Here is a 288,358-nt window from a genome sequence, read left to right as displayed (position 1 = left end):
CTCAGAAAGCTTCTTTCCAGATTTCATCTGAGGATATTTCCTTTTTCACCATAGCCCTCTATGGGCTTCCAAATATCACTTTGCCAATTCCACAAGAACTGTCTTAGCGAAAGGCTTCTTGAGGGGAAAGCTGAAACTCTGTGAGATGATTTCACAGAACACAAAGAAGTTTCTCAGAAAGCTTCTTTCTCTTTGTTTTTGGAGGATATTTCCTTTGGCCCTATAGTCTTCCAAGGGATCCGAAATATCTGTTCTCAGATTTCACAGAAATAAGGCCAGCAAAGAGATCGACGAAATAAAGATGTAACTCTGTGAGATGAATTAACAGAACACTAAGCAGTTTCTCAGAAAGCTTCTTTCCAGATTTCATCTGAGGATATTTCCTTTTTCACCATAGCCCTCTATGGGCTTCCAAATATCACTTTGCCCATTCCACAACAACTGTCTTAGCGAAAGGCTTCTGGAGGGGAAAGCTGTAACTCTGTGAGATGATTTCACAGAATACAAAGAAGTTTCTCAGAAAGCTTCTTTCTCTTTATTATCGGAGGATATTTCCTTTGGCCCTATAGTCTTCCAAGGGATCCGAAATATCTGTTCTCAGATTCCACAGAAATAAGTCTACGAAAGCGATCCACGAAATACATATGTAACTCTGTGAGAGGAATTAACAGAACATTAAGCAGTTTCTCAGAAAGCTTCTTTCCACATTTCATCTTAGGATATTTCCTTTTTCATCTTAGCCCTCTACGGGCTTCCAAAGGTCACTTTGCCAATTCCACAAGAACTGTCTTGGGGAAAGTCTTCTTGAGGGGAAAGCTGTAACTCTGTGAGATGATTTCACAGAACATAAACAAGTTTCTCAGAAAGCTTCTTTCTCTTTGTTATCGGAGGATATTTCCTTTGGCCCTATAGTCTTCCAAGGGATCCGAAATATCTGTTCCCAGATTCCACAGAAATAGGGCTAGCAAAGAGATCCACGAAATACAGATGTAACTCTGTGAGATGAATTAACAGAACACTAAGCAGTTTCTCAGAAAGTTTCTTTCCAGATTTCGTCTGAGGATATTTCCTTTTTCACCATAGCCCTCTTTGGGCTTCCAAATATCACTTTGCCAATTCCACAAGAACTGTATTAGCGAAAGGCTTCTTGAGGGGAAAGCTGTAACTCTGTTAGATGATTTCACAGAACACAAAGAAGTTTCTCAGAAAGCTTCTTTCTCTTTGTTATCGGAGGATATTTCCTTTGGCCCTATAATCTTCTAAGGGAACCGAAATATCTGTTCTCAGATTCCACAGAAATAAGGCTAGCAAAGAGATCCACGGAATACAGATGTAACTCTGTGAGATGAATTAACAGAACACTAAGCAGTTTCTCAGAAAGCTTCTTTCCAGATTTCATCTGAGGACATTTCCTTTTTCACCATAGCCCTCTATGGGCTTCCAAATATCACTTTGACAATTCCACAAGAACTGTCTTAGCGAAAGGCTTCCTGAGGGGAAAGCTGTAATTCTGGGAGCTGATTTCACAGAACACAAATAAGTTTCTCAGAAATCTTCTTTCTCTTTGTTATCGGAGGATATTTCCTTTGGCCCTATAGTATTCCAAGGGATCCGAAATATGTGTTCTCAGATTCCACAGAAATAAGGCTAGCAAAGAGATCCACGAAATACAGATGTAACTCTGTGAGATGAATTAACAGAACACTAAGCAGTTTCCCAGAAAGCTTCTTTCCAGATTTCATCTGAGGATATTTCCTTTTTCACCATAGCCCTCTATGGGCTTCCAAATATCACTTTGCCAATTCCACAAGAACTGTCTTAGCGAAAGGCTTCTTGAGGGGAAAGCTGTAACTCTGTGAGATGATTTCAAAGAATACGAAGAAGTTTCTCAGAAAGCTTCTTTCTCTTTGTTATCGGAGGATATTTCCTTTGGCCCTATATTCTTCCAAGGGATCCGAAGTATCTGTTCTCAGATTCCACAGAAATAAGGCTAGGAAAGAGATCCACGAAATACAGATGTAACTGTGTGAGATGAATTAACAGAACACTAAGCAGTTTCTCAGAAAGCTCCTTTCCAGATTTCATCTGAAGATATTTCCTTTTTCACCATAGCCCTCTATGGGCTTCCAAATATCACTTTGCCAATTCCACAAGAATTGTCTTAGCGAAAGGCTTCTTGAGGGGAAAGCTGTAACTCTGTGAGATGATTTCACAGAACACAAAGAAGTTTCTCAGAAAGCTTCTTTCTCTTTGTTATCAGAGGATATTTCCTTTGTCCCTATGGTCTTCCAAGGGAACCGAAATATCTGTTCTCAGATTCCACAGAAATAAGGCTAGCAAAGAGATCCACGAAATACAGATATAACTCTGTGAGATGAATTAACAGAACACTAAGCAGTTTCTCAGAAAGCTTCTTTCCAGATTTCATCTGAGGATATTTCCTTTTTCACCATAGCCCTCTATGGGCTTCCAAATGTCACTTTGACAAATTCCACAAGAACTGTCTTGGCGAAAGGCTTATTGAGGGGAAAGCTGTAACTCTGTGAGATGATTTCACAGAACACAAAGAAGTTTCTCAGAAAGCTTCTTTCTCTTTGTTATCCGAGGATATTTCCTTTGGCCCTATAGTCTTCCAAGGGAACCGAAATATCTGTTCTCAGATTCCACAGAAATAAGGCTAGCAAAGAGATCCACGAAATACAGATGTAACTCTGTGAGATGAATTAACAGAACACTAAGCAGTTTCTCAGAAAGCTTCTTTCCAGATTTCATCTGAGGATATTTCCTTTTTCACCATAGCCCTCTATGGGCTTCCAAATATGACTTTGCCAATTCCACAAGAACTGTCTTGGCGAAAGGCTTCTTGAGGGGAAAGCTGAAACTCTGTGAGATGATTTCACAGAACACAAAGAAGTTTCTCAGAAAGCTTCTTTCTCTTTGTTATCGTAGGATATTTCCTTTGGCCCTATAGTCTTCCAAGGGATCCGAAATATCTGTTCTCAGATTCCATAGAAATAAGGCCAGCAAAGAGATCGACGAAATAAAGATGTAACTCTGTGAGATGAATTAACAGAACACTAAGCAGTTTCTCAGAAAGCTTCTTTCCAGATTTCATCTGAGGATATTTCCTTTTTCACCATAGCCCTCTATGGGCTTCCAAATATCACTTTGCCAGTTCCACAAGAACTCTCTTAACGAAAGGCGTCTTGAGGGGAAAGCTGTAACTCTGTGAGATGATTTCAAAGAACACAAAGAAGTTTCTCATTAAGCTTCTTTCTCTTTGTTATCGGAGGATATTTCCTTTGGCCCGATAGTCATCCAAGGGATCCGAAATATCTGTTCTCAGATTCCACAGAAATAAGGCTAGCAAAGAGATCCACGAAATACAGATGTAACTCGGTGAGATGAATTAACAGAACACTAAGCAGTTTCTCAGAAACTTCTTTCCAGATTTCATCTGAGGATATTTCCTTTTTCACCATAGCCCTCTATGGGCTTCCAAATATCACTTTGCCAATTCCACAAGAACTGTCTTAGCGAAAGGCTTCTAGAGGGGAAAGCTGTAACTCTGTGAGATGATTTCACAGAACACAAAGAAGTTTATCAGAAAGCTTCTTTCTCTTTGTTATCGGAGGATATTTCCTTTGTCCCTATAGTCTTCCAAGGGATCCGAAATATCTGTTCTCAGATTCCACAGAAATAAGTCTAGCAAAGAGATCCACGAAATACAGATGTAACTCTCTGAGATGAATTAACAGAACACTAAGCAGTTTCTCAGAAAGCTTCTTCCCAGATTTCATCTGAGGATATTTCCTTTTTCATCTTAGCCCTCTACGGGCTTCCAAATGTCACTTTGCCAATTCCACAAGAACTGTCTTGGGGAATGGCTTCTTGAGGGGAAAGCTGTAACTCTGTGAGATGATTTCACAGAACATAAACAAGTTTCTCAGAAAGCTTCTTTCTCTTTGTTATCGGAGCATATTTCCTTTGGCCCTATAGTCTTCCAAGGGATCCGAAATATCTGTTCTCAGATTCCACAGAAATAAGGCTAGCAAAGAGAGCGACGAAATACAGATGTAACTCTCTGAGATGAATTAACAGAACACTAAGCAGTTTCTCAGAAAGCTTCTTTCCAGATTTCATCTGAGGATATTTCCTTTTTCACAATAGCCCTCTATGGGCTTCCAAATATCACTTTGCCAATTCCACAAGAACTGTCTTTGCGAAAGGCTTCTTGAGGGGAAAGCTGTAACTCTGTGAGATGATTTCACAGAACACAAAGAAGTTTCTCAGAAAGCTTCTTTCTCATTGTTATCAGAGGATATTTCCTTTGGCCCTATAGTCTTCCAAGGGATCCGAAATATCTGTTCTCAGATTCTACAGAAATAAAGCTAGCAAAGATATCCACGAAATACAGATGTAACTCTGTGAGATGAATTAACAGAACACAAAGCAGTTTCACAAAAAGCTTCTTTCCAGATTTCATCTGAGGATATTTCCTTTTTCACCATAGCCCTCTATGGGCTTCCAAATATCACTTTGCCAATTCCACAAGAACTGTCTTAGCGAAAGGTTTCCTGAGGGGAAAGCTGTAACTCTGTGAGATGATTTCACAGAACACAAAGAAGTTTCTCAGAAAGCTTCTTTCTCATTGTTATCGGAGGATATTTCCTTTGGCCCTATAATCTTCCAAGGGATCCGAAATATCTGTTCTCAGATTCTACAGAAATGAGGCTAGCAAAGAGATCCACGAAATACAGATGTAACTCTGTGAGATGAATTAACAGAACACTAAGCAGTTTCTCAGAAAGCTTCTTTCCAGATTTCATCTGAGGATATTTCCTTTTTCACCATAGCCCTCTATGGGCTTCCAAATATCACTTTGCCAATTCCACAAGAACTGTCTTAGCGAAAGGCTTCTTGAGGGGAAAGCTGAAACTCTGTGAGATGATTTCACAGAACACAAAGAAGTTTCTCAGAAAGCTTCTTTCTCTTTGTTTTTGGAGGATATTTCCTTTGGCCCTATAGTCTTCCAAGGGATCCGAAATATCTGTTCTCAGATTTCACAGAAATAAGGCCAGCAAAGAGATCGACGAAATAAAGATGTAACTCTGTGAGATGAATTAACAGAACACTAAGCAGTTTCTCAGAAAGCTTCTTTCCAGATTTCATCTGAGGATATTTCCTTTTTCACCATAGCCCTCTATGGGCTTCCAAATATCACTTTGCCCATTCCACAACAACTGTCTTAGCGAAAGGCTTCTGGAGGGGAAAGCTGTAACTCTGTGAGATGATTTCACAGAATACAAAGAAGTTTCTCAGAAAGCTTCTTTCTCTTTATTATCGGAGGATATTTCCTTTGGCCCTATAGTCTTCCAAGGGATCCGAAATATCTGTTCTCAGATTCCACAGAAATAAGTCTACGAAAGCGATCCACGAAATACATATGTAACTCTGTGAGAGGAATTAACAGAACATTAAGCAGTTTCTCAGAAAGCTTCTTTCCACATTTCATCTTAGGATATTTCCTTTTTCATCTTAGCCCTCTACGGGCTTCCAAAGGTCACTTTGCCAATTCCACAAGAACTGTCTTGGGGAAAGTCTTCTTGAGGGGAAAGCTGTAACTCTGTGAGATGATTTCACAGAACATAAACAAGTTTCTCAGAAAGCTTCTTTCTCTTTGTTATCGGAGGATATTTCCTTTGGCCCTATAGTCTTCCAAGGGATCCGAAATATCTGTTCCCAGATTCCACAGAAATAGGGCTAGCAAAGAGATCCACGAAATACAGATGTAACTCTGTGAGATGAATTAACAGAACACTAAGCAGTTTCTCAGAAAGTTTCTTTCCAGATTTCGTCTGAGGATATTTCCTTTTTCACCATAGCCCTCTTTGGGCTTCCAAATATCACTTTGCCAATTCCACAAGAACTGTATTAGCGAAAGGCTTCTTGAGGGGAAAGCTGTAACTCTGTTAGATGATTTCACAGAACACAAAGAAGTTTCTCAGAAAGCTTCTTTCTCTTTGTTATCGGAGGATATTTCCTTTGGCCCTATAATCTTCTAAGGGAACCGAAATATCTGTTCTCAGATTCCACAGAAATAAGGCTAGCAAAGAGATCCACGGAATACAGATGTAACTCTGTGAGATGAATTAACAGAACACTAAGCAGTTTCTCAGAAAGCTTCTTTCCAGATTTCATCTGAGGACATTTCCTTTTTCACCATAGCCCTCTATGGGCTTCCAAATATCACTTTGACAATTCCACAAGAACTGTCTTAGCGAAAGGCTTCCTGAGGGGAAAGCTGTAATTCTGGGAGCTGATTTCACAGAACACAAATAAGTTTCTCAGAAATCTTCTTTCTCTTTGTTATCGGAGGATATTTCCTTTGGCCCTATAGTATTCCAAGGGATCCGAAATATGTGTTCTCAGATTCCACAGAAATAAGGCTAGCAAAGAGATCCACGAAATACAGATGTAACTCTGTGAGATGAATTAACAGAACACTAAGCAGTTTCCCAGAAAGCTTCTTTCCAGATTTCATCTGAGGATATTTCCTTTTTCACCATAGCCCTCTATGGGCTTCCAAATATCACTTTGCCAATTCCACAAGAACTGTCTTAGCGAAAGGCTTCTTGAGGGGAAAGCTGTAACTCTGTGAGATGATTTCAAAGAATACGAAGAAGTTTCTCAGAAAGCTTCTTTCTCTTTGTTATCGGAGGATATTTCCTTTGGCCCTATATTCTTCCAAGGGATCCGAAGTATCTGTTCTCAGATTCCACAGAAATAAGGCTAGGAAAGAGATCCACGAAATACAGATGTAACTGTGTGAGATGAATTAACAGAACACTAAGCAGTTTCTCAGAAAGCTCCTTTCCAGATTTCATCTGAAGATATTTCCTTTTTCACCATAGCCCTCTATGGGCTTCCAAATATCACTTTGCCAATTCCACAAGAATTGTCTTAGCGAAAGGCTTCTTGAGGGGAAAGCTGTAACTCTGTGAGATGATTTCACAGAACACAAAGAAGTTTCTCAGAAAGCTTCTTTCTCTTTGTTATCAGAGGATATTTCCTTTGTCCCTATGGTCTTCCAAGGGAACCGAAATATCTGTTCTCAGATTCCACAGAAATAAGGCTAGCAAAGAGATCCACGAAATACAGATATAACTCTGTGAGATGAATTAACAGAACACTAAGCAGTTTCTCAGAAAGCTTCTTTCCAGATTTCATCTGAGGATATTTCCTTTTTCACCATAGCCCTCTATGGGCTTCCAAATGTCACTTTGACAAATTCCACAAGAACTGTCTTGGCGAAAGGCTTATTGAGGGGAAAGCTGTAACTCTGTGAGATGATTTCACAGAACACAAAGAAGTTTCTCAGAAAGCTTCTTTCTCTTTGTTATCCGAGGATATTTCCTTTGGCCCTATAGTCTTCCAAGGGAACCGAAATATCTGTTCTCAGATTCCACAGAAATAAGGCTAGCAAAGAGATCCACGAAATACAGATGTAACTCTGTGAGATGAATTAACAGAACACTAAGCAGTTTCTCAGAAAGCTTCTTTCCAGATTTCATCTGAGGATATTTCCTTTTTCACCATAGCCCTCTATGGGCTTCCAAATATGACTTTGCCAATTCCACAAGAACTGTCTTGGCGAAAGGCTTCTTGAGGGGAAAGCTGAAACTCTGTGAGATGATTTCACAGAACACAAAGAAGTTTCTCAGAAAGCTTCTTTCTCTTTGTTATCGTAGGATATTTCCTTTGGCCCTATAGTCTTCCAAGGGATCCGAAATATCTGTTCTCAGATTCCATAGAAATAAGGCCAGCAAAGAGATCGACGAAATAAAGATGTAACTCTGTGAGATGAATTAACAGAACACTAAGCAGTTTCTCAGAAAGCTTCTTTCCAGATTTCATCTGAGGATATTTCCTTTTTCACCATAGCCCTCTATGGGCTTCCAAATATCACTTTGCCAGTTCCACAAGAACTCTCTTAACGAAAGGCGTCTTGAGGGGAAAGCTGTAACTCTGTGAGATGATTTCAAAGAACACAAAGAAGTTTCTCATTAAGCTTCTTTCTCTTTGTTATCGGAGGATATTTCCTTTGGCCCGATAGTCATCCAAGGGATCCGAAATATCTGTTCTCAGATTCCACAGAAATAAGGCTAGCAAAGAGATCCACGAAATACAGATGTAACTCGGTGAGATGAATTAACAGAACACTAAGCAGTTTCTCAGAAAGCTTCTTTCCAGATTTCATCTGAGGATATTTCCTTTTTCACCATAGCCCTCTATGGGCTTCCAAATATCACTTTGCCAATTCCACAAGAACTGTCTTAGCGAAAGGCTTCCTGAGGGGAAAGCTGTAACTCTGTGAGATGATTTCACAGAACACAAAGAAGTTTATCAGAAAGCTTCTTTCTCTTTGTTATCGGAGGATATTTCCTTTGTCCCTATAGTCTTCCAAGGGATCCGAAATATCTGTTCTCAGATTCCACAGAAATAAGTCTAGCAAAGAGATCCACGAAATACAGATGTAACTCTGTGAGATGAATTAACAGAACACTAAGCAGTTTCTCAGAAAGCTTCTTCCCAGATTTCATCTGAGGATATTTCCTTTTTCATCTTAGCCCTCTACGGGCTTCCAAATGTCACTTTGCCAATTCCACAAGAACTGTCTTGGGGAAAGGCTTCTTGAGGGGAAAGCTGTAACTCTGTGAGATGATTTCACAGAACATAAACAAGTTTCTCAGAAAGCTTCTTTCTCTTTGTTATCGGAGCATATTTCCTTTGGCCCTATAGTCTTCCAAGGGATCCGAAATATCTGTTCTCAGATTCCACAGAAATAAGGCTAGCAAAGAGAGCGACGAAATACAGATGTAACTCTCTGAGATGAATTAACAGAACACTAAGCAGTTTCTCAGAAAGCTTCTTTCCAGATTTCATCTGAGGATATTTCCTTTTTCACCTTAGCCCTCTATGGGCTTCCAAATATCACTTTGCCAATTCCACAAGAACTGTCTTTGCGAAAGGCTTCTTGAGGGGAAAGCTGTAACTCTGTGAGATGATTTCACAGAACACAAAGAAGTTTCTCAGAAAGCTTCTTTCTCATTGTTATCGGAGGATATTTCCTTTGGCCCTATAGTCTTCCAAGGGATCCGAAATATCTGTTCTCAGATTCTACAGAAATAAGGCTAGCAAAGATATCCACGAAATACAGATGTAACTCTGTGAGATGAATTAACAGAACACAAAGCAGTTTCACAAAAAGCTTCTTTCCAGATTTCATCTGAGGATATTTCCTTTTTCACCATAGCCCTCTATGGGCTTCCAAATATCACTTTGCCAATTCCACAAGAACTGTCTTAGCGAAAGGCTTCCTGAGGGGAAAGCTGTAACTCTGTGAGATGATTTCACAGAAAACAAAGAAGTTTCTCAGAAAGCTTCTTTCTCATTGTTATCGGAGGATATTTCCTTTGGCCCTATAATCTTCCAAGGGATCCGAAATATCTGTTCTCAGATTCTACAGAAATAAGGCTAGCAAAGATATCCACGAAATACAGATGTAACTCTGTGAGATGAATTAACAGAACACAAAGCAGTTTCACAGAAAGCTTCTTTCCAGATTTCATCTGAGGATATTTCCTTTTTCACCATAGCCCCCTATGGGCTTCCAAATATCACTTTGCCAATTCCACAAGAACTGTCTTAGCGAAAGGCTTCCTGAGGGGAAAGCTGTAACTCTGGGAGATGATTTCACAGAACACAAAGAAGTTTCTCAGAAAGCTTCTTTCTCTTTGTTATCGGAGGATATTTCCTTTGGCCCTATACTCTTCCAAGGGATCCGAAGTATCTGTTCTCAGATTCCACAGAAATAAGGATAGGAAAGAGATCCACGAAATACAGATGTAACTGTGTGAGACGAAATAACAGAACACTAAGCAGTTTCTCAGAAAGCTTCTTTCCATATTTCGTCTGAAGATATTTCCTTTTTCACCATAGCCCTCTATGGGCTTCCAAATATCACTTTGCCAATTCCACAAGAACTGTCTTGGGGAACGGTTTCTTGAGGGGAAAGCTGTTCCTCTGTGAGATGATTTCACAGAAGACAAAGAAGTTTCTCAGAAACCTTCTTTCTCTTTGTTATCGGAGGATATTTCCTTTGGCCCTATAGTCTTCCAAGGGATCCGAAATATCTGTTCTCAGATTCCACAGAAATAGGGCTAGCAAAGAGATCCACGAAATACAGATGTAACTCTGTGAGATGAATTAACAGAACACTAAGCAGTTTCTCAGAAAGCTTCTTTCCAGATTTCGTCTGAGGATATTTCCTTTTTCACCATAGCCCTCTATGGGCTTCCAAATATCACTTTGCCAATTCCACAAGAACTGTATTAGCGAAAGGCTTCTTGAGGGGAAAGCTGTAACTCTGTTAGATGATTTCACAGAACACAAAGAAGTTTCTCAGAAAGCTTCTTTCTCTTTGTTATCGGAGGATATTTCCTTTGGCCCTATAGTCTTCCAAGGGAACCGAAATATCTGTTCTCACATTCCACAGAAATAAGGCTAGCAAAGAGATCCACGGAATACAGATGTAACTCTGTGAGATGAATTAACAGAACACTAAGCAGTTTCTCAGAAAGCTTCTTTCCAGATTTCATCTGAGGATATTTCCTTTTTCACCGTAGCCCTCTATGGGCTTCCAAATATCACTTTGACAATTCCACAAGAACTGTCTTAGCGAAAGGCTTCCTGAGGGGAAAGCTGTAATTCTGGGAGCTGATTTCACAGAACACAAATAAGTTTCTCAGAAATCTTCTTTCTCTTTGTTATCGGAGGATATTTCCTTTGGCCCTATAGTATTCCAAGGGATCCGAAATATGTGTTCTCAGATTCCACAGAAATAAGGCTAGCAAAGAGATCCACGAAATACAGATGTAACTCTCTGAGATGAATTAACAGAACACTAAGCAGTTTCTCAGAAAGCTTCTTTCCAGATTTCATCTGAGGATATTTCCTTTTTCACCATAGCCCTCTATGGGCTTCCAAATATCACTTTGCCAATTCCACAAGAACTGTCTTGGGGAACGGCTTCTTGAGGGGAAAGCTGTTCCTCTGTGAGATGATTTCACAGAAGACAAAGAAGTTTCTCAGAAACCTTCTTTCTCTTTGTTATCGGAGGATATTTCCTTTGGCCCTATAGTCTTCCAAGGGATCCGAAATATCTGTTCTCAGATTCCACAGAAATAGGGCTAGCAAAGAGATCCACGAAATACAGATGTAACTCTGTGAGATGAATTAACAGAACACTAAGCAGTTTCTCAGAAAGCTTCTTTCCAGATTTCGTCTGAGGATATTTCCTTTTTCACCATAGCCCTCTATGGGCTTCCAAATATCACTTTGCCAATTCCACAAGAACTGTATTAGCGAAAGGCTTCTTGAGGGGAAAGCTGTAACTCTGTTAGATGATTTCACAGAACACAAAGAAGTTTCTCAGAAAGCTTCTTTCTCTTTGTTATCGGAGGATATTTCCTTTGGCCCTATAGTCTTCCAAGGGAACCGAAATATCTGTTCTCAGATTCCACAGAAATAAGGCTAGCAAAGAGATCCACGGAATACAGATGTAACTCTGTGAGATGAATTAACAGAACACTAAGCAGTTTCTCAGAAAGCTTCTTTCCAGATTTCATCTGAGGATATTTCCTTTTTCACCGTAGCCCTCTATGGGCTTCCAAATATCACTTTGACAATTCCACAAGAACTGTCTTAGCGAAAGGCTTCCTGAGGGGAAAGCTGTAATTCTGGGAGCTGATTTCACAGAACACAAATAAGTTTCTCAGAAATCTTCTTTCTCTTTGTTATCGGAGGATATTTCCTTTGGCCCTATAGTATTCCAAGGGATCCGAAATATGTGTTCTCAGATTCCACAGAAATAAGGCTAGCAAAGAGATCCACGAAATACAGATGTAACTCTGTGAGATGAATTAACAGAAAACTAAGCAGTTTCTCAGAAAGCTTCTTTCCAGATTTCATCTGAGGATATTTCCTTTTTCACCATAGCCCTCTATGGGCTTCCAATTATCACTTTGCCAATTCCACAAGAACTGTCTTAGCGAAAGGCTTCTTGAGGGGAAAGCTGTAACTCTGTGAGATGATTTCACAGAACACAAAGAAGTTTCTCAGAAAGCTTCTTTCTCTTTGTTATCAGAGGATATTTCCTTTGTCCCTATGGTCTTCCAAGGGAACCGAAATATCTGTTCTCAGATTCCACAGAAATAAGGCTAGCAAAGAGAGCGACGAAATACAGATGTAACTCTGTGAGATGAATTAACAGAACACTAAGCAGTTTCTCAGAAAGCTTCTTTCCAGATTTCATCTGAGGATATTTCCTTTTTCACCATAGCCCTCTATGGGCTTCCAAATATCACTTTGCCAATTCCACAAGAACTGTCTTAACGAAAGGCGTCTTGAGGGGAAAGCTGTAACTCTGTGAGATGATTTCAAAGAACACAAAGAAGTTTCTCATTAAGCTTCTTTCTCTTTGTTATCGGAGGATATTTCCTTTGGCCCTATAGTCTTCCAAGGGATCCGAAATATCTGTTCTCAGATTCCACAGAAATAAGGCTAGAAAAGACATCCACGAAATACAGATGTCACTCTGTCAGACGAATTAACACAACACTAAGCAGTTTCTCATAAAGCCTCTTTCCAGATTTCATCTGAGGATATTTCCTTTTTCACCATAGCCCTCTATGGGCTTCCAAATATCACTTTGCCAATTCCACAAGAACTGTCTTAGCGAAAGGCTTCCTGAGGGGAAAGCTGTAACTCTGGGAGATGATTTCACAGAACACAAAGAAGTTTCTCAGAAAGCTTCTTTCTCTTTGTTATCGGAGGATATTTCCTTTGGCCCTATAGTGTTCCAAGGGATCCGAAGTATCTGTTCTCAGATTCCACAGAAATAAGGATAGGAAAGAGATCCACGAAATACAGATGTAACTGTGTGAGACGAATTAACAGAACACTAAGCAGTTTCTCAGAGAGCTTCTTTCCACATTTCGTCTGAAGATATTTCCTTTTTCACCATAGCCCTCTATGGGCTTCCAAATATCACTTTGACAATTCCACAAGAACTGTCTTAGCGAAAGGCTTCCTGAGGGGAAAGCTGTAATTCTGGGAGCTGATTTCACAGAACACAAATAAGTTTCTCAGAAATCTTCTTTCTCTTTGTTATCGGAGGATATTTCCTTTGGCCCTATAGTATTCCAAGGGATCCGAAATATGTGTTCTCAGATTCCACAGAAATAAGGCTAGCAAAGAGATCCACGAAATACAGATGTAACTCTGTGAGATGAATTAACAGAACACTAAGCAGTTTCTCAGAAAGCTTCTTTCCAGATTTCATCTGAGGATATTTCCTTTTTCACCATAGCCCTCTATGGGCTTCCAAATATCACTTTGCCAATTCCACAAGAACTGTCTTAGCGAAAGGCTTCTTGAGGGGAAAGCTGTAACTCTGTGAGATGATTTCAAAGAATACGAAGAAGTTTCTCAGAAAGCTTCTTTCTCTTTGTTATCGGAGGATATTTCCTTTGGCCTTATATTCTTCCAAGGGATCCGAAGTATCTGTTCTCAGATTCCACAGAAATAAGGCTACGATAGAGATCCACGAAATACAGATGTAACTTTGTGAGATGAATTAACAGAACACTAAGCAGTTTCTCAGAAAGCTCCTTTCCAGATTTCATCTGAAGATATTTCCTTTTTCACCATAGCCCTCTATGGGCTTCCAAATATCACTTTGCCAATTCCACAAGAACTGTCTTAGCGAAAGGCTTCTTGAGGGGAAAGCTGTAACTCTGTGAGATGATTTCACAGAACACAACGAAGTTTCTCAGAAAGCTTCTTTCTCTTTGTTATCAGAGGATATTTCCTTTGTCCCTATGGTCTTCCAAGGGAACCGAAATATCTGTTCCCAGATTCCACAGAAATAAGGCTAGCAAAGAGATCCACGAAATACAGATATAACTCTGTGAGATGAATTAACAGAACACTAAGCAGTTTCTCATAAAGCTTCTTTCCAGATTTCATCTGAGGATTTTTCCTTTTTCACCATTGCCCTCTATGGGCTTCCAAATGTCACTTTGCCCAATTCCACAAGAACTGTCTTGGCGAAAGGCTTCTTGAGGGGAAAGCTGTAACTCTGTGAGATGATTTCACAGACCACAAAGAAGTTTCTCAGAAAGCTTCTTTCTCTTTGTTATCGGATGATATTTCCTTTGGCCCTATAGTCTTCCAAGGGAACCGAAATATCTGTTCTCAGATTCCACAGAAATAAGGCTAGCAAAGAGATCCACGAAATACAGATGTAACTCTGTGAGATGAATTAACAGAACACTAAGCAGTTTCTCAGAAAGCTTCTTTCCAGATTTCATCTGAGGATATTTCCTTTTTCACCATAGCCCTCTATGGGCTTCCAAATGTGACTTTGCCAATTCCACAAGAACTGTCTTGGCGAAAGGCTTCTTGAGGGGAAAGCTGAAACTCTGTGAGATGATTTCACACAACACAAAGAAGTTTCTCAGAAAGCTTCTTTCTCTTTGTTATCGGAGGATATTTCCTTTGGCCCTATAGTCTTCCAAGGGATCCGAAATATCTGTTCTCAGATTCCACAGAAATAAGGCCAGCAAAGAGATCGACGAAATAAAGATGTAACTCTGTGAGATGAATTAACAGAACACTAAGCAGTTTCTCAGAAAGCTTCTTTCCAGATTTCATCTGAGGATATTTCCTTTTTCACCGTAGCCTTCTATGGGCTTCCAAGTATCACTTTGCCCATTACACAACAACTGTCTTAGCGAAAGGCTTTTTGAGGGGAAAGCTGTAACTCTGTGAGATGATTTCACAGAACACAAAGAAGTTTCTCAGAAGCTTCTTTCTCTTTGTTATCGGAGGATATTTCCTTTGGCCCTATAGTCTTCCAAGGGATCCGAAATATCTGTTCTCAGATTCCACAGAAATAAGGCTAGCAAAGAGATCCACGAAATACAGATGTAACTCTGTGAGAGGAATTAACAGAACACTAAGCAGTTTCTCAAAAAGCTTCTTTCCAGACTGCATCTGAGGATATTTCCTTTTTCACCACACCCCTCTAAGGGCTTCCAAATGTCACTTTGCCAATTCCACAACAACTGTGTTGGCGAAAGGCTTCTTGAGGGGAAAGCTGTAACTCTGTGAGATGATTTCACAGAACACAAAGAAGTTTCTCAGAAAGCTTCATTCTCTTTGTTATCGGAGGATATTTCCTTTGGCCCTATATTCTTCCAAGGGAACCGAAATATCTGTTCTCAGATTCCACAGAAATAAGGCTAGCAAAGAGATCCACGAAATACAGATGTAACTCTTTGAGATGAATTAACAGAACACTAAGCAGTTTCTAAGAAAGCTTCTTTCAAGATTTCTTCTGAGGATATTTCCTTTTTCATCTTAGCCCTCTACGGGCTTCCAAATGTCACTCTGCCAATTCCACAAGAACTGTCTTGGGGAAAGGCTTTTTGAGGGGAAAGCTGTAACTCTGTGATATGATTTCACAGAACATAAACAAGTTTATCAGAAAGCTTCTTTCACTTTGTTATCGGAGGATATTTCCTTTGGCCCTATAGTCTTCCAAGGGATCCCAAATATCTGTTCTCAGATTCCACAGAAATAACGCTTGCAAAGAGATCCAGGAAATACAGATGTAACTCTGTGAGATGAATTAACAGAACACTGAGCAGTTTCTCAGAAAGCTTCTTTCCAGATTTCGTCTGAAGATATTTCCTTTTTCACCATAGCCCTCTATGGGCTTCCAAATATCACTTTGCCTATTCCACAAGAACTGTATTGGGGAAAGGCTTCTTGAAGGGAAAGCTGTAACTCTGTGAGATGATTTCACAGAACATTAACAAGTTTCTCAGAAAGCTTCCTTCTCTTTGTTATCGGAGGATATTTCCTTTGGCCCTATAGTCTTCCAAGGGATCCGAAATATCTGTTCTCAGATTCCACAGAAATAAGGCTAGCAAAGAGAGCGACGAAATACAGATGTAACTCTGTGAGATGAATTAACAGAACACTAAGCAGTTTCTCAGAAAGCATCTTTCCAGATTTCATCTGAGGATATTTCCTTTTTCACCATAGCCCTCTATGGGCTTCCAAATATCACTTTGCCAATTCCACAAGAACTGTCTTTGCGAAAGGCTTCTTGAGGGGAAAGCTGTAACTCTGTGAGATGATTTCACAGAACACAAAGAAGTTTCTCAGAAAGCTTCTTTCTCATTGTTATCGGAGGATATTTCCTTTGGCCCTATAGTCTTCCAAGGGATCCGAAATATCTGTTCTCAGGTTCTACAGAAATAAGGCTAGCAAAGAGATCCACGAAATACAGATGTAACTCTGTGAGATGAATTAACAGAACACAAAGTAGTTTCACAGAAAGCTTCTTTCCAGATTTCATCTGAGGATATTTCCTTTTTCACCATAGCCCCCTATGGGCTTCCAAATATCACTTTGCCAATTCCACAAGAACTGTCTTAGCGAAAGGCTTCCTGAGGGGAAAGCTGTAACTCTGGGAGATGATTTCACAGAACACAAAGAAGTTTCTCAGAAAAGTTCTTTCTCTTTGTTATCGGAGGATATTTCCTTTGGCCCTATAGTCTTCCAAGGGATCCGAAATATCTGTTCTCAGATTCCACAGAAAAAAGGCTAGCAAAGAGATCCACGAAATACAGATGTAACTCTGTGAGATGAATTAACAGAACACTAAGCAGTTTCTCAGAAAGCTTCTTTCCAGATTTCATCTGAGGATATTTCCTTTTTCACCATAGCCCTCTATGGGCTTCCAAATATCACTTTGCCAATTCCACAAGAACTGTCTTAGCGAAAGGCGTCTTGAGGGGAAAGCTGTAACTCTGTGAGATGATTTCAAAGAACACAAAGAAGTTTCTCAGAAAGCTTCTTTCCAGATTGCATCTGAGGATATTTCCTTTTTCACCGTAGCCCTCTATGGGCTTCCAAATATCACTTTGCCAATTCCACAAGAACTGTCTTGGGGAAAGGCTTCTTGATTGGAAAGCTGTAAATCTGTCAGATGATTTCACAGAACATAAACAAGTTTCTCAAAAAGCTTCTTTCTCTTTTTTATCGGAGGATATTTCCTTTGTCCCTATAGTCTTCCAAGGGATCCGAAATATCTGTTCTCAGGTTCTACAGAAATAAGGCTAGCAAAGAGATCCACGAAATACAGATGTAACTCTGTGAGATGAATTAACAGAACACAAAGCAGTTTCACAGAAAGCTTCTTTCCAGATTTCATCTGAGGATATTTCCTTTTTCACCATAGCCCTCTATGGGCTTCCAAATATCACTTTGCCAATTCCACAAGAACTGTCTTAGCGAATGGCTTCCTGAGGGGAAAGCTGTAACTCTGGGAGATGATTTCGCAGAACACAAAGAAGTTTCTCAGAAAGCTTCTTTCTCTTTGTTATCGGAGGATATTTCCTTTGGCCCTATAGTCTTCCAAGGGATCCGAAATATCTGTTCTCAGATTCCACAGAAATAAGGCTAGCAAAGAGATCCACGAAATACAGATGTAACACTGTGAGATGAATTAACAGAACACTAAGCAGTTTCTCAGAAAGCTTCTTTCCAGATTTCATCTGAGGATATTTCCTTTTTCACCGTAGCCCTCTATGGTCTTCCAAATATCACTTTGCCAATTCCACAAGAACTGTCTTAGCGAAAGGCTTCCTGAGGGGAAAGCTGTAACTCTGGGAGATGATTTCACAGAACACAAAGAAGTTTCTCAGAAAGCTTCTTTCTCTTTGTTATCGGAGGATATTTCCTTTGGCCCTATAGTCTTCCAAGGGATCCGAAATATCTGTTCTCAGATTCCACAGAAAAAAGGCTAGCAAAGAGATCCACGAAATACAGATGTAACTCTGTGAGATGAATTAACAGAACACTAAGCAGTTTCTCAGAAAGCTTCTTTCCAGATTTCATCTGAGGATATTTCCTTTTTCACCATAGCCCTCTATGGGCTTCCAAATATCACTTTGCCAATTCCACAAGAACTGTCTTAGCGAAAGGCGTCTTGAGGGGAAAGCTGTAACTCTGTGAGATGATTTCAAAGAACACAAAGAAGTTTCTCAGAAAGCTTCTTTCCAGATTGCATCTGAGGATATTTCCTTTTTCACCGTAGCCCTCTATGGGCTTCCAAATATCACTTTGCCAATTCCACAAGAACTGTCTTGGGGAAAGGCTTCTTGATTGGAAAGCTGTAAATCTGTCAGATGATTTCACAGAACATAAACAAGTTTCTCAAAAAGCTTCTTTCTCTTTGTTATCGGAGGATATTTCCTTTGTCCCTATAGTCTTCCAAGGGATCCGAAATATCTGTTCTCAGGTTCTACAGAAATAAGGCTAGCAAAGAGATCCACGAAATACAGATGTAACTCTGTGAGATGAATTAACAGAACACAAAGCAGTTTCACAGAAAGCTTCTTTCCAGATTTCATCTGAGGATATTTCCTTTTTCACCATAGCCCTCTATGGGCTTCCAAATATCACTTTGCCAATTCCACAAGAACTGTCTTAGCGAATGGCTTCCTGAGGGGAAAGCTGTAACTCTGGGAGATGATTTCACAGAACACAAAGAAGTTTCTCAGAAAGCTTCTTTCTCTTTGTTATCGGAGGATATTTCCTTTGGCCCTATAGTCTTCCAAGGGATCCGAAATATCTGTTCTCAGATTCCACAGAAATAAGGCTAGCAAAGAGATCCACGAAATACAGATGTAACACTGTGAGATGAATTAACAGAACACTAAGCAGTTTCTCAGAAAGCTTCTTTCCAGATTTCATCTGAGGATATTTCCTTTTTCACCGTAGCCCTCTATGGTCTTCCAAATATCACTTTGCCAATTCCACAAGAACTGTCTTAGCGAAAGGCTTCTTTAGAGGAAAGCTGTAACTCTGTGAGATGATTTCAAAGAACACGAAGAAGTTTCTCAGAAAGCTTCTTTCTCTTTGTTATCGGAGGATATTTCCGTTGGCCCTATAGTCTTCCAAGGGATCAGAAGTATCTGTTCTCAGATTCCACAGAAATAAGGATAGGAAAGAGATCCACGAAATACAGATGTAACTCTGTGAGAGGAATTAACAGAACACTAAGCAGTTTCTAAGAAAGCTTCTTTCCAGATTTCATCTGAGGATATTTCCTTTTTCATCTTAGCCCTCTACGGGCTTCCAAATGTCACTCTGCCAATTCCACAAGAACTGTCTTGGGGAAAGGCTTCTTGAGGGGAAAGCTGTAACTCTGTGAGATGATTTCACAGAACATAAACAAGTTTATCAGAAAGCTTCTTTCATTTTGTTATCGGAGGATATTTCCTTTGGCCCTATAGTCTTCCAAGGGATCCCAAATATCTGTTCTCAGATTCCACAGAAATAAGGCTAGCAAAGAGATCCAGGAAATACAGATGTAACTCTGTGAGATGAATTAACAGAACACTGAGCAGTTTCTCAGAAAGCTTCTTTCCAGATTTCATCTGAGGATATTTCCTTTTTCACCATAGCCCTCTATCGGCTTCCAAATATCACTTTGCCAATTCCACAAGAACTGTCTTAGCGAAAGGCTTCCTGAGGGGAAAGCTGTAACTCTGGGAGATGATTTCACAGAACACAAAGAAGTTTCTCAGAAAGCTTCTTTCTCTTTGTTATCGGAGGATATTTCCTTTGTCCCTATAGTCTTCCAAGGGAACCGAAATATCTGTTCTCAGATTCCACAGAAATAAGGCTTACAAAGAGATCCACGAAATACAGATGTAACTCTGTGAGATGAATTAACAGAACACTAAGCAGTTTCTCAGAAAGCTTCTTTCCAGATTTCATCTGAGGATATTTCCTTTTTCACCATAGCCCTCTATGGGCTTCCAAATATCACTTTGCCAATTCCACAAGAACTGCCTTAGCGAAAGGCGTCTTGAGGGGAAAGCTGTAACTCTGTGAGATGATTTCAAAGAAAACAAAGAAGTTTCTCAGAAAGCTTCTTTCTCTTTGTTATCCGAGGATATTTCCTTTGGCCCTATAGTCTTCCAAGGGATCCGAAATATCTGTTCTCAGATTCCACAGAAATAAGGCTAGAAAAGACATCCACGAAATACAGATGTCACTCTGTGAGATGAATTAACAGAACACTAAGCAGTTTCTCAGAAAACTTCTTTCCAGATTTCATCTGAGGATATTTCCTTTTTCACCATAGCCCTCTATGGGCTTCCAAATATCACTTTGCCAATTCCACAAGAACTGTCATAGCGAAAGGCTTCTTGAGGGGAAAGCTGTAACTCTGTGAGATGATTTCACAGAACACAAAGAAGTTTTTCAGAAAGCTTCTTTCTCTTTGTTATCGGAGGATATTTCCTTTGTCCCTATTGTCTTCCAAGGGATCCGAAATATCTGTTCTCAGATTCCACAGAAATAAGTCTAGCAAAGAGATCCACGAAATACAGATGTAACTCTGTGAGATGAATTAACAGAACACTAAGCAGTTTCTCAGAAAGCTTCTTTCCAGATTTCATCTGAGGATATTTCCTTTTTCATCTTAGCCCTCTACGGGCTTCCAAATGTCACTTTGCCAATTCCACAAGAACTGTCTTGGGGAAAGGCTTCTTGAGGGGAAAGCTGTAACTCTGTGAGATGATTTCACAGAACATAAACAAGTTTCTCAGAAAGCTTCTTTCTCTTTGTTATCGGAGGATATTTCCTTTGGCCCTATAGTCTTCCAAGGGATCCGAAATATCTGTTCTCAGATTCCACAGAAATAAGGCTAGCAAAGAGATCCACGAAATACAGATGTAACTCTGTGAGATGAATTAACAGAACACTAAGCAGTTTCTCACAAAGCTTCTTTCCAGATTTCATCTGAGGATATTTCCTTTTTCACCATAGCCCTCTATGGGCTTCCAAATATCACTTGGCCAATTCCACAAGAACTTTCTTGTGGAAAGGCTTCTTGAGGGGAAAGCTGTAACTCTGTGAGATGATTTCACAGAACATAAACAAGTTTCTCAGAAAGCTTCTTTCTCTTTGTTATCGGAGGATATTTCCTTTGGCCTTATAGTCTTCCAAGGGAACTGAAATATCTGTTCTCAGATTCCACAGAAATAAGGCTAGCAAAGAGATCCACGAAATACAGATGTAACTCTGTGAGAGGAATTAACAGAACACTAAGCAGTTTCTCAGAAAGCTTCTCTCCAGATTTCATCTGAGGATATTTCCTTTTTCACCATAGCCCTCTATGGGCTTCCAAATATCACTTTGCCAATTCCACAAGAACTGTCTTAGCGAAAGGCTTCTTGAGGGGAAAGCTGTAACTCTGTGAGATGATTTCACAGAACACAAAGAAGTTTCTCAGAAAGCTTCTTTCTCTTTGTTATTGGAGGATATTTCCTTTGGCCCTCTATTCTTCCAAGGGATCCGAAATATCTGTTCTCAGATTCCACAGAAATAAGGCTAGAAAAGAGATCCACGAAATACAGATGTAACTCTATGAGATGAATTAACAGAACACTAAGCAGTTTCTCAGAAAGCTTCTTTCCAGATTTCATCTGAGGATATATCCTTTTTCACCATAGCCCTCTATGGGCTTCTAAATATCACTTTGCCAATTCCACAAGAACTGTCTTAGCGAAAGGCTTCTTGAGGGGAAAGCTGAAACTCTGTGAGATGATTTCACAGAACACAAAGAAGTTTCTCAGAAAGCTTCTTTCTCTTTGTTATCGTAGGTATTTCCTTTGGCCCTATAGTCTTCCAAGGGATCCGAAATATCTGTTCTCAGATTCCACAGAAATAAGGCCAGCAAAGAGATCGACGAAATAAAGATGTAACTCTGTGAGATAAATTAACAGAACACTAAGCAGTTTCTCAGAAAGCTTCTTTCCAGATTTCATCTGAGGATATTTCCTTTTTCACCATAGCCCTCTATGGGCTTCCAAGTATCACTTTGCCCATTCCACAACAACTGTCTTAGCGAAAGGCTTTTTGAGGTGAAAGCTGTAACTCTGTGAGATGATTTCACAGAATGCAAAGAAGTTTCTCAGAAAGCTTCTTTCTCTTTGTTATCGGAGGATATTTCCTTTGGGCCTATAGTCTTCCAAGGGATCCGAAATATCTGTTCTCAGATTCCACAGAAATAAGGCTAGCAAAGAGATCCACGAAATACAGATGTAACTCTGTGAGAGGAATTAACAGAACACTAAGCAGTTTCTCAGAAAGCTTCTTTCCAGATTTCATCTGAGGATATTTCGTTTTTCACCATAGCCCTCTAGGGCTTCCAAATGTCACTTTGCCAATTCCACAACAACTGTGTTGGCGAAAGGCTTCTTGTGGGGAAAGCTGTAACTCTGTGAGATGATTTCACAGAACACAAAGAAGTTTCTCAGAAAGCTTCTTTCTCATTGTTATCTGAGGATATTTCCTTTGGCCCTATAGTCTTCCAAGGGATCCGAAATATCTGTTCTCAGATTCTACAGAAATAAGGCTAGCAAAGAGATCCACGAAATACAGATGTAACTCTGTGAGATGAATTAACAGAACACAAAGCAGTTTCACAGAAAGCTTCTTTCCAGATTTCATCTGAGGATATTTCCTTTTTCACCATAGCCCTCTATGGGCTTCCAAATATCACTTTGCCAATTCCACAAGACCTGTCTTAGCGAAAGGCTTCCTGAGGGGAAAGCTGTAACTCTGGGAGATGATTTCACAGAACACAAAGAAGTTTCTCAGAAAGCTTCTTTCTCTTTGTTATCGGAGGATATTTCCTTTGGCCCTATACTCTTCCAAGGGATCCGAAATATCTGTTCTCCGATTCCACAGAAATAAGGCTAGCAAAGAGATCCACGAAATACAGATGTAACGCTATGAGATGAATTAACAGAACACTAAGCAGTTTCTCAGAAAGCTTCTTTCCAGATTTCATCTGAGGATATTTCCTTTTTCACCATAGCCCTCTATGGGCTTCCAAATATCACTTTGCCAATTCCACAAGAACTGTCTTAGCGAAAGGCTTCTTGAGGGGAAAGCTGTAACTCTGTGAGATGATTTCACAGAACACAAAGAAGTTTCTCAGAAAGCTTCTTTCTCTTTGTTATCGGAGGATATTTCCTTTGGTCCTATAGTCTTCCAAGGGAACTGAAATATCTATTCTCAGATTCCACAGAAATAAGGCTAGCAAAGAGATCCACGAAATACAGATGTAACTCTGTGAGAGGAATTAAGAGAACACTAAGCAGTTTCTCAGAAAGCTTCTTTCCAGATTTCATCTGAGGATTTTTCCTTTTTCACCATAGCCCTCTATGGGCTTCCAAATATCACTTTGCCAATTCCACAAGAACTGTCTTAGCGAAAGGCTCCTTTAGGGGAAAGCTGAAACTCTGTGAGATGATTTCACAGAACACAAAGAAGTTTCTCAGAAAGCTTCTTTCTCTTTGTTATCGGAGGATATTTCCTTTGGGCCTATAGTCTTCCAAGGGATCCGAAATATCTGTTCTCAGATTCCACAGAAATAAGGCTAGCAAAGACATCCACGAAATACAGATGTAACTCTGTGAGAGGAATTAACAGAACACTAAGCAGTTTCTCAGAAAGCTTCTTTCCAGATTGCATCTGAGGATATTTCCTTTTTCACCATAGCCCTCTAGGGCTTCCAAATGTCACTTTGCTAATTCCACAACAACTGTGTTGGCGAAAGGCTTCTTGAGGGGAAAGCTGTAACTCTGTGAGATGATTTCACAGAACACAAAGAAGTTTCTCAGAAAGCTTCTTTCTCATTGTTATCGGAGGATATTTCCTTTGGCCCTATAGTCTTCCAAGGGATCCGAAATATCTGTTCTCAGATTCTACAGAAATAAGGCTAGCAAATAGATCCACGAAATACACATGTAACACTGTGAGATGAATTAACAGAATACAAAGCAGTTTCACAGAAAGCTTCCTTCCAGATTTCATCTGAGGATATTTCCTTTTTCACCATAGCCCTCTATGGGCTTCCAAATATCACTTTGCCAATTCCACAAGAACTGTCTTAGCGAAAGGCTTCCTGAGGGGAAAGCTGTAACTCTGGGAGATGATTTCACAGAACACAAAGAAGTTTCTCAGAAAGCTTCTTTCTCTTTGTTATCGGAGGATATTTCCTTTGGCCCTAAGGTCTTCCAAGGGATCCGAAATATCTGTTCTCAGATTCCACAGAAATAAGGCTAGCAAAGAGATCCACGAAATACAGATGTAACTCTGTGAGATGAATTAACAGAACAATAAGCAGTTTCTCAGAAAGCTTCTTTCCAGATTTCATCAGAGGTTATTTCCTTTTTCACCATAGCCCTCTATGGGCTTCCAAATATCACTTTCCCAATTCCACAAGAACTGTCTTAGCGAAAGGCTTCTTGAGGGGAAAGCTGTAACTCTGTGAGATGATTTCAAAGAACACGAAGAAGTTTCTCAGAAAGCTTCTTTCTCTTTGTTATCGGAGGATATTTCCTTTGGCCCTATAGTCTTCCAAGGGATCAGAAGTATCTGTTCTCAGATTCCACAGAAATAAGGATAGGAAAGATATCCACGAAATACAGATGTAACTGTGTGAGATGAATTAACAGAACACTAAGCAGTTTCTCAGAAAGCTTCTTTCCAGATTTTATGTGAAGATATTTCCTTTTTCACCATAGCCCTCTATGGGCTTCCAAATATCACTTTGCCAATTCCACAAGAACTGTCTTGGGGAACGGCTTCTTGAGGGGAAAGCTGTTCCTCTGTGAGATGATTTCACAGAAGACAAAGAAGTTTCTCAGAAACCTTCTTTGTCTTTGTTATCGGAGGATATTTCCTATGACCCTATAGTCTTCCAAGGGATCCGAAATATCTGTTCTCAGATTCCACAGATATAAGGCTAGCAAAGAGATCCACGAAATACTGATGTAACTCTGTGAAATGAATTAACAGAACACTAAGCAGTTTCTCAGAAAGCTTCTTTCCAGATTTCATCTGAGGATATTTCCTTTTTCACCGTAGCCCTCTATGGGCTTCCAAATATCACTTTGCCAATTCCACAAGAACTGTCTTAGCGAAAGGCTTCTTGAGGGGAAAGCTGTAACTCTGTGAGATGATTTCACAGAACACAAAGAAGTTTCTCAGAAAGCTTCTTTCTCTTTTTTATCGGAGGATATTTCCTTTGGCCCTATAGTCTTCGAAGGGATCCGAAATATCTGTTCTCAGATTCCACAGAAATAAGGCTAGCAAAGAGATTCACGAAATACAGATGTAAATCTGTGAGATGAATTAACAGAACACTAAGCAGTTTCTCAGAAAGCTTCTTTCCACATTTCATCTGAGGATATTTCCTTTTTCACCATAGCCCTCTATGGGCTTCCTAATATCACTTTGCCAATTCCCCAAGAATGTCTTACAGAAAGGCTAATTGAGGGGAAAGCTGTAACACTGTGAGATGATTTCACAGAACACAAAGAAGTTTCTCAGAAAGCTTCTTTCTCTTTGTTATCGGAGGATATTTCCTTTGGCCCTATAGTCTTCCAAGGGATCCGAAATATCTGTTCTCAGATTCCACAGAAATAAGGCTAGCAAAGAGATCCACGAAATACAGATGTAACTCTGTGAGATGTATTAACAGAACACTAAGCAGTTTCTCAGAAAGCCTCTTTCCAGATTTCATCTGAGGATATTTCCTTTTTCACCATAGCCCTCTATGGGCTTAAAAATATCACTTTGCCAATTCCACAAGAACTGTCTTAGCGAAAGGCTTCTTGAGGGGAAAGCTGTAACTCTGTGAGATGATTTCAAGGAACACGAAGAAGTTTCTCAGAAAGCTTCTTTCTCTTTGTTATCGGAGGATATTTCCTTTGGCCCTATAGTCTTCCAAGGGATCAGAAGTATCTGTTCTCAGATTCCACTGAAATAAGGATAGGAAAGAGATCCACGAAATACAGATGTAACTGTGTGAGATGAATTAACAGAACACTAAGCAGTTTCTCAGAAAGTTTCTTTCCAGATTTTATCTGAAGATATTTCCGTTTTCACCATAGTCCTCTATGGGCTTCCAAATATCACTTTGCCAATTCCACAAGAACTGTCTTGGGGAACGGCTTCTTGAGGGGAAAGCTGTTCCTCTGTGAGATGATTTCACAGAAGACAAAGAAGTTTCTCAGAAACCTTCTTTGTCTTTGTTATCGGAGGATATTTCCTATGGCCCTATAGTCTTCCAAGGGATCCGAAATATCTGTTCTCAGATTCCACAGATATAAGGCTAGCAAAGAGATCCACGAAATACTGATGTAACTCTGTGAGATGAATTAACAGAACACTAAGCAGTTTCTCAGAAAGCTTCTTTCCAGATTTCATCTGAGGATATTTCCTTTTTCACCGTAGCCTTCTATGGGCTTCCAAATATCACTTTGCCAATTCCACAAGAACTGTCTTAGCGAAAGGCTTCTTGAAGTGAAAGCTGTAACTCTGTGAGATGATTTCACAGAACACAAAGAAGTTTCTCAGAAAGCTTCTTTCTCTTTTTTATCGGAGGATATTTACTTTGGCCCTATAGTCTTCCAAGGGATCCGAAATATCTGTTCTCAGATTCCACAGAAATAAGGCTAGCAAAGAGATTCACGAAATACAGATGTAAATCTGTGAGATGAATTAACAGAACACTAAGCAGTTTCTCAGAAAGCTTCTTTCCACATTTCATCTGAGGATATTTCCTTTTTCAGCATAGCCCTCTATGGGCTTCCTAATATCACTTTGCCAATTCCCCAAGAATGTCTTACAGAAAGGCTTCTTGAGGGGAAAGCTGTACTTGTGAGATGATTTCACAGAACACAAAGAAGTTTCTCAGAAAGCTTCTTTCTCTTTGTTATCGGAGGATATTTCCTTTGGCCCTATAGTCTTCCAAGGGATCCGAAATATCTGTTCTCAGATTCCACAGAAATAAGGCTAGCAAAGAGATCCACGAAATACAGATGTAACTCTGTGAGATGTATTAACAGAACACTAAGCAGTTTCTCAGAAAGCCTCTTTCCAGATTTCATCTGAGGATATTTCCTTTTTCACCATAGCCCTCTATGGGCTTAAAAATATCACTTTGCCAATTCCACAAGAACTGTCTTAGCGAAAGGCTTCTTGAGGGGAAAGCTGTAACTCTGTGAGATGATTTCACAGAACACAAAGAAGTTTCTCAGAAAGCTTCTTTCTCTTTGTTATCGGAGGATATTTCCTTTGGTCCTATAGTCTTCCAAGGGAACCGAAATATCTGTTCTCAGATTCCACAGAAATAAGGCTAGCAAAGAGATCCACGAAATACAGATGTAACTCTGTGAGGGGAATTAACAGAACACTAAGCAGTTTCTAAGAAAGCTTCTTTCCAGATTTCATCTGAGGATATTTTCTTTTTCATCTTAGCCCTCTACGGGCTTCCAAATGTCACTTTGCCAATTCCACAAGAACTGTCTTGGGGAAAGGCTTCTGGAGGGGAAAGCTGTAACTCTGTGAGATGATTTCACAGAACATAAACAAGTTTCTCAGAAAGCTTCTTTCTCTTTGTTATCGGAGGATATTTCCTTTGGCCCTATAGTCTTCCAAGGGAACTGAAATATCTGTTCTCAGATTCCACAGAAATAAGGCTAGCAAAGAGATCCACGAAATACAGATGTAACTCTGTGAGATGAATTAACAGAACACTAAGCAGTTTCTCAGAAAGCTTCTCTCCAGATTTCATCTGAGGATATTTCCTTTTTCACCATAGCCCTCTATGGGCTTCCAAATATCACTTTGCCAATTCCACAAGAACTGTCTTAGCGAAAGGCCTCTTGAGGGGAAAGCTGTAACTCTGTGAGATGATTTCACAGAACACAAAGAAGTTTCTCAGAAAGCTTCTTTCTCTTTGTTATCGTAGGATATTTCCTTTGGACCTCTATTCTTCCAAGGGATCCGAAATATCTGTTCTCAGATTCCACAGAAATAAGGCTAGAAAAGAGATCCACGAAATACAGATGTAACTCTATGAGATGAATTAACAGAACACTAAGCAGTTTCTCAGAAAGCTTCTTTCCAGATTTCATCTGAGGATATATCCTTTTTCACCATAGCCCTCTATGGGCTTCTAAATATCACTTTGCCAATTCCACAAGAACTGTCTTAGCGAAAGGCTCCTTTAGGGGAAAGCTGAAACTCTGTGAGATGATTTCACAGAACACAAAGAAGTTTCTCAGAAAGCTTCTTTCTCTTTGTTATCGTAGGTATTTCCTTTGGCCCTATAGTCTTCCAAGGGATCCGAAATATCTGTTCTCAGATTCCACAGAAATAAGGCCAGCAAAGAGATCGACGAAATAAAGATGTAACTCTGTGAGATGAATTAACAGAACACTAAGCAGTTTCTCAGAAAGCTTCTTTCCAGATTTCATCTGAGGATATTTCCTTTTTCACCATAGCCCTCTATGGGCTTCCAAGTATCACTTTGCCCATTCCACAACAACTGTCTTAGCGAAAGGCTTTTTGAGGGGAAAGCTGTAACTCTGTGAGATGATTTCACAGAATGCAAAGAAGTTTCTCAGAAAGCTTCTTTCTCTTTGTTATCGGAGGATATTTCCTTTGGGCCTATAGTCTTCCAAGGGATCCGAAATATCTGTTCTCAGATTCCACAGAAATAAGGCTAGCAAAGAGATCCACGAAATACAGATGTAACTCTGTGAGAGGAATTAACAGAACACTAAGCAGTTTCTCAGAAAGCTTCTTTCCAGATTTCATCTGAGGATATTTCCTTTTTCACCATAGCCCTCTAGGGCTTCCAAATGTCACTTTGCCAATTCCACAACAACTGTGTTGGCGAAAGGCTTCTTGAGGGGAAAGCTGTAACTCTGTGAGATGATTTCACAGAACACAAAGAAGTTTCTCAGAAAGCTTCTTTCTCATTGTTATCGGAGGATATTTCCTTTGGCCCTATAGTCTTCCAAGGGATCCGAAATATCTGTTCTCAGATTCTACAGAAATAAGGCTAGCAAAGAGATCCACGAAATACAGATGTAACTCTGTGAAATGAAATAACAGAACACAAAGCAGTTTCACAGAAAGCTTCTTTCCAGATTTCGTCTGAGGATATTTCCTTTTTCACCATAGCCCTCTATGGGCTTCCAAATATCACTTTGCCAATTCCACAAGACCTGTCTTAGCGAAAGGCTTCCTGAGGGGAAAGCTGTAACTCTGGGAGATGATTTCACAGAACACAAAGAAGTTTCTCAGAAAGCTTCTTTCTCTTTGTTATCGGAGGATATTTCCTTTGGCCCTATAGTCTTCCAAGGGATCCGAAATATCTGTTCTCAGATTCCACAGAAATAAGGCTAGCAAAGAGATCCACGAAATACAGATGTAACTCTATGAGATGAATTAACAGAACACTAAGCAGTTTCTCAGAAAGTTTCTTTCCAGATTTCATCTGAGGATATTTCCTTTTTCACCATAGCCCTCTATGGGCTTCCAAAAATCACTTTGCCAATTCCACAAGAACTGTCTTAGCGAAAGGCTTCTTGAGGGGAAAGCTGTAACTCTCTGAGATGATTTCAAAGAACACGAAGAAGTTTATCAGAAAGCTTCTTTCTCTTTGTTATCGGAGGATATTTCCTTTGGCTATATAGTCTTCCAAGGGATCAGAAGTATCTGTTCTCAGATTCCACAGAAATAAGGATAGGAAAGAGATCCACGAAATACAGATGTAACTGTGTGAGATGAATTAACGGAACACTAAGCAGTTTCTCAGAAAGCTTCTTTCCCGATTTTATCTGAAGATATTTCCTTTTTCACCATAGCCGCCTATGGGCTTCCAAATATCACTTTGCCAATTCCACAAGAACTGTCTTGGGGAACGGCTTTTTGAGGGGAAAGCTGTAACTCTGTGAGATGATTTCACAGAACACAAAGAAGTTTCTCAGAAAGCTTCTTTCTCTTTGTTATCGGAGGATATTTCCTTTGGCCCTAGAGTCTTCCAAGGGATCCAAAATATCTGTTCTCAGATTCCACAGAATTAAGGCTAGCAAAGAGATTCACGAAATACAGATGTAAATCTGTGAGATGAATTAACAGAACACTAAGCAGTTTCTCAGAAAGCTTCTTTCCACATTTCATCTGAGGATATTTCCTTTTTCACCATAGCCCTCTACGGGCTTCAAAATATCACTTTGCCAATTCCACAAGAACTGTCTTGGGGAACGGCTTCTTGAGGGGAAATCTGTTCCTCTGTGAGATGATTTCACAGAAGACAAAGAAGTTTCTCAGAAACCTTCTTTCTCTTTGTTATCGGAGGATATTTCCTATGGCCCTATAGTCTTCCAAGGGATCCGAAATATCTGTTCTCAGATTCCACAGAAATAAGGCTAGCAAAGAGATCCACGAAATACAGATGTAACTCTGTGAGATGAATTAACAGAACACTAAGCAGTTTCTCAGAAAGCTTCTTTCCAGATTTCAGCTGAGGATATTTCCTTTTTCACCGTAGCCCTCTATGGGCTTCCAAATATCACTTTGCCAATACCACAAGAACTGTCTTAGCGAAAGGCTTCTTGAGGGGACAGCTGTAACTCTGTGAGATGATTTCACGGAACATAAACAAGTTTCTCAGAAAGCTTCTTTCTCTTTGTTATCGGAGGATATTTCCTTTGGCCCTATAGTCTTCCAAGGGATCCGAAATATCTGTTGTCAGATTCCACAGAAATAAGGCTAGCAAAGAGATCCACGAAATACAGATGTAACTCTGTGAGATGAATTAACAGAACACTAAGCAGTTTCTCAGAAAGCTTCTTCCCAGATTTCATCTGAGGATATTTCCTTTTTCATCTTAGCCCTCTACGGGCTTCCAAATGTCACTTTGCCAATTCCACAAGAACTGTCTTGGGGAAAGGCTTCTTGAGGGGAAAGCTGTAACTCTGTGAGATGATTTCACAGAACATAAACAAGTTTCTCAGAAAGCTTCTTTCTCTTTGGTATCGGAGGATATTTCCCTTGGCCCTATAGTCTTCCAAGGGATCCGAAGTATCTGTTCTCAGAGTCCACAGAAATAAGGATAGGAAGGAGATCCACGAAATACGGATGTAACTGTGTGAGACGAATTAACAGAACACTAAGCAGTTTCTCAGAAAGCTTCTTTCCATATTTCATCTGAAGATATTTCCTTTTTCACCATAGCCCTCTATGGGCTTCCAAATATCACTTTGCCAATTCCACAAGAACTGTCTTGGGGAACGGCTTCTTGAGGGGAAAGCTGTTCCTCCGTGAGATGATTTCACAGAAGACAAAGAAGTTTCTCAGAAACCTTCTTTCTCTTTGTTATCGGAGGATATTTCCTTTGGCCCTATAGTCTTCCAAGGGATCCGAAATATCTCTTCTCAGATTCCACAGAAATAAGGCTAGCAAAGAGATCCACGAAATACAGATGTAACTCTGTGAGATGAATTAACAGAACACTAAGCAGTTTCTCAGAAAGCTTCTTTCCAGATTTCATCTGAGGATATTTCCTTTTTCACCATAGCCCTCTATGGGCTTCCAAATATCACTTTGCCAATTCCACAAGAACTGTCTTAGCGAAAGGCTTCTTGAGGGGAAAGCTGTAACTCTGTGAGATGATTTCAAAGAACACGAAGAAGTTTCTCAGAAAGCTTCTTTCTCTTTGATATCGGAGGATATTTCCTTTGGTCCTCTATTCTTCCAAGGGATCCGAAATATCTGTTCTCAGATTCCACAGAAATAAGGCTAGAAAAGAGATCCACGAAATACAGATGTAACTCTGTGAGATGAATTAACAGAACACTAAGCAGTTTCTCAGAAAGCTTCTTTCCAGATTTCATCTGAGGATATATCCTTTTTCACCATAGCCCTCTATGGGCTTCCAAATATCACTTTGCCAATTCCACAAGAACTGTCTTAGCGAAAGGCTCCTTTAGGGGAAAGCTGAAACTCTGTGAGATGATTTCACAGAACACAAAGAAGTTTCTCAGAAACCTTCTTTCTCTTTGTTATCGTAGGTATTTCCTTTGACCCTATAGTCTTCCAAGGGATCCGAAATATCTGTTCTCAGATTCCACAGAAATAAGGCCAGCAAAGAGATCGACGAAATAAAGATGTAACTCTGTGAGATGAATTAACAGAACCCTAGCAGTTTCTCAGAAAGCTTCTTTCCAGATTTCATCTGAGGATATTTCCTTTTTCACCACAGCCCTCTATGGGCTTCCAAGTATCACTTTGCCCATTCCACAACAACTGTCTTAGCGAAAGGCTTTTTGAGGGGAAAGCTGTAACTCTGTGAGATGATTTCACAGAATGCAAAGAAGTTTCTCAGAAAGCTTCTTTCTCTTTGTTATCGGAGGATATTTCCTTTGGGCCTATAGTCTTCCAAGGGATCCGAAATATCTGTTCTCAGATTCCACAGAAATAAGGCTAGCAAAGAGATCGACGAAATAAAGATGTAACTCTGTGAGAGGAATTAACAGAACACTAAGCAGTTTCTCAGAAAGCTTCTTTCCAGATTGCATCTGAGGATATTTCCTTTTTCACCATAGCCCTCTAGGGCTTCCAAATGTCACTTTGCCAATTCCACAAAAACTGTGTTGGCGAAAGGCTTCTTGAGGGGAAAGCTGTAACTCTGGGAGATGATTTCAAAGAACACAAAGAAGTTTCTCAGAAAGCTTCTTTCTCATTGTTATCGGAGGATATTTCCTTTGGCCCTATAGTCTTCCAAGGGATCCGAAATATCTGTTCTCAGATTCTACAGAAATAAGGCTAGCAAAGAGATCCACGAAATACAGATGTAACTCTGTGAGATGAATTAACAGAACACAAAGCAGTTTCACAGAAAGCTTCTTTCCAGATTTCATCTGAGGATATTTCCTTTTTCACCATAGCCCTCTATGGGCTTCCAAATATCACTTTGCCAATTCCACAAGAACTGTCTTAGCGAAAGGCTTCCTGAGGGGAAAGCTGTAACTCTGGGAGATGATTTCACAGAACACAAAGAAGTTTCTCAGAAAGCTTCTTTCTCTTTGTTATCGGAGGATATTTCCTTTGGCCTTATAGTCTTCCAAGGGATCCGAAATATCTCTTCTCAGATTCCACAGAAATAAGGCTAGCAAAGAGATCCACGAAATACAGATGTAACTCTGTGAGAGGAATTAGCAGAACACTAAGCAGTTTCTAAGAAAGATTCTTTCCAGATTTCATCTGAGGATATTTCCTTTTTCATCTTAGCCCTCTACGGGCTTCCAAATGTCACTTTGCCAATTCCACAAGACACTGTCTTGTGGAAAGGCTTCTTGAGTGGAAAGCTGTAACTCTGTGAGATGATTTCACAGAACATAAACAAGTTTCTCAGAAAGCTTCTTTCTCTTTGCTATCGCAGGATATTTCCTTTGGCCCTACAGTCTTCCAAGGGATCCCAAATATCTGTTCTCAGATTCCACAGAAAAAAGGCTAGCAAAGAGATCCACGAAACACAGATGTAACTCTGTGAGATGAATTAACAGAACACTAAGCAGTTTCTCTGAAAACTTCTTTCCAGTTTTCATCTGAGGATATTTCCTTTTTCACCATAGCCCTCTATGGGCTTCCAAATATCACTTTGCCAATTCCACAAGAACTGTCTTAGCGAAAGGCTTCCTGAGGGGAAAGCTGTAACTCTGGGAGATGATTTCACAGAACACAAAGAAGTTTCTCAGAAAGCTTCTTTCTCTTTGTTATCGGAGGATATTTCCTTTGGTCCTATAGTCTTCCAAGGGAACCGAAATATCTGTTCTCAGATTCCACAGAAAAAAGGCTAGCAAAGAGATCCACGAAATACAGATGTAACTCTGTGAGAGGAATTAACAGAACACTAAGCAGTTTCTCAGAAAGCTTCTTTCCAGATTTCATCTGAGGATATTTCCTTTTTCACCATAGCCCTCTATGGGCTTCCAAATATCACTTTGCCAATTCCACAAGAACTGTCTTAGCGAAAGGCTTCTTGAGGGGACAGCTGTAACTCTGTGAGATGATTTCACTGAAGACAAAGAAGTTTCTCAGAAACCTTCTTTCTCTTTGTTATCGGAGGATATTTCCTTTGGTCCTCTATTTTTCCAAGGGATCCGAAATATCTGTTCTCAGATTCCACAGAAATAAGGCTAGAAAAGAGATCCACGAAATACAGATGTACTTCTGTGAGATGAATTAACAGAACACTAAGCAGTTTCTCAGAAAGCTTCTTTCCAGATTTCTTCTGAGGATATATCCTTTTTCACCATAGCCCTCTATGGGCTTCTAAATATCACTTTGCCAATTCCACAAGAACTGTCTTAGCGAAAGGCTGCTTTAGGGGAAAGCTGAAACTCTGTGAGATGATTTCACAGAACACAAAGAAGTTTCTCAGAAAGCTTCTTTCTCTTTGTTATCGGAGGTATTTCCTTTGGCCCTATAGTCTTCCAAGGGATCCGAAATATCTGTTCTCAGATTCCACAGAAATAAGGCCAGGAAAGAGATCGACGAAATAAAGATGTAACTCTGTGAGATGAATTAACAGAACACTAAGCAGTTTCTCAGAAAGCTTCTTTCCAGATTTCATCTGAGGATATTTCCTTTTTCACCATAGCCCTCTATGGGCTTCCAAGTATCACTTTGCCCATTCCACAACAACTGTCTTAGCGAAAGGCTTTTTGAGGGGAAAGCTGTAACTCTGTGAGATGATTTCACAGAATGCAAAGAAGTTTCTCAGAAAGCTTCTTTCTCTTTGTTATCGGAGGATATTTCCTTTGGGCCTATAGTCTTCCAAGGGATCCGAAATATCTGTTCTCAGATTCCACAGAAATAAGGCTAGCAAAGAGATCCACGAAATACAGATGTAACTCTGTGAGAGGAATTAACAGAACACTAAGCAGTTTCTCAGAAAGCTTCTTTCCAGATTGCATCTGAGGATATTTCCTTTTTCACCATAGCCCTCTAGGTCTTCCAAAGGTCACTTTGCCAATTCCACAACAACTGTGTTGGTGAAAGGCTTCTTGAGGGGATAACTGTAACTCTGTGAGATGATTTCACAGAACACAAAGAAGTTTCTCAGAAAGCTTCTTTCTCATTGTTATCGGAGGATATTTCCTTTGGCCCTATAGTCTTCCAAGGGATCCGAAATATCTGTTCTCAGATTCCACAGAAATAAGGCTAGCAAAGAGATCCACGAAATACAGATGTAACTCTGTGAGATGAATTAACAGAACACTAAGCAGTTTCTCAGAAAGCTTCTTTCCAGATTTCATCTGTGGATATTTCCTTTTTCACCATAGCCCTCTAGGGGCTTCCAAATATCACTTTGCCAATTCCACAAGAACTGTCTTAGCGAAAGGCTTCTTGAGGGGAAAGCTGTAACTCTGTGAGATGATTTCAAAGAACACGAAGAAGTTTCTCAGAAAGCTTCTTTCTCTTTGTTATCGGAGGATATTTCCTTTGGCCCTATAGTCTTCCAAGGGATCAGGAGTATGTGTTCTCAGATTCCACAGAAATAAGGATAGGAAAGAGATCCACGAACAGATGTAACTGTGTGAGATGAATTAACAGAACACTAAGCAGTTTCTCAGAAAGCTTCTTTCCAGATTTTATCTGAAGATATTTCCTTTTTCACCATAGCTCTCTATGGACTTCCAAATATCACTTTGCCAATTCCACAAGAACTGTCTTGGGGAACGTCTTCTTGAGGGGAAAGCTGTTCCTCGGTGAGATGATTTCACAGAAGACAAAGAAGTTTCTCAGAAACCTTCTTTCTCTTTGTTATCGGAGGATATTTCCTATGGCCCTATAGTCTTCCAAGGGATCCGAAATATCTGTTCTCAGATTCCACAGAAATAAGGCTAGCAAAGAGATCCACGAAATACAGACATAACTCTGTGAGATGAATTAACAGAACACTAAGCAGTTTCTCAGAAAGCTTCTTTCCAGATTTCATCTGAGGATATTTCCTTTTTCACCGTAGCCCTCTATGGGCTTCCAAATATCACTTTGCCAATTCCACAAGAACTGTCTTAGCGAAAGGCTTCTTGAGGGGAAAGGTGTAACTCTGTGAGATGATTTCACAGAACACAAAGAAGTTTCTCAGAAAGCTTCTTTCTCTTTGTTATCGGAGGATATTTCCTTTGGCCCTATAGTCTTCCAAGGGATCCGAAATATCTGTTCTCAGATTCCACAGAAATAAGGCTAGCAAAGAGATCCACGAAATACAGATGTAACTCTGTGAGATGTATTAACAGAACACTAAGCAGTTTCTCAGAAAGCCTCTTTCCAGATTTCATCTGAGGATATTTCCTTTTTCACCATAGCCCTCTATGGGCTTCCAAGTATCACTTTGCCCATTCCACAACAACTGTCTTAGCGAAAGGCTTTTTGAGGGGAAAGCTGTAACTCTGTGAGATGATTTCACAGAATGCAAAGAAGTTTCTCAGAAAGCTTCTTTCTCTTTGTTATCGGAGGATATTTCCTTTGGGCCTATAGTCTTCCAAGGGATCCGAAATATCTGTTCTCAGATTCCACAGAAATAAGGCTAGCAAAGAGATCCACGAAATACAGATGTAACTCTGTGAGAGGAATTAACAGAACACTAAGCAGTTTCTCAGAAAGCTTCTTTCCAGATTGCATCTGAGGATATTTCCTTTTTCACCATAGCCCTCTAGGTCTTCCAAATGTCACTTTGCCAATTCCACAACAACTGTGTTGGCGAAAGGCTTCTTGAGGGGATAGCTGTAACTCTGTGAGATGATTTCACAGAACACAAAGAAGTTTCTCAGAAAGCTTCTTTCTCATTGTTATCGGAGGATATTTCCTTTGGCCCTATAGTCTTCCAAGGGATCCGAAATATCTGTTCTCAGATTCCACAGAAATAAGGCTAGCAAAGAGATCCACGAAATACAGATGTAACTCTGTGAGATGAATTAACAGAACACTAAGCAGTTTCTCAGAAAGCTTCTTTCCAGATTTCATCTGTGGATATTTCCTTTTTCACCATAGCCCTCTATGGGCTTCCAAATATCACTTTGCCAATTCCACAAGAACTGTCTTAGCGAAAGGCTTCTTGAGGGGAATGCTGTAACTCTGTGAGATGATTTCAAAGAACACGAAGCAGTTTCTCAGAAAGCTTCTTTCTCTTTGTTATCGGAGGATATTTCCTTTGGCCCTATAGTCTTCCAAGGGATCAGAAGTATCTGTTCTCAGATTCCACAGAAATAAGGATAGGAAAGAGTTGCACGAAATACAGATGTAACTGTGTGAGATGAATTAACAGAACACTAAGCAGTTTCTCAGAAAGCTTCTTTCCAGATTTTATCTGAAGATATTTCCTTTTTCACCATAGCCCTCTATGGGCTTCCAAATATCACTTTGCCAATTCCACAAGAACTGTCTTGGGGAACGGCTTCTTGAGGGGAAAGCTGTTCCTCGGTGAGATGATTTCACAGAAGACAAAGAAGTTTCTCAGAAACCTTCTTTCTCTTTGTTATCGGAGGATATTTCCTATGGCCCTATAGTCTTCCAAGGGATCCGAAATATCTGTTCTCAGATTCCACAGAAATAAGGCTAGCAAAGAGATCCACGAAATACAGATGTAACTCTGTGAGATGAATTAACAGAACACTAAGCAGTTTCTCAGAAAGCTTCTTTCCAGATTTCATCTGAGGATATTTCCTTTTTCACCGTAGCCCTCTATGGGCTTCCAAATATCACTTTGCCAATTCCACAAGAACTGTCTTAGAGAAAGGCTTCTTGAGGGGAAAGCTGTACCTCTGTGAGATGATTTCACAGAACACAAAGAAGTTTCTCAGAAAGCTTCTTTCTCTTTATTATCGGAGGATATTTCCTTTGGCCCTATAGTCTTCCAAGGGATCCGAAATATCTGTTCTCAGATTCCACAGAAATAAGGCTAGCAAAGAGATCCACGAAATACAGATGTAACTCTGTGAGATGAATTAACAGAACACTAAGAAGTTTCTCAGAAAGCCTCTTTCCAGATTTCATCTGAGGATATTTCCTTTTTCACCGTAGCCCTCTATGGGCTTCCAAATATCACTTTGCCAATTCCACAAGAACTGTCTTATCGAAAGGCTTCTTGAGGGGAAAGCTGTAACTCTGTGAGATGATTTCTCAGAACACAAAGAAGTTTCTCAGAAAGCTTCTTTCTCTTTGTTATCGGAGTATATTTCCTTTGGCCCTCTATTCTTCCAAGGGATCCGAAATATCTGTTCTTAGATACCACAGAAATAAGGCTAGAAAAGAGATCCACGAAATACAGATGTAACTCTGTGAGATGAATTAACAGAACACTAAGCAGTTTCTCAGAAAGCTTCTTCCCAGATTTCATCTGAGGATATTTCCTTTTTCATCTTAGCCCTCTACGGGCTTCCAAATGTCACTTTGCCCATTCCACAAGAACTGTCTTGGGGAAAGCCTTCTTGAGGGGAAAGCTGTAATTCTGTGAGATGATTTCACAGAACATAAACAAGTTTCTCAGAAAGCTTCTTTCTCTTTGGTATCGGAGGATATTTCCTTTGGCCCTATAGTCTTCCAAGGGATCCGAGGTATCTGTTCTCAGAATCCACAGAAATAAGGATAGGAAAGAGATCCACGAAATACGGATGTAACTGTGTGAGACGAATTAACAGAACACTAAGCAGTTTCTCAGAAAGATTCTTTCCACATTTCATCTGAAGATATTTCCTTTTTCACCATAGCCCTCTATGGGCTTCCAAATATCACTTTTCCAATTCCACAAGAACTGTCTTGGGGAACGGCTTCTTGAGGGGAAAGCTGTTCCTCTGTGAGATGATTTCACAGAAGACAAAGAAGTTTCTCAGAAAGCTTCTTTCTCTTTGTTATCGGAGGATATTTCCTTTGGCCCTCTATTCTTCCAAGGGATCCGAAATATCTGTTCTCAGATTCCACAGAAATAAGGCTAGAAAAGAGATCCACGAAATACAGATGTAACTCTGTGAGATGAATTAACAGAACACTAAGCAGTTTCTCAGAAAGCTTCTTTCCAGATTTCATCTGAGGATATTTCCTTTTTCACCATAGCCCTCTATGGGCTTCCAAATATCACTTTGCCAATTCCACAAGAACTGTCTTAGCGAAAGGTTCCTTTAGGGGAAAGCTGAAACTCTGTGAGATGATTTCACAGAACACAAAGAAGTTTCTCTGAAAGCTTCTTTCTCTTTGTTATCGGAGGATATTTCCTTTGGCCCTATAGTCTTCCAAGGGATCCGAAATATCTGTTCTCAGATTCTACAGAAATAAGGCTAGCAAAGAGATCCACGAAATACAGATGTAACTCTGTGAGATGAATTTACAGAACACAAAGCAGTTTCACAGAAAGCTTCTTTCCAGATTTCATCTGAGGATATTTCCTTTTTCACCATAGCCCTCTATGGGGTTCCAAATATCACTTTGCCAATTCCACAAGAACTGTCTTAGCGAAAGGCTTCCTGAGGGGAAAGCTGTAACTCTGGGTGATGATTTCACAGAACACAAAGAAGTTTCTCAGAAAGCTTCTTTCTCTTTGTTATCGGAGGATATTTCCTTTAGCCCTATAGTCTTCCAAGGGATCCGAAATATCTGTTCTCAGATTCCACAGAAATAAGGCTAGCAAAGAGATCCACGAAATACAGATGTAACTCTGTGAGATGAATTAACAGAACACTAAGAAGTTTCTCAGAAAGCCTCTTTCCAGATTTCATCTGAGGATATTTCCTTTTTCATCGTAGCCCTCTATGGGCTTCCAAATATCACTTTCCCAATTCCACAAGAACTGTCTTATCGAAAGGCTTCTTGAGGGGAAAGCTGTAACTCTGTGAGATGATTTCTCAGAACACAAAGAAGTTTCTCAGAAAGCTTCTTTCTCTTTGTTATCGGAGGATATTTCTTTGGTCGTATAGTCTTCCAAGGGAACCGAAATATCGGTTCTCAGATTCCACAGAAATAAGGCTAGCAAAGAGATCCACGAAATACAGATGTAACGCTGTGAGATGAATTAACAGAACACTAAGCAGTTTCTCAGAAAGCTTCTTTCCAGATTTCATCTGAGGATATTGCCTTTTTCAACATAGCCCTCTATGGGCTTCCAAATATCACTTTGCCAATTCCACAAGAACTGTCTTAGCGAAAGGCTCCTTTAGGGGAAATCTGAAACTCTGTGAGATGATTTCACATAACACAAAGAAGTTTCTCAGAAAGCTTCTTTCTCTTTGTTATCGGAGGATATTTCCTTTGGCCCTATAGTCTTCCAAGGGATCCGAAATATCTGTTCTCAGATTCTACAGAAATAAGGCTAGCAAAGAGATCCACGAAATACAGATGTAACTCTGTGAGATGAATTAACAGAACACAAAGCAGTTTCACAGAAAGCTTCTTTCCAGATTTCATCTGAGGATATTTCCTTTTTCACCATAGCCCTCTATGGGCTTCCAAATATCACTTTGCCAATTCCACAAGAACTGTCTTAGCGAAAGGCTTCCTGAGGGGAAAGCTGTAACTCTGTGAGATGATTTCACAGAACACAAAGAAGTTTCTCAGAAAGCTTCTTTCTCTTTGTTATCGGAGGATATTTCCTTTGGCCCTATAGTCTTCCAAGGGATCCGAAATATCTGTTCTCAGATTCCACAGAAATAAGGCTAGCAAAGAGATCCACGAAATACAGATGTAACTCTGTGAGATGAATTAACAGAACACAAAGCAGTTTCTCAGAAAGCTTCTTTCCATATTTAATCTGACGATATTTCCTTTTTCACCATAGCCCTCTATGGGCTTCCAAATATCACTTTGCCAATTCCACAAGAACTGTCTTAGCGAAAGGCTTCTTGAGGGGAAAGCTGTAACTCTGTGAGATGATTTCGAAGAACACGAAGAAGTTTCTCAGAAAGCTTCTTTCTCTTTGTTATCGGAGGATATTTCCTTTGGCCCTATAGTCTTCCAAGGGATCAGAAGTATCTGTTCTCAGAATCCACAGAAATAAGGATAGGAAAGAGATCCACTAAATACAGATGTAACTGTGTGAGATGAATTAACAGAACACTAAGCAGTTTCTCAGAAGGCTTCTTTCCAGATTTTATCTGAAGATATTTCCTTTTTCACCATAGCCCTCTATGGGCTTCCAAATATCACTTTGCCAATTCCACAAGAACTGTCTTGGGGAACGGCTTCTTGAGGGGAAAGCTGTTCCTCTGTGAGATGATTTCACAGAAGACAAAGAAGTTTCTCAGAAAGCTTCTTTCTCTTTGTTATCGGAGGATATTTCCTGTGGCCCTATAGTCTTCCAAGGGATCCGAAATATCTGTTCTCAGAATCCACAGAAATAAGGCTAGCAAAGAGATCCACGAAATACAGATGTAACTGTGTGAGATGAATTAACAGAACACTAAGCAGTTTCTCAGAAAGCTTCTTTCCAGATTTCATCTGAGGATATTTCCTTTTTCACCGTAGCCCTCTATGGGCTTCCAAATATCACTTTGCCAATTCCACAAGAACTGTCTTGGGGAACGGCTTCTTGAGGGGAAAGCTGTTCCTCTGTGAGATGATTTCACAGAAGACAAAGAAGTTTCTCAGAAATCTTCTTTCTCTTTGTTATCGGAGGATATTTCCTATGGCCCTATAGTCTTCCAAGGGATCCAAAATATCTGTTCTCAGATTCCACAGAAATAAGGCTAGCGAAGAGATCCACGAAATACAGATGTAACTCTGTGAGATGAATTAACAGAACACTAAGCAGTTTCTCAGAAAGCTTCTTTCCAGATTTCATCTGAGGATATTTCCTTTTTCAGCATAGCCCTCTATGGGCTTCCAAATATCACTTTGCCAATTCCCCAAGAACTGTCTTACAGAAAGGCTTCTGGAGGGGAAACCTGTAACTCTGTGAGATGATTTCACAGAACACAAAGAAGTTTCTCAGAAAGCTTCTTTCTCTTTATTATCGGAGGATATTTCCTTTGGCCCTATAGTCTTCCAAGGGATCCGAAATATCTGTTCTCAGATTCCACAGAAATAAGGCTAGCAAAGAGATTCACGAAATACAGATGTAACTCTGTGAGATGAATTAACAGAACACTAAGCAGTTTCTCAGAAAGCCTCTTTCCAGATTTCATCTGAGGATATTTCCTTTTTCACCGTAGCCCTCTATGGGCTTCCAAATATCACTTTGCCAATTCCACAAGAACTGTCTTAGCGAAAGTCTTCTTGAGGGGAAAGCTGTAACTCTGTGAGATGATTTCACAGAAGACAAAGAAGTTTCTCAGAAAGCTTCTTTCTCTTTGTTATCGGAGTATATTGCCTTTGGCCCTCTATTCTTCCAAGGGATCCGAAATATCTGTTCTTAGATACCACAGAAATAAGGCTAGAAAAGAGATCCACGAAATACAGATGTAACTCTGTGAGATGAATTAACAGAACACTAAGCAGTTTCTCAGAAAGCTTCTTCCCAGATTTCATCTGAGGATATTTCCTTTTTCATCTTAGCCCTCTACGGGCTTCCAAATGTCACTTTGCCCATTCCACAAGAACTGTCTTGGGGAAAGGCTTCTTGAGGGGAAAGCTGTAATTCTGTGAGATGATTTCACAGAACATAAACAAGTTTCTCAGAAAGCTTCTTTCTCTTTGGTATCGGAGGATATTTCCTTTGGCCCTATAGTCTTCCAAGGGATCCGAGGTATCTGTTCTCAGATTCCACAGAAATAAGGATAGGAAAGAGATCCACGAAATACGGATGTAACTGTGTGAGACGAATTAACAGAACACTAAGCAGTTTCTCAGAAAGATTCTTTCCACATTTCATCTGAAGATATTTCCTTTTTCACCATAGCCCTCTATGGGCTTCCAAATATCACTTTGCCAATTCCACAAGAACTGTCTTGGGGAACGGCTTCTTGAGGGGAAAGCTGTTCCTCTGTGAGATGATTTCACAGAAGACAAAGAAGTTTCTCAGAAACCTTCTTTCTCTTTTTTATCGGAGGATATTTCCTTTGGCGCTAGAGTCTTCCAAGGGATCCGAAATATCTGTTCTCAGATTCCACAGAAATAAGGCTAGCAAAGAGATCCACGAAATACAGATGTAACTGTGTGAGATGAATTAACAGAACACTAAGCAGTTCCTCAGAAAGCTTCTTTCCAGATTTCATCTGAGGATATTTCCTTTTTCACCGTAGCCCTCTATGGGCTTCAAAATATCACTTTGCCTATTCCACAAGAACTGTCTTAGCGAAAGGCTTCTTGAGGGGAAAGCTGTAACTCTGTGAGATGATCTCACAGAACACAAAGAAGTTTCTCAGAAAGCTTCTTGCTCTTTGTGATCGGAGGATATATCCTTTGGCCCTATAGTCTTCCAAGGGATCCGAAATATCTGTTCTCAGATTCCACAGAAATAAGGCTAGCAAAGAGATTCACGAAATACAGATGTAACTCTGTGAGATGAATTAACAGAACACTAATCAGTTTCTCAGAAAGCTTCTTTCCATATTTCATCTGAGGATATTTCCTTTTTCACCATAGCCCTCTATGGGCTTCCTAATATCACTTTGCCAATTCCACAAGAACTGTCTTACAGAAAGGCTTCTTGAGGGGAAAGCTGTACCTCTGTGAGATGATTTCAAAGAACACAAAGAAGTTTCTCAGAAAGCTTCTTTCACTTTATTATCGGAGGATATTTCCTTTGGCCCTATAGTCTTCCAAGGGATCCGAAATATCTGTTCTCAGATTCCACAGAAATAAGGCTAGCAAAGAGATCCACGAAATACAGATGTAACTCTGTGAGATGAATTAACAGAACACTAAGAAGTTTCTCAGAAAGCCTCTTTCCAGATTTCATCTGAGGATATTTCCTTTTTCACCGTAGCCCTCTATGGGCTTCCAAATATCACTTTGCCAATTCCACAAGAACTGTCTTAGCGAAAGGCTTCTTGAGGGGAAAGCTGTAACTCTGTGAGATGATTTCTCAGAACACAAAGAAGTTTCTCAGAAAGCTTCTTTCTCTTTGTTATCGGAGTATATTTCCTTTGGTCCTATAGTCTTCCAAGGGAACCGAAATATCTGTTCTCAGATTCCACAGAAATAAGGCTATCAAAGATATCCACGAAATACAGATGTAACTCTGTGAGATGAATTAACAGAACACAAAGCAGTTTCACAGAAAGCTTCTTTCCCGATTTCATCTGAGGATATTTCCTTTTTCACCATAGCCCTCTATGGGCTTCCATATATCACTTTGCCAATTCCACAAGAACTGTCTTAGCGAAAGGCTTCCTGAGGGGAAAGCTGTAACTCTGGGAGATGATTTCACAGAACACAAAGAAGTTTCTCAGAAAGCTTCTTTCTCTTTGTTATCGGAGGATATTTCCTTTGGCCCTACAGTCTTCCAAGGGATCCCAAATATCTGTTTTCAGATTCCACAGAAATAAGGCTAGCGAAGAGATCCACGAAATACAGATGTAACTCTGTGAGATGAATTAACAGAACACTAAGCAGTTTCTCAGAAAGCTTCTTCCCAGATTTCATCTGAGGATATTTCCTTTTTCATCTTAGCCCTCTACGGGCTTCCAAATGTCACTTTGCCAATTCCACAAGAACTGTCTTGGGGAAAGGCTTCTTGAGGGGAAAGCTGTAACTCTGTGAGATGATTTCACAGAACATAAACAAGTTTCTCAGAAAGCTTCTTTCTCTTTGGTATCGGAGGATATTTCCTTTGGCCCTATAGTCTTCCAAGGGATCCGAGGTATCTGTTCTCAGATTCCACAGAAATAAGGATAGGAAAGAGATCCACGAAATACGGATGTAACTGTGTGAGACGAATTAACAGAACACTAAGCAGTTTCTCAGAAAGATTCTTTCCACATTTCATCTGAAGATATTTCCTTTTTCACCATAGCCCTCTATGGGCTTCCAAATATCACTTTGCCAATTCCACAAGAACTGTCTTGGGGAACGGCTTCTTGAGGGGAAAGCTGTTCCTCTGTGAGATGATTTCACAGAAGACAAAGAAGTTTCTCAGAAACCTTCTTTCTCTTTGTTATCGGAGGATATTTCCTTTGGCCCTATAGTCTTCCAAGGGATCCGAAATATCTGTTCTCAGATTCCACAGAAATAAGGCTAGCAAAGAGATCCACGAAATACAGATGTAACTGTGTGAGATGAATTAACAGAACACTAAGCAGTTCCTCAGAAAGCTTCTTTCCAGATTTCATCTGAGGATATTTCCTTTTTCACCGTAGCCCTCTATGGGCTTCAAAATATCACTTTGCCAATTCCACAAGAACTGTCTTAGTGAAAGGCTTCTTGAGGGGAAAGCTGTAACTCTGTGAGATGATCTCACAGAACACAAAGAAGTTTCTCAGAAAGCTTCTTGCTCTTTGTGATCGGAGGATATATCCTTTGGCCCTATAGTCTTCCAAGGGATCCGAAATATCTGTTCTCAGATTCCACAGAAATAAGGCTAGCAAAGAGATTCACGAAATACAGATGTAACTCTGTGAGATGAATTAACAGAACACTAAGCAGTTTCTCAGAAAGCTTCTTTCCAGATTTCATCTGAGGATATTTCCTTTTTCACCATAGCCCTCTATGGGCTTCCTAATATCACTTTGCCAATTCCCAAAGAACTGTCTTACAGAAAGGCTTCTTGAGGGGAAAGCTGTACCTCTGTGAGATGATTTCACAGAACACAAAGAAGTTTCTCAGAAAGCATCTTTCTCTTTATTATCGGAGGATATTTCCTTTGGCCATATAGTCTTCCAAGGGAACCGAAATATCTGTTCTCAGATTCCACAGAAATAAGGCTATCAAAGATATCCACGAAATACAGATGTAACACTGTGAGAGGAATTAACAGAACACTAAGCAGTTTCTCAGAAAGCTTCTTTCCAGATTTCATCTGAGGATATTTCCTTTTTCACCATAGCCCTCTAAGGACTTTCAAATATCACTTTGCCAATTCCACAAGAACTGTCTTAGCGAAAGGCTTCTAGAGGGGAAAGCTGTAACTCTGTGAGATGATTTCACAGAAGACAAAGAAGTTTCTCAGAAAGCTTCTTTCTCTTTGTTACCGGAGGATATTTCCTTTGGCCCTCTATTCTTCCAAGGGATCTGAAATATCTGTTCTCAGATTCCACAGAAATAAGGCTACCAAAGAGATCCACGAAATACAGATGTAACTCTGTGAGATGAATTAACAGAACACTAAGCAGTTTCTCAGAAAGCTTCTTTCCAGATTTCATCTGAGGATATTTCCTTTTTCACCATAGCCCTCTAGGGCTTCCAAATGTCACTTTGCCAATTCCACAAAAACTGTGTTGGCGAAAGGCTTCTTGAGGGGAAAGCTGTAACTCTGTGAGATGATTTCACAGAACACAAAGAAGTTTCTCAGAAAGCTTCTTTCTCATTGTTATCGGAGGATATTTCCTTTGGCCCTATAGTCTTCCAAGGGATCCGAAATATCTGTTCTCAGATTCTACAGAAATAAGGCTAGCAAAGAGATCCACGAAATACAGATGTAACTCTGTGAGATGAATTAACAGAACACAAAGCAGTTTTACAGAAAGCTTCTTTCCAGATTTCATCTGAGGATATTTCCTTTTTCACCATAGCCCTCTATGGGCTTCCAAATATCACTTTGCCAATTCCACAAGAACTGTCTTAGCGAAAGGCTTCCTGAGGGGAAAGCTGTAACTCTGTGAGATGATTTCACAGAACACAAAGAAGTTTCTCAGAAAGCTTCTTTCTCTTTGTTATCGGAGGATATTTCCTTTGGCCTTATAGTCTTCCAAGGGATCCGAAATATCTGTTCTCAGATTCCACAGAAATAAGGCTAGCAAAGAGATCCACGAAATACAGATGTAACTCTGTGAGAGGAATTAGCAGAACACTAAGCAGTTTCTAAGAAAGATTCTTTCCAGATTTCATCTGAGGATATTTCCTTTTTCATCTTAGCCCTCTACGGGCTTCCAAATGTCACTTTGCCAATTCCACAAGACACTGTCTTGTGGAAAGGCTTCTTGAGTGGAAAGCTGTAACTCTGTGAGATGATTTCACAGAACATAAACAAGTTTCTCAGAAAGCTTCTTTCTCTTTGTTATCGGAGGATATTTCCTTTGGTCCTCTATTCTTCCAAGGGATCCGAAATATCTGTTCTCAGATTCCACAGAAATAAGGCTAGAAAAGAGATCCACGAAATACAGATGTAACTCTGTGAGATGAATTAACAGAACACTAAGCAGTTTCTCAGAAAGCTTCTTTCCAGATTTCTTCTGAGGATATATCCTTTTTCACCATAGCCCTCTATGGGCTTCTAAATATCACTTTGCCAATTCCACAAGAACTGTCTTAGCGAAAGGCTCCTTTAGGGGAAAGCTGAAACTCTGTGAGATGATTTCACAGAACACAAAGAAGTTTCTCAGAAAGCTTCTTTCTCTTTGTTATCGGAGGTATTTCCTTTGGCCTTATAGTCTTCCAAGGGATCCGAAATATCTGTTCTCAGATTCCACAGAAATAAGGCTAGCAAAGAGATCGACGAAATAAAGATGTAACTCTGTGAGATGAATTAACAGAACACTAAGCAGTTTCTCAGAAAGCTTCTTTCCAGATTGCATCTGAGGATATTTCCTTTTTCACCATAGCCCTCTATGGGCTTCCAAATATCACTTTGCCAATTCCACAAGAACTGTCTTAGCGAAAGGCTTCTTGAGGGGAAAGCTGTAACTCTGTGAGATGATTTCAAAGAACACGAAGAAGTTTCTCAGAAAGCTTCTTTCTCTTTGTTATCGGAGGATATTTCCTTTTCCCCTATAGTCTTCCAAGGGATCAGGAGTATGTGTTCTCAGATTCCACAGAAATAAGGATAGGAAAGAGATCCACGAACAGATGTAACTGTGTGAGATGAATTAACAGAACACTAAGCAGTTTCTCAGAAAGCTTCTTTCCAGATTTTATCTGAAGATATTTCCTTTTTCACCATAGCTCTCTATGGACTTCCAAATATCACTTTGCCAATTCCACAAGAACTGTCTTGGGGAACGGCTTCTTGAGGGGAAAGCTGTTCCTCGGTGAGATGATTTCACAGAAGACAAAGAAGTTTCTCAGAAACCTTCTTTCTCTTTGTTATCGGAGGATATTTCCTATGGCCCTATAGTCTTCCGAGGGATCCGAAATATCTGTTCTCAGATTCCACAGAAATAAGGCTAGCAAAGAGATCCACGAAATACAGACATAACTCTGTGAGATGAATTAACAGAACACTAAGCAGTTTCTCAGAAAGCTTCTTTCCAGATTTCATCTGAGGATATTTCCTTATTCACCATAGCCCTCTATGGGCTTCCAAGTATCACTTTGCCCATTCCACAACAACTGTCTTAGCGAAAGGCTTTTTGAGGGGAAAGCTGTAACTCTGTGAGATGATTTCACAGAATGCAAAGAAGTTTCTCAGAAAGCTTCTTTCTCTTTGTTATCGGAGGATATTTCCTTTGGGCCTATAGTCTTCCAAGGGATCCGAAATATCTGTTCTCAGATTCCACAGAAATAAGGCTAGCAAAGAGATCCACGAAATACAGATGTAACTCTGTGAGAGGAATTAACAGAACACTAAGCAGTTTCTCAGAAAGCTTCTTTCCAGATTGCATCTGAGGATATTTCCTTTTTCACCATAGCCCTCTAGGTCTTCCAAATGTCACTTTGCCAATTCCACAACAACTGTGTTGGCGAAAGGCTTCTTGAGGGGATAGCTGTAACTCTGTGAGATGATTTCACAGAACACAAAGAAGTTTCTCAGAAAGCTTCTTTCTCATTGTTATCGGAGGATATTTCCTTTGGCCCTATAGTCTTCCAAGGGATCCGAAATATCTGTTCTCAGATTCCACAGAAATAAGGCTAGCAAAGAGATCCACGAAATACAGATGTAACTCTGTGAGATGAATTAACAGAACACTAAGCAGTTTCTCAGAAAGCTTCTTTCCAGATTTCATCTGTGGATATTTCCTTTTTCACCATAGCCCTCTATGGGCTTCCAAATATCACTTTGCCAATTCCACAAGAACTGTCTTAGCGAAAGGCTTCTTGAGGGGAAAGCTGTAACTCTGTGAGATGATTTCAAAGAACACGAAGCAGTTTCTCAGAAAGCTTCTTTCTCTTTGTTATCGGAGGATATTTCCTTTGGCCCTATAGTCTTCCAAGGGATCAGAAGTATCTGTTCTCAGATTCCACAGAAATAAGGATAGGAAAGAGATGCACGAAATACAGATGTAACTGTGTGAGATGAATTAACAGAACACTAAGCAGTTTCTCAGAAAGCTTCTTTCCAGATTTTATCTGAAGATATTTCCTTTTTCACCATAGCCCTCTATGGGCTTCCAAATATCACTTTGCCAGTTCCACAAGAACTGTCTTGGGGAACGGCTTCTTGAGGGGAAAGCTGTTCCTCGGTGAGATGATTTCACAGAAGACAAAGAAGTTTCTCAGAAACCTTCTTTCTCTTTGTTATCGGAGGATATTTCCTATGGCCCTATAGTCTTCCAAGGGATCCGAAATATCTGTTCTCAGATTCCACAGAAATAAGGCTAGCAAAGAGATCCACGAAATACAGATGTAACTCTGTGAGATGAATTAACAGAACACTAAGCAGTTTCTCAGAAAGCTTCTTTCCAGATTTCATCTGAGGATATTTCCTTTTTCACCGTAGCCCTCTATGGGCTTCCAAATATCACTTTGCCAATTCCACAAGAACTGTCTTAGCGAAAGGCTTCTTGAGGGGAAAGGTGTAACTCTGTGAGATGATTTCACAGAACACAAAGAAGTTTCTCAGAAAGCTTCTTTCTCTTTGTTATCGGAGGATATTTCCTTTGGCCCTATAGTCTTCCAAGGGATCCGAAATATCTGTTCTCAGATTCCACAGAAATAAGGCTAGCAAAGAGATCCACGAAATACAGATGTAACTCTGTGAGATGTATTAACAGAACACTAAGCAGTTTCTCAGAAAGCCTCTTTCCAGATTTCATCTGAGGATATTTCCTTTTTCACCATAGCCCTCTATGGGCTTAAAAATATCATTTTGCCAATTCCACAAGAACTGTCTTAGCGAAAGTCTTCTTGAGGGGAAAGCTGTAACTCTGTGAGATGATTTCACAGAACACAAAGAAGTTTCTCAGAAAGCTTCTTTCTCTTTGTTATCGGAGGATATTTCCTTTGGTCCTATAGTCTTCCAAGGGAACCGAAATATCTGTTCTCAGATTCCACAGAAATAAGGCTAGCAAAGAGATCCACGAAATACAGATGTAACTCTGTGAGAGGAATTAACAGAACACTAAGCAGTTTCTAAGAAAGATTCTTTCCAGATTTCATCTGAGGATATTTCCTTTTTCATCTTAGCCCTCTACGGGCTTCCAAATGTCACTTTGCCAATTCCACAAGACACTGTCGTGGGGAAAGGCTTCTTGAGGGGAAAGCTGTAACTCTGTGAGATGATTTCACAGAACATAAACCAGTTTCTCAGAAAGCTTCTTTCTCTTTGTTATCGCAGGATATTTCCTTTGGCCCTACAGTCTTCCAAGGGATCCCAAATATCTGTTCTCAGATTCCACAGAAAAAAGGCTAGCAAAGAGATCCACGAAATACAGATGTAACTCTGTGAGATGAATTAACAGAACACTAAGCAGTTTCTCAGAAAGCTTCTTCCCAGATTTCATCTGAGGATATTTCCTTTTTCATCTTAGCCCTCTACGGGCTTCCAAATGTCACTTTGCCAATTCCACAAGAACTGTCTTGGGGAAAGGCTTCTTGAGGGGAAAGCTGTAACTCTGTGAGATGATTTCACAGATCAAAAACAAGTTTCTCAGAAAGCTTCTTTCTCTTTGGTATCGGAGGATATTTCCTTTGGCCCTATAGTCTTCCAAGGGATCCGAGTTATCTGTTCTCAGATTCCACAGAAATAAGGATAGGAAAGAGATCCACGAAATACGGATGTAACTGTGTGAGACGAATTAACAGAACACTAAGCAGTTTCTCAGAAAGCTTCTTTCCACATTTCATCTGAAGATATTTCCTTTTTCACCATAGCCCTCTATGGGCTTCCAAATATCACTTTGCCAATTCCACAAGAACTGTCTTGGGGAACGGCTTCTTGAGGGGAAAGCTGTTCCTCTGTGAGATGATTTCACAGAAGACAAAGAAGTTTCTCAGAAACCTTCTTTCTCTTTGTTATCGGAGGATATTTCCTTTGGCCCTATAGTCTTCCAAGGGATCCGAAATATCTGTTCTCAGATTCCACAGAAATAAGGCTAGCAAAGAGATCCACGAAATACAGATGTAACTGTGTGAGATGAATTAACAGAACACTAAGCAGTTCCTCAGAAAGCTTCTTTCCAGATTTCATCTGAGGATATTTCCTTTTTCACCGTAGCCCTCTATGGGCTTCAAAATATCACTTTGCCAATTCCACAAGAACTGTCTTAGCGAAAGGCTTCTTGAGGGGAAAGGTGTAACTCTGTGAGATGATCTCACAGAACACAAAGAAGTTTCTCATAAAGCTTCTTCCTCTTTGTGATCGGAGGATATATCCTTTGGCCCTATAGTCTTCCAAGGGATCCGAAATATCTGTTCTCAGATTCCACAGAAATAAGGCTAGCAAAGAGATTCACGAAATACAGATGTAACTCTGTGAGATGAATTAACAGAACACTAAGCATTTTCTCAGAAAGCTTCTTTCCAGATTTCATCTGAGGATATTTCCTTTTTCACCATAGCCCTCTATGGGCTTCCAAATATCACTTTGCCAATTCCCCAAGAACTGTCTTACAGAAAGGCTTCTTGAGGGGAAAGCTGTACCTCTGTGAGATGATTTCACAGAACACAAAGAAGTTTCTCAGAAAGCTTCTTTCTCTTTATTATCGGAGGATATTTCCTTTGGCCCTATAGTCTTCCAAGGGATCCGAAGTATCTGTTCTCAGATTCCACAGAAATAGGGCTAGCAAAGAGATCCACGAAATACAGATGTAACTCTGTGAGATGAATTAACAGAACACTAAGAAGTTTCTCAGAAAGCCTCTTTCCAGATTTCATCTGAGGATATTTCCTTTTTCACCGTAGCCCTCTATGGGCTTCCAAATATCACTTTGCCAATTCCACAAGAACTGTCTTATCGAAAGGCTTCTTGAGGGGAAAGCTGTAACTCTGTGAGATGATTTCTCAGAACACAAAGAAGTTTCTCAGAAAGTTTCTTTCTCTTTGTTATCGGAGGATATTTCCTTTGGTCCTATAGTCTTCCAAGGAAACCGAAATATCTGTTCTCAGATTCCACAGAAATAAGGCTATCAAAGATATCCACGAAATACAGATGTAACACTGTGAGAGGAATTAACAGAACTCTAAGCAGTTTCTCAGAAAGCTTCTTTCCAGATTTCATCTGAGGATATTTCCTTTTTCACCATAGCCCTCTATGGACTTTCAAATATCACTTTGCCAATTCCACAAGAACTGTCTTAGCGAAAGTCTTCTTGAGGGGAAAGCTGTAACTCTGTGAGATGATTTCACAGAAGACAAAGGAGTTTCTCAGAAAGCTTCTTTCTCTTTGTTATCGGAGGATATTTCCTTTGGCCCTCTATTCTTCCAAGGGATCTGAAATATCTGTTCTCAGATTCCACAGAAATAAGGCTAGCAAAGAGATCCACGAAATACAGATGTAACTCTGTGAGATGAATTAACAGAACACTAAGCAGTTTCTCAGAAAGCTTCTTTCCAGATTTCATCTGAGGATATTTCCTTTTTCACCATAGCCCTCTATGGGCTTCCAAATATCACTTTGCCAATTCCACAAGAACTGTCTTAGCGAAAGGCTCCTTTAGGGGAAAGCTGAAACTCTGTGAGATGATTTCTCAGAACACAAAGAAGTTTCTCTGAAGGCTTCTTTCTCTTTGTTATCAGAGGATATTTCCTTTGGCCCTATAGTCTTCCAAGGGATCCGAAATATCTGTTCTCAGATTCTACAGAAATAAGGCTAGCAAAGAGATCCACGAAATACAGATGTAACTCTGTGAGATGAATTAACAGAACACAAAGCAGTTTCACAGAAAGCTTCTTTCCAGATTTCATCTGAGGATATTTCCTTTTTCACCGTAGCCCTCTATGGGCTTCCAAATATCACTTTGCCAATTCCACAAGAACTGTCTTATCGAAAGGCTTCTTGAGGGGAAAGCTGTAACTCTGTGAGATGATTTCTCAGAACACAAAGAAGTTTCTCAGAAAGCTTCTTTCTCTTTGTTATCGGAGGATATTTCCTTTGGTCCTACAGTCTTCCAAGGGAACCGAAATATCTGTTCTCAGATTCCACAGAAATAAGGCTATCAAAGATATCCACGAAATACAGATGTAACACTGTGAGAGGAATTAACAGAACACTAAGCAGTTTCTCAGAAAGCTTCTTTCTAGATTTCATCTGAGGATATTTCCTTTTTCACCATAGCCCTCTATGGATTTTCAAATATCACTTTGCCAATTCCACAAGAACTGTCTTAGCGAAAGTCTTCTTGAGGGGAAAGCTGTAACTCTGTGAGATGATTTCACAGAAGACAAAGGAGTTTCTCAGAAAGCTTCTTTCTCTTTGTTATCGGAGGATATTTCCTTTGGCCCTCTATTCTTCCAAGGGATCTGAAATATCTGTTCTCAGATTCCACAGAAATAAGGCTAGCAAAGAGATCCACGAAATACAGATGTAACTCTGTGAGATGAATTAACAGAACACTAAGCAGTTTCTCAGAAAGCTTCTTTCCAGATTTCATCTGAGGATATTTCCTTTTTCACCATGGCCCTCTATGGGCTTCCAAATATCACTTTGCCAATTCCACAAGAACTGTCTTAGCGAAAGGCTCCTTTAGGGGAAAGCTGAAACTCTGTGAGATGATTTCTCAGAACACAAAGAAGTTTCTCTGAAGGCTTCTTTCTCTTTGTTATCGGAGGATATTTCCTTTGGCCCTATAGTCTTCCAAGGGATCCGAAATATCTGTTCTCAGATTCTACAGAAATAAGGCTAGCAAAGAGATCCACGAAATACAGATGTAACTCTGTGAGATGAATTAACAGAACACAAAGAAGTTTCACAGAAAGCTTCTTTCCAGATTTCATCTGAGGATATTTCCTTTTTCACCATAGCCCTCTATGGGCTTCCAAATATCACTTTGCCAATTCCACAAGAACTGTCTTAGCGAAAGGCTTCCTGAGGGGAAAGCTGTAACTCTGGGAGATGATTTCACAGAACACAAAGAAGTTTCTCAGAAAGCTTCTTTCTCTTTGTTATCGGAGGATATTTCCTTTGGCCCTATAGTCTTCCAAGGGATCCGAAATATCTGTTCTCAGATTCCACAGAAATAAGGCTAGCAAAGAGATCCACGAAATACAGATGTAACTCTATGAGATGAATTAACAGAACACAAAGCAGTTTCTCAGAAAGCTTCTTTCCATATTTCATCTGAGGATATTTCCTTTTTCACCATAGCCCTCTATGGGCTTCCAAATATCACTTTGCCAATTCCACAAGAACTGTCTTAGCGAAAGGCTTCTTGAGGGGAAAGCTGTAACTCTGTGAGATGATTTCGAAGAACACGAAGAAGTTTCTCAGAAAGCTTCTTTCTCTTTGTTATCGGAGGATATTTCCTTTGGCCCTATAGTCTTCCAAGGGATCAGAAGTATCTGTTCTCAGAATCTACAGAAATAAGGATAGGAAAGAGATCCACTAAATACAGATGTAACTGTGTGAGATGAATTAACAGAACACTAAGCAGTTTCTCAGAAGGCTTCTTTCCAGATTTTATCTGAAGATATTTCCTTTTTCACCATAGCCCTCTATGGGCTTCCAAATATCACTATGCCAATTCCACAAGAACTGTCTTGGGGAACGGCTTCTTGAGGGGAAAGCTGTTCCTCTGTGAGATGATTTCACAGAAGAAAAAGAAGTTTCTCAGAAAGCTTCTTTCTCTTTGTTATCGGAGGATATTTCCTATGGCCCTATAGTCTTCCAATGGATCCGAAATATCCGTTCTCAGATTCCACAGAAATAAGGCTAGCAAAGAGATCCACGAAATACAGATGTAACTCTGTGAGATGAATTAACAGAACACTAAGCAGTTTCTCAGAAAGATTCTTTCCAGATTTCATCTGAGGATATTTCCTTTTTCACCGTAGCCCTCTATGGGCTTCAAAATATCACTTTGCCAATTTCACAAGGACTGTCTTAGCGAAAGGCTTCTTGAGGGGAACGCTGTAACTCTGTGAGATGATTTCTCAGAACACAAAGAAGTTTCTCAGAAAGCTTCTTTCTCTTTGTTATCGGAGGATATTTCCTTTGGCCCTATAGTCTTCCAAGGGATCCGAAATATCTGTTCACAGATTCCACACAAATAAGGCTAGCAAAGAGATTCACGAAATACAGATGTAACTCTGTGAGATGAATTAACAGAACACTAAGCAGTTTCTCAGAAAGCTTCTTTCCAGATTTCATCTGAGGATATTTCCTTTTTCACCATAGCCCTTTATGGGCTTCCTAATATCACTTTGCCAATTCCCCAAGAACTGTCTTACAGAAAGGCTTCTTGAGGGGAAAGCTGTAACTCTGTGAGATGATTTCACAGAACACAAAGAAGTTTCTCAGAAAGCTTCTTTCTCTTTATTATCGGAGGATATTTCCTTTGGCCCTATGGTCTTCCAAGGGATCCGAAATATCTGTTCTCAGATTCCACAGAAATAAGGCTAGCAAAGAGATCCACGAAATACAGATGTATCTCTGTGAGATGAATTAACAGAACACTAAGAAGTTTCTCAGAAAGCCTCTTTCCAGATTTCATCTGAGGATATTTCCTTTTTCACCGTAGCCCTCTATGGGCTTCCAAATATCACTTTGCCAATTCCACAAGAGATGTCTTATCGAAAGGCTTCTTGAGGGGAAAGCTGTAACTCTGTGAGATGATTTCTCAGAACACAAAGTAGTTTCTCAGAAAGCTTCTTTCTCTTTGTTTTCGGAGGATATTTCCTTTGGTCCTATAGTCTTCCAAGGGAACCGAAATATCTGTTCTCAGATTCCACAGAAATAAGGCTAGCAAAGAGATCCACGAAATACAGATGTAACTCTGTGAGAGGAATTAACAGAATACTAAGCAGTTTCTCAGAAAGCTTCTTTCCAGATTTCATCTGAGGATATTTCCTTTTTCACCATAGCCCTCTATGGACTTTCAAATATCACTTTGCCAATTCCACAATAACTGTCTTAGCGAAAGTCTTCTTGAGGGGAAAGCTGTAACTCTGTGAGATGATTTCACAGAAGACAAAGAAGTTTCTCAGAAAGCTTCTTTCTCTTTGTTATCGGAGGATATTTCCTTTGGCCCTCTATTCTTCCAAGGGATCCGAAATATCTGTTCTCAGATTCCACAGAAATAAGGCTAGAAAAGAGATCCACGAAATACAGATGTAACTCTGTGAGATGAATTAACAGAACACTAAGCAGTTTCTCAGAAAGCTTCTTTCCAGATTTCATCTGAGGATATTTCCTTTTTCACCATAGCCCTCTATGGGCTTCCAAATATCACTTTGCCAATTCCACAAGAACTGTCTTAGCGAAAGGTTCCTTTAGGGGAAAGCTGAAACTCTGTGAGATGATTTCACAGAACACAAAGAAGTTTCTCTGAAAGCTTCTTTCTCTTTGTTATCGGAGGATATTTCCTTTGGCCCTATAGTCTTCCAAGGGATCCGAAATATCTGTTCTCAGATACTACAGAAATAAGGCTAGCAAAGAGATCCACGAAATACAGATGTAACTCTGTGAGATGAATTAACAGAACACAAAGCAGTTTCACAGAAAGCTTCTTTCCAGATTTCATCTGAGGATATTTCCTTTTTCACCATAGCCCTCTATGGGATTCCAAATATCACTTTGCCAATTCCACAAGAGCTGTCTTATCGAAAGGCTTCTTGAGGGGAAAGCTGTAACTCTGTGAGATGATTTCTCAGAACACAAAGTAGTTTCTCAGAAAGCTTCTTTCTCTTTGTTTTCGGAGGATATTTCCTTTGGTCCTATAGTCTTCCAAGGGAACCGAAATATCTGTTCTCAGATTCCACAGAAATAAGGCTAGCAAAGAGATCCACGAAATACAGATGTAACTCTGTGAGAGGAATTAACAGAATACTAAGCAGTTTCTCAGAAAGCTTCTTTCCAGATTTCATCTGAGGATATTTCCTTTTTCACCATAGCCCTCTATGGACTTTCAAATATCACTTTGCCAATTCCACAATAACTGTCTTAGCGAAAGTCTTCTTGAGGGGAAAGCTGTAACTCTGTGAGATGATTTCACAGAAGACAAAGAAGTTTCTCAGAAAGCTTCTTTCTCTTTGTTATCGGAGGATATTTCCTTTGGCCCTCTATTCTTCCAAGGGATCCGAAATATCTGTTCTCAGATTCCACAGAAATAAGGCTAGAAAAGAGATCCACGAAATACAGATGTAACTCTGTGAGATGAATTAACAGAACACTAAGCAGTTTCTCAGAAAGCTTCTTTCCAGATTTCATCTGAGGATATTTCCTTTTTCACCATAGCCCTCTATGGGCTTCCAAATATCACTTTGCCAATTCCACAAGAACTGTCTTAGCGAAAGGTTCCTTTAGGGGAAAGCTGAAACTCTGTGAGATGATTTCACAGAACACAAAGAAGTTTCTCTGAAAGCTTCTTTCTCTTTGTTATCGGAGGATATTTCCTTTGGCCCTATAGTCTTCCAAGGGATCCGAAATATCTGTTCTCAGATACTACAGAAATAAGGCTAGCAAAGAGATCCACGAAATACAGATGTAACTCTGTGAGATGAATTAACAGAACACAAAGCAGTTTCACAGAAAGCTTCTTTCCAGATTTCATCTGAGGATATTTCCTTTTTCACCATAGCCCTCTATGGGATTCCAAATATCACTTTGCCAATTCCACAAGAACTGTCTTAGCGAAAGGCTTCCTGAGGGGAAAGCTGTAACTCTGGGTGATGATTTCACAGAACACAAAGAAGTTTCTCAGAAAGCTTCTTTCTCTTTGTTATCGGAGGATATTTCCTTTAGCCCTATAGTCTACCAAGGGATCCGAAATATCTGTTCTCAGATTCCACAGAAATAAGGATAGCAAAGAGATCCACGAAATACAGATGTAACTCTGTGAGATGAATTAACAGAACACTAAGAAGTTTCTCAGAAAGCCTCTTTCCAGATTTCATCTGAGGATATTTCCTTTTTCACCATAGCCCTCTATGGGCTTCCAAATATCACTTTGCCAATTCCACAAGAACTGTCTTAGCGAAAGGCTCCTTTAGGGGAAAGCTGAAACTCTGTGAGATGATTTCTCAGAACACAAAGAAGTTTCTCTGAAGGCTTCTTTCTCTTTGTTATCAGAGGATATTTCCTTTGGCCCTATAGTCTTCCAAGGGATCCGAAATATCTGTTCTCAGATTCTACAGAAATAAGGCTAGCAAAGAGATCCACGAAATACAGATGTAACTCTGTGAGATGAATTAACAGAACACAAAGCAGTTTCACAGAAAGCTTCTTTCCAGATTTCATCTGAGGATATTTCCTTTTTCACCGTAGCCCTCTATGGGCTTCCAAATATCACTTTGCCAATTCCACAAGAACTGTCTTATCGAAAGGCTTCTTGAGGGGAAAGCTGTAACTCTGTGAGATGATTTCTCAGAACACAAAGAAGTTTCTCAGAAAGCTTCTTTCTCTTTGTTATCGGAGGATATTTCCTTTGGTCCTACAGTCTTCCAAGGGAACCGAAATATCTGTTCTCAGATTCCACAGAAATAAGGCTATCAAAGATATCCACGAAATACAGATGTAACACTGTGAGAGGAATTAACAGAACACTAAGCAGTTTCTCAGAAAGCTTCTTTCTAGATTTCATCTGAGGATATTTCCTTTTTCACCATAGCCCTCTATGGATTTTCAAATATCACTTTGCCAATTCCACAAGAACTGTCTTAGCGAAAGTCTTCTTGAGGGGAAAGCTGTAACTCTGTGAGATGATTTCACAGAAGACAAAGGAGTTTCTCAGAAAGCTTCTTTCTCTTTGTTATCGGAGGATATTTCCTTTGGCCCTCTATTCTTCCAAGGGATCTGAAATATCTGTTCTCAGATTCCACAGAAATAAGGCTAGCAAAGAGATCCACGAAATACAGATGTAACTCTGTGAGATGAATTAACAGAACACTAAGCAGTTTCTCAGAAAGCTTCTTTCCAGATTTCATCTGAGGATATTTCCTTTTTCACCATGGCCCTCTATGGGCTTCCAAATATCACTTTGCCAATTCCACAAGAACTGTCTTAGCGAAAGGCTCCTTTAGGGGAAAGCTGAAACTCTGTGAGATGATTTCTCAGAACACAAAGAAGTTTCTCTGAAGGCTTCTTTCTCTTTGTTATCGGAGGATATTTCCTTTGGCCCTATAGTCTTCCAAGGGATCCGAAATATCTGTTCTCAGATTCTACAGAAATAAGGCTAGCAAAGAGATCCACGAAATACAGATGTAACTCTGTGAGATGAATTAACAGAACACAAAGAAGTTTCACAGAAAGCTTCTTTCCAGATTTCATCTGAGGATATTTCCTTTTTCACCATAGCCCTCTATGGGCTTCCAAATATCACTTTGCCAATTCCACAAGAACTGTCTTAGCGAAAGGCTTCCTGAGGGGAAAGCTGTAACTCTGGGAGATGATTTCACAGAACACAAAGAAGTTTCTCAGAAAGCTTCTTTCTCTTTGTTATCGGAGGATATTTCCTTTGGCCCTATAGTCTTCCAAGGGATCCGAAATATCTGTTCTCAGATTCCACAGAAATAAGGCTAGCAAAGAGATCCACGAAATACAGATGTAACTCTATGAGATGAATTAACAGAACACAAAGCAGTTTCTCAGAAAGCTTCTTTCCATATTTCATCTGAGGATATTTCCTTTTTCACCATAGCCCTCTATGGGCTTCCAAATATCACTTTGACAATTCCACAAGAACTGTCTTAGCGAAAGGCTTCTTGAGGGGAAAGCTGTAACTCTGTGAGATGATTTCGAAGAACACGAAGAAGTTTCTCAGAAAGCTTCTTTCTCTTTGTTATCGGAGGATATTTCCTTTGGCCCTATAGTCTTCCAAGGGATCAGAAGTATCTGTTCTCAGAATCTACAGAAATAAGGATAGGAAAGAGATCCACTAAATACAGATGTAACTGTGTGAGATGAATTAACAGAACACTAAGCAGTTTCTCAGAAGGCTTCTTTCCAGATTTTATCTGAAGATATTTCCTTTTTCACCATAGCCCTCTATGGGCTTCCAAATATCACTATGCCAATTCCACAAGAACTGTCTTGGGGAACGGCTTCTTGAGGGGAAAGCTGTTCCTCTGTGAGATGATTTCACAGAAGAAAAAGAAGTTTCTCAGAAAGCTTCTTTCTCTTTGTTATCGGAGGATATTTCCTATGGCCCTATAGTCTTCCAAGGGATCCGAAATATCTGTTCTCAGATACTACAGAAATAAGGCTAGCAAAGAGATCCACGAAATACAGATGTAACTCTGTGAGAGGAATTAACAGAATACTAAGCAGTTTCTCAGAAAGCTTCTTTCCAGATTTCATCTGAGGATATTTCCTTTTTCACCATAGCCCTCTATGGACTTTCAAATATCACTTTGCCAATTCCACAATAACTGTCTTAGCGAAAGTCTTCTTGAGGGGAAAGCTGTAACTCTGTGAGATGATTTCACAGAAGACAAAGAAGTTTCTCAGAAAGCTTCTTTCTCTTTGTTATCGGAGGATATTTCCTTTGGCCCTCTATTCTTCCAAGGGATCCGAAATATCTGTTCTCAGATTCCACAGAAATAAGGCTAGAAAAGAGATCCACGAAATACAGATGTAACTCTGTGAGATGAATTAACAGAACACTAAGCAGTTTCTCAGAAAGCTTCTTTCCAGATTTCATCTGAGGATATTTCCTTTTTCACCATAGCCCTCTATGGGCTTCCAAATATCACTTTGCCAATTCCACAAGAACTGTCTTAGCGAAAGGTTCCTTTAGGGGAAAGCTGAAACTCTGTGAGATGATTTCACAGAACACAAAGAAGTTTCTCTGAAAGCTTCTTTCTCTTTGTTATCGGAGGATATTTCCTTTGGCCCTATAGTCTTCCAAGGGATCCGAAATATCTGTTCTCAGATACTACAGAAATAAGGCTAGCAAAGAGATCCACGAAATACAGATGTAACTCTGTGAGATGAATTAACAGAACACAAAGCAGTTTCACAGAAAGCTTCTTTCCAGATTTCATCTGAGGATATTTCCTTTTTCACCATAGCCCTCTATGGGATTCCAAATATCACTTTGCCAATTCCACAAGAACTGTCTTAGCGAAAGGCTTCCTGAGGGGAAAGCTGTAACTCTGGGTGATGATTTCACAGAACACAAAGAAGTTTCTCAGAAAGCTTCTTTCTCTTTGTTATCGGAGGATATTTCCTTTAGCCCTATAGTCTACCAAGGGATCCGAAATATCTGTTCTCAGATTCCACAGAAATAAGGATAGCAAAGAGATCCACGAAATACAGATGTAACTCTGTGAGATGAATTAACAGAACACTAAGAAGTTTCTCAGAAAGCCTCTTTCCAGATTTCATCTGAGGATATTTCCTTTTTCATCGTAGCCCTCTATGGGCTTCCAAATATCACTTTGCCAATTCCACAAGAACTGTCTTATCGAAAGGCTTCTTGAGGGGAAAGCTGTAACTCTGTGAGATGATTTCTCAGAACACAAAGAAGTTTCTCAGAAAGCTTCTTTCTCTTTGTTATCGGAGGATATTTCTTTGGTCGTATAGTCTTCCAAGGGAACCGAAATATCGGTTCTCAGATTCCACAGAAATAAGGCTAGCAAAGAGATCCACGAAATACAGATGTAACGCTGTGAGATGAATTAACAGAACACTAAGCAGTTTCTCAGAAAGCTTCTTTCCAGATTTCATCTGAGGATATTTCCTTTTTCACCATAGCCCTCTATGGGCTTCCAAATATCACTTTGCCAATTCCACAAAAACTGTCTTAGCGAAAGGTTCCTTTAGGGGAAAGCTGAAACTCTGTGAGATGATTTCACAGAACACAAAGAAGTTTCTCTGAAAGCTTCTTTCTCTTTGTTATCGGAGGATATTTCCTTTGGCCCTATAGTCATCCAAGGGATCCGAAATATCTGTTCTCAGATTCTACAGAAATAAGGCTAGCAAAGAGATCCACGAAATACAGATGTAACTCTGTGAGATGAATTAACAGAACACAAAGCAGTTTCACAGAAAGCTTCTTTCCAGATTTCATCTGAGGATATTTCCTTTTTCACCATAGCCCTCTATGGGGTTCCAAATATCACTTTGCCAATTCCACAAGAACTGTCTTAGCGAAAGGCTTCCTGAGGGGAAAGCTGTAACTCTGGGTGATGATTTCACAGAACACAAAGAAGTTTCTCAGAAAGCTTCTTTCTCTTTGTTATCGGAGGATATTTCCTTTAGCCCTATAGTCTTCCAAGGGATCCGAAATATCTGTTCTCAGATTCCACAGAAATAAGGCTAGCAAAGAGATCCACGAAATACAGATGTAACTCTGTGAGATGAATTAACAGAACACTAAGAAGTTTCTCAGAAAGCCTCTTTCCAGATTTCATCTGAGGATATTTCCTTTTTCATCGTAGCCCTCTATGGGCTTCCAAATATCACTTTGCCAATTCCACAAGAACTGTCTTATCGAAAGGCTTCTTGAGGGGAAAGCTGTAACTCTGTGAGATGATTTCTCAGAACACAAAGAAGTTTCTCAGAAAGCTTCTTTCTCTTTGTTATCGGAGGATATTTCTTTGGTCGTATAGTCTTCCAAGGGAACCGAAATATCGGTTCTCAGATTCCACAGAAATAAGGCTAGCAAAGAGATCCACGAAATACAGATGTAACGCTGTGAGATGAATTAACAGAACACTAAGCAGTTTCTCAGAAAGCTTCTTTCCAGATTTCATCTGAGGATATTTCCTTTTTCAACATAGCCCTCTATGGGCTTCCAAATATCACTTTGCCAATTCCACAAGAACTGTCTTAGCGAAAGGCTCCTTTAGGGGAAATCTGAAACTCTGTGAGATGATTTCACATAACACAAAGAAGTTTCTCAGAAAGCTTCTTTCTCTTTGTTATCGGAGGATATTTCCTTTGGCCCTATAGTCTTCCAAGGGATCCGAAATATCTGTTCTCAGATTCTACAGAAATAAGGCTAGCAAAGAGATCCACGAAATACAGATGTAACTCTGTGAGATGAATTAACAGAACACAAAGCAGTTTCACAGAAAGCTTCTTTCCAGATTTCATCTGAGGATATTTCCTTTTTCACCATAGCCCTCTATGGGCTTCCAAATATCACTTTGACAATTCCACAAGAACTGTCTTAGCGAAAGGCTTCTTGAGGGGAAAGCTGTAACTCTGTGAGATGATTTCGAAGAACACGAAGAAGTTTCTCAGAAAGCTTCTTTCTCTTTGTTATCGGAGGATATTTCCTTTGGCCCTATAGTCTTCCAAGGGATCAGAAGTATCTGTTCTCAGAATCCACAGAAATAAGGATAGGAAAGATATCCACTAAATACAGATGTAACTGTGTGAGATGAATTAACAGAACACTAAGCAGTTTCTCAGAAGGCTTCTTTCCAGATTTTATCTGAAGATATTTCCTTTTTCACCATAGCCCTCTATGGGCTTCCAAATATCACTTTGCCAATTCCACAAGAACTGTCTTGGGGAACGGCTTCTTGAGGGGAAAGCTGTTCCTCTGTGAGATGATTTCACAGAAGACAAAGAAGTTTCTCAGAAAGCTTCTTTCTCTTTGTTATCGGAGGATATTTCCTGTGGCCCTATAGTCTTCCAAGGGATCCGAAATATCTGTTCTCAGAATCCACAGAAATAAGGCTAGCAAAGAGATCCACGAAATACAGATGTAACTGTGTGAGATGAATTAACAGAACACTAAGCAGTTTCTCAGAAAGCTTCTTTCCAGATTTCATCTGAGGATATTTCCTTTTTCACCGTAGCCCTCTATGGGCTTCAAAATATCACTTTGCCAATTCCACAAGAACTGTCTTGGGGAACGGCTTCTTGAGGGGAAAGCTGTTCCTCTGTGAGATGATTTCACAGAAGACAAAGAAGTTTCTCAGAAATCTTCTTTCTCTTTGTTATCGGAGGATATTTCCTATGGCCCTATAGTCTTCCAAGGGATCCAAAATATCTGTTCTCAGATTCCACAGAAATAAGGCTAGCGAAGAGATCCACGAAATACAGATGTAACTCTGTGAGATGAATTAACAGAACACTAAGCAGTTTCTCAGAAAGCTTCTTTCCAGATTTCATCTGAGGATATTTCCTTTTTCAGCATAGCCCTCTATGGGCTTCCAAATATCACTTTGCCAATTCCCCAAGAACTGTCTTACAGAAAGGCTTCTTGAGGGGAAACCTGTAACTCTGTGAGATGATTTCACAGAACACAAAGAAGTTTCTCAGAAAGCTTCTTTCTCTTTATTATCGGAGGATATTTCCTTTGGCCCTATAGTCTTCCAAGGGATCCGAAATATCTGTTCTCAGATTCCACAGAAATAAGGCTAGCAAAGAGATTCACGAAATACAGATGTAACTCTGTGAGATGAATTAACAGAACACTAAGCAGTTTCTCAGAAAGCCTCTTTCCAGATTTCATCTGAGGATATTTCCTTTTTCACCGTAGCCCTCTATGGGCTTCCAAATATCACTTTGCCAATTCCACAAGAACTGTCTTAGCGAAAGTCTTCTTGAGGGGAAAGCTGTAACTCTGTGAGATGATTTCACAGAAGACAAAGAAGTTTCTCAGAAAGCTTCTTTCTCTTTGTTATCGGAGTGTATTTCCTTTGGCCCTCTATTCTTCCAAGGGATCCGAAATATCTGTTCTTAGATACCACAGAAATAAGGCTAGAAAAGAGATCCACGAAATACAGATGTAACTCTGTGAGATGAATTAACAGAACACTAAGCAGTTTCTCAGAAAGCTTCTTCCCAGATTTCATCTGAGGATATTTCCTTTTTCATCTTAGCCCTCTACGGGCTTCCAAATGTCACTTTGCCAATTCCACAAGAACTGTCTTGGGGAAAGGCTTCTTGAGGGGAAAGCTGTAACTCTGTGAGATGATTTCACAGAACATAAACAAGTTTCTCAGAAAGCTTCTTTCTCTTTGGTATCGGAGGATATTTCCTTTGGCCCTATAGTCTTCCAAGGGATCCGAAATATCTGTTCTCAGATTCTACAGAAATAAGGCTAGCAAAGAGATCCACGAAATACAGATGTAACTCTGTGAGATGAATTAACAGAACACAAAGCAGTTTCACAGAAAGCTTCTTTCCAGATTTCATCTGAGGATATTTCCTTTTTCACCATAGCCCTCTATGGGCTTCCAAATATCACTTTGCCAATTCCACAAGAACTGTCTTAGCGAAAGGCTTCCTGAGGGGAAAGCTGTAACTCTGGGAGATGATTTCACAGAACACAAAGAAGTTTCTCAGAAAGCTTCTTTCTCTTTGTTATCGGAGGATATTTCCTTTGGCCCTATAGTCTTCCAAGGGATCCGAAATATCTGTTCTCAGATTCCACAGAAATAAGGCTAGCAAAGAGATCCACGAAATACAGATGTAACTCTGTGAGATGAATTAACAGAACACAAAGCAGTTTCTCAGAAAGCTTCTTTCCATATTTCATCTGAGGATATTTCCTTTTTCACCATAGCCCTCTATGGGCTTCCAAATATCACTTTGCCAATTCCACAAGAACTGTCTTAGCGAAAGGCTTCTTGAGGGGAAAGCTGTAACTCTGTGAGATGATTTCGAAGAACACGAAGAAGTTTCTCAGAAAGCTTCTTTCTCTTTGTTATCGGAGGATATTTCCTTTGGCCCTATAGTCTTCCAAGGGATCAGAAGTATCTGTTCTCAGAATCCACAGAAATAAGGATAGGAAAGAGATCCACTAAATACAGATGTAACTGTGTGAGATGAATTAACAGAACACTAAGCAGTTTCTCAGAAGGCTTCTTTCCAGATTTTATCTGAAGATATTTCCTTTTTCACCATAGCCCTCTATGGGCTTCCAAATATCACTTTGCCAATTCCACAAGAACTGTCTTGGGGAACGGCTTCTTGAGGGGAAAGCTGTTCCTCTGTGAGATGATTTCACAGAAGACAAAGAAGTTTCTCAGAAAGCTTCTTTCTCTTTGTTATCGGAGGATATTTCCTGTGGCCCTATAGTCTTCCAAGGGATCCGAAATATCTGTTCTCAGAATCCACAGAAATAAGGCTAGCAAAGAGATCCACGAAATACAGATGTAACTGTGTGAGATGAATTAACAGAACACTAAGCAATTTCTCAGAAAGCTTCTTTCCAGATTTCATCTGAGGATATTTCCTTTTTCACCGTAGCCCTCTATGGGCTTCAAAATATCACTTTGCCAATTCCACAAGAACTGTCTTGGGGAACGGCTTCTTGAGGGGAAAGCTGTTCCTCTGTGAGATGATTTCACAGAAGACAAAGAAGTTTCTCAGAAATCTTCTTTCTCTTTGTTATCGGAGGATATTTCCTATGGCCCTATAGTCTTCCAAGGGATCCAAAATATCTGTTCTCAGATTCCACAGAAATAAGGCTAGCGAAAAGATCCACGAAATACAGATGTAACTCTGTGAGATGAATTAACAGAACACTAAGCAGTTTCTCAGAAAGCTTCTTTCCAGATTTCATCTGAGGATATTTCCTTTTTCAGCATAGCCCTCTATGGGCTTCCAAATATCACTTTGCCAATTCCCCAAGAACTGTCTTACAGAAAGGCTTCTTGAGGGGAAACCTGTAACTCTGTGAGATGATTTCACAGAACACAAAGAAGTTTCTCAGAAAGCTTCTTTCTCTTTATTATCGGAGGATATTTCCTTTGGCCCTATAGTCTTCCAAGGGATCCGAAATATCTGTTCTCAGATTCCACAGAAATAAGGCTAGCAAAGAGATTCACGAAATACAGATGTAACTCTGTGAGATGAATTAACAGAACACTAAGCAGTTTCTCAGAAAGCCTCTTTCCAGATTTCATCTGAGGATATTTCCTTTTTCACCGTAGCCCTCTATGGGCTTCCAAATATCACTTTGCCAATTCCACAAGAACTGTCTTAGCGAAAGTCTTCTTGAGGGGAAAGCTGTAACTCTGTGAGATGATTTCACAGAAGACAAAGAAGTTTCTCAGAAAGCTTCTTTCTCTTTGTTATCGGAGTGTATTTCCTTTGGCCCTCTATTCTTCCAAGGGATCCGAAATATCTGTTCTTAGATACCACAGAAATAAGGCTAGAAAAGAGATCCACGAAATACAGATGTAACTCTGTGAGATGAATTAACAGAACACTAAGCAGTTTCTCAGAAAGCTTCTTCCCAGATTTCATCTGAGGATATTTCCTTTTTCATCTTAGCCCTCTACGGGCTTCCAAATGTCACTTTGCCAATTCCACAAGAACTGTCTTGGGGAAAGGCTTCTTGAGGGGAAAGCTGTAACTCTGTGAGATGATTTCACAGAACATAAACAAGTTTCTCAGAAAGCTTCTTTCTCTTTGGTATCGGAGGATATTTCCTTTGGCCCTATAGTCTTCCAAGGGATCCGAGGTATCTGTTCTCAGATTCCACAGAAATAAGGATAGGAAAGAGATCCACGAAATACGGATGTAACTGTGTGAGACGAATTAACAGAACACTAAGCAGTTTCTCAGAAAGATTCTTTCCACATTTCATCTGAAGATATTTCCTTTTTCACCATAGCCCTCTATGGGCTTCCAAATATCACTTTGCCAATTCCACAAGAACTGTCTTGGGGAACGGCTTCTTGAGGGGAAAGCTGTTCCTCTGTGAGATGATTTCACAGAAGACAAAGAAGTTTCTCAGAAACCTTCTTTCTCTTTTTTATCGGAGGATATTTCCTTTGGCCCTATAGTCTTCCAAGGGATCCGAAATATCTGTTCTCAGATTCCACAGAAATAAGGCTAGCAAAGAGATCCACGAAATACAGATGTAACTGTGTGAGATGAATTAACAGAACACTAAGCAGTTCCTCAGAAAGCCTCTTTCCAGATTTCATCTGAGGATATTTCCTTTTTCACCGTAGCCCTCTATGGGCTTCCAAATATCACTTTGCCAATTCCACAAGAACTGTCTTAGCGAAAGGCTTCTTGAGGGGAAAGCTGTAACTCTGTGAGATGATTTCTCAGAACACAAAGAAGTTTCTCAGAAAGCTTCTTTCTCTTTGTTATCGGAGTATATTTCCTTTGGTCCTATAGTCTTCCAAGGGAACCGAAATATCTGTTCTCAGATTCCACAGAAATAAGGCTATCAAAGATATCCACGAAATACAGATGTAACTGTGTGAGATGAATTAACAGAACACTAAGCAGTTCCTCAGAAAGCTTCTTTCCAGATTTCATCTGAGGATATTTCCTTTTTCACCGTAGCCCTCTATGGGCTTCAAAATATCACTTTGCCAATTCCACAAGAACTGTCTTAGTGAAAGGCTTCTTGAGGGGAAAGCTGTAACTCTGTGAGATGATCTCACAGAACACAAAGAAGTTTCTCAGAAAGCTTCTTGCTCTTTGTGATCGGAGGATATATCCTTTGGCCCTATAGTCTTCCAAGGGATCCGAAATATCTGTTCTCAGATTCCACAGAAATAAGGCTAGCAAAGAGATTCACGAAATACAGATGTAACTCTCTGAGATGAATTAACAGAACACTAAGCAGTTTCTCAGAAAGCTTCTTTCCAGATTTCATCTGAGGATATTTCCTTTTTCACCATAGCCCTCTATGGGCTTCCTAATATCACTTTGCCAATTCCCAAAGAACTGTCTTACAGAAAGGCTTCTTGAGGGGAAAGCTGTACCTCTGTGAGATGATTACACAGAACACAAAGAAGTTTCTCAGAAAGCTTCTTTCTCTTTATTATCGGAGGATATTTCCTTTGGCCCTATAGTCTTCCAAGGGATCCGAAATATCTGTTCTCAGATTCCACAGAAATAAGGCTAGTTAAGAGATCCACGAAATACAGATGTAACTCTGTGAGATGAATTAACAGAACACTAAGAAGTTTCTCAGAAAGCCTCTTTCCAGATTTCATCTGAGGATATTTCCTTTTTCACCGTAGCCCTCTATGGGCTTCAAAATATCACTTTGCCAATTCCACAAGAACTGTCTTAGTGAAAGGCTTCTTGAGGGGAAAGCTGTAACTCTGTGAGATGATCTCACAGAACACAAAGAAGTTTCTCAGAAAGCTTCTTGCTCTTTGTGATCGGAGGATATATCCTTTGGCCCTATAGTCTTCCAAGGGATCCGAAATATCTGTTCTCAGATTCCACAGAAATAAGGCTAGCAAAGAGATTCACGAAATACAGATGTAACTCTGTGAGATGAATTAACAGAACACTAAGCAGTTTCTCAGAAAGCTTCTTTCCAGATTTCATCTGAGGATATTTCCTTTTTCACCATAGCCCTCTATGGGCTTCCTAATATCACTTTGCCAATTCCCAAAGAACTGTCTTACAGAAAGGCTTCTTGAGGGGAAAGCTGTACCTCTGTGAGATGATTTCACAGAACACAAAGAAGTTTCTCAGAAAGCATCTTTCTCTTTATTATCTGAGGATATTTCCTTTGGCCCTATAGTCTTCCAAGGGATCCGAAATATCTGTTCTCAGATTCCACAGAAATAAGGCTAGCAAAGAGATCCACGAAATACAGATGTAACTCTGTGAGATGAATTAACAGAACACTAAGAAGTTTCTCAGAAAGCCTCTTTCCAGATTTCATCTGAGGATATTTCCTTTTTCACCGTAGCCCTCTATGGGCTTCCAAATATCACTTTGCCAATTCCACAAGAACTGTCTTATCGAAAGGCTTCTTGAGGGGAAAGCTGTAACTCTGTGAGATGATTTCTCAGAACACAAAGAAGTTTCTCAGAAAGCTTCTTTCTCTTTGTTATCGGAGGATATTTCCTTTGGTCCTATATTCTTCCAAGGGAACCGAAATATCTGTTCTCAGATTCTACAGAAATAAGGCTATCAAAGATATCCACGAAATACAGATGTAACACTGTGAGAGGAATTAACAGAACACTAAGCAGTTTCTCAGAAAGCTTCTTTCCAGATTTCATCTGAGGATATTTCCTTTTTCACCATAGCCCTCTAAGGACTTTCAAATATCACTTTGCCAATTCCACAAGAACTGTCTTAGCGAAAGTCTTCTTGAGGGGAAAGCTGTAACTCTGTGAGATGATTTCACAGAAGACAAAGAAGTTTCTCAGAAAGCTTCTTTCTCTTTGTTATCGGAGGATATTTCCTTTGGCCCTCTATTCTTCCAAGGGATCTGAAATATCTGTTCTCAGATTCCACAGAAATAAGGCTATCAAAGATATCCACGAAATACAGATGTAACACTGTGAGAGGAATTAACAGAACACTAAGCAGTTTCTCAGAAAGCTTCTTTCCAGATTTCATCTGAGGATATTTCCTTTTTCACCATAGCCCTCTAAGGACTTTCAAATATCACTTTGCCAATTCCACAAGAACTGTCTTAGCGAAAGTCTTCTTAAGGGGAAAGCTGTAACTCTGTGAGATGATTTCACAGAAGACAAAGAAGTTTCTCAGAAAGCTTCTTTCTCTTTGTTATCGGAGGATATTTCCTTTGGCCCTCTATTCTTCCAAGGGATCTGAAATATCTGTTCTCAGATTCCACAGAAATAAGGCTAGCAAAGAGATCCACGAAATACAGATGTAACTCTGTGAGATGAATTAACAGAACACTAAGCAGTTTCTCAGAAAGCTTCTTTCCAGATTTCATGTGAGGATATTTCCTTTTTCACCATAGCCCTCTATGGGCTTCCAAATATCACTTTGCCAATTCCACAAGAACTGTCTTAGCGAAAGGCTCCTTTAGGGGAAAGCTGAAACTCTGTGAGATGATTTCTCAGAACACAAAGAAGTTTCTCTGAAGGCTTCTTTCTCTTTGTTATCGGAGGATATTTCCTTTGGCCCTATAGTCTTCCAAGGGATCCGAAATATCTGTTCTCAGATTCTACAGAAATAAGGCTAGCAAAGAGATCCACGAAATACAGATGTAACTCTGTGAGATGAATTAACAGAACACAAAGCAGTTTCACAGAAAGCTTCTTTCCAGATTTCATCTGAGGATATTTCCTTTTTCACCATAGCCCTCTATGGGCTTCCAAATATCACTTTGCCAATTCCACAAGAACTGTCTTAGCGAAAGGCTTCCTGAGGGGAAAGCTGTAACTCTGTGAGATGATTTCACAGAACACAAAGAAGTTTCTCAGAAAGCTTCTTTCTCTTTGTTATCGGAGGATATTTCCTTTGGCCCTATAGTCTTCCAAGGGATCCGAAATATCTGTTCTCAGATTCCACAGAAATAAGGCTAGCAAAGAGATCGACGAAATACAGATGTAACTCTGTGAGATGAATTAACAGAACACAAAGCAGTTTCTCAGAAAGCTTCTTTCCATATTTCATCTGAGGATATTTAATTTTTCACCATAGCCCTCTATGGGCTTCCAAATATCACTTTGCCAATTCCACAAGAACAGTCTTAGCGAAAGGCTTCTTGAGGGGAAAGCTGTAACTCTGTGAGATGATTTCGAAGAACACGAAGAAGTTTCTCAGAAAGCTTCTTTCTCTTTGTTATCGGAGGATATTTCCTTTGGCCCTATAGTCTTCCAAGGGATCAGAAGTATCTGTTCTCAGAATCCACAGAAATAAGGATAGGAAAGAGATCCACTAAATACAGATGTAACTGTGTGAGATGAATTAACAGAACACTAAGCAGTTTCTCAGAAGGCTTCTTTCCAGATTTTATCTGAAGATATTTCCTTTTTCACCATAGCCCTCTATGGGCTTCCAAATATCACTTTGCCAATTCCACAAGAACTGTCTTGGGGAACGGCTTCTTGAGGGGAAAGCTGTTCCTCTGTGAGATGATTTCACAGAAGACAAAGAAGTTTCTCAGAAAGCTTCTTTCTCTTTGTAATCGGAGGATATTTCCTATGGCCCTATAGTCTTCCAAGGGATCCGAAATATCTGTTCTCAGAATCCACAGAAATAAGGCTAGCAAAGAGATCCACGAAATACAGATGTAACTGTGTGACATGAATTAACAGAACACTAAGCAGTTTCTCAGAAAGCTTCTTTCCAGATTTCATCTGAGGATATTTCCTTTTCCACCGTAGCCCTCTATGGGCTTCAAAATATCACTTTGCCAATTCCACAAGAACTGTCTTGGGGAACGGCTTCTTGAGGGGAAAGCTGTTCCTCTGTGAGATGATTTCACAGAAGACAAAGAAGTTTCTCAGAAAGCTTCTTTCTCTTTGTTATCGGAGGATATTTCCTATGGCCCTATAGTCTTCCAAGGGATCCAAAATATCTGTTCTCAGATTCCACAGAAATAAGGCTAGCGAAGAGATCCACGAAATACAGATGTAACTCTGTGAGATGAATTAACAGAACACTACGCAGTTTCTCAGAAAGCTTCTTTCCAGATTTCATCTGAGGATATTTCCTTTTTCACCATAGCCCTCTGTGGGCTTCCAAATATCACTTTGCCAATTCCCCAAGAACTGTCTTACAGAAAGGCTTCTTGAGGGGAAACCTGTAACTCTGTGAGATGATTTCACAGAACACAAAGAAGTTTCTCAGAAAGCTTCTTTCTCTTTATTATCGGAGGATATTTCCTTTGGCCCTATAGTCTTCCAAGGGATCCGAAATATCTGTTCTCAGATTCCACAGAAATAAGGCTAGCAAAGAGATTCACGAAATACAGATGTAACTCTGTGAGATGAATTAACAGAACACTAAGCAGTTTCTCAGAAAGCCTCTTTCCAGATTTCATCTGAGGATATTTCCTTTTTCACCGTAGCCCTCTATGGGCTTCCAAATATCACTTTGCCAATTCCACAAGAACTGTCTTATCGAAAGGCTTCTTGAGGGGAAAGCTGTAACTCTGTGAGATGATTTCTGAGAACACAAAGAAGTTTCTCAGAAAGCTTCTTTCTCTTTGTTATCGGAGGATATTTCCTTTGGTCCTATAGTCTTCCAAGGGAACCGAAATATCTGTTCTCAGATTCCACAGAAATAAGGCTATCAAAGATATCCAAGAAATACAGATGTAACACTGTGAGAGGAATTAACAGAACACTAAGCAGTTTCTCAGAAAGCTTCTTTCCAGATTTCATCTGAGGATATTTCCTTTTTCACCATAGCCCTCTATGGGCTTTCAAATATCACTTTGCCAATTCCACAAGAACTGTCTTAGCGAAAGTCTTCTTGAGGGGAAAGCTGTAACTCTGTGAGATGATTTCACAGAACACAAAGAAGTTTCTCAGAAAGCTTCTTTCTCTTTGTTATCGGAGGATATTTCCTTTGGCCCTCTATTCTTCCAAGGGATCTGAAATATCTGTTCTCAGATTCCACAGAAATAAGGCTAGCAAAGAGATCCACGAAATACAGATGTAACTCTGTGAGATGAATTAACAGAACACTAAGCAGTTTCTCAGAAAGCTTCTTTCCAGATTTCATCTGAGGATATTTCCTTTTTCACCATAGCCCTCTATGGGCTTCCAAATATCACTTTGCCAATTCCACAAGAACTGTCTTAGCGAAAGGCTCCTTTAGGGGAAAGCTGAAACTCTGTGAGATGATTTCTCAGAACACAAAGAAGTTTCTCTGAAGGCTTCTTTCTCTTTGTTATCGGAGGATATTTCCTTTGGCCCTATAGTCTTCCAAGGGATCCGAAATATCTGTTCTCAGATTCTACAGAAATAAGGCTAGCAAAGAGATCCACGAAATACAGATGTAACTCTGTGAGATGAATTAACAGAACACAAAGCAGTTTCACAGAAAGCTTCTTTCCAGATTTCATCTGAGGATATTTCCTTTTTCACCATAGCCCTCTATGGGCTTCCAAATATCACTTTGCCAATTCCACAAGAACTGTCTTAGCGAAAGGCTTCCTGAGGGGAAAGCTGTAACTCTGGGAGATGATTTCACAAAACACAAAGAAGTTTCTCAGAAAGCTTCTTTCTCTTTGTTATCGGAGGATATTTCCTTTGGCCCTATAGTCTTCCAAGGGATCCGAAATATCTGTTCTCAGATTCCACAGAAATAAGGCTAGCAAAGAGATCCACGAAATACAGATGTAACTCTGTGAGATGAATTAACAGAACACAAAGCAGTTTCTCAGAAAGCTTCTTTCCAGATTTCATCTGAGGATATTTCCTTTTTCACCATAGCCCTCTATGGGCTTCCAAATATCACTTTGCCAATTCCACAAGAACAGTCTTAGCGAAAGGCTTCCTGAGGGGAAAGCTGTAACTCTGTGAGATGATTTCACAGAACACAAAGAAGTTTCTCAGAAAGCTTCTTTCTCTTTGTTATCGGAGGATATTTCCTTTGGCCCTATAGTCTTCCAAGTGATCCGAAATATCTGTTCTCAGATTCCACGGAAATAAGGCTAGCAAAGAGATCCACGAAATACTGATGTAACTGTGTGAGATGAATTAAGAGAACACTAAGCAGTTTCTCAGAAAGCTTCTTTCCACATTTCATCTGAAGATATTTCCTTTTTCACCATAGCCCTCTATGGGCTTCCAAATATCACTTTGCCAATTCCACAATAACTGTCTTGGGGAACGGCTTCTTGAGGGGAAAGCTGTTCCTCTGTGAGATGATTTCACAGAAGACAAAGAAGTTTCTCAGAAACCTTCTTTCTCTTTGTTGTCGGAGGATATTTCCTTTGGCCCTATAGTCTTCCAAGGGATCCGAAATATCTGTTTTCAGATTCCACAGAAATAAGGCTATCAAAGGGATCCACGAAATACAGATGTAACTCTATGAGATGAATTATCAGAACACTTAGCAGTTTCTCAGAAAGCTTCTTTCCAAATTCATCTGAGGATATTTCCTTTTTCACCGTAGCCCTCTATGGGCTTCCAAATATCACTTTGCCAATTCCACAAGAACTGTCTTAGCGAAAGGCTTCTTGAGGGGAAAGCTGTAACTCTGTGAGATGATTTCACAGCACACAAAGAAGTTTCTCAGAAAGCTTCTTTCTCTTTGTTATCGGAGGATATTTCCTTTGGCCCTATACTCTTCCAAGGGATCCGAAATATCCGTTCTCAGATTCCACAGAAATAAGTCCAGCAAACAGATCCACGAAATACAGATGTAACTCTGTGTGATGAATTAACAGAACACTAAGCAGTTTCTAAGAAAGCTTCTTTCCATTTTCATCTGAGGATATTTCCTTTTTCATCTTAGCCCTCTACGGGGTTCCAAATGTCACTTTGCCAATTCCACAAGAACTGTCTTAGCGAAAGGCTTCTTGAGGGGAAAGATGTAACTCTGGGAGATGATTTCACAGAACACAAAGAAGTTTCTCAGAAAGCTTCTTTCTCTTTGTTATCGGAGGATATTTCCTTTGGCCCTATAGTCTTACAAGGGATCCGAAGTATCTGTTCTCAGATTCCACAGAAATCAGGATAGGAAAGAGAACCACGAAATACAGATGTAACTGTGTGAGATGAATTAACAGAACACTAAGCAGTTTCTCAGAAAGCTTCTTTCCACATTTCATCTGAAGATATTTCCTTTTTCACCATAGCCCTCTATGGGCTTCCAAATATCACTTTGCCAATTCCACAAGAACTGTCTTGGGGAACGGCTTCTTGAGGGGAAAGCTGTTCCTCTGTGAGATGATTTCACAGAAGACAAAGAAGTTTCTCAGAAACCTTCTTTCTCTTTGTTGTCGGAGGATATTTCCTTTGGCCCTATAGTCTTCCAAGGGATCCGAAACATCTGTTCTCAGATTCCACAGAAATAAGGCTAGCAAAGAGATCCACGAAATACAGATGTAACTCTATGAGATGAATTATCAGAACACTAAGCAGTTTCTCAGAAAGCTTCTTTCCAGATTTCATCTGAGGATATTTCCTTTTTCACCATAGCCCTCTATGGGCTTCCAAATATCACTTTGCCAATTCCACAAGAACTGTCTTAGCGAAAGGCTTCTTGAGGGGAAAGCTGTAACTCTGTGAGATGATTTCACAGAACACAAAGAAGTTTCTCAGAAAGCTTCTTTCTCTTTGTTATCGGAGGATATTTCCTTTGTCCCTATAGTCTTCCAAGGGATCTGAAATATCTGTTCTCAGATTCCACAGAAATAAGTCCAGCAAATAGATCCACGAAATACAGATGTAACTCTGAGTGATGAATTAACAGAACACTAAGCAGTTTCCAAGAAAGCTTCTTTCCAGATTTCATCTGAGGATATTTCCTTTTTCATCTTAGCCCTCTACGGGCTTCCAAATGTCACTTTGCCAATTCCACAAGAACTGTCTTGGGGAAAGTCTTCTTGAGGGGAAAGCTGTAACTCTGTGAGATGATTTCACAGAACATAAACAAGTTTCTCAGAAAGCTTCTTTCTCTTTGTTATCGGAGGATATTTCCTTTGGCCCTATAGTCTTCCAAGGGATCCGAAATATCTGTTCTCAGATTCCACAGAAATAAGGCTAGCAAAGAGATCCACGAAATACAGATGTAACTCTGTGAGATGAATTAACAGAACACTAAGCAGTTTCTAAGAAAGATTCTTTCCAGATTTCATCTGAGGATATTTCCTTTTTCACCATAGCCCTCTATGGGCTTCCAAATATCACTTTGTCAATTCCACAAGAACTGTCTTAGCGAAAGGCTTCTTGAGGGGAAAGCTGTAACTCTGTGAGATGATTTCACAGAACATAAACAAGTTTCTCAGAAAGCTTCTTTCTCTTTGTTATCGGAGGATATTTCCTTTGGCCCTATAGTCTTCCAAGGGATCCGAAATATCTGTTCTCAGATTCCACAGAAATAAGGCTAGCAAAGAGATCGACGAAATACAGATGTAACTCTGTGAGATGAATTAAGAGAACACTAAGCAGTTTCTAAGAAAGCTTCTTTCCAGATTTCATCTGAGGATATTTCCTTTTTCATCTTAGCCCTCTACGGGCTTCCAAATGTCACTTTGCCAATTACACAAGAACTGTCTTGGGGAAAGGTTTCTTGAGGGGAAAGCTGTAACTCTGTGAGATGATTTCACAGAACATTAACAAGTTTCTCAGAAAGCTTCTTTCTCTTTGTTATCGGAGGATATTTCCTTTGGCCCTATTGTCTTCCAAGGGATCCGAAATATCTGTTCTCAGATTCCACAGAAATAAGGCTAGCAAAGAGATCCACGAAATACAGATGTAACTCTATGAGATGAATTATCAGAACACTAAGCAGTTTCTCCGAAAGCTTCTTTCCAGATTTCATCTGAGGATATTTCCTTTTTCAACAAACCCTCTATGGGCTTCCAAATATCACTTTGCCAATTCCACAAGAACTGTCTTAGCGAAAGGCTTCTTGAGGGGAAAGCTGTAACTCTGTGAGATGATTTCACAGAACACAAAGAAGTTTCTCAGAAAGCTTCTTTCTCTTCGTTATCGGAGGATATTTCCTTTGGCCCTATAGTCTTCCAAGGGATCCGAAATATCTGTTCTCAGATTCCACAGAAATAAGGCTAGCAAAGAGATCCACGAAATACAGATGTAATTCTGTGAGATGAATTAACAGAACACTAAGCAGTTTCTCAGAAAGCTTCTTTCCAGATTTCATCTGAGGATATTTCCTTTTTCACCATAGCCCTCTACGGTCTTCCAAATATCACTTTGCCAATTCCACAAGAACTGTCTTAGCGAAAGGCTTCTTAAGGGGAAAGCTGTAACTCTGTGAGATGATTTCAAAGAACACGAAGAAGTTTCTCAGAAAGCTTCTTTCCAGATTTCATCTGAGGATATTTCCTTTTTCACCATAGCCCTCTAAGGGCTTCCAAATATCACTTTGCCTATTCCACAAGAACTGTCTTCGCGAAAGGCTTATTGAGAGGAAAGCTGTAACTCTGTGAGTTGATTTCACAGAACACAAAGAAGTTTCTCAGAAAGCTTCTTTCTCTTTGTTATCAGAGGATATTTCCTTTGACCCTATAGTCTTCCAAGGGATCCGAAATATCTGTTCTCAGATTCCACAGAAATAAGTCTAGCAAAGAGATCCACGAAATACCGATGTAACTCTGTGAGATGAATTAACAGAACACTAAGCAGTTTCTCAGAATGCTTCTTTCCAGATTTCATCTGAGGATAATTCCTTTTTCACCATAGCCTTCTATGGGCTTCCAAATATCACTTTGCCAATTCCACAAGAACTGTCTTAGCGAAAGGCTTCTTTAGGGGAAAGCTGTAACTCTGTGAGATGATTTCACAGAACACAAAGAAGTTTCTCAGAAAGCTTCTTTCTCTTTGTTATCGGAGGATATTTCCTTTGGCCCTATAGTATTGCAAGGGATCCGAAATATCTGTTCTCAGATTCCACAGAAATAAGGCTAGCAAAGAGATCCACGAAATACAGATGTAACTGTGTGTGATGAATTAACAGAACACTAAACAGTTTCTAAGAAAGCTTCTTTCCAGATTTCATCTGAGGATATTTCCTTTTTCATCTTAGCCCTCTACGGGGTTCCAAATGTCACTTTGCTAATTCCACAAGAACTGTCTTAGCGAAAGGCTTCCTGAGGGGAAAGCTGTAACTCTGGGAGATGATTTCAGAGAACACAAAGAAGTTTCTCAGAAAGCTTCTTTCTCTTTGTTATCGGAGGATATTTCCTTTGGCCCTATAGTCTTCCAAGGGATCCGAAATATCTGTTCTCAGATTCCACAGAAATAAGGCTAGCAAAGAGATCCACGAAATACAGATGTAACTCTATGAGATGAATTATCAGAACACTAAGCAGTTTCTCAGAAAGCTTCTTTCCAGATTTCATCTGAGGATATTTCCTTTTTCACCATAGCCCTCTATGGGCTTCCAAATATCACTTTGCCAATTCCACAAGAACTGTCTTGGGGAACGGCTTCTTGAGGGGAAAGCTGTTCCTCTGTGAGATGATTTCACAGAAGACAAAGAAGTTTCTCAGAAACCTTCTTTCTCTTTGTTGTCGGAGGATATTTCCTTTGGCCCTATCGTCTTCCAAGGGATCCGAAATATCTGTTCTCAGATTCCACAGAAATAAGGCTATCAAAGGGATCCACGAAATACAGATGTAACTCTATGAGATGAATTATCAGAACACTTAGCAGTTTCTCAGAAAGCTTCTTTCCAGATTCATCTGAGGATATTTCCTTTTTCACCGTAGCCCTCTATGGGCTTCCAAATATCACTTTGCCAATTCCACAAGAACTGTCTTAGCGAAAGTCTTCTTGAGGGGAAAGCTGTAACTCTGTGAGATGATTTCACAGCACACAAAGAAGTTTCTCAGAAAGCTTCTTTCTCTTTGTTATCGGAGGATATTTCCTTTGGCCCTATACTCTTCCAAGGGATCCGAAATATCTGTTCTCAGATTCCACAGAAATAAGTCCAGCAAACAGATCCACGAAATACAGATGTAACTCTGTGTGATGAATTAACAGAACACTAAGCAGTTTCTAAGAAAGCTTCTTTCCATTTTCATCTGAGGATATTTCCTTTTTCATCTTAGCCCTCTACGGGGTTCCAAATGTCACTTTGCCAATTCCACAAGAACTGTCTTAGCGAAAGGCTTCCTGAGGGGAAAGATGTAACTCTGGGAGATGATTTCACAGAACACAAAGAAGTTTCTCAGAAAGCTTCTTTCTCTTTGTTATCGGAGGATATTTCCTTTGGCCCTATAGTCTTCCAAGGGATCCGAAGTATCTGTTCTCAGATTCCACAGAAATCAGGATAGGAAAGATAACCACGAAATACAGATGTAACTGTGTGAGATGAATTAACAGAACACTAAGCAGTTTCTCAGAAAGCTTCTTTCCACATTTCATCTGAAGATATTTCCTTTTTCACCATAGCCCTCTATGGGCTTCCAAATATCACTTTGCCAATTCCACAAGAACTGTCTTGGGGAACGGCTTCTTGAGGGGAAAGCTGTTCCTCTGTGAGATGATTTCACAGAAGACAAAGAAGTTTCTCAGAAACCTTCTTTCTCTTTGTTGTCGGAGGATATTTCCTTTGGCCCTATTGTCTTCCAAGGGATCCGAAACATCTGTTCTCAGATTCCACAGAAATAAGGCTAGCAAAGAGATCCACGAAATACAGATGTAACTCTATGAGATGAATTATCAGAACACTAAGCAGTTTCTCAGAAAGATTCTTTCCAGATTTCATCTGAGGATATTTCCTTTTTCACCATAGCCCTCTATGGGCTTCCAAATATCACTTTGCCAATTCCACAAGAACTGTCTTAGCGAAAGGCTTCTTGAGGGGAAAGCTGTAACTCTGTGAGATGATTTCACAGAACACAAAGAAGTTTCTCAGAAAGCTTCTTTCTCTTTGTTATCGGAGGATATTTCCTTTGTCCCTATAGTCTTCCAAGGGATCTGAAATATCTGTTCTCAGATTCCACAGAAATAAGTCCAGCAAATAGATCCACGAAATACAGATGTAACTCTGAGTGATGAATTAACAGAACACTAAGCAGTTTCTAAGAAAGCTTCTTTCCAGATTTCATCTGAGGATATTTCCTTTTTCATCTTAGCCCTCTACGGGCTTCCAAATGTCACTTTGCCAATTCCACAAGAACTGTCTTGGGGAAAGTCTTCTTGTGGGGAAAGCTGTAACTCTGTGAGATGATTTCACAGAACATAAACAAGTTTCTCAGAAAGCTTCTTTCTCTTTGTTATCGGAGGATATTTCCTTTGGCCCTATAGTCTTCCAAGGGATCCGAAATATCTGTTCTCAGATTCCACAGAAATAAGGCTACCAAAGAGATCCACGAAATACAGATGTAACTCTGTGAGATGAATTAACAGAACACTAAGCAGTTTCTAAGAAAGATTCTTTCCAGATTTCATCTGAGGATATTTCCTTTTTCACCATAGCCCTCTATGGGCTTCCAAATATCACTTTGTCAATTCCACAAGAACTGTCTTAGCGAAAGGCTTCTTGAGGGGAAAGCTGTAACTCTGTGAGATGATTTCACAGAACATAAACAAGTTTCTCAGAAAGCTTCTTTCTCTTTGTTATCGGATGATATTTCCTTTGGCCCTATAGACTTCCAAGGGATCCGAAATATCTGTTCTCAGATTCCACAGAAATAAGGCTAGCAAAGAGATCGACGAAATACAGATGTAACTCTGTGAGATGAATTAAGAGAACACTAAGCAGTTTCTAAGAAAGCTTCTTTCCAGATTTCATCTGAGGATATTTCCTTTTTCATCTTAGCCCTCTACGGGCTTCCAAATGTCACTTTGCCAATTACACAAGAACTGTCTTGGGGAAAGGTTTCTTGAGGGGAAAGCTGTAACTCTGTGAGATGATTTCACAGAACATTAACAAGTTTCTCAGAAAGCTTCTTTCTCTTTGTTATCGGAGGATATTTCCTTTGGCCCTATTGTCTTCCAAGGGATCCGAAATATCTGTTCTCAGATTCCACAGAAATAAGGCTAGCAAAGAGATCCACGAAATACAGATGTAACTCTATGAGATGAATTATCAGAACACTAAGCAGTTTCTCCGAAAGCTTCTTTCCAGATTTCATCTGAGGATATTTCCTTTTTCAACATAGCCCTCTATGGGCTTCCAAATATCACTTTGCCAATTCCACAAGAACTGTCTTAGCGAAAGGCTTCTTGAGGGGAAAGCTGTAACTCTGTGAGATGATTTCACAGAACACAAAGAAGTTTCTCAGAAAGCTTCTTTCTCTTCGTTATCGGAGGATATTTCCTTTGGCCCTATAGTCTTCCAAGGGATCCGAAATATCTGTTCTCAGATTCCACAGAAATAAGGCTAGCAAAGAGATCCACGAAATACAGATGTAATTCTGTGAGATGAATTAACAGAACACTAAGCAGTTTCTCAGAAAGCTTCTTTCCAGATTTCATCTGAGGATATTTCCTTTTTCACCATAGCCCTCTACGGTCTTCCAAATATCACTTTGCCAATTCCACAAGAACTGTCTTAGCGAAAGGCTTCTTAAGGGGAAAGCTGTAACTCTGTGAGATGATTTCAAAGAACACGAAGAAGTTTCTCAGAAAGCTTCTTTCCAGATTTCATCTGAGGATATTTCCTTTTTCACCATAGCCCTCTAAGGGCTTCCAAATATCACTTTGCCTATTCCACAAGAACTGTCTTCGCGAAAGGCTTATTGAGAGGAAAGCTGTAACTCTGTGAGATGATTTCACAGAACACAAAGAAGTTTCTCAGAAAGCTTCTTTCTCTTTGTTATCAGAGGATATTTCTTTGACCCTATAGTCTTCCCAGGGATCCGAAATATCTGTTCTCAGATTCCACAGAAATAAGTCTAGCAAAGAGATCCACGAAATACCGATGTAACTCTGTGAGATGAATTAACAGAACACTAAGCAGTTTCTCAGAAAGCTTCTTTCCAGATTTCATCTGAGGATAATTCCTTTTTCACCATAGCCTTCTATGGGCTTCCAAATATCACTTTGCCAATTCCACAAGAACTGTCTTAGCGAAAGGCTTCTTTAGGGGAAAGCTGTAACTCTGTGAGATGATTTCACAGAACACAAAGAAGTTTCTCAGAAAGCTTCTTTCTCTTTGTTATCGGAGGATATTTCCTTTGGCCCTATAGTATTGCAAGGGATCCGAAATATCTGTTCTCAGATTCCACAGAAATAAGGCTAGCAAAGAGATCCACGAAATACAGATGTAACTGTGTGTGATGAATTAACAGAACACTAAACAGTTTCTAAGAAAGCTTCTTTCCAGATTTCATCTGAGGATATTTCCTTTTTCATCTTAGCCCTCTACGGGGTTCCAAATGTCACTTTGCTAATTCCACAAGAACTGTCTTAGCGAAAGGCTTCCTGAGGGGAAAGCTGTAACTCTGGGAGATGATTTCAGAGAACACAAAGAAGTTTCTCAGAAAGCTTCTTTCTCTTTGTTATCGGAGGATATTTCCTTTGGCCCTATAGTCTTCCAAGGGATCCGAAATATCTGTTCTCAGATTCCACAGAAATAAGGCTAGCAAAGAGATCCACGAAATACAGATGTAACTCTATGAGATGAATTATCAGAACACTAAGCAGTTTCTCAGAAAGCTTCTTTCCAGATTTCATCTGAGGATATTTCCTTTTTCACCATAGCCCTCTATGGGCTTCCAAATATCACTTTGCCAATTCCACAAGAACTGTCTTAGCGAAAGGCTTCTTGAGGGGAAAGCTGTAATTCTGTGAGATGATTTCACAGAACACAAAGAAGTTTCTCAGAAAGCTTCTTTCTCTTTGTTATCGGAGGATATTTCCTTTGTCCCTATAGTATTCCAAGGGATCTGAAATATCTGTTCTCAGATTCCACAGAAATAAGTCCAGCAAATAGATCCACGAAATACAGATGTAACTCTGAGTGAAGAATTAACAGAACACTAAGCAGTTTCTAAGAAAGCTTCTTTCCAGATTTCATCTGAGGATATTTCCTTTTTCTTCTAAGCCCTCTACGGGCTTCCAAATGTCACTTTGCCAATTCCACAAGAACTGTCTTATCGAAAGGCTTCTTGAGGGGAAAGCTGTAACTCTGTGAGATGATTTCACAGAACATAAACAAGTATCTCAGAAAGCTTCTTTCTCTTTGTTATCGGAGGATATTTCCTTTGGCCCTATAGTCTTCCAAGGGATCCGAAATATCTGTTCTCAGATTCCACAGAAATAAGGCTAGCAAAGAGATCCACGAAATACAGATGTAACTCTGTGAGATGAATTAACAGAACACTAGGCAGTTTCTAAGAAAGCTTCTTTCCAGATTTCATCTGAGGATATTTCCTTTTTCACCATAGCCCTCTATGGGCTTCCAAATATCACTTTGTCAATTCCACAAGAACTGTCTTAGCGAAAGGCTTCTTGAGGGGAAAGCTGTAACTCTGTGAGATGATTTCTCAGAACACAAAGAAGTTTCTCAGAAAGCTTCTTTCTCTTTGTTATCGGAGGATATTTCCTTTGGCCCTATAGTCTTCCAAGGGATCCGAAATATCTGTTCTCAGATTCCACAGAAATAAGGCTAGCAAAGAGATCGACGAAATACAGATGTAACTCTGTGAGATGAATTAAGAGAACACTAAGCAGTTTCTAAGAAAGCTTCTTTCCAGATTTCATCTGAGGATATTTCCTTTTTCATCTTAGCCCTCTACGGGCTTCCAAATGTCACTTTGCCAATTACACAAGAACTGTCTTGGGGAAAGGTTTCTTGAGGGGAAATCTGTAACTCTGTGAGATGATTTCACAGAACATTAACAAGTTTCTCAGAAAGCTTCTTTCTCTTTGTTATCGGAGGATATTTCCTTTGGCCCTATTGTCTTCCAAGGGATCCGAAATATCTGTTCTCAGATTCCACAGAAATAAGGCTAGCAAAGAGATCCACGAAATACAGATGTAACTCTATGAGATGAATTATCAGAACACTAAGCAGTTTCTCCGAAAGCTTCTTTCCAGATTTCATCTGAGGATATTTCCTTTTTCAACATAGCCCTCTATGGGCTTCCAAATATCACTTTGCCAATTCCACAAGAACTGTCTTAGCGAAAGGCTTCTTGAGGGGAAAGCTGTAACTCTGTGAGATGATTTCACAGAACACAAAGAAGTTTCTCAGAAAGCTTCTTTCTCTTCGTTATCGGAGGATATTTCCTTTGGCCCTATAGTCTTCCAAGGGATCCGAAATATCTGTTCTCAGATTCCACAGAAATAAGGCTAGCAAAGAGATCCACGAAATACAGATGTAATTCTGTGAGATGAATTAACAGAACACTAAGCAGTTTCTCAGAAAGCTTCTTTCCAGATTTCATCTGAGGATATTTCCTTTTTCACCATAGCCCTCTACGGTCTTCCAAATATCACTTTGCCAATTCCACAAGAACTGTCTTAGCGAAAGGCTTCTTAAGGGGAAAGCTGTAACTCTGTGAGATGATTTCAAAGAACACGAAGAAGTTTCTCAGAAAGCTTCTTTCCAGATTTCATCTGAGGATATTTCCTTTTTCACCATAGCCCTCTAAGGGCTTCCAAATATCACTTTGCCTATTCCACAAGAACTGTCTTCGCGAAAGGCTTATTGAGAGGAAAGCTGTAACTCTGTGAGATGATTTCACAGAACACAAAGAAGTTTCTCAGAAAGCTTCTTTCTCTTTGTTATCAGAGGATATTTCCTTTGACCCTATAGTCTTCCAAGGGATCCGAAATATCTGTTCTCAGATTCCACAGAAATAAGTCTAGCAAAGAGATCCACGAAATACCGATGTAACTCTGTGAGATGAATTAACAGAACACTAAGCAGTTTCTCAGAAAGCTTCTTTCCAGATTTCATCTGAGGATAATTCCTTTTTCACCATAGCCTTCTATGGGCTTCCAAATATCACTTTGCCAATTCCACAAGAACTGTCTTAGCGAAAGGCTTCTTTAGGGGAAAGCTGTAACTCTGTGAGATGATTTCACAGAACACAAAGAAGTTTCTCAGAAAGCTTCTTTCTCTTTGTTATCGGAGGATATTTCCTTTGGCCCTATAGTATTGCAAGGGATCCGAAATATCTGTTCTCAGATTCCACAGAAATAAGGCTAGCAAAGAGATCCACGAAATACAGATGTAACTGTGTGTGATGAATTAACAGAACACTAAACAGTTTCTAAGAAAGCTTCTTTCCAGATTTCATCTGAGGATATTTCCTTTTTCATCTTAGCCCTCTACGGGGTTCCAAATGTCACTTTGCTAATTCCACAAGAACTGTCTTACCGAAAGGCTTCCTGAGGGGAAAGCTGTAACTCTGGGAGATGATTTCAGAGAACACAAAGAAGTTTCTCAGAAAGCTTCTTTCTCTTTGTTATCGGAGGATATTTCCTTTGGCCCTATAGTCTTCCAAGGGATCCGAAATATCTGTTCTCAGATTCCACAGAAATAAGGCTAGCAAAGAGATCCACGAAATACAGATGTAACTCTATGAGATGAATTATCAGAACACTAAGCAGTTTCTCAGAAAGCTTCTTTCCAGATTTCATCTGAGGATATTTCCTTTTTCACCATAGCCCTCTATGGGCTTCCAAATATCACTTTGCCAATTCCACAAGAACTGTCTTAGCGAAAGGCTTCTTGAGGGGAAAGCTGTAATTCTGTGAGATGATTTCACAGAACACAAAGAAGTTTCTCAGAAAGCTTCTTTCTCTTTGTTATCGGAGGATATTTCCTTTGTCCCTATAGTATTCCAAGGGATCTGAAATATCTGTTCTCAGATTCCACAGAAATAAGTCCAGCAAATAGATCCACGAAATACAGATGTAACTCTGAGTGAAGAATTAACAGAACACTAAGCAGTTTCTAAGAAAGCTTCTTTCCAGATTTCATCTGAGGATATTTCCTTTTTCATCTTAGCCCTCTACGGGCTTCCAAATGTCACTTTGCCAATTCCACAAGAACTGTCTTATCGAAAGGCTTCTTGAGGGGAAAGCTGTAACTCTGTGAGATGATTTCACAGAACATAAACAAGTTTCTCAGAAAGCTTCTTTCTCTTTGTTATCGGAGGATATTTCCTTTGGCCCTATAGTCTTCCAAGGGATCCGAAATATCTGTTCTCAGATTCCACAGAAATAAGGCTAGCAAAGAGATCCACGAAATACAGATGTAACTCTGTGAGATGAATTAACAGAACACTAAGCAGTTTCTAAGAAAGCTTCTTTCCAGATTTCATCTGAGGATATTTCCTTTTTCACCATAGCCCTCTATGGGCTTCCAAATATCACTTTGTCAATTCCACAAGAACTGTCTTAGCGAAAGGCTTCTTGAGGGGAAAGCTGTAACTCTGTGAGATGATTTCACAGAACATAAACAAGTTTCTCAGAAAGCTTCTTTCTCTTTGTTATCGGAGGATATTTCCTTTGGCCCTATAGTCTTCCAAGGGATCCGAAATATCTGTTCTCAGATTCCACAGAAATAAGGCTAGCAAAGAGATCGACGAAATACAGATGTAACTCTGTGAGATGAATTAAGAGAACACTAAGCAGTTTCTAAGAAAGCTTCTTTCCAGATTTCATCTGAGGATATTTCCTTTTTCATCTTAGCCCTCTACGGGCTTCCAAATGTCACTTTGCCAATTACACAAGAACTGTCTTGGGGAAAGGATTCTTGAGGGGAAATCTGTAACTCTGTGAGATGATTTCACAGAACATTAACAAGTTTCTCAGAAAGCTTCTTTCTCTTTGTTATCGGAGGATATTTCCTTTGGCCCTATTGTCTTCCAAGGGATCCGAAATATCTGTTCTCAGATTCCACAGAAATAAGGCTAGCAAAGAGATCCACGAAATACAGATGTAACTCTATGAGATGAATTATCAGAACACTAAGCAGTTTCTCCGAAAGCTTCTTTCCAGATTTCATCTGAGGATATTTCCTTTTTCAACATAGCCCTCTATGGGCTTCCAAATATCACTTTGCCAATTCCACAAGAACTGTCTTAGCGAAAGGCTTCTTGAGGGGAAAGCTGTAACTCTGTGAGATGATTTCACAGAACACAAAGAAGTTTCTCAGAAAGCTTCTTTCTCTTCGTTATCGGAGGATATTTCCTTTGGCCCTATAGTCTTCCAAGGGATCCGAAATATCTGTTCTCAGATTCCACAGAAATAAGGCTAGCAAAGAGATCCACGAAATACAGATGTAATTCTGTGAGATGAATTAACAGAACACTAAGCAGTTTCTCAGAAAGCTTCTTTCCAGATTTCATCTGAGGATATTTCCTTTTTCACCATAGCCCTCTACGGTCTTCCAAATATCACTTTGCCAATTCCACAAGAACTGTCTTAGCGAAAGGCTTCTTAAGGGGAAAGCTGTAACTCTGTGAGATGATTTCAAAGAACACGAAGAAGTTTCTCAGAAAGCTTCTTTCCAGATTTCATCTGAGGATATTTCCTTTTTCACCATAGCCCTCTAAGGGCTTCCAAATATCACTTTGCCTATTCCACAAGAACTGTCTTCGCGAAAGGCTTATTGAGAGGAAAGCTGTAACTCTGTGAGATGATTTCACAGAACACAAAGAAGTTTCTCAGAAAGCTTCTTTCTCTTTGTTATCAGAGGATATTTCCTTTGACCCTATAGTCTTCCAAGGGATCCGAAATATCTGTTCTCAGATTCCACAGAAATAAGTCTAGCAAAGAGATCCAAGAAATACCGATGTAACTCTGTGAGATGAATTAACAGAACACTAAGCAGTTTCTCAGAAAGCTTCTTTCCAGATTTCATCTGAGGATAATTCCTTTTTCACCATAGCCTTCTATGGGCTTCCAAATATCACTTTGCCAATTCCACAAGAACTGTCTTAGCGAAAGGCTTCTTTAGGGGAAAGCTGTAACTCTGTGAGATGATTTCACAGAACACAAAGAAGTTTCTCAGAAAGCTTCTTTCTCTTTGTTATCGGAGGATATTTCCTTTGGCCCTATAGTATTGCAAGGGATCCGAAATATCTGTTCTCAGATTCCACAGAAATAAGGCTAGCAAAGAGATCCACGAAATACAGATGTAACTGTGTGTGATGAATTAACAGAACACTAAACAGTTTCTAAGAAAGCTTCTTTCCAGATTTCATCTGAGGATATTTCCTTTTTCATCTTAGCCCTCTACGGGGTTCCAAATGTCACTTTGCTAATTCCACAAGAACTGTCTTAGCGAAAGGCTTCCTGAGGGGAAAGCTGTAACTATGGGAGATGATTTCAGAGAACACAAAGAAGTTTCTCAGAAAGCTTCTTTCTCTTTGTTATCAGAGGATATTTCCTTTGGCCCTATAGTCTTCCAAGGGATCCGAAATATCTGTTCTCAGATTCCACAGAAATAAGGCTAGCAAAGAGATCCACGAAATACAGATGTAACTCTATGAGATGAATTATCAGAACACTAAGCAGTTTCTCAGAAAGCTTCTTTCCAGATTTCATCTGAGGATATTTCCTTTTTCACCATAGCCCTCTATGGGCTTCCAAATATCACTTTGCCAATTCCACAAGAACTGTCTTAGCGAAAGGCTTCTTGAGGGGAAAGCTGTAACTCTGTGAGATGATTTCACAGAACACAAAGAAGTTTCTCAGAAAGCTTCTTTCTCTTTGTTATCGGAGGATATTTCCTTTGTCCCTATAGTCTTCCAAGGGATCTGAAATATCTGTTCTCAGATTCCACAGAAATAAGTCCAGCAAATAGATCCACGAAATACAGATGTAACTCTGAGTGATGAATTAACAGAACACTAAGCAGTTTCTAAGAAAGCTTCTTTCCAGATTTCATCTGAGGATATTTCCTTTTTCATCTTAGCCCTCTACGGGCTTCCAAATGTCACTTTGCCAATTCCACAAGAACTGTCTTGGGGAAAGTCTTCTTGAGGGGAAAGCTGTAAGTCTGTGAGATGATTTCACAGAACATAAACAAGTTTCTCAGAAAGCTTCTTTCTCTTTGTTATCGGAGGATATTTCCTTTGGCCCTATAGTCTTCCAAGGGATCCGAAATATCTGTTCTCAGATTCCACAGAAATAAGGCTAGCAAAGAGATCCACGAAATACAGATGTAACTCTGTGAGATGAATTAACAGAACACTAAGCAGTTTCTAAGAAAGCTTCTTTCCAGATTTCATCTGAGGATATTTCCTTTTTCACCATAGCCCTCTATGGGCTTCCAAATATCACTTTGTCAATTCCACAAGAACTGTCTTAGCGAAAGGCTTCTTGAGGGGAAAGCTGTAACTCTGTGAGATGATTTCACAGAACATAAACAAGTTTCTCAGAAAGCTTCTTTCTCTTTGTTATCGGAGGATATTTCCTTTGGCCCTATAGTCTTCCAAGGGATCCGAAATATCTGTTCTCAGATTCCACAGAAATAAGGCTAGCAAAGAGATCGACGAAATACAGATGTAACTCTGTGAGATGAATTAAGAGAACACTAAGCAGTTTCTAAGAAAGCTTCTTTCCAGATTTCATCTGAGGATATTTCCTTTTTCATCTTAGCCCTCTACGGGCTTCCAAATGTCACTTTGCCAATTACACAAGAACTGTCTTGGGGAAAGGTTTCTTGAGGGGAAAGCTGTAACTCTGTGAGATGATTTCACAGAACATAAACAAGTTTCTCAGAAAGCTTCTTTCTCTTTGTTATCGGAGGATATTTCCTTTGGCCCTATTGTCTTCCAAGGGATCCGAAATATCTGTTCTCAGATTCCACAGAAATAAGGCTAGCAAAGAGATCCACGAAATACAGATGTAACTCTATGAGATGAATTATCAGAACACTAAGCAGTTTCTCCGAAAGCTTCTTTCCAGATTTCATCTGAGGATATTTCCTTTTTCAACATAGCCCTCTATGGGCTTCCAAATATCACTTTGCCAATTCCACAAGAACTGTCTTAGCGAAAGGCTTCTTGAGGGGAAAGCTGTAACTCTGTGAGATGATTTCACAGAACACAAAGAAGTTTCTCAGAAAGCTTCTTTCTCTTCGTTATCGGAGGATATTTCCTTTGGCCCTATAGTCTTCCAAGGGATCCGAAATATCTGTTCTCAGATTCCACAGAAATAAGGCTAGCAAAGAGATCCACGAAATACAGATGTAATTCTGTGAGATGAATTAACAGAACACTAAGCAGTTTCTCAGAAAGCTTCTTTCCAGATTTCATCTGAGGATATTTCCTTTTTCACCATAGACCTCTACGGTCTTCCAAATATCACTTTGCCAATTCCACAAGAACTGTCTTAGCGAAAGGCTTCTTAAGGGGAAAGCTGTAACTCTGTGAGATGATTTCAAAGAACACGAAGAAGTTTCTCAGAAAGCTTCTTTCCAGATTTCATCTGAGGATATTTCCTTTTTCACCATAGCCCTCTAAGGGCTTCCAAATATCACTTTGCCTATTCCACAAGAACTGTCTTCGCGAAAGGCTTATTGAGAGGAAAGCTGTAACTCTGTGAGATGATTTCACAGAACACAAAGAAGTTTCTCAGAAAGCTTCTTTCTCTTTGTTATCAGAGGATATTTCCTTTGACCCTATAGTCTTCCAAGGGATCCGAAATATCTGTTCTCAGATTCCACAGAAATAAGTCTAGCAAAGAGATCCACGAAATACCGATGTAACTCTGTGAGATGAATTAACAGAACACTAAGCAGTTTCTCAGAAAGCTTCTTTCCAGATTTCATCTGAGGATAATTCCTTTTTCACCATAGCCTTCTATGGGCTTCCAAATATCACTTTGCCAATTCCACAAGAACTGTCTTAGCGAAAGGCTTCTTTAGGGGAAAGCTGTAACTCTGTGAGATGATTTCACAGAACACAAAGAAGTTTCTCAGAAAGCTTCTTTCTCTTTGTTATCGGAGGATATTTCCTTTGGCCCTATAGTATTGCAAGGGATCCGAAATATCTGTTCTCAGATTCCACAGAAATAAGGCTAGCAAAGAGATCCACGAAATACAGATGTAACTGTGTGTGATGAATTAACAGAACACTAAACAGTTTCTAAGAAAGCTTCTTTCCAGATTTCATCTGAGGATATTTCCTTTTTCATCTTAGCCCTCTACGGGGTTCCAAATGTCACTTTGCTAATTCCACAAGAACTGTCTTAGCGAAAGGCTTCCTGAGGGGAAAGCTGTAACTCTGGGAGATGATTTCAGAGAACACAAAGAAGTTTCTCAGAAAGCTTCTTTCTCTTTGTTATCGGAGGATATTTCCTTTGGCCCTATAGTCTTCCAAGGGATCCGAAATATCTGTTCTCAGATTCCACAGAAATAAGGCTAGCAAAGAGATCCACGAAATACAGATGTAACTCTATGAGATGAATTATCAGAACACTAAGCAGTTTCTCAGAAAGCTTCTTTCCAGATTTCATCTGAGGATATTTCCTTTTTCACCATAGCCCTCTATGGGCTTCCAAATATCACTTTGCCAATTCCACAAGAACTGTCTTAGCGAAAGGCTTCTTGAGGGGAAAGCTGTAACTCTGTGAGATGATTTCACAGAACACAAAGAAGTTTCTCAGAAAGCTTCTTTCTCTTTGTTATCGGAGGATATTTCCTTTGGCCCTATAGTCTTCCAAGGGATCTGAAATATCTCTTCTCAGATTCCACAGAAATAAGTCCAGCAAATAGATCCACGAAATACAGATGTAACTCTGAGTGATGAATTAACAGAACACTAAGCAGTTTCTAAGAAAGCTTCTTTCCAGATTTCATCTGAGGATATTTCCTTTTTCATCTTAGCCCTCTACGGGCTTCCAAATGTCACTTTGCCAATTCCACAAGAACTGTCTTGGGGAAAGTCTTCTTGGGGGGAAAGCTGTAACTCTGTGAGATGATTTCACAGAACATAAACAAGTTTCTCAGAAAGCTTCTTTCTCTTTGTTATCGGAGGATATTTCCTTTGGCCCTATAGTCTTCCAAGGGATCCGAAATATCTGTTCTCAGATTCCACAGAAATAAGGCTAGCAAAGAGATCCACGAAATACAGATGTAACTCTGTGAGATGAATTAACAGAACACTAAGCAGTTTCTAAGAAAGCTTCTTTCCAGATTTCATCTGAGGATATTTCCTTTTTCAACATAGCCCTCTATGGGCTTCCAAATATCACTTTGTCAATTCCACAAGAACTGTCTTAGCGAAAGGCTTCTTGAGGGGAAAGCTGTAACTCTGTGAGATGATTTCACAGAACATAAACAAGTTTCTCAGAAAGCTTCTTTCTCTTTGTTATCGGAGGATATTTCCTTTGGCCCTATAGTCTTCCAAGGGATCCGAAATATCTGTTCTCAGATTCCACAGAAATAAGGCTAGCAAAGAGATCGACGAAATACAGATGTAACTCTGTGAGATGAATTAAGAGAACACTAAGCAGTTTCTAAGAAAGCTTCTTTCCAGATTTCATCTGAGGATATTTCCTTTTTCATCTTAGCCCTCTACGGGCTTCCAAATGTCACTTTGCCAATTACACAAGAACTGTCTTGGGGAAAGGATTCTTGAGGGGAAAGCTGTAACTCTGTGAGATGATTTCACAGAACATTAACAAGTTTCTCAGAAAGCTTCTTTCTCTTTGTTATCGGAGGATATTTCCTTTGGCCCTATTGTCTTCCAAGGGATCCGAAATATCTGTTCTCAGATTCCACAGAAATAAGGCTAGCAAAGAGATCCACGAAATACAGATGTAACTCTATGAGATGAATTATCAGAACACTAAGCAGTTTCTCCGAAAGCTTCTTTCCAGATTTCATCTGAGGATATTTCCTTTTTCAACATAGCCCTCTATGGGCTTCCAAATATCACTTTGCCAATTCCACAAGAACTGTCTTAGCGAAAGGCTTCTTGAGGGGAAAGCTGTAACTCTGTGAGATGATTTCACAGAACACAAAGAAGTTTCTCAGAAAGCTTCTTTCTCTTCGTTATCGGAGGATATTTCCTTTGGCCCTATAGTCTTCCAAGGGATCCGAAATATCTGTTCTCAGATTCCACAGAAATAAGGCTAGCAAAGAGATCCACGAAATACAGATGTAATTCTGTGAGATGAATTAACAGAACACTAAGCAGTTTCTCAGAAAGCTTCTTTCCAGATTTCATCTGAGGATATTTCCTTTTTCACCATAGCCCTCTACGGTCTTCCAAATATCACTTTGCCAATTCCACAAGAACTGTCTTAGCGAAAGGCTTCTTAAGGGGAAAGCTGTAACTCTGTGAGATGATTTCAAAGAACACGAAGAAGTTTCTCAGAAAGCTTCTTTCCAGATTTCATCTGAGGATATTTCCTTTTTCACCATAGCCCTCTAAGGGCTTCCAAATATCACTTTGCCTATTCCACAAGAACTGTCTTCGCGAAAGGCTTATTGAGAGGAAAGCTGTAACTCTGTGAGATGATTTCACAGAACACAAAGAAGTTTCTCAGAAAGCTTCTTTCTCTTTGTTATCAGAGGATATTTCCTTTGACCCTATAGTCTTCCAAGGGATCCGAAATATCTGTTCTCAGATTCCACAGAAATAAGTCTAGCAAAGAGATCCAAGAAATACCGATGTAACTCTGTGAGATGAATTAACAGAACACTAAGCAGTTTCTCAGAAAGCTTCTTTCCAGATTTCATCTGAGGATAATTCCTTTTTCACCATAGCCTTCTATGGGCTTCCAAATATCACTTTGCCAATTCCACAAGAACTGTCTTAGCGAAAGGCTTCTTTAGGGGAAAGCTGTAACTCTGTGAGATGATTTCACAGAACACAAAGAAGTTTCTCAGAAAGCTTCTTTCTCTTTGTTATCGGAGGATATTTCCTTTGGCCCTATAGTATTGCAAGGGATCCGAAATATCTGTTCTCAGATTCCACAGAAATAAGGCTAGCAAAGAGATCCACGAAATACAGATGTAACTGTGTGTGATGAATTAACAGAACACTAAACAGTTTCTAAGAAAGCTTCTTTCCAGATTTCATCTGAGGATATTTCCTTTTTCATCTTAGCCCTCTACGGGGTTCCAAATGTCACTTTGCTAATTCCACAAGAACTGTCTTAGCGAAAGGCTTCCTGAGGGGAAAGCTGTAACTATGGGAGATGATTTCAGAGAACACAAAGAAGTTTCTCAGAAAGCTTCTTTCTCTTTGTTATCGGAGGATATTTCCTTTGGCCCTATAGTCTTCCAAGGGATCCGAAATATCTGTTCTCAGATTCCACAGAAATAAGGCTAGCAAAGAGATCCACGAAATACAGATGTAACTCTATGAGATGAATTATCAGAACACTAAGCAGTTTCTCAGAAAGCTTCTTTCCAGATTTCATCTGAGGATATTTCCTTTTTCACCATAGCCCTCTATGGGCTTCCAAATATCACTTTGCCAATTCCACAAGAACTGTCTTAGCGAAAGGCTTCTTGAGGGGAAAGCTGTAACTCTGTGAGATGATTTCACAGAACACAAAGAAGTTTCTCAGAAAGCTTCTTTCTCTTTGTTATCGGAGGATATTTCCTTTGTCCCTATAGTCTTCCAAGGGATCTGAAATATCTGTTCTCAGATTCCACAGAAATAAGTCCAGCAAATAGATCCACGAAATACAGATGTAACTCTGAGTGATGAATTAACAGAACACTAAGCAGTTTCTAAGAAAGCTTCTTTCCAGATTTCATCTGAGGATATTTCCTTTTTCATCTTAGCCCTCTACGGGCTTCCAAATGTCACTTTGCCAATTACACAAGAACTGTCTTGGGGAAAGTCTTCTTGAGGGGAAAGCTGTAAGTCTGTGAGATGATTTCACAGAACATAAACAAGTTTCTCAGAAAGCTTCTTTCTCTTTGTTATCGGAGGATATTTCCTTTGGCCCTATAGTCTTCCAAGGGATCCGAAATATCTGTTCTCAGATTCCACAGAAATAAGGCTAGCAAAGAGATCCACGAAATACAGATGTAACTCTGTGAGATGAATTAACAGAACACTAAGCAGTTTCTAAGAAAGCTTCTTTCCAGATTTCATCTGAGGATATTTCCTTTTTCACCATAGCCCTCTATGGGCTTCCAAATATCACTTTGTCAATTCCACAAGAACTGTCTTAGCGAAAGGCTTCTTGAGGGGAAAGCTGTAACTCTGTGAGATGATTTCACAGAACATAAACAAGTTTCTCAGAAAGCTTCTTTCTCTTTGTTATCGGAGGATATTTCCTTTGGCCCTATAGTCTTCCAAGGGATCCGAAATATCTGTTCTCAGATTCCACAGAAATAAGGCTAGCAAAGAGATCGACGAAATACAGATGTAACTCTGTGAGATGAATTAAGAGAACACTAAGCAGTTTCTAAGAAAGCTTCTTTCCAGATTTCATCTGAGGATATTTCCTTTTTCATCTTAGCCCTCTACGGGCTTCCAAATGTCACTTTGCCAATTACACAAGAACTGTCTTGGGGAAAGGTTTCTTGAGGGGAAAGCTGTAACTCTGTGAGATGATTTCACAGAACATAAACAAGTTTCTCAGAAAGCTTCTTTCTCTTTGTTATCGGAGGATATTTCCTTTGGCCCTATTGTCTTCCAAGGGATCCGAAATATCTGTTCTCAGATTCCACAGAAATAAGGCTAGCAAAGAGATCCACGAAATACAGATGTAACTCTATGAGATGAATTATCAGAACACTAAGCAGTTTCTCCGAAAGCTTCTTTCCAGATTTCATCTGAGGATATTTCCTTTTTCAACATAGCCCTCTATGGGCTTCCAAATATCACTTTGCCAATTCCACAAGAACTGTCTTAGCGAAAGGCTTCTTGAGGGGAAAGCTGTAACTCTGTGAGATGATTTCACAGAACACAAAGAAGTTTCTCAGAAAGCTTCTTTCTCTTCGTTATCGGAGGATATTTCCTTTGGCCCTATAGTCTTCCAAGGGATCCGAAATATCTGTTCTCAGATTCCACAGAAATAAGGCTAGCAAAGAGATCCACGAAATACAGATGTAATTCTGTGAGATGAATTAACAGAACACTAAGCAGTTTCTCAGAAAGCTTCTTTCCAGATTTCATCTGAGGATATTTCCTTTTTCACCATAGACCTCTACGGTCTTCCAAATATCACTTTGCCAATTCCACAAGAACTGTCTTAGCGAAAGGCTTCTTAAGGGGAAAGCTGTAACTCTGTGAGATGATTTCAAAGAACACGAAGAAGTTTCTCAGAAAGCTTCTTTCCAGATTTCATCTGAGGATATTTCCTTTTTCACCATAGCCCTCTAAGGGCTTCCAAATATCACTTTGCCTATTCCACAAGAACTGTCTTCGCGAAAGGCTTATTGAGAGGAAAGCTGTAACTCTGTGAGATGATTTCACAGAACACAAAGAAGTTTCTCAGAAAGCTTCTTTCTCTTTGTTATCAGAGGATATTTCCTTTGACCCTATAGTCTTCCAAGGGATCCGAAATATCTGTTCTCAGATTCCACAGAAATAAGTCTAGCAAAGAGATCCACGAAATACCGATGTAACTCTGTGAGATGAATTAACAGAACACTAAGCAGTTTCTCAGAAAGCTTCTTTCCAGATTTCATCTGAGGATAATTCCTTTTTCACCATAGCCTTCTATGGGCTTCCAAATATCACTTTGCCAATTCCACAAGAACTGTCTTAGCGAAAGGCTTCTTTAGGGGAAAGCTGTAACTCTGTGAGATGATTTCACAGAACACAAAGAAGTTTCTCAGAAAGCTTCTTTCTCTTTGTTATCGGAGGATATTTCCTTTGGCCCTATAGTATTGCAAGGGATCCGAAATATCTGTTCTCAGATTCCACAGAAATAAGGCTAGCAAAGAGATCCACGAAATACAGATGTAACTGTGTGTGATGAATTAACAGAACACTAAACAGTTTCTAAGAAAGCTTCTTTCCAGATTTCATCTGAGGATATTTCCTTTTTCATCTTAGCCCTCTACGGGGTTCCAAATGTCACTTTGCTAATTCCACAAGAACTGTCTTAGCGAAAGGCTTCCTGAGGGGAAAGCTGTAACTCTGGGAGATGATTTCAGAGAACACAAAGAAGTTTCTCAGAAAGCTTCTTTCTCTTTGTTATCGGAGGATATTTCCTTTGGCCCTATAGTCTTCCAAGGGATCCGAAATATCTGTTCTCAGATTCCACAGAAATAAGGCTAGCAAAGAGATCCACGAAATACAGATGTAACTCTATGAGATGAATTATCAGAACACTAAGCAGTTTCTCAGAAAGCTTCTTTCCAGATTTCATCTGAGGATATTTCCTTTTTCACCATAGCCCTCTATGGGCTTCCAAATATCACTTTGCCAATTCCACAAGAACTGTCTTAGCGAAAGGCTTCTTGAGGGGAAAGCTGTAACTCTGTGAGATGATTTCACAGAACACAAAGAAGTTTCTCAGAAAGCTTCTTTCTCTTTGTTATCGGAGGATATTTCCTTTGGCCCTATAGTCTTCCAAGGGATCTGAAATATCTCTTCTCAGATTCCACAGAAATAAGTCCAGCAAATAGATCCACGAAATACAGATGTAACTCTGAGTGATGAATTAACAGAACACTAAGCAGTTTCTAAGAAAGCTTCTTTCCAGATTTCATCTGAGGATATTTCCTTTTTCATCTTAGCCCTCTACGGGCTTCCAAATGTCACTTTGCCAATTCCACAAGAACTGTCTTGGGGAAAGTCTTCTTGGGGGGAAAGCTGTAACTCTGTGAGATGATTTCACAGAACATAAACAAGTTTCTCAGAAAGCTTCTTTCTCTTTGTTATCGGAGGATATTTCCTTTGGCCCTATAGTCTTCCAAGGGATCCGAAATATCTGTTCTCAGATTCCACAGAAATAAGGCTAGCAAAGAGATCCACGAAATACAGATGTAACTCTGTGAGATGAATTAACAGAACACTAAGCAGTTTCTAAGAAAGCTTCTTTCCAGATTTCATCTGAGGATATTTCCTTTTTCAACATAGCCCTCTATGGGCTTCCAAATATCACTTTGTCAATTCCACAAGAACTGTCTTAGCGAAAGGCTTCTTGAGGGGAAAGCTGTAACTCTGTGAGATGATTTCACAGAACATAAACAAGTTTCTCAGAAAGCTTCTTTCTCTTTGTTATCGGAGGATATTTCCTTTGGCCCTATAGTCTTCCAAGGGATCCGAAATATCTGTTCTCAGATTCCACAGAAATAAGGCTAGCAAAGAGATCGACGAAATACAGATGTAACTCTGTGAGATGAATTAAGAGAACACTAAGCAGTTTCTAAGAAAGCTTCTTTCCAGATTTCATCTGAGGATATTTCCTTTTTCATCTTAGCCCTCTACGGGCTTCCAAATGTCACTTTGCCAATTACACAAGAACTGTCTTGGGGAAAGGTTTCTTGAGGGGAAAGCTGTAACTCTGTGAGATGATTTCACAGAACATTAACAAGTTTCTCAGAAAGCTTCTTTCTCTTTGTTATCGGAGGATATTTCCTTTGGCCCTATTGTCTTCCAAGGGATCCGAAATATCTGTTCTCAGATTCCACAGAAATAAGGCTAGCAAAGAGATCCACGAAATACAGATGTAACTCTATGAGATGAATTATCAGAACACTAAGCAGTTTCTCCGAAAGCTTCTTTCCAGATTTCATATGAGGATATTTCCTTTTTCAACATAGCCCTCTATGGGCTTCCAAATATCACTTTGCCAATTCCACAAGAACTGTCTTAGCGAAAGGCTTCTTGAGGGGAAAGCTGTAACTCTGTGAGATGATTTCACAGAACACAAAGAAGTTTCTCAGAAAGCTTCTTTCTCTTCGTTATCGGAGGATATTTCCTTTGGCCCTATAGTCTTCCAAGGGATCCGAAATATCTGTTCTCAGATTCCACAGAAATAAGACTAGCAAAGAGATCCACGAAATACAGATGTAATTCTGTGAGATGAATTAACAGAACACTAAGCAGTTTCTCAGAAAGCTTCTTTCCAGATTTCATCTGAGGATATTTCCTTTTTCACCATAGCCCTCTACGGTCTTCCAAATATCACTTTGCCAATTCCACAAGAACTGTCTTAGCGAAAGGCTTCTTAAGGGGAAAGCTGTAACTCTGTGAGATGATTTCAAAGAACACGAAGAAGTTTCTCAGAAAGCTTCTTTCCAGATTTCATCTGAGGATATTTCCTTTTTCACCATAGCCCTCTAAGGGCTTCCAAATATCACTTTGCCTATTCCACAAGAACTGTCTTCGCGAAAGGCTTATTGAGAGGAAAGCTGTAACTCTGTGAGATGATTTCACAGGACACAAAGAAGTTTCTCAGAAAGCTTCTTTCTCTTTGTTATCAGAGGATATTTCCTTTGACCCTATAGTCTTCCAAGGGATCCGAAATATCTGTTCTCAGATTCCACAGAAATAAGTCTAGCAAAGAGATCCACGAAATACCGATGTAACTCTGTGAGATGAATTAACAGAACACTAAGCAGTTTCTCAGAAAGCTTCTTTCCAGATTTCATCTGAGGATAATTCCTTTTTCACCATAGCCTTCTATGGGCTTCCAAATATCACTTTGCCAATTCCACAAGAACTGTCTTAGCGAAAGGCTTCTTTAGGGGAAAGCTGTAACTCTGTGAGATGATTTCACAGAACACAAAGAAGTTTCTCAGAAAGCTTCTTTCTCTTTGTTATCGGAGGATATTTCCTTTGGCCCTATAGTATTGCAAGGGATCCGAAATATCTGTTCTCAGATTCCACAGAAATAAGGCTAGCAAAGAGATCCACGAAATACAGATGTAACTGTGTGTGATGAATTAACAGAACACTAAACAGTTTCTAAGAAAGCTTCTTTCCAGATTTCATCTGAGGATATTTCCTTTTTCATCTTAGCCCTCTACGGGGTTCCAAATGTCACTTTGCTAATTCCACAAGAACTGTCTTAGCGAAAGGCTTCCTGAGGGGAAAGCTGTAACTCTGGGAGATGATTTCAGAGAACACAAAGAAGTTTCTCAGAAAGCTTCTTTCTCTTTGTTATCGGAGGATATTTCCTTTGGCCCTATAGTCTTCCAAGGGATCCGAAATATCTGTTCTCAGATTCCACAGAAATAAGGCTAGCAAAGAGATCCACGAAATACAGATGTAACTCTGTGAGATGAATTATCAGAACACTAAGCAGTTTCTAAGAAAGCTTCTTTCCAGATTTCATCTGAGGATATTTCCTTTTTCACCATAGCCCTCTATGGGCTTCCAAATATCACTTTGTCAATTCCACAAGAACTGTCTTAGCGAAAGGCTTCTTGAGGGGAAAGCTGTAACTCTGTGAGATGATTTCACAGAACATAAACAAGTTTCTCAGAAAGCTTCTTTCTCTTTGTTATCGGAGGATATTTCCTTTGGCCCTATAGTCTTCCAAGGGATCCGAAATATCTGTTCTCAGATTCCACAGAAATAAGGCTAGCAAAGAGATCGACGAAATACAGATGTAACTCTGTGAGATGAATTAAGAGAACACTAAGCAGTTTCTAAGAAAGCTTCTTTCCAGATTTCATCTGAGGATATTTCCTTTTTCATCTTAGCCCTCTACGGGCTTCCAAATGTCACTTTGCCAATTACACAAGAACTGTCTTGGGGAAAGGATTCTTGAGGGGAAATCTGTAACTCTGTGAGATGATTTCACAGAACATTAACAAGTTTCTCAGAAAGCTTCTTTCTCTTTGTTATCGGAGGATATTTCCTTTGGCCCTATTGTCTTCCAAGGGATCCGAAATATCTGTTCTCAGATTCCACAGAAATAAGGCTAGCAAAGAGATCCACGAAATACAGATGTAACTCTATGAGATGAATTATCAGAACACTAAGCAGTTTCTCCGAAAGCTTCTTTCCAGATTTCATCTGAGGATATTTCCTTTTTCAACATAGCCCTCTATGGGCTTCCAAATATCACTTTGCCAATTCCACAAGAACTGTCTTAGCGAAAGGCTTCTTGAGGGGAAAGCTGTAACTCTGTGAGATGATTTCACAGAACACAAAGAAGTTTCTCAGAAAGCTTCTTTCTCTTCGTTATCGGAGGATATTTCCTTTGGCCCTATAGTCTTCCAAGGGATCCGAAATATCTGTTCTCAGATTCCACAGAAATAAGGCTAGCAAAGAGATCCACGAAATACAGATGTAATTCTGTGAGATGAATTAACAGAACACTAAGCAGTTTCTCAGAAAGCTTCTTTCCAGATTTCATCTGAGGATATTTCCTTTTTCACCATAGCCCTCTACGGTCTTCCAAATATCACTTTGCCAATTCCACAAGAACTGTCTTAGCGAAAGGCTTCTTAAGGGGAAAGCTGTAACTCTGTGAGATGATTTCAAAGAACACGAAGAAGTTTCTCAGAAAGCTTCTTTCCAGATTTCATCTGAGGATATTTCCTTTTTCACCATAGCCCTCTAAGGGCTTCCAAATATCACTTTGCCTATTCCACAAGAACTGTCTTCGCGAAAGGCTTATTGAGAGGAAAGCTGTAACTCTGTGAGATGATTTCACAGAACACAAAGAAGTTTCTCAGAAAGCTTCTTTCTCTTTGTTATCAGAGGATATTTCCTTTGACCCTATAGTCTTCCAAGGGATCCGAAATATCTGTTCTCAGATTCCACAGAAATAAGTCTAGCAAAGAGATCCACGAAATACCGATGTAACTCTGTGAGATGAATTAACAGAACACTAAGCAGTTTCTCAGAAAGCTTCTTTCCAGATTTCATCTGAGGATAATTCCTTTTTCACCATAGCCTTCTATGGGCTTCCAAATATCACTTTGCCAATTCCACAAGAACTGTCTTAGCGAAAGGCTTCTTTAGGGGAAAGCTGTAACTCTGTGAGATGATTTCACAGAACACAAAGAAGTTTCTCAGAAAGCTTCTTTCTCTTTGTTATCGGAGGATATTTCCTTTGGCCCTATAGTATTGCAAGGGATCCGAAATATCTGTTCTCAGATTCCACAGAAATAAGGCTAGCAAAGAGATCCACGAAATACAGATGTAACTGTGTGTGATGAATTAACAGAACACTAAACAGTTTCTAAGAAAGCTTCTTTCCAGATTTCATCTGAGGATATTTCCTTTTTCATCTTAGCCCTCTACGGGGTTCCAAATGTCACTTTGCTAATTCCACAAGAACTGTCTTAGCGAAAGGCTTCCTGAGGGGAAAGCTGTAACTATGGGAGATGATTTCAGAGAACACAAAGAAGTTTCTCAGAAAGCTTCTTTCTCTTTGTTATCAGAGGATATTTCCTTTGGCCCTATAGTCTTCCAAGGGATCCGAAATATCTGTTCTCAGATTCCACAGAAATAAGGCTAGCAAAGAGATCCACGAAATACAGATGTAACTCTATGAGATGAATTATCAGAACACTAAGCAGTTTCTCAGAAAGCTTCTTTCCAGATTTCATCTGAGGATATTTCCTTTTTCACCATAGCCCTCTATGGGCTTCCAAATATCACTTTGCCAATTCCACAAGAACTGTCTTAGCGAAAGGCTTCTTGAGGGGAAAGCTGTAACTCTGTGAGATGATTTCACAGAACACAAAGAAGTTTCTCAGAAAGCTTCTTTCTCTTTGTTATCGGAGGATATTTCCTTTGTCCCTATAGTCTTCCAAGGGATCTGAAATATCTGTTCTCAGATTCCACAGAAATAAGTCCAGCAAATAGATCCACGAAATACAGATGTAACTCTGAGTGATGAATTAACAGAACACTAAGCAGTTTCTAAGAAAGCTTCTTTCCAGATTTCATCTGAGGATATTTCCTTTTTCATCTTAGCCCTCTACGGGCTTCCAAATGTCACTTTGCCAATTCCACAAGAACTGTCTTGGGGAAAGTCTTCTTGAGGGGAAAGCTGTAAGTCTGTGAGATGATTTCACAGAACATAAACAAGTTTCTCAGAAAGCTTCTTTCTCTTTGTTATCGGAGGATATTTCCTTTGGCCCTATAGTCTTCCAAGGGATCCGAAATATCTGTTCTCAGATTCCACAGAAATAAGGCTAGCAAAGAGATCCACGAAATACAGATGTAACTCTGTGAGATGAATTAACAGAACACTAAGCAGTTTCTAAGAAAGCTTCTTTCCAGATTTCATCTGAGGATATTTCCTTTTTCACCATAGCCCTCTATGGGCTTCCAAATATCACTTTGTCAATTCCACAAGAACTGTCTTAGCGAAAGGCTTCTTGAGGGGAAAGCTGTAACTCTGTGAGATGATTTCACAGAACATAAACAAGTTTCTCAGAAAGCTTCTTTCTCTTTGTTATCGGAGGATATTTCCTTTTGGCTCTATAGTCTTCCAAGGGATCCGAAATATCTGTTCTCAGATTCCACAGAAATAAGGCTAGCAAAGAGATCGACGAAATACAGATGTAACTCTGTGAGATGAATTAAGAGAACACTAAGCAGTTTCTAAGAAAGCTTCTTTCCAGATTTCATCTGAGGATATTTCCTTTTTCATCTTAGCCCTCTACGGGCTTCCAAATGTCACTTTGCCAATTACACAAGAACTGTCTTGGGGAAAGGTTTCTTGAGGGGAAAGCTGTAACTCTGTGAGATGATTTCACAGAACATTAACAAGTTTCTCAGAAAGCTTCTTTCTCTTTGTTATCGGAGGATATTTCCTTTGGCCCTATTGTCTTCCAAGGGATCCGAAATATCTGTTCTCAGATTCCACAGAAATAAGGCTAGCAAAGAGATCCACGAAATACAGATGTAACTCTATGAGATGAATTATCAGAACACTAAGCAGTTTCTCCGAAAGCTTCTTTCCAGATTTCATCTGAGGATATTTCCTTTTTCAACATAGCCCTCTATGGGCTTCCAAATATCACTTTGCCAATTCCACAAGAACTTTCTTAGCGAAAGGCTTCTTGAGGGGAAAGCTGTAACTCTGTGAGATGATTTCACAGAACACAAAGAAGTTTCTCAGAAAGCTTCTTTCTCTTCGTTATCGGAGGATATTTCCTTTGGCCCTATAGTCTTCCAAGGGATCCGAAATATCTGTTCTCAGATTCCACAGAAATAAGGCTAGCAAAGAGATCCACGAAATACAGATGTAATTCTGTGAGATGAATTAACAGAACACTAAGCAGTTTCTCAGAAAGCTTCTTTCCAGATTTCATCTGAGGATATTTCCTTTTTCACCATAGCCCTCTACGGTCTTCCAAATATCACTTTGCCAATTCCACAAGAACTGTCTTAGCGAAAGGCTTCTTAAGGGGAAAGCTGTAACTCTGTGAGATGATTTCAAAGAACACGAAGAAGTTTCTCAGAAAGCTTCTTTCCAGATTTCATCTGAGGATATTTCCTTTTTCACCATAGCCCTCTAAGGGCTTCCAAATATCACTTTGCCTATTCCACAAGAACTGTCTTCGCGAAAGGCTTATTGAGAGGAAAGCTGTAACTCTGTGAGATGATTTCACAGAACACAAAGAAGTTTCTCAGAAAGCTTCTTTCTCTTTGTTATCAGAGGATATTTCCTTTGACCCTATAGTCTTCCAAGGGATCCGAAATATCTGTTCTCAGATTCCACAGAAATAAGTCTAGCAAAGAGATCCACGAAATACCGATGTAACTCTGTGAGATGAATTAACAGAACACTAAGCAGTTTCTCAGAAAGCTTCTTTCCAGATTTCATCTGAGGATAATTCCTTTTTCACCATAGCCTTCTATGGGCTTCCAAATATCACTTTGCCAATTCCACAAGAACTGTCTTAGCGAAAGGCTTCTTTAGGGGAAAGCTGTAACTCTGTGAGATGATTTCACAGAACACAAAGAAGTTTCTCAGAAAGCTTCTTTCTCTTTGTTATCGGAGGATATTTCCTTTGGCCCTGTAGTATTGCAAGGGATCCGAAATATCTGTTCTCAGATTCCACAGAAATAAGGCTAGCAAAGAGATCCACGAAATACAGATGTAACTGTGTGTGATGAATTAACAGAACACTAAACAGTTTCTAAGAAAGCTTCTTTCCAGATTTCATCTGAGGATATTTCCTTTTTCATCTTAGCCCTCTACGGGGTTCCAAATGTCACTTTGCTAATTCCACAAGAACTGTCTTAGCGAAAGGCTTCCTGAGGGGAAAGCTGTAACTCTGGGAGATGATTTCAGAGAACACAAAGAAGTTTCTCAGAAAGCTTCTTTCTCTTTGTTATCGGAGGATATTTCCTTTGGCCCTATTGTCTTCCAAGGGATCCGAAATATCTGTTCTCAGATTCCACAGAAATAAGGCTAGCAAAGAGATCCACGAAATACAGATGTAACTCTATGAGATGAATTATCAGAACACTAAGCAGTTTCTCAGAAAGCTTCTTTCCAGATTTCATCTGAGGATATTTCCTTTTTCACCATAGCCCTCTATGGGCTTCCAAATATCACTTTGCCAATTCCACAAGAACTGTCTTAGCGAAAGGCTTCTTGAGGGGAAAGCTGTAACTCTGTGAGATGATTTCACAGAACACAAAGAAGTTTCTCAGAAAGCTTCTTTCTCTTTGTTATCGGAGGATATTTCCTTTGGCCCTATAGTCTTCCAAGGGATCGGAAATATCTCTTCTCAGATTCCACAGAAATAAGTCCAGCAAATAGATCCACGAAATACAGATGTAACTCTGAGTGATGAATTAACAGAACACTAAGCAGTTTCTAAGAAAGCTTCTTTCCAGATTTCATCTGAGGATATTTCCTTTTTCATCTTAGCCCTCTACGGGCTTCCAAATGTCACTTTGCCAATTCCACAAGAACTGTCTTGGGGAAAGTCTTCTTGGGGGGAAAGCTGTAACTCTGTGAGATGATTTCACAGAACATAAACAAGTTTCTCAGAAAGCTTCTTTCTCTTTGTTATCGGAGGATATTTCCTTTGGCCCTATAGTCTTCCAAGGGATCCGAAATATCTGTTCTCAGATTCCACAGAAATAAGGCTAGCAAAGAGATCCACGAAATACAGATGTAACTCTGTGAGATGAATTAACAGAACACTAAGCAGTTTCTAAGAAAGCTTCTTTCCAGATTTCATCTGAGGATATTTCCTTTTTCAACATAGCCCTCTATGGGCTTCCAAATATCACTTTGTCAATTCCACAAGAACTGTCTTAGCGAAAGGCTTCTTGAGGGGAAAGCTGTAACTCTGTGAGATGATTTCACAGAACATAAACAAGTTTCTCAGAAAGCTTCTTTCTCTTTGTTATCGGAGGATATTTCCTTTGGCCCTATAGTCTTCCAAGGGATCCGAAATATCTGTTCTCAGATTCCACAGAAATAAGGCTAGCAAAGAGATCGACGAAATACAGATGTAACTCTGTGAGATGAATTAAGAGAACACTAAGCAGTTTCTAAGAAAGCTTCTTTCCAGATTTCATCTGAGGATATTTCCTTTTTCATCTTAGCCCTCTACGGGCTTCCAAATGTCACTTTGCCAATTACACAAGAACTGTCTTGGGGAAAGGTTTCTTGAGGGGAAAGCTGTAACTCTGTGAGATGATTTCACAGAACATTAACAAGTTTCTCAGAAAGCTTCTTTCTCTTTGTTATCGGAGGATATTTCCTTTGGCCCTATTGTCTTCCAAGGGATCCGAAATATCTGTTCTCAGATTCCACAGAAATAAGGCTAGCAAAGAGATCCACGAAATACAGATGTAACTCTATGAGATGAATTATCAGAACACTAAGCAGTTTCTCCGAAAGCTTCTTTCCAGATTTCATCTGAGGATATTTCCTTTTTCAACATAGCCCTCTATGGGCTTCCAAATATCACTTTGCCAATTCCACAAGAACTGTCTTAGCGAAAGGCTTCTTGAGGGGAAAGCTGTAACTCTGTGAGATGATTTCACAGAACACAAAGAAGTTTCTCAGAAAGCTTCTTTCTCTTCGTTATCGGAGGATATTTCCTTTGGCCCTATAGTCTTCCAAGGGATCCGAAATATCTGTTCTCAGATTCCACAGAAATAAGACTAGCAAAGAGATCCACGAAATACAGATGTAATTCTGTGAGATGAATTAACAGAACACTAAGCAGTTTCTCAGAAAGCTTCTTTCCAGATTTCATCTGAGGATATTTCCTTTTTCACCATAGCCCTCTACGGTCTTCCAAATATCACTTTGCCAATTCCACAAGAACTGTCTTAGCGAAAGGCTTCTTAAGGGGAAAGCTGTAACTCTGTGAGATGATTTCAAAGAACACGAAGAAGTTTCTCAGAAAGCTTCTTTCCAGATTTCATCTGAGGATATTTCCTTTTTCACCATAGCCCTCTAAGGGCTTCCAAATATCACTTTGCCTATTCCACAAGAACTGTCTTCGCGAAAGGCTTATTGAGAGGAAAGCTGTAACTCTGTGAGATGATTTCACAGGACACAAAGAAGTTTCTCAGAAAGCTTCTTTCTCTTTGTTATCAGAGGATATTTCCTTTGACCCTATAGTCTTCCAAGGGATCCGAAATATCTGTTCTCAGATTCCACAGAAATAAGTCTAGCAAAGAGATCCACGAAATACCGATGTAACTCTGTGAGATGAATTAACAGAACACTAAGCAGTTTCTCAGAAAGCTTCTTTCCAGATTTCATCTGAGGATAATTCCTTTTTCACCGTAGCCTTCTATGGGCTTCCAAATATCACTTTGCCAATTCCACAAGAACTGTCTTAGCGAAAGGCTTCTTTAGGGGAAAGCTGTAACTCTGTGAGATGATTTCACAGAACACAAAGAAGTTTCTCAGAAAGCTTCTTTCTCTTTGTTATCGGAGGATATTTCCTTTGGCCCTATAGTATTGCAAGGGATCCGAAATATCTGTTCTCAGATTCCACAGAAATAAGGCTAGCAAAGAGATCCACGAAATACAGATGTAACTGTGTGTGATGAATTAACAGAACACTAAACAGTTTCTAAGAAAGCTTCTTTCCAGATTTCATCTGAGGATATTTCCTTTTTCATCTTAGCCCTCTACGGGGTTCCAAATGTCACTTTGCTAATTCCACAAGAACTGTCTTAGCGAAAGGCTTCCTGAGGGGAAAGCTGTAACTCTGGGAGATGATTTCAGAGAACACAAAGAAGTTTCTCAGAAAGCTTCTTTCTCTTTGTTATCGGAGGATATTTCCTTTGGCCCTATAGTCTTCCAAGGGATCCGAAATATCTGTTCTCAGATTCCACAGAAATAAGGCTAGCAAAGAGATCCACGAAATACAGATGTAACTCTATGAGATGAATTATCAGAACACTAAGCAGTTTCTCAGAAAGCTTCTTTCCAGATTTCATCTGAGGATATTTCCTTTTTCACCATAGCCCTCTATGGGCTTCCAAATATCACTTTGCCAATTCCACAAGAACTGTCTTAGCGAAAGGCTTCTTGAGGGGAAAGCTGTAACTCTGTGAGATGATTTCACAGAACACAAAGAAGTTTCTCAGAAAGCTTCTTTCTCTTTGTTATCGGAGGATATTTCCTTTGTCCCTATAGTCTTCCAAGGGATCTGAAATATCTGTTCTCAGATTCCACAGAAATAAGTCCAGCAAATAGATCCACGAAATACAGATGTAACTCTGAGTGATGAATTAACAGAACACTAAGCAGTTTCTAAGAAAGCTTCTTTCCAGATTTCATCTGAGGATATTTCCTTTTTCATCTTAGCCCTCTACGGGCTTCCAAATGTCACTTTGCCAATTCCACAAGAACTGTCTTGGGGAAAGTCTTCTTGAGGGGAAAGCTGTAAGTCTGTGAGATGATTTCACAGAACATAAACAAGTTTCTCAGAAAGCTTCTTTCTCTTTGTTATCGGAGGATATTTCCTTTGGCCCTATAGTCTTCCAAGGGATCCGAAATATCTGTTCTCAGATTCCACAGAAATAAGGCTAGCAAAGAGATCCACGAAATACAGATGTAACTCTGTGAGATGAATTAACAGAACACTAAGCAGTTTCTAAGAAAGCTTCTTTCCAGATTTCATCTGAGGATATTTCCTTTTTCACCATAGCCCTCTATGGGCTTCCAAATATCACTTTGTCAATTCCACAAGAACTGTCTTAGCGAAAGGCTTCTTGAGGGGAAAGCTGTAACTCTGTGAGATGATTTCACAGAACATAAACAAGTTTCTCAGAAAGCTTCTTTCTCTTTGTTATCGGAGGATATTTCCTTTGGCCCTATAGTCTTCCAAGGGATCCGAAATATCTGTTCTCAGATTCCACAGAAATAAGCCTAGCAAAGAGATCGACGAAATACAGATGTAACTCTGTGAGATGAATTAAGAGAACACTAAGCAGTTTCTAAGAAAGCTTCTTTCCAGATTTCATCTGAGGATATTTCCTTTTTCATCTTAGCCCTCTACGGGCTTCCAAATGTCACTTTGCCAATTACACAAGAACTGTCTTGGGGAAAGGTTTCTTGAGGGGAAAGCTGTAACTCTGTGAGATGATTTCACAGAACATTAACAAGTTTCTCAGAAAGCTTCTTTCTCTTTGTTATCGGAGGATATTTCCTTTGGCCCTATTGTCTTCCAAGGGATCCGAAATATCTGTTCTCAGATTCCACAGAAATAAGGCTAGCAAAGAGATCCACGAAATACAGATGTAACTCTATGAGATGAATTATCAGAACACTAAGCAGTTTCTCCGAAAGCTTCTTTCCAGATTTCATCTGAGGATATTTCCTTTTTCAACATAGCCCTCTATGGGCTTCCAAATATCACTTTGCCAATTCCACAAGAACTGTCTTAGCGAAAGGCTTCTTGAGGGGAAAGCTGTAACTCTGTGAGATGATTTCACAGAACACAAAGAAGTTTCTCAGAAAGCTTCTTTCTCTTCGTTATCGGAGGATATTTCCTTTGGCCCTATAGTCTTCCAAGGGATCCGAAATATCTGTTCTCAGATTCCACAGAAATAAGGCTAGCAAAGAGATCCCCGAAATACAGATGTAATTCTGTGAGATGAATTAACAGAACACTAAGCAGTTTCTCAGAAAGCTTCTTTCCAGATTTCATCTGAGGATATTTCCTTTTTCACCATAGCCCTCTACGGTCTTCCAAATATCACTTTGCCAATTCCACAAGAACTGTCTTAGCGAAAGGCTTCTTAAGGGGAAAGCTGTAACTCTGTGAGATGATTTCAAAGAACACGAAGAAGTTTCTCAGAAAGCTTCTTTCCAGATTTCATCTGAGGATATTTCCTTTTTCACCATAGCCCTCTAAGGGCTTCCAAATATCACTTTGCCTATTCCACAAGAACTGTCTTCGCGAAAGGCTTATTGAGAGGAAAGCTGTAACTCTGTGAGATGATTTCACAGAACACAAAGAAGTTTCTCAGAAAGCTTCTTTCTCTTTGTTATCAGAGGATATTTCCTTTGACCCTATAGTCTTCCAAGGGATCCGAAATATCTGTTCTCAGATTCCACAGAAATAAGTCTAGCAAAGAGATCCACGAAATACCGATGTAACTCTGTGAGATGAATTAACAGAACACTAAGCAGTTTCTCAGAAAGCTTCTTTCCAGATTTCATCTGAGGATAATTCCTTTTTCACCATAGCCTTCTATGGGCTTCCAAATATCACTTTGCCAATTCCACAAGAACTGTCTTAGCGAAAGGCTTCTTTAGGGGAAAGCTGTAACTCTGTGAGATGATTTCACAGAACACAAAGAAGTTTCTCAGAAAGCTTCTTTCTCTTTGTTATCGGAGGATATTTCCTTTGGCCCTATAGTATTGCAAGGGATCCGAAATATCTGTTCTCAGATTCCACAGAAATAAGGCTAGCAAAGAGATCCACGAAATACAGATGTAACTCTATGAGATGAATTATCAGAACACTAAGCAGTTTCTCAGAAAGCTTCTTTCCAGATTTCATCTGAGGATATTTCCTTTTTCACCATAGCCCTCTATGGGCTTCCAAATATCACTTTGCCAATTCCACAAGAACTGTCTTAGCGAAAGGCTTCTTGAGGGGAAAGCTGTAACTCTGTGAGATGATTTCACAGAACACAAAGAAGTTTCTCAGAAAGCTTCTTTCTCTTTGTTATCGGAGGATATTTCCTTTGTCCCTATAGTCTTCCAAGGGATCTGAAATATCTGTTCTCAGATTCCACAGAAATAAGTCCAGCAAATAGATCCACGAAATACAGATGTAACTCTGAGTGATGAATTAACAGAACACTAAGCAGTTTCTAAGAAAGCTTCTTTCCAGATTTCATCTGAGGATATTTCCTTTTTCATCTTAGCCCTCTACGGGCTTCCAAATGTCACTTTGCCAATACCACAAGAACTGTCTTGGGGAAAGTCTTCTTGAGGGGAAAGCTGTAACTCTGTGAGATGATTTCACAGAACATAAACAAGTTTCTCAGAAAGCTTCTTTCTCTTTGTTAACGGAGGATATTTCCTTTGGCCCTATAGTCTTCCAAGGGATCCGAAATATCTGTTCTCAGATTCCACAGAAATAAGGCTAGCAAAGAGATCCACGAAATACAGATGTAACTCTGTGAGATGAATTAACAGAACACTAAGCAGTTTCTAAGAAAGCTTCTTTCCAGATTTCATCTGAGGATATTTCCTTTTTCACCATAGCCCTCTATGGGCTTCCAAATATCACTTTGTCAATTCCACAAGAACTGTCTTAGCGAAAGGCTTCTTGAGGGGAAAGCTGTAACTCTGTGAGATGATTTCACAGAACATAAACAAGTTTCTCAGAAAGCTTCTTTCTCTTTGTTATCGGAGGATATTTCCTTTGGCCCTATAGTCTTCCAAGGGATCCGAAATATCTGTTCTCAGATTCCACAGAAATAAGGCTAGCAAAGAGATCGACGAAATACAGATGTAACTCTGTGAGATGAATTAAGAGAACACTAAGCAGTTTCTAAGAAAGCTTCTTTCCAGATTTCATCTGAGGATATTTCCTTTTTCATCTTAGCCCTTTACGGGCTTCCAAATGTCACTTTGCCAATTACACAAGAACTGTCTTGGGGAAAGGTTTCTTGAGGGGAAAGCTGTAACTCTGTGAGATGATTTCACAGAACATTAACAAGTTTCTCAGAAAGCTTCTTTCTCTTTGTTATCGGAGGATATTTCCTTTGGCCCTATTGTCTTCCAAGGGATCCGAAATATCTGTTCTCAGATTCCACAGAAATAAGGCTAGCAAAGAGATCCACGAAATACAGATGTAACTCTATGAGATGAATTATCAGAACACTAAGCAGTTTCTCCGAAAGCTTCTTTCCAGATTTCATCTGAGGATATTTCCTTTTTCAACATAGCCCTCTATGGGCTTCCAAATATCACTTTGCCAATTCCACAAGAACTGTCTTAGCGAAAGGCTTCTTGAGGGGAAAGCTGTAACTCTGTGAGATGATTTCACAGAACACAAAGAAGTTTCTCAGAAAGCTTCTTTCTCTTCGTTATCGGAGGATATTTCCTTTGGCCCTATAGTCTTCCAAGGGATCCGAAATATCTGTTCTCAGATTCCACAAAAATAAGGCTAGCAAAGAGATCCACGAAATACAGATGTAATTCTGTGAGATGAATTAACAGAACACTAAGCAGTTTCTCAGAAAGCTTCTTTCCAGATTTCATCTGAGGATATTTCCTTTTTCACCATAGCCCTCTACGGTCTTCCAAATATCACTTTGCCAATTCCACAAGAACTGTCTTAGCGAAAGGCTTCTTAAGGGGAAAGCTGTAACTCTGTGAGATGATTTCAAAGAACACGAAGAAGTTTCTCAGAAAGCTTCTTTCCAGATTTCATCTGAGGATATTTCCTTTTTCACCATAGCCCTCTATGGGCTTCCAAATATCACTTTGCCAATTCCACAAGAACTGTTTTAGCGAAAGGCTTCTTGAGGGGAAAGCTGTAACTCTGTGGGATGATTTCAAAGAACACGAAGAAGTTTCTCAGAAAGCTTCTTCCTCTTTGTTATCGGAGGATATTTCCTTTGGCCCTATAGTCTTCCAAGGGACCCGAAATATCTGTTCTCAGTTTCCACAGAAATAAGGCTAGCAAGGTGATCCACGAAATACAGATGCAATTCGGTGAGATGTATTAACAGAACACTAAGAAGTTTCTCAGAAAGCCTCTTTCTAGATTTCATCTGAGGATATTTCCTTTTTCACCATAGCCCTCTATGGGCTTCCAAATATCACTTTGCCAATTCCACAAGAACTGTCTTAGCGAAAGGCTTCTTGAGGGGAAAGCTGTAACTCTGAGAGATGATTTCACAGAACACAAAGAAGTTTCTCAGAAAGCTTCTTTCTCTTTGTTATCGGAAGATATTTCCTTTGGCCCTATAGTCTTCCAAGGGATCCGAAATATCTGTTCTCAGATTCCACAGAAATAAGGCTAGTAAAGAGATCCTCGAAATACAGATTAACTTGTGAGATGAATTAACAGAACACTAAGCAGTTTCTCAGAAAGCTTCTTTCCAGATTTCATCTGAGGATATTTCCTTTTTCACCATAGCCCTCTATGGGCTTCCAAATATCACTTTGCCAATTCCACAAGAACTGTCTTAGCGAAAGGCTTCTTGAGGAGAAAGCTGTAACTCTGTGAGATGATTTCACAGAACACAAAGAAGTTTCTCAGAAAGCTTCTTTCTCTTTGTTATCGGAGGATATTTCCTTTGGCCCTATAGTCTTCCAAGTGATCCGAAATATCTGTTCTCAGATTCCACAGAAATAAGGCTAGCAAAGAGATCCACGAAATACAGATGTAACTCTGTGAGATGAATTAACAGAACACTAAGCAGTTTCTCAGAAAGCTTCTTTCCAGATTTCATCTGAGGATATTTCCTTTTTCACCGTAGCCCTCTATGGTCTTCCAAATATCACTTTGCCAATTCCACAAGAACTGTCTTAGCGAAAGGCTTCTTGAGGGGAAACCTGTAACTCTGTGAGATGATTTCAAAAACACGAAGAAGTTTCTCAGAAAGCTTCTTTCCAGATTTCATCTGAGGATATTTCCTTTTTCACCATAGCCCTCTAAGGGCTTCCAAATATCACTTTGCCTATTCCACAAGAACTGTCTTCTCGAAAGGCTTATTGAGAGGAAAGCTGTAACTCTGTGGGATGATTTCACAGAACACAAAGAAGTTTCTCAGAAAGCTTCTTTCTCTTTGTTATCGGAGGATATTTCCTTTGGCCCTATAGTCTTCCAAGGGATCCGAAATATCTGTTCTCAGATTCCACAGAAATAAGTCTAGCAAAGGGATCCACGAAATACCGATGTAACTCTGTGAGATGAATTAACAGAACACTAAGCAGTTTCTCAGAAAGCTTCTTTCCAGATTTCATCTGAGGATATTTCCTTTTTCACCATAGCCTTCTATGGGCTTCCAAATATCCCTTTGCCAATTCCACAAGAACTGTCTTAGCGAAAGGCTTCTTGAGGGGAAAGCTGTAACTCTGTGAGATGATTTCACAGAACACAAAGAAGTTTCTCAGAAAGCTTCTTTCTCTTTTTTATCGGAGGATATTTCCTTTGACCCTATAGTCTTCCAAGGGATCCGAAATATCTGTTCTCAGATTCCACAGAAATAAGGCTAGCAAAGAGATCCACGAAATACAGATGTAACTCTGTGAGATGAATTAACAGAACACTAAGCAGTTTCTCAGAAATCTTCTTTCCAGATTTCATCCGAGGATATTTCCTTTTTCACCATAGCCCTCTATGGGCTTCCAAATGTCACATTGCCAATTCCACAAGAACTGTCTAGGGGAAAGGGGTCTGGAGGGGAAAGCTGTAACTCTGTGAGATGATTTCACAGAACACAAAGAAGTTTCTCAGAAAGCTTCTTTCTCTTTGTTATCGGAGGATATTTCCTTTGGCCCTATAGTCTTCCAAGGGATCCGAAATATCTGTTCTCAGATTCCACAGAAATAAGGCTAGCAAAGAGATCCACGAAATACAGATGTAACTCTGTGAGATGAATTAACAGAACACTAAGCAGTTTCTCAGAAAGCTTCTTTCCAGATTTCATCTGAGGATATTTCCTTTTTCACCGTAGCCCTCTATGGTCTTCCAAATATCACTTTGCCAATTCCACAAGAACTGTCTTAGCGAAAGGCTTCTTGAGGGGAAAGCTGTAACCCTGTGAGATGATTTCAAAAACACGAAGAAGTTTCTCAGAAAGCTTCTTTCCAGATTTCATCTGAGGATATTTCCTTTTTCACCATAGCCCTCTAAGGGCTTCCAAATATCACTTTGCCTATTCCACAAGAACTGTCTTCGCGAAAGGCTTATTGAGAGGAAAGCTGTAACTCTGTGGGATGATTTCACAGAACACAAAGAAGTTTCTCAGAAAGCTTCTTTCTCTTTGTTATCGGAGGATATTTCATTTGGCCCTATAGTCTTCCAAGGGATCCGAAATATCTGTTCTCAGATTCCACAGAAATAAGTCTAGCAAAGGGATCCACGAAATACCGATGTAACTCTGTGAGATGAATTAACAGAACACTAAGCAGTTTCTCAGAAAGCTTCTTTCCAGATTTCATCTGAGGATATTTCCTTTTTCACCATAGCCTTCTATGGGCTTCCAAATATCCCTTTGCCAATTCTACAAGAACTGTCTTAGCGAAAGGCTTCCTGAGGGGAAAGCTGTAACTCTGGGAGATGATTTCACAGAACATTAACAAGTTTCTCAGACAGCTTCTTTCTCTTTGTTATCGGAGGATATTTCCTTTGGCCCTATAGTCTTCCAAGGGATCCGAATTATCTGTTCTCAGATTCCACAGAAATAAGGCTAGCAAAGAGAGCGACGAAATACAGATGTAACTCTGTGAGATGAATTAACAGAACACTAAGCAGTTTCTCAGAAAGCTTCTTTCCAGATTTCATCTGAGGATATTTCCTTTTTCACCATAGCCCTCTATGGTCTTCCAAATATCACTTTGCCAATTCCACAAGAACTGTCTTTGCGAAAGCCTTCTTGAGGGGAAAGCTGTAACTCTGTGAGATGATTTCACAGAACACAAAGAAGTTTCTCAGAAAGCTTCTTTCTCATTGTTATCGGAGGATATTTCCTTTGGCCCTATAGTCTTCCAAGGGATCCGAAATATCTGTTCTCAGATTCCACAGAAATAAGGCTAGCAAAGAGATCCACGAAATACAGATGTAACTCTGTGAGATGAATTAACAGAACACTAAGCAGTTTCTCAGAAAGCTTCTTTCCAGATTTCATCTGAGGATATTTCCTTTTTCACCATAGCCCTCTATGGGCTTCCAAATATCACTTTGCCAATTCCACAAGAACTGTTTTAGCGAAAGGCTTCTTGAGGGGAAAGCTGTAACTCTGTGGGATGATTTCAAAGAACACGAAGAAGTTTCTCAGAAAGCTTCTTTCTCTTTGTTATCGGAGGATATTTCCTTTGGCCCTATAGTCTTCCAAGGGATCAGAAGTATCTGTTCTCAGATTCCACAGAAATAAGGATAGGAAAGAGATCAACGAAATACAGATGTAACTGTGTGAGATGAATTAACAGAACACTAAGCAGTTTCTCAGAAAGCTTCTTTCCAAATTTTATCTGAAGATATTTTCTTTTTCACCATAGCCCTCTATGGGCTTCCAAATATCACTTTGCCAATTCCACAAGAACTGTCTTGGGAACGGCTTCTTGAGGGGAAAGCTGTTCCTCTGTGAGATGATTTCACAGAAGACAAAGAAGTTTATCAGAAACCTTCTTTCTCTTTGTTATCGGAGGATATTTCCTATGGCCCTTTAGTCTTCCAAGGAATCCGAAATATCTGTTCTCAGATTCCACAGAAATAAGGCTAGCAAAGATATCCACGAAATACAGATGTAACTCTGTGAGATGAATTAACAGAACACTAAGCAGTTTCTCAGAAAGCTTCTTTCCAGATTTCATCTGAGGATATTTCCTTTTTCACCGTAGCCCTCTATGGGCTTCCAAATATCACTTTGCCAATTCCACAAGAACTGTCTTAGCGAAAGGCTTCTTGAGGGGAAAGCTGTAACCCTGTGAGATGATTTCACAGAACACAAAGAGGTTTCTCAGAAAGCTTCTTTATCTTTGTTATCGGAGGATATTTCCTTTGGCCCTATAGTCTTCCAAGGGATCCGAAATATCTGTTCTCAGTTTCCACAGAAATAAGGCTAGCAAGGAGATCCACGAAATACAGATGTAACACTGTGATGTGTATTAACAGAACACTAAGCAGTTTCTCAGAAAGCTTCTTCCCAGATTTCATCTGAGGATATTTCCTTTTTCATCTTAGCCCTCTACCGGTTTCCAAATGTCACTTTGCCAATTCCACAAGAACTGTCTTGGGGAAAGGCTTCTTGAGGGGAAAGCTGTAACTCTGTGAGATGATTTCACAGAACATAAACAAGTTTCTCAGAAAGCTTCTTTCTCTTTGTTATCGGAGGATATTTCCTTTGGCCCTATAGTCTTCCAAGGGATCCGAAATATCTGTTCTCAGATTCCACAGAAATAAGGCTAGCAAAGAGAGCGACGAAATACAGATGTAACTCTGTGAGATGAATTAACAGAACACTAAGCAGTTTCTCAGAAAGCTTCTTTCCAGATTTCTTCTGAGGATATTTCCTTTTTCACCATAGCCCTCTATGGGCTTCCAAATATCACTTTGCCAATTCCACAAGAACTGTCTTTGCGAAAGGCTTCTTGAGGGGAAAGCTGTAACTCTGTGAGATGATTTCACAGAACACAAAGAAGTTTCTCAGAAAGCTTCTTTCTCATTGTTATCGGAGGATATTTCCTTTGGCCCTATAGTCTTCCAAGGTATCCGAAATATCTGTTCTCAGATTCTACAGAAATAAGGCTAGCAAAGATATCCACGAAATACAGATGTAACTCTGTGAGATGAATTAACAGAACACAAAGCAGTTTCACAGAAAGATTCTTTCCAGATTTCATCTGAGGATATTTCCTTTTTCACCTTAGACCTCTATGGGCTTCCAAATATCACTTTGCCAATTCCACAAGAACTGTCTTAGCGAAAGGCTTCCTGAGGGGAAAGCTGTAACTCTGTGATATGATTTCACAGAACACAAAGAATTTTCTCAGAAAGCTTCTTTCTCTTTGTTATCGGAGGATATTTCCTTTGTACCTATAGTCTTCCAAGGGATCCGAAGTATCTGTTCTCAGATTCCACAGAAATAAGGATAGGAAAGAGATCCACGAAATACAGATGTAACTGTGTGAGACGAATTAACAGAACACTAAGCAGTTTCTCAGAAAGCTTCTTTCCAGATTTCATCTGAGGATATTTCCTTTTTCACCGTAGCCCTCTATGGTCTTCCAAATATCACTTTGCCAATTCCACAAGAACTGTCTTAGCGAAAGGCTTCTTGAGGGGAAAGCTGTAACTCTGTGAGATGATTTCAAAGAACACGAAGAAGTTTCTCAGAAAGCTTCTTTCCAGATTTCATCTGAGGATATTTCCTTTTTCACCATAGCCCTCTAAGGGCTTCCAAATACCACTTTGCCTATTCCACAAGAACTGTCTTCGCGAAAGGCTTATTGAGAGGAAAGCTGTAACTCTGTGATATGATTTCACAGAACACAAAGAAGTTTCTCAGAAAGCTTCTTTCTCTTTGTTATCGGAGGATATTTCCTTTGGCCCTATAGTCTTCCAAGGGATCCGAAATATCTGTTCTCAGATTCCACAGAAATAAGTCTAGCAAAGGGATCCACGAAATACCGATGTAACGCTGTGAGATGAATTAACAGAACACTAAGCAGTTTCTCAGAAAGCTTCTTTCCAGATATCATCTGAGGATATTTCCTTTTTCACCATAGCCTTCTATGGGCTTCCAAATATCACTTTGCCAATTCCACAAGAACTGTCTTAGCGAAAGGCTTCTTGAGGGGAAAGCTGTAACTCTGTGAGATGATTTCACAGAACACAAAGAAGTTTCTCACAAAGCTTCTTTCTCTTTTTTATCGGAGGATATTTCGTTTGACCCTATAGTCTTCCAAGGGATCCGAAATATCTGTTCTCAGATTCCACAGAAATAAGACTAGCAAAGTGATCCACGAAATACAGATGTAACTCTGTGAGATGAATTAACAGAACACTAAGCAGTTTCTCAGAAATCTTCTTTCCAGATTTCATCTGAGGATATTTCCTTTTTCACCATAGCCCTCTATGGGCTTCCAAATGTCACATTGCCAATTCCACAAGAACTGTCTAGGGGAAAGGCTTCTGGAGGGGAAAGCTGTAACTCTGTGAGATGATTTCACAGAACACAAAGAAGTTTCTCAGAAAGCTTCTTTCTCTTTGTTATCGGAGGATATTTCCTTTGGCCCTATAGTCTTCCAAGGGATCCGAAATATCTGTTCTCAGATTCCACAGAAATAAGGCTAGCAAAGAGATCCACGAAATACAGATGTAACTCTGTGAGATGAATTAACAGAACACTAAGCAGTTTCTCAGAAAGCCTCTTTCCAGATTTCATCTGAGGATATTTCCTTTTTCACCATAACCCTCTATGGGCTTCCAAATATCACTTTGCCAATTCCACAAGAACTGTCTTAGCGAAAGGCTTCTTGAGGGGAAAGCTGTAACTCTGTGAGATGATTTCAAAGAACACAAAGAAGTTTCTCAGAAAGCTTCTTTCTCTTTGTGATCGGAGGATATTTCCTTTGTCCCTATAGTCTTCCAAGGGATCCGAAATATCTGTTCTCAGATTCCACAGAAATAAGTCCAGCAAAGAGATCCACGAAATACAGATGTAACTCTGTGTGATGAATTAACAGAACACTAAGCAGTTTCTAAGAAAGTTTCTTTCCAGATTTCATCTGAGGATATGTCCTATTTCATCTTAGCCCTCTACGGGGTTCCAAATGTCACTTTGCCAATTCCACAAGAAGTGTCTTAGCGAAAGGCTTCCTGAGGGGAAAGCTGTAACTCTGGGAGATGATTTCACAGAACACAAAGAAGTTTCTCAGAAAGCTTCTTTCTCTTTGTTATCGGAGGATATTTCCTTTGGCCCTATAGTCTTCCAAGGGATCCGAAATATCTGTTCTCAGATTCCACAGAAATAAGGCTAGCAAAGAGATCCACGAAATACAGATGTAACTGTGTGAGATGAATTAACAGAACACTAAGCAGTTTCTCAGAAAGCTTCTTTCCAAATTTTATCTGAAGATATTTCCTTTTTCACCATAGCCCTCTATGGGCTTCCAAATATCACTTTGCCAATTCCACAAGAACTGTCTTGGGAACGGCTTCTTGAGGGGTAAGCTGTTCCTCTGTGAGATGATTTCACAGAAGACAAAGAAGTTTATCAGAAACCTTCTTTCTCTTTGTTATCGGAGGATATTTCCTATGCCCCTATAGTCTTCCAAGGAATCCGAAATATCTGTACTCAGATTCCACAGAAATAAGGCTAGCAAAGATATCCACGAAATACAGATGTAACTCTGTGAGATGAATTAACAGAACACTAAGCAGTTTCTCAGAAAGCTTCTTTCCAGATTCATCTGAGGATATTTCCTTTTTCACCGTAGCCCTCTATGGGCTTCCAATTATCACTTTGCCAATTCCACAAGAACTGTCTTAGCGAAAGGCTTCTTGAGGGGAAAGCTGTAACTCTGTGAGATGATTTCACAGAACACAAAGACGTTTCTCAGAAAGCTTCTTTCTCTTTGTTATCGGAGGATATTTCCTTTGGCCCTATAGTCTTCCAAGGGATCCGAAATATCTGATCTCAGTTTCCACAGAAATAAGGCTAGCAAGGAGATCCACGAAATACAGATGTAACTCTGTGAGATGTATTAACAGAACACTAAGCAGTTTCTAAGAAAGCCTCTTTCCAGATTTCATCTGAGGATATTTCCTTTTTCAACATAGCCCTCTATGGGCTTCAAAATATCACTTTGCCAATTCCACAAGAACTGTCTTTGCGAAAGGCTTCTTGAGGGGAAAGCTGTAACTCTGTGAGATGATTTCACAGAACACAAAGAAGTTTCTCAGAAAGCTTCTTTCTCTTTGTTATCGGTGGATATTTCCTTTGGTCCTATAGTCTTCCAAAGGAACCGAAATATCTGTTCTCAGATTCCACAGAAATAAGGCTAGCAAAGAGATCCACGAAATACAGATGTAACTCTGTGAGAGGAATTAACAGAACACTAAGGAGTTTCTCAGAAAGCTTCTTTCCAGATTTCATCTGAGGATATTTCCTTTTTCACCATAGCCCTCTATGGGCTTCTAAATATCATTTTGCCAATTCCACAAGAACTGTCTTAGCGAAAGGCTCCTTTAGGGGAAAGCTGAAACTCTGTGAGATGATTTCACAGAACACAAAGAAGTTTCTCAGAAAGCTTCTTTCTCTTTGTTATCGGAGGATATTTCCTTTGGCCCTATAGTCTTCCAAGGGATCCGAAATATCTGTTCTCAGATGCCAGAGAAATAAGGCCAGCAAAGAGATCGACGAAATAAAGATGTAACTCTGTGAGATGAATTAACAGAACACTAAGCAGTTTCTCAGAAAGCTTCTTTCCAGATTTCATCTGAGGATATTTCCTTTTTCACCATAGCCCTCTATGGGCTTCCAAGTATCACTTTGCCCATTCCACAACAACTGTCTTAGCGAAAGGCTTTTTGAGAGGAAAGCTGTAACTCTGAGAGATGATTTCACAGAATACAAAGAAGTTTCTCAGAAACCTTCTTTCTCTTTGTTATCGGAGGATATTTCCTTTGGGCCTATAGTCTTCCAAGGGATCCGAAATATCTGTTCTCAGATTCCACAGAAATAAGGCTAGCAAAGAGATCCACGAAATACAGATGTAACTCTGTGAGAGGAATTAACAGAACACTAAGCAGTTTCTCAGAAAGCTTCTTTCCAGATTGCATCTGAGGATATTTCCTTTTTCACCATAGCCCTCTAGGGCTTCCAAATGTCACTTTGCCAATTCCACAACAACTGTGTTGGCGAAAGGCTTCTTGAGGGTAAAGCTGTAACTCTGTGAGATGATTTCACAGAACACAAAGAAGTTTCTCAGAAAGCTTCTTTCTCTTTGTTATCGGAGGATATTTCCTTTGTCCCTATAGTCTCCAAGGAATCCGAAATATCTGTTCTCAGATTCCACAGAAATAAGTCCAGCAAAGAGATCCACGAAATACAGATGTAACTCTGTGTGATGAGTTAACAGAACACTAAGCAGTTTCTAAGAAAGCTTCTTTCCAGATTTCATCTGAGGATATTTCCTTTTTTATCTTAGCCCTCTACGGGGTTCCAAATGTCACTTTGCCAATTCCACAAGAACTGTCTTAGCGAAAGGCTTCCTGAGGGGAAAGCTGTAACTCTGGGAGATGATTTCACAGAACATTAACAAGTTTCTCAGACAGCTTCTTTCTCTTTGTTATCGGAGGATATTTCCTTTGGCCCTATAGTCTTCCAAGGGATCCGAATTATCTGTTCTCAGATTCCACAGAAATAAGGCTACCAGAGAGAGCGACGAAATACAGATGTAACTCTGTGAGATGAATTAACAGAACACTAAGCAGTTTCTCAGAAAGCTTCTTTCCAGATTTCATCTGAGGATATTTCCTTTTTCACCATAGCCCTCTATGGTCTTCCAAATATCACTTTGCCAATTCCACAAAAACTGTCTTTGCGAATGGCTTCTTGAGGGGAAAGCTGTAACTCTGTGAGATGATTTCACAGAACACAAAGAAGTTTCTCAGAAAGCTTCTTTCTCATTGTTATCGGAGGATATTTCCTTTGGCCCTATAGTCTTCCAAGGGATCCGAAATATCTGTTCTCAGATTCCACAGAAATAAGGCTAGCAAAGAGATCCACGAAATACAGATGTAACTCTGTGAGATGAATTAACAGAACACTAAGCAGTTTCTCAGAAAGCTTCTTTCCAGATTTCATATGAGGATATTTCCTTTTTCACCATAGCCCTCTATGGGCTTCCAAATATCACTTTGCCAATTCCACAAGAACTGTTTTAGCGAAAGGCTTCTTGAGGGGAAAGCTGTAACTCTGTGGGATGATTTCAAAGAACACGAAGAAGTTTCTCAGAAAGCTTCTTCCTCTTTGTTATCGGAGGATAATTCCTTTGGCCCTACAGTCTTCCAAGGGATCAGAAATATCTGTTCTCAGATTCCACAGAAATAAGGATAGGAAAGAGATCCACGAAATACAGATGTAACTGTGTGAGATGAATTAACAGAACACTAAGCAGTTTCTCAGAAAGCTTCTTTCCAAATTTTATCTGAGGATATTTCCTTTTTCAACATAGCCCTCTATGGGCTTCCAAATATCACTTTGCCAATTCCACAAGAACTGTCTTGGGGAACGGCTTCTTGAGGGGAAAGCTGTTCCTCTGTGAGATGATTTCACAGAAGACAAAGAAGTTTATCAGAAACCTTCTTTCTCTTTGTTATCGGAGGATATTTCCTATGGCCCTATAGTCTTCCAAGGAATCCGAAATATCTGTACTCAGATTCCACAGAAATAAGGCTAGCAAAGAGATCCACGAAATACAGATGTAACTCTGTGAGATGAATTAACAGAACACTAAGCAGTTTCTCAGAAAGCTTCTTTCCAGATTTCATCTGAGGATATTTCCTTTTTCACCATAGCCCTCTATGGGCTTCCAAATATCACTTTGCCAATTCCACAAGAACTGTCTTAGCGAAAGGCTTCTTGAGGGGAAAGCTGTAACTCTGTGAGATGATTTCACAGAACACAAAGAGGTTTCTCAGAAAGCTTCTTTCTCTTTGTTATCGGAGGATATTTCCTTTGGCCCTATAGTCTTCCAAGGGACCCGAAATATCTGTTCTCAGTTTCCACAGAAATAAGGCTAGCAAGGTGATCCACGAAATACAGATGTAATTCGGTGAGATGTATTAACAGAACACTAAGCAGTTTCTCAGAAAGCCTCTTTCCAGATTTCATCTGAGGATATTTCCTTTTTCACCATAGCCCTCTATGGGCTTCCAAATATCACTTTGCCAATTCCACAAGAACTGTCTTAGCGAAAGGCTTTTTGAGGGGAAAGCTGTAACTCTGAGAGATGATTTCACAGAAGACAAAGAAGTTTCTCAGAAACCTTCTTTCTCTTTGTTATCGGAGGATATTTCCTTTGGCCCTATAGTCTTCCAAGGGATCCGAAATATCTGTTCTCAGATTCCACAGAAATAAGGCTAGCAAAGAGATCCACGAAATACAGATTAACTTGTGAGATGAATTAACAGAACACTAAGCAGTTTCTCAGAAAGCTTCTTTCCAGATTTCATCTGAGGATATTTCCTTTTTCACCATAGCCCTCTATGGGCTTCCAAATATCACTTTGCCAATTCCACAAGAACTGTCTTAGCGAAAGGCTTCTTGAGGAGAAAGCTGTAACTCTTTGAGATAATTTCACAGAACACAAAGAAGTTTCTCAGAAAGCTTCTTTCTCTTTGTTATCGGAGGATATTTCCTTTGGCCCTATAGTCTTCCAAGTGATCCGAAATATCTGTTCTCAGATTCCACAGAAATAAGGCTAGCAAAGAGATCCACGAAATACAGATGTAACTCTGTGAGATGAATTAACAGAACACTAAGCAGTTTCTCAGAAAGCTTCTTTCCAGATTTCATCTGAGGATATTTCCTTTTTCACCGTAGCCCTCTATGGTCTTCCAAATATCACTTTGCCAATTCCACAAGAACTGTCTTAGCGAAAGGCTTCTTGAGGGGAAAGCTGTAACTCTGTGAGATGATTTCAAAAACACAAAGAAGTTTCTCAAAAAGCTTCTTTCCAGATTTCATCTGAGGATATTTCCTTTTTCACCATAGCCCTCTAAGGGCTTCCAAATATCACTTTGCCTATTCCACAAGAACTGTCTTCGCGAAAGGCTTCTTGAGGGGAAAGCTGTAACTCTGTGGGATGATTTCACAGAACACAAACAAGTTTCTCAGAAAGCTTCGTTCTCTTTGTTATCGGAGGATATTTCCTTTGCCCCTATAGTCTTCCAAGGGATCCGAAATATCTGTTCTCAGATTCCACAGAAATAAATCTAGCAAAGGGATCCACGAAATACCGATGTAACTCTGTGAGATGAATTAACAGAACACTAAGCAGTTTCTCAGAAAGCTTCTTTCCAGATTTCATCTGAGGATATTTCCTTTTTCACCATAGCCTTCTATGGGCTTCCAAATATCCCTTTGCCAATTCCACAAGAACTGTCTTAGCGAAAGGCTTCTTGAGGGGAAAGCTGTAACTCTGTGAGATGATTTCACAGAACACAAAGAAGTTTCTCAGAAAGCTTCTTTCTCTTTTTTATCGGAGGATATTTCCTTTGACCCTATAGTCTTCCAAGGGATCCGAAATATCTGTTCTCAGATTCCACAGAAATAAGGCTAGCAAAGAGATCCACGAAATACAGATGTAACTCTGTGAGATGAATTAACAGAACACTAAGCAGTTTCTCAGAAATCTTCTTTCCAGATTTCATCTGAGGATATTTCCTTTTTCACCGTAGCCCTCTATGGGCTTCCAAATGTCACATTGCCAATTCCACAAGAACTGTCTAGGGGAAAGGCGTCTGGAGGGGAAAGCTGTAACTCTGTGAGATGATTTCACAGAACACAAAGAAGTTTCTCAGAAAGCTTCTTTCTCTTTGTTATCGGAGGATATTTCCTTTGGCCCTATAGTCTTCAAAGGGATCCGAAATATCTGTTCTCAGATTCCACAGAAATAAGGCTAGCAAAGAGATCCACGAAATACAGATGTAACTCTGTGAGATGAATTAACAGAACACTAAGCAGTTTCTCAGAAAGTTTCTTTCCAGATTTCATCTGAGGATATTTCCTTTTTCACCGTAGCCCTCTATGGTCTTCCAAATATCACTTTGCCAATTCCACAAGAACTGTCTTAGCGAAAGGCTTCTTGAGGGGAAAGCTGTAACCCTGTGAGATGATTTCAAAAACACGAAGAAGTTTCTCAGAAAGCTTCTTTCCAGATTTCATCTGAGGATATTTCCTTTTTCACCATAGCCCTCTATGGGCTTCCAAATATCACTTTGCCAATTCCACAAGAACTGTCTTAGCGAAAGGCTTCTTGAGGGGAAAGCTGTAACTCTGAGAGATGATTTCACAGAACACAAAGAAGTTTCTCAGAAAGCTTCTTTCTCTTTGTTATCGGAGGATATTTCCTTTGGCCCTATAGTCTTCCAAGGGATCCGAAATATCTGTTCTCAGATTCCACAGAAATAAGGCTAGCAAAGAGATCCACGAAATACAGATTAACTTGTGAGATGAATTAACAGAACACTAAGCAGTTTCTCAGAAAGCTTCTTTCCAGATTTCATCTGAGGATATTTCCTTTTTCACTATAGCCCTCTATGGGCTTTCAAATATCACTTTCCCAATTCCACAAGAACTGTCTTAGCGAAAGGCTTGTTGAGGAGAAAGCTGTAACTCTTTGAGATAATTTCACAGAACACAAAGAAGTTTCTCAGAAAGCTTCTTTCTCTTTGTTATCGGAGGATATTTCCTTTGGCCCTATAGTCTTCCAAGTGATCCGAAATATCTGTTCTCAGATTCCACAGAAATAAGGCTAGCAAAGAGATCCACGAAATACAGATGTAACTCTGTGAGATGAATTAACAGAACACTAAGCAGTTTCTCAGAAAGCTTCTTTCCAGATTTCATCTGAGGATATTTCCTTTTTCACCGTAGCCCTCTATGGTCTTCAAAATATCACTTTGCCAATTCCACAAGAACTGTCTTAGCGAAAGGCTTCTTGAGGGGAAAGCTGTAACTCTGTGAGATGATTTCAAAAACACAAAGAAGTTTCTCAAAAAGCTTCTTTCCAGATTTCATCTGAGGATATTTCCTTTTTCACCATAGCCCTCTAAGGGCTTCCAAATATCACTTTGCCTATTCCACAAGAACTGTCTTCGCGAAAGGCTTATTGAGAGGAAAGCTGTAACTCTGTGGGATGATTTCACAGAACACAAAGAAGTTTCTCAGAAAGCTTCTTTCTCTTTGTTATCGGAGGATATTTCCTTTGGCCCTATAGTCTTCCAAGGGATCCGAAATATCTGTTCTCAGATTCCACAGAAATAAATCTAGCAAAGGGATCCACGAAATACCGATGTAACTCTGTGAGATGAATTAACAGAACACTAAGCAGTTTCTCAGAAAGCTTCTTTCCAGATTTCATCTGAGGATATTTCCTTTTTCACCATAGCCTTCTATGGGCTTCCAAATATCCCTTTGCCAATTCCACAAGAACTGTCTTAGCGAAAGGCTTCTTGAGGGGAAAGCTGTAACTCTGTGAGATGATTTCACAGAACACAAAGAAGTTTCTCAGAAAGCTTCTTTCTCTTTTTTATCGGAGGATATTTCCTTTGACCCCATAGTCTTCCAAGGGATCCGAAATATCTGTTCTCAGATTCCACAGAAATAAGGCTAGCAAAGAGATATACGAAATACAGATGTAACTCTGTGAGATGTATTAACAGAACACTAAGCAGTTTCTCAGAAATCTTCTTTCCAGATTTCATCTGAGGATATTTCCTTTTTCACCATAGCCCTCTATGGGCTTCCAAATGTCACATTGCCAATTCCACAAGAACTGTCTAGGGGAAAGGCGTCTGGAGGGGAAAGCTGTAACTCTGTGAGATGATTTCACAGAACACAAAGAAGTTTCTCAGAAAGCTTCTTTCTCTTTGTTATCGAAGGATATTTCCTTTGGCCCTATAGTCTTCAAAGGGATCCGAAATATCTGTTCTCAGATTCCACAGAAATAAGGCTAGCAAAGAGATCCACGAAATACAGATGTAACTCTGTGAGATGAATTAACAGAACACTAAGCAGTTTCTCAGAAAGCTTCTTTCCAGATTTCATCTGAGGATATTTCCTTTTTCACCGTAGCCCTCTATGGTCTTCCAAATATCACTTTGCCAATTCCACAAGAACTGTCTTAGCGAAAGGCTTCTTGAGGGGAAAGCTGTAACCCTGTGAGATGATTTCAAAAACACGAAGAAGTTTCTCAGAAAGCTTCTTTCCAGATTTCATCTGAGGATATTTCCTTTTTCACCCTAGCCCTCTAAGGGCTTCCAAATATCACTTTGCCTATTCCACAAGAACTGTCTTCGCGAAAGGCTTATTGAGAGGAAAGCTGTAACTCTGTGGGATGATTTCACAGAACACAAAGAAGTTTCTCAGAAAGCTTCTTTCTCTTTGTTATCGGAGGATATTTCCTTTGGCCCTATAGTCTTCCAAGGGATCCGAAATATCTGTTCTCAGATTCCACAGAAATAAGTCTAGCAAAGGGATCCACGAAATACCGATGTAACTCTGTGAGATGAATTAACAGAACACTAAGCAGTTTCTCAGAAAGCTTCTTTCCAGATTTCATCTGAGGATATTTCCTTTTTCACCATAGCCTTCTATGGGCTTCCAAATATCCCTTTGCCAATTCTACAAGAACTGTCTTAGCGAAAGGCTTCCTGAGGGGAAAGCTGTAACTCTGGGAGATGATTTCACAGAACATTAACAAGTTTCTCAGACAGCTTCTTTCTCTTTGTTATCGGAGGATATTTCCTTTGGACCTATAGTCTTCCAAGGGATCCGAATTATCTGTTCTCAGATTCCACAGAAATAAGGCTAGCAAAGAGATCCACGAAATACAGATGTAACTCTGTGAGATGAATTAACAGAACACTAAGCAGTTTCTCAGAAAGCTTCTTTCCAGATTTCATCTGAGGATATTTCCTTTTTCACCATAGCCCTCTATGGTCTTCCAAATATCACTTTGCCAATTCCACAAGAACTGTCTTTGCGAAAGGCTTCTTGAGGGGAAAGCTGTAACTCTGTGAGATGATTTCACAGAACACAAAGAAGTTTCTCAGAAAGCTTCTTTCTCATTGTTATCGGAGGATATTTCCTTTGGCCCTATAGTCTTCCAAGGGATCCGAAATATCTGTTCTCAGATTCCACAGAAATAAGGCTAGCAAAGAGATCCACGAAATACAGATGTAACTCTGTGAGATGAATTAACAGAACACTAAGCAGTTTCTCAGAAAGCTTCTTTCCAGATTTCATCTGAGGATATTTCCTTTTTCACCATAGCCCTCTATGGGCTTCCAAATATCACTTTGCCAATTCCACAAGAACTGTTTTAGCGAAAGGCTTCTTGAGGGGAAAGCTGTAACTCTGTGGGATGATTTCAAAGAACACGAAGAAGTTTCTCAGAAAGCTTCTTTCTCTTTGTTATCGGAGGATATTTCCTTTGGCCCTATAGTCTTCCAAGGGATCAGAAGTATCTGTTCTCAGATTCCACAGAAATAAGGATAGGAAAGAGATCAACGAAATACAGATGTAACTGTGTGAGATGAATTAACAGAACACTAAGCAGTTTCTCTGAAAGATTCCTTCCAGATTTCATCTGAGGATATTTCCTTTTTCACCATAGCCCTCTATGGGCTTCCAAATATCACTTTGCCAATTCCACAAGAACTGTCTTGGGAACGGCTTCTTGAGGGGAAAGCTGTTCCTCTGTGAGATGATTTCACAGAAGACAAAGAAGTTTATCAGAAACCTTCTTTCTCTTTGTTATCGGAGGATATTTCCTATGGCCCTTTAGTCTTCCAAGGAATCCGAAATATCTGTACTCAGATTCCACAGAAATAAGGCTAGCAAAGATATCCACGAAATACAGATGTAACTCTGTGAGATGAATTAACAGAACACTAAGCAGTTTCTCAGAAAGCTTCTTTCCAGATTTCAACTGAGGATATTTCCTTTTTCACCGTAGCCCTCTATGGGCTTCCAAATATCACTTTGCCAATTCCACAAGAACTGTCTTAGCGAAAGGCTTCTTGAGGGGAAAGCTGTAACCCTGTGAGATGATTTCACAGAACACAAAGAGGTTTCTCAGAAAGCTTCTTTATCTTTGTTATCGGAGGATATTTCCTTTGGCCCTATAGTCTTCCAAGGGATCCGAAATATCTGTTCTCAGTTTCCACAGAAATAAGGCTAGCAAGGAGATCCACGAAATACAGATGTAACACTGTGAGATGTATTAACAGAACACTAAGCAGTTTCTCAGAAAGCTTCTTCCCAGATTTCATCTGAGGATATTTCCTTTTTCATCTTAGCCCTCTACGGGTTTCCAAATGTCACTTTGCCAATTCCACAAGAACTGTCTTGGGGAAAGGCTTCTTGAGGGGAAAGCTGTAACTCTGTGAGATGATTTCACAGAACATAAACAAGTTTCTCAGAAAGCTTCTTTCTCTTTGTTATCGGAGGATATTTCCTTTGGCCCTATAGTCTTCCAAGGGATCCGAAATATCTGTTCTCAGATTCCACAGAAATAAGGCTAGCAAAGAGAGCGACGAAATACAGATGTAACTCTGTGAGATGAATTAACAGAACACTAAGCAGTTTCTCAGAAAGCTTCTTTCCAGATTTCTTTCCAGTTTCTTTCCAGATTTCATCTGAGGATATTTCCTTTTTCACCATAGCCCTCTATGGGCTTCCAAATATCACTTTGCCAATTCCACAAGAACTGTCTTTGCGAAAGGCTTCTTGAGGGGAAAGCTGTAACTCTGTGAGATGATTTCACAGAACACAAAGAAGTTTCTCAGAAAGCTTCTTTCTCATTGTTATCGGAGGATATTTCCTTTGGCCCTATAGTCTTCCAAGGTATCCGAAATATCTGTTCTCAGATTCTACAGAAATAAGGCTAGCAAAGATATCCACGAAATACAGATGTAACTCTGTGAGATGAATTAACAGAACACAAACCAGTTTCACAGAAAGATTCTTTCCAGATTTCATCTGAGGATATTTCCTTTTTCACCTTAGACCTCTATGGGCTTCCAAATATCACTTTGCCAATTCCACAAGAACTGTCTTAGCGAAAGGCTTCCTGAGGGGAAAGCTGTAACTCTGTGATATGATTTCACAGAACACAAAGAATTTTCTCAGAAATCTTCTTTCTCTTTGTTATCGGAGGATATTTCCTTTGGACCTATAGTCTTCCAAGGGATCCGAAGTATCTGTTCTCAGATTCCACAGAAATAAGGATAGGAAAGAGATCCACGAAATACAGATGTAACTGTGTGAGACGAATTAACAGAACACTAAGCAGTTTCTCAGAAAGCTTCTTTCCAGATTTCATCTGAGGATATTTCCTTTTTCACCGTAGCCCTCTATGGTCTTCCAAATATCACTTTGCCAATTCCACAAGAACTGTCTTGGGAACGGCTTCTTGAGGGGAAAGCTGTTCCTCTGTGAGATGATTTCACAGAAGACAAAGAAGTTTATCAGAAACCTTCTTTCTCTTTGTTATCGGAGGATATTTCCTATGCCCCTATAGTCTTCCAAGGAATCCGAAATATCTGTACTCAGATTCCACAGAAATAAGGCTAGCAAAGATATCCACGAAATACAGATGTAACTCTGTGAGATGAATTAACAGAACACTAAGCAGTTTCTCAGAAAGCTTCTTTCCAGATTTCATCTGAGGATATTTCCTTTTTCACCGTAGCCCTCTATGGGCTTCCAAATATCACTTTGACAATTCCACAAGAACTGTCTTAGCGAAAGGCTTCTTGAGGGGAAAGCTGTAACTCTGTGAGATGATTTCACAGAACACAAAGAGGTTTCTCAGAAAGCTTCTTTATCTTTGTTATCGGAGGATATTTCCTTTGGCCCTATAGTCTTTCAAGGGATCCGAAATATCTGATCTCAGTTTCCACAGAAATAAGACTAGCAAGGAGATCCACGAAATACAGATGTAACTCCGTGAGATGTATTAACAGAACACTAAGCAGTTTCTAAGAAAGCCTCTTTCCAGATTTCATCTGAGGATATTTCCTTTTTCAACAGAGCCCTCTATGGGCTTCAAAATATCACTTTGCCAATTCCACAACAACTGTCTTAGCGAAAGGCTTCCTGAGGGGAAAGCTGTAACTCTGTGAGATGATTTCACAGAACATTAACAAGTTTCTCAGACAGCTTCTTTCTCTTTGTTATCGGAGGATATTTCCTTTGGCCCTATAGTCTTCCAAGGGATCCGAATTATCTGTTCTCAGATTCTACAGAAATAAGGCTAGCAAAGAGATCCACGAAATACAGATGTAACTCTCTGAGATGAATTAACAGAACACAAAGAAGTTTCACAGAAAGCTTCTTTCCAGATTTCATCTGAGGATATTTCCTTTTTCACCATAGCCCTCTATGGGCTTAAAAATATCACTTTGCCAATTCCACAAGAACTGTGTTAGCGAAAGCCTTCCTGAGGGGAAAGCTGTAACTCTGGGAGATGATTTCACAGAACACAAAGAAGTTTCTCAGAAAGCTTCTTTCTCTTTGTTATCGGAGGATATTTCCTTTGGCCCTAAAGTCTTCCAAGGGATCCGAAATATCTGTTCTCAGATTCCACAGAAATAAGGCTAGCAAAGAGATCCACGAAATACAGATGTAACTCTGTGAGATGAATTAACAGAACACTAAGCAGTTTCTCAGAAAGCTTCTTTCCAGATTTCATCTGAGGATATTTCCTTTTTCACCATAGCCCTCTATGGGCTTCCAAATATCACTTTGCCAATTCCACAAGAACTGTCTTGGGGAACGGCTTCTTGAGGGGAAAGCTGTTCCTCTGTGAGATGATTTCACAGAAGACAAAGAAGTTTCTCAGAAAGCTTCTTTCTCTTTGTTATCGGAGGATATTTCCTTTGGCCCTCTATTCTTCCAAGGGATCTGAAATATCTGTTCTCAGATTCCACAGAAATAAGGCTAGCAAAGAGATCCACGAAATACAGATGTAACTCTGTGAGATGAATTAACAGAACACTAAGCAGTTCCTCAGAAAGCTTCTTTCCAGATTTCATCTGAGGATATTTCCTTTTTCACCATAGCCCTCTATGGGCTTCCAAATATCACTTTGCCAATTCCACAAGAACTGTCTTAGCGAAAGGCTCCTTTAGGGGAAAGCTGAAACTCTGTGAGATGATTTCTCAGAACACAAAGAAGTTTCTCTGAAGGCTTCTTTCTCTTTGTTATCGGAGGATATTTCCTTTGGCCCTATAGTCTTCCAAGGGATCCGAAATATCTGTTCTCAGATTCTACAGAAATAAGGCTAGCAAAGAGATCCACGAAATACAGATGTAACTCTGTGAGATGAATTAACAGAACACAAAGCAGTTTCACAGAAAGCTTCTTTCCAGATTTCATCTGAGGATATTTCCTTTTTCAAAAGAGCCCTCTATGGGCTTCCAAATATCACTTTGCCAATTCCACAAGAACTGTCTTAGCGAAAGGCTTCCTGAGGGGAAAGCTGTAACTCTGGGAGATGATTTCACAGAACACAAAGAAGTTTCTCAGAAAGCTTCTTTCTCTTTGTTATCGGAGGATATTTCCTTTGGCCCTATAGTCTTCCAAGGGATCCGAAATATCTGTTCTCAGATTCCACAGAAATAAGGCTAGCAAAGAGATCCACGAAATACAGATGTAACTCTGTGAGATGAATTAACAGAACACAAAGCAGTTTCTCAGAAAGCTTCTTTCCATATTTCATCTGAGGATATTTCCTTTTTCACCATAGCCCTCTATGGGCTTCCAAATATCACTTTGCCAATTCCACAAGAACAGTCTTAGCGAAAGGCTTCCTGAGGGGAAAGCTGTAACTCTGTGAGATGATTTCACAGAACACAAAGAAGTTTCTCAGAAAGCTTCTTTCTCTTTGTTATCGGAGGATATTTCCTTTGGCCCTATAGTCTTCCAAGTGATCCGAAATATCTGTTCTCAGATTCCACAGAAATAAGGCTAGCAAAGAGATCCACGAAATACTGATGTAACTGTGTGAGATGAATTAACAGAACACTAAGCAGTTTCTCAGAAAGCTTCTTTCCACATTTCATCTGAAGATATTTCCTTTTTCACCATAGCCCTCTATGGGCTTCCAAATATCACTTTGCCAATTCCACAATAACTGTCTTGGGGAACGGCTTCTTGAGGGGAAAGCTGTTCCTCTGTGAGATGATTTCACAAAAGACAAAGAAGTTTCTCAGAAACCTTCTTTCTCTTTGTTGTCGGAGGATATTTCCTTTGGCCCTATAGTCTTCCAAGGGATCCGAAATATCTGTTCTCAGATTCCACAGAAATAAGGCTAGCAAAGAGATTCACGAAATACAGATGTAACTCTGTGAGATGAATTAACAGAACACTAAGCAGTTTATCAGAAAGCCTCTTTCCAGATTTCATCTGAGGATATTTCCTTTTTCACCGTAGCCCTCTATGGGCTTCCAAATATCACTTTGCCATTTCCACAAGAACTGTCTTATCGAAAGGCTTCTTGAGGGGAAAGCTGTAACTCTGTGAGATGATTTCTGAGAACACAAACAATTTTCTCAGAAAGCTTCTTTCTCTTTGTTATCGGAGGATATTTCCTTTGGTCCTATAGTCTTCCAAGGGAACCGAAATATCTGTTCTCAGATTCCACAGAAATAAGGCTATCAAAGATATCCACGAAATACAGATGTAACACTGTGAGAGGAATTAACAGAACACTAAGCAGTTTCTCAGAAAGCTTCTTTCCAGATTTCATCTGAGGATATTTCCTTTTTCACCATAGCCCTCTATGGACTTTCAAATATCACTTTGCCAATTCCACAAGAACTGTCTTAGCGAAAGTCTTCTTGAGGGAAAAGCTGTAACTCTGTGAGATGATTTCACAGAAGACAAAGAAGTTTCTCAGAAAGCTTCTTTCTCTTTGTTATCGGAGGATATTTCCTTTGGCCCTCTATTCTTCCAAGGGATCTGAAATATCTGTTCTCAGATTCCACAGAAATAAGGCTAGCAAAGAGATCCACGAAATACAGATGTAACTCTGTGAGATGAATTAACAGAACACTAAGCAGTTCCTCAGAAAGCTTCTTTCCAGATTTCATCTGAGGATATTTCCTTTTTCACCATAGCCCTCTATGGGCTTCCAAATATCACTTTGCCAATTCCACAAGAACTGTCTTAGCGAAAGGCTCCTTTAGGGGAAAGCTGAAACTCTGTGAGATGATTTCTCAGAACACAAAGAAGTTTCTCTGAAGGCTTCTTTCTCTTTGTTATCGGAGGATATTTCCTTTGGCCCTATAGTCTTCCAAGGGATCCGAAATATCTGTTCTCAGATTCTACAGAAATAAGGCTAGCAAAGAGATCCACGAAATACAGATGTAACTCTGTGAGATGAATTAACAGAACACAAAGCAGTTTCACAGAAAGCTTCTTTCCAGATTTCATTTGAGGATATTTCCTTTTTCAAAAGAGCCCTCTATGGGCTTCCAAATATCACTTTGCCAATTCCACAAGAACTGTCTTAGCGAAAGGCTTCCTGAGGGGAAAGCTGTAACTCTGGGAGATGATTTCACAGAACACAAAGAAGTTTCTCAGAAAGCTTCTTTCTCTTTGTTATCGGAGGATATTTCCTTTGGCCCTATAGTCTTCCAAGGGATCCGAAATATCTGTTCTCAGATTCCACAGAAATAAGGCTAGCAAAGAGATCCACGAAATACAGATGTAACTCTGTGAGATGAATTAACAGAACACAAAGCAGTTTCTCAGAAAGCTTCTTTCCATATTTCATCTGAGGATATTTCCTTTTTCACCATAGCCCTCTATGGGCTTCCAAATATCACTTTGCCAATTCCACAAGAACAGTCTTACGAAAGGCTTCCTGAGGGGAAAGCTGTAACTCTGTGAGATGATTTCACAGAACACAAAGAAGTTTCTCAGAAAGCTTCTTTCTCTTTGTTATCGGAGGATATTTCCTTTGGCCCTATAGTCTTCCAAGTGATCCGAAATATCTGTTCTCAGATTCCACAGAAATAAGGCTAGCAAAGAGATCCACGAAATACTGATGTAACTGTGTGAGATGAATTAACAGAACACTAAGCAGTTTCTCAGAAAGCTTCTTTCCACATTTCATCTGAAGATATTTCCTTTTTCACCATAGCCCTCTATGGGCTTCCAAATATCACTTTGCCAATTCCACAATAACTGTCTTGGGGAACGGCTTCTTGAGGGGAAAGCTGTTCCTCTGTGAGATGATTTCACAAAAGACAAAGAAGTTTCTCAGAAACCTTCTTTCTCTTTGTTGTCGGAGGATATTTCCTTTGGCCCTATAGTCTTCCAAGGGATCCGAAATATCTGTTCTCAGATTCCACAGAAATAAGGCTATCAAAGGGATCCACGAAATACAGATGTAACTCTATGAGATGAATTATCAGAACACTTAGCAGTTTCTCAGAAAGTTTCTTTCCAGATTCATCTGAGGATATTTCCTTTTTCACCGTAGCCCTCTATGGGCTTCCAAATATCACTTTGCCAATTCCACAAGAACTGTCTTAGCGAAAGGCTTCTTGAGGGGAAAGTTGTAACTCTGTGAGATGATTTCACAGCACACAAAGAAGTTTCTCAGAAAGCTTCTTTCTCTTTGTTATCGGAGGATATTTCCTTTGGCCCTATACTCTTCCAAGGGATCCGAAATATCTGTTCTCAGATTCCACAGAAATAAGTCCAGCAAACAGATCCACGAAATACACATGTAACTCTGTGTGATGAATTAACAGAACACTAAGCAGTTTCTAAGAAAGATTCTTTCCAGATTTCATCTGAGGATATTTCCTTTTTCATCTTAGCCCTCTACGGGCTTCCAAATGTCACTTTGCCAATTCCACAAGAACTGTCTTGGGGAAAGTCTTCTTGAGGGGAAAGCTGTAACTCTGTGAGATGATTTCACAGAACATAAACAAGTTTCTCAGAAAGCTTCTTTCTCTTTGTTATCGGAGGATATTTCCTTTGGCCCTATAGTCTTCCAAGGGATCCGAAATATCTGTTCTCAGATTCCACAGAAATAAGGCTAGCAAAGAGATCCACGAAATACAGATGTAACTCTGTGAGATGAATTAACAGAACACTAAGCAGTTTCTAGGAAAGATTCTTTCCAGATTTCATCTGAGGATATTTCCTTTTTCACCATAGCCCTCTATGGGCTTCCAAATATCACTTTGTCAATTCCACAAGAACTGACTTAGTGAAAGGCTTCTTGAGGGGAAAGCTGTAACTCTGTCAGATGATTTCACAGAACATAAACAAGTTTCTCAGAAAGCTTCTTTCTCTTTGTTATCGGAGGATATTTCCTTTGGCCCTATTGTCTTCCAAGGGATCCGAAATATCTGTTCTCAGATTCCACAGAAATAAGGCTAGCAAAGAGATCCACGAAATACAGATGTAACTCTATGAGATGAATTATCAGAACACTAAGCAGTTTCTCCGAAAGCTTCTTTCCAGATTTCATCTGAGGATATTTCCTTTTTCAACATAGCCCTCTATGGGCTTCCAAATATCACTTTGCCAATTCCACAAGAACTGTCTTAGCGAAAGGCTTCTTGAGGGGAAAGCTGTAACTCTGTGAGATGATTTCACAGAACACAAAGAAGTTTCTCAGAAAGCTTCTTTCTCTTCGTTATCGGAGGATATTTCCTTTGGCCCTATAGTCTTCCAAGGGATCCGAAATATCTGTTCTCAGATTCCACAGAAATAAGGCTAGCAAAGAGATCCACGAAATACAGATGTAATTCTGTGAGATGAATTAACAGAACACTAAGCAGTTTCTCAGAAAGCTTCTTTCCAGATTTCATCTGAGGATATTTCCTTTTTCACCATAGCCCTCTACGGTCTTCCAAATATCACTTTGCCAATTCCACAAGAACTGTCTTAGCGAAAGGCTTCTTAAGGGGAAAGCTGTAACTCTGTGAGATGATTTCAAAGAACACGAAGAAGTTTCTCAGAAAGCTTCTCTCCAGATTTCATCTGAGGATATTTCCTTTTTCACCATAGCCCTCTAAGGGCTTCCAAATATCACTTTGCCTATTCCACAAGAACTGTCTTCGCGAAAGGCTTATTGAGAGGAAAGCTGTAACTCTGTGAGATGATTTCACAGAACACAAAGAAGTTTCTCAGAAAGCTTCTTTCTCTTTGTTATCAGAGGATATTTCCTTTGACCCTATAGTCTTCCAAGGGATCCGAAATATCTGTTCTCAGATTCCACAGAAATAAGTCTAGCAAAGAGATCCACGAAATACCGATGTAACTCTGTGAGATGAATTAACAGAACACTAAGCAGTTTCTCAGAAAGCTTCTTTCCAGATTTCATCTGAGGATAATTCCTTTTTCACCATAGCCTTCTATGGGCTTCCAAATATCACTTTGCCAATTCCACAAGAACTGTCTTAGCGAAAGGCTTCTTTAGGGGAAAGCTGTAACTCTGTGAGATGATTTCACAGAACACAAAGAAGTTTCTCAGAAAGCTTCTTTCTCTTTGTTATCGGAGGATATTTCCTTTGGCCCTATAGTATTGCAAGGGATCCGAAATATCTGTTCTCAGATTCCACAGAAATAAGGCTAGCAAAGAGATCCACGAAATACAGATGTAACTGTGTGTGATGAATTAACAGAACACTAAACAGTTTCTAAGAAAGCTTCTTTCCAGATTTCATCTGAGGATATTTCCTTTTTCATCTTAGCCCTCTACGGGGTTCCAAATGTCACTTTGCTAATTCCACAAGAACTGTCTTAGCGAAAGGCTTCCTGAGGGGAAGCTGTAACTCTGGGAGATGATTTCAGAGAACACAAAGAAGTTTCTCAGAAAGCTTCTTTCTCTTTGTTATCGGAGGATATTTCCTTTGGCCCTATAGTCTTCCAAGGGATCCGAAATATCTGTTCTCAGATTCCACAGAAATAAGGCTAGCAAAGAGATCCACGAAATACAGATGTAACTCTATGAGATGAATTATCAGAACACTAAGCAGTTTCTCAGAAAGCTTCTTTCCAGATTTCATCTGAGGATATTTCCTTTTTCACCATAGCCCTCTATGGGCTTCCAAATATCACTTTGCCAATTCCACAAGAACTGTCTTAGCGAAAGGCTTCTTGAGGGGAAAGCTGTAACTCTGTGAGATGATTTCACAGAACACAAAGAAGTTTCTCAGAAAGCTTCTTTCTCTTTGTTATCGGAGGATATTTCCTTTGTCCCTATAGTCTTCCAAGGGATCTGAAATATCTGTTCTCAGATTCCACAGAAATAAGTCCAGCAAATAGATCCACGAAATACAGATGTAACTCTGAGTGATGAATTAACAGAACACTAAGCAGTTTCTAAGAAAGCTTCTTTCCAGATTTCATCTGAGGATATTTCCTTTTTCATCTTAGCCCTCTACAGGCTTCCAAATGTCACTTTGCCAATTCCACAAGAACTGTCTTGGGGAAAGTCTTCTTGAGGGGAAAGCTGTAACTCTGTGAGATGATTTCACAGAACATAAACAAGTTTCTCAGAAAGCTTCTTTCTCTTTGTTATCGGAGGATATTTCCTTTGGCCCTATAGTCTTCCAAGGGATCCGAAATATCTGTTCTCAGATTCCACAGAAATAAGGCTAGCAAAGAGATCCACGAAATACAGATGTAACTCTGTGAGATGAATTAACAGAACACTAAGCAGTTTCTAAGAAAGCTTCTTTCCAGATTTCATGTGAGGATATTTCCTTTTTCACCATAGCCCTCTATGGGCTTCCAAATATCACTTTGTCAATTCCACAAGAACTGTCTTAGCGAAAGGCTTCTTGAGGGGAAAGCTGTAACTCTGTGAGATGATTTCACAGAACATAAACAAGTTTCTCAGAAAGCTTCTTTCTCTTTGTTATCGGAGGATATTTCCTTTGGCCCTATAGTCTTCCAAGGGATCCGAAATATCTGTTCTCAGATTCCACAGAAATAAGGCTAGCAAAGAGATCGACGAAATACAGATGTAACTCTGTGAGATGAATTAAGAGAACACTAAGCAGTTTCTCAGAAAGCTTCTTTCCAGATTTCATCTGAGGATATTTCCTTTTTCATCTTAGCCCTCTACGGGCTTCCAAATGTCACTTTGCCAATTACACAAGAACTGTCCTGGGGAAAGGTTTCTTGAGGGGAAAGCTGTAACTCTGTGAGATGATTTCACAGAACATTAACAAGTTTCTCAGAAAGCTTCTTTCTCTTTGTTATCGGAGGATATTTCCTTGGGCCCTATTGTCTTCCAAGGGATCCGAAATATCTGTTCTCAGATTCCACAGAAATAAGGCTAGCAAAGAGATCCACGAAATACAGATGTAACTCTATGAGATGAATTATCAGAACACTAAGCAGTTTCTCCGAAAGCTTCTTTCCAGATTTCATCTGAGGATATTTCCTTTTTCAACATAGCCCTCTATGGGCTTCCAAATATCACTTTGCCAATTCCACAAGAACTGTCTTAGCGAAAGGCTTCTTGAGGGGAAAGCTGTAACTCTGTGAGATGATTTCACAGAACACAAAGAAGTTTCTCAGAAAGCTTCTTTCTCTTCGTTATCGGAGGATATTTCCTTTGGCCCTATAGTCTTCCAAGGGATCCGAAATATCTGTTCTCAGATTCCACAGAAATAAGGCTAGCAAAGAGATCCACGAAATACAGATGTAATTCTGTGAGATCAATTAACAGAACACTAAGCAGTTTCTCAGAAAGCTTCTTTCCAGATTTCATCTGAGGATATTTCCTTTTTCACCATAGCCCTCTACGGTCTTCCAAATATCACTTTGCCAATTCCACAAGAACTGTCTTAGCGAAAGGCTTCTTAAGGGGAAAGCTGTAACTCTGTGAGATGATTTCAAAGAACACGAAGAAGTTTCTCAGAAAGCTTCTTTCCAGATTTCATCTGAGGATATTTCCTTTTTCACCATAGCCCTCTAAGGGCTTCCAAATATCACTTTGCCTATTCCACAAGAACTGTCTTCGCGAAAGGCTTATTGAGAGGAAAGCTGTAACTCTGTGAGATGATTTCACAGAACACAAAGAAGTTTCTCAGAAAGCTTCTTTCTCTTTGTTATCAGAGGATATTTCCTTTGACCCTATAGTCTTCCAAGGGATCCGAAATATCTGTTCTCAGATTCCACAGAAATAAGTCTAGCAAAGAGATCCACGAAATACCGATGTAACTCTGTGAGATGAATTAACAGAACACTAAGCAGTTTCTCAGAAAGCTTCTTTCCAGATTTCATCTGAGGATAATTCCTTTTTCACCATAGCCTTCTATGGGCTTCCAAATATCACTTTGCCAATTCCACAAGAACTGTCTTAGCGAAAGGCTTCTTTAGGGGAAAGCTGTAACTCTGTGAGATGATTTCACAGAACACAAAGAAGTTTCTCAGAAAGCTTCTTTCTCTTTGTTATCTGAGGATATTTCCTTTGGCCCTATAGTATTGCAAGGGATCCGAAATATCTGTTCTCAGATTCCACAGAAATAAGGCTAGCAAAGAGATCCACGAAATACAGATGTAACTGTGTGTGATGAATTAACAGAACACTAAACAGTTTCTAAGAAAGCTTCTTTCCAGATTTCATCTGAGGATATTTCCTTTTTCATCTTAGCCCTCTACGGGGTTCCAAATGTCACTTTGCGAATTCCACAAGAACTGTCTTAGCGAAAGGCTTCCTGAGGGGAAAGCTGTAACTCTGGGAGACGATTTCAGAGAACACAAAGAAGTTTCTCAGAAAGCTTCTTTCTCTTTGTTATCGGAGGATATTTCCTTTGGCCCTATAGTCTTCCAAGGGATCCGAAATATCTGTACTCAGATTCAACAGAAATAAGGCTAGCAAAGAGATCCACGAAATACAGATGTAACTCTGTGAGATGAATTAACAGAACACTAAGCAGTTTCTCAGAAAGCTTCTTTCCAGATTTCATCTGAGGATATTTCCTTTTTCACCATAGCCCTCTAAGGGCTTCCAAATATCACTTTGCCAATTCCACAAGAACTGTCTTAGCGAAAGGCTTCTTGAGGGGAAAGCTGTAACTCTGTGAGATGATTTCACAGAACACAAAGAGGTTTCTCAGAAAGCTTCTTCCTCTTTGTTATCGGAGGATATTTCCTTTGGCCCTATAGTCTTCCAAGGGACCCTAAATATCTGTTCTCAGTTTCCACAGAAATAAGGCTAGCAAGGTGATCCACGAAATACAGATGTAATTCGGTGAGATGTATTAACAGAACACTAAGCAGTTTCTCAGAAAGCCTTTTTCCAGATTTCATCTGAGGATATTTCCTTTTTCACCATAGTCCTCTATGGGCTTCCAAATATCACTTTGCCAATTCCACAAGAACTGTCTTAGCGAAAGGCTTCTTGAGGGGAAAGCTGTAACTCTGAGAGATGATTTCACAGAACACAAAGAAGTTTCTCAGAAAGCTTCTTTCTCTTTGTTATCGGAGGATACTTCCTTTGGCCCTATAGTCTTCCAAGGGATCCGAAATATCTGTTCTCAGATTCCACAGAAATAAGGCTAGTAAAGAGATCCACGAAATACAGATTAACTTGTGAGATGAATTAACAGAACACTAAGCAGTTTCTCAGAAAGCTTCTTTCCAGATTTCATCTGAGGATATTTCCTTTTTCACCATAGCCCTCTATGGGCTTCCAAATATCACTTTGCCAATTCCACAAGAACTGTCTTAGCGAAAGGCTTCTTGAGGAGAAAGCTGTAACTCTTTGAGATAATTTCACAGAACACAAAGAAGTTTCTCAGAAAGCTTCTTTCTCTTTGTTATCGGAGGATATTTCCTTTGGCCCTATAGTCTTCCAAGTGATCCGAAATATCTGTTCTCAGATACCACAGAAATAAGGATAGGAAAGAGATCCACGAAATACAGATGTAACTCTGTGAGATGAATTAACAGAACACTAAGCAGTTTCTCAGAAAGCTTCTTTCCAGATTTCATCTGAGGATATTTCCTTTTTCACCGTAGCCCTCTATGGTCTTCCAAATATCACTTTGCCAATTCCACAAGAACTGTCTTAGCGAAAGGCTTCTTGAGGGGAAAGCTGTAACTCTGTGAGATGATTTCAAAAACACGAAGAAGTTTCTCAGAAAGCTTCTTTCCAGATTTCATCTGAGGATATTTCCTTTTTCACCATAGCCCTCTAAGGGCTTCCAAATATCACTTTGCCTATTCCACAAGAACTGTCTTCGCGAAAGGCTTATTGAGAGGAAAGCTGTAACTCTGTGGGATGATTTCACAGAACACAAAGAAGTTTCTCAGAAAGCTTCTTTCTCTTTGTTATCGGAGGATATTTCCTTTGGCCCTATAGTCTTCCAAGGGATCCGAAATATCTGATCTCAGATTCCACAGAAATAAGTCTAGCAAAGGGATCCACGAAATACCGAGGTAACTCTGTGAATTGAATTAACAGAACACTAAGCAGTTTCTCAGAAAGCTTCTTCCCAGATTTCATCTGAGGATATTTCCTTTTTCATCTTAGCCCTCTACGGGTTTCCAAATGTCACTTTGCCAATTCCACAAGAACTGTCTTGGGGAAAGGCTTCTTGAGGGGAAAGCTGTAACTCTGTGAGATGATTTCACAGAACATAAACAAGTTTCTCAGAAAGCTTCTTTCTCTTTGTTATCGGAGGATATTTCCTTTGGCCCTATAGTCTTCCAAGGGATCCGAAATATCTGTTCTCAGATTCCACAGAAATAAGGCTAGCAAAGAGAGCGACGAAATACAGATTTAACTCTGTGAGATGAATTAACAGAACACTAAGCAGTTTCTCAGAAAGCTTCTTTCCAGATTTCATCTGAGGATATTTCCTTTTTCACCATAGCCCTCTATGGGCTTCCAAATATCACTTTGCCAATTCCACAAGAACTGTCTTTGCGAAAGGCTTCTTGAGGGGAAAGCTGTAACTCTGTGAGATGATTTCACAGAACACAAAGAAGTTTCTCAGAAAGCTTCTTTCTCATTGTTATCGGAGGATATTTCCTTTGTCCCTATAGTCTTCCAAGGTATCCGAAATATCTGTTCTCAGATTCTACAGAAATAAGGCTAGCAAAGATATCCACGAAATACAGATGTAACTCTGTGAGATGAATTAACAGAACACAAAGCAGTTTCACAGAAAGATTCTTTCCAGATTTCATCTGAGGATATTTCCTTTTTCACCTTAGACCTCTATGGGCTTCCAAATATCACTTTGCCAATTCCACAAGAACTGTCTTAGCGAAAGGCTTCCTGAGGGGAAAGCTGTAACTCTGTGATATGATTTCACAGAACACAAAGAATTTTCTCAGAAAGCTTCTTTCTCTTTGTTATCGGAGGATATTTCCTTTGGACCTATAGTCTTCCAAGGGATCCGAAGTATATGTTCTCAGATTCCACAGAAATAAGGATAGGAAAGAGATCCACGAAATACAGATGTAACTGTGTGAGACGAATTAACAGAACACTAAGCAGTTTCTCAGAAAGCTTCTTTCCAGATTTCATCTGAGGATATTTCCTTTTTCACCGTAGCCCTCTATGGTCTTCCAAATATCACTTTGCCAATTCCACAAGAACTGTCTTAGCGAAAGGCTTCTTGAGAGGAAAGCTGTAACTCTGTGAGATGATTTCAAAGAACACGAAGAAGTTTCTCAGAAAGCTTCTTTCCAGATTTCATCTGAGGATATTTCCTTTTTCACCATAGCCCTCTAAGGGCTTCCAAATACCACTTTGCCTATTCCACAAGAACTGTCTTCGCGAAAGTCTTATTGAGAGGAAAGCTGTAACTCTGTGAGATGATTTCACAGAACACAAAGAAGTTTCTCAGAAAGCTTCTTTCTCTTTGTTATCGGAGGATATTTCCTTTGGCCCTATAGTCTTCCAAGGGATCCGAAATATCTGTTCTCAGATTCCACAGAAATAAGTCGAGCAAAGGGATCCACGAAATACCGATGTAACGCTGTGAGATGAATTAACAGAACACTAAGCAGTTTCTCAGAAAGCTTCTTTCCAGATTTCTTGTGAGGATATTTCCTTTTTCACCATAGCCTTCTATGGGCTTCCAAATATCACTTTGCCAATTCCACAAGAACTGTCTTAGCGAAAGGCTTCTTGAGGGGAAAGCTGTAACTCTGTGAGATGATTTCACAGAACACAAAGAAGTTTCTCACAAAGCTTTTTTCTCTTTTTTATCGGAGAATATTTCGTTTGACCCTATAGTCTTCCAAGGGATCCGAAATATCTGTTCTCAGGTTCCACAGAAATAAGGCTAGCAAAGAGATCCACGAAATACAGATGTAACTCTGTGAGATGAATTAACAGAACACTAAGCAGTTTCTCAGAAATCTTCTTTCCAGATTTCATCTGAGGATATTTCCTTTTTCACCATAGCCCTCTATGGGCTTCCAAATGTCACATTGCCAATTCCACAAGAACTGTCTAGGGGAAAGGCTTCTGGAGGGGAAAGCTGTAACTCTGTGAGATGATTTCACAGAACACAAAGAAGTTTCTCAGAAAGCTTCTTTCTCTTTGTTATCGGAGGATATTTCCTTTGGCCCTATAGTCTTCCAAGGGATCCGAAATATCTGTTCTCAGATTCCACAGAAATAAGGCTAGCAAAGAGATCCACGAAATACAGATGTAACTCTGTGAGATGAATGAACAGAACACTAAGCAGTTTCTCAGAAAGCCCCTTTCCAGATTTCATCTGAGGATATTTCCTTTTTCACCATAGCCCTCTATGGGCTTCCAAATATCACTTTGCCAATTCCACAAGAACTGTCTTAGCGAAAGGCTTCTTGAGGGGAAAGCTGTAACTCTGTGAGATGATTTCAAAGAACACAAAGAAGTTTCTCAGAAAGCTTCTTTCTCTTTGTGATAGGAGGATATTTCCTTTGTCCCTATAGTCTTCCAAGGGATCCGAAATATCTGTTCTCAGATTCCACAGAAATAAGTCCAGCAAAGAGATCCACGAAATACAGATGTAACTCTGTGTGATGAATTAACAGAACACTAAGCAGTTTCTAAGAAAGTTTCTTTCCAGATTTCATCTGAGGATATGTCCTATTTCATCTTAGCCCTCTACGGGGTTCCAAATGTCACTTTGCCAATTCCACAAGAAGTGTCTTAGCGAAAGGCTTCCTGAGGGGAAAGCTGTAACTCTGGGAGATGATTTCACAGAACACAAAGAAGTTTCTCAGAAAGCTTCTTTCTCTTTGTTATCGGAGGATATTTCCTTTGGCCCTATAGTCTTCCAAGGGATCCGAAATATCTGTTCTCAGATTCCACAGAAATAAGGCTAGCAAAGAGATCCACGAAATACAGATGTAACTCTATGAGATGAATTATCAGAACACTAAGCAGTTTCTCAGAAAGCTTCTTTCCTGATTTCATGTGAGGATATTTCCTTTTTCACCGTAGCCCTCTATGGGCTTCCAAATATCACTTTGCCAATTCCACAAGAACTGTCTTATCGAAAGGCTTCTTGAGGGGAAAGCTGTAACTCTGTGAGATGATTTCACAGAACACAAAGAAGTTTCTCAGAAAGCTTCTTTCTCTTTGTTATCGGAGGATATTTCCTTTGTCCCTATAGTCTCCAAGGAATCCGAAATATCTGTTCTCAGATTCCACAGAAATAAGTCCAGCAAAGAGATCCACGAAATACAGATGTAACTCTGTGTGATGAATTAACAGAACATAAGCAGTTTCTAAGAAAGCTTCTTTCCAGATTTCATCTGAGGATATTTCCTTTTTTAATCTTAGCCCTCTACGGGGTTCCAAATGTCACTTTGCCAATTCTACAAGAACTGTCTTAGCGAAAGGCTTCCTGAGGGGAAAGCTGTAACTCTGGGAGATGATTTCACAGAACATTAACAAGTTTCTCAGACAGCTTCTTTCTCTTTGTTATCGGAGGATATTTCCTTTGGCCCTATAGTCTTCCAAGGGATCCGAATTATCTGTTCTCAGATTGCACAGAAATAAGGCTAGCAAAGAGAGCGACGAAATACAGATGTAACTCTGTGAGATGAATTAACAGAACACTAAGCAGTTTCTCAGAAAGCTTCTTTCCAGATTTCATCTGAGGATATTTCCTTTTTCACCATAGCCCTCTATAGGCTTCCAAATATCACTTTGCCAATTCCACAAGAACTGTTTTAGCGAAAGGCTTCTTGAGGGGAAAGCTGTAACTCTGTGGGATGATTTCAAAGAACATGAAGAATTTTCTCAGAAAGCTTCTTTCTCTTTGTTATCGGAGGATATTTCCTTTGGCCCTATAGTCTTCCAAGGGATCAGAAGTATCTGTTCTCAGATTCCACAGAAATAAGGATAGGAAAGAGATCCACGAAATACAGATGTAACTGTGTGAGATGAATTAACAGAACACTAAGCAGTTTCTCAGAAAGCTTCTCTCCAGATTTCATGTGAGGATATTTACTTTTCACCATAGCCCTCTATGGGCTTCCAAATATCACTTTGCCAATTCCACAAGAACTGTCTTAGCGAAAGGCTTCTTGAGGGGAAAGCTGTAACTCTGTGAGATGATTTCACAGAACACAAAGAGGTTTCTCAGAAAGCTTCTTTATCTTTGTTATCGGAGGATATTTCCTTTGGCCCTATAATCTTCCAAGGGATCCGAAATATCTGATCTCAGTTTCCACAGAAATAAGGCTAGCAAGGAGATCCACGAAATACAGATGTAACTCTGTGAGATGTATTAACAGAACACTAAGCAGTTTCTAAGAAAGCCTCTTTCCAGATTTCATCTGAGGATATTTCCTTTTTCAACATAGCCCTCTATGGGCTTCAAAATATCACTTTGCCAATTCCACAAGAACTGTCTTAGCGAAAGGCTTCTTGAGGGGAAAGCTGTAACTCTGTGAGATGATTTCACAGAACACAAAGAAGTTTCTCAGAAAGCTTCTTTCTCTTTGTTATCGGAGGATATTTCCTTTGGTCCTATAGTCTTCCAAGGGAACAGAAATATCTGTTCTCAGATTCCACAGAAATAAGGCTAGCAAAGAGATCCACGAAATACAGATGTAACTCTGTGAGAGGAATTAACAGAACACTAAGCAGTTTCTCAGAAAGCTTCTTTCCAGATTTCATCTGAGGATATTTCCTTTTTCACCATAGCCCTCTATGGGCTTCTAAATATCACTTTGCCAATTCCACAAGAACTGTCTTAGCGAAAGGCTCCTTTAGGGGAAAGCTGAAACTCTGTGAGATGATTTCACAGAACACAAAGAAGTTTCTCAGAAAGCTTCTTTCTCTTTGTTATCGGAGGATATTTCCTTTGGCCCTAAGGTCTTCCAAGGGATCCGAAATATCTGTTCTCAGATGCCAGAGAAATAAGGCCAGCAAAGAGATCGACGAAATAAAGATGTAACTCTGTGAGATGAATTAACAGAACACTAAGCAGTTTCTCAGAAAGCTTCTTTCCAGATTTCATCTGAGGATATTTCCTTTTTCACCATAGCCCTCTATGGGCTTCCAAGTATCACTTTGCCCATTCCACAACAACTGTCTTAGCGAAAGGCTTTTTGAGAGGAAAGCTGTAACTCTGTGAGATGATTTCACAGAATACAAAGAAGTTTCTCAGAAACCTTCTTTCTCTTTGTTATCGGAGGATATTTCCTTTGGGCCTATAGTCTTCCAAGGGATCCGAAATATCTGTTCTCAGATTCCACAGAAATAAGGCTAGCAAAGAGATCCACGAAATACAGATGTAACTCTGTGAGAGGAATTAACAGAACACTAAGCAGTTTCTCAGAAAGCTTCTTTCCAGATTGCATCTGAGGATATTTCCTTTTTCACCATAGCCCTCTAGGGCTTCCAAATGTCACTTTGCCAATTCCACAACAACTGTGTTGGCGAAAGGCTTCTTGAGGGTAAAGCTGTAACTCTGTGAGATGATTTCACAGAACACAAAGAAGTTTCTCAGAAAGCTTCTTTCTCTTTGTTATCGGAGGATATTTCCTTTGTCCCTATAGTCTCCAAGGAATCCGAAATATCTGTTCTCAGATTCCACAGAAATAAGTCCAGCAAAGAGATCCACGAAATACAGATGTAACTCTGTGTGATGAATTAACAGAACACTAAGCAGTTTCTAAGAAAGCTTCTTTCCAGATTTCATCTGAGGATATTTCCTTTTTTATCTTAGCCCTCTACGGGGTTCCAAATGTCACTTTGCCAATTCCACAAGAACTGTCTTAGCGAAAGGCTTCCTGAGGGGAAAGCTGTAACTCTGGGAGATGATTTCACAGAACATTAACAAGTTTCTCAGACAGCTTCTTTCTCTTTGTTATCGGAGGATATTTCCTTTGGCCCTATAGTCTTCCAAGGGATCCGAATTATCTGTTCTCAGATTCCACAGAAATAAGTCTAGCAAAGAGAGCGACGAAATACAGATGTAACTCTGTGAAATGAATTAACAGAACACTAAGCAGTTTCTCAGAAAGCTTCTTTCCAGATTTCATCTGAGGATATTTCCTTTTTCACCATAGCCCTCTATGGTCTTCCAAATATCACTTTGCCAATTCCACAAAAACTGTCTTTGCGAAAGGCTTCTTGAGGGGAAAGCTGTAACTCTGTGAGATGATTTCACAGAACACAAAGAAGTTTCTCAGAAAGCTTCTTTCTCATTGTTATCGGAGGATATTTCCTTTGTCCCTATAGTCTTCCAAGGGATCCGAAATATCTGTTCTCAGATTCCACAGAAATAAGGATAGCAAAGAGATCCACGAAATACAGATGTAAATCTGTGAGATGAATTAACAGAACACTAAGCAGTTTCTCAGAAAGCTTCTTTCCAGATTTCATCTGAGGACATTTCCTTTTTCACCATAGCCCTCTATGGGCTTCCAAATATCACTTTGCCAATTCCACAAGAACTGTTTTAGCGAAAGGCTTCTTGAGGGGAAAGCTGTAACTCTGTGGGATGATTTCAAAGAACACGAAGAAGTTTCTCAGAAAGCTTCTTCCTCTTTGTTATCGGAGGATATTTCCTTTGGCCCTATAGTCTTCCAAGGGATCAGAAATATCTGTTCTCAGATTCCACAGAAATAAGGATAGGAAAGAGATCCACGAAATACAGATGTAACTGTGTGAGATGAATTAACAGAACACTAAGCAGTTTCTCAGAAAGCTTCTTTCCAAATTTTATCTGAGGATATTTCCTTTTTCAACATAGCCCTCTATGGGCTTCCAAATATCACTTTGCCAATTCCACAAGAACTGTCTTGGGGAAAGGCTTCTTAAGGGGAAAGCTGTTCCTCTGTGAGATGATTTCACAGAAGACAAAGAAGTTTATCAGAAACCTTCTTTCTCTTTGTTATCGGAGGATATTTCCTATGGCCCTATAGTCTTCCAAGGAATCCGAAATATCTGTACTCAGATTCCACAGAAATAAGGCTAGCAAAGAGATCCACGAAATACAGATGTAACTCTGTGAGATGAATTAACAGAACACTAAGCAGTTTCTCAGAAAGCTTCTTTCCAGATTTCATCTGAGGATATTTCCTTTTTCACCATAGCCCTCTATGGGCTTCCAAATATCACTTTGCCAATTCCACAAGAACTGTCTTAGCGAAAGGCTTCTTGAGGGGAAAGCTGTAACTCTGTGAGATGATTTCACAGAACACAAAGAGGTTTCTCAGAAAGCTTCTTTCTCTTTGTTATCGGAGGATATTTCCTTTGGCCCTATAGTCTTCCAAGGGACCCGAAATATCTGTTCTCAGTTTCCACAGAAATAAGGCTAGCAAGGTGATCCACGAAATACAGATGTAATTCGGTGAGATGTATTAACAGAACACTAAGCAGTTTCTCAGAAAGCCTCTTTCCAGATTTCATCTGAGGATATTTCCTTTTTCACCATAGCCCTCTATGGGCTTCCAAATATCACTTTGCCAATTCCACAAGAACTGTCTTAGCGAAAGGCTTCTTGAGGGGAAAGCTGTAACTCTGAGAGATGATTTCACAGAACACAAAGAAGTTTCTCACAAAGCTTCTTTCTCTTTGTTATCGGAGGATATTTCCTTTGGCCCTATAGTCTTCCAAGGTATCCGAAATATCTGTTCTCAGATTCCACAGAAATAAGGCTAGCAAAGAGATCCACGAAATACAGATTAACTTGTGAGATGAATTAACAGAACACTAAGCAGTTTCTCAGAAAGCTTCTTTCCAGATTTCATCTGAGGATATTTCCTTTTTCACCATAGCCCTCTATGGGCTTCCAAATATCACTTTGCCAATTCCACAAGAACTGTCTTAGCGAAAGGCTTCTTGAGGAGAAAGCTGTAACTCTTTGAGATAATTTCACAGAACACAAAGAAGTTTCTCAGAAAGCTTCTTTCTCTTTGTTATCGGAGGATATTTCCTTTGGCCCTATAGTCTTCCAAGTGATCCGAAATATCTGTTCTCAGATTCCACAGAAATAAGGCTAGCAAAGAGATCCACGAAATACAGATGTAACTCTGTGAGATGAATTAACAGAACCCTAAGCAGTTTCTCAGAAAGCTTCTTTCCAGATTTCATCTGAGGATATTTCCTTTTTCACCGTAGCCCTCTATGGTCTTCCAAATATCACTTTGCCAATTCCACAAGAACTGTCTTAGCGAAAGGCTTCTTGAGGGGAAAGCTGTAACCCTGTGAGATGATTTCAAAAACACGAAGAAGTTTCTCAGAAAGCTTCTTTCCAGATTTCATCTGAGGATATTTCCTTTTTCACCATAGCCCTCTATGGGCTTCCAAATGTCACATTGCCAATTCCACAAGAACTGTCTAGGGGAAAGGCGTCTGGAGGGGAAAGCTGTAACTCTGTGAGATGATTTCACAGAACACAAAGAAGTTTCTCAGAAAGCTTCTTTCTCTTTGTTATCGGAGGATATTTCCTTTGGCCCTATAGTCTTCCAAGGGATCCGAAATATCTGTTCTCAGATTCCACAGAAATAAGGCTAGCAAAGAGATCCACGAAATACCGATGTAACTCTGTGAGATGAATTAACAGAACACTAAGCAGTTTCTCAGAAAGCTTCTTTCCAGATTTCATCTGAGGATATTTCCTTTTTCACCGTAGCCCTCTATGGTCTTCCAAATATCACTTTGCCAATTCCACAAGAACTGTCTTAGCGAAAGGCTTCTTGAGGGGAAAGCTGTAACCCTGTGAGATGATTTCAAAAACACGAAGAAGTTTCTCAGAAAGCTTCTTTCCAGATTTCATCTGAGGATATTTCCTTTTTCACCATAGCCTTCTATGGGCTTCCAAATATCCCTTTGCCAATTCTACAAGAACTGTCTTAGCGAAAGGCTTCCTGAGGGGAAAGCTGTAACTCTGGGAGATGATTTCACAGAACATTAACAAGTTTCTCAGACAGCTTCTTTCTCTTTGTTATCGGAGGATATTTCCTTTGGCCCTATAGTCTTCCAAGGGATCCGAATTATCTGTTCTCAGATTCCACAGAAATAAGGCTAGCAAAGAGAGCGACGAAATACAGATGTAACTCTGTGTGATGAATTAACAGAACACTAAGCAGTTTCTCAGAAAGCTTCTTTCCAGATTTCATCTGAGGATATTTCCTTTTTCACCATAGCCCTCTATTGTCTTCCAAATATCACTTTGCCAATTCCACAAGAACTGTCTTTGCGAAAGGCTTCTTGAGGGGAAAGCTGTAACTCTGTGAGATGATTTCACAGAACACAAAGAAGTTTCTCAGAAAGCTTCTTTCTCATTGTTATCGGAGGATATTTCCTTTGGCCCTATAGTCTTCCAAGGGATCCGAAATATCTGTTCTCAGATTCCACAGAAATAAGGCTAGCAAAGAGATCCACGAAATACAGATGTAACTCTGTGAGATGAATTAACAGAACACTAAGCAGTTTCTCAGAAAGCTTCTTTCCAGATTTCATCTGAGGATATTTCCTTTTTCACCATAGCCCTCTATGGGCTTCCAAATATCACTTTGCCAATTCCACAAGAACTGTTTTAGCGAAAGGCTTCTTGAGGGAAAAGCTGTAACTCTGTGGGATGATTTCAAAGAACACGAAGAAGTTTCTCAGAAAGCTTCTTTCTCTTTGTTATCGGAGGATATTTCCTTTGGCCCTATAGTCTTCCAAGGGATCAGAAGTATCTGTTCTCAGATTCCACAGAAATAAGGATAGGAAAGAGATCAACGAAATACAGATGTAACTGTGTGAGATGAATTAACAGAACACTAAGCAGTTTCTCAGAAAGCTTCTTTCCAAATTTTATCTGAAGATATTTCCTTTTTCACCATAGCCCTCTATGGGCTTCCAAATATCACTTTGCCAATTCCACAAGAACTGTCTTGGGAACGGCTTCTTAAGGGGAAAGCTGTTCCTCTGTGAGATGATTTCACAGAAGACAAAGAAGTTTATCAGAAACCTTCTTTCTCTTTGTTATCGGAGGATATTTCCTATGGCCCTTTAGTCTTCCAAGGAATCCGAAATATCTGTACTCAGATTCCACAGAAATAAGGCTAGCAAAGATATCCACGAAATACAGATGTAACTCTGTGAGATGAATTAACAGAACACTAAGCAGTTTCTCAGAAAGCTTCTTTCCAGATTTCATCTGAGGATATTTCCTTTTTCACCATAGCCCTCTATGGGCTTCCAAATATCACTTTGCCAATTCCACAAGAACTGTCTTTGCGAAAGGCTTCTTGAGGGGAAAGCTGTAACTCTGTGAGATGATTTCACAGAACACAAAGAAGTTTCTCAGAAAGCTTCTTTCTCATTGTTATCGGAGGATATTTCCTTTGGCCCTATAGTCTTCCAAGGTATCCGAAATATCTGTTCTCAGATTCTACAGAAATAAGGCTAGCAAAGATATCCACGAAATACAGATGTAACTCTGTGAGATGAATTAACAGAACACTAAGCAGTTTCTCAGAAATCTTTTTTCCAGATTTCATCTGAGGATATTTCCTTTTTCACCATAGCCCTCTATGGGCTTCCAAATGTCACATTGCCAATTCCACAAGAACTGTCTAGGGGAAAGGCTTCTGGAGGGGAAAGCTGTAACTCTGTGAGATGATTTCACAGAACACAAGGAAGTTTCTCAGAAAGCTTCTTTCTCTTTGTTATCGGAGGATATTTCCTTTGGCCCTATAGTCTTCCAAGGCATCCGAAATATCTGTTCTCAGATTCCACAGAAATAAGGCTAGCAAAGAGATCCACGAAATACAGATGTAACTCTGTGAGATGAATTAACAGAACACTAAGCAGTTTCTCAGAAAGCCTCTTTCCAGATTTCATCTGAGGATATTTCCTTTTTCACCATAGCCCTCTATGGGCTTCCAAATATCACTTTGCCAATTCCACAAGAACTGTCTTAGCGAAAGGCTTCTTGAGGGGAAAGCTGTAACTCTGTGAGATGATTTCAAAGAACACAAAGAAGTTTCTCCGAAAGCTTCTTTCTCTTTGTGATCGGAGGATATTTCCTTTGTCCCTATAGTCTTCCAAGGGATCCGAAATATCTGTTCTCAGATTCCACAGAAATAAGTCCAGCAAAGAGATCCACGAAATACAGATGTAACTCTGTGTGATGAATTAACAGAACACTAAGCAGTTTCTAAGAAAGTTTCTTTCCAGATTTCATCTGAGGATATTTCCTTTTTTATCTTAGCCCTCTACGGGGTTCCAAATGTCACTTTGCCAATTCTACAAGAACTGTCTTAGCGAAAGGCTTCCTGAGGGGAAAGCTGTAACTCTGGGAGATGATTTCACAGAACATTAACAAGTTTCTCAGACAGCTTCTTTCTCTTTGTTATCGGAGGATATTTCCTTTGGCCCTATAGTCTTCCAAGGGATCCGAATTATCTGTTCTCAGATTGCACAGAAATAAGGCTAGCAAAGAGAGCGACGAAATACAGATGTAACTCTGTGAGATGAATTAACAGAACACTAAGCAGTTTCTCAGAAAGCTTCTTTCCAAATTTTATCTGAAGATATTTCCTTTTTCACCATAGCCCTCTATGGGCTTCCAAATATCACTTTGCCAATTCCACAAGAACTGTCTTGGGAACGGCTTCTTGAGGGGAAAGCTGTTCCTCTGTGAGATGATTTCACAGAAGACAAAGAAGTTTATCAGAAACCTTCTTTCTCTTTGTTATCGGAGGATATTTCCTATGCCCCTATAGTCTTCCAAGGAATCCGAAATATCTGTACTCAGATTCCACAGAAATAAGGCTAGCAAAGATATCCACGAAATACAGATGTAACTCTGTGAGATGAATTAACAGAACACTAAGCAGTTTCTCAGAAAGCTTCTTTCCAGATTTCATCTGAGGATATTTCCTTTTTCACCGTAGCCCTCTATGGGCTTCCAAATATCACTTTGCCAATTCCACAAGAACTGTCTTAGCGAAAGGCTTCTTGAGGGGAAAGCTGTAACTCTGTGAGATGATTTCACAGAACACAAAGAGGTTTCTCAGAAAGCTTCTTTATCTTTGTTATCGGAGGATATTTCCTTTGGCCCTATAGTCTTCCAAGGGATCCGAAATATCTGATCTCAGTTTCCACAGAAATAAGGCTAGCAAGGAGATCCACGAAATACAGATGTAACTCTGTGAGATGTATTAACAGAACACTAAGCAGTTTCTAAGAAAGCCTCTTTCCAGATTTCATCTGAGGATATTTCCTTTTTCAACAGAGCCCTCTATGGGCTTCAAAATATCACTTTGCCAATTCCCCAAGAACTGTCTTAGCGAAAGGCTTCTTGAGGGGAAAGCTGTAACTCTGTGAGATGATTTCACAGAACACAAAGAAGTTTCTCAGAAAGCTTCTTTCTCTTTGTTATCGGAGGATATTTCCTTTGGTCCTATAGTCTTCCAAGGGAACCGAAATATCTGTTCTCAGATTCCACAGAAATAAGGCTAGCAAAGAGATCCACGAAATACAGATGTAACTCTGTGAGAGGAATTAACAGAACACTAAGCAGTTTCTCAGAAAGCTTCTTTCCAGATTTCATCTGAGGATATTTCCTTTTTCACCGTAGCCCTCTATGGTCTTCCAAATATCACTTTGCCAATTCCACAAGAACTGTCTTAGCGAAAGGCTTCTTGAGGGGAAAGCTGTAACCCTGTGAGATGATTTCAAAAACACGAAGAAGTTTCTCAGAAAGCTTCTTTCCAGATTTCATCTGAGGATATATCCTTTTTCACCATAGCCTTCTATGGGCTTCCAAATATCCCTTTGCCAATTCTACAAGAACTGTCTTAGCGAAAGGCTTCCTGAGGGGAAAGCTGTAACTCTGGGAGATGATTTCACAGAACATTAACAAGTTTCTCAGACAGCTTCTTTCTCTTTGTTATCGGAGGATATTTCCTTTGGCCCTATAGTCTTCCAAGGGATCCGAATTATCTGTTCTCAGATTCCACAGAAATAAGGCTAGCAAAGAGAGCGACGAAATACAGATGTAACTCTGTGAGATGAATTAACAGAACACTAAGCAGTTTCTCAGAAAGCTTCTTTCCAGATTTCATCTGAGGATATTTCCTTTTTCACCATAGCCCTCTATTGTCTTCCAAATATCACTTTGCCAATTCCACAAGAACTGTCTTTGCGAAAGGCTTCTTGAGGGGAAAGCTGTAACTCTGTGAGATGATTTCACAGAACACAAAGAAGTTTCTCAGAAAGCTTCTTTCTCATTGTTATCGGAGGATATTTCCTTTGGCCCTATAGTCTTCCAAGGGATCCGAAATATCTGTTCTCAGATTCCACAGAAATAAGGCTAGCAAAGAGATCCACGAAATACAGATGTAACTCTGTGAGATGAATTAACAGAACACTAAGCAGTTTCTCAGAAAGCTTCTTTCCAGATTTCATCTGAGGATATTTCCTTTTTCACCATAGCCCTCTATGGGCTTCCAAATATCACTTTGCCAATTCCACAAGAACTGTTTTAGCGAAAGGCTTCTTGAGGGGAAAGCTGTAACTCTGTGGGATGATTTCAAAGAACACGAAGAAGTTTCTCAGAAAGCTTCTTTCTCTTTGTGATCGGAGGATATTTCCTTTGGCCCTGTAGTCTTCCAAGGGATCAGAAGTATCTGTTCTCAGATTCCACAGAAATAAGGATAGGAAAGAGATCAACGAAATACAGAAATAACTGTGTGAGATGAATTAACAGAACACTAAGCAGTTTCTCAGAAAGCTTCTTTCCAAATTTTATCTGAAGATATTTCCTTTTTCACCATAGCCCTCTATGGGCTTCCAAATATCACTTTGCCAATTCCACAAGAACTGTCTTGGGAACGGCTTCTTGAGGGGAAAGCTGTTCCTCTGTGAGATGATTTCACAGAAGACAAAGAAGTTTATCAGAAACCTTCTTTCTCTTTGTTATCGGAGGATATTTCCTATGGCCCTTTAGTCTTCCAAGGAATCCGAAATATCTGTACTCAGATTCCACAGAAATAAGGCTAGCAAAGATATCCACGAAATACAGATGTAACTCTGTGAGATGAATTAACAGAACACTAAGCAGTTTCTCAGAAAGCTTCTTTCCAGATTTCATCTGAGGATATTTCCTTTTTCACCGTAGCCCTCTATGGGCTTCCAAATATCACTTTGCCAATTCCACAAGAACTGTCTTAGCGAAAGGCTTCTTGAGGGGAAAGCTGTAACCCTGTGAGATGATTTCACAGAACACAAAGAGGTTTCTCAGAAAGCTTCTTTATCTTTGTTATCGGAGGATATTTCCTTTGGCCCTATAGTCTTCCAAGGGATCCGAAATATCTGTTCTCAGTTTCCACAGAAATAAGGCTAGCAAGGAGATCCACGAAATACAGATGTAACACTGTGAGATGTATTAACAGAACACTAAGCAGTTTCTCAGAAAGCTTCTTCCCAGATTTCATCTGAGGATATTTCCTTTTTCATCTTAGCCCTCTACGGGTTTCCAAATGTCACTTTGCCAATTCCACAAGAACTGTCTTGGGGAAAGGCTTCTTGAGGGGAAAGCGGTAACTCTGTGAGATGATTTCACAGAACATAAACAAGTTTCTCAGAAAGCTTCTTTCTCTTTGTTATCGGAGGATATTTCCTTTGGCCCTATAGTCTTCCAAGGGATCCGAAATATCTGTTCTCAGATTGCACAGAAATAAGGCTAGCAAAGAGAGCGACGAAATACAGATGTAACTCTGTGAGGTGAATTAACAGAACACTAAGCAGTTTCTCAGAAAGCTTCTTTCCAGATTTCATCTGAGGATATTTCCTCTTTCACCATAGCCCTCTATGGGCTTCCAAATATCACTTTGCCAATTCCACAAGAACTGTCTTTGCGAAAGGCTTCTTGAGGGGAAAGCTGTAACTCTGTGAGATGATTTCACAGAACACAAAGAAGTTTCTCAGAAAGCTTCTTTCTCATTGTTATCGGAGGATATTTCCTTTGGCCCTATAGTCTTCCAAGGTATCCGAAATATCTGTTCTCAGATTCTACAGAAATAAGGCTAGCAAAGATATCCACGAAATACAGATGTAACTCTGTGAGATGAATTAACAGAACACTAAGCAGTTTCTCAGAAATCTTCTTTCCAGATTTCATCTGAGGATATTTCCTTTTTCACCATAGCCCTCTATGGGCTTCCAAATGTCACATTGCCAAATCCACAAGAACTGTCTAGGGGAAAGGCTTCTGGAGGGGAAAGCTGTAACTCTGTGAGATGATTTCACAGAACACAAGGAAGTTTCTCAGAAAGCTTCTTTCTCTTTGTTATCGGAGGATATTTCCTTTGGCCCTATAGTCTTCCAAGGCATCCGAAATATCTGTTCTCAGATTCCACAGAAATAAGGCTAGCAAAGAGATCCACGAAATACAGATGTAACTCTGTGAGATGAATTAACAGAACACTAAGCAGTTTCTCAGAAAGCCTCTTTCCAGATTTCATCTGAGGATATTTCCTTTTTCACCGTAGCCCTCTATGGGCTTCCAAATATCACTTTGCCAATTCCACAAGAACTGTCTTAGCGAAAGGCTTCTTGAGGGGAAAGCTGTAACCCTGTGAGATGATTTCACAGAACACAAAGAGGTTTCTCAGAAAGCTTCTTTATCTTTGTTATCGGAGGATATTTCCTTTGGCCCTATAGTCTTCCAAGGGATCCGAAATATCTGTTCTCAGTTTCCACAGAAATAAGGCTAGCAAGGAGATCCACGAAATACAGATGTAACACTGTGAGATGTATTAACAGAACACTAAGCAGTTTCTCAGAAAGCTTCTTCCCAGATTTCATCTGAGGATATTTCCTTTTTCATCTTAGCCCTCTACGGGTTTCCAAATGTCACTTTGCCAATTCCACAAGAACTGTCTTGGGGAAAGGCTTCTTGAGGGGAAAGCGGTAACTCTGTGAGATGATTTCACAGAACATAAACAAGTTTCTCAGAAAGCTTCTTTCTCTTTGTTATCGGAGGATATTTCCTTTGGCCCTATAGTCTTCCAAGGGATCCGAAATATCTGTTCTCAGATTCCACAGAAATAAGGCTAGCAAAGAGAGCGACGAAATACAGATGTAACTCTGTGAGATGAATTAACAGAACACTAAGCAGTTTCTCAGAAAGCTTCTTTCCAGATTTCATCTGAGGATATTTCCTTTTTCACCATAGCCCTCTATGGGCTTCCAAATATCACTTTGCCAATTCCACAAGAACTGTCTTTGCGAAAGGCTTCTTGAGGGGAAAGCTGTAACTCTGTGAGATGATTTCACAGAACACAAAGAAGTTTCTCAGAAAGCTTCTTTCTCATTGTTATCGGAGGATATTTCCTTTGGCCCTATAGTCTTCCAAGGTATCCGAAATATCTGTTCTCAGATTATACAGAAATAAGGCTAGCAAAGATATCCACGAAATACAGATGTAACTCTGTGAGATGAATTAACAGAACACTAAGCAGTTTCTCAGAAATCTTCTTTCCAGATTTCATCTGAGGATATTTCCTTTTTCACCATAGCCCTCTATGGGCTTCCAAATGTCACATTGCCAATTCCACAAGAACTGTCTAGGGGAAAGGCTTCTGGAGGGGAAAGCTGTAACTCTGTGAGATGATTTCACAGAACACAAGGAAGTTTCTCAGAAAGCTTCTTTCTCTTTGTTATCGGAGGATATTTCCTTTGGCCCTATAGTCTTCCAAGGCATCCGAAATATCTGTTCTCAGATTCCACAGAAATAAGGCTAGCAAAGAGATCCACGAAATACAGATGTAACTCTGTGAGATGAATTAACAGAACACTAAGCAGTTTCTCAGAAAGCCTCTTTCCAGATTTCATCTGAGGATATTTCCTTTTTCACCATAGCCCTCTATGGGCTTCCAAATATCACTTTGCCAATTCCACAAGAACTGTCTTAGCGAAAGGCTTCTTGAGGGGAAAGCTGTAACTCTGTGAGATGATTTCAAAGAACACAAAGAAGTTTCTCCGAAAGCTTCTTTCTCTTTGTGATCGGAGGATATTTCCTTTGTCCCTATAGTCTTCCAAGGGATCCGAAATATCTGTTCTCAGATTCCACAGAAATAAGTCCAGCAAAGAGATCCACGAAATACAGATGTAACTCTGTGTGATGAATTAACAGAACACTAAGCAGTTTCTAAGAAAGTTTCTTTCCAGATTTCATCTGAGGATATTTCCTTTTTTATCTTAGCCCTCTACGGGGTTCCAAATGTCACTTTGCCAATTCTACAAGAACTGTCTTAGCGAAAGGCTTCCTGAGGGGAAAGCTGTAACTCTGGGAGATGATTTCACAGAACATTAACAAGTTTCTCAGACAGCTTCTTTCTCTTTGTTATCGGAGGATATTTCCTTTGGCCCTATAGTCTTCCAAGGGATCCGAATTATCTGTTCTCAGATTGCACAGAAATAAGGCTAGCAAAGAGAGCGACGAAATACAGATGTAACTCTGTGAGATGAATTAACAGAACACTAAGCAGTTTCTCAGAAAGCTTCTTTCCAAATTTTATCTGAAGATATTTCCTTTTTCACCATAGCCCTCTATGGGCTTCCAAATATCACTTTGCCAATTCCACAAGAACTGTCTTGGGAACGGCTTCTTGAGGGGAAAGCTGTTCCTCTGTGAGATGATTTCACAGAAGACAAAGAAGTTTGTCAGAAACATTCTTTCTCTTTGTTATCGGAGGATATTTCCTATGCCCCTATAGTCTTCCATGGAATCCGAAATATCTGTACTCAGATTCCACAGAAATAAGGCTAGCAAAGATATCCACGAAATACAGATGTAACTCTGTGAGATGAATTAACAGAACACTAAGCAGTTTCTCAGAAAGCTTGTTTCCAGATTTCATCTGAGGATATTTCCTTTTTCACCGTAGCCCTCTATGGGCTTCCAAATATCACTTTGCCAATTCCACAAGAACTGTCTTAGCGAAAGGCTTCTTGAGGGGAAAGCTGTAACTCTGTGAGATGATTTCACAGAACACAAAGAGGTTTCTCAGAAAGCTTCTTTATCTTTGTTATCGGAGGATATTTCCTTTGGCCCTATAGTCTTCCAAGGGATCCGAAATATCTGATCTCAGTTTCCACAGAAATAAGGCTAGCAAGGAGATCCACGAAATACAGATGTAACTCTGTGAGATGTATTAACAGAACACTAAGCAGTTTCTAAGAAAGCCTCTTTCCAGATTTCATCTGAGGATATTTCCTTTTTCAACAGAGCCCTCTATGGGCTTCAAAATATCACTTTGCCAATTCCCCAAGAACTGTCTTAGCGAAAGGCTTCTTGAGGGGAAAGCTGTAACTCTGTGAGATGATTTCACAGAACACAAAGAAGTTTCTCAGAAAGCTTCTTTCTCTTTGTTATCGGAGGATATTTCCTTTGGTCCTATAGTCTTCCAAGGGAACCGAAATATCTGTTCTCAGATTCCACAGAAATAAGGCTAGCAAAGAGATCCACGAAATACAGATGTAACTCTGTGAGAGGAATTAACAGAACACTAAGCAGTTTCTCAGAAAGCTTCTTTCCAGATTTCATCTGAGGATATTTCCTTTTTCACCATAGCCCTCTAAGGGCTTCTAAATATCACTTTGCCAATTCCACAAGAACTGTCTTAGCGAAAGGCTCCTTTAGGGGAAAGCTGAAACTCTGTGAGATGATTTCACAGAACACAAAGAAGTTTCTCAGAAAGCTTCTTTCTCTTTGTTATCGGAGGATATTTCCTTTGGCCCTATAGTCTTCCAAGGGAACCGAAATATCTGTTCTCAGATTCCACAGAAATAAAGCTAGCAAGGAGATCCACGAAATACAGATGTAACTCTGTGAGAGGAATTAACAGAACACTAAGCAGTTTCTCAGAAAGCTTCTTTCCAGATTTCATCTGAGGATATTTCCTTTTTCACCATAGCCCTCTAAGGGCTTCTAAATATCACTTTGCCAATTCCACAAGAACTGTCTTAGCGAAAGGCTCCTTTAGGGGAAAGCTGAAACTCTGTGAGATGATTTCACAGAACTCAAAGAAGTTTCTCAGAAAGCTTCTTTCTCTTTGTTATCGGAGGATATTTCCTTTGGCCCTATAGTCTTCCAAGGGATCCGAAATATCTGTTCTCAGATGCCAGAGAAATAAGGCCAGCAAAGAGATCGACGAAATAAAGATGTAACTCTGTGAGATGAATTAACAGAACACTAAGCAGTTTCTCAGAAAGCTTCTTTCCACATTTCATCTGAGGATATTTCCTTTTTCACCATAGCCCTCTATGGGCTTCCAAATATCACTTTGCCAATTCCACAAGAACTGTCTTTGCGAAAGGCTTCTTGAGGGGAAAGCTGTAACTCTGTGAGATGATTTCACAGAACACAAAGAAGTTTCTCAGAAAGCTTCTTTCTCATTGTTATCGGAGGATATTTCCTTTGGCCCTATAGTCTTCCAAGGTATCCGAAATATCTGTTCTCAGATTCTACAGAAATAAGGCTAGCAAAGATATCCACGAAATACAGATGTAACTCTGTGAGATGAATTAACAGAACACAAAGCAGTTTCACAGAAAGATTCTTTCCAGATTTCATCTGAGGATATTTCCTTTTTCACCTTAGACCTCTAAGTGTTCCAAATATCACTTTGCCAATTCCACAAGAACTGTCTTAGCGAAAGGCTTCCTGAGGGGAAAACTGTAACTCTGTGATATGATTTCACAGAACACAAAGAATTTTCTCAGAAAGCTTCTTTCTCTTTGTTATCGGAGGATATTTCCTTTGGACCTATAGTCTTCCAAGGGATCCGAAGTATCTGTTCTCAGATTCCACAGAAATAAGGATAGGAAAGAGATCCACGAAATACAGATGTAACTGTGTGAGACGAATTAACAGAACACTAAGCAGTTTCTCAGAAAGCTTCTTTCCAGATTTCATCTGAGGATATTTCCTTTTTCACCGTAGCCCTCTATGGTCTTCCAAATATCACTTTGCCAATTCCACAAGAACTGTCTTAGCGAAAGGCTTCTTGAGGGGAACGCTGTAACTCTGTGAGATGATTTCAAAGAACACGAAGAAGTTTCTAGGAAAGCTTCTTTCCAGATTTCATCTGAGGATATTTCCTTTTTCACCATAGCCCTCTAAGGGCTTCCAAATACCACTTTGCCTATTCCACAAGAACTGTCTTCGCGAAAGGCTTATTGAGAGGAAAGCTGTAACTCTGTGAGATGATTTCACAGAACACAAAGAAGTTTCTCAGAAAGCTTCTTTCTCTTTGTTATCGGAGGATATTTCCTTTGGCCCTATAGTCTTCCAAGGGATCCGAAATATCTGTTCTCAGATTCCACAGAAATAAGGATAGGAAAGAGATCCACGAAATACAGATGTAACTGTGTGAGATGAATTAACAGAACACTAAGCAGTTTCTCAGAAAGCTTCTTTCCAAATTTTATCTGAAGATATTTCCTTTTTCACCATAGCCCTCTATGGGCTTCCAAATATCACTTTGCCAATTCCACAAGAACTGTCTTGGGAACGGCTTCTTGAGGGGAAAGCTGTTCCTCTGTGAGATGATTTCACAGAAGACAAAGAAGTTTATCAGAAACCTTCTTTCTCTTTGTTATCGGAGGATATTTCCTATGCCCCTATAGTCTTCCAAGGAATCCGAAATATCTGTACTCAGATTCCACAGAAATAAGTCTAGCAAAGATATCCACGAAATACAGATGTAACTCTGTGAGATGAATTAACAGAACACTAAGCAGTTTCTCAGAAAGCTTCTTTCCAGATTTCATCTGAGGATATTTCCTTTTTCACCGTAGCCCTCTATGGGCTTCCAAATATCACTTTGCCACTTCCACAAGAACTGTCTTAGCGAAAGGCTTCTTGAGGGGAAAGCTGTAACTCTGTGAGATGATTTCACAGAACACAAAGAGGTTTCTCAGAAAGCTTCTTTATCTTTGTTATCGGAGGATATTTCCTTTGGCCCTATAGTCTTCCAAGGGATCCGAAATATCTGATCTCAGTTTCCACAGAAATAAGGCTAGCAAGGAGATCCATGAAATACAGATGTAACTCTGTGAGATGTATTAACAGAACACTAAGCAGTTTCTAAGAAAGCCTCTTTCCAGATTTCATCTGAGGATATTTCCTTTTTCAACAGAGCCCTCTATGGGCTTCAAAATATCACTTTGCCAATTCCCCAAGAACTGTCTTAGCGAAAGGCTTCTTGAGGGGAAAGCTGTAACTCTGTGAGATGATTTCACAGAACACAAAGAAGTTTCTCAGAAAGCTTCTTTCTCTTTGTTATCGGAGGATATTTCCTTTGGTCCTATAGTCTTCCAAGGGAACCGAAATATCTGTTCTCAGATTCCACAGAAATAAAGCTAGCAAGGAGATCCACGAAATACAGATGTAACTCTGTGAGAGGAATTAACAGAACACTAAGCAGTTTCTCAGAAAGCTTCTTTCCAGATTTCATCTGAGGATATTTCCTTTTTCACCATAGCCCTCTAAGGGCTTCTAAATATCACTTTGCCAATTCCACAAGAACTGTCTTAGCGAAAGGCTCCTTTAGGGGAAAGCTGAAACTCTGTGAGATGATTTCACAGAACACAAAGAAGTTTCTCAGAAAGCTTCTTTCTCTTTGTTATCGGAGGATATTTCCTTTGGCCCTATAGTCTTCCAAGGGATCCGAAATATCTGTTCTCAAATGCCAGAGAAATAAGGCCAGCAAAGAGATCGACGAAATAAAGATGTAACTCTGTGAGATGAATTAACAGAACACTAAGCAGTTTCTCAGAAAGCTTCTTTCCACATTTCATCTGAGGATATTTCCTTTTTCACCATAGCCCTCTATGGGCTTCCAAGTATCACTTTGCCCATTCCACAACAACTGTCTTAGCGAAAGGCTTTCTGAGAGGAAAGCTGTAACTCTGTGAGATGATTTCACAGAATACAAAGAAGTTTCTCAGAAACCTTCTTTCTCTTTGTTATCGGAGGATATTTCCTTTGGGCCTATAGTCTTCCAAGGGATCCGAAATATCTGTTCTCAGATTCCACAGAAATAAGGCTAGCAAAGAGATCCACGAAATACAGATGTAACTCTGTGAGAGGAATTAACAGAACACTAAGCAGTTTCTCAGAAAGCTTCTTTCCAGATTGCATCTGAGGATATTTCGTTTTTCACCATAGCCCTCTAGGGCTTCCAAATGTCACTTTGCCAATTCCACAAGAACTGTCTTAGCGAAAGGCTTCCTGAGGGGAAAGCTGTAACTCTGGGAGATGATTTCACAGAACACAAAGAAGTTTCTCAGAAAGCTTCTTTCTCTTTGTTATCGGAGGATATTTCCTTTGGCCCTAAAGTCTTCCAAGGGATCCGAAATATCTGTTCTCAGATTCCACAGAAATAAGGCTAGCAAAGAGATCCACGAAATACAGATGTAACTCTGTGAGATGAATTAACAGAACACTAAGCAGTTTCTCAGAAAGCTTCTTTCCAGATTTCATCTGAGGATATTTCCTTTTTCACCATAGCCCTCTATGGGCTTCCAAATATCACTTTGCCAATTCCACAAGAACTGTCTTAGCGAAAGGCTTCTTGAGGGGAAAGCTGTAACTCTGTGAGATGATTTCAAAGAACACGAAGAAGTTTCTCATAAAGCATCTTTCTCTTTGTTATCGGAGCATATTTCCTTTGGCCCTATAGTCTTCCAAGGGATCAGAAGTATCTGTTCTCAGATTCCACAGAAAAAAGGATAGGAAAGAGATCCAAGAAATACAGATGTAACTCTGTGAGATGAATTAACAGAACACTAAGCAGTTTCTCAGAAAGCTTCTATCCAGATTTCATCTGAGGATATTTCCTTTTTCACCATAGCCCTCTATGGGCTTCCAAATATCACTTTGCCAATTCCACAAGAACTGTCTTAGCGAAAGGCTTCTTGAGGGGAAAGCTGTAACTCTGTGAGATGATTTCAAAGAACACGAAGAAGTTTCTCAGAAAGCTTCTTTCCAGATTTCATCTGAGGATATTTCCTTTTTCACCATAGCCCTCTAAGGGCTTCCAAATACCACTTTGCCTATTCCACAAGAACTGTCTTCGCGAAAGGCTTATTGAGAGGAAAGCTGTAACTCTGTGAGATGATTTCACAGAACACAAAGAAGTTTCTCAGAAAGCTTCTTTCTCTTTGTTATCGGAGGATATTTCCTTTGGCCCTATAGTCTTCCAAGGGATCCGAAATATCTGTTCTCAGATTCCACAGAAATAAGTCTAGCAAAGGGATCCACGAAATACCGATGTAACGCTGTGAGATGAATTAACAGAACACTAAGCAGTTTCTCAGAAAGCTTCTTTCCAGATTTCATCTGAGGATATTTCCTTTTTCACCATAGCCTTCTATGGGCTTCCAAATATCACTTTGCCAATTCCACAAGAACTGTCTTAGCGAAAGGCTTCTTGAGGGGAAAGCTGTAACTCTGTGAGATGATTTCACAGAACACAAAGAAGTTTCTCACAAAGCTTCTTTCTCTTTTTTATCGGAGGATATTTCCTTTGACCCTATTGTCTTCCAAGGGATCCGAAATATCTGTTTTCAGATTCCACAGAAATAAGGCTAGCAAAGAGATCCACGAAATACAGATGTAACTCTGTGAGATGAATTAACAGAACACTAAGCAGTTTCTCAGAAATCTTCTTTCCAGATTTCATCTGAGGATATTTCCTTTTTCACCATAGCCCTCTATGGGCTTCCAAATGTCACATTGCCAATTCCACAAGAACTGTCTAGGGGAAAGGCTTCTGGAGGGGAAAGCTGTAACTCTGTGAGATGATTTCACAGAACACAAAGAAGTTTCTCAGAAAGCTTCTTTCTCTTTGTTATCGGAGGATATTTCCTTTGGCCCTATAGTCTTCCAAGGCATCCGAAATATCTGTTCTCAGATTCCACAGAAATAAGGCTAGCAAAGAGATCCACGAAATACAGATGTAACTCTGTGAGATGAATTAACAGAACCCTAAGCAGTTTCTCAGAAAGCTTCTTTCCAGATTTCATCTGAGGATATTTCCTTTTTCACCGTAGCCCTCTATGGTCTTCCAAATATCACTTTGCCAATTCCCCAAGAACTGTCTTAGCGAAAGGCTTCTTGAGGGGAAAGCTGTAACTCTGTGAGATGATTTCAAAAACACAAAGAAGTTTCTCAGAAAGCTTCTTTCCAGATTTCATCTGAGGATATTTCCTTTTTCACCATAGCCCTCTATGGGCTTCCAAATGTCACATTGCCAATTCCACAAGAACTGTCTAGGGGAAAGGCGTCTGGAGGGGAAAGCTGTAACTCTGTGAGATGATTTCACAGAACACAAAGAAGTTTCTCAGAAAGCTTCTTTCTCTTTGTTATTGGAGGATATTTCCTTTGGCCCTATAGTCTTCCAAGGGATCCGAAATATCTGTTCTCAGATTCCACAGAAATAAGGCTAGCAAAGAGATCCACGAAATACCGATGTAACTCTGTGAGATGAATTAACAGAACACTAAGCAGTTTCTCAGAAAGCTTCTTTCCAGATTTCATCTGAGGATATTTCCTTTTTCACCGTAGCCCTCTATGGTCTTCCAAATATCACTTTGCCAATTCCACAAGAACTGTCTTAGCGAAAGGCTTCTTGAGGGGAAAGCTGTAACCCTGTGAGATGATTTCAAAAACACGAAGAAGTTTCTCAGAAAGCTTCTTTCCAGATTTCATCTGAGGATATTTCCTTTTTCACCATAGCCTTCTAAGGGCTTCCAAATATCCCTTTGCCAATTCTACAAGAACTGTCTTAGCGAAAGGCTTCCTGAGGGGAAAGCTGTAACTCTGGGAGATGATTTCACAGAACATTAACAAGTTTCTCAGACAGCTTCTTTCTCTTTGTTATCGGAGGATATTTCCTTTGGCCCTATAGTCTTCCAAGGGATCCGAATTATCTGTTCTCAGATTCCACAGAAATAAGGCTAGCAAAGAGAGCGACGAAATACAGATGTAACTCTGTGAGATGAATTAACAGAACACTAAGCAGTTTCTCAGAAAGCTTCTTTCCAGATTTCATCTGAGGATATTTCCTTTTTCACCATAGCCCTCTATTGTCTTCCAAATATCACTTTGCCAATTCCACAAGAACTGTCTTTGCGAAAGGCTTCTTGAGGGGAAAGCTGTAACTCTGTGAGATGATTTCACAGAACACAAAGAAGTTTCTCAGAAAGCTTCTTTCTCATTGTTATCGGAGGATATTTCCTTTGGCCCTACAGTCTTCCAAGGGATCCGAAATATCTGTTCTCAGATTCCACAGAAATAAGGCTAGCAAAGAGATCCACGAAATACAGATGTAACTCTGTGAGATGAATTAACAGAACACTAAGCAGTTTCTCAGAAAGCTTCTTTCCAGATTTCATCTGAGGATATTTCCTTTTTCACCATAGCCCTCTATGGGCTTCCAAATATCACTTTGCCAATTCCACAAGAACTGTTTTAGCGAAAGGCTTCTTGAGGGGAAAGCTGTAACTCTGTGGGATGATTTCAAAGAACACGAAGATGTTTCTCAGAAAGCTTCTTTCTCTTTGTTATCGGAGGATATTTCCTTTGGCCCTATAGTCTTCCAAGGGATCAGAAGTATCTGTTCTCAGATTCCACAGAAATAAGGATAGGAAAGAGATCAACGAAATACAGATGTAACTGTGTGAGATGAATTAACAGAACACTAAGCAGTTTCTCAGAAAGCTTCTTTCCAAATTTTATCTGAAGATATTTCCTTTTTCACCATAGCCCTCTATGGGCTTCCAAGTATCACTTTGCCCATTCCACAACAACTGTCTTAGCGAAAGGCTTTCTGAGAGGAAAGCTGTAACTCTGTGAGATGATTTCACAGAATACAAAGAAGTTTCTCAGAAACCTTCTTTCTCTTTGTTATCGGAGGATATTTCCTTTGGGCCTATAGTCTTCCAAGGGATCCGAAATATCTGTTCTCAGATTCCACAGAAAAAAGGCTAGCAAAGAGATCCACGAAATACAGATGTAACTCTGTGAGAGGAATTAACAGAACACTAAGCAGTTTCTCAGAAAGCTTCTTTCCAGATTGCATCTGAGGATATTTCGTTTTTCACCAAAGCCCTCTAGGGCTTCCAAATGTCACTTTGCCAATTCTACAAGAACTGTCTTAGCGAAAGGCTTCTTGAGGGGAAAGCTGTAACTCTGTGAGATGATTTCACAGAACATTAACAAGTTTCTCAGACAGCTTCTTTCTCTTTGTTATCGGAGGATATTTCCTTTGGCCCTATAGTCTTCCAAGGGATCCGAATTATCTGTTCTCAGATTCTACAGAAATAAGGCTAGCAAAGAGATCCACGAAATACAGATGTAACTCTGTGAGATGAATTAACAGAACACAAAGAAGTTTCACAGAAAGCTTCTTTCCAGATTTCATCTGAGGATATTTCCTTTTTCACCATAGCCCTCTATGGGCTTAAAAATATCACTTTGCCAATTCCACAAGAACTGTCTTAGCGAAAGGCTTCCTGAGGGGAAAGCTGTAACTCTGGGAGATGATTTCACAGAACACAAAGAAGTTTCTCAGAAAGCTTCTTTCTCTTTGTTATCGGAGGATATTTCCTTTGGCCCTAAAGTCTTCCAAGGGATCCGAAATATCTGTTCTCAGATTCCACAGAAATAAGGCTAGCAAAGAGATCCACGAAATACAGATGTAACTCTGTGAGATGAATTAACAGAACACTAAGCAGTTTCTCAGAAAGCTTCTTTCCAGATTTCATCTGAGGATATTTCCTTTTTCACCATAGCCCTCTATGGGCTTCCAAATATCACTTTGCCAATTCCACAAGAACTGTCTTAGCGAAAGGCTTCTTGAGGTGAAAGCTGTAACTCTGTGAGATGATTTCAAAGAACACGAAGAAGTTTCTCATAAAGCATCTTTCTCTTTGTTATCGGAGCATATTTCCTTTGGCCCTATAGTCTTCCAAGGGATCAGAAGTATCTGTTCTCAGATTCCACAGAAAAAAGGATAGGAAAGAGATCCAAGAAATACAGATGTAACTGTGTGAGATGAATTAACAGAACACTAAGCAGTTTCTCTGAAAGCTTCATTCCAGATTTTATCTGAAGATATTTCCTTTTTCACCATAGCCCTCTATGGGCTTCCAAATATCACTTTGCCAATTCCACAAGAACTGTCTTGGGGAACGGCTTCTTGAGGGGAAAGCTGTTCCTCTGTGAGATGATTTCACAGAAGACAAAGAAGTTTCTCAGAAACCTTCTTTCTCTTTGTTATCGGAGGATATTTCCTATGGCCCTATAGACTTCCAAGGGATCCGAAATATCTGTTCTCAGATTCCACAGAAATAAGGCTAGCAAAGAGATCCACGAAATACAGATGTAACTCTGTGAGATGAATTAACAGAAAACTAAGCAGTTTCTCAGAAAGCTTCTTTCCAGATTTCATCTGAGGATATTTCCTTTTTCACCGTAGCCCTCTATGGGCTTCCAAATATCACTTTGCCAATTCCACAAGAACTGTCTTAGCGAAAGGATTCTTCAGGGGAAAGCTGTAACTCTGTGAGATGATTTCACAGAACACAAAGAAGTTTCTCAGAAAGCTTCTTTCTCTTTGTTATCGGAGGATATTTCCTTTGGCCCTATAGTCTTCCAAGGGATCCGAAATATCTGTTCTCAGATTCCACAGAAATAAGGCTAGCAAAGAGATCCACGAAATACATATGTAACTCTGTGAGATGTAGTAACAGAACACTAAGCAGTTTCTCAGAAAGCCTCTTTCCAGATTTCATCTGAGGACATTTCCTTTTTCACCATAGCCCTCTATGGGCTTAAAAATATCACTTTGCCAATTCCACAAGAACTGTCTTAGCGAAAGGCTTCTTGAGGGGAAAGCTGTAACTCTGTGAAATGATTTCACAGAACACAAAGAAGATTCTCAGAAAGCTTCTTTCTCTTTGTTATCGGAGGATATTTCCTTTGGCCCTATAGTCTTCCAAGGGATCCGAAATATCTGTTCTCAGATTCCACAAAAATAAGGCTAGCAAAGAGATCCACGAAATACAGATGTAACTCTGTGAGATGAATTAAGAGAACACTAAGCAGTTTCTCAGAAATCTCCTTTCCTGATTTGATCTGAGGATATTTCCTTTTTCACCATAGCCCTCTTTGGGCTTCCAAATATCACTTTGCCAATTCCACAAGAACTGTCTTAGCGAAAGGCTTCTTGAGGGAAAGCTGTAACTCTGTGAGATGATTTCACAGAACACAAAGAAGTTTCTCAGAAAGCTTCTTTCTCTTTGTTATCGGAGGATATCTCCTTTGGCCCTATAGTCTTCCAAGGGATCCGAAATATCTGTTCTCAGATTCCACAGAAATAAGGCTAGCAAAGAGATCCACGAAATACAGATGTAACTCTGTGAGATGAATTAACAGAACACTAAGCAGTTTCTCAGAAAGCTTCTTTCCAGATTTCATCTGAGGATATTTCCTTTTTCACCATAGCCCTCTATGGCCTCCAAATGTTACTTTGCCAATTCCACAAGAACTGTCTTGGCGAAACGATTCTTGAGGGGAAAGCTGTAACTCTGTGAGATGATTTCACAGAACACAAAGAAGTTTCTCAGAAAGCTTCTATCTCTTTGTTATCAGAGGATATTTCCTTTGGCCCTATAGTCTTGGAAGGGATCCGAAATATCTGTTCTCAGATTCCACAGAAATAAGGCTAGCAAAGAGATCCACGAAATACAGATGTAACTCTGTGAGATGAATTAACAGAACTCTAAGATGTTTCTCAGAAAGCTTCTTTCCAGATTTCATCTGAGGATATTTCCTTTTTCACCATAGCCCTCTATGGGCTTCCAAATATCTCTTTGCCAATTCCACAAGAACTGTCTTAGCGAAAGCCTTCTTGAGGGGAAAGCTGTAACCTTGTGAGATGATTTCACAGAACACAAAGAAGTTTCTCAGAAAGCTTCTTTCTCTTTGTTATCGGAGGATATTTCCTTTGCCCCTATAGTCTTGCAAGGGATCCGAAATACCTGTTCTCAGATTCCACAGAAATAAGGCTAGCAAAGAGATCCACGAAATACAGATGTAACTCTGTGAGATGAATTAACAGAACACTAAGCAGTTTCTCAGAAAGCTTCTTTCCATTTTTCATCTGAGGATATTTCCTTTTTCACCATAGCCCTCTATGGGCTTCCAAATATCACTTTGCCAATTCCACAAGAACTGTCTTAGCGAAAGGCTTCTTGAGGGGAAAGCTGTAACTCTGTGAGATGATTTCACAGAACACAAAGAAGTTTCTCAGAGAGCTTCTTTCTCTTTGTTATCGGAGGATATTTCATTTGGCCCTATAGTCTTCTAAGGGATCCGAAATATCTGTTCTCAGATTCCACAGAAATAAGGCTAGCAAAGAGATCCACGAAATACAGATGTAACTCTATGAGATGAATTGACAGAACACTAAGCAGTTTCTCAGAAAGCTTCTTTCCAGATTTCATCTGAGGATATTTCCTTTTTCACCGAAGCCCTCTATGGGCTTCCAAATGTCACTTTGCCAATTCCACAAGAACTGTCTTGGTGAAAAGCTTCTTGAGGGGAAAGCTGTAACTCTGTGAGATGATTTAACAGAATACAAAGAAGTTTCTCAGAAAACGTCTTTCTCTTGGTTATCGGAGCATATTTCCTTTGGCCCTATATTCTTCCAAGGGATCCGAAATATCTGTTCTCAGATTCCACAGAAATAAGGTTAGCAAAGAGATCCACGAAAAACAGATGTAACTCTGTGAGATGAGTTAACAGAACACTAAGCAGTTTCTCAGAAAGCTTCTTTCCAGATTTCATCTGAGGATATTTCCTTTTTCACCATAGCCCACTAGGGGCTTCCAAATATCACTTTGCCAGTTCCAGAAGAACTGTCTTAGCGAAAGGCTTCTTGAGGGGATAGCTGTAACTCTGTGAGGTGATTTCACATAACACAAAGAAATTTCTCAGAAAGCTTCTTTCTATTTTTTATCCGAGGATATTTCCTTTGGCCCTATAGTCTTCCAAGGGATCCGAAATATCTGTTCTCAGATTCCACAGAAATAAGGCTAGCAAAGAGATCCACGAAATACAGATGTAACACTGTGAGATGAATTAACAGAACACTAAGCAGTTTCTCAGAAAACTTCTTTCCGGATTTCATCTGAGGATATTTCCTTTTTCATCATAGACCTCTATGGGCTTCCAAATATCACTTTGCCAATTCCAAAAGAACTGTCTTAGCGAAAGGCTTCTTGAGGGGAAAGCTGTAACTATGTGAGATGATTTCACAGAACACAAAGAAGTTTCTCAGAAAGCTTCTTTCTCTTTGTTATCGGAGCATATTTCCTTTGGCCATATAGTCTTCCAAGGGATCCGAAATATCTGTTCTCAGATTCCACTGAAATAAGGCTAGCAAAGAGATCCACGAAATACAGATGTAATTCTGTGAGATGAATTAACAGGACACTAAGAAGTTTCTCAGAAAGCTTCTTTCCAGATTTCATCTGAGGATATTTCTTTTTTCACCATAGCCCTCTATGGGCTTCCAAATATCACTTTGCCAATTCCACAAGAACTGTCTTAGCGAAAGGCTTCTTGAGGGAAAAGCTGTAACTCTGTGAGATGATTTCACAGAACACAAAGAAGTTTCTCAGAAAGCTTGTTTCTCTTTGTTATCGGAGGATATTTCCTTTGGCCCTATAGTCTTCCAAGGGATCCGAAATATCTGTTCTCAGATTCCACAGAAATAAGGCTACCAAAGAGATCCACGAAATACAGATGTAACACTGTGAGATGAATTAACAGAACACTAAGCAGTTTCTCAGAAAGCTTCTTTCCAGATTTCATCTGAGGATATTTCCTTTTTCACCATAGCCCTCTAAGGGCTTCCAAATATCACTTTGCCAATTCCACAAGAACTGTCTTAGCGAAAGGCTTCTTGAGGGGAAAGCTGTAACTCTGTGAGATGTTTTCACAGAACACAAAGAAGTTTCTCACAAACCTTCTTTCTCTTTGTTATCGGAGGATATTTCCTTTGGCCCTATAGTATTCCAAGGGATCCGAAATATCTGTTCTCAGATTCCACAGAAAAAAGGCTAGCAAAGAGATCCACGAAATACAAATGTAACTCTGTGAGATGAATTAACAGAACACTAAGCAGTTTCTCAGAAAACTTCTTTCCAGATTTCATGTGAGGATGTTTCCTTTTTCACCATAGCCCTCTATGGGCTTCCAAATATCACTTTGCCAATTCCACAAGAACTGTCTTAGCGAAAGGCTTCTTGAGGGGAAAGCTGTAACTCTGTGAGATGATTTCACAGAACACAAAGAAGTTTCTCATAAAGCTTCTTTCTCTTTGTTATCGGAGGATATTTCCTTTGGCCCTATAGACTTGCAAGGGATCCGAAATATCTGTTCTCAGATTCCACAGAAATAAGGCTAGCAAAGAGATCCACGAAATACAGATGTAACTCTGTGAGATGAATTAACAGAACTCTAAGAAGTTTCTCAGAAAGCTTCTTTCCAGATTTCATCTGAGGATATTTCCTTTTTCACCATAGCCCTCTATGGGCTTCCAAATGTTACTTTGCCAATTCCACAAGAACTGTCTTGTCGAAACGATTCTTGAGGGGAAAGCTGTAACTCTGTGAGATGATTTCACAGAACACAAAGAAGTTTCTCAGAAAGCTTCTTTCTCTTTGTTATCGGAGGATATTTCCTTTGGACCTATAGTCTTGCAAGGGATCCGAAATATCTGTTCTCAGATTCCACAGAAATAAGGCTAGCAAAGAGATCCACGAAATCAGATGTAACTCTGTGAGATGAATTAACAGAACTCTAAGAAGTTTCTCAGAAAGCTTCTTTCCAGATTTCATCTGAGGATATTTCCTTTTTCACCATAGCCCTCTATGGCCTTCCAAATATCACTTTGCCAATTCCACAAGAACTGTCTTAGCGAAAGGCTCCTTTAGGGGAAAGCTGAAACTCTGTGAGATGATTTCACAGAACACAAAGAAGTTTCTCAGAAAGCTTCTTTCTCTTTGTTATCGGAGGATATTTCCTTTGGCCCTATAGTCTTCCAAGGGATCCGAAATATCTGTTCTCAGATTCCACAGAAATAAGGCATGCAAAGAGATCCACGAAATACAGATGTAACTCTGTGAGATGAATTAACAGAACACTAAGCAGTTTCTCAGAAAGCTTCTTTCCAGATTTCATTTGAGGATATTTCCTTTTTCACCATAGACCTCTATGGGCTCCAAATGTCACTTTACCAATTCCACAAAAACTGTCTTGGCGAAACGCTTCTTGAGGGGAAAGCTGTAACTCTGTGAGATGATTTCACAGAACACAAAGAAGTTTCTCAGAAAGCTTCTTTCTCTTTGTTATCGGAGGATATTTCCTTTGGCCCTATAGTCTTCCAAGGGATCCGAAATATCTGTTCTCAGATTCCACAGAAATAAGGCTAGCAAAGAGATCCACGAAATACAGATGTAACTCTGTGAGATGAATTAACAGAACACTAAGCAGTTTCTCAGAAAGCTACTTTCCAGATTTCATCTGAGGATATTTCCTTTTTCACCATAGCCCTCTATGGGCTTCCAAATATCACTTTGCCAATTACACAAGAACTGTCTTAGCGGAAGGCTTCTTGAGGGGAAAGCTGTAACTCTGTGAGATGATTTCACAGAACACAAAGAAGATTCTCAGAAAGCTTCTTTCTCTTTGTTATCGGAGGATATTTCCTTTGGCCCTGTAGTCTTCCAAGGGATCCGAAATATCTGTTCTCAGATTCCACAAAAATAAGGCTAGCAAAGAGATCCACGAAATACAGATGTAACTCTGTGAGATGAATTAAGAGAACACTAAGCAGTTTCTCAGAAATCTCCTTTCCTGATTTGATCTGAGGATATTTCCTTTTTCACCATAGCCCTCTATGGGCTTCCAAATATCACTTTGCCAATTCCACAAGAACTGTCTTAGCGAAAGGCTTCTTGAGGGAAAGCTGTAACTCTGTGAGATGATTTCACAGAACACAAAGAAGTTTCTCAGAAATCTTCTTTCTCTTTGTTATCGGAGGATATCTCCTTTGGCCCTATAGTCTTCCAAGGGATCCGAAATATCTGTTCTCAGATTCCACAGAAATAAGGCTAGCAAAGAGATCCACGAAATACAGATGTAACTCTGTGAGATGAATTAACAGAACACTAAGCAGTTTCTCAGAAAGCTTCTTTCCAGATTTCATCTGAGGATATTTCCTTTTTCACCATAGCCCTCTATGGCCTCCAAATGTTACTTTGCCAATTCCACAAGAACTGTCTTGGCGAAACGATTCTTGAGGGGAAAGCTGTAACTCTGTGAGATGATTTCACAGAACACAAAGAAGTTTCTCAGAAAGTTTCTTTCTCTTTGTTATCAGAGGATATTTCCTTTGGCCCTATAGTCTTGCAAGGGATCCGAAATATCTGTTCTCAGATTCCACAGAAATAAGGCTAGCAAAGTGATCAACGAAATACAGATGTAACTCTGTGAGATGTATTAACAGAACTCTAAGAAGTTTCTCAGAAAGCTTCTTTCCAGATTTCATCTGAGGATATTTCCTTTTTCACCATAGCCCTCTATGGGCTTCCAAATATCACTTTGCCAATTCCACAAGAACTGTCTTGGTGAAAAGCTTCTTGAGGGGAAAGCTGTAATTCTGTGAGAAGATTTCTAGAATACAAAGAAGTGTCTCAGAAAACTTCTTTCTCTTGGTTATCGGAGCATAATTCCTTTGGCCCTATAGTCTTCCAAGGGATCCGAAATATCTGTTCTCAGATTCCACAGAAATAAGGCTAGCAAAGAGATCGACGAAATACACATGTAACTCTGTGAGATGAATTAACAGAACACCAAGCAGTTTCTCAGAAAGCTTTTTTCCAGATTTCATCTGAGGATATTTCCTTTTTCACCATAGCCCTCTATGGGCTTCCAAATATCACTTTGCCAATTCCACAAGAACTGTCTTAACGAAAGGCTTCTTGAGGGGAAAGCTGTAACTCTGTGAGATGATTTCACAGAACACAAAGAAGTTTCTCAGAAAGCTGCTTTCTCTTTGTTATCGGAGGATATTTCCTTTGGCCCTATAGTCTTCCAAGGGATCCGAAATATCTGTTCTCAGATTCCACAGAAATAAGGCTAGCAAAGAGATCCACGAAATACAGATGAAACTCTGTGAGATGAATTAAGAGAACACTAAGCAGTTTCTCAGAAAGCTTCTTTCCAGATTTCATCTGAGGATATTTCCTTTTTCACCATAGACCTCTATGGGCTCCAAATGTCACTTTGCCAATTCCACAAGAACTGTCTTGGCGAAACGCTTCTTGAGGGGAAAGATGTAACTCTGTGAGATGATTTCACAGAACACAAAGAAGTTTCTCAGAAAGCTTCTTTCTCTTTGTTATCGGAGGATATTTCCTTTGGCCCTATAGTCTTCCAAGGGATCCGAAATATCTCTTCTCAGATTCCACAAAAATAAGGCTAGCAAAGAGATCCACGAAACACAGATGTAACATTGTGAGATGAATTAACAGAACACTAAGCAGTTTCTCAGAAATCTCCTTTCCAGATTTGATCTGAGGATATTTCCTTTTTCACCATAGCCCTCTAGGGGTTCCAAATATCACTTTGCCAATTCCACAAGAACTGTCTTAGCGAAAGGCTTCTTGAGGGAAAGCTGTAACTCTGTGAGATGATTTCACAGAACACAAAGAAGTTTCTCAGAAATCTTCTTTCTCTTTGTTATCGGAGGATATTTCCTTTGGCACTATAGTCTTCCAAGGGATCCGAAATATCTGTTCTCAGATTCCACAGAAATAAGGCTAGCAAAGAGATCCACGAAATACAGATGTAACTCTGTGAGATGAATTAACAGAACACTAAGCAGTTTCTCGGAAAGCTTCTTTCCAGATTTCAACTGAGGATATTTCCTTTTTCTCCATAGCCCTCTATGGCCTCCAAATGTTACTTTGCCAATTCCACAAGAACTGTCTTGGCGAAACGCTTCTTGAGGGGAAAGCTGTAACTCTGTGAGATGATTTCACAGAACACAAAGAAGTTTCTCAGAAAGCTTCTTTCTCTTTTTATCGGAGGATATTTCCTTTGGCCCTATATTCTTCCAAGGGATCCGAAATATCTGTTCTCAGATTCCACAAAAATAAGGCTAGCAAAGAGATCCACGAAATACAGATGAAACTCTGTGAGATGAATTAACAGAACACTAAGTAGTTTCTCAGAAAGCTTCTTTCCAGATTTCATGTGAGGATATTTCCTTTTTCACCATAGCCCTCTATGGGCTTCCAAATATCACTTTGCCAATTCCACAAGAACTATCTTAGCGAAAGGCTTCTTGAGGGGAAAGCTGTAACCTTGTGAGATGATTTCACAGAACACAAAGAAGTTTCTCAGAAAGCTTCTTTCTCTTTGTTATCGGAGGATATTTCCTTTGGCCATATAGTCTTCCAAGGGATCCGAAACATCTGTTCTCAGATTCCACAAAAATTAGGCTAGCAAAGAGATCCACGAAACACAGATGTAACTCTGTGAGATGAATTAACAGAACACTAAGCAGTTTCTCAGAAAGCTTCTTTCCAGATTTCATCTGAGGATATTTCCTTTTTCACCGTAGCCCTCTATGGCCTCCAAGTGTTACTTTGCCAATTCCACAAGAACTGTCTTGGCGAAACGCTTCTTGAGGGGAAAGCTGTAACTCTGTGAGATGATTTCACAGAACACAAAGAAGTTTCTCAGAAAGTTTCTTTCTCTTTGTTATCAGAGGATGTCTCCTTTGGCCCTATAGTCTTCCAAGGGATCCGAAATATCTATTCTCAGATTCCACAGAAATAAGGCTAGCAAAGAGATCCACGAAATACAGATGTAACTCTGTGAGATGAATTAACAGAACACTAAGCAGTTTCTCAGAAAGCTTACTTCCAGATTTCATCTGAGGATATTTCCTTTTTCATCATAGACCTCTATGGGCTTCCAAATATCACTTTGCCAATTCCACAAGAACTGTCTTAGCGAAAGGCTTCTTGAGGGGAAAGCTGTAACTCTGTGAGATGATTTCACAGAACACAAAGACGTTTCTCAGAAAGCTTCTTTCTCTTTGTTATCGGAGGATATTTCCTTTGGCCCTATAGTCTTCCAAGGGATCCGAAATATCTGTTCTCAATTCCACAGAAATAAGGCTAGCAAAGAGATCCACGATATACAGATGTAACTCTGTGAGATGAATTAACAGAACACTAAGCAGTTTCTCAGAAAGCTACTTTCCAGATTTTCTGAGGATATTTCCTTTTTCACCATAGCCCTCTATGGGCTTCCAAATATCACTTTGCCAATTCCACAAGAACTGTCTTAGCGAAAGGCTTCTTCAGGGAAAAGCTGTAACTCTGTGAGATGATTTCACAGAACACAAAGAAGATTCTCAGAAAGCTTCTTTCTCTTTGTTATCGGAGGATATTTCCTTTGGCCCTGTAGTCTTCCAAGGGATCCGAAATATCTGTTCTCAGATTCCACAAAAATAAGGCTAGCAAAGAGATCCACGAAATACAGATGTAACTCTGTGAGATGAATTAAGAGAACACTAAGCAGTTTCTCAGAAATCTCCTTTCCTGATTTGATCTGAGGATATTTCCTTTTTCACCATAGCCCTCTATGGGCTTCCAATTATCACTTTGCCAATTCCACAAGAACTGTCTTAGCGAAAGGCTTCTTGAGGGAAAGCTGTAACTCTGTGAGATGATTTCACAGAACACAAAGAAGTTTCTCAGAAATCTTCTTTCTCTTTGTTATCGGAGGATATCTCCTTTGGCCCTATAGTCTTCCAAGGGATCCGAAATATCTGTTCTCAGATTCCACAGAAATAAGGCTAGCAAAGAGATCCACGAAATACAGATGTAACTCTGTGAGATGAATTAACAGAACACTAAGCAGTTTCTCAGAAAGCTTCTTTCCAGATTACATCTGAGGATATTTCCTTTTTCACCATAGCCCTCTATGGCCTCCAAATGTTACTTTGCCAATTCCACAAGAACTGTCTTGGCGAAACGATTCTTGAGGGGAAAGCTGTAACTCTGTGAGATGATTTCACAGAACACAAAGAAGTTTCTCAGAAAGCTTCTTTCTCTTTGTTATCAGAGGATATTTCCTTTGGCCCTATAGTCTTGCAAGGGATCCGAAATATCTGTTCTCAGATTCCACAGAAATAAGGCTAGCAAAGAGATCAACGAAATACAGATGTAACTCTGTGAGATGAATTAACAGAACTCTAAGAAGTTTCTCAGAAAGCTTCTTTCCAGATTTCATCTGAGGATATTTCCTTTTTCACCATAGCCCTCTATGGGCTTCCAAATATCACTTTGCCAATTCCACAAGAACTGTCTTGGTGAAAAGCTTCTTGAGGGGAAAGCTGTAATTCTGTGAGAAGATTTCACAGAATACAAAGAAGTTTCTCAGAAAACTTCTTTCTCTTGGTTATCGGAGCATAATTACTTTGGCCCTATAGTCTTCCAAGGGATCCGAAATATCTGTTCTCAGATTCCACAGAAATAAGGCTAGCAAAGAGATCGACGAAATACAGATGTAACTCTGTGAGATGAATTAACAGAACACTAAGCAGTTTCTCAGAAAGCTTCTTTCCAGATTTCATCTGAGGATATTTCCTTTTTCACCATAGCCCTCTATGGTCTTCCAAATATCACTTTGCCAATTCCACAAGAACTGTCTTAGCGAAAGGCTTCTTGAGGGCAAAGCTGTAACTCTGTGAGATGATTTCACAGAACACAAAGAAGTTTCTCAGAAAGCTTCTTTCTGTTTGTTATCGGAGGATATTTCCTTTGGCCCTATAGTCTTCCAAGGGATCCGAAATATCTGTTCTCAGATTCCACAGAAATAAGGCTAGCAAAGAGATCCACGAAATACAGATGTAACTCTGTGAGATGAATTAACAGAACACTAAGCAGTTTCTCAGAAAGCTACTTTCCATATTTCATCTGAGGATATTTCCTTTTTCACCATAGCCCTCTATGGCCTCCAAATGTTACTTTGCCAATTCCACAAGAACTGTCTTGGCGAAACGATTCTTGAGGGGAAAGCTGTAACTCTGTGAGATGATTTCACAGAACACAAAGACGTTTCTCAGAAAGCTTCTTTCTCTTTGTTATCGGAGGATATTTCCTTTGGCCCTATAGTCTTCCAAGGGATCGGAAATATCTGTTCTCAATTCCACAGAAATAAGGCTAGCAAAGAGATCCACGAAATACAGATGTAACTCTGTGAGATGAATTAACAGAACACTAAGCAGTTTCTCAGAAAGCTACTTTCCAGATTTCATCTGAGGATATTTCCTTTTTCACCATAGCCCTCTATGGGCTTCCAAATATCACTTTGCCAATTCCACAAGAACTGTCTTAGCGAAAGGCTTCTTGAGGGAAAAGCTGTAACTCTGTGAGATGATTTCACAGAACACAAAGAAGATTCTCAGAAGCTTCTTTCTCTTTGTTATCGGAGGATATTTCCTTTGGCCCTGTAGTCTTCCAAGGGATCCGAAATATCTGTTCTCAGATTCCACAAAAATAAGGCTAGCAAAGAGATCCACGAAATACAGATGTAACTCTGTGAGATGAATTAAGAGAACACTAAGCAGTTTCTCAGAAATCTCCTTTCCTGATTTGATCTGAGGATATTTCCTTTTTCACCATAGCCCTCTATGGGCTTCCAAATATCACTTTGCCAATTCCTCAAGAACTGTCTTAGCGAAAGGCTTCTTGAGGGAAAGCTGTAACTCTGTGAGATGATTTCACAGAACACAAAGAAGTTTCTCAGAAAGCTTCTTTCTCTTTGTTATCGGAGGATATCTCCTTTGGCCCTATAGTCTTCCAAGGGATCCGAAATATCTGTTCTCAGATTCCACAGAAATAAGGCTAGCAAAGAGATCCACGAAATACAGATGTAACTCTGTGAGATGAATTAACAGAACACTAAGCAGTTTCTCAGAAAGCTTCTTTCCAGATTTCATCTGAGGATATTTCCTTTTTCACCATAGCCCTCTATGGCCTCCAAATGTTACTTTGCCAATTCCACAAGAACTGTCTTGGCGAAACGATTCTTGAGGGGAAAGCTGTAACTCTGTGAGATGATTTCACAGAACACAAAGAAGTTTCTCAGAAAGTTTCTTTCTCTTTGTTATCAGAGGATATTTCCTTTGGCCCTATAGTCTTGCAAGGGATCCGAAATATCTGTTCTCAGATTCCACAGAAATAAGGCTAGCAAAGAGATCAACGAAATACAGATGTAACTCTGTGAGATGTATTAACAGAACTCTAAGAAGTTTCTCAGAAAGCTTCTTTCCAGATTTCATCTGAGGATATTTCCTTTTTCACCATAGCCCTCTATGGGCTTCCAAATATCACTTTGCCAATTCCACAAGAACTGTCTTGGTGAAAAGCTTCTTGAGGGGAAAGCTCTAATTCTGTGAGAAGATTTCACAGAATACAAAGAAGTTTCTCAGAAAACTTCTTTCTCTTGGTTATCGGAGCATAATTCCTTTGGCCCTATACTCTTCCAAGGGATCCGAAATATCTGTTCTCAGATTCCACAGAAATAAGGCTAGCAAAGAGATCGACGAAATACAGATGTAACTCTGTGAGATGAATTAACAGAACACTAAGCAGTTTCTCAGAAAGCTTCTTTCCAGATTTCATCTGGGGATATTTCCTTTTTCACCATAGCCCTCTATGGCCTCCAAGTGTTACTTTGCCAATTCCACAAGAACTGTCTTGGCGAAACGCTTCTTGAGGGGAAAGCTGTAACTCTGTGAGATGATTTCACAGAACACAAAGAAGTTTCTCAGAAAGCTTCTTTCTCTTTGTTATCGGAGTATATTTCCTTTGGCCCTATAGTCTTCCAAGGGATCCGAAATATCTGTTCTCAGATTCCACAAAAATAAGGCTAGCAAAGAGATCAACGAAATACAGATGAAACTCGGTGAGATGAATTAACAGAACACTAAGTAGTTTCTCAGAAAGCTTCTTTCCAGATTTCATGTGAGGATATTTCCTTTTTCACCATAGCCCTCTATGGGCTTCCAAATATCACTTTGCCAATTCCACAAGAACTATCTTAGCGAAAGGCTTCTTGAGGGGAAAGCTGTAACCTTGTGAGATGATTTCACAGAACACAAAGAAGTTTCTCAGAAAGCTTCTTTCTCTTTGTTATCGGAGGATATTTCCTTTGGCCATATAGTCTTCCAAGGGATCCGAAACATCTGTTCTCAGATTCCACAAAAATTAGGCTAGCAAAGAGATCCACGAAACACAGATGTAACTCTGTGAGATGAATTAACAGAACACTAAGCAGTTTCTCAGAAAGCTTCTTTCCAGATTTCATCTGAGGATATTTCCTTTTTCACCGTAGCCCTCTATGGCCTCCAAGTGTTACTTTGCCAATTCCACAAGAACTGTCTTGGCGAAACGCTTCTTGAGGGGAAAGCTGTAACTCTGTCAGATGATTTCACAGAACACAAAGAAGTTTCTCAGAAAGCTTCTTTCTCTTTGTTATCAGAGGATATCTCCTTTGGCCCTATAGTCTTCCAAGGGATCCGAAATATGTATTCTCAGATTCCACAGAAATAAGGCTAGCAAAGAGATCCACGAAATACAGATGTAACTCTGTGAGATGAATTAACAGAACACTAAGCAGTTTCTCAGAAAGCTTCCTTCCAGATTTCATCTGAGGATATTTAATTTTTCATCATAGACCTCTATGGGCTTCCAAATATCACTTTGCCAATTCCACAAGAACTGTCTTAGCGAAAGGCTTCTTGAGGGGAAAGCTGTAACTCTGTGAGATGATTTCACAGAACACAAAGACGTTTCTCAGAAAGCTTCTTTCTCTTTGTTATCGGAGGATATTTCCTTTGGCCCTATAGTCTTCCAAGGGATCCGAAATATCTGTTCTCAATTCCACAGAAATAAGGCTAGCAAAGAGATCCACGATATACAGATGTCACTCTGTGAGATGAATTAACAGAACACTAAGCAGTTTCTCAGAAAGCTACTTTCCAGATTTCATCTGAGGATATTTCCTTTTTCACCATAGCCCTCGATGGGCTTCCAAATATCACTTTGCCAATTCCACAAGAACTGTCTTAGCGAAAGGCTTCTTCAGGGAAAAGCTGTAACTCTGTGAGATGATTTCACAGAACACAAAGAAGATTCTCAGAAAGCTTCTTTCTCTTTGTTATCGGAGGATATCTCCTTTGGCCCTATAGTCTTCCAATGGATCCGAAATATCTGTTCTCAGATTCCACAGAAATAAGGCTAGCAAAGAGATCCACGAAATACAGATGTAACTCTGTGAGATGAATTAACAGAACACTAAGCAGTTTCTCAGAAAGCTTCTTTCCAGATTTCATCTGAGGATATTTCCTTTTTCACCATAGCCCTCTATGGCCTCCAAATGTTACTTTGCCAATTCCACAAGAACTGTCTTGGCGAAACGATTCTTGAGGGGAAAGCTGTAACTCTGTGAGATGATTTCACAGAACACAAAGAAGTTTCTCAGAAAGCTTCTTTCTCTTTGTTATCAGAGGATATTTCCTTTGGCCCTATAGTCTTGCAAGGGATCCGAAATATCTGTTCTCAGATTCCACAGAAATAAGGCTAGCAAAGAGATCAACGAAATACTGATGTAACTCTGTGAGATGAATTAACAGAACTCTAAGAAGTTTCTCAGAAAGCTTCTTTCCAGATTTCATCTGAGGATATTTCCTTTTTCACCATAGCCCTCTATGGGCTTCCAAATATCACTTTGCCAATTCCACAAGAACTGTCTTGGTGAAAAGCTTCTTGAGGGGAAAGCTGTAATTCTGTGAGAAGATTTCACAGAATACAAAGAAGTTTCTCAGAAAACTTCTTTCTCTTGGTTATCGGAGCATAATTACTTTGGCCCTATAGTCTTCCAAGGGATCGGAAATATCTGTTCTCAGATTCCACAGAAATAAGGCTAGCAAAGAGATCGACGAAATACAGATGTAACTCTGTGAGATGAATTAACACAACACTAAGCAGTTTCTCAGAAAGCTTCTTTCCAGATTTCATCTGAGGATATTTCCTTTTTCACCATAGCCCTCTATGGGCTTCCAAATATCACTTTGCCAATTCCACAAGAACTGTCTTAGCGAAAGGCTTCTTGAGGGGAAAGCTGTAACTCTGTGAGATGATTTCACAGAACACAAAGAAGTTTCTCAGACAGCTGCTTTCTCTTTGTTATCGGAGGATATTTCCTTTGGCACTATAGTCTTCCAAGGGATCCGAAATATCTGTTCTCAGATTCCACAGAAATAAGGATAGCAAAGAGATCCACGAAATACAGATGAAACACTGTGAGATGAATTAAGAGAACACTAAGCAGTTTCTCAGAAAGCTTCTTTCCAGATTTCATCTGAGGATATTTCCTTTTTCACCATAGACCTCTATGGGCTCCAAATGTAACTTTGCCAATTCCACAAGAACTGTCTTGGCGAAACGCTTCTTGAGGGGAAAGATGTAACTCTGTGAGATGATTTCACAGAACACAAAGAAGTTTCTCAGAAAGCTTCTTTCTCTTTGTTATCGGAGGATATTTCCTTTGGCCCTATAGTCTTCCAAGGGATCAGAAATATCTGTTCTCAGATTCCACAGAAATAAGGCTAGCAAAGAGATCCACGAAATACAGATGTAACTCTGTGAGATGAATTAACAGAACACTAAGCAGTTTCTCAGAAAGCTACTTTCCATATTTCATCTGAGGATATTTCCTTTTTCACCATAGCCCTCTATGGCCTCCAAATGTTACTTTGCCAATTCCACAAGAACTGTCTTGGCGAAACGATTCTTGAGGGGAAAGCTGTAACTCTGTGAGATGATTTCACAGAACACAAAGACGTTTCTCAGAAAGCTTCTTTCTCTTTGTTATCGGAGGATATTTCCTTTGGCCCTATAGTCTTCCAAGGGATCCGAAATATCTGTTCTCAATTCCACAGAAATAAGGCTAGCAAAGAGATCCACGAAATACAGATGTAACTCTGTGAGATGAATTAACAGAACACTAAGCAGTTTCTCAGAAAGCTACTTTCCAGATTTCATCTGAGGATATTTCCTTTTTCACCATAGCCCTCTATGGGCTTCCAAATATCACTTTGCCAATTCCACAAGAACTGTCTTAGCGAAAGGCTTCTTGAGGGAAAAGCTGTAACTCTGTGAGATGATTTCACAGAACACAAAGAAGATTCTCAGAAAGCTTCTTTCTCTTTGTTATCGGAGGATATTCCCTTTGGCCCTGTAGTCTTCCAAGGGATCCGAAATATCTGTTCTCAGATTCCACAAAAATAAGGCTAGCAAAGAGATCCACGAAATACAGATGTAACTCTGTGAGATGAATTAAGAGAACACTAAGCAGTTTCTCAGAAATCTCCTTTCCTGATTTGATCTGAGGATATTTCCTTTTTCACCATAGCCCTCTATGGGCTTCCAAATATCACTTTGCCAATTCCACAAGAACTGTCTTAGCGAAAGGCTTCTTGAGGGAAAGCTGTAACTCTGTGAGATGATTTCACAGAACACAAAGAAGTTTCTCAGAAATCTTCTTTCTCTTTGTTATCGGAGGATATCTCCTTTGGCCCTATAGTCTTCCAAGGGATCCGAAATATCTGTTCTCAGATTCCACAGAAATAAGGCTAGCAAAGAGATCCACGAAATACAGATGTAACTCTGTGAGATGAATTAACAGAACACTAAGCAGTTTCTCAGAAAGCTTCTTTCCAGATTTCATCTGAGGATATTTCCTTTTTCACCATAGCCCTCTATGGCCTCCAAATGTTACTTTGCCAATTCCACAAGAACTGTCTTGGCGAAACGATTCTTGAGGGGAAAGCTGTAACTCTGTGAGATGATTTCACAGAACACAAAGAAGTTTCTCAGAAAGTTTCTTTCTCTTTGTTATCAGAGGATATTTCCTTTGGCCCTATAGTCTTGCAAGGGATCCGAAATATCTGTTCTCAGATTCCACAGAAATCAGGCTAGCAAAGAGATCAACGAAATACAGATGTAACTCTGTGAGATGTATTAACACAACTCTAAGAAGTTTCTCAGAAAGCTTCTTTCCAGATTTCATCTGAGGATATTTCCTTTTTCACCATAGCCCTCTATGGGCTTCCAAATATCACTTTGCCAATTCCACAAGAACTGTCTTGGTGAAAAGCTTCTTGAGGGGAAAGCTCTAATTCTGTGAGAAGATTTCACAGAATACAAAGAAGTTTCTCAGAAAACTTCTTTCTCTTGGTTATCGGAGCATAATTCCTTTGGCCCTATAGTCTTCCAAGCGATCCGAAATATCTGTTCTCAGATTCCACAGAAATAAGGCTAGCAAACAGATCGACGAAATACAGATGTAACTCTGTGAGATGAATTAACAGAACACTAAGCAGTTTCTCAGAAAGCTTCTTTCCAGATTTCATCTGAGGATATTTCCTTTTTCACCATAGCCCTCTATGGCCTCCAAGTGTTACTTTGCCAATTCCACAAGAACTGTCTTGGCGAAACGCTTCTTGAGGGGAAAGCTGTAACTCTGTGAGATGATTTCACAGAACACAAAGAAGTTTCTCAGAAAGCTTCTTTCTCTTTGTTATCGGAGGATATTTCCTTTGGCCCTATAGTCTTCCAAGGGATCCGAAATATCTATTCTCAGATTCCACAGAAATAAGGCTAGCAAAGAGATCCACGAAATACAGATGTAACTCTGTGAGATGAATTAACAGAACACTAAGCAGTTTCTCAGAAAGCTTCCTTCCAGATTTCATCTGAGGATATTTCCTTTTTCATCATAGACCTCTAGGGGCTTCCAAATATCACTTTGCCAATTCCACAAGAACTGTCTTAGCGAAAGGCTTCTTGAGGGGAAAGCTGTAACTCTGTGAGATGATTTCACAGAACACAAAGACGTTTCTCAGAAAGCTTCTTTCTCTTTGTTATCGGAGGATATTTCCTTTGGCCCTATAGTCTTCCAAGGGATCCGAAATATCTGTTCTCAATTCCACAGAAATAAGGCTAGCAAAGAGATCCACGATATACAGATGTCACTCTGTGAGATGAATTAACAGAACACTAAGCAGTTTCTCAGAAAGCTACTTTCCAGATTTCATCTGAGGATATTTCCTTTTTCACCATAGCCCTCTATGGGCTTTCAAATATCACTTTGCCAATTCCACAAGAACTGTCTTAGCGAAAGGCTTCTTGAGGGAAAAGCTGTAACTCTGTGAGATGATTTCACAGAACACAAAGAAGATTCTCAGAAAGCTTCTTTCTCTTTGTTATCGGAGGATATTTCCTTTGGCCCTGTAGTCTTCCAAGGGATCCGAAATATCTGTTCTCAGATTCCACAAAAATAAGGCTAGCAAAGAGATCCACGAAATACAGATGTAACTCTGTGAGATGAATTAAGAGAACACTAAGCAGTTTCTCAGAAAGCTTCTTTCCAGATTTCATCTGAGGATATTTCCTTTTTCACCATAGACCTCTATGGGCTCCAAATGTCACTTTGCCAATTCCACAAGAACTGTCTTGGCGAAACGATTCTTGAGGGGAAAGCTGTAACTCTGTGAGATGATTTCACAGAACACAAAGAAGTTTCTCAGAAAGTTTCTTTCTCTTTGTTATCAGAGGATATTTCCTTTGGCCCTATAGTCTTGCAAGGGATCCGAAATATCTGTTCTCAGATTCCACAGAAATCAGGCTAGCAAAGAGATCAACGAAATACAGATGTAACTCTGTGAGATGTATTAACACAACTCTAAGAAGTTTCTCAGAAAGCTTCTTTCCAGATTTCATCTGAGGATATTTCCTTTTTCACCATAGCCCTCTATGGGCTTCCAAATATCACTTTGCCAATTCCACAAGAACTGTCTTGGTGAAAAGCTTCTTGAGGGGAAAGCTCTAATTCTGTGAGAAGATTTCACAGAATACAAAGAAGTTTCTCAGAAAACTTCTTTCTCTTGGTTATCGGAGCATAATTCCTTTGGCCCTATAGTCTTCCAAGCGATCCGAAATATCTGTTCTCAGATTCCACAGAAATAAGGCTAGCAAACAGATCGACGAAATACAGATGTAACTCTGTGAGATGAATTAACAGAACACTAAGCAGTTTCTCAGAAAGCTTCTTTCCAGATTTCATCTGAGGATATTTCCTTTTTCACCATAGCCCTCTATGGCCTCCAAGTGTTACTTTGCCAATTACACAAGAACTGTCTTAGCGGAAGGCTTCTTGAGGGGAAAGCTGTAACTCTGTGAGATGATTTCACAGAACACAAAGACGTTTCTCAGAAAGCTTCTTTCTCTTTGTTATCGGAGGATATTTCCTTTGGCCCTATAGTCTTCCAAGGGATCCGAAATATCTGTTCTCAATTCCACAGAAATAAGGCTAGCAAAGAGATCCACGATATACAGATGTCACTCTGTGAGATGAATTAACAGAACACTAAGCAGTTTCTCAGAAAGCTACTTTCCAGATTTCATCTGAGGATATTTCCTTTTTCACCATAGCCCTCTATGGGCTTTCAAATATCACTTTGCCAATTCCACAAGAACTGTCTTAGCGAAAGGCTTCTTGAGGGAAAAGCTGTAACTCTGTGAGATGATTTCACAGAACACAAAGAAGATTCTCAGAAAGCTTCTTTCTCTTTGTTATCGGAGGATATTTCCTTTGGCCCTGTAGTCTTCCAAGGGATCCGAAATATCTGTTCTCAGATTCCACAAAAATAAGGCTAGCAAAGAGATCCACGAAATACAGATGTAACTCTGTGAGATGAATTAAGAGAACACTAAGCAGTTTCTCAGAAAGCTTCTTTCCAGATTTCATCTGAGGATATTTCCTTTTTCACCATAGACCTCTATGGGCTCCAAATGTCACTTTGCCAATTCCACAAGAACTGTCTTGGCGAAACGCTTCTTGAGGGGAAAGATGTAACTCTGTGAGATGATTTCACAGAACACAAAGAAGTTTCTCAGAAAGCTTCTTTCTCTTTGTTATCGGAGGATATTTCCTTTGGCCCTATAGTCTTCCAAGGGATCCGAAATATCTGTTCTCAGATTCCACAGAAATAAGGCTAGCAAAGAGATCCACGAAATACAGATGTAACTCTGTGAGATGAATTAACAGAACACTAAGCAGTTTCTCAGAAAGCTACTTTCCAGATTTCATCTGAGGATATTTCCTTTTTCACCAAAGCCCTCTATGGGCTTCCAAATATCACTTTGCCAATTCCACAAGAAGTGTCTTAGCGAAAGGCTTCTTGAGGGGAATGCTGTAACTCTGTGAGATGATTTCACAGAACACAAAGAAGATTCTCAGAAAGCTTCTTTCTCTTTGTTATCGGAGGATATTTCCTTTGGCCCTATAGTCTTCCAAGGGATCCGAAATATCTCTTCTCAGATTCCACAAAAATAAGGCTAGCAAAGAGATCCACGAAACACAGATGTAACATTGTGAGATGAATTAACAGAACACTAAGCAGTTTCTCAGAAATCTCCTTTCCAGATTTGATCTGAGGATATTTCCTTTTTCACCATAGCCCTCTAGGGGTTCCAAATATCACTTTGACAATTCCACAAGAACTGTCTTAGCGAAAGGCTTCTTGAGGGAAAGCTGTAACTCTGTGAGATGTTTTCACAGAACACAAAGAAGTTTCTCAGAAATCTTCTTTCTCTTTGTTATCGGAGGATATTACCTTTGGCACTATAGTCTTCCAAGGGATCCGAAATATCTGTTCTCAGATTCCACAGAAATAAGGCTAGCAAAGAGATCAACGAAATACAGATGTAACTCTGTGAGATGTATTAACAGAACTCTAAGAAGTTTCTCAGAAAGCTTCTTTCCAGATTTCATCTGAGGATATTTCCTTTTTCACCATAGCCCTCTATGGGCTTCCAAATATCACTTTGCCAATTCCACAAGAACTGTCTTGGTGTAAAGCTTCTTGAGGGGAAAGCTCTAATTCTGTGAGAAGATTTCACAGAATACAAAGAAGTTTCTCAGAAAACTTCTTTCTCTTGGTTATCGGAGCATAATTCCTTTGGCCCTATAGTCTTCCAAGGGATCCGAAATATCTGTTCTCAGATTCCACAGAAATAAGGCTAGCAAACAGATCGACGAAATACAGATGTAACTCTGTGAGATGAATTAACAGAACACTAAGCAGTTTCTCAGAAAGCTTCTTTCCAGATTTCATCTGAGGATATTTCCTTTTTCACCATAGCCCTCTATGGCCTCCAAGTGTTACTTTGCCAATTCCACAAGAACTGTCTTGGCGAAACGCTTCTTGAGGGGAAAGCTGTAACTCTGTGAGATGATTTCACAGAACACAAAGAAGTTTCTCAGAAAGCTTCTTTCTCTTTGTTATCGGAGGATATTTCCTTTGGCCCTATAGTCTTCCAAGGGATCCGAAATATCTATTCTCAGATTCCACAGAAATAAGGCTAGCAAAGAGATCCACGAAATACAGATGTAACTCTGTGAGATGAATTAACAGAACACTAAGCAGTTTCTTTGAAAGCTTCTTTCCAGATTTCATCTGAGAATATTTCCTTTTTCACCATAGCCCTCTAAGGGCTTCCAAATATCACTTTGCCAATTCCACAAGAACTGTCTTAGCGAAAGGCTTCTTGAGGGGAAAGCTGTAACTCTGTGAGATGATTTCACAGAACACAAAGAAGTTTCTCAGAAAGCTTCTTTCTCTTTGTTATCGGAGCATATTTCCTTTGGCCATATAGTCTTCCAAGGGATCCGAAATATCTGTTCTCAGATTCCACAGAAATAAGGCTAGCAAAGAGATCCACGAAATACAGATGTAACTCTGTGAGATGAATTAACAGAACACTAAGCAGTTTCTCTGAAAGCTTCTTTCCAGATTTCATGTTAGGATATTTCCTTTATCACCATAGCCCTCTATGGGCTTCCAAATATCACTTTGCCAATTCCACAAGAACTGTCTTAGTGAAAGGCTTCTTGAGGGGAAAGCTGTAACTCTGTGAGATGATTTCACAGAACACAAAGAAGTTTCTCACAAAGCTTCTTTCTCTTTGTTATCGGAGGATATTTCCTTTGGCCCTATAGTCTTCCAAGGGATCCGAAATATCTGTTCTCAGATTCCACAGAAATAAGGCTAGCAAAGAGATCCACGAAATACAGATGCAACTCTGCGAGATGAATTAACAGAACACTAAGCAGTTTCTCAGAAAGCTTCTTTCCAGATTTCATGTGAGGATATTTCCTTTTTCACCATAGCCCTCTATGGGCTTCCAAATATCACTTTGCCAATTCCACAAGAACTGTCTTAGCGAAAGGCTTCTTGAGGGGAAAGCTGTAACTCTGTGAGATGATTTCACGGAACACAAAGAAGTTTCTCAGAAAGCTTCTATCTCTTTGTTATCGGAGGATATTTCCTTTGGCCCTATAGTCTTCCAAGGGATCCGAAATATCTGTTTTCAGATTCCACAGAAATAAGGCTAGCAAACAGATCCACGAAATACAGATGTAACTCTGTGAGATGAATTAACAGAACACTAAGCAGTTTCTCAGAAAGCTACTTTCCAGATTTCATCTGAGGATATTTCCTTTTTCACCATAGCCCTCTATGGGCTTCCAAATATCACTTTGCCAATTCCACAAGAACTGTCTTAGCGAAAGGCTTCTTGAGGGGAAAGCTGTAACTCTGTGAGATGATTTCACAGAACCCAAAGAAGATTCTCAGAACGCTTCTTTCTCTTTGTTATCGGAGGATATTTCCTTTGGCCCTATAGTCTTCCAAGGGATCCGAAATATCTGTTCTCAGATTCCACAGAAATAAGGCTAGCAAAAGGTCCACGAAATACAGATTTAACTCTGTGAGATGAATTAACAGAACACTAAGCAGTTTCTCAGAAAGCTTCTTTCCAGATTTCATCTGAGGATATTTCCTTTTTCACCATAGCCCTCTGTGGGCTTCCAAATATCACTTTGCCAATTCCAAAAGAACTGTCTTAGCGAAAGGCTTCTTGAGGGGAAAGGTGTAACTCTGTGAGATGATTTCACAGAACACAAAGAAGTTTCTCAGAAAGCTTCTTTCTCTTTGTTATAGGAGGATATTTCCATTGGCCCTACAGTTTTGCTAGGGATCCGAAATATCTGTTCTCAGATTCCACAGAAAAAAGGCTAGCAAAGAGATCCACGAAATACAAATGTAACTCTGTGAGATGAATTAACAGAACACTAAGCAGTTTCTCAGAAAGCTTCTTTCCAGATTTCATGTGAGGATATTTCCTTTTTCACCATAGCCCTCTATGGGCTTCCAAATATCACTTTGCCAATTCCACAGGAACTGTCTTAGCGAAAGGCTTCTTGAGGGGAAAGCTGTAACTCTGTGAGATGATTTCACGGAACACAAAGAAGTTTCTCAGAAAGCTTCTTTCTCTTTGTTATCGGAGGATATTTCCTTTGGCCCTGTAGTCTTGGAAGGGATCCGAAATATCTGTTCTCAGATTTCACACAAATAAGGCTAGCAAAGAGATCCACGAAATACAGATGTAACTCTGTGAGATTAATTAAGAGAACACTAAGCAGTTTCTCAGAAAGCTTCTTTCCAGATTTCATCTGAGGATATTTCCTTTTTCAACATAGCCCTCTATGGTCTCCAAATGTCACTTTGCCAATTCCACAAGAACTGTCTTGGCGAAACGCTTCTTGAGGGGAAAGCTGTAACTCTGTGAGATGATTTCACAGAACACAAAGAAGTTTCTCAGAAAGCTTCTTTCTCTTTGTTATCGGAGGATATTTCCTTTGGCCCTATAGTCTTCCAAGGGATCCGAAATATCTGTTCTCAGATTCCACAGAAATAAGGCTAGCAAAGAGATCCACGAAATACAGATGTAACTCTGTGAGAGGAATTACCAGAACACTAAGCAGTTTCTCAGAAAGCTTCTTTCCAGATTTCATCTGAGGATATTTCCTTTTTCACCATAGCCCTCTATGGGCTTCCAAATATCACTTTGCCAATTCCACAAGAACTGTCTTAGCGAAAGTCTTCTTGAGGGGAAAGCTGTAACTCTGTGAGATGATTTCACAGAACACAAAGAAGTTTCTCAGAAAGCTACTTTCTCTTTGTTATCGGAGGATACGTCCTTTGGCCCTATAGTCTTCCAAGGGATCCGAAATATCTGTTCTCAGATTCCACAGAAATAAGGATAGCAAAGAGATCCACGAAATACTGATGTAACTCTGTGCGATGAATTAACAGAACACTAAGCAGTTTCTCAGAAAGCTTCTTTCCAGATTTCATCTGAGGATATTTCCTTTTTCACCATAGCCCTCTATGGGCTCCAAATGTTACTTTGCCAATTCCACAAGAACTGTGTTGGCGAAACGATTCTTGAGGGGAAATCTGTAACTCTGTGAGATGATTTCACAGAACCAAAGAAGTTTCTCAGAAAGCTTCTTTCTCTTTGTTATCGGAGGATATTTCCTTTGGCCCTATAGTTCTGCAAGGGATCCGAAATATCTGTTCTCAGATTCCACAGAAATAAGGCTAGCAAAGTGATCCACGAAATACCGATGTAACTCTGTGAGATGAATTAACAGAACACTAAGCAGTTTCTCAGAAAGCTTCTTTCCAGATTTCATCTGAGGATATTTCCTTTTTCACCATAGCCCTCTATGGGCTTCCTCATATCACTTTGCCAATTCCACAAGAACTGTCTTAGCGAAAGGCTTCTTGAGGGGAAAGCTGTAACTCTGTGAGATGATTTCACGGAACACAAAGAAGTTTCTCAGAAAGCTTCTTTCTCTTTGTTATCGGAGGATATTACCTTTGGCCCTATAGTCTTCCAAGGGATCCGAAATATCTGTTCTCAGATTCCACAGAAATAAGGCTAGCAAAGAGATCCACGAAATACAGATGTAACACTGTGAGATGAATTAACAGAAAACTAAGCAGTTTCTCAGAAAGCTTCTTTCCAGATTTCATCTGAGGATATTTCCTTTTTCACCATAGCCCTCTAAGGGCTTCCAAATATCACTTTGGCAATTCCACAAGAACTGTCTTAGCGAAAGGCTTCCTGAGGGGAAAGCTGTAACTCTGTGAGATGATTTCACAGAACACAAAGAAGTTTCTCAGAAAGCTTCTTTCTATTTGTTATCGGAGCATATTTCCTTTGGCCATATAGTCTTCCAAGGGATCCGAAATATCTGTTCTCAGATTCTACAGAAATAAGGCTAGCAAAGAGATCCACGAAATACAGATGTAACTCTGTGAGATGAATTAACAGAACACTAAGCAGTTTCTCAGAAAGCTTCTTTCCAGATTTTATCTGAGGATATTTCCTTTTTCACTATAGCCCTCTATGGGCTTCCAAATATCACTTTGCCAATTCCACAAGAACTGTCTTAGCGAAAGGCTTCTTGAGGGGAATGCTGTAACTCTGTGAGATGATTTCACAGAACACAAAGAAGTTTCTCAGAAAGCTTCTTTCTCTTTGTAATCGGAGGATATCTCCTTTGGCCCTATAGTCTTCCAAGGGATCCGAAATATCTGTTCTCAGATTCCACAGAAATAAGGCTAGCAAAGAGATCCACGAAATACTGATGTAACTCTGTGAGATGAATTAACAGAACACTAAGCAGTTTCTCAGAAAGCTTCTTTCCAGATTTCATCTGAGGATATTTCCTTTTTCACCATAGCCCTCTATGGGCTCCAAATGTTACTTTGCCAATTCCACAAGAACTGTCTTGGCGAAACGATTCTTGAGGGGAAAGCTGTAACTCTGTGAGATGATTTCACAGAACCAAAGAAGTTTCTCAGAAAGCTTCTTTCTTTTTGTTATCGGAGGGTATTTCCTTTGGCCCTATAGTCTTCCAAGGGATCCGAAATATCTGTTCTCAGATTCCACAGAAATAAGGCTAGCAAAGAGATCCACGAAATACAGATGTAACTCTGTGAGATGAATTAACAGAACACTAAGCAGTTTTCAGAATTCTTCTTTCCAGATTTCATCTGAGGATATTTCCTTTTTCACCATAGCCCTCTATGGGCTTCCAAATATCACTTTGCCAATTCCAGAAGAACTGTCTTAGCGAAAGGCTTCTTGAGGGGAAAGCTGTAACTCTGTGAGATGATTTCACAGAACACAAAGAAGTTTCTCAGAAAGCTTCTTTCTCTTTGTTATCGGAGGATATTTCCTTTGTCCCTATAGTCTTCCAAGGGATCCGAAATATCTGTTCTCAGATTCCACAGAAATAAGGCTAGCAAAGAGATCCACGAAATACAGATGTAACTCTGTGAGATTAATTAACAGAACACTAAGCAGTTTCTCAGAAAGCTTCTTTCCAGATTTCATCTGAGGATATTTCCTTTTTCACCATAGCCCTCTATGGTCTCCAAATGTCACTTTGCCAATTCCACAAGAACTGTCTTGGAGAAACGCTTCTTGAGGGGAAAGCTGTAACTCTGTGAGATGATTTCACAGAACACAAAGAAGTTTCTCAGAAAGCTTCTTTCTCTTTGTTATCGGAGGATATTTCCTTTGGCCCTATAGTCTTCCAAGGGATCCGAAATATCTGTTCTCAGATTCCACAGAAATAAGGCTAGCAAAGAGATCCATGAAATAGAGATGTAACTCTGTGAGATGAATTAACAGAACACTAAGCAGTTTCTCAGAAAGCTTCTTTCCAGATTTCATCTGAGGATATTTCCTTTTTCACCATAGCCCTCTGTGGGCTTCCAAATATCACTTTGCCAATTCCACAAGAACTGTCTTAGCGAAAGGCTTCTTGAGGGGAAAGGTGTAACTCTGTGAGATGATTTCACAGAACACAAAGAAGTTTCTCAGAAAGCTTCTTTCTCTTTGTTATAGGAGGATATTTCCATTGGCCCTACAGTTTTGCTAGGGATCCGAAATATCTGTTCTCAGATTCCACAGAAAAAAGGCTAGCAAAGAGATCCACGAAATACAAATGTAACTCTGTGAGATGAATTAACAGAACACTAAGCAGTTTCTCAGAAAGCTTCTTTCCAGATTTCATGTGAGGATATTTCCTTTTTCACCATAGCCCTCTATGGGCTTCCAAATATCACTTTGCCAATTCCACAAGAACTGTCTTAGCGAAAGGCTTCTTGAGGGGAAAGCTGTAACTCTGTGAGATGATTTCACGGAACACAAAGAAGTTTCTCAGAAAGCTTCTTTCTCTTTGTTATCGGAGGATATTTCCTTTGGCCCTGTAGTCTTGGAAGGGATCCGAAATATCTGTTCTCAGATTTCACACAAATAAGGCTAGCAAAGAGATCCACGAAATACAGATGTAACTCTGTGAGATTAATTAAGAGAACACTAAGCAGTTTCTCAGAAAGCTTCTTTCCAGATTTCATCTGAGGATATTTCCTTTTTCAACATAGCCCTCTATGGTCTCCAAATGTCACTTTGCCAATTCCACAAGAACTGTCTTGGCGAAACGCTTCTTGAGGGGAAAGCTGTAACTCTGTGAGATGATTTCACAGAACACAAAGAAGTTTCTCAGAAAGCTTCTTTCTCTTTGTTATCGGAGGATATTTCCTTTGGCCCTATAGTCTTCCAAGGGATCCGAAATATCTGTTCTCAGATTCCACAGAAATAAGGCTAGCAAAGAGATCCACGAAATACAGATGTAACTCTGTGAGAGGAATTACCAGAACACTAAGCAGTTTCTCAGAAAGCTTCTTTCCAGATTTCATCTGAGGATATTTCCTTTTTCACCATAGCCCTCTATGGGCTTCCAAATATCACTTTGCCAATTCCACAAGAACTGTCTTAGCGAAAGTCTTCTTGAGGGGAAAGCTGTAACTCTGTGAGATGATTTCACAGAACACAAAGAAGTTTCTCAGAAAGCTACTTTCTCTTTGTTATCGGAGGATACGTCCTTTGGCCCTATAGTCTTCCAAGGGATCCGAAATATCTGTTCTCAGATTCCACAGAAATAAGGATAGCAAAGAGATCCACGAAATACTGATGTAACTCTGTGCGATGAATTAACAGAACACTAAGCAGTTTCTCAGAAAGCTTCTTTCCAGATTTCATCTGAGGATATTTCCTTTTTCACCATAGCCCTCTATGGGCTCCAAATGTTACTTTGCCAATTCCACAAGAACTGTGTTGGCGAAACGATTCTTGAGGGGAAATCTGTAACTCTGTGAGATGATTTCACAGAACCAAAGAAGTTTCTCAGAAAGCTTCTTTCTCTTTGTTATCGGAGGATATTTCCTTTGGCCCTATAGTTCTGCAAGGGATCCGAAATATCTGTTCTCAGATTCCACAGAAATAAGGCTAGCAAAGTGATCCACGAAATACCGATGTAACTCTGTGAGATGAATTAACAGAACACTAAGCAGTTTCTCAGAAAGCTTCTTTCCAGATTTCATCTGAGGATATTTCCTTTTTCACCATAGCCCTCTATGGGCTTCCTCATATCACTTTGCCAATTCCACAAGAACTGTCTTAGCGAAAGGCTTCTTGAGGGGAAAGCTGTAACTCTGTGAGATGATTTCACGGAACACAAAGAAGTTTCTCAGAAAGCTTCTTTCTCTTTGTTATCGGAGGATATTACCTTTGGCCCTATAGTCTTCCAAGGGATCCGAAATATCTGTTCTCAGATTCCACAGAAATAAGGCTAGCAAAGAGATCCACGAAATACAGATGTAACACTGTGAGATGAATTAACAGAAAACTAAGCAGTTTCTCAGAAAGCTTCTTTCCAGATTTCATCTGAGGATATTTCCTTTTTCACCATAGCCCTCTAAGGGCTTCCAAATATCACTTTGGCAATTCCACAAGAACTGTCTTAGCGAAAGGCTTCCTGAGGGGAAAGCTGTAACTCTGTGAGATGATTTCACAGAACACAAAGAAGTTTCTCAGAAAGCTTCTTTCTATTTGTTATCGGAGCATATTTCCTTTGGCCATATAGTCTTCCAAGGGATCCGAAATATCTGTTCTCAGATTCTACAGAAATAAGGCTAGCAAAGAGATCCACGAAATACAGATGTAACTCTGTGAGATGAATTAACAGAACACTAAGCAGTTTCTCAGAAAGCTTCTTTCCAGATTTTATCTGAGGATATTTCCTTTTTCACTATAGCCCTCTATGGGCTTCCAAATATCACTTTGCCAATTCCACAAGAACTGTCTTAGCGAAAGGCTTCTTGAGGGGAATGCTGTAACTCTGTGAGATGATTTCACAGAACACAAAGAAGTTTCTCAGAAAGCTTCTTTCTCTTTGTAATCGGAGGATATCTCCTTTGGCCCTATAGTCTTCCAAGGGATCCGAAATATCTGTTCTCAGATTCCACAGAAATAAGGCTAGCAAAGAGATCCACGAAATACTGATGTAACTCTGTGAGATGAATTAACAGAACACTAAGCAGTTTCTCAGAAAGCTTCTTTCCAGATTTCATCTGAGGATATTTCCTTTTTCACCATAGCCCTCTATGGGCTCCAAATGTTACTTTGCCAATTCCACAAGAACTGTCTTGGCGAAACGATTCTTGAGGGGAAAGCTGTAACTCTGTGAGATGATTTCACAGAACCAAAGAAGTTTCTCAGAAAGCTTCTTTCTTTTTGTTATCGGAGGGTATTTCCTTTGGCCCTATAGTCTTCCAAGGGATCCGAAATATCTGTTCTCAGATTCCACAGAAATAAGGCTAGCAAAGAGATCCACGAAATACAGATGTAACTCTGTGAGATGAATTAACAGAACACTAAGCAGTTTTCAGAATTCTTCTTTCCAGATTTCATCTGAGGATATTTCCTTTTTCACCATAGCCCTCTATGGGCTTCCAAATATCACTTTGCCAATTCCAGAAGAACTGTCTTAGCGAAAGGCTTCTTGAGGGGAAAGCTGTAACTCTGTGAGATGATTTCACAGAACACAAAGAAGTTTCTCAGAAAGCTTCTTTCTCTTTGTTATCGGAGGATATTTCCTTTGTCCCTATAGTCTTCCAAGGGATCCGAAATATCTGTTCTCAGATTCCACAGAAATAAGGCTAGCAAAGAGATCCACGAAATACAGATGTAACTCTGTGAGATTAATTAACAGAACACTAAGCAGTTTCTCAGAAAGCTTCTTTCCAGATTTCATCTGAGGATATTTCCTTTTTCACCATAGCCCTCTATGGTCTCCAAATGTCACTTTGCCAATTCCACAAGAACTGTCTTGGAGAAACGCTTCTTGAGGGGAAAGCTGTAACTCTGTGAGATGATTTCACAGAACACAAAGAAGTTTCTCAGAAAGCTTCTTTCTCTTTGTTATCGGAGGATATTTCCTTTGGCCCTATAGTCTTCCAAGGGATCCGAAATATCTGTTCTCAGATTCCACAGAAATAAGGCTAGCAAAGAGATCCATGAAATAGAGATGTAACTCTGTGAGATGAATTAACAGAACACTAAGCAGTTTCTCAGAAAGCTACTTTCCAGATTTCATCTGAGGATATTTCCTTTTTCACCATAGCCCTCTATGGGCTTCCAAATATCACTTTGCCAATTCCACAAGAACTGTCTTAGCGAAAGGCTTCTTGAGGGGAAAGCTGTAACTCTGTGAGATGATTTCACAGAACCCAAAGAAGATTCTCAGAACGCTTCTTTCTCTTTGTTATCGGAGGATATTTCCTTTGGCCCTATAGTCTTCCAAGGGATCCGAAATATCTGTTCTCAGATTCCACAGAAATAAGGCTAGCAAAAGGTCCACGAAATACAGATTTAACTCTGTGAGATGAATTAACAGAACACTAAGCAGTTTCTCAGAAAGCTTCTTTCCAGATTTCATCTGAGGATATTTCCTTTTTCACCATAGCCCTCTGTGGGCTTCCAAATATCACTTTGCCAATTCCACAAGAACTGTCTTAGCGAAAGGCTTCTTGAGGGGAAAGCTGTAACTCTGTGAGATGATTTCACAGAACACAAAGAAGTTTCTCAGAAAGCTTCTTTCTCTTTGTTATAGGAGGATATTTCCATTGGCCCTACAGTTTTGCTACGGAACCGAAATATCTGTTCTCAGATTCCACAGAAAAAAGGCTAGCAAAGAGATCCACGAAATACAGATGTAACTCTGTGAGATGAATTAACAGAACACTAAGCAGTTTCTCAGAAAGCTTCTTTCCAGATTTCATGTGAGGATATTTCCTTTTTCACCATAGCCCTCTATGGGCTTCCAAATATCACTTTGCCAATTCCACAAGAACTGTCTTAGCGAAAGGCTTCTTGAGGGGAAAGCTGTAACTCTGTGAGATGATTTCACGGAACACAAAGAAGTTTCTCAGAAAGCTTCTTTCTCTTTGTTATCGGAGGATATTTCCTTTGGCCCTATAGTCTTGGAAGGGATCCGAAATATCTGTTCTCAGATTTCACACAAATAAGGCTAGCAAAGAGATCCGCGAAATACAGATGTAACTCTGTGAGATTAATTAAGAGAACACTAAGCAGTTTCTCAGAAAGCTTCTTTCCAGATTTCATCTGAGGATATTTCCTTTTTCAACATAGCCCTCTATGGTCTCCAAATGTCACTTTGCCAATTCCACAAGAACTGTCTTGGCGAAACGCTTCTTGAGGGGAAAACTGTAACTCTGTGAGATGATTTCACAGAACACAAAGAAGTTTCTCAGAAAGCTTCTTTCTCTTTGTTATCGGAGGATATTTCCTTTGGCCCTATAGTCTTCCAAGGGATCCGAAATATCTGTTCTCAGATTCCACAGAAATAAGGCTAGCAAAGAGATCCATGAAATACAGATGTAACTCTGTGAGAAGAATTAACAGAACACTAAGCAGTTTCTCAGAAAGCTTCTTTCCAGATTTCATGTGAGGATATTTCCTTTTTCACCATTGCCCTCTATGGGCTTCCAAATGTCACTTTGCCAATTCCACAAGAACTGTCTTGGTGAAAAGCTTCTTGAGGGGAAAGCTGTAACTCTGTGAGATGATTTCACGGAATGCAAAGAAGTTTCTCAGAAAACTTCTTTCTCTTGGTTATCGGAGCATATTTCCTTTGGCCCTATACTCTTCCGAGGGATCCGAAATATCTGTTCTCAGATTCCACAGAAATAAGGCTAGCAAAGAGATCCACGAAATACAGATGTAACTCTGTGAGAGGAATTACCAGAACACTAAGCAGTTTCTCAGAAAGCTTCTTTCCAGATTTCATCTGAGGATATTTCCTTTTTCACCATAGCCCTCTATGGGCTTCCAAATATCACTTTGCCAATTCCACAAGAACTGTCTTAGCGAAAGTCTTCTTGAGGGGAAAGCTGTAACTCTGTGAGATGATTTCACAGAACACAAAGAAGTTTCTCAGAAAGCTACTTTCTCTTTGTTATCGGAGGATACGTCCTTTGGCCCTATAGTCTTCCAAGGAATCCGAAATATCTGTTCTCAGATTCCACAGAAATAAGGATAGCAAAGAGATCCACGAAATACTGATGTAACTCTGTGAGATGAATTAACAGAACACTAAGCAGTTTCTCAGAAAGCTTCTTTCCAGATTTCATCTGAGGATATTTCCTTTTTCACCATAGCCCTCTATGGGCTCCAAATGTTACTTTGCCAATTCCACAAGAACTGTGTTGGCGAAACGATTCTTGAGGGGAAATCTGTAACTCTGTGAGATGATTTCACAGAACCAAAGAAGTTTCTCAGAAAGCTTCTTTCTCTTTGTTATCGGAGGATATTTCCTTTGGCCCTATAGTCCTGCAAGGGATCCGAAATATCTGTTCTCAGATTCCACAGAAATAAGGCTAGCAAAGTGATCCACGAAATACCGATGTAACTCTGTGAGATGAATTAACAGAACACTAAGCAGTTTCTCAGAAAGCTTCTTTCCAGATTTCATCTGAGGATATTTCCTTTTTCACCATAGCCCTCTATGGGCTTCCACATATCACTTTGCCAATTCCACAAGAACTGTCTTAGCGAAAGGCTTCTTGAGGGGAAAGCTGTAACTCTGTGAGATGATTTCACGGAACACAAAGAAGTTTCTCAGAAAGCTTCTTTCTCTTTGTTATCGGAGGATATTACCTTTGGCCCTATAGTCTTCCAAGGGATCCGAAATATCTGTTCTCAGATTCCACAGAAATAAGGCTAGCAAAGAGATCCACGAAATACAGATGTAACACTGTGAGATGAATTAACAGAACACTAAGCAGTTTCTCAGAAAGCTTCTTTCCAGATTTCATCTGAGGATATTTCCTTTTTCACCATAGCCCTCTAAGGGCTTCCAAATATCACTTTGGCAATTCCACAAGAACTGTCTTAGCGAAAGGCTTCTTGAGGGGAAAGCTGTAACTCTGTGAGATGATTTCACAGAACACAAAGAAGTTTCTCAGAAAGCTTCTTTCTATTTGTTATCGGAGCATATTTCCTTTGGCCATATAGTCTTCCAAGGGATCCGAAATATCTGTTCTCAGATTCCACAGAAATAAGGCTAGCAAAGAGATCCACGAAATACAGATGTAACTCTGTGAGATGAATTAACAGAACACTAAGCAGTTTCTCAGAAAGCTTCTTTCCAGATTTTATCTGAGGATATTTCCTTTTTCACTATAGCCCTCTATGGGCTTCCAAATATCACTTTGCCAATTCCACAAGAACTGTCTTAGCGAAAGGCTTCTTGAGGGGAATGCTGTAACTCTGTGAGATGATTTCACAGAACACAAAGAAGTTTCTCAGAAAGCTTCTTTCTCTTTGTAATCGGAGGATATCTCCTTTTGCCCTATAGTCTTCCAAGGGATCCGAAATATCTGTTCTCAGATTCCACAGAAATAAGGCTAGCAAAGAGATCCACGAAATACAGATGTAACTCTGTGAGATGAATTAACAGAACACTAAGCAGTTTCTCAGAAAGCTTCTTTCCAGATTTCATCTGAGGATATTTCCTTTTTCACCATAGCCCTCTATGGGCTCCAAATGTTACTTTGCCAATTCCACAAGAACTGTCTTGGCGAAACGATTCTTGAGGGGAAAGCTGTAACTCTGTGAGATGATTTCACAGAACCAAAGAAGTTTCTCAGAAAGCTTCTTTCTTTTAGTTATCGGAGGGTATTTCCTTTGGCCCTATAGTCTTCCAAGGGATCCGAAATATCTGTTCTCAGATTCCACAGAAATAAGGCTAGCAAAGAGATCCACGAAATACAGATGTAACTCTGTGAGATGAATTAACAGAACACTAAGCAGTTTTCAGAATTCTTCTTTCCAGATTTCATCTGAGGATATTTCCTTTTTCACCATAGCCCTCTATGGGCTTCCAAATATCACTTTGCCAATTCCAGAAGAACTGTCTTAGCGAAAGGCTTCTTGAGGGGAAAGCTGTAACTCTGTGAGATGATTTCACAGAACACAAAGAAGTTTCTCAGAAAGCTTCTTTCTCTTTGTTATCGGAGGATATTTCCTTTGGCCCTATAGTCTTCCAAGGGATCCGAAATATCTGTTCTCAGATTCCACAGAAATAAGGCTAGCAAAGAGATCCATGAAATACAGATGTAACTCTGTGAGATGAATTAACAGAACACTAAGCAGTTTCTCAGAAAGCTTCTTTCCAGATTTCATCTGAGGATATTTCCTTTTTCACCTTAGCCCTCTATGGGTTTCCAAATGTCACTTTGCCAATTCCACAAGCACTGTCTTGGTGAAAAGCTTCTTGAGGGGAAAGCTGTAACTCTGTGAGATGATTTCACAGAACACAAAGAAGTTTCTCAGAAAGCTTCTTTCTCTTTGTTATCGGAGCATATTTCCTTTGGCCCTATAGTCTTCCAAGGGATCCGAAATATCTGTTCTCAGATTCCACAGAAATAAGGCTAGCAAAGAGATCCACGAAATACAGATGTAACTCTGTGAGATGAATTAACAGAACACTAAGCAGTTTCTCAGAAAGCTTCTTTCCAGATTTCATGTGAGGATGTTTCCTTTTTCACCATAGCCCTCTATGGGCTTCCATATATCACTTTGCCAATTCCAGAAGAACTGTCTTAGCGAAAGGCTTCTTGAGGGGAAAGCTGTAACTCTGTGAGATGATTTCACAGAACACAAAGAGGTTTCTCAGAAAGCTTCTTTCTCTTTGTTATCGGAGGATATTTCCTTTGGCCCTATAGTCCTGCAAGGGATCCGAAATATCTGTTCTCAGATTCCACAGAAATAAGGCTAGCAAAGAGATCCACGAAATACAGATGTAACTCTGTGAGATGAATTAACAGAACACTAAGCAGTTTCTCAGAAAGCTTCTTTCCAGATTTCATCTGAGGATATTTCCTTTTTCACCATAGCCCTCTATGGCCTCCAAATGTTACTTTGCCAATTCCACAAGAACTGTCTTGGCGAAACGATTCTTGAGGGGAAAGCTGTAACTCTGTGAGATGATTTCACAGAACACAAAGAAGTTTCTCAGAAAGCTTCTTTCTCTTTGTTATCAGAGGATATTTCCTTTGGCCCTATAGTCTTGCAAGGGATCCGAAATATCTGTTCTCAGATTCCACAGAAATAAGGCTAGCAAAGAGATCAACGAAATACAGATGTAACTCTGTGAGATGAATTAACAGAACTCTAAGAAGTTTCTCAGAAAGCTTCTTTCCAGATTTCATCTGTGGATATTTCCTTTTTCACCATAGCCCTCTATGGGCTTCCAAATATCACTTTGCCAATTCCACAAGAACTGTCTTGGTGAAAAGCTTCTTGAGGGGAAAGCTGTAATTCTGTGAGAAGATTTCACAGAATACAAAGAAGTTTCTCAGAAAACTTCTTTCTCTTGGTTATCGGAGCATAATTACTTTGGCCCTATAGTCTTCCAAGGGATCCGAAATATCTGTTCTCAGATTCCACAGAAATAAGGCTAGCAAAGACATCGACGAAATACAGATGTAACTCTGTGAGATGAATTAACAGAACACTAAGCAGTTTCTCAGAAAGCTTCTTTCCAAATTTCATCTGAGGATATTTCCTTTTTCACCATAGCCCTCTATGGGCTTCCAAATATCACTTTGCCAATTCCACAAGAACTGTCTTAGCGAAAGGCTTCTTGAGGGCAAAGCTGTAACTCTGTGAGATGATTTCACAGAACACAAAGAAGTTTCTCAGAAAGCTTCTTTCTCTTTGTTATCGGAGGATATTTCCTTTGGCCCTATAGTCTTCCAAGGGATCCGAAATATCTGTTCTCAGATTCCACAGAAATAAGGCTAGCAAAGAGATCCACGAAATACAGATGTAACTCTGTGAGATGAATTAACAGAACACTAAGCAGTTTCTCAGAAAGCTACTTTCCATATTTCATCTGAGGATATTTCCTTTTTCACCATAGCCCTCTATGGCCTCCAAATGTTACTTTGCCAATTCCACAAGAACGGTCTTGGCGAAACGATTCTTGAGGGGAAAGCTGTAACTCTGTGAGATGATTTCACAGAACACAAAGACGTTTCTCAGAAAGCTTCTTTCTCTTTGTTATCGGAGGATATTTCCTTTGGCCCTATAGTCTTCCAAGGGATCCGAAATATCTGTTCTCAATTCCACAGAAATAAGGCTAGCAAAGAGATCCACGAAATACAGATGTAACTCTGTGAGATGAATTAACAGAACACTAAGCAGTTTCTCAGAAAGCTACTTTCCAGATTTCATCTGAGGATATTTCCTTTTTCACCATAGCCCTCTATGGGCTTCCAAATATCACTTTGCCAATTCCACAAGAACTGTCTTAGCGAAAGGCTTCTTGAGGGGAAAGCTGTAACTCTGTGAGATGATTTCACAGAACACAAAGAAGATTCTCAGAAAGCTTCTTTCTCTTTGTTATCGGAGGATATTTCCTTTGGCCCTGTAGTCTTCCAAGGGATCCGAAATATCTGTTCTCAGATTCCACAAAAATAAGGCTAGCAAAGAGATCCACGAAATACAGATGTAACTCTGTGAGATGAATTAAGAGAACACTAAGCAGTTTCTCACAAATCTCCTTTCCTGATTTGATCTGAGGATATTTCCTTTTTCACCATAGCCCTCTATGGGCTTCCAAATATCACTTTGCCAATTCCTCAAGAACTGTCTTAGCGAAAGGCTTCTTGAGGGAAAGCTGTAACTCTGTGAGATGATTTCACAGAACACAAAGAAGTTTCTCAGAAAGCTTCTTTCTCTTTGTTATCGGAGGATATCTCCTTTGGCCCTATAGTCTTCCAAGGGATCCGAAATATCTGTTCTCAGATTCCACAGAAATAAGGCTAGCAAAGAGATCCACGAAATACAGATGTAACTCTGTGAGATGAATTAACAGAACACTAAGCAGTTTCTCAGAAAGCTTCTTTCCAGATTTCATCTGAGGATATTTCCTTTTTCACCATAGCCCTCTATGGGCTTCCAAATATCACTTTGCCAATTCCACAAGAACTGTCTTGGTGAAAAGCTTCTTGAGGGGAAAGCTCTAATTCTGTGAGAAGATTTCACAGAATACAAAGAAGTTTCTCAGAAATCTTCTTTCTCTTGGTTATCGGAGCATAATTCCTTTGGCCCTATAGTCTTCCAAGGGATCCGAAATATCTGTTCTCAGATTCCACAGAAATAAGGCTAGCAAAGAGATCGACGAAATACAGATGTAACTCTGTGAGATGAATTAACAGAACACTAAGCAGTTTCTCAGAAAGCTTCTTTCCAGATTTCATCTGAGGATATTTCCTTTTTCACCATAGCCCTCTATGGCCTCCAAGTGTTACTTTGCCAATTCCACAAGAACTGTCTTGGCGAAACGCTTCTTGAGGGGAAAGCTGTAACTCTGTGAGATGATTTCACAGAACACAAAGAAGTTTCTCAGAAAGCTTCTTTCTCTTTGTTATCGGAGGATATTTCCTTTGGCCCTATATTCTTCCAAGGGATCCGAAATATCTGTTCTCAGATTCCACAAAAATAAGGCTAGCAAAGAGATCAACGAAATACAGATGAAACTCTGTGAGATGAATTAACAGAACACTAAGTAGTTTCTCAGAAAGCTTCTTTCCAGATTTCATGTGAGGATATTTCCTTTTTCACCATAGCCCTCTATGGGCTTCCAAATATCACTTTGCCAATTCCACAAGAACTATCTTAGCGAAAGGCTTCTTGAGGGGAAAGCTGTAACCTTGTGAGATGATTTCACAGAACACAAAGAAGTTTCTCAGAAAGCTTCTTTCTCTTTGTTATCGGAGGATATTTCCTTTGGCCATATAGTCTTCCAAGGGATCCGAAACATCTGTTCTCAGATTCCACAAAAATTAGGCTAGCAAAGAGATCCACGAAACACAGATGTAACTCTGTGAGATGAATTAACAGAACACTAAGCAGTTTCTCAGAAAGCTTCTTTCCAGATTTCATCTGAGGATATTTCCTTTTTCACCGTAGCCCTCTATGGCCTCCAAGTGTTACTTTGCCAATTCCACAAGAACTGTCTTGGCGAAACGCTTCTTGAGGGGAAAGCTGTAACTCTGTGAGATGATTTCACAGAACACAAAGAAGTTTCTCAGAAAACTTCTTTCTCTTGGTTATCGGAGCATAATTACTTTGGCCCTATAGTCTTCCAAGGGATCGGAAATATCTGTTCTCAGATTCCACAGAAATAAGGCTAGCAAAGAGATCGACGAAATACAGATGTAACTCTGTGAGATGAATTAACAGAACACTAAGCAGTTTCTCAGAAAGCTTCTTTCCAGATTTCATATGAGGATATTTCCTTTTTCACCATAGCCCTCTATGGGCTTCCAAATATCACTTTGCCAATTCCACAAGAACTGTCTTAGCGAAAGGCTTCTTGAGGGGAAAGCTGTAACTCTGTGAGATGATTTCACAGAACACAAAGAAGTTTCTCAGACAGCTGCTTTCTCTTTGTTATCGGAGGATATTTCCTTTGGCACTATAGTCTTCCAAGGGATCCGAAATATCTGTTCTCAGATTCCACAGAAATAAGGCTAGCAAAGAGATCCACGAAATACAGATGAAACAATGTGAGATGAATTAAGAGAACACTAAGCAGTTTCTCAGAAAGCTTCTTTCCAGATTTCATCTGAGGATATTTCCTTTTTCACCATAGACCTCTATGGGCTCCAAATGTCACTTTGCCAATTCCACAAGAACTGTCTTGGCGAAACGCTTCTTGAGGGGAAAGATGTAACTCTGTGAGATGATTTCACAGAACACAAAGAAGTTTCTCAGAAAGCTTCTTTCTCTTTGTTATCGGAGGATATTTCCTTTGGCCCTATAGTCTTCCAAGGGATCCGAAATATCTGTTCTCAGATTCCACAGAAATAAGGCTAGCAAAGAGATCCACGAAATACAGATGTAACTCTGTGAGATGAATTAACAGAACACTAAGCAGTTTCTCAGAAAGCTACTTTCCAGATTTGATCTGAGGATATTTCCTTTTTCACCAAAGCCCTCTATGGGCTTCCAAATATCACTTTGCCAATTCCACAAGAAGTGTCTTAGCGAAAGGCTTCTTGAGGGGAAAGCTGTAACTCTGTGAGATGATTTCTCAGAACACAAAGAAGATTCTCAGAAAGCTTCTTTCTCTTTGTTATCGGAGGATATTTCCTTTGGCCCTATAGTCTTCCAAGGGATCCGAAATATCTCTTCTCAGATTCCACAGAAATAAGGCTAGCAAAGAGATCCACGAAATACAGATGTAACACTGTGAGATGAATTAACAGAACACTATGCAGTTTCTCAGAAAACTTCTTTCCAGATTTCATCTGAGGATATTTCCTTTTTCATCATAGCCCACTATGGGCTTCCAAATATCACTTTGCCAATTCCACAAAAACTGTCTTAGCGAAAGGCTTCTTGAGGGGAAAGCTGTAACTCTGTGAGATGATTTCACAGAACACAAAGAAGTTTCTCAGAAAGCTTCTTTCTCTTTGTTATCGGAGCATATTTCCTTTGGCCATATAGTCTTTCAAGGGATCCGAAATATCTGTTCTCAGATTCCACTGAAATAAGGCAAGTAAAGAGATCCACGAAATAGAGATGTAACACTGTGAGATGAATTAACAGAACACTAAGCAGTTTCTTTGAAAGCTTCTTTCCAGATTTCATCTGAGAATATTTCCTTTTTCACCATAGCCCTCTAAGGGCTTCCAAATATCACTTTGCCAATTCCACAAGAACTGTCTTAGCGAAAGGCTTCTTGAGGGGAAAGCTGTAACTCTGTGAGATGATTTCACAGAACACAAAGAAGTTTCTCAGAAAGCTTCTTTCTCTTTGTTATCGGAGCATATTTCCTTTGGCCATATAGTCTTCCAAGGGATCCGAAATATCTGTTCTCAGATTCCACAGAAATAAGGCTAGCAAAGAGATCCACGAAATACAGATGTAACTCTGTGAGATGAATTAACAGAACACTAAGCAGTTTCTCTGAAAGCTTCTTTCCAGATTTCATGTTAGGATATTTCCTTTATCACCATAGCCCTCTATGGGCTTCCAAATATCACTTTGCCAATTCCACAAGAACTGTCTTAGTGAAAGGCTTCTTGAGGGGAAAGCTGTAACTCTGTGAGATGATTTCACAGAACACAAAGAAGTTTCTCACAAAGCTTCTTTCTCTTTGTTATCGGAGGATATTTCCTTTGGCCCTATAGTCTTCCAAGGGATCCGAAATATCTGTTCTCAGATTCCACAGAAATAAGGCTAGCAAAGAGATCCACGAAATACAGATGCAACTCTGCGAGATGAATTAACAGAACACTAAGCAGTTTCTCAGAAAGCTTCTTTCCAGATTTCATGTGAGGATATTTCCTTTTTCACCATAGCCCTCTATGGGCTTCCAAATATCACTTTGCCAATTCCACAAGAACTGTCTTAGCGAAAGGCTTCTTGAGGGGAAAGCTGTAACTCTGTGAGATGATTTCACGGAACACAAAGAAGTTTCTCAGAAAGCTTCTATCTCTTTGTTAACGGAGGATATTTCCTTTGGCCCTATAGTCTTCCAAGGGATCCGAAATATCTGTTTTCAGATTCCACAGAAATAAGGCTAGCAAACAGATCCACGAAATACAGATGTAACTCTGTGAGATGAATTAACAGAACACTAAGCAGTTTCTCAGAAAGCTACTTTCCAGATTTCATCTGAGGATATTTCCTTTTTCACCATAGCCCTCTATGGGCTTCCAAATATCACTTTGCCAATTCCACAAGAACTGTCTTAGCGAAAGGCTTCTTGAGGGGAAAGCTGTAACTCTGTGAGATGATTTCACAGAATACAAAGAAGTTTCTCAGAAAACGTCTTTCTCTTGGTTATCGGAGCATATTTCCTTTGGCCCTATAGTCTTCCAAGGGATCCGAAATATCTGTTCTCAGATTCCACAGAAATAAGGCTAGCAAAAGGTCCACGAAATACAGATTTAACTCTGTGAGATGAATTAACAGAACACTAAGCAGTTTCTCAGAAAGCTTCTTTCCAGATTTCATCTGAGGATATTTCCTTTTTCACCATAGCCCTCTGTGGGCTTCCAAATATCACTTTGCCAATTCCACAAGAACTGTCTTAGCGAAAGGCTTCTTGAGGGGAAAGCTGTAACTCTGTGAGATGATTTCACAGAACACAAAGAAGTTTCTCAGAAAGCTTCTTTCTCTTTGTTATAGGAGGATATTTCCATTGGCCCTACAGTTTTGCTAGGGATCCGAAATATCTGTTCTCAGATTCCACAGAAAAAAGGCTAGCAAAGAGATCCACGAAATACAGATGTAACTCTGTGAGATGAATTAACAGAACACTAAGCAGTTTCTCAGAAAGCTTCTTTCCAGATTTCATGTGAGGATACTTCCTTTTTCACCATAGCCCTCTATGGGCTTCCAAATATCACTTTGCCAATTCCACAAGAACTGTCTTAGCGAAAGGCTTCTTGAGGGGAAAGCTGTAACTCTGTGAGATGATTTCACGGAACACAAAGAAGTTTCTCAGAAAGCTTCTTTCTCTTTGTTATCGGAGGATATTTCCTTTGGCCCTATAGTCTTGGAAGGGATCCGAAATATCTGTTCTCAGATTTCACACAAATAAGGCTAGCAAAGAGATCCACGAAATACAGATGTAACTCTGTGAGATTAATTAAGAGAACACTAAGCAGTTTCTCAGAAAGCTTCTTTCCAGATTTCATCTGAGGATATTTCCTTTTTCAACATAGCGCTCTATGGTCTCCAAATGTCACTTTGCCAATTCCACAAGAACTGTCTTGGCGAAACGCTTCTTGAGGGGAAAACTGTAACTCTGTGAGATGATTTCACAGAACACAAAGAAGTTTCTCAGAAAGCTTCTTTCTCTTTGTTATCGGAGGATATTTCCTTTGGCCCTATAGTCTTCCAAGGGATCCGAAATATCTGTTCTCAGATTCCACATAAATAAGGCTAGCAAAGAGATCCATGAAATACAGATGTAGCTCTGTGAGAAGAATTAACAGAACACTAAGCAGTTTCTCAGAAAGCTTCTTTCCAGATTTCATGTGAGGATATTTCCTTTTTCACCATAGCCCTCTATGGGCTTCCAAATGTCACTTTGCCAATTCCACAAGAACTGTCTTGGTGAAAAGCTTCTTGAGGGGAAAGCTGTAACTCTGTGAGATGATTTCACGGAATGCAAAGAAGTTTCTCAGAAAACTTCTTTCTCTTGGTTATCGGAGCATATTTCCTTTGGCCCTATACTCTTCCAAGGGATCCGAAATATCTGTTCTCAGATTCCACAGAAATAAGGCTAGCAAAGAGATCCACGAAATACAGATGTAACTCTGTGAGAGGAATTACCAGAACACTAAGCAGTTTCTCAGAAAGCTTCTTTCCAGATTTCATCTGAGGATATTTCCTTTTTCACCATAGCCCTCTATGGGCTTCCAAATATCACTTTGCCAATTCCACAAGAACTGTCTTAGCGAAAGTCTTCTTGAGGGGAAAGCTGTAACTCTGTGAGATGATTTCACAGAACACAAAGAAGTTTCTCAGAAAGCTACTTTCTCTTTGTTATCGGAGGATACGTCCTTTGGCCCTATAGTCTTCCAAGGGATCCGAAATATCTGTTCTCAGATTCCACAGAAATAAGGATAGCAAAGAGATCCACGAAATACTGATGTAACTCTGTGAGATGAATTAACAGAACACTAAGCAGTTTCACAGAAAGCTTCTTTCCAGATTTCATCTGAGGATATTTCCTTTTTCACCATAGCCCTCTATGGGCTCCAAATGTTATTTTGCCAATTCCACAAGAACTGTGTTGGCGAAACGATTCTTGAGGGGAAATCTGTAACTCTGTGAGATGATTTCACAGAACCAAAGAAGTTTCTCAGAAAGCTTCTTTCTCTTTGTTATCGGAGGATATTTCCTTTGGCCCTATAGTCCTGCAAGGGATCCGAAATATCTGTTCTCAGATTCCACAGAAATAAGGCTAGCAAAGTGATCCACGAAATACCGATGTAACTCTGTGAGATGAATTAACAGAACACTAAGCAGTTTCTCAGAAAGCTTCTTTCCAGATTTCATCTGAGGATATTTCCTTTTTCACCATAGCCCTCTATGGGCTTCCACATATCACTTTGCCAATTCCACAAGAACTGTCTTAGCGAAAGGCTTCTGGAGGGGAAAGCTGTAACTCTGTGAGATGATTTCACGGAACACAAAGAAGTTTCTCAGAAAGCTTCTTTCTCTTTGTTATCGGAGGATATTACCTTTGGCCCTATAGTCTTCCAAGGGATCCGAAATATCTCTTGTCAGATTCCACAGAAATAAGGCTAGCAAAGAGATCCACGAAATACAGATGTAACACTGTGAGATGAATTAACAGAACACTAAGCAGTTTCTCAGAAAGCTTCTTTCCAGATTTCATCTGAGGATATTTCCTTTTTCACCATAGCCCTCTAAGGGCTTCCAAATATCACTTTGGCAATTCCACAAGAACTGTCTTAGCGAAAGGCTTCTTGAGGGGAAAGCTGTAACTCTGTGAGATGATTTCACAGAACACAAAGAAGTTTCTCAGAAAGCTTCTTTCTATTTGTTATCGGAGCATATTTCCTTTGGCCATATAGTCTTCCAAGGGATCCGAAATATCTGTTCTCAGATTCCACAGAAATAAGGCTAGCAAAGAGATCCACGAAATACAGATGTAACTCTGTGAGATGAATTAACAGAACACTAAGCAGTTTCTCAGAAAGCTTCTTTCCAGATTTTATCTGAGGATATTTCCTTTTTCACTATAGCCCTCTATGGGCTTCCAAATATCACTTTGCCAATTCCACAAGAACTGTCTTAGCGAAAGGCTTCTTGAGGGGAATGCTGTAACTCTGTGAGATGATTTCACAGAACACAAAGAAGTTTCTCAGAAAGCTTCTTTCTCTTTGTAATCGGAGGATATCTCCTTTTGCCCTATAGTCTTCCAAGGGATCCGAAATATCTGTTCTCAGATTCCACAGAAATAAGGCTAGCAAAGAGATCCACGAAATACTGATGTAACTCTGTGAGATGAATTAACAGAACACTAAGCAGTTTCTCAGAAAGCTTCTTTCCAGATTTCATCTGAGGATATTTCCTTTTTCACCATAGCGCTCTATGGGCTCCAAATGTTACTTTGCCAATTCCACAAGAACTGTCTTGGCGAAACGATTCTTGAGGGGAAAGCTGTAACTCTGTGAGATGATTTCACAGAACCAAAGAAGTTTCTCAGAAAGCTTCTTTCTTTTTGTTATCGGAGGGTATTTCCTTTGGCCCTATAGTCTTCCAAGGGATCCGAAATATCTGTTCTCAGATTCCACAGAAATAAGGCTAGCAAAGAGATCCACGAAATACAGATGTAACTCTGTGAGATGAATTAACAGAACACTAAGCAGTTTTCAGAATTCTTCTTTCCAGATTTCATCTGAGGATATTTCCTTTTTCACCATAGCCCTCTATGGGCTTCCAAATATCACTTTGCCAATTCCAGAAGAACTGTCTTAGCGAAAGGCTTCTTGAGGGGAAAGCTGTAACTCTGTGAGATGATTTCACAGAACACAAAGAAGTTTCTCAGAAAGCTTCTTTCTCTTTGTTATGGGAGGATATTTCCTTTGGCCCTATAGTCTTCCAAGGGATCCGAAATATCTGTTCTCAGATTCCACAGAAATAAGGCTAGCAAAGAGATCCACGAAATACAGATGTAACTCTGTGAGATTAACTAACAGAACACTAAGCAGTTTCTCAGAAAGCTTCTTTCCAGATTTCATCTGAGGATATTTCCTTTTTCACCATAGCCCTCTATGGTCTCCAAATGTCACTTTGCCAATTCCACAAGAACTGTCTTGGAGAAACGCTTCTTGAGGGGAAAGCTGTAACTCTGTGAGATGATTTCACAGAACACAAAGAAGTTTCTCAGAAAGCTTCTTTCTCTTTGTTATCGGAGGATATTTCCTTTGGCCCTATAGTCTTCCAAGGGATCCGAAATATCTGTTCTCAGATTCCACAGAAATAAGGCTAGCAAAGAGATCCATGAAATACAGATGTAACTCTGTGAGATGAATTAACAGAACACTAAGCAGTTTCTCAGAAAGCTTCTTTCCAGATTTCATCTGAGGATATTTCCTTTTTCACCTTAGCCCTCTATGGGTTTCCAAATGTCACTTTGCCAATTCCACAAGAACTGTCTTGGTGAAAAGCTTCTTGAGGGGAAAGCTGTAACTCTGTGAGATGATTTCCCGGAATACAAAGAAGTTTATCAGAAAACTTCTTTCTCTTGGTTATCGGAGCATATTTCCTTTGGCCCTATAGTCTTCCAAGGGATCCGAAATATCTGTTCTCAGATTCCACAGAAATAAGGCTAGCAAAGAGATCCACGAAATACAGATGTAACTCTGTGAGATGAATTAACAGAACACTAAGCAGTTTCTCAGAAAGCTTCTTTCCAGATTTTATCTGAGGATATTTCCTTTTTAAATATAGCCCTCTTTGGACTTCCAATTATCACGTTGCCAATTCCACAAGAACTGTCTTAGCGAAAGGCTTCTTGAGGGGAATGCTGTAACTCTGTGAGATGATTTCACAGAACACAAAGAAGTTTCTCAGAAAGCTTCTTTCTCTTTGTAATCGGAGGATATCTCCTTTGGCCCTATAGTCTTCGAAAGGATCCGAAATATCTTTTCTCAGATTCCACAGAAATAAGGCTAGCAAAGAGATCCACGAAATACTGATGTAACTCTGTGAGATGAATTAACAGAACACTAAGCAGTTTCTCAGAAAGCTTCTTTCCAGATTTCATCTGAGGATATTTCCTTTTTCACCATAGCCCTCCATGGGCTTCCAAATATCACGTTGCCAATTCCGCAAGAACTGGCTAAGCGAAAGGCTCCTTGAGGGGAAAGCTGTAACTCTGTGAGATGATTTCACAGACCACAAAGAAGATTCTCAGAAAGCTTCTTTCTCTTTGTTATCGGAAGATATTTCCTTTGGCCCTATAGTCTTCCAAGGGATCCGAAATACCTGTTCTCAGATTCCACAAAAATAAGGCTAGCAAAGAGATCCACGAAATACAGATGTAACTCTGTGAGATGAATTAACAGAACACTAAGCAGTTTCTCAGAAAGCTTCTTTCCAGATTTCATCTGAGGATATATCCTTTTTCAACATAGCCCTCTGTGGGTTTCCAAATATCACTTTGCCAATTCCACAAGAACTGTCTTAGCAAAAGGCTTCTTGAGGGGAATGCTGTAACTCTGTGAGATGATTTCACAGAACACAAAGAAGTTTCTCAGAAAGCTTCTTTCTCTTTGTTATCGGAGGATATTTCCTTTGGCCCTATGGTCTTCCAAGGGATCCGAAATATCTGTTCTCAGATTCCACAGAAATAAGGCTAGCAAAGAGATCCACGAAATACAGATGTAACTCTGTGAGATGAATTAACAGAACACTAAGCAGTTTCTCAGAAAGCTTCTTTCCAGATTTCATCTGAGGATATTTCCTTTTTCACCATAGCCTTCTATGGGCTTCCAAATGTCACTTTGCCAATTCCACAAGAACTGTCTTGGTGAAAAGCTTCTTGAGGGGAAAGCTGTAACTCTGTGAGATGATTTCACAGAATACAAAGAAGTTTCTCAGAAAACGTCTTTCTCTTGGTTATCGGAGCATATTTCCTTTGGCCCTATAGTCTTCCAAGGGATCCGAAATATCTGTTCTCAGATTCCACAGAAATAAGGCTAGCAAAGAGATCCACGAAATACAGATGTAACTCTGTGAGGTGAATTAACAGAACACTAAGCAGTTTCTCAGAATTCTTCGTTCCAGATTTAATCTGAGGATATTTCCTTTTTCACCATAGCCCTCTATGGGCTTCCAAATATCACTTTGCCAATTCCAGAAGAACTGTCTTACCGAAAGGCTTCTTGAGGGGAAAGCTGTAACTCTGTGAGATGACTTCACAGAACACAAAGAAGTTTCTCAGAAATCTTCTTTCTCTTTGTTATCGGAGGACATTTCCTTTGGCCCTATAGTCTTCCAAGGGATCCGAAATATCTGTTCTCAGATTCCACAGAAATAAGGCTAGCAAAGATATCCACGAAATACTGATGTAACTCTGTGAGTTGAATTAATAGAACACTAAGCAGTTTCTCAGAAAGCTTCTTTCCAGATTTTATCTGAGGATATTTCCTTTTTCACCATAGCCCTCAAGGGGCTTCCAAATATCACTTTGCCAATTCCACAAGAACTGTCTTAGCGAAAGGCTTCTTGAGGGGAAAGCTGTAACTCTGTGAGATGATTTCACAGACCACAAAGAAGATTCTCAGAAAGCTTCTTTCTCTTTGTTATCGGAGGATATTTCCTTTGGCCCTATAGTCTTCCTAGGGATCCGAAATATCTGTTCTCAGATTCCACAGAAATAAGGCTAGCAAAGAGATCCACGAAATACTGATGTAACTCTGTGAGATGAATTAAGAGAACACTAAGCAGTTTCTCCGAAAGCTTCTTTCCAGATTTCATCTGAGGATATTTCCTTTTTCACCTTAGCCCTCTATGGGCTCCAAATGTTACTTTGCCAATTCCACAAGAACTGTCTTGGCGAAACGCTTCTTGAGGGGAAAGCTGTAACTCTGTGAGATGATTTCACAGAACACAAAGAAGTTTCTCAGAAAGCTTCTTTCTCTTTGTTATCGGAGGATATTTCCTTTGGCCCTGTAGTCTTCCAAGGGATCCGAAATATCTGTTCTCAGATTCCACAGAAATAAGGCTAGCAAAGAGATCCACGAAATACAGATGTAACTCTGTGAGATGAATTAACAGAACACTAAGCAGTTTCTCAGAAAGCTTCTTTGCAGATTTCATCTGAGGATATTTCCTTTTTCACCTTAGCCCTCTATGGGCTCCAAATGTTACTTTGCCAATTCCACAAGAACTGTCTTGGCGAAACGCTTCTTGAGGGGAAAGCTGTAACTCTGTGAGATGATTTCACAGAACACAAAGAAGTTTCTCAGAAAGCTTCTTTCTCTTTGTTATCGGAGGATATTTTATTTGGCCCTATAGTCTTCCAAGGGATCCGAAATATCTGTTCTCAGATTCCACAAAAATAAGGCTAGCAAAGAGATCCACGAAATACAGATGTAACTCTGTGAGATGAATTAACAGAACAATAAGCAGTTTCTCAGAAAGCTTCTTTCCAGATTTCATCTGAGGATATATCCTTTTTCAACATAGCCCTCTGTGGGTTTCCAAATATCACTTTGCCAATTCCACAAGAACTGTCTTAGCAAAAGGCTTCTTGAGGGGAATGCTGTAACTCTGTGAGATGATTTCACAGAACACAAAGAAGTTTCTCAGAAAGCTTCTTTCTCTTTGTTATCGGAGGATATTTCCTTTGGCCCTATGGTCTTCCAAGGGATCCGAAATATCTGTTCTCAGATTCCACAGAAATAAGGCTAGCAAAGAGATCCACGAAATACAGATGTAACTCTGTGAGATGAATTAACAGAACACTAAGCAGTTTCTCAGAAAGCTTCTTTCCAGATTTCATCTGAGGATATTTCCTTTTTCACCATAGCCCTCTATGGGCTTCCAAATGTCACTTTGCCAATTCCACAAGAACTGTCTTGGTGAAAAGCTTCTTGAGGGGAAAGCTGTAACTCTGTGAGATGATTTCACAGAATACAAAGAAGTTTCTCAGAAAACGTCTTTCTCTTGGTTATCGGAGCATATTTCCTTTGGCCCTATAGTCTTCCAAGGGATCCGAAATATCTGTTCTCAGATTCCACAGAAATAAGGCTAGCAAAGAGATCCACGAAATACAGATGTAACTCTGTGAGATGAATTAACAGAACACTAAGCAGTTTCTCAGAATTCTTCTTTCCAGATTTCATCTGAGGATATTTCCTTTTTCACCATAGCCCTCTATGGGCTTCCAAATATCACTTTGCCAATTCCAGAAGAACTGTCTTAGCGAAAGGCTTCTTGAGGGGAAAGCTGTAACTCTGTGAGATGATTTCACAGAACACAAAGAAGTTTCTCAGAAATCTTCTTTCTCTTTGTTATCGGAGGACATTTCCTTTGGCCCTATAGTCTTCCAAGGGATCCGAAATATCTGTTCTCAGATTCCACAGAAATAAGGCTAGCAAAGATATCCACGAAATACTGATGTAACTCTGTGAGTTGAATTAATAGAACACTAAGCAGTTTCTCAGAAAGCTTCTTTCCAGATTTTATCTGAGGATATTTCCTTTTTCACCATAGCCCTCAAGGGGCTTCCAAATATCACTTTGCCAATTCCACAAGAACTGTCTTAGCGAAAGGCTTCTTGAGGGGAAAGCTGTAACTCTGTGAGATGATTTCACAGACAACAAAGAAGATTCTCAGAAAGCTTCTTTCTCTTTGTTATCGGAGGATATTTCCTTTGGCCCTATAGTCTTCCTAGGGATCCGAAACATCTGTTCTCAGATTCCACAGAAATAAGGCTAGCAAAGAGATCCGCGAAATACTGATGTAACTCTGTGAGATGAATTAAGAGAACACTAAGCAGTTTCTCCGAAAGCTTCTTTGCAGATTTCATCTGAGGATATTTCCTTTTTCACCTTAGCCCTCTATGGGCTCCAAATGTTACTTTGCCAATTCCACAAGAACTGTCTTGGCGAAACGCTTCTTGAGGGGAAAGCTGTAACTCTGTGAGATGATTTCACAGAACACAAAGAAGTTTCTCAGAAAGCTTCTTTCTCTTTGTTATCGGAGGATATTTTATTTGGCCCTATAGTCTTCCAAGGGATCCGAAATATCTGTTCTCAGATTCCACAAAAATAAGGCTAGCAAAGAGATCCACGAAATACAGATGTAACTCTGTGAGATGAATTAACAGAACACTAAGCAGTTTCTCAGAAAGCTTCTTTCCAGATTTCATCTGAGGATATATCCTTTTTCAACATAGCCCTCTGTGGGTTTCCAAATATCACTTTGCCAATTCCACAAGAACTGTCTTAGCAAAAGGCTTCTTGAGGGGAATGCTGTAACTCTGTGAGATGATTTCACAGAACACAAAGAAGTTTCTCAGAAAGCTTCTTTCTCTTTGTTATCGGAGGATATTTCCTTTGGCCCTATGGTCTTCCAAGGGATCCGAAATATCTGTTCTCAGATTCCACAGAAATAAGGCTAGCAAAGAGATCCACGAAATACAGATGTAACTCTGTGAGATGAATTAACAGAACACTAAGCAGTTTCTCAGAAAGCTTCTTTCCAGATTTCATCTGAGGATATTTCCTTTTTCACCATAGCCCTCTATGGGCTTCCAAATGTCACTTTGCCAATTCCACAAGAACTGTCTTGGTGAAAAGCTTCTTGAGGGGAAAGCTGTAACTCTGTGAGATGATTTCACAGAATACAAAGAAGTTTCTCAGAAAACGTCTTTCTCTTGGTTATCGGAGCATATTTCCTTTGGCCCTATAGTCTTCCAAGGGATCCGAAATATCTGTTCTCAGATTCCACAGAAATAAGGCTAGCAAAGAGATCCACGAAATACAGATGTAACTCTGTGAGATGAATTAACAGAACACTAAGCAGTTTCTCAGAATTCTTCTTTCCAGATTTCATCTGAGGATATTTCCTTTTTCACCATAGCCCTCTATGGGCTTCCAAATATCACTTTGCCAATTCCAGAAGAACTGTCTTAGCGAAAGGCTTCTTGAGGGGAATGCTGTAACTCTGTGAGATGATTTCACAGAACACAAAGAAGTTTCTCAGAAATCTTCTTTCTCTTTGTTATCGGAGGACATTTCCTTTGGCCCTATAGTCTTCCAAGGGATCCGAAATATCTGTTCTCAGATTCCACAGAAATAAGGCTAGCAAAGATATCCACGAAATACTGATGTAACTCGGTGAGTTGAATTAATAGAACACTAAGCAGTTTCTCAGAAAGCTTCTTTCCAGATTTTATCTGAGGATATTTCCTTTTTCACCATAGCCCTCAAGGGGCTTCCAAATATCACTTTGCCAATTCCACAAGAACTGTCTTAGCGAAAGGCTTCTTGAGGGGAAAGCTGTAACTCTGTGAGATGATTTCACAGACCACAAAGAAGATTCTCAGAAAGCTTCTTTCTCTTTGTTATCGGAGGATATTTCCTTTGGCCCTATAGTCTTCCTAGGGATCCGAAATATCTGTTCTCAGATTCCACAGAAATAAGGCTAGCAAAGAGATCCACGAAATACTGATGTAACTCTGTGAGATGAATTAAGAGAACACTAAGCAGTTTCTCCGAAAGCTTCTTTCCAGATTTCATCTGAGGATATTTCCTTTTTCACCTTAGCCCTCTATGGGCTCCAAATGTTACTTTGCCAATTCCACAAGAACTGTCTTGGCGAAACGCTTCTTGAGGGGAAAGCTGTAACTCTGTGAGATGATTTCACAGAACACAAAGAAGTTTCTCAGAAAGCTTCTTTCTCTTTGTTATCGGAGGATATTTCCTTTGGCCCTGTAGTCTTCCAAGGGATCCGAAATATCTGATCTCAGATTCCACAGAAATAAGGCTAGCAAAGAGATCCACGAAATACAGATGTAACTCTGTGAGATGAATTAACAGAACACTAAGCAGTTTCTCAGAAAGCTTCTTTGCAGATTTCATCTGAGGATATTTCCTTTTTCACCTTAGCCCTCTATGGGCTCCAAATGTTACTTTGCCAATTCCACAAGAACTGTCTTGGCGAAACGCTTCTTGAGGGGAAAGCTGTAACTCTGTGAGATGATTTCACAGAACACAAAGAAGTTTCTCAGAAAGCTTCTTTCTCTTTGTTATCGGAGGATATTTTATTTGGCCCTATAGTCTTCCAAGGGATCCGAAATATCTGTTCTCAGATTCCACAAAAATAAGGCTAGCAAAGAGATCCACGAAATACAGATGTAACTCTGTGAGATGAATTAACAGAACACTAAGCAGTTTCTCAGAAAGCTTCTTTCCAGATTTCATCTGAGGATATATCCTTTTTCAACATAGCCCTCTGTGGGTTTCCAAATATCACTTTGCCAATTCCACAAGAACTGTCTTAGCAAAAGGCTTCTTGAGGGGAATGCTGTAACTCTGTGAGATGATTTCACAGAACACAAAGAAGTTTCTCAGAAAGCTTCTTTCTCTTTGTTATCGGAGGATATTTCCTTTGGCCCTATGGTCTTCCAAGGGATCCGAAATATCTGTTCTCAGATTCCACAGAAATAAGGCTAGCAAAGAGATCCACGAAATACAGATGTAACTCTGTGAGATGAATTAACAGAACACTAAGCAGTTTCTCAGAAAGCTTCTTTCCAGATTTCATCTGAGGATATTTCCTTTTTCACCATAGCCCTCTATGGGCTTCCAAATGTCACTTTGCCAATTCCAAAAGAACTGTCTTGGTGAAAAGCTTCTTGAGGGGAAAGCTGTAACTCTGTGAGATGATTTCACAGAATACAAAGAAGTTTCTCAGAAAACGTCTTTCTCTTGGTTATCGGAGCATATTTCCTTTGGCCCTATAGTCTTCCAAGGGATCCGAAATATCTGTTCTCAGATTCCACAGAAATAAGGCTAGCAAAGAGATCCACGAAATACAGATGTAACTCTGTGAGATGAATTAACAGAACACTAAGCAGTTTCTCAGAATTCTTCTTTCCAGATTTCATCTGAGGATATTTCCTTTTTCACCATAGCCCTCTATGGGCTTCCAAATATCACTTTGCCAATTCCAGAAGAACTGTCTTAGCGAAAGGCTTCTTGAGGGGAAAGCTGTAACTCTGTGAGATGACTTCACAGAACACAAAGAAGTTTCTCAGAAATCTTCTTTCTCTTTGTTATCGGAGGACATTTCCTTTGGCCCTATAGTCTTCCAAGGGATCCGAAATATCTGTTCTCAGATTCCACAGAAATAAGGCTAGCAAAGATATCCACGAAATACTGATGTAACTCTGTGAGTTGAATTAATAGAACACTAAGCAGTTTCTCAGAAAGCTTCTTTCCAGATTTTATCTGAGGATATTTCCTTTTTCACCATAGCCCTCAAGGGGCTTCCAAATATCACTTTGCCAATTCCACAAGAACTGTCTTAGCGAAAGGCTTCTTGAGGGGAAAGCTGTAACTCTGTGAGATGATTTCACAGACCACAAAGAAGATTCTCAGAAAGCTTCTTTCTCTTTGTTATCGGAGGATATTTCCTTTGGCCCTATAGTCTTCCTAGGGATCCGAAATATCTGTTCTCAGATTCCACAGAAATAAGGCTAGCAAAGAGATCCACGAAATACTGATGTAACTCTGTGAGATGAATTAAGAGAACACTAAGCAGTTTCTCCGAAAGCTTCTTTCCAGATTTCATCTGAGGATATTTCCTTTTTCACCTTAGCCCTCTATGGGCTCCAAATGTTACTTTGCCAATTCCACAAGAACTGTCTTGGCGAAACGCTTCTTGAGGGGAAAGCTGTAACTCTGTGAGATGATTTCACAGAACACAAAGAAGTTTCTCAGAAAGCTTCTTTCTCTTTGTTATCGGAGGATATTTCCTTTGGCCCTGTAGTCTTCCAAGGGATCCGAAATATCTGTTCTCAGATTCCACAGAAATAAGGCTAGCAAAGAGATCCACGAAATACAGATGTAACTCTGTGAGATGAATTAACAGAACACTAAGCAGTTTCTCAGAAACTTCTTTGCAGATTTCATCTGAGGATATTTCCTTTTTCACCTTAGCCCTCTATGGGCTCCAAATGTTACTTTGCCAATTCCACAAGAACTGTCTTGGCGAAACGCTTCTTGAGGGGAAAGCTGTAACTCTGTGAGATGATTTCACAGAACACAAAGAAGTTTCTCAGAAAGCTTCTTTCTCTTTGTTATCGGAGGATATTTTATTTGGCCCTATAGTCTTCCAAGGGATCCGAAATATCTGTTCTCAGATTCCACAAAAATAAGGCTAGCAAAGAGATCCACGAAATACAGATGTAACTCTGTGAGATGAATTAACAGAACACTAAGCAGTTTCTCAGAAAGCTTCTTTCCAGATTTCATCTGAGGATATATCCTTTTTCAACATAGCCCTCTGTGGGTTTCCAAATATCACTTTGCCAATTCCACAAGAACTGTCTTAGCAAAAGGCTTCTTGAGGGGAATGCTGTAACTCTGTGAGATGATTTCACAGAACACAAAGAAGTTTCTCAGAAAGCTTCTTTCTCTTTGTTATCGGAGGATATTTCCTTTGGCCCTATGGTCTTCCAAGGGATCCGAAATATCTGTTCTCAGATTCCACAGAAATAAGGCTAGCAAAGAGATCCACGAAATACAGATGTAACTCTGTGAGATGAATTAACAGAACACTAAGCAGTTTCTCAGAAAGCTTCTTTCCAGATTTCATCTGAGGATATTTCCTTTTTCACCATAGCCCTCTATGGGCTTCCAAATGTCACTTTGCCAATTCCACAAGAACTGTCTTGGTGAAAAGCTTCTTGAGGGGAAAGCTGTAACTCTGTGAGATGATTTCACAGAATACAAAGAAGTTTCTCAGAAAACGTCTTTCTCTTGGTTATCGGAGCATATTTCCTTTGGCCCTATAGTCTTCCAAGGGATCCGAAATATCTGTTCTCAGATTCCACAGAAATAAGGCTAGCAAAGAGATCCACGAAATACAGATGTAACTCTGTGAGATGAATTAACAGAACACTAAGCAGTTTCTCAGAATTCTTCTTTCCAGATTTCATCTGAGGATATTTCCTTTTTCACCATAGCCCTCTATGGGCTTCCAAATATCACTTTGCCAATTCCAGAAGAACTGTCTTAGCGAAAGGCTTCTTGAGGGGAAAGCTGTAACTCTGTGAGATGATTTCACAGAACACAAAGAAGTTTCTCAGAAATCTTCTTTCTCTTTGTTATCGGAGGACATTTCCTTTGGCCCTATAGTCTTCCAAGGGATCCGAAATATCTGTTCTCAGATTCCACAGAAATAAGGCTAGCAAAGATATCCACGAAATACTGATGTAACTCTGTGAGTTGAATTAATAGAACACTAAGCAGTTTCTCAGAAAGCTTCTTTCCAGATTTTATCTGAGGATATTTCCTTTTTCACCATAGCCCTCAAGGGGCTTCCAAATATCACTTTGCCAATTCCACAAGAACTGTCTTAGCGAAAGGCTTCTTGAGGGGAAAGCTGTAACTCTGTGAGATGATTTCACAGACAACAAAGAAGATTCTCAGAAAGCTTCTTTCTCTTTGTTATCGGAGGATATTTCCTTTGGCCCTATAGTCTTCCTAGGGATCCGAAACATCTGTTCTCAGATTCCACAGAAATAAGGCTAGCAAAGAGATCCACGAAATACTGATGTAACTCTGTGAGATGAATTAAGAGAACACTAAGCAGTTTCTCCGAAAGCTTCTTTGCAGATTTCATCTGAGGATATTTCCTTTTTCACCTTAGCCCTCTATGGGCTCCAAATGTTACTTTGCCAATTCCACAAGAACTGTCTTGGCGAAACGCTTCTTGAGGGGAAAGCTGTAACTCTGTGAGATGATTTCACAGAACACAAAGAAGTTTCTCAGAAAGCTTCTTTCTCTTTGTTATCGGAGGATATTTTATTTGGCCCTATAGTCTTCCAAGGGATCCGAAATATCTGTTCTCAGATTCCACAAAAATAAGGCTAGCAAAGAGATCCACGAAATACAGATGTAACTCTGTGAGATGAATTAACAGAACACTAAGCAGTTTCTCAGAAAGCTTCTTTCCAGATTTCATCTGAGGATATATCCTTTTTCAACATAGCCCTCTGTGGGTTTCCAAATATCACTTTGCCAATTCCACAAGAACTGTCTTAGCAAAAGGCTTCTTGAGGGGAAAGCTGTAACTCTGTGAGATGATTTCACAGACCACAAAGAAGATTCTCAGAAAGCTTCTTTCTCTTTGTTATCGGAGGATATTTCCTTTGGCCCTATAGTCTTCCTAGGGATCCGAAATATCTGTTCTCAGATTCCACAGAAATAAGGCTAGCAAAGAGATCCACGAAATACTGATGTAACTCTGTGAGATGAATTAAGAGAACACTAAGCAGTTTCTCCGAAAGCTTCTTTCCAGATTTCATCTGAGGATATTTCCTTTTTCACCTTAGCCCTCATGGGCTCCAAATGTTACTTTGCCAATTCCACAAGAACTGTCTTGGCGAAACGCTTCTTGAGGGGAAAGCTGTAACTCTGTGAGATGATTTCACAGAACACAAAGAAGTTTCTCAGAAAGCTTCTTTCTCTTTGTTATCGGAGGATATTTCCTTTGGCCCTGTAGTCTTCCAAGGGATCCGAAATATCTGTTCTCAGATTCCACAGAAATAAGGCTAGCAAAGAGATCCACGAAATACAGATGTAACTCTGTGAGATGAATTAACAGAACACTAAGCAGTTTCTCAGAAAGCTTCTTTGCAGATTTCATCTGAGGATATTTCCTTTTTCACCTTAGCCCTCTATGGGCTCCAAATGTTACTTTGCCAATTCCACAAGAACTGTCTTGGCGAAACGCTTCTTGAGGGGAAAGCTTTAACTCTGAGAGATGATTTCACAGAACACAAAGAAGTTTCTCAGAAAGCTTCTTTCTCTTTGTTATCGGAGGATATTTTATTTGGCCCTATAGTCTTCCAAGGGATCCGAAATATCTGTTCTCAGATTCCACAAAAATAAGGCTAGCAAAGAGATCCACGAAATACAGATGTAACTCTGTGAGATGAATTAACAGAACACTAAGCAGTTTCTCAGAAAGCTTCTTTCCAGATTTCATCTGAGGATATATCCTTTTTCAACATAGCCCTCTGTGGGTTTCCAAATATCACTTTGCCAATTCCACAAGAACTGTCTTAGCAAAAGGCTTCTTGAGGGGAATGCTGTAACTCTGTGAGATGATTTCACAGAACACAAAGAAGTTTCTCAGAAAGCTTCTTTCTCTTTGTTATCGGAGGATATTTCCTTTGGCCCTATGGTCTTCCAAGGGATCCGAAATATCTGTTCTCAGATTCCACAGAAATAAGGCTAGCAAAGAGATCCACGAAATACAGATGTAACTCTGTGAGATGAATTATCAGAACACTAAGCAGTTTCTCAGAAAGCTTCTTTCCAGATTTCATCTGAGGATATTTCCTTTTTCACCATAGCCCTCTATGGGCTTCCAAATGTCACTTTGCCAATTCCACAAGAACTGTCTTGGTGAAAAGCTTCTTGAGGGGAAAGCTGTAACTCTGTGAGATGATTTCACAGAATACAAAGAAGTTTCTCAGAAAACGTCTTTCTCTTGGTTATCGGAGCATATTTCCTTTGGCCCTATAGTCTTCCAAGGGATCCGAAATATCTGTTCTCAGATTCCACAGAAATAAGGCTAGCAAAGAGATCCACGAAATACAGATGTAACTCTGTGAGATGAATTAACAGAACACTAAGCAGTTTCTCAGAATTCTTCTTTCCAGATTTCATCTGAGGATATTTCCTTTTTCACCATAGCCCTCTATGGGCTTCCAAATATCACTTTGCCAATTCCAGAAGAACTGTCTTAGCGAAAGGCTTCTTGAGGGGAAAGCTGTAACTCTGTGAGATGATTTCACAGAACACAAAGAAGTTTCTCAGAAATCTTCTTTCTCTTTGTTATCGGAGGACATTTCCTTTGGCCCTATAGTCTTCCAAGGGATCCGAAATATCTGTTCTCAGATTCCACAGAAATAAGGCTAGCAAAGATATCCACGAAATACTGATGTAACTCTGTGAGTTGAATTAATAGAACACTAAGCAGTTTCTCAGAAAGCTTCTTTCCAGATTTTATCTGAGGATATTTCCTTTTTCACCATAGCCCTCAAGGGGCTTCCAAATATCACTTTGCCAATTCCACAAGAACTGTCTTAGCGAAAGGCTTCTTGAGGGGAAAGCTGTAACTCTGTGAGATGATTTCACAGACAACAAAGAAGATTCTCAGAAAGCTTCTTTCTCTTTGTTATCGGAGGATATTTCCTTTGGCCCTATAGTCTTCCTAGGGATCCGAAACATCTGTTCTCAGATTCCACAGAAATAAGGCTAGCAAAGAGATCCACGAAATACTGATGTAACTCTGTGAGATGAATTAAGAGAACACTAAGCAGTTTCTCCGAAAGCTTCTTTGCAGATTTCATCTGAGGATATTTCCTTTTTCACCTTAGCCCTCTATGGGCTCCAAATGTTACTTTGCCAATTCCACAAGAACTGTCTTGGCGAAACGCTTCTTGAGGGGAAAGCTGTAACTCTGTGAGATGATTTCACAGAACACAAAGAAGTTTCTCAGAAAGCTTCTTTCTCTTTGTTATCGGAGGATATTTTATTTGGCCCTATAGTCTTCCAAGGGATCCGAAATATCTGTTCTCAGATTCCACAAAAATAAGGCTAGCAAAGAGATCCACGAAATACAGATGTAACTCTGTGAGATGAATTAACAGAACACTAAGCAGTTTCTCAGAAAGCTTCTTTCCAGATTTCATCTGAGGATATATCCTTTTTCAACATAGCCCTCTGTGGGTTTCCAAATATCACTTTGCCAATTCCACAAGAACTGTCTTAGCAAAAGGCTTCTTGAGGGGAATGCTGTAACTCTGTGAGATGATTTCACAGAACACAAAGAAGTTTCTCAGAAAGCTTCTTTCTCTTTGTTATCGGAGGATATTTCCTTTGGCCCTATGGTCTTCCAAGGGATCCGAAATATCTGTTCTCAGATTCCACAGAAATAAGGCTAGCAAAGAGATCCACGAAATACAGATGTAACTCTGTGAGATGAATTAACAGAACACTAAGCAGTTTCTCAAAAAGCTTCTTTCCAGATTTCATCTGAGGATATTTCCTTTTTCACCATAGCCCTCTATGGGCTTCCAAATGTCACTTTGCCAATTCCACAAGAACTGTCTTGGTGAAAAGCTTCTTGAGGGGAAAGCTGTAACTCTGTGAGATGATTTCACAGAATACAAAGAAGTTTCTCAGAAAACGTCTTTCTCTTGGTTATCGGAGCATATTTCCTTTGGCCCTATAGTCTTCCAAGGGATCCGAAATATCTGTTCTCAGATTCCACAGAAATAAGGCTAGCAAAGAGATCCACGAAATACAGATGTAACTCTGTGAGATGAATTAACAGAACACTAAGCAGTTTCTCAGAATTCTTCTTTCCAGATTTCATCTGAGGATATTTCCTTTTTCACCATAGCCCTCTATGGGCTTCCAAATATCACTTTGCCAATTCCAGAAGAACTGTCTTAGCGAAAGGCTTCTTGAGGGGAATGCTGTAACTCTGTGAGATGATTTCACAGAACACAAAGAAGTTTCTCAGAAATCTTCTTTCTCTTTGTTATCGGAGGACATTTCCTTTGGCCCTATAGTCTTCCAAGGGATCCGAAATATCTGTTCTCAGATTCCACAGAAATAAGGCTAGCAAAGATATCCACGAAATACTGATGTAACTCTGTGAGTTGAATTAATAGAACACTAAGCAGTTTCTCAGAAAGCTTCTTTCCAGATTTTATCTGAGGATATTTCCTTTTTCACCATAGCCCTCAAGGGGCTTCCAAATATCACTTTGCCAATTCCACCAGAACTGTCTTAGCGAAAGGCTTCTTGAGGGGAAAGCTGTAACTCTGTGAGATGATTTCACAGACCACAAAGAAGATTCTCAGAAAGCTTCTTTCTCTTTGTTATCGGAGGATATTTCCTTTGGCCCTATAGTCTTCCTAGGGATCCGAAATATCTGTTCTCAGATTCCACAGAAATAAGGCTAGCAAAGAGATCCACGAAATACTGATGTAACTCTGTGAGATGAATTAAGAGAACACTAAGCAGTTTCTCCGAAAGCTTCTTTCCAGATTTCATCTGAGGATATTTCCTTTTTCACCTTAGCCCTCTATGGGCTCCAAATGTTACTTTGCCAATTCCACAAGAACTGTCTTGGCGAAACGCTTCTTGAGGGGAAAGCTGTAACTCTGTGAGATGATTTCACAGAACACAAAGAAGTTTCTCAGAAAGCTTCTTTCTCTTTGTTATCGGAGGATATTTCCTTTGGCCCTGTAGTCTTCCAAGGGATCCGAAATATCTGATCTCAGATTCCACAGAAATAAGGCTAGCAAAGAGATCCACGAAATACAGATGTAACTCTGTGAGATGAATTAACAGAACACTAAGCAGTTTCTCAGAAAGCTTCTTTGCAGATTTCATCTGAGGATATTTCCTTTTTCACCTTAGCCCTCTATGGGCTCCAAATGTTACTTTGCCAATTCCACAAGAACTGTCTTGGCGAAACGCTTCTTGATGGGAAAGCTGTAACTCTGTGAGATGATTTCACAGAACACAAAGAAGTTTCTCAGAAAGCTTCTTTCTCTTTGTTATCGGAGGATATTTTATTTGGCCCTATAGTCTTCCAAGGGATCCGAAATATCTGTTCTCAGATTCCACAAAAATAAGGCTAGCAAAGAGATCCACGAAATACAGATGTAACTCTGTGAGATGAATTAACAGAACACTAAGCAGTTTCTCAGAAAGCTTCTTTCCAGATTTCATCTGAGGATATATCCTTTTTCAACATAGCCCTCTGTGGGTTTCCAAATATCACTTTGCCAATTCCACAAGAACTGTCTTAGCAAAAGGCTTCTTGAGGGGAATGCTGTAACTCTGTGAGATGATTTCACAGAACACAAAGAAGTTTCTCAGAAAGCTTCTTTCTCTTTGTTATCGGAGGATATTTCCTTTGGCCCTATGGTCTTCCAAGGGATCCGAAATATCTGTTCTCAGATTCCACAGAAATAAGGCTAGCAAAGAGATCCACGAAATACAGATGTAACTCTGTGAGATGAATTAACAGAACACTAAGCAGTTTCTCAAAAAGCTTCTTTCCAGATTTCATCTGAGGATATTTCCTTTTTCACCATAGCCCTCTATGGGCTTCCAAATGTCACTTTGCCAATTCCACAAGAACTGTCTTGGTGAAAAGCTTCTTGAGGGGAAAGCTGTAACTCTGTGAGATGATTTCACAGAATACAAAGAAGTTTCTCAGAAAACGTCTTTCTCTTGGTTATCGGAGCATATTTCCTTTGGCCCTATAGTCTTCCAAGGGATCCGAAATATCTGTTCTCAGATTCCACAGAAATAAGGCTAGCAAAGAGATCCACGAAATACAGATGTAACTCTGTGAGATGAATTAACAGAACACTAAGCAGTTTCTCAGAATTCTTCTTTCCAGATTTCATCTGAGGATATTTCCTTTTTCACCATAGCCCTCTATGGGCTTCCAAATATCACTTTGCCAATTCCAGAAGAACTGTCTTAGCGAAAGGCTTCTTGAGGGGAATGCTGTAACTCTGTGAGATGATTTCACAGAACACAAAGAAGTTTCTCAGAAATCTTCTTTCTCTTTGTTATCGGAGGACATTTCCTTTGGCCCTATAGTCTTCCAAGGGATCCGAAATATCTGTTCTCAGATTCCACAGAAATAAGGCTAGCAAAGATATCCACGAAATACTGATGTAACTCTGTGAGTTGAATTAATAGAACACTAAGCAGTTTCTCAGAAAGCTTCTTTCCAGATTTTATCTGAGGATATTTCCTTTTTCACCATAGCCCTCAAGGGGCTTCCAAATATCACTTTGCCAATTCCACCAGAACTGTCTTAGCGAAAGGCTTCTTGAGGGGAAAGCTGTAACTCTGTGAGATGATTTCACAGACCACAAAGAAGATTCTCAGAAAGCTTCTTTCTCTTTGTTATCGGAGGATATTTCCTTTGGCCCTATAGTCTTCCTAGGGATCCGAAATATCTGTTCTCAGATTCCACAGAAATAAGGCTAGCAAAGAGATCCACGAAATACTGATGTAACTCTGTGAGATGAATTAAGAGAACACTAAGCAGTTTCTCCGAAAGCTTCTTTCCAGATTTCATCTGAGGATATTTCCTTTTTCACCTTAGCCCTCTATGGGCTCCAAATGTTACTTTGCCAATTCCACAAGAACTGTCTTGGCGAAACGCTTCTTGAGGGGAAAGCTGTAACTCTGTGAGATGATTTCACAGAACACAAAGAAGTTTCTCAGAAAGCTTCTTTCTCTTTGTTATCGGAGGATATTTCCTTTGGCCCTGTAGTCTTCCAAGGGATCCGAAATATCTGATCTCAGATTCCACAGAAATAAGGCTAGCAAAGAGATCCACGAAATACAGATGTAACTCTGTGAGATGAATTAACAGAACACTAAGCAGTTTCTCAGAAAGCTTCTTTGCAGATTTCATCTGAGGATATTTCCTTTTTCACCTTAGCCCTCTATGGGCTCCAAATGTTACTTTGCCAATTCCACAAGAACTGTCTTGGCGAAACGCTTCTTGATGGGAAAGCTGTAACTCTGTGAGATGATTTCACAGAACACAAAGAAGTTTCTCAGAAAGCTTCTTTCTCTTTGTTATCGGAGGATATTTTATTTGGCCCTATAGTCTTCCAAGGGATCCGAAATATCTGTTCTCAGATTCCACAAAAATAAGGCTAGCAAAGAGATCCACGAAATACAGATGTAACTCTGTGAGATGAATTAACAGAACACTAAGCAGTTTCTCAGAAAGCTTCTTTCCAGATTTCATCTGAGGATATATCCTTTTTCAACATAGCCCTCTGTGGGTTTCCAAATATCACTTTGCCAATTCCACAAGAACTGTCTTAGCAAAAGGCTTCTTGAGGGGAATGCTGTAACTCTGTGAGATGATTTCACAGAACACAAAGAAGTTTCTCAGAAAGCTTCTTTCTCTTTGTTATCGGAGGATATTTCCTTTGGCCCTATGGTCTTCCAAGGGATCCGAAATATCTGTTCTCAGATTCCACAGAAATAAGGCTAGCAAAGAGATCCACGAAATACAGATGTAACTCTGTGAGATGAATTAACAGAACACTAAGCAGTTTCTCAGAATTCTTCTTTCCAGATTTCATCTGAGGATATTTCCTTTTTCACCATAGCCCTCTATGGGCTTCCAAATGTCACTTTGCCAATTCCACAAGAACTGTCTTGGTGAAAAGCTTCTTGAGGGGAAAGCTGTAACTCTGTGAGATGATTTCACAGAATACAAAGAAGTTTCTCAGAAAACGTCTTTCTCTTGGTTATCGGAGCATATTTCCTTTGGCCCTATAGTCTTCCAAGGGATCCGAAATATCTGTTCTCAGATTCCACAGAAATAAGGCTAGCAAAGAGATCCACGAAATACAGATGTAACTCTGTGAGATGAATTAACAGAACACTAAGCAGTTTCTCAGAATTCTTCTTTCCAGATTTCATCTGAGGATATTTCCTTTTTCACCATAGCCCTCTATGGGCTTCCAAATATCACTTTGCCAATTCCAGAAGAACTGTCTTAGCGAAAGGCTTCTTGAGGGGAAAGCTGTAACTCTGTGAGATGATTTCACAGAACACAAAGAAGTTTCTCAGAAATCTTCTTTCTCTTTGTTATCGGAGGACATTTCCTTTGGCCCTATAGTCTTCCAAGGGATCCGAAATATCTGTTCTCAGATTCCACAGAAATAAGGCTAGCAAAGATATCCACGAAATACTGATGTAACTCTGTGAGTTGAATTAATAGAACACTAAGCAGTTTCTCAGAAAGCTTCTTTCCAGATTTTATCTGAGGATATTTCCTTTTTCACCATAGCCCTCAAGGGGCTTCCAAATATCACTTTGCCAATTCCACAAGAACTGTCTTAGCGAAAGGCTTCTTGAGGGGAAAGCTGTAACTCTGTGAGATGATTTCACAGACCACAAAGAAGATTCTCAGAAAGCTTCTTTCTCTTTGTTATCGGAGGATATTTCCTTTGGCCCTAGAGTCTTCCTAGGGATCCGAAATATCTGTTCTCAGATTCCACAGAAATAAGGCTAGCAAAGAGATCCACGAAATACTGATGTAACTCTGTGAGATGAATTAAGAGAACACTAAGCAGTTTCTCCGAAAGCTTCTTTCCAGATTTCATCTGAGGATATTTCCTTTTTCACCTTAGCCCTCTATGGGCTCCAAATGTTACTTTGCCAATTCCACAAGAACTGTCTTGGCGTAACGCTTCTTGAGGGGAAAGCTGTAACTCTGTGAGATGATTTCACAGAACACAAAGAAGTTTCTCAGAAAGCTTCTTTCTCTTTGTTATCGAAGGATATTTCCTTTGGCCCTGTAGTCTTCCAAGGGATCCGAAATATCTGTTCTCAGATTCCACAGAAATAAGGCTAGCAAAGAGATCCACGAAATACAGATGTAACTCTGTGAGATGAATTAACAGAACACTAAGCAGTTTCTCAGAAAGCTTCTTTGCAGTTTTCATCTGAGGATATTTCCTTTTTCACCTTAGCCCTCTATGGGCTCCAAATGTTACTTTGCCAATTCCACAAGAACTGTCTTGGCGAAACGCTTCTTGAGGGGAAAGCTGTAACTCTGTGAGATGATTTCACAGAACACAAAGAAGTTTCTCAGAAAGCTTCTTTCTCTTTGTTATCGGAGGATATTTTATTTGGCCCTATAGTCTTCCAAGGGATCCGAAATATCTGTTCTCAGATTCCACAAAAATAAGGCTAGCAAAGAGATCCACGAAATACAGATGTAACTCTGTGAGATGAATTAACAGAACACTAAGCAGTTTCTCAGAAAGCTTCTTTCCAGATTTCATCTGAGGATATATCCTTTTTCAACATAGCCCTCTGTGGGTTTCCAAATATCACTTTGCCAATTCCACAAGAACTGTCTTAGCAAAAGGCTTCTTGAGGGGAATGCTGTAACTCTGTGAGATGATTTCACAGAACACAAAGAAGTTTCTCAGAAAGCTTCTTTCTCTTTGTTATCGGAGGATATTTCCTTTGGCCCTATGGTCTTCCAAGGGATCCGAAATATCTGTTCTCAGATTGCACAGAAATAAGGCTAGCAAAGAGATCCACGAAATACAGATGTAACTCTGTGAGATGAATTAAGAGAACACTAAGCAGTTTCTCAGAAAGCTTCTTTCCAGATTTCATCTGAGGATATTTCCTTTTTCACCATAGCCCTCTATGGGCTTCCAAATGTCACTTTGCCAATTCCACAAGAACTGTCTTGGTGAAAAGCTTCTTGAGGGGAAAGCTGTAACTCTGTGAGATGATTTCACAGAATACAAAGAAGTTTCTCAGAAAACGTCTTTCTCTTGGTTATCGGAGCATATTTCCTTTGGCCCTATAGTCTTCCAAGGGATCCGAAATATCTGTTCTCAGATTCCACAGAAATAAGGCTAGCAAAGAGATCCACGAAATACAGATGTAACTCTGTGAGATGAATTAACAGAACACTAAGCAGTTTCTCAGAATTCTTCTTTCCAGATTTCATCTGAGGATATTTCCTTTTTCACCATAGCCCTCTATGGGCTTCCAAATATCACTTTGCCAATTCCACAAGAACTGTCTTAGCGAAAGGCTTCTTGAGGGGAAAGCTGTAACTCTGTGAGATGATTTCACAGAACACAAAGAAGTTTCTCAGAAATCTTCTTTCTCTTTGTTATCGGAGGACATTTCCTTTGGCCCTATAGTCTTCCAAGGGATCCGAAATATCTGTTCTCAGATTCCACAGAAATAAGGCTAGCAAAGATATCCACGAAATACTGATGTAACTCTGTGAGTTGAATTAATAGAACACTAAGCAGTTTCTCAGAAAGCTTCTTTCCAGATTTTATCTGAGGATATTTCCTTTTTCACCATAGCCCTCAAGGGGCTTCCAAATATCACTTTGCCAATTCCACAAGAACTGTCTTAGCGAAAGGCTTCTTGAGGGGAAAGCTGTAACTCTGTGAGATGATTTCACAGACCACAAAGAAGATTCTCAGAAAGCTTCTTTCTCTTTGTTATCGGAGGATATTTCCTTTGGCCCTAGAGTCTTCCTAGGGATCCGAAATATCTGTTCTCAGATTCCACAGAAATAAGGCTAGCAAAGAGATCCACGAAATACTGATGTAACTCTGTGAGATTAATTAAGAGAACACTAAGCAGTTTCTCCGAAAGCTTCTTTCCAGATTTCATCTGAGGATATTTCCTTTTTCACCTTAGCCCTCTATGGGCTCCAAATGTTACTTTGCCAATTCCACAAGAACTGTCTTGGCGTAACGCTTCTTGAGGGGAAAGCTGTAACTCTGTGAGATGATTTCACAGAACACAAAGAAGTTTCTCAGAAAGCTTCTTTCTCTTTGTTATCGGAGGATATTTCCTTTGGCCCTGTAGTCTTCCAAGGGATCCGAAATATCTGTTCTCAGATTCCACAGAAATAAGGCTAGCAAAGAGATCCACGAAATACAGATGTAACTCTGTGAGATGAATTAACAGAACACTAAGCAGTTTCTCAGAAAGCTTCTTTGCAGATTTCATCTGAGGATATTTCCTTTTTCACCTTAGCCCTCTGTGGGCTCCAAATGTTACTTTGCCAATTCCACAAGAACTGTCTTGGCGAAACGCTTCTTGAGGGGAAAGCTGTAACTCTGTGAGATGATTTCACAGAACACAAAGAAGTTTCTCAGAAAGCTTCTTTCTCTTTGTTATCGGAGGATATTTTATTTGGCCCTATAGTCTTCCAAGGGATCCGAAATATCTGTTCTCAGATTCCACAAAAATAAGGCTAGCAAAGAGATCCACGAAATACAGATGTAACTCTGTGAGATGAATTAACAGAACACTAAGCAGTTTCTCAGAAAGCTTCTTTCCAGATTTCATCTGAGGATATATCCTTTTTCAACATAGCCCTCTGTGGGTTTCCAAATATCACTTTGCCAATTCCACAAGAACTGTCTTAGCAAAAGGCTTCTTGAGGGGAATGCTGTAACTCTGTGAGATGATTTCACAGAACACAAAGAAGTTTCTCAGAAAGCTTCTTTCTCTTTGTTATCGGAGGATATTTCCTTTGGCCCTATGGTCTTCCAAGGGATCCGAAATATCTGTTCTCAGATTCCACAGAAATAAGGCTAGCAAAGAGATCCACGAAATACAGATGTAACTCTGTGAGATGAATTAACAGAACACTAAGCAGTTTCTCAGAAAGCTTCTTTCCAGATTTCATCTGAGGATATTTCCTTTTTCACCATAGCCCTCTATGGGCTTCCAAATGTCACTTTGCCAATTCCACAAGAACTGTCTTGGTGAAAAGCTTCTTGAGGGGAAAGCTGTAACTCTGTGAGATGATTTCACAGAATACAAAGAAGTTTCTCAGAAAACGTCTTTCTCTTGGTTATCGGAGCATATTTCCTTTGGCCCTATAGTCTTCCAAGGGATCCGAAATATCTGTTCTCAGATTCCACAGAAATAAGGCTAGCAAAGAGATCCACGAAATACAGATGTAACTCTGTGAGATGAATTAACAGAACACTAAGCAGTTTCTCAGAAAGCTTCTTTGCAGATTTCATCTGAGGATATTTCCTTTTTCACCTTAGCCCTCTGTGGGCTCCAAATGTTACTTTGCCAATTCCACAAGAACTGTCTTGGCGAAACGCTTCTTGAGGGGAAAGCTGTAACTCTGTGAGATGATTTCACAGAACACAAAGAAGTTTCTCAGAAAGCTTCTTTCTCTTTGTTATCGGAGGATATTTTATTTGGCCCTATAGTCTTCCAAGGGATCCGAAATATCTGTTCTCAGATTCCACAAAAATAAGGCTAGCAAAGAGATCCACGAAATACAGATGTAACTCTGTGAGATGAATTAACAGAACACTAAGCAGTTTCTCAGAAAGCTTCTTTCCAGATTTCATCTGAGGATATATCCTTTTTCAACATAGCCCTCTGTGGGTTTCCAAATATCACTTTGCCAATTCCACAAGAACTGTCTTAGCAAAAGGCTTCTTGAGGGGAATGCTGTAACTCTGTGAGATGATTTCACAGAACACAAAGAAGTTTCTCAGAAAGCTTCTTTCTCTTTGTTATCGGAGGATATTTCCTTTGGCCCTATGGTCTTCCAAGGGATCCGAAATATCTGTTCTCAGATTCCACAGAAATAAGGCTAGCAAAGAGATCCACGAAATACAGATGTAACTCTGTGAGATGAATTAACAGAACACTAAGCAGTTTCTCAGAAAGCTTCTTTCCAGATTTCATCTGAGGATATTTCCTTTTTCACCTTAGCACTCTATGGGCTCCAAATGTTACTTTGCCAATTCCACAAGAACTGTCTTGGCGAAACGCTTCTTGAGGGGAAAGCTGTAACTCTGTGAGATGATTTCACAGAACACAAAGAAGTTTCTCAGAAAGCTTCTTTCTCTTTGTTATCGGAGGATATTTCCTTTGGCCCTGTAGTCTTCCAAGGGATCCGAAATATCTGTTCTCAGATTCCACAGAAATAAGGCTAGCAAAGAGATCCACGAAATACAGATGTAACTCTGTGAGATGAATTAACAGAACACTAAGCAGTTTCTCAGAAAGCTTCTTTGCAGATTTCATCTGAGGATATTTCCTTTTTCACCTTAGCCCTCTATGGGCTCCAAATGTTACTTTGCCAATTCCACAAGAACTGTCTTGGCGAAACGCTTCTTGAGGGGAAAGCTGTAACTCTGTGAGATGATTTCACAGAACACAAAGAAGTTTCTCAGAAAGCTTCTTTCTCTTTGTTATCGGAGGATATTTTATTTGGCCCTATAGTCTTCCAAGGGATCCGAAATATCTGTTCTCAGATTCCACAAAAATAAGGCTAGCAAAGAGATCCACGAAATACAGATGTAACTCTGTGAGATGAATTAACAGAACACTAAGCAGTTTCTCAGAAAGCTTCTTTCCAGATTTCATCTGAGGATATATCCTTTTTCAACATAGCCCTCTGTGGGTTTCCAAATATCACTTTCCCAATTCCACAAGAACTGTCTTAGCAAAAGGCTTCTTGAGGGGAATGCTGTAACTCTGTGAGATGATTTCACAGAACACAAAGAAGTTTCTCAGAAAGCTTCTTTCTCTTTGTTATCGGAGGATATTTCCTTTGGCCCTATAGTCTTCCAAGGGATCCGAAATATCTGTTCTCAGATTCCACAGAAATAAGGCTAGCAAAGAGATCCACGAAATACAGATGTAACTCTGTGAGATGAATTAACAGAACACTAAGCAGTTTCTCAGAAAGCTTCTTTCCAGATTTCATCTGAGGATATTTCCTTTTTCACCATAGCCCTCTATGGGCTTCCAAATGTCACTTTGCCAATTCCACAAGAACTGTCTTGGTGAAAAGCTTCTTGAGGGGAAAGCTGTAACTCTGTGAGATGATTTCACAGAATACAAAGAAGTTTCTCAGAAAACGTCTTTCTCTTGGTTATCGGAGCATATTTCCTTTGGCCCTATAGTCTTCCAAGGGATCCGAAATATCTGTTCTCAGATTCCACAGAAATAAGGCTAGCAAAGAGATCCACGAAATACAGATGTAACTCTGTGAGATGAATTAACAGAACACTAAGCAGTTTCTCAGAATTCTTCTTTCCAGATTTCATCTGAGGATATTTCCTTTTTCACCATAGCCCTCTATGGGCTTCCAAATATCACTTTGCCAATTCCAGAAGAACTGTCTTAGCGAAAGGCTTCTTGAGGGGAAAGCTGTAACTCTGTGAGATGATTTCACAGAACACAAAGAAGTTTCTCAGAAATCTTCTTTCTCTTTGTTATCGGAGGACATTTCCTTTGGCCCTATAGTCTTCCAAGGGATCCGAAATATCTGTTCTCAGATTCCACAGAAATAAGGCTAGCAAAGATATCCACGAAATACTGATGTAACTCTGTGAGTTGAATTAATAGAACACTAAGCAGTTTCTCAGAAAGCTTCTTTCCAGATTTTATCTGAGGATATTTCCTTTTTCACCATAGCCCTCAAGGGGCTTCCAAATATCACTTTGCCAATTCCACAAGAACTGTCTTAGCGAAAGGCTTCTTGAGGGGAAAGCTGTAACTCTGTGAGATGATTTCACAGACCACAAAGAAGATTCTCAGAAAGCTTCTTTCTCTTTGTTATCGGAGGATATTTCCTTTGGCCCTATAGTCTTCCAAGGGATCCGAAATATCTGTTCTCAGATTCCACAGAAATAAGGCTAGCAAAGAGATCCACGAAATACTGATGTAACTCTGTGAGATGAATTAAGAGAACACTAAGCAGTTTCTCCGAAAGCTTCTTTCCAGATTTCATCTGAGGATATTTCCTTTTTCCCCTTAGCCCTCTATGGGCTCCAAATGTTACTTTGCCAATTCCACAAGAACTGTCTTGGCGAAACGCTTCTTGAGGGGAAAGCTGTAACTCTGTGAGATGATTTCACAGAACACAAAGAAGTTTCTCAGAAAGCTTCTTTCTCTTTGTTATCGGAGGATATTTCCTTTGGCCCTGTAGTCTTCCAAGGGATCCGAAATATCTGTTCTCAGATTCCACAGAAATAAGGCTAGCAAAGAGATCCACGAAATACAGATGTAACTCTGTGAGATGAATTAACAGAACACTAAGCAGTTTCTCAGAAAGCTTCTTTGCAGATTTCATCTGAGGATATTTCCTTTTTCACCTTAGCCCTCTATGGGCTCCAAATGTTACTTTGCCAATTCCACAAGAACTGTCTTGGCGAAACGCTTCTTGAGGGGAAAGCTGTAACTCTGTGAGATGATTTCACAGAACACAAAGAAGTTTCTCAGAAAGCTTCTTTCTCTTTGTTATCGGAGGATATTTTATTTGGCCCTATAGTCTTCCAAGGGATCCGAAATATCTGTTCTCAGATTCCACAAAAATAAGGCTAGCAAAGAGATCCACGAAATACAGATGTAACTCTGTGAGATGAATTAACAGAACACTAAGCAGTTTCTCAGAAAGATTCTTTCCAGATTTCATCTGAGGATATATCCTTTTTCAACATAGCCCTCTGTGGGTTTCCAAATATCACTTTGCCAATTCCACAAGAACTGTCTTAGCAAAAGGCTTCTTGAGGGGAATGCTGTAACTCTGTGAGATGATTTCATAGAACACAAAGAAGTTTCTCAGAAAGCTTCTTTCTTTTTGTTATCGGAGGATATTTCCTTTGGCCCTATAGTCTTCCAAGGGATCCGAAATATCTGTTCTGAGATTCCACAGAAATAAGACTAGCAAGGAGGTCCACGAAATACAGATGTAACTCTGTGAGATGAATTAACAGAACACTAAGCAGTTTCTCAGAAATCTTCTTTCCAGTTTTCATGTGAGGATATTTCCTTTTTCACCATAGACCTCCATGGGCTTCCAAATATCACTTTGCCAATTCCGCAAGAACTGGCTAAGCGAAAGGCTTCTTGAGGGGAAAGCTGTAACTCTGTGAGATGGTTTCCCAGAACACAAAGAAGTTTCTCAGAAAGCTTCTTTCTCTTTGTTACCGGAGGATATTTACTTTGGCCCTATAGTCTTCCAAGGGATCCGAAATATCTGTTCTCAGATTCCACAGAAATAAGGCTAGCAAAGAGATCCACGAAATACAGATGTAACACTGTGAGATGAATTAACAGAACACTAAGCAGTTTCTCAGAAAGCTTCTTTCCAGATTTCATGTGAGGATACTTCCTTTTTCACCATAGCCCTCTAAGGGCTTCCAAATATCACTTTGCCAATTCCAGAAGAACTGTCTTAGCGAAAGGCTTCTTGAGGGGAAAGCTGTAACTCTGTGAGATGATTTCACAGAACACAAAGAAGTTTCTCAGAAAGCTTCTTTCTATTTGTTATCCGAGGATATTTCCTTTGGCCCTATAGTCTTCCAAGGGATCTGAAATATCTGTTCTCAGATTCCACAGAAATAAGGCTAGCAAAGAGATCCACGAAATACAGATGTAACTCTGTGAGATGAATTAACAGAACACTAAGCAGTTTCTCAGAAAGCTTCTTTCCGGATTTCATCTGAGGATATTTCCTTTTTCACCATAGCCCTCCATGGGCTTCCAAATATCACTTTGCCAATTCCACAAGAACTGTCTTAGCGAAAGGCTTCTTGAGGGGAAAGCTGTAACTCTGTGAGACGATTTCACAGAACACAAAGAAGTTTCTCAGAAAGCTTCTTTCTCTTTGTTATCGGAGGATATTTCCTTGGCCCTATAGTCTTCCAAGGGATCCGAAATATCTGTTCTCAGATTCCACAGAAATAAGGCTAGGAAAGAGATCCACGAAATACAGATGTAACTCTGTGAGGTGAATTAACAGAACACTAAGCAGTTTCTCAGAAAGCTTCTTTCCAGATTTCATCTGAAGATATTTCCTTTTTCACCATAGCCCTCTATGGTCTCCAAATGTCAGTTTGCCAATTCCACAAGAACTGTCTTGGCAAAACGCTTCTTGAGGGGAAAGCTGTAACTCTGTTAGATGATTTCACAGAATCCAAAGAAGTTTCTCAGAAAACGTCTTTCTCTTGGTTATCGGAGCATATTTCCTTTGGCCCTATAGTCTTCCAAGGGATCCGAAATATCTGTTCTCAGATTCCACAGAATAAGGCTAGCAAAGAGATCCACGAAATACAGATGTAACTCTGTGAGATGAATTAACAGAACACTAAGCAGTTTCTCAGAATTCTTCTTTCCAGATTTCATCTGAGGATATTTCCTTTTTCACCATAGCCCTCTATGGGCTTCCAAATATCACTTTGCCAATTACAGAAGAACTGTCTTAGCGAAAGGCTTCTTGAGGGGAAAGCTGTAACTCTGTGAGATGATTTCACAGACCACAAAGAAGATTCTCAGAAAGCTTCTTTCTCTTTGTTATCGGAGGATATTTCCTTTGGCCCTATAGTCTTCCTAGAGATCCGAAATATCTGTTCTCAGATTCCACAGAAATAAGGCGAGCAAAGAGATCCACGAAATACAGATGTAACTCTGTGAGATGAATTAACAGAACACTAAGCAGTTTCTCAGAAAGCTTCTTTCCAGATTTCATCTGAGGATATATCCTTTTTCAACATCGCCCTCTGTGGGTTTCCAAATATCACTTTGCCAATTCCACAAGAACTGTCTTAGCGAAAGGCGTCTTGAGGGGAATGCTGTAACTCTGTGAGATGATTTCACAGAACACAAAGAAGTTTCTCAGAAAGATTCTTTCTCTTTGTTATCGGAGGATATTTCCTTTGGCCCTATAGTCTTCCAAGGGATCCGAAATATCTGTTCTCAGATTCCACAGAAATAAGGCTAGCAAAGAGATCCACGAAATACAGATGTAACTCTGTGAGTTGAATTAACAGAACACTAAGCAGTTTCTCAGAAAGCTTCTTTCCAGATTTCATCTGAGGATATTTCCGTTTTCACCATAGCCCTCTATGGGCTTCCAAATGTCACTTTGCCAATTCCACAAGAACTGTCTTGGTGAAAAGCTTCTTGAGGGGAAAGCTGTAACTCTGTGAGATGATTTCACAGAATACAAAGAAGTTTCTCAGAAAACGTCTTTCTCTTGGTTATCGGAGCATATTTCCTTTGGCCCTATAGTCTTCCAAGGGATCCGAAATATCTGTTCTCAGATTCCACAGAAATAAGGCTAGCAAAGAGATCCACGAAATACAGATGTAACTCTGTGAGATGAATGAACAGAACACTAAGCAGTTTCTCAGAATTCTTCTTTCCAGATTTCATCTGAGGATATTTCCTTTTTCACCATAGCCCTCTATGGGCTTCCAAATATCACTTTGCCAATTCCAGAAGAACTGTCTTAGCGAAAGGCTTCTTGAGGGGAAAGCTGTAACTCTGTGAGATGATTTCACAGAACACAAAGAAGTTTCTCAGAAATCTTCTTTCTCTTTGTTATCGGAGGACATTTCCTTTGGCCCTATAGTCTTCCAAGGGATCCGAAATATCTGTTCTCAGATTCCACAGAAATAAGGCTAGCAAAGAGATCCACGAAATACTGATGTAACTCTGTGAGTTAAATTAATAGAACACTAAGCAGTTTCTCAGAAAGCTTCTTTCCAGATTTCATCTGAGGATATTTCCTTTTTCACCATAGCCCTATATGGGCTTCCAAATATCACTTTGCCAATTCCACAAGAACTGTCTTAGCGAAAGGCTTCTTGAGGGGAATGCTGTAACTCTGTGAGATGATTTCACAGAACACAAAGAAGTTTCTCAGAAAGCTTCTTTCTCTTTGTTATCGGAGGATATTTCATTTGGCCCTATAATCTTCCAAGGGATCCGAAATATCTGTTCTCAGATTCCACAGAAATAAGGCTAGCAAAGAGATCCACGAAATACAGATGTAACTCTGTGAGATGAATTAACAGAACACTAAGCAGTTTCTCAGAAAGCTTCTTTCCAGATTTCATCTGAGGGTATTTCCTTTTTCACCATAGCCCTCTAAGGGCTTCCAAATGTCACTTTGCCAATTCCACAAGAACTGTCTTGGTGAAAAGCTTCTTGAGGGGAAAGCTGTAACTCTGTGAGATGGTTTCACAGAACACAAAGAAGTTTCTCAGAAAGCTTCTTTCTCTTTTTTACCGGAGGATATTTACTTTGGCCCTATAGTCTTCCAAGGGATCCGAAATATCTGTTCTCAGATTCACCAGAAATAAGGCTAGCAAAGAGATCCACGAAATACAGATGTAACACTGTGAGATGAATTAACAGAACACTAAGCAGTTTATCAGAAAGCTTCTTTCCAGATTTCATGTGAGGATACTTCCTTTTTCGCCATAGCCCTCTAAGGGCTTCCAAATATCACTTTGCCAATTCCACAAGAACTGTCTTAGCGAAAGGCTTCTTGAGGGGAAAGCTGTAACTCTGTGAGACGATTTCACAGAACACAAAGAAGTTTCTCAGAAAGCTTCTTTCTCTTTGTTATCGGAGGATATTTCCTTGGCCCTATACTTTTCCAAGGGATCCGAAATATCTGTTCTGAGATTCCACAGAAATAAGGCTAGGAAAGAGATCCACGAAATACAGATGTAACTCTGTGAGGTGAATTGACAGAACACTAAGCAGTTTCTCAGAAAGCTTGTTTCCAGATTTCATCTGAAGATATTTCCTTTTTCACCATAGCCCTCTATGGTCTCCAAATGTCACATTGCCGATTCCACAAGAACTGTCTTGGCAAAACGCTTCTTGAGGGGAAAGCTGTAACTCTGTGAGATGATTTCACAAAACACAAAGAAGTTTTTCAGAAAGCTTCTTTCTCTTTGTTATCGGAGGATATTTCCTTTGAACCTATAGTCTTCCAAGGGATCCGAAATATCTGTTCTCAGATTCCACAGAAATAAGGCTAGCAAAAGATCCACGAAATACAGAAGTAACCCTGTGAGATGAATTAACAGAACACTAAGCAGTTTCTCAGAAAGCTTCTTTCCAGATTTCATGTGAGGATAGTTCCTTTTTCACCATAGCCCTCTATGGGCTTCCAAATATCACTTTGCCAATTCCACAAGAACTGTCCTAGCGAAAGGCTTCTTGAGGGGAAAGCTGTAACTCTGTGAGATGATTTCACAGAACACAAAGAAGTTTCTCAGAAAGCTTCTTTCTATTTGTTATCGGAGGATATTTCCTTTGGCCTTATAGTCTTCCAAGGGATCCGAAATATCTGTTCTCAGATTCCACAGAAATAAGGCTAGCAAAGAGATCCACGAAACACAGATGTAACTCTGTGAGATGAATTAACAGAACACTAAGCAGTTTCTCAGAAAGCTTCTTTCCAGATTTCATCTGAGGATATTTCCTTTTTCACCATAGCCCTCTATGGGCTTCCAAATATCACTTTGCCAATTCCACAAGAACTGTCTTAGCGAAAGGCTTCTTGAGGGGAAAGCTGTAACTCTGTGAGATGATTTCACAGAACACAAAGAAGTTTCTCAGAAAGCTTCTTTCTATTTGTTATCCGAGGATATTTACTTTGGCCCTATAGTCTTCCAAGGGATCCGAAATATCTGTTCTCAGATTCCACAGAAATAAGGCTAGCAAAGAGATCCACGAAACACAGATGTAACTCTGTGAGATGAATTAACAGAACACTAAGCAGTTTCTCAGAAAGCTTCTTTCCAGATTTCATCTGAGGATATTTCCTTTTTCACCATAGCCCTCTGGGGGCTTCCAAATATCACTTTGCCAATTCCACAAGAACTGTCTTAGCGAAAGGCTTCCTCCGGGAAAGCTGTAACTCTGTTAGATGATTTCACAGAACACAAAGAAGTTTCTCAGAAAGCTTCTCTCTATTTGTTATCAGAGGATATTTCCTTTGGCCCTATAGTCTTCCAAGGGATCAGAAATATCTGTTCTCAGATTCCACAGAAATAAGGCTAGCAAAGAGATCCACGAAATAAAGATGTAACTCTGTGAGATGAATTACAGAACACTAAGCAGTTTCTCAGAAAGCTTCTTTCCAGATTTAATCTGAGGATATTTCCTTTTTCACCATAGACCTCTATGGGCTCCAAATGTCACTTTGCCAATTCCACAAGAACTGTCTTGGCGAAACGCTTCTTGAGGGGAAAGCTGTAACTCTGTGAGATGATTTCACAGAACACAAAGCAGTTTCTCACAAAGCTTCTTTCTCTTTGTTATCGGAGGAAATTTCCTTTGGCCCTATAGTCTTCCAAGGGATCCGAAATATCTGTTCTCAGATTCCACAGAAATAAGGCTAGCAAAGAGATCCACGAAATACAGATGTAACTCTGTGAGATGAATTAACAGAACACTAAGCAGTTTCTCAGAAAGCTTCTTTCCAGATTTCATCTGAGGATATTTCCTTTTTCACCATAGCCCTCTGTGGGCTTCCAAATATCACTTTGCCAATTCCACAAGAACTGTCTTAGCGAAAGGCTTCTTGAGGGGAATGCTGTAACTCTGTGAGATGATTTCACAGAACACAAAGAAGTTTCTCAGAAAGCTTCTTTCTCCTTGTTATCGGAGGATATTTCCTTTGGCCCTATAGTCTTCCAAGGGATCCGAAATATCTGTTCTCAGATTCCACAGAAATAAGGCTAGCAAAGAGATCCACGAAATAAAGATGTAACACTGTGAGATGAATTAACAGAACACTAAGCAGTTTCTCAGAAAGCTTCTTTCCATATTTCATCTGAGGGTATTTCCTTTTTCACCATAGCCCTCTATGGGCTTCCAAATGTCACTTTGCCAATTCCACAAGAACTGTCTTGGTGAAAAGCTTCTTGAGGGGAAAGCTGTAACTCTGTGAGATGATTTCACAGAATACAAAGAAGTTTCTCAGAAAACGTCTTTCTCTTGGTTATCGGAGCATATTTCCTTTGGCCCTATAGTCTTCCAAGGGATCCGAAATATCTGTTCTCAGATTCCACAGAAATAAGGCTAGCAAAGAGATCCACGAAATACTGATGTAACTCTGTGAGATGAATTAATAGAACACTAAGCAGTTTCTCAGAAAGCTTCTTTCCAGATTTCATCTGAGGATATTTCCTTTTTCACCATAGCCCTCTGTGGGCTTCCAAATATCACTTTGCCAATTCCACAAGAACTGTCTTAGCGAAAGGCTTCTTGAGGGGAAAGCTGTAACTCTGTGAGATGATTTCACAGACCACAAAGAAGATTCTCAGAAAGCTTCTTTCTCTTCGTTATCGGAGGATATTTCCTTTGGCCCTATAGTCTTCCAAGGGATCCGAAATATCTGTTCTCAGATTCCACAGAAATAAGGCTAGCAAAGAGATCCACGAAATACTGATGTAACTCTGTGAGATGAATTAACAGAACACTAAGCAGTTTCTCAGAAAGCTTCTTTCCAGATTTCATCTGAGGATATTTCCTTTTTCACCATAGCCCTCTATGGGCTCCAAATGTCACTTTGCCAATTCCACAAGAACAGTCTTGGCGAAAGGCTTCTTGAGGGGAAAGCTGTAACTCTGTGAGATGATTTCACAGAACACAAAGAAGTTTCTCAGAAAGCTTCTTTCTCTTTGTTATCGGAGGATATTTCCATTGGCCCTATAGTTTTGCTAGGGATCCGAAATATCTGTTCTCAGATTCCACAGAAAAAAGGCTAGCAAAGAGATCCACGAAATACAGATGTAACTCTGTGAGATGAATTAACAGAAAACTAAGCAGTTTCTCAGAAAGCTTCTTTCCAGATTTCATCTGAGGATATTTCCTTTTTCACCATAGCCCTCTATGGGCTTCCAAATATCACTTTGCCAATTCCACAAGAACTGTCTTAGCGAAAGGCTTCTTGAGGGGTAAGCTGTAACTCTGTGAGATGATTTCACAGAACACAAAGAAGTTTCTCAGAAAGCTTCTTTCTCTTTGTTATCGGAGGATATTTTCTTTGGCACTATAGTCTTCCAAGGGATCCGAAATATCTGTTCTCAGATTCCACAGAAATAAGGCTAGCAAAGAGATCCAAGAAATACAGATGTAACTCTGTGAGATGAATTAACAGAACACTAAGCTGTTTCTCAGAAAGCTTCTTTCCAGATTTCATCTGAGGATTTTTCCTTTTTCACCATAGCCCTCTATGGGCTTCCAAATATCATGTTGCCAATTCCACAAGAACTCTCTTGGGGAAAGGCTTCTTGAGGGGAAAGCTGTAACTCTGTGAGATGATTTCACAGAACACAAAGAAGTTTCTCAGAAAGCTTCTTTCTCTTTGTTATCGGAGGATATTTCCTTTGTCCCTATAGTCTTCCAAGGGATCTGAAATATCTGTTCTCAGATTCCACAGAAATAAGGCTAGCAAAGAGATCCACGAAATACAGATGTAACTCTGTTCAGATGAATTAACAGAACACTAAGCAGTTTCTCAGAAAGCTTCTTTCCAGATTTCATCTGAGGATATTTCCTTTTTCACCATAGCCCTCTATGGGCTTCCAAATATCACTTTGCCAATTCCAGAAGAACTGTCTTAGCGAAAGGCTTCTTGAGGGGAAAGCTGTAACTCTGTGAGATGATTTCACAGAACACAAAGAAGTTTCTCAGAAATCTTCTTTCTCTTTGTTATCGGAGGACATTTCCTTTGGCCCTATAGTCTTCCAAGGGATCCGAAATATCTGTTCTCAGATTCCACAGAAATAAGGCTAGCAAAGAGATCCACGAAATACTGATGTAACTCTGTGAGTTGAATTAATAGAACACTAAGCAGTTTCTCAGAAAGCTTCTTTCCAGATTTCATCTGAGGATATTTCCTTTTTCACCATAGCCCTATATGGGCTTCCAAATATCACTTTGCCAATTCCACAAGAACTGTCTTAGCGAAAGGCTTCTTGAGGGGAATGCTGTAACTCTGTGAGATGATTTCACAGAACACAAAGAAGTTTCTCAGAAAGCTTCTTTCTCTTTGTTATCGGAGGATATTTCATTTGGCCCTATAATCTTCCAAGGGATCCGAAATATCTGTTCTCAGATTCCACAGAAATAAGGCTAGCAAAGAGATCCACGAAATACAGATGTAACTCTGTGAGATGAATTAACAGAACACTAAGCAGTTTCTCAGAAAGCTTCTTTCCAGATTTCATCTGAGGGTATTTCCTTTTTCACCATAGCCCTCTATGGGCTTCCAAATGTCACTTTGCCAATTCCACAAGAACTGTCTTGGTGAAAAGCTTCTTGAGGGGAAAGCTGTAACTCTGTGAGATGGTTTCACAGAACACAAAGAAGTTTCTCAGAAAGCTTCTTTCTCTTTTTTACCGGAGGATATTTACTTTGGCCCTATAGTCTTCCAAGGGATCCGAAATATCTGTTCTCAGATTCACCAGAAATAAGGCTAGCAAAGAGATCCACGAAATACAGATGTAACACTGTGAGATGAATTAACAGAACACTAAGCAGTTTATCAGAAAGCTTCTTTCCAGATTTCATGTGAGGATACTTCCTTTTTCGCCATAGCCCTCTAAGGGCTTCCAAATATCACTTTGCCAATTCCACAAGAACTGTCTTAGCGAAAGGCTTCTTGTGGGGAAAGCTGTAACTCTGTGAGACGATTTCACAGAACACAAAGAAGTTTCTCAGAAAGCTTCTTTCTCTTTGTTATCGGAGGATATTTCCTTGGCCCTATACTTTTCCAAGGGATCCGAAATATCTGTTCTGAGATTCCACAGAAATAAGGCTAGGAAAGAGATCCACGAAATACAGATGTAACTCTGTGAGGTGAATTGACATAACACTAAGCAGTTTCTCAGAAAGCTTGTTTCCAGATTTCATCTGAAGATATTTCCTTTTTCACCATAGCCCTCTATGGTCTCCAAATGTCACTTTGCCAATTCCACAAGAACTGTCTTAGCGAAAGGCTTCTTGAGGGGAAAGCTGTAACTCTGTGAGATGATTTCACAGAACACAAAGAAGTTTCTCAGAAAGCTTCTTTCTATTTGTTATCCGAGGATATTTCCTTTGGCCCTATAGTCTTCCAAGGGATCCGAAATATCTGTTCTCAGATTCCACAGAAATAAGGCTAGCAAAGAGATCCACGAAATACAGATGTAACTCTGTGAGATGAATTAACAGAACACTAAGCAGTTTCTCAGAAAGCTTCTTTCCAGATTTCATGTGAGGATAGTTCCTTTTTCACCATAGCCCTCTATGGGCTTCCAAATATCACTTTGCCAATTCCACAAGAACTGTCCTAGCGAAAGGCTTCTTGAGGGGAAAGCTGTAACTCTGTGAGATGATTTCACAGAACACAAAGAAGTTTCTCAGAAAGCTTCTTTCTATTTGTTATCCGAGGATATTTCCTTTGGCCCTATAGCCTTCCAAGGGATCCGAAATATCTGTTCTCAGATTCCACAGAAATAAGGCTAGCAAAGAGATCCACGAAATACAGATGTAACTCTGTGAGATGAATTAACAGAACACTAAGCAGTTTCTCAGAAAACTTCTTTCCATTTTTCATCTGAGGATATTTCCTTTTTCACCATAGCCCTCTATGGGCTTCCAAATATCACTTTGCCAATTCCACAAGAACTGTCTTAGCGAAAGGCTTCTTGAGGGGAAAGCTGTAACTCTGTGAGATGATTTCACAGAACACAAAGAAGTTTCTCAGAAAGCTTCTTTCTATTTGTTATCGGAGGATATTTCCTTGGCCCTATAGTCTTCCAAGGGATCCGAAATATCTGTTCTCAGATTCCACAGAAATAAGGCTAGGAAAGCGATCCACGAAATACAGATGTAACTCTGTGAGGTGAATTAACAGAACACTAAGCAGTTTCTCAGAAAGCTTCTTTCCAGATTTCATCTGAAGATATTTCCTTTTTCACCATAGCCCTCTATGGTCTCCAAATGTCACTTTGCCAATACCATAAGAACTGTCTTGGCAAAACGCTTCTTGAGGGGAAAGCTGTAACTCTGTGAGATGATTTCACAAAACACAAAGAAGTTTCTCAGAAAGCTTCTTTCTCTTTGTTATCGGAGGATATTTCCTTTGGCCCTATAGTCTTCCAAGGGATCCGAAATATCTGTTCTGAGATTCCACAGAAATAAGGCTAGCAAAGAGATCCACGAAATACAGATGTAACACTGTGAGATGAATTAACAGAACACTAAGCAGTTTCTCAGAAAGCTTCTTTACAGATTTCAGGTGAGGATACTTCCTTTTTCACCATAGCCCTCTATGGGCTTCCAAATATCACTTTGCCAATTCCACAAGAACTGTCCTAGCGAAAGGCTTCTTGAGGGGAAAGCTGTAACTCTGTGAGATGATTTCACAGAACACAAAGAATTTTCTCAGAAAGCTTCTTTCAATTTGTTATCCGAGGATATTTACTTTGGCCCTATAGTCTTCCAAGGGATCCGAAATATCTGTTCTCAGATTCCACAGAAATAAGGCTAGCAAAGAGATCCACGAAACACAGATGTAACTCTGTGAGATGAATTAACAGAACACTAAGCAGTTTCTCAGAAAGCTTCTTTCCAGATTTCATCTGAGGATATTTCCTTTTTCACCATAGCCCTCTAGGGGCTTCCAAATATCACTTTACCAATTCCACAAGAACTGTCTTAGCGAAAGGCTTCTTCCGGGAAAGCTGTAACTCTGTGAGATGATTTCACAGAACACAAAGAAGTTTCTCAGAAAGCTTCTCTCTATTTGTTATCAGAGGATATTTCCTTTGGCCCTATAGTCTTCCAAGGGATCAGAAATATCTGTTCTCAGATTCCACAGAAATAAGGCTAGCAAAGAGATCCACGAAATAAAGATGTAACTCTGTGAGATGAATTACAGAACACTAAGCAGTTTCTCAGAAAGCTTCTTTCCAGATTTAATCTGAGGATATTTCCTTTTTCACCATAGACCTCTATGGGCTCCAAATGTCACTTTGCCAATTCCACAAGAACTGTCTTGGCGAAACGCTTCTTGAGGGGAAAGCTGTAACTCTGTGAGATGATTTCACAGAACACAAAGCAGTTTCTCACAAAGCTTCTTTCTCTTTGTTATCGGAGGATATTTCCTTTGGCCCTATAGTCTTCCAAGGGATCCGAAATATCTGTTCTCAGATTCAACAGAAATAAGGCTAGCAAAGAGATCCACGAAATACAGATGTAACTCTGTGAGATGAATTAACAGAACACTAAGCAGTTTCTCAGAAAGCTTCTTTCCAGATTTCATCTGAAGATATTTCCTTTTTCACCATAGCCCTCTATGGTCTCCAAATGTCACTTTGCCAATACCATAAGAACTGTCTTGGCAAAACGCTTCTTGAGGGGAAAGCTGTAACTCTGTGAGATGATTTCACAAAACACAAAGAAGTTTCTCAGAAAGCTTCTTTCTCTTTGTTATCGGAGGATATTTCCTTTGGCCCTATAGTCTTCCAAGGGATCCGAAATATCTGTTCTGAGATTCCACAGAAATAAGGCTAGCAAAGAGATCCACGAAATACAGATGTAACACTGTGAGATGAATTAACAGAACACTAAGCAGTTTCTCAGAAAGCTTCTTTACAGATTTCAGGTGAGGATACTTCCTTTTTCACCATAGCCCTCTATGGGCTTCCAAATATCACTTTGCCAATTCCACAAGAACTGTCCTAGCGAAAGGCTTCTTGAGGGGAAAGCTGTAACTCTGTGAGATGATTTCACAGAACACAAAGAATTTTCTCAGAAAGCTTCTTTCAATTTGTTATCCGAGGATATTTACTTTGGCCCTATAGTCTTCCAAGGGATCCGAAATATCTGTTCTCAGATTCCACAGAAATAAGGCTAGCAAAGAGATCCACGAAACACAGATGTAACTCTGTGAGATGAATTAACAGAACACTAAGCAGTTTCTCAGAAAGCTTCTTTCCAGATTTCATCTGAGGATATTTCCTTTTTCACCATAGCCCTCTAGGGGCTTCCAAATATCACTTTACCAATTCCACAAGAACTGTCTTAGCGAAAGGCTTCTTCCGGGAAAGCTGTAACTCTGTGAGATGATTTCACAGAACACAAAGAAGTTTCTCAGAAAGCTTCTCTCTATTTGTTATCAGAGGATATTTCCTTTGGCCCTATAGTCTTCCAAGGGATCAGAAATATCTGTTCTCAGATTCCACAGAAATAAGGCTAGCAAAGAGATCCACGAAATAAAGATGTAACTCTGTGAGATGAATTACAGAACACTAAGCAGTTTCTCAGAAAGCTTCTTTCCAGATTTAATCTGAGGATATTTCCTTTTTCACCATAGACCTCTATGGGCTCCAAATGTCACTTTGCCAATTCCACAAGAACTGTCTTGGCGAAACGCTTCTTGAGGGGAAAGCTGTAACTCTGTGAGATGATTTCACAGAACACAAAGCAGTTTCTCACAAAGCTTCTTTCTCTTTGTTATCGGAGGATATTTCCTTTGGCCCTATAGTCTTCCAAGGGATCCGAAATATCTGTTCTCAGATTCAACAGAAATAAGGCTAGCAAAGAGATCCACGAAATACAGATGTAACTCTGTGAGATGAATTAACAGAACACTAAGCAGTTTCTCAGAAAGCTTCTTTCCAGATTTCATCTGAGGATATTTCCTTTTTCACCATAGCCCTCTATGGGCTTCCAAATATCACTTTGCCAATTCCACAAGAACTGTCTTAGCGAAAGGCTTCTTGAGGGGAATGCTGTAACTCTGTGAGATGATTTCACAGAACACAAAGAAGTTTCTCAGAAAGCTTCTTTCTCTTTGTTATCGGAGGATATTTCATTTGGCCCTATAGTCTTCCAAGGGATCCGAAATATCTGTTCTCAGATTCCACAGAAATAAGGCTAGCAAAGAGATCCACGAAATAAAGATGTAACTCTGTGAGATGAATTAACAGAACACTAAGCAGTTTCTCAGAAAGCTTCTTTCCATATTTCATCTGAGGGTATTTCCTTTTTCACCATAGCCCTCTATGGGCTTCCAAATGTCACTTTGCCAATTCCACAAGAACTCTCTTGGTGAAAAGCTTCTTGAGGGGAAAGCTGTAACTCTGTGAGATGATTTCACAGAATACAAAGAAGTTTCTCAGAAAACGTCTTTCTCTTGGTTATCGGAGCATATTTCCTTTGGCCCTATAGTCTTCCAAGGGATCCGAAATATCTGTTCTCAGATTCCACAGAAATAAGGCTAGCAAAGAGATCCACGAAATACAGATGTAACTCTGTGAGATGAATTAACAGAACACTAAGCAGTTTCTCAGAATTCTTCGTTCCAGATTTCATCTGAGGATATTTCCTTTTTCACCATAGCCCTCTATGGGCTTCCAAATATCACTTTGCCAATTCCACAAGAACTGTCTGAGCGAAAGGCTTCTTGAGGGGAAAGCTGTAACTCTATGAGATGATTTCACAGAACAGAAAGAAGTTTCTCAGAAATCTTCTTTCTCTTTGTTATCGGAGGATATTTCCTTTGGCCCTATAGTCTTCCAAGGGATCCGAAATATCTGTTCTCAGATTCCACAGAAATAAGGCTAGCAAAGAGATCCACGAAATACTGATGTAACTCTGTGAGATGAATTAATAGAACACTAAGCAGTTTCTCAGAAAGCTTCTTTCCAGATTTCATCTGAGGATATTTCCTTTTTCACCATAGCCCTCTGAGGGCTTCCAAATATCACTTTGCCAATTCCACAAGAACTGTCTTAGGGAAACGCTTCTTGAGGGGAAAGCTGTAACTCTGTGAGATGATTTCACAGACCACAAAGAAGATTCTCAGAAAGCTTCTTTCTCTTTGTTATCGGAGGATATTTCCTTTGGCCCTATAGTCTTCCAAGGGATCCGAAATATCTGTTCTCAGATTCAACAGAAATAGGCTAGCAAAGAGATCCACGAAATACAGATGTAACTCTGTGAGATGAATTAACAGAACACTAAGCAGTTTCTCAGAAAGCTTCTTTCCAGATTTCATCTGAGGATATTTCCTTTTTCACCATAGCCCTCTATGGGCTCCAAATGTCACTTTGCCAATTCCACAAGAACAGTCTTGGCGAAAGGCTTCTTGAGGGGAAAGCTGTAACTCTGTGAGATGATTTCACAGAACACAAAGAAGTTTCTCAGAAAGCTTCTTTCTCTTTGTTATCGGAGGATATTTCCATTGGCCCTATAATTTTGCTAGGGATCCGAAATATCTGTTCTCAGATTCCACAGAAAAAAGGCTAGCAAAGAGATCCACGAAATACAGATGTAACTCTGTGAGATGAATTAACAGAAAACTAAGCAGTTTCTCAGAAAGCTTCTTTCCAGATTTCATCTGAGGATATTTCCTTTTTCACCATAGCCCTCTATGGGCTTCCAAATATCACTTTGCCAATTCCACAAGAACTGTCTTAGCGAAAGGCTTCTTGAGGGGAAAGCTGTAACTCTGTGAGATGATTTCACAGAACACAAAGAAGTTTCTCAGAAAGCTTCTTTCTCTTTGTTATCGGAGGATATTTTCTTTGGCACTATAGTATTCCAAGGGATCCGAAATATCTGTTCTCAGATTCCACAGAAATAAGGCTAGCAAAGAGATCCAAGAAATACAGATGTAACTCTGTGAGATGAATTAACAGAACACTAAGCTGTTTCTCAGAAAGCTTCTTTCCAGATTTCATCTGAGGATTTTTCCTTTTTCACCATAGCCCTCTATGGGCTTCCAAATATCATGTTGCCAATTCCACAAGAACTCTCTTGGGGAAAGGCTTCTTGAGGGGAAAGCTGTAACTCTGTGAGATGATTTCACAGAACACAAAGAAGTTTCTCAGAAAGCTTCTTTCTCTTTGTTATCGGAGGATATTTCCTTTGTCCCTATAGTCTTCCAAGGGATCTGAAATATCTGTTCTCAGATTCCACAGAAATAAGGCTAGCAAAGAGATCCACGAAATACAGATGTAACTCTGTTCAGATGAATTAACAGAACACTAAGCAATTTCTCAGAAAGCTTCTTTCCAGATTTCATCTGAGGATATTTCCTTTTTCACCATAGCCCTCTATGGGCTCCTAATGTCACTTTGCCAATTGCACAAGAACTGTCTTAGCGAAAGGCTTCTTGAGGGGAAAGCTGTAACTCTGTGAGATGATTTCACAGAACACAAAGAAGTTTCTCAGAAACCTTCTTTCTATTTGTTATCCGAGGATATTTCCTTTGGCCCTATAGTCTTCCAAGGGATCCGAAATATCTGTTCTCAGATTCCACAGAAATAAGGCTAGCAAAGAGATCCACGAAATACAGATGTAACTCTGTGAGATGAATTAACAGAACACTAAGCAGTTTCTCAGAAAGCTTCTTTCCAGATTTCATCTGAGGATATTTCCTTTTTCACCATAGCCCTCTGTGGGCTTCCAAATATCACTTTGCCAATTCCACAAGAACTGTCTTAGCGAAAGGCTTCTTGAGGGGAATGCTGTAACTCTGTGAGATGATTTCACAGAACACAAAGAAGTTTCTCAGAAAGCTTCTTTCTCTTTGTTATCGGAGGATATTTCATTTGGCCCTATAGTCTTCCAAGGGATCCGAAATATCTGTTCTCAGATTCCACAGAAATAAGGCTAGCAAAGAGATCCACGAAATAAAGATGTAACTCTGTGAGATGAATTAACAGAACACTAAGCAGTTTCTCAGAAAGCTTCTTTCCATATTTCATCTGAGGGTATTTCCTTTTTCACCATAGCCCTCTATGGGCTTCCAAATGTCACTTTGCCAATTCCACAAGAACTCTCTTGGTGAAAAGCTTCTTGAGGGGAAAGCTGTAACTCTGTGAGATGATTTCACAGAATACAAAGAAGTTTCTCAGAAAACGTCTTTCTCTTGGTTATCGGAGCATATTTCCTTTGGCCCTATAGTCTTCCAAGGGATCCGAAATATCTGTTCTCAGATTCCACAGAAATAAGGCTAGCAAAGAGATCCACGAAATACAGATGTAACTCTGTGAGATGAATTAACAGAACACTAAGCAGTTTCTCAGAATTCTTCGTTCCAGATTTCATCTGAGGATATTTCCTTTTTCACCATAGCCCTCTATGGGCTTCCAAATATCACTTTGCCAATTCCACAAGAACTGTCTGAGCGAAAGGCTTCTTGAGGGGAAAGCTGTAACTCTGTGAGATGATTTCACAGAACAGAAAGAAGTTTCTCAGAAATCTTCTTTCTCTTTGTTATCGGAGGATATTTCCTTTGGCCCTATAGTCTTCCAAGGGATCCGAAATATCTGTTCTCAGATTCCACAGAAATAAGGCTAGCAAAGAGATCCACGAAATACTGATGTAACTCTGTGAGATGAATTAATAGAACACTAAGCAGTTCCTCAGAAAGCTTCTTTCCAGATTTCATCTGAGGATATTTCCTTTTTCACCATAGCCCTCTGTGGGCTTCCAAATATCACTTTGCCAATTCCACAAGAACTGTCTTAGCGAAAGGCTTCTTGAGGGGAAAGCTGTAACTCTGTGAGATGATTTCACAGACCACAAAGAAGATTCTCAGAAAGCTTCTTTCTCTTTGTTATCGGAGGATATTTCCTTTGGCCCTATAGTCTTCCAAGGGATCCGAAATATCTGTTCTCAGATTCAACAGAAATAGGCTAGCAAAGAGATCCACGAAATACAGATGTAACTCTGTGAGATGAATTAACAGAACACTAAGCAGTTTCTCAGAAAGCTTCTTTCCAGATTTCATCTGAGGATATTTCCTTTTTCACCATAGTCCTCTATGGGCTCCAAATGTCACTTTGCCAATTCCACAAGAACAGTCTTGGCGAAAGGCTTCTTGAGGGGAAAGCTGTAACTCTGTGAGATGATTTCACAGAACACAAAGAAGTTTCTCAGAAAGCTTCTTTCTCTTTGTTATCGGAGGATATTTCCATTGGCCCTATAGTTTTGCTAGGGATCCGAAATATCTGTTCTCAGATTCCACAGAAAAAAGGCTAGCAAAGAGATCCACGAAATACAGATGTTACTCTGTGAGATGAATTAACAGGAAACTAAGCAGTTTCTCAGAAAGCTTCTTTCCAGATTTCATCTGAGGATATTTCCTTTTTCACCATAGCCCTCTATGGGCTTCCAAATATCGCTTTGCCAATTCCACAAGAACTGTCTTAGCGAAAGGCTTCTTGAGGGGAAAGCTGTAACTCTGTGAGATGATTTCACAGAACACAAAGAAGTTTCTCAGAAAGCTTCTTTCTCTTTGTTATCGGAGGATATTTCCTTTGGCCCTATAGTCTTCCAAGGGATCCGAAATATCTGTTCTCAGATTCCACAGAAATAAGGCTAGCAAAGAGATCCAAGAAATACAGATGTAACTCTGTGAGATGAATTAACAGAACACTAAGCTGTTTCTCAGAAAGCTTCTTTCCAGATTTCATCTGAGGATTTTTCCTTTTTCACCATAGCCCTCTATGGGCTTCCAAATATCATGTTGCCAATTCCACAAGAACTCTCTTGGGGAAAGGCTTCTTGAGGGGAAAGCTGTAACTCTGTGTGATGATTTCACAGAACACAAAGAAGTTTCTCAGAAAGCTTCTTTCTCTTTGTTATCGGAGGATATTTCCTTTGTCCCTATAGTCTTCCAAGGGATCTGAAATATCTGTTCTCAGATTCCACAGAAATAAGGCTAGCAAAGAGATCCACGAAATACAGATGTAACTCTGTTCAGATGAATTAACAGAACACTAAGCAATTTCTCAGAAAGCTTCTTTCCAGATTTCATCTGAGGATATTTCCTTTTTCACCATAGCCCTCTATGGGCTCCAAATGTCACTTTGCCAATTGCACAAGAACTGTCTTAGCGAAAGGCTTCTTGAGGGGAAAGCTGTAACTCTGTGAGATGATTTCACAGAACACAAAGAAGTTTCTCAGAAACCTTCTTTCTATTTGTTATCCGAGGATATTTCCTTTGGCCCTATAGTCTTCCAAGGGATCCGAAATATCTGTTCTCAGATTCCACAGAAATAAGGCTAGCAAAGAGATCCACGAAATACAGATGTAACTCTGTGAGATGAATTAACAGAACACTAAGCAGTTTCTCAGAAAGCTTCTTTACAGATTTCAGGTGAGGATACTTCCTTTTTCACCATAGCCCTCTATGGGCTTCCAAATATCACTTTGCCAATTCCACAAGAACTGTCCTAGCGAAAGGCTTCTTGAGGGGAAAGCTGTAACTCTGTGAGATGATTTCACAGAACACAAAGAATTTTCTCAGAAAGCTTCTTTCAATTTGTTATCCGAGGATATTTACTTTGGCCCTATAGTCTTCCAAGGGATCCGAAATATCTGTTCTCAGATTCCACAGAAATAAGGCTAGCAAAGAGATCCACGAAACACAGATGTAACTCTGTGAGATGAATTAACAGAACACTAAGCAGTTTCTCAGAAAGCTTCTTTCCAGATTTCATCTGAGGATATTTCCTTTTTCACCATAGCCCTCTAGGGGCTTCCAAATATCACTTTGCCAATTCCACAAGAACTGTCTTAGCGAAAGGCTTCTTGCGGGGAAAGCTGTAACTCTGTGAGATGATTTCACAGAATACAAAGAAGTTTCTCAGAAAGCTTCTCTCTATTTGTTATCCGAGGATATTTCCTTTGGCCCTATAGTCTTCCAAGGGATCAGAAATATCTGTTCTCAGATTCCACAGAAATAAGGCTAGCAAAGAGATCCACGAAATAAAGATGTAACTCTGTGAGATGAATTACAGAACACTAAGCAGTTTCTCAGAAAGCTTCTTTCCAGATTTAATCTGAGGATATTTCCTTTTTCACCATAGACCTCTATGGGCTCCAAATGTCACTTTGCCAATTCCACAAGAACTGTCTTGGCGAAACGCTTCTTGAGGGGAAAGCTGTAACTCTGTGAGATGATTTCACAGAACACAAAGCAGTTTCTCACAAAGCTTCTTTCTCTTTGTTATCGGAGGATATTTCATTTGGCCCTATAGTCTTCCAAGGGATCCGAAATATCTGTTCTCAGATTCCACAGAAATAAGGCTAGCAAAGAGATCCACGAAATACAGATGTAACTCTGTGAGATGAATTAACAGAACACTAAGCAGTTTCTCAGAAAGCTTCTTTCCATATTTCATCTGAGGGTATTTCCTTTTTCACCATAGCCCTCTATGGGCTTCCAAATGTCACTTTGCCAATTCCACAAGAACTGTCTTGGTGAAAAGCTTCTTGAGGGGAAAGCTGTAACTCTGTGAGATGATTTCACAGAATACAAAGAAGTTTCTCAGAAAACGTCTTTCTCTTGGTTATCGGAGCATATTTCCATTGGCCCTATAGTCTTCCAAGGGATCCGAAATATCTGTTCTCAGATTCCACAGAAATAAGGCTGGCAAAGAGATCCACGAAATACAGATGTAACTCTGTGAGATGAATTAACAGAACACTAAGCAGTTTCTCAGAATTCTGCTTTCCAGATTTCATCTGAGGATATTTCCTTTTTCACCATAGCCCTCTATGGGCTTCCAAATATCACTTTGCCAATTCCACAAGAACTGTCTGAGCGAAAGGCTTCTTGAGGGGAAAGCTGTAACTCTGTGAGATGATTTCTCAGAACAGAAAGAAGTTTCTCAGAAATCTTCTTTCTCTTTGTTATCGGAGGATATTTCCTTTGGCCCTATAGTCTTCCAAGGGATCCGAAATATCTGTTCTCAGATTCCACAGAAATAAGGCTAGCAAAGAGATCCACGAAATACTGATGTAACTCTGTGAGATGAATTAATAGAACACTAAGCAGTTTCTCAGAAAGCTTCTTTCCAGATTTCATCTGAGGATATTTCCTTTTTCACCATAGCCCTCTGTGGGCTTCCAAATATCACTTTGCCAATTCCACAAGAACTGTCTTAGCGAAAGGCTTCTTGAGGGGAAAGCTGTAACTCTGTGAGATGATTTCACAGACCACAAAGAAGATTCTCAGAAAGCTTCTTTCTCTTTGTTATCGGAGGATATTTCCTTTGGCCCTATAGTCTTCCAAGGGATCCGAAATATCTGTTCTCAGATTCCACAGAAATAAGGCTAGCAAAGAGATCCACGAAATACAGATGTAACTCTGTGAGATGAATTAAGAGAACACTAAGCAGTTTCTCAGAAAGCTTCTTTCCAGATTTCATGTGAGGATATTTCCTTTTTCACCATAGCCCTCTATGGGCTCCAAATGTCACTTTGCCAATTCCACAAGAACAGTCTTGGCGAAAGGCTTCTTGAGGGGAAAGCTGTAACTCTGTGAGATGATTTCACAGAATACAAAGAAGTTTCTCAGAAAGCTTCTTTCTCTTTGTTATCGGAGGATATTTCCTTTGGCCCTATAGTCTTCCAAGGGATCCGAAATATCTGTTCTCAGATTCCACAGAAATAAGGCTAGCAAAGAGATCCACGAAATACAGATGTAACTCTGTGAGATGAATTAACAGAACACTAAGCAGTTTCTCAGAAAGCTTCTTTCCAGATTTCATCTGAAGATATTTCCTTTTTCACCATAGCCCTCTATGGTCTCCAAATGTCACTTTGCCAATACCATAAGAACTGTCTTGGCAAAACGCTTCTTGAGGGGAAAGCTGTAACTCTGTGAGATGATTTCACAAAACACAAAGAAGTTTCTCAGAAAGCTTCTTTCTCTTTGTTATCGGAGGATATTTCCTTTGGCCCTATAGTCTTCCAAGGGATCCGAAATATCTGTTCTGAGATTCCACAGAAATAAGGCTAGCAAAGAGATCCACGAAATACAGATGTAACACTGTGAGATGAATTAACAGAACACTAAGCAGTTTCTCAGAAAGCTTCTTTACAGATTTCAGGTGAGGATACTTCCTTTTTCACCATAGCCCTCTATGGGCTTCCAAATATCACTTTGCCAATTCCACAAGAACTGTCCTAGCGAAAGGCTTCTTGAGGGGAAAGCTGTAACTCTGTGAGATGATTTCACAGAACACAAAGAATTTTCTCAGAAAGCTTCTTTCAATTTGTTATCCGAGGATATTTACTTTGGCCCTATAGTCTTCCAAGGGATCCGAAATATCTGTTCTCAGATTCCACAGAAATAAGGCTAGCAAAGAGATCCACGAAACACAGATGTAACTCTGTGAGATGAATTAACAGAACACTAAGCAGTTTCTCAGAAAGCTTCTTTCCAGATTTCATCTGAGGATATTTCCTTTTTCACCATAGCCCTCTAGGGGCTTCCAAATATCACTTTACCAATTCCACAAGAACTGTCTTAGCGAAAGGCTTCTTCCGGGAAAGCTGTAACTCTGTGAGATGATTTCACAGAACACAAAGAAGTTTCTCAGAAAGCTTCTCTCTATTTGTTATCAGAGGATATTTCCTTTGGCCCTATAGTCTTCCAAGGGATCAGAAATATCTGTTCTCAGATTCCACAGAAATAAGGCTAGCAAAGAGATCCACGAAATAAAGATGTAACTCTGTGAGATGAATTACAGAACACTAAGCAGTTTCTCAGAAAGCTTCTTTCCAGATTTAATCTGAGGATATTTCCTTTTTCACCATAGACCTCTATGGGCTCCAAATGTCACTTTGCCAATTCCACAAGAACTGTCTTGGCGAAACGCTTCTTGAGGGGAAAGCTGTAACTCTGTGAGATGATTTCACAGAACACAAAGCAGTTTCTCACAAAGCTTCTTTCTCTTTGTTATCGGAGGATATTTCCTTTGGCCCTATAGTCTTCCAAGGGATCCGAAATATCTGTTCTCAGATTCAACAGAAATAAGGCTAGCAAAGAGATCCACGAAATACAGATGTAACTCTGTGAGATGAATTAACAGAACACTAAGCAGTTTCTCAGAAAGCTTCTTTCCAGATTTCATCTGAGGATATTTCCTTTTTCACCATAGCCCTCTATGGGCTTCCAAATATCACTTTGCCAATTCCACAAGAACTGTCTTAGCGAAAGGCTTCTTGAGGGGAATGCTGTAACTCTGTGAGATGATTTCACAGAACACAAAGAAGTTTCTCAGAAAGCTTCTTTCTCTTTGTTATCGGAGGATATTTCATTTGGCCCTATAGTCTTCCAAGGGATCCGAAATATCTGTTCTCAGATTCCACAGAAATAAGGCTAGCAAAGAGATCCACGAAATAAAGATGTAACTCTGTGAGATGAATTAACAGAACACTAAGCAGTTTCTCAGAAAGCTTCTTTCCATATTTCATCTGAGGGTATTTCCTTTTTCACCATAGCCCTCTATGGGCTTCCAAATGTCACTTTGCCAATTCCACAAGAACTCTCTTGGTGAAAAGCTTCTTGAGGGGAAAGCTGTAACTCTGTGAGATGATTTCACAGAATACAAAGAAGTTTCTCAGAAAACGTCTTTCTCTTGGTTATCGGAGCATATTTCCTTTGGCCCTATAGTCTTCCAAGGGATCCGAAATATCTGTTCTCAGATTCCACAGAAATAAGGCTAGCAAAGAGATCCACGAAATACAGATGTAACTCTGTGAGATGAATTAACAGAACACTAAGCAGTTTCTCAGAATTCTTCGTTCCAGATTTCATCTGAGGATATTTCCTTTTTCACCATAGCCCTCTATGGGCTTCCAAATATCACTTTGCCAATTCCACAAGAACTGTCTGAGCGAAAGGCTTCTTGAGGGGAAAGCTGTAACTCTATGAGATGATTTCACAGAACAGAAAGAAGTTTCTCAGAAATCTTCTTTCTCTTTGTTATCGGAGGATATTTCCTTTGGCCCTATAGTCTTCCAAGGGATCCGAAATATCTGTTCTCAGATTCCACAGAAATAAGGCTAGCAAAGAGATCCACGAAATACTGATGTAACTCTGTGAGATGAATTAATAGAACACTAAGCAGTTTCTCAGAAAGCTTCTTTCCAGATTTCATCTGAGGATATTTCCTTTTTCACCATAGCCCTCTGAGGGCTTCCAAATATCACTTTGCCAATTCCACAAGAACTGTCTTAGGGAAACGCTTCTTGAGGGGAAAGCTGTAACTCTGTGAGATGATTTCACAGACCACAAAGAAGATTCTCAGAAAGCTTCTTTCTCTTTGTTATCGGAGGATATTTCCTTTGGCCCTATAGTCTTCCAAGGGATCCGAAATATCTGTTCTCAGATTCAACAGAAATAGGCTAGCAAAGAGATCCACGAAATACAGATGTAACTCTGTGAGATGAATTAACAGAACACTAAGCAGTTTCTCAGAAAGCTTCTTTCCAGATTTCATCTGAGGATATTTCCTTTTTCACCATAGCCCTCTATGGGCTCCAAATGTCACTTTGCCAATTCCACAAGAACAGTCTTGGCGAAAGGCTTCTTGAGGGGAAAGCTGTAACTCTGTGAGATGATTTCACAGAACACAAAGAAGTTTCTCAGAAAGCTTCTTTCTCTTTGTTATCGGAGGATATTTCCATTGGCCCTATAATTTTGCTAGGGATCCGAAATATCTGTTCTCAGATTCCACAGAAAAAAGGCTAGCAAAGAGATCCACGAAATACAGATGTAACTCTGTGAGATGAATTAACAGAAAACTAAGCAGTTTCTCAGAAAGCTTCTTTCCAGATTTCATCTGAGGATATTTCCTTTTTCACCATAGCCCTCTATGGGCTTCCAAATATCACTTTGCCAATTCCACAAGAACTGTCTTAGCGAAAGGCTTCTTGAGGGGAAAGCTGTAACTCTGTGAGATGATTTCACAGAACACAAAGAAGTTTCTCAGAAAGCTTCTTTCTCTTTGTTATCGGAGGATATTTTCTTTGGCACTATAGTATTCCAAGGGATCCGAAATATCTGTTCTCAGATTCCACAGAAATAAGGCTAGCAAAGAGATCCAAGAAATACAGATGTAACTCTGTGAGATGAATTAACAGAACACTAAGCTGTTTCTCAGAAAGCTTCTTTCCAGATTTCATCTGAGGATTTTTCCTTTTTCACCATAGCCCTCTATGGGCTTCCAAATATCATGTTGCCAATTCCACAAGAACTCTCTTGGGGAAAGGCTTCTTGAGGGGAAAGCTGTAACTCTGTGAGATGATTTCACAGAACACAAAGAAGTTTCTCAGAAAGCTTCTTTCTCTTTGTTATCGGAGGATATTTCCTTTGTCCCTATAGTCTTCCAAGGGATCTGAAATATCTGTTCTCAGATTCCACAGAAATAAGGCTAGCAAAGAGATCCACGAAATACAGATGTAACTCTGTTCAGATGAATTAACAGAACACTAAGCAATTTCTCAGAAAGCTTCTTTCCAGATTTCATCTGAGGATATTTCCTTTTTCACCATAGCCCTCTATGGGCTCCTAATGTCACTTTGCCAATTGCACAAGAACTGTCTTAGCGAAAGGCTTCTTGAGGGGAAAGCTGTAACTCTGTGAGATGATTTCACAGAACACAAAGAAGTTTCTCAGAAACCTTCTTTCTATTTGTTATCCGAGGATATTTCCTTTGGCCCTATAGTCTTCCAAGGGATCCGAAATATCTGTTCTCAGATTCCACAGAAATAAGGCTAGCAAAGAGATCCACGAAATACAGATGTAACTCTGTGAGATGAATTAACAGAACACTAAGCAGTTTCTCAGAAAGCTTCTTTCCAGATTTCATCTGAGGATATTTCCTTTTTCACCATAGCCCTCTGTGGGCTTCCAAATATCACTTTGCCAATTCCACAAGAACTGTCTTAGCGAAAGGCTTCTTGAGGGGAATGCTGTAACTCTGTGAGATGATTTCACAGAACACAAAGAAGTTTCTCAGAAAGCTTCTTTCTCTTTGTTATCGGAGGATATTTCATTTGGCCCTATAGTCTTCCAAGGGATCCGAAATATCTGTTCTCAGATTCCACAGAAATAAGGCTAGCAAAGAGATCCACGAAATAAAGATGTAACTCTGTGAGATGAATTAACAGAACACTAAGCAGTTTCTCAGAAAGCTTCTTTCCATATTTCATCTGAGGGTATTTCCTTTTTCACCATAGCCCTCTATGGGCTTCCAAATGTCACTTTGCCAATTCCACAAGAACTCTCTTGGTGAAAAGCTTCTTGAGGGGAAAGCTGTAACTCTGTGAGATGATTTCACAGAATACAAAGAAGTTTCTCAGAAAACGTCTTTCTCTTGGTTATCGGAGCATATTTCCTTTGGCCCTATAGTCTTCCAAGGGATCCGAAATATCTGTTCTCAGATTCCACAGAAATAAGGCTAGCAAAGAGATCCACGAAATACAGATGTAACTCTGTGAGATGAATTAACAGAACACTAAGCAGTTTCTCAGAATTCTTCGTTCCAGATTTCATCTGAGGATATTTCCTTTTTCACCATAGCCCTCTATGGGCTTCCAAATATCACTTTGCCAATTCCACAAGAACTGTCTGAGCGAAAGGCTTCTTGAGGGGAAAGCTGTAACTCTGTGAGATGATTTCACAGAACAGAAAGAAGTTTCTCAGAAATCTTCTTTCTCTTTGTTATCGGAGGATATTTCCTTTGGCCCTATAGTCTTCCAAGGGATCCGAAATATCTGTTCTCAGATTCCACAGAAATAAGGCTAGCAAAGAGATCCACGAAATACTGATGTAACTCTGTGAGATGAATTAATAGAACACTAAGCAGTTCCTCAGAAAGCTTCTTTCCAGATTTCATCTGAGGATATTTCCTTTTTCACCATAGCCCTCTGTGGGCTTCCAAATATCACTTTGCCAATTCCACAAGAACTGTCTTAGCGAAAGGCTTCTTGAGGGGAAAGCTGTAACTCTGTGAGATGATTTCACAGACCACAAAGAAGATTCTCAGAAAGCTTCTTTCTCTTTGTTATCGGAGGATATTTCCTTTGGCCCTATAGTCTTCCAAGGGATCCGAAATATCTGTTCTCAGATTCAACAGAAATAGGCTAGCAAAGAGATCCACGAAATACAGATGTAACTCTGTGAGATGAATTAACAGAACACTAAGCAGTTTCTCAGAAAGCTTCTTTCCAGATTTCATCTGAGGATATTTCCTTTTTCACCATAGTCCTCTATGGGCTCCAAATGTCACTTTGCCAATTCCACAAGAACAGTCTTGGCGAAAGGCTTCTTGAGGGGAAAGCTGTAACTCTGTGAGATGATTTCACAGAACACAAAGAAGTTTCTCAGAAAGCTTCTTTCTCTTTGTTATCGGAGGATATTTCCATTGGCCCTATAGTTTTGCTAGGGATCCGAAATATCTGTTCTCAGATTCCACAGAAAAAAGGCTAGCAAAGAGATCCACGAAATACAGATGTTACTCTGTGAGATGAATTAACAGGAAACTAAGCAGTTTCTCAGAAAGCTTCTTTCCAGATTTCATCTGAGGATATTTCCTTTTTCACCATAGCCCTCTATGGGCTTCCAAATATCGCTTTGCCAATTCCACAAGAACTGTCTTAGCGAAAGGCTTCTTGAGGGGAAAGCTGTAACTCTGTGAGATGATTTCACAGAACACAAAGAAGTTTCTCAGAAAGCTTCTTTCTCTTTGTTATCGGAGGATATTTCCTTTGGCCCTATAGTCTTCCAAGGGATCCGAAATATCTGTTCTCAGATTCCACAGAAATAAGGCTAGCAAAGAGATCCAAGAAATACAGATGTAACTCTGTGAGATGAATTAACAGAACACTAAGCTGTTTCTCAGAAAGCTTCTTTCCAGATTTCATCTGAGGATTTTTCCTTTTTCACCATAGCCCTCTATGGGCTTCCAAATATCATGTTGCCAATTCCACAAGAACTCTCTTGGGGAAAGGCTTCTTGAGGGGAAAGCTGTAACTCTGTGTGATGATTTCACAGAACACAAAGAAGTTTCTCAGAAAGCTTCTTTCTCTTTGTTATCGGAGGATATTTCCTTTGTCCCTATAGTCTTCCAAGGGATCTGAAATATCTGTTCTCAGATTCCACAGAAATAAGGCTAGCAAAGAGATCCACGAAATACAGATGTAACTCTGTTCAGATGAATTAACAGAACACTAAGCAATTTCTCAGAAAGCTTCTTTCCAGATTTCATCTGAGGATATTTCCTTTTTCACCATAGCCCTCTATGGGCTCCAAATGTCACTTTGCCAATTGCACAAGAACTGTCTTAGCGAAAGGCTTCTTGAGGGGAAAGCTGTAACTCTGTGAGATGATTTCACAGAACACAAAGAAGTTTCTCAGAAACCTTCTTTCTATTTGTTATCCGAGGATATTTCCTTTGGCCCTATAGTCTTCCAAGGGATCCGAAATATCTGTTCTCAGATTCCACAGAAATAAGGCTAGCAAAGAGATCCACGAAATACAGATGTAACTCTGTGAGATGAATTAACAGAACACTAAGCAGTTTCTCAGAAAGCTTCTTTACAGATTTCAGGTGAGGATACTTCCTTTTTCACCATAGCCCTCTATGGGCTTCCAAATATCACTTTGCCAATTCCACAAGAACTGTCCTAGCGAAAGGCTTCTTGAGGGGAAAGCTGTAACTCTGTGAGATGATTTCACAGAACACAAAGAATTTTCTCAGAAAGCTTCTTTCAATTTGTTATCCGAGGATATTTACTTTGGCCCTATAGTCTTCCAAGGGATCCGAAATATCTGTTCTCAGATTCCACAGAAATAAGGCTAGCAAAGAGATCCACGAAACACAGATGTAACTCTGTGAGATGAATTAACAGAACACTAAGCAGTTTCTCAGAAAGCTTCTTTCCAGATTTCATCTGAGGATATTTCCTTTTTCACCATAGCCCTCTAGGGGCTTCCAAATATCACTTTGCCAATTCCACAAGAACTGTCTTAGCGAAAGGCTTCTTGCGGGGAAAGCTGTAACTCTGTGAGATGATTTCACAGAATACAAAGAAGTTTCTCAGAAAGCTTCTCTCTATTTGTTATCCGAGGATATTTCCTTTGGCCCTATAGTCTTCCAAGGGATCAGAAATATCTGTTCTCAGATTCCACAGAAATAAGGCTAGCAAAGAGATCCACGAAATAAAGATGTAACTCTGTGAGATGAATTACAGAACACTAAGCAGTTTCTCAGAAAGCTTCTTTCCAGATTTAATCTGAGGATATTTCCTTTTTCACCATAGACCTCTATGGGCTCCAAATGTCACTTTGCCAATTCCACAAGAACTGTCTTGGCGAAACGCTTCTTGAGGGGAAAGCTGTAACTCTGTGAGATGATTTCACAGAACACAAAGCAGTTTCTCACAAAGCTTCTTTCTCTTTGTTATCGGAGGATATTTCATTTGGCCCTATAGTCTTCCAAGGGATCCGAAATATCTGTTCTCAGATTCCACAGAAATAAGGCTAGCAAAGAGATCCACGAAATACAGATGTAACTCTGTGAGATGAATTAACAGAACACTAAGCAGTTTCTCAGAAAGCTTCTTTCCATATTTCATCTGAGGGTATTTCCTTTTTCACCATAGCCCTCTATGGGCTTCCAAATGTCACTTTGCCAATTCCACAAGAACTGTCTTGGTGAAAAGCTTCTTGAGGGGAAAGCTGTAACTCTGTGAGATGATTTCACAGAATACAAAGAAGTTTCTCAGAAAACGTCTTTCTCTTGGTTATCGGAGCATATTTCCATTGGCCCTATAGTCTTCCAAGGGATCCGAAATATCTGTTCTCAGATTCCACAGAAATAAGGCTGGCAAAGAGATCCACGAAATACAGATGTAACTCTGTGAGATGAATTAACAGAACACTAAGCAGTTTCTCAGAATTCTGCTTTCCAGATTTCATCTGAGGATATTTCCTTTTTCACCATAGCCCTCTATGGGCTTCCAAATATCACTTTGCCAATTCCACAAGAACTGTCTGAGCGAAAGGCTTCTTGAGGGGAAAGCTGTAACTCTGTGAGATGATTTCTCAGAACAGAAAGAAGTTTCTCAGAAATCTTCTTTCTCTTTGTTATCGGAGGATATTTCCTTTGGCCCTATAGTCTTCCAAGGGATCCGAAATATCTGTTCTCAGATTCCACAGAAATAAGGCTAGCAAAGAGATCCACGAAATACTGATGTAACTCTGTGAGATGAATTAATAGAACACTAAGCAGTTTCTCAGAAAGCTTCTTTCCAGATTTCATCTGAGGATATTTCCTTTTTCACCATAGCCCTCTGTGGGCTTCCAAATATCACTTTGCCAATTCCACAAGAACTGTCTTAGCGAAAGGCTTCTTGAGGGGAAAGCTGTAACTCTGTGAGATGATTTCACAGACCACAAAGAAGATTCTCAGAAAGCTTCTTTCTCTTTGTTATCGGAGGATATTTCCTTTGGCCCTATAGTCTTCCAAGGGATCCGAAATATCTGTTCTCAGATTCCACAGAAATAAGGCTAGCAAAGAGATCCACGAAATACAGATGTAACTCTGTGAGATGAATTAAGAGAACACTAAGCAGTTTCTCAGAAAGCTTCTTTCCAGATTTCATGTGAGGATATTTCCTTTTTCACCATAGCCCTCTATGGGCTCCAAATGTCACTTTGCCAATTCCACAAGAACAGTCTTGGCGAAAGGCTTCTTGAGGGGAAAGCTGTAACTCTGTGAGATGATTTCACAGAATACAAAGAAGTTTCTCAGAAAGCTTCTTTCTCTTTGTTATCGGAGGATATTTCCTTTGGCCCTATAGTCTTCCAAGGGATCCGAAATATCTGTTCTCAGATTCCACAGAAATAAGGCTAGCAAAGAGATCCACGAAATACAGATGTAACTCTGTGAGATGAATTAACAGAACACTAAGCTGTTTCTCAGAAAGCTTCTTTCCAGATTTCATCTGAGGATATTTCCTTTTCCACCATAGCCCTCTAGGGGCCTCCAAATATCACTTTGCCAATTCCACAAGAACTGTCTTAGCGAAAGGCTTCTTGAGGGGAAAGCTGTAACTCTGTGAGATGATTTCACAGAACACAAAGAAGTTTCTCAGAAAGCTTCTTTCTCTTTGTTATCGGAGGATATTTTCTTTGGCCCTATAGTCTTCCAAGGGATCCGAAATATCTGTTCTCAGATTCCACAGAAATAAGGCTAGCAAAGAGATCCACGAAATACAGATGTAACTCTGTGAGATGAATTAACAGAACACTAAGCAGTTTCTCAGAAAGCTTCTTTCCAGATTTCATCTGAGGATATTTCCTTTTTCACCATAGCCCTCTATGGGCTTCCAAATATCACTTTGCCAATTCCACAAGAACTGTCTTAGCGAAAGGCTTCTTGAGGGGTAAGCTGTAACTCTGTGAGATGATTTCACAGAACACAAAGAAGTTTCTCAGAAAGCTTCTTTCTCTTTGTTATCGGAGGATATTTCCTTTGTCCCTATAGTCTTCCAAGGGATCTGAAATATCTGTTCTCAGATTCCACAGAACTAAGGCTAGCAAAGAGATCCACGAAATACAGATGTAACTCTGTGAGATGAATTAACAGAACACTAAGCAGTTTCTCAGAAAGCTTCTTTCCAGATTTCATCTGAGGATATTTCCTTTTTCACCATAGCCCTCTATGGGCTCCAAATGTCACTTTGCCAATTCCACAAGAACTGTCTTATCGAAAGGCTTCTTGAGGGGAAAGCTGTAACTCTGTGAGATGATTTCACAGAACACAAAGAAGTTTCTCAGAAAGCTTCCTTCTCTTTGTTATCGCAGGATATTTCCTTGGCCCTATAGTCTTCCAAGGGATCCGAAATATCTGTTCTCATATTCCACAGAAATAAGGCTAGCAAGGAGATCCACGAAATACAGATGTAACTCTGTGAGATGAATTAACAGAACACTAAGCAGTTTCTCTGAAAGCTTCTTTTCAGATTTCTTGTGAGGATATTTCCTTTTTCACCATAGCCCTCTATGGGCTTCCAAATATCTCTTTGCCAATTCCACAAGAACTGTCTTAGCGAAAGGCTTCTTGAGGGGAAAGCTGTAACTCTGTGAGATGATCTCACAGAACACAAAGAAGTTTCTCAGAAAGCTTCTTTCTCTTTGTTATTGGAGGATATTTCCTTTGGCCCTATAGTCTTCCAAGGGATCCGAAATATCTGTTCTCAGATTCCACAGAAATAAGGCTAGCAAAGAGATCCACGAATACAGATGTAACTCTGTGAGATGAATTAACAGAACACTAAGCAGTTTATCAGAAAGCTTCTCTCCAGATTTCATCTGAGGATACTTCCTTTTTCACCATAGCCCTCTATGGGCTTCCAAATATCACTTTGCCAATTCCACAAGAACTGTCTTAGCGAAAGGCTTCTTGAGGGGAAAGCTGTAACTCTGTGAGATGATTTCACAGAACACAAAGAAGTTTCTCAGAAAGCTTCTTTCTCTTTGTTATCGGAGGATATTTCCTTTGGCCCTATAGTCTTCCAAGGGATCCGAAATATCTGTTCTCAGATTCCACTGAAATAAGGCTAGCAAAGAGATCCACGAAATACAGATGTAACTCTGTGAGATGAATTAGCAGAACACTAAGCAGTTTCTCAGAAATCTTCTTTCCAGATTTCATCTGAGGATATTTCCTTTTTCACCATAGCCCTCTATGGGCTTCCAAATATCACTTTGCCAATTCCACAAGAACTGTCTTAGCGAAAGTTTCTTGAGGGAAAAGCTGTAACTCTGGGAGATGATTTCACAGAACACAAAGAAGTCTCTCAGAAATCTTCTTTCTCTTTGTTATCGGAGGATATTTCCTTTGGTGCTAGAGTCTTCCAAGGGATCCGAAATATCTGTTCTCAGATTCCACAGAAATAAGGCTAGCAAAGAGATACACGAAATACTGATGTAACTCTGTGAGATGAATTAACAGAACACTAAGCATTTTCTCTGAAAGCTTCTTTCCAGATTTCATCTGAGGATAATTCCTTTTTCACCATAGCCCTCTGTGAGCTTCCAAATATCACTTTGCCAATTCCACAAGAACTGTCTTAGCGAAAGGCTTCTTGAGGGGAAAGCTGTAACTCTGTGAGATGATTTCACAGAACACAAAGAAGTTTCTCAGAACGCTTCTTTCTCTTTGTTATCGGAGGATATTTCCATTGGCCCTGTAGTTTTGCTAGGGATCCGAAATATCTGTTCTCAGATTCCACAGAAAAAAGGCTAGCAAAGAGATCCACGAAATACAGATGTAACTCTGTGAGATGAATTAACAGAAAACTAAGCAGTTTCTCAGAAAGCTTCTCTCCAGATTTCATCTGAGGATATTTCCTTTTTCACCATAGCCCTCTATGGGCTTCCAAATATCACTTTGCCAATTCCACAAGAACTGTCTTAGCGAAAGGCTTCTTGAGGGGAAAGCTGTAACTCTGTGAGATGATTTCACAGAACACAAAGAAGTTTCTCAGAAAGCTTCCTTCTCTTTGTTATCGCAGGATATTTCCTTGGCCCTATAGTCTTCCAAGGGATCCGAAATATCTGTTCTCATATTCCACAGAAATAAGGCTAGCAAGGAGATCCACGAAATACAGATGTAACTCTGTGAGATGAATTAACAGAACACTAAGCAGTTTCTCTGAAAGCTTCTTTTCAGATTTCTTGTGAGGATATTTCCTTTTTCACCATAGCCCTCTATGGGCTTCCAAATATCACTTTGCCAATTCCACAAGAACTGTCTTAGCGAAAGGCTTCTTGAGGGGAAAGCTGTAACTCTGTGAGATGATCTCACAGAACACAAAGAAGTTTCTCAGAAAGCTTCTTTCTCTTTGTTATTGGAGGATATTTCCTTTGGCCCTATAGTCTTCCAAGGGATCCGAAATATCTGTTCTCAGATTCCACAGAAATAAGGCTAGCAAAGAGATCCACGAAATACAGATGTAACTCTGTGAGATGAATTAACAGAACACTAAGCAGTTTATCAGAAAGCTTCTTTCCAGATTTCATCTGAGGATACTTCCTTTTTCACCATAGCCCTCTATGGGCTTCCAAATATCACTTTGCCAATTCCACAAGAACTGTCTTAGCGAAAGGCTTCTTGAGGGGAAAGCTGTAACTCTGTGAGATGATTTCACAGAACACAAAGAAGTTTCTCAGAAAGCTTCTTTCTCTTTGTTATCGGAGGATATTTCCTTTGGCCCTATAGTCTTCCAAGGGATCCGAAATATCTGTTCTCAGATTCCACTGAAATAAGGCTAGCAAAGAGATCCACGAAATACAGATGTAACTCTGTGAGATGAATTAGCAGAACACTAAGCAGTTTCTCAGAAATCTTCTTTCCAGATTTCATCTGAGGATATTTCCTTTTTCACCATAGCCCTCTATGGGCTTCCAAATATCACTTTGCCAATTCCACAAGAACTGTCTTAGCGAAAGCTTCTTGAGGGGAAAGCTGTAACTCTGGGAGATGATTTCACAGAACACAAAGAAGTCTCTCAGAAATCTTCTTTCTCTTTGTTATCGGAGGATATTTCCTTTGGTCCTAGAGTCTTCCAAGGGATCCGAAATATCTGTTCTCAGATTCCACAGAAATAAGGCTAGCAAAGAGATACACGAAATACTGATGTAACTCTGTGAGATGAATTAACAGAACACTAAGCATTTTCTCTGAAAGCTTCTTTCCAGATTTCATCTGAGGATAATTCCTTTTTCACCATAGCCCTCTGTGAGCTTCCAAATATCACTTTGCCAATTCCACAAGAACTGTCTTAGCGAAAGGCTTCTTGAGGGGAAAGCTGTAACTCTGTGAGATGATTTCACAGAACACAAAGAAGTTTCTCAGAACGCTTCTTTCTCTTTGTTATCGGAGGATATTTCCATTGGCCCTGTAGTTTTGCTAGGGATCCGAAATATCTGTTCTCAGATTCCACAGAAAAAAGGCTAGCAAAGAGATCCACGAAATACAGATGTAACTCTGTGAGATGAATTAACAGAAAACTAAGCAGTTTCTCAGAAAGCTTCTCTCCAGATTTCATCTGAGGATATTTCCTTTTTCAAAATAGCCCTCTATGGGATTCCAAATATCACTTTGCCAATTACACAAGAACTGTCTTAGCGAAAGGCTTCTTGAGGGGAAAGCTGTAACTCTGTGAGATGATTTCACAGAACACAAAGAAGTTTCTCAGAAAGCTTCCTTCTCTTTGTTATCGCAGGATATTTCCTTGGCCCTATAGTCTTCCAAGGGATCCGAAATATCTGTTCTCATATTCCACAGAAATAAGGCTAGCAAGGAGATCCACGAAATACAGATGTAACTCTGTGAGATGAATTAACAGAACACTAAGCAGTTTCTCTGAGAGCTTCTTTTCAGATTTCTTGTGAGGATATTTCCTTTTTCACCATAGCCCTCTATGGGCTTCCAAATATCACATTGCCAATTCCACAAGAACTGTCTTAGCGAAAGGCTTCTTGAGGGGAAAGCTGTAACTCTGTGAGATGATCTCACAGAACACAAAGAAGTTTCTCAGAAAGCTTCTTTCTCTTTGTTATTGGAGGATATTTCCTTTGGCCCTATAGTCTTCCAAGGGATCCGAAATATCTGTTCTCAGATTCCACAGAAATAAGGCTAGCAAAGAGATCCACGAAATACAGATGTAACTCTGTGAGATGAATTAACAGAATACTAAGCAGTTTATCAGAAAGCTTCTTTCCAGATTTCATCTGAGGATACTTCCTTTTTCACCATAGCCCTCTATGGGCTTCCAAATATCACTTTGCCAATTCCACAAGAACTGTCTTAGCGAAAGGCTTCTTGAGGGGAAAGCTGTAACTCTGTGAGATGATTTCACAGAACACAAAGAAGTTTCTCAGAAAGCTTCTTTCTCTTTGTTATCGGAGGATATTTCCTTTGGCCCTATAGTCTTCCAAGGGATCCGAAATATCTGTTCTCAGATTCCACTGAAATAAGGCTAGCAAAGAGATCCACGAAATACAGATGTAACTCTGTGAGATGAATTAGCAGAACACTAAGCAGTTTCTCAGAAATCTTCTTTCCAGATTTCATCTGAGGATATTTCCTTTTTCACCATAGCCCTCTATGGGCTTCCAAATATCACTTTGCCAATTCCACAAGAACTGTCTTAGCGAAAGCTTCTTGAGGGGAAAGCTGTAACTCTGGGAGATGATTTCACAGAACACAAAGAAGTCTCTCAGAAATCTTCTTTCTCTTTGTTATCGGAGGATATTTCCTTTGGTGCTAGAGTCTTCCAAGGGATCCGAAATATCTGTTCTCAGATCCCACAGAAATAAGGCTAGCAAAGAGATACACGAAATACTGATGTAACTCTGTGAGATGAATTAACAGAACACTAAGCATTTTCTCTGAAAGCTTCTTTCCAGATTTCATCTGAGGATAATTCCTTTTTCACCATAGCCCTCTGTGAGCTTCCAAATATCACTTTGCCAATTCCACAAGAACTGTCTTAGCGAAAGGCTTCTTGAGGGGAAAGCTGTAACTCTGTGAGATGATTTCACAGAACACAAAGAAGTTTCTCAGAACGCTTCTTTCTCTTTGTTATCGGATGATATTTCCATTGGCCCTGTAGTTTTGCTAGGGATCCGAAATATCTGTTCTCAGATTCCACAGAAAAAAGGCTAGCAAAGAGATCCACGAAATACAGATGTAACTCTGTGAGATGAATTAACAGAAAACTAAGCAGTTTCTCAGAAAGCTTCTCTCCAGATTTCATCTGAGGATATTTCCTTTTTCACCATAGCCCTCTATGGGCTTCCAAATATCACTTTGCCAATTCCACAAGAACTGTCTTAGCGAAAGGCTTCTTGAGGGGAAAGCTGTAACTCTGTGAGATGATTTCACAGAACACAAAGAAGTTTCTCAGAAAGCTTCTTTCTCTTTGTTATCGGAGGATATTTTCTTTGGCCCTATAGTCTTCCAAGGGATCCGAAATATCTGTTCTCAGATTCCACAGAAATAAGGCTAGCAAAGAGATCCAAGAAATACAGATGTAACTCTGTGAGATGAATTAACAGAACACTAAGCTGTTTCTCAGAAAGCTTCTTTCCAGATTTCATCTGAGGATATTTCCTTTTTCACCATAGCCCTCTATGGGCTTCCAAATATCACTTTGCCAATTCCACAACAACTGTCTTAGCGAAAGGCTTCTTGAGGGGAAAGCTGTAACTCTGTGAGATGATTTCACAGAACACAAAGAAGTTTCTCAGAAAGCTTCTTTCTCTTTGTTATCGGAGGATATTTTATTTGGCCCTATAGTCTTCCAAGGGATCCGAAATATCTGTTCTCAGATTCCACAGAAATAAGGCTAGCAAAGAGATCCAGGAAATACAGATGTAACTCTGTGAGATGAATTAACAGAACACTAAGCAGTTTCTCAGAAAGCTTCTTTCCAGATTTCATGTGAGGATATTTCCTTTTTCACCATACCCCTCAATGGGCTTCCAAATATCACTTTGCCAATTCCACAAGAACTGTCTTAGCGAAAGGCTTCTTGAGGGGAAAGCTGTAACTCTGTGAGATGATTTCACAGAACACAAAGAAGTTTCTCAGAAAGCTTCTTTCTCTTTGTTATCGGAGGATATTTCCTTTGTCCCTATAGTCTTCCAAGGGATCCGAAATATCTGTTCTCAGATTCCACAGAAATAAGGCTAGCAAAGAGATCGACGAAATACAGATGTAACTCTGTGAGATGAATTAACAGAACACTAAGCAGTTTCTCAGAAAGCTTCTTTCCAGATTTCATCTGAGGATATTTCCTTTTTCACCATAGCCCTCTATGGGCTCCAAATGTCACTTTGACAATTCCACAAGAACAGTCTTGGCAAAACGCTTCTTGAGGGGAAAGCTGTAACTCTGTGAGATGATTTCACAGAATACAAAGAAGTTTCTCAGAAAGCTTCTTTCTCTTTGTTATCGGAGGATATTTCCTTTGGCCCTATATTCTTCCAAGGAATCCGAAATATCTGTTCTCAGATTCCACAGAAATAAGGCTAGCAAAGAGATCCACGAAGTACAGATGTAACTCTGTGAGATGAATTAATAGAACACTAAGCAGTTTCTCAGAAAGCTTCTTTCCAGATTTCATCTGAGGATATTTCCTTTTTCACCATAGCCCTCTATGGGCTTGCAAATGTCACTTTGCCAATTCCACAAGAAATGTCTTAGCGAAAGGCCTCTGGAGGGGAAAGCTGTAACTCTGTTAGATGATTTCTCCGAACACAAAGAAGTTTCTCAGAAAGCTTCTTTCTCTTTGTTATCGGAAGATATTTCCTTTGGCCCTATAGTCTTCCAAGGGATCCGAAATATCTGTTGTCAGATTCCACAGAAATAAGGCTAGCAACGAAATCCACGAAATACAGATGTAACTCTGTGAGATGAATTAACAGAACACTAAGCAGTTTCTCAGAAAGCTTCTTTCCAGATTTCATCGGAGGATATTTCCTTTTTCACCATAGCCCTCTATGGGCTACAAATGTCACTTTGCCAATTCCAGAAGAACTGTCTTAACTAAGGGCTTCTTGAGGGGAAAGCTGTAACTCTGTGAGATGATTTCACAGAACACAAAGAAGTTTCTCAGAAAGCTTCTTTCTCTTTGTTATCGGAGGATATTTCCTTTGGCCCGATAGTCTTCCAAGGGATCCGAAATATCTGTTCTCAGATTCCACAGAAATAAGGCTAGCAAAGAGACCCTCGAAATACAGATGTAAATCCTTGAGGTGAATTAACAGAACACTAAGCAGTTTCTCAGAAAGCTTCTTTCCAGATTTCATCTGAAGATATTTCCTTTTTCACCGTAGCCCTCTATGGGCTCCAAATGTCACTTTGCCAATTCCACAAGAACTGTCGTGGCAAAACGCTTCTTGAGGGGAAAGCTGTAACTCTGAGAGCTGATTTCACAAAACACAAAGAAGTTTCTCAGAAAGCTTCTTTCTCTTTGTTATCGGAGGATATTTCCTTTGGCCCTATAGTCTTCCAAGGGATCCGAAATATCTGTTCTCAGATTCCACAGAAATAAGGCTAGCAAAGAGATCCACGAAATACCGATGTAACTCTGTGAGATGAATTAACAGAACACTAAGCAGTTTCTCAGAAAGCTTCTTTCCAGATTTCATCTGAGGATATTTCCTTTTTCACCATAGCCCTCTATGGGCTTCCAAATATCACTTTGCCAATTCCACAAGAACTGTCTTAGCGAAAGGCTTCTTGAGGGGAAAGCTGTAACTCTGTGAGATGATTTCACAGAACACAAAGAAGTTTCTAAGAAAACTTCTTTCTCTTTGTTATCGGAGCATATTTCCTTTGGCCCTATAGTCTTCCAAAGGATCTGAAATATCTGTTCTCAGATTCCACAGAAATAAGGCTAGCAAAGAGATCCACGAAATACAGATGTAACTCTGTGAGATGAATTAACAGAACACTAAGCTGTTTCTCAGAAAGCTTCTTTCCAGATTTCATCTGAGGATATTTCCTTTTTCACCATAGCCCTCTAGGGGCTTCCAAATATCACTTTGCCAATTCCAGAAGAACTGTCTTAGCGAAAGGCTTCTTGAGGGGAAAGCTGTAACTCTGTGAGATGATTTCACAGAACACAAAGAAGTTTCTCAGAAAGCTTCTTTCTCTTTGTTATCGGAGGATATTTCCTTTGGCCCTATAGTCTTCCAAGGGATCCGAAATATCTGTTCTCAGATTCCACAGAAATAAGGCTAGCAAAGAGATCCACGAAATACAGATGTAACTCTGTGAGGTGAATTAACAGAACACTAAGCAGTTTCTCAGAAAGCTTCTTTCCAGATTTCATCTGAAGATATTTCCTTTTTCACCATAGCCCTCTTTGGGCTCCAAATGTCACTTTGCCAATTCCACAAGAACTGTCTTGGCAAAACGCTTCTTTTTTTTTTTTTAATTTATTTATTATTATTATACTTTAAGTTGTAGGGTACATGTGCATAACGTGCAGGTTTGTTACATATGTAAACTTGTGCCATGTTGCTGTGCTGCACCCATCAACTCGTCATTTACATCAGGTATAACTCCCAATGCATTCCCTCCCCCCTCCCCCCTCCCCATGATAGGCCCCGGTGTGTGATGTTCCCCTTCCTGAGTCCGAGTGATCTCATTGTTCAGTTCCCACCTATGAGTGAGAACATGCGGTGTTTGGTTTTCTGTTCTTGTGATAGTTTGCTAAGAATGATGGATTCCAGCTGCATCCAAGTCCCTACAAATTACTCAAACTCATCCTTTTTTATGGCTGCATAGTATTCCATGGTGTATATGTGCCACATTTTCTTAATCCAATCGGTCACTGATGGACATTTGGGTTGATTCCAAGTCTTTGCTATTGTGAATTGTGCCGCAATAAACATACGTGTGCATGTGTCTTTATAGCAGCATAATTTATAATCCTTTGGGTATATACCCAGTAATGGGATGGCTGGGTCATATGGTACATCTAGTTCTAGATCCTTGAGGAATCGCCATACTGTTTTCCATAATGGTTGAACAAGTTTACAATCCCACCAACAGTGTAAAAGTGTTCCTATTTCTCCACATCCTCTCCAGCACCTGTTGTTTCCTGACTTTTTAATGATTGCCATTCTAACTGGTGTGAGATGGTATCTCATTGTGGTTTTGATTTGCATTTCTCTGACGGCCAGTGATGATGAGCATTTTTTCATGTGTCTGTTGGCTGTATGAATGTCTTCTTCTGAGAAATGTCTGTTCATATCCTTTGCACACTTTTTGATGGGGTTGTTTGTTTTTTTCTTGTAAATTTGTTTGAGTTCTTAAATGTTAGACCTAATACCATAAAAATCCTAGAGGAAAACCTAGGTAATACCATTCAGGACATAGGCATGGGCAAAGACTTCATGTCTAAAACACCAAAAGCAACAGCAGCAAAAGCCAAAATTGACAAATGGGATCTCATTAAACTAAAGAGCTTCTGCACAGCAAAAGAAACTACCATCAGAGTGAACAGGCAACCTACAGAATGGGAGAAAATTTTTGCAATCTACTCATCTGACAAAGGGCTAATATCCAGAACCTACAAAGAACTCAGGCAAAACGCTTCTTGAGGGAAAAGCTGTAACTCTGTGAGATGATTTCACAGAACACAAAGAAGTTTCTCAGAAAGCTTCTTTCTCTTTGTTACCGGAGGATATTTCCTTAGGCCCTATAGTCTTCCAAGGGATCCGAAATATCTGTTCTCAGATTCCACAGAAATAAGGCTAGCAAGGAGGTCCACGAAATACAGATGTAACTCTGTGAGATGAATTAAAAGAACAGTAAGCAGTTTGTCAGAAAGCTTCTTTCCAGATTTCATGTGAGGATATTTCCTTTTTCACCATAGCCCTCCATGGGCATCCAAATATCACTTTGCCAATTCCGCAAGAACTGGCTAAGCGAAAGGCTTCTTGAGGGGAAAGCTGTAACTCTGTGAGATGATTTCACAGAACACAAAGAAGTTTCTCAGAAAGCTTCTTTCTCTTTGTTACCGGAGGATATTTACTTTGGCCCTATAGTCTTCCAAGGGATCCGAAATATCTGTTCTCAGATTCCACAGAAATAAGGCTAGCAATGAGATCCACGAAATACAGATGTAACTCTGTGAGATGAATTAACACAACACTAAGCAGTTTCTCAGAAATCTTCTTTCCAGATTTCATCTGAGGTTATTTCCTTTTTCACCATAGCCCTCTATGGGCTTCCAAATATCACTTTGCCAATTCCACAAGAACTGTCTTAGCGAAAGGCTTCTTGAGGGGAAAGCTGTAACTCTGTGAGATGATCTCACAGAACACAAAGAAGTTTCTCAGAAAGCTTCTTTCTCTTTGTTATTGGAGGATATTTCCTTTGGCCCTATAGTCTTCCAAGGGATCCGAAATATCTGTTCTCAGATTCCACAGAAATAAGGCTAGCAAAGAGATCCACGAAATACAGATGTAACTCTGTGAGATGAATTAACAGAACACTAAGCAGTTTATCAGAAAGCTTCTTTCCAGATTTCATCTGAGCATACTTCCTTTTTCACCATAGCCCTCTATGGGCTTCCAAATATCACTTTGCCAATTCCACAAGAACTGTCTTAGCGAAAGGCTTCTTGAGGGGAAAGCTGTAACTCTGTGAGATGATTTCACAGAACACAAAGAAGTTTCTCAGAAAGCTTCTTTCTCTTTGTTATCGGAGGATATTTCCTTTGGCCCTATAGTCTTCCAAGGGATCCGAAATATCTGTTCTCAGATTCCACAGAAATAAGGCTAGCAAAGAGATCCACGAAATACTGATGTAACTCTGTGAGATGAATTAATAGAACACTAAGCAGTTTCTCAGAAAGCTTCTTTCCAGATTTCATCTGAGGATATTTCCTTTTTCACCATAGCCCTCTATGGGCTTGCAAATGTCACTTTGCCATTTCCACAAGAAATGTCTTAGCGAAAGGCCTCTGGAGGGGAAAGCTGTAACTCTGTTAGATGATTTCTCCGAACACAAAGAAGTTTCTCAGAAAGCTTCTTTCTCTTTGTTATCGGAGGATATTTCCTTTGGCCCTATAGTCTTCCAAGGGATCCGAAATATCTGTTGTCAGATTCCACAGAAATAAGGCTAGCAACGAAATCCACGAAATACAGATGTAACTCTGTGAGATGAATTAACAGAACACTAAGCAGTTTCTCAGAAAGCTTCTTTCCAGATTTCATCGGAGGATATTTCCTTTTTCACCATAGCCCTCTATGGGCTCCAAATGTCACTTTGCCAATTCCAGAAGAACTGTCTTAACTAAGGGCTTCTTGAGGGGAAAGCTGTAACTCTGTGAGATGATTTCACAGAACACAAAGAAGTTTCTCAGAAAGCTTCTTTCTCTTTGTTATCGGAGGATATTTCCTTTGGCCCGATAGTCTTCCAAGGGATCCGAAATATCTGTTCTCAGATTCCACAGAAATAAGGCTAGCAAAGAGATCCTCGAAATACAGATGTAAATCCTTGAGGTGAATTAACAGAACACTAAGCAGTTTCTCAGAAAGCTTCTTTCCAGATTTCATCTGAAGATATTTCCTTTTTCACCGTAGCCCTCTATGGGCTCCAAATGTCACTTTGCCAATTCCACAAGAACTGTCGTGGCAAAACGCTTCTTGAGGGGAAAGCTGTAACTCTGTGAGCTGATTTCATAAAACACAAAGAAGTTTCTCAGAAAGCTTCTTTCTCTTTGTTATCGGAGGATATTTCCTTTGGCCCTATAGTCTTCCAAGGGATCCGAAATATCTGTTCTCAGATTCCACAGAAATAAGGCTAGCAAAGAGATCCACGAAATACCGATGTAACTCTGTGAGATGAATTAACAGAACACTAAGCAGTTTCTCAGAAAGCTTCTTTCCAGATTTCATGTGAGGATATTTCCTTTTTCACCATAGCCCTCTATGGGCTTCCAAATATCACTTTGCCAATTCCACAAGAACTGTCTTAGCGAAAGGCTTCTTGAGGGGAAAGCTGTAACTCTGTGAGATGATTTCATAGAACACAAAGAAGTTTCTCAGAAAGCTTCTTTCTCTTTGTTATCGGAGCATATTTCCTTTGGCCCTATAGTCTTCCAAAGGATCTGAAATATCTGTTCTCAGATTCCACAGAAATAAGGCTAGCAAAGAGATCCACGAAATACAGATGTAACTCTGTGAGATGAATTAACAGAACACTAAGCTGTTTCTCAGAAAGCTTCTTTCCAGATTTCATCTGAGGATATTTCCTTTTTCACCATAGCCCTCTAGGGGCTTCCAAATATCATTTTGCCAATTCCAGAAGAACTGTCTTAGCGAAAGGCTTCTTGAGGGGAAAGCTGTAACTCTGTGAGATGATTTCACAGAACACAAAGAAGTTTCTCAGAAAGCTTCTTTCTCTTTGTTATCGGAGGATATTTCCTTTGGCCCTATAGTCTTCCAAGGGATCCGAAATATCTGTTCTCAGATTCCACAGAAATAAGGCTAGCAAAGAGATCCACGAAATACAGATGTAACTCTGTGAGATGAATTAACAGAACACTAAGCAGTTTCTCAGAAAGCTTCTTTCCAGATTTCATCTGAAGATATTTCCTTTTTCACCATAGCCCTCTTTGGGCTCCAAATGTCACTTTGCCAATTCCACAAAAACTGTCTTGGCAAAACGCTTCTTTTTTTTTTTTTAATTTATTTATTATTATTATACTTTAAGTTGTAGGGTACGTGTGCATAACGTGCAGGTCTGTTACATATGTAAACTTGTGCCATGTTACTGTGCTGCACCCATCAACTCGTCATTTACATCAGGTATAACTCCCAATGCAATCCCTCCCCCCTCCCCCCTCCCCATGATAGGCCCCGGTGTGTGATGTTCCCCTTCCTGAGTCCGAGTGATCTCATTGTTCAGTTCCCACCTATGAGTGAGAACATGCGGTGTTTGGTTTTCTGTTCTTGTGATAGTTTGCTAAGAATGATGGATTCCAGCTGCGTCCAAGTCCCTACAAAGGACTCAAACTCATCCTTTTTTATGGCTGCATAGTATTTCATGGTGTATATGTGCCACATTTTCTTAATCCAATCGGTCACTGATGGACATTTGGGTTGATTCCAAGTCTTTGCTATTGTGAATTGTGCCGCAATAAACATACGTGTGCATGTGTCTTTATAGCAGCATAATTTATAATCCTTTGGGTATATACCCAGTAATGGGATGGCTGGGTCATATGGTACATCTAGTTCTAGATCCTTGAGGAATCGCCATACTGTTTTCCATAATGGTTGAACTAGTTTACAATCCCACCAACAGTGTAAAAGTGTTCCTATTTCTCCACATCCTCTCCAGCACCTGTTGTTTCCTGACTTTTTAATGATTGCCATTCTAACTGGTGTGAGATGGTATCTCATTGTGGTTTTGATTTGCATTTCTCTGATGGCCAGAGATGATGAGCATTTTTTCATGTGTCTGTTGGCTGTATGAATGTCTTCTTCTGAGAAATGTCTGTTCATATCCTTTGCACACTTTTTGATGGGGTTGTTTGTTTTTTTCTTGTAAATTTGTTTGAGTTCTTAAATGTTAGACCTAATACCATAAAAATCCTAGAGGAAAACCTAGGTAATACCATTCAGGACATAGGCATGGGCAAAGACTTCATGTCTAAAACACCAAAAGCAACAGCAGCAAAAGCCAAAATTGACAAATGGGATCTCATTAAACTAAAGAGCTTCTGCACAGCAAAAGAAACTACCATCAGAGTGAACAGGCAACCTACAGAATGGGAGAAAATTTTTGCAATCTACTCATCTGACAAAGGGCTAATATCCAGAACCTACAAAGAACTCAGGCAAAACGCTTCTTGAGGGGAAAGCTGTAACTCTGTGAGATGATTTCACAGAAAACAAAGAAGTTTCTCAGAAAGCTTCTTTCTCTTTGTTACCGGAGGATATTTCCTTAGGCCCTATAGTCTTCCAAGGGATCCGAAATATCTGTTCTCAGATTCCACAGAAATAAGGCTAGCAAGGAGGTCCACGAAATACAGATGTAACTCTGTGAGATGAATTAAAAGAACAGTAAGCAGTTTGTCAGAAAGCTTCTTTCCAGATTACATGTGAGGATATTTCCTTTTTCACCATAGCCCTCCATGGGCATCCAAATATCACTTTGCCAATTCCGCAAGAACTGGCTAAGCGAAAGGCTTCTTGAGGGGAAAGCTGTAACTCTGTGAGATGATTTCACAGAACACAAAGAAGTTTCTCAGAAAGCTTCTTTCTCTTTGTTACCGGAGGACATTTACTTTGGCCCTATAGTCTTCCAAGGGATCCGAAATATCTGTTCTCAGATTCCACAGAAATAAGGCTAGCAAAGAGATCCACGAAATACAGATGTAACTCTGTGAGATGAATTAACAGAACACTAAGCAGTTTCTCAGAAATCTTCTTTCCAGATTTCATCTGAGGATATTTCCTTTTTCACCATAGCCCTCTATGGGCTTCCAAATATCACTTTGCCAATTCCACAAGAACTGTCTTAGCGAAAGTCTTCTTGAGGGGAAAGCTGTAACTCTGTGAGATGATTTCACAGAACACAAAGAAGTTTCTCAGAAATCTTCTTTCTCTTTGTTATCAGAGGATATTTCCTTTGGCGCTAGAGTCTTCCAAGGGTTCCGAAATATCTGTTCTCAGATTCCACAGAAATAAGGCTAGCAAAGAGATCCACGAAATACTGATGTAACTCTGTGAGATGAATTAACAGAACACTAAGCAGTTTCTCAGAAAGCTTCTTTCCAGTTTTCATCTGAGGATATTTCCTTTTTCACCATAGCCCTCTGTGGGCTTCCAAATATCACTTTGCCAATTCCACAAGAACTGTCTTAGCGAAAGGCTTCTTGAGGGGAAAGCTGTAACTCGGTGAGATGATTTCAGAGAACACAAAGGAGTTTCTCAGAAAGCTTCTTTCTCTTTGTTATCGGAGGATATTTCCATTGGCCCTATAGTTTTGCTAGGGATCCGAAATATCTGTTCTCAGATTCCACAGAAAAAAGGCTAGCAAAGAGATCCACGAAATACAGATGTAACTCTGTGAGATGAATTAACAGAACACTAAGCAGTTTCTCAGAAAGCTTCTATCCAGATTTCATGTGAGGATATTTCCTTTTTCACCATAGCCCTCTATGGGCTTCCAAATATCACTTTGCCAATTCTACAGGAACTGTCTTAGCGAAAGGCTTCTTGAGGGGAAAGCTGTAACTCTGTGAGATGATTTCACAGAACACAAAGAAGTTTCTCAGAAACCTTCTTTCTCTTTGTTATCGGAGGATATTTCCTTTGGCCCTATAGTCTTCCAAGGGATCCGAAATATCTGTTCTCAGATTCCACAGAAATAAGGCTAGCAAAGAGATCCACG

Source organism: Macaca nemestrina, chromosome 13 (genome assembly GCF_043159975.1).
Source record: "Macaca nemestrina isolate mMacNem1 chromosome 13, mMacNem.hap1, whole genome shotgun sequence".
NCBI classification, from domain to species: domain Eukaryota; kingdom Metazoa; phylum Chordata; class Mammalia; order Primates; family Cercopithecidae; genus Macaca; species Macaca nemestrina.
This window is presented reverse-complemented; position numbering follows the sequence as displayed.